This window comes from Homo sapiens, chromosome 1, assembly GCF_000001405.40.
Source record: "Homo sapiens chromosome 1, GRCh38.p14 Primary Assembly".
NCBI classification, from domain to species: Eukaryota; Metazoa; Chordata; class Mammalia; order Primates; family Hominidae; genus Homo; species Homo sapiens.
In genome coordinates this window covers 186,745,449-187,011,166 of record NC_000001.11, presented here as the reverse complement: position 1 = coordinate 187,011,166, position 265,718 = coordinate 186,745,449, and the positions used below count along the sequence as shown (strand labels likewise).

Below are 265,718 nucleotides of genomic sequence, written 5' to 3'. Positions count from 1 at the left end.
TATGAAGAACTGCCACCAAGTGGACATTTAACGCAAATTTAGCTTACTGCTTAAAACTTTGATGAACAAGATATTTGAAATAGTCATTTATAACCTACATTACCAGTTGTTACTCTAAATGGCAACCTAGTAACCAAGTATCAAGGTGAAGACAAACACAGGAGAAACCTTTAAAAACTTAAAATTTGAACATAACGTAATTCTGCAATCATAAATATTTACATATTTTACATTTGGCAACAAGTTCACTGTTAACAATTCTATTGCATGCAAAATGTCTAACTAAGTAAAATCTATGTTATGTGTCAACTTCCTTATTTGTAAAATGGAGATATCATCAATAGCATCTACCTCACAGGGCTATTGTGAGAAATAAATGAGTCATTGTAAGTAGAGCTCTTAGAACTGCAGTTAGCTGGAATTGCTCAGGTCCTTACTAGTCCTATTACGAGGTCAATGGTTTTTAATGAGTGAGAAAAGTCCCTTTTAGGGTCTTATCAGAATTGCTTGGGAAACTCCCAAATTGAAGCCATTTCCCCCCTGTAAAATCTCCCGCAAGCTCTAATGGGTTATGCTCCCATCCCCCATTCTTCCTTCTCATATTCATATGCTGAATCCATTTCCCACAAACCTCTTTACTGATGACAATGAGTTAAATACCTCATGTGTACCATTGCAAACTAATTGTTCAGAAACCTCTTCTAGAAGCTAAAAAGCCAATTGTTCTAACTTGTAGGAGAATTCAAATAAAAGGAGAGACACTTTGTAAATGCTGCAAAGAAGATGTATGAGTTTCCTTTCGGTTCTGTAACAAATTACCACAAACTTAGTATCTTTTTAAACAACATGAATTTACTTTGTTACAGATGTGGAGGTCAAAAATCTGAAATAGCTATTACAGGGTTGAAGTCACATGTTCCTGGACCAAACTGAGGGTCAGGCTGCTATTTTCTGTGGCCCAATAATGAGATGCAGATGAACTGGGGAGGAAGAGAGTTTTTATTTCTGCAACAAGTTACATGGAGAAGGCCTGGAAATTATCACCAGAGCAACTCAAAATTACAAAGTTTTCCAGAGCTTATATATCTTCTAAGCTATATTTCTACATTTAAGTGTGCATTTATCTAAAGACATAAGTGATTAACTTCTTTTAATCCATAACTAAGGTCTAAGTCCTAAAGACTTCCTCTGGAGCCTCAGTAAACTTACTTAATCCAAATGGGTCCAGGTGCTGGGGTGATTACCCTTATCTCGTCTGCTTCTAAATTACTCAGGTTTGGGGAGTTCCTTTAGAACCCCAACAAACTAGTTTGTAGAGGCCTGGGGAGTTTTTTCAGATCCCCAATAAAACTTGTTGAATTCTAAATGGATCCTGTTAAGAATTCCTTTGTTATTTTATCATGCTTTAAGGTCCAGGAAAGACCTAGGCAAAACTCTCGGTGGGCTTTTGTTACATTTCAGTCTTTACAGGGCACTGGCTTTTTCAGCTTTTAATATTCAACTTAACTACTCAGTCGGTGCTGAAACAGTTGTTATGGAGGCCTGCAATAGTGAGACCTGGCCTGCAGCAATCCCCACTGTCAATTTGCGCATGATTTCTATCATGCTTGTAAATTTATTTACCATGATAATTGTAGGGAGTTGTCTTTCTGGCAACTTCCTGCTGAGAGAGGGTCATTGCTATGGGGCACCAAACTCAGTGCTGGAGTGGAAGAGATCAGTTTGTTCCTGGTAGCACTCCCTGTTTTGGGGGCTTAGAGGAAGTTCCTGCTGAAGCATAATAGTATGCAACAGCAACCCATAAATAGGTTGCTGGTGGTTTCTTCTGAAGTTTAAGTTGTTGAGTCTTCAGTTCACAGGGCTTTAGGAAAGCACAGCTTAGGTCTCAGTTATTTCCAATTAGGAAAAATGGGGGAAAAGGGAAAGAGAAAGGAAAAAATTGAAAACATTATTTTGGAGAATTGTAGCAAGAAAAATTAGAATTTAATCCAAACTGTAGAAAATAATAAAAATTGAAAAACATCAGGCAAGCCTAGAATTTAACAACAGGTATACTATAGCTTTTGAAACATTTTTCTCTCTTCAGTTTCCCATTTTTATTAAAAGACAAATCATAGTAGGACTGGTTTACTTTATTATAGTTGGCCTAATTATTTGGATACAGTGCAGCAAGAATAACTATTTTTCACATAGTCCTTTTAAACTGGCTTTGATGGAACTTTGTTCTGTAGAAGGAATCTGATATAAGACCTTTTTAAAGCTGAGCCCTGCCATGGATTTGTACCATCAAATACCTATGAGTTGGGTGAGTTCCTTTCCTCTGAAGGTTACAAGATAACTTGAGGTCCCTGGCTTGTAAGAAAGTGACATTCTTTACTTACCACAGATCAGAAACCCTGTACAGGGACTGTGTACACAAAATATGAGGCCAGTTTTCCAAGGGCTTTATTGGTGCCAGAAGTCAAGTTTGATTCCCTAAGAGAGAGCATAGCATTCCAATCAAAGCCTTGGTAAAATAACCAGTTTTTTAAAAATTGTGTTCTGTTACAAAATAAAACAGATTCTTATTGCACTTATGCAAATAACTATATTGCCATAAATTAAGAATACTCACAAATAGTTTCAGATATTTGGAAGAATCAGGTAGAGAGAAACAAATATGCTTCAAATTTTGTGGAGTATACTTTACTTAATTGTTAAAAGCTGTTAATAGCTCAAAAGAAAAGTTTCCTTTACTCTGAAAAGCAAAATAAAAGATTAGTAACATTTTAAGCAAAAAGTCAAAAAGATCATTTCAGTCTCCTGTTAGTTCAGTTCATGAAGTTAATTCCTGTCCTGCTTAATATTAACAAATATTTTAGCTTTTCAAGAGTCCTGAACGTTTTTCCTTTATTCTGATGTCACAATCTCCAAAGTTATCAGAAACCTGCATTTAAGAGCACCTGTTAGAACTTTATAGCTGATTATAAAGCCACCCTCTAAAGAGGACAAAAACAAGACAACAATTGTTTATGGATGACAAAAAGTTTTAGGGTAGCCATAAAGACACAATTGACAAGGAAATCTGTTATCTCTGTGGCACAAAATAATTTAACATAAAAATTTTAATTATTAATAACATACACTAAGAGATATAGAATTATAGGAGTTTCCCACAATTTTGGAACACATACTAATGATATATTTATACAAATACAGCCCAAAGAAAGCCAGACCCCATTTTATATTTGTCAATGCTTCCTGTATGGTTTTTGGTACCAAATAAACCAAATTTCACCTTTACATTAGTGTACTATTAATGTTAAACTCAATTCTTAATAAAGCATTATAGACATATTTACCAAATTTTAATATTTGACCATAAGGCAAGATTTTTATAGACCTTTTATAACCTTTTACAATTTTTGTTAAAGAGCACATTAGCGCTCCTAAGAGAAACCTGTTGTGTTTTTATTTTAATGCTCAATTTACAGAAAAACTGGATAATACTCCTTTAACTTCAGCCAATATGTTTACACACAGAATTTCCTTTACATCAAACTTCCACAACTTGCTTAAACTTTCATCTTTATTTTATCCAATTTAAAACAATCCTTTAGGCTTTTAATCTAGGCACAAATCCACATTCTCATGCCTCCTTATAATCTGTTTACCAAAAGTATATTTTACTTTCCTTACACACCTTACAGATAAACTATTCCTTCAGTAGTCTTAAATACACATTACATTGTTAACTCTTAGCAACCTTTACTTTTGGTGAAAACCTTGGTAAGTTTGGGATTTTAATTATGTACTAGGTGTGGAGCCTAGGACCTAGACAGAAGCGCAGATAAGGTTTGACTTATCCCAGCATCTAACTCCATGTGTCCCAGGCCTTATCTAGCTGTAAAGCAGGCAATTTGTACAGGTAAGAGTCACAGTGGCATTTGATAAAGCATTTAGAAGGCCTAATCACCTTTAAGTTGTACAACATTTCTTGCATAAATTCCCTTTTCATAAATTATTTCATGACTTTCACAGACAAGCTATGACATGCCTTGACTTTCTGACTTGTCCTAAATGACAGAGCAGGAGCACCGTCATCTTGGACAAACACCACCACTTTAAGTTCCAGCTCTCTTGCTAACCTCATACATTTCAAGGAAATCACTTCTCTTCCAGGAACAAGCAGACAGAAAGAGTAGACAATAAAGCACAGATAAGGAGAGGTGAAACTGACTGGGCTTCTGGGTCGGGTGGGGACTTGGGGAACTTGTCTGTCTAGCTAAAGGATTGTAAACACACCAATCAGCACTCTGTGTCTAGCTAAAGGTTTGTAAATGCACCAATCAGCACTCTGTAAAAACTGACCAATCAGCACTGTGTAAAATGGACCAATCAGCGCTCTGTAAAATGGACCAATCAGCAGTACATGGGCAGGGCCAAATAAAGGAATAAAAGCTGGCTACCCGAGCCAGCAGTGGCAGCATGCTGCGGTCCCCTTCCGTGCTGTGGAAGCTATGTTCTTTTGCTCTTCACCGTAAATCTTGCTGCTGCTCACTGTTTGGGTCTGCACTACCTTTATGAGCTGTAACATTCAGTGCGAAGGTCCTGCGGCTTCACTCCTGAAGTCAAGCGAGACCACAAACCCACTGGGAGGAACAAAAAACTCCAGACGCGCCATCTTTAAGAACTGTAACACTCACCGCGAGGGTCAGCGGCTTCACTCTTGAAGTCAGTGAGACCAAGAACCCACTGGAAGGAACCAATCCAGACACAATAAGACAGCTCAGGCATAGAGGGAGGTGTAGGGGAAGTCTCTTGTGTAACTGCCAAACTTCATTCTCATACATTGGGCCAAGTAAAACAGTGGGCCTTAGTAAGCGTGTTCCTTTCCCTTCAGGTGCGCTGAGAAAGGGAAGCTAAAAGCAGACTCTATGATGATATGCCTGCAGCTGCACAAAGATGTGTGGGAACAGACACATAGCTCTCCCTTCCAGATAAGCACAACAAAGAGACACAGAAGCAGTCCAAGCCTCTGATAAACTCACCTGCCCTGAATCCTTAAAAACTCTTAGTCTATAGGAGAAAGGGCCTCTGACCTAACTCAGCCAAAAACCCCTCTCAGGTTTATTCTCTAAAATACACCTGTCTTTAACCATCGAACCACTTTTTGTGTTTCTTTCTTCTTTTTTTAAATTCTTACACTAAACATTCTTCTTTTTAAACAAGCAGTTATTTTACTTTAGGACAAGAATTTACCATGCAAGAGTTTTTCTTATATGAAATCTTTTTTCTTTAATAATTTTTTGCATATTTTATATGTCCCCAGGACTTATCTAGAATTTAACATTCCAAAACAAATTGAACAATTTTTAAGTTAAAGAAGCAGTTTATGACCTAAAGCATTTAGCAAACCTAATATTCAACCTGCATAATTTAGACCAAATGTTTACATTTTTGAAGATATTTTTATTTTACCAATAATCTTTAAAACTCTATTTTTATAACTTTCTTTATATCTCTCTTATTTCCTGGTTTCTCTTACCTTTTTTTGTATATAAACTTTAAATACGCTTCGAATTAGACAAAAATTAGTTACCCTTTTAAAAAGACACAATTTTTAGAAAGAATGCTTTCCTACAATATATTTTTATTGAAAAATACCCGAATACTGAGATATCTGTTTAATTTAATATAACTTTAGGTTCCAAATTATGACATTTGTTTACAAGTATTTATCCCATTACATTTATTTAATTATTTATTTTAATCATTTACCTAGATTATTTACAAAAACTGTGATAGTCATTATTTAAAGTTATGAAACCACCATGGCAAAATTATAACTGAGACGGTGAAAATGATCTGACCTAACTTACTCCATCTTGGGTCTAACTTCCAAGCTATTCTTGTTCATTAACTTAGTTTATAGTTTAGCTTTGAAACAAAGACGATAACAGCCCTTTCCCAGAACAAACTTCCTTCACGTCTGTGGACTAGACTGCCTAAGGTCACAAGATTAGAAGTTAGGGTATTTTACTAAATAATTGAAGATGCAGCTATCTTCATTAAACCAATATTAATGTTTTATTTATTACACAAGCAAAGATCAGTCCGTTTGGGGCTGAGTTATAGTTTTGTAGCCTTTATGCCAAATTTTGACACCTTATAGTATTTGGCAGAAGTAAGTATGAAATTGCTTGAACAATAAATGCAAACAAAAATGTATGCTGGCAACTCTTAAGACATTTCTAATATTATTTTATCAATAATTGTTAAAGCTAGCTTACTTATTGAAGATCTTAGTTTAGTCACATAAACTTGAAAAAGCATTCCTTTTTTATGTTAAAATATTTAAGAACTTTTGTTTTTCTTTGAGACAACCAATTAGAACTCTTTTATGTGAAACATGGTGTACACAAGACATAAATACATAGACATATTAGGCATGCCAATAGATATATATTTTATAGATTCATAAGACCTCCTTTTTCCTATCTTAGACTTGCAAACTCTTGATAACCTGGTTTATTGCTCTGGCACTTGTCAGCTAAGTAGCCCTAAATCTGCATATTAAAGGAAATAACTCTGAGGTGAAAAATCAAATGGCAAGACTAACATCTCAAGGTACACAGAGAAAAAGTCTGGTGGTGCTAGAAGGAGATTAAATATGGATGTGCCAGATCAAACATAAAATTATAGAAATTTAATGTAGGACTGTATAAGGAGATTAACTTTACTTAGATATTGACTACCTGTCTTTTAACTGGATCTTTGAGCTCTGGGCAGAACCCACACTGAATCTTGGGTTTTTCAAAAAGGGAGAATTATTATGAGGCTAGACTATGTGATGTTTTTACAGTGCACTTAAATTTTTTTCCAAACAGAGACATTTCTAACTGTCTAAATTACATTTTTTTCTTAAAAATCCCTGTGTAACTTATGTTGCAATAGCTGTTAATGAAGAAAACAGAATTGAGTCAACTGAGAAGAAAAAAACTTTTGCTCAAAAAGACAAGGTCCTAGGAGAGAAATAAACAAAAACAAAAACAAAAACATGAAGGCCTTTTAAATACAAACATGCACACATGCACACCCATGTATACACATCTTGGATGTTAACTTTTAATTAAGCTGACTTTTAACCATTGAGCTCCTAAAAAAATTTTTTTCCTTCCCAAAGGCCTCTCAGCAGGAATAGACCTGATACTTCTCATTTCCAAGTTCACATGGTATGAAAAGGAATAAGACAGATACACAAACAAGTGGAGACAAATTTTGGACAACACAAGGGGGATTGCATGCAGGCAAAACAGACTCAAAACCAACTCAAAACCTGGTCTCAACCAAAATGCAAAGTGGGTTTATGAGCTCCTCCTATTGCTTCCCTTGGTGGTACCGGACAAACAGTTCAATGAGTCCAGGCTCCCAGCATACGATCCAGTTAACCAACCTTTTGAACACATCTGCCCCTGATCTCTGTTCTTCCCCAGCAGTGAAAGGGACGTGCAGGTTTGCACATGGGACAGCCTACAGGAGGATCCCCAGGAAAATCTCACCAGCAGCTTCTGGGTTCCTCCTGAAGACTGCCTCGTCGTAAGCCGCTGGCCACTGAATGCAAGACCATCCCCGTCTCTCCTGGCTGGCTTGCCAAATTTTGTTCCCAGACCAAACTGAGGGTGGGGCTACTATTTCTCGTGGCTCAATAACAAGATGCAGATGAACTGGGGAGAAAGAGAGTTTTTATTTATCCAACTGGTTACAGGGAGAAGGCCTGAAAATTATCGCCAGACCAACTCAAAATTACAGGTGTTCCTTAGCTTATATACCATCAAAGCTGTATGTCTACATGTAAGTGCGCATTCATTAAATACAAGTGACTAACTTCTTCTGCTCTATAACTAAGGTCTGAGTCCTGAAGACCTTCCTCTGGAGCCTCAGTAAATTAACTTAATCTAAACGGGTACAGGGGCTGGGGTGATTACCCTTATCTTGTCTCCTTCTAAATTATGTAGGTCTGGGGAGTTCCTTTAGATCCCCAATAAACTTGTTTGTGGAGGTCTGGGGAGTTTCTTCAGACCCCCAGTAAAACTTATTTAATCCCAAACAGATCCTATTAGGAATACCTTCATTATTTTGTCATGCTTTAAGGCCCAGGAAAGGCCTAGGCAGAACTCTTCGGTGGGCTTTTGTTACATTCCAGCCTTTGTATAAGGGCACTGGCTTTTTCTGCTTTTAATATTTAACTTAACTACTCAGTCAGTACAGAAACAGTTGTCATGGAGGCCTGCATTAGTGAGACCTGGCCTGCAACAAACAGAGAAACAGGAAAGATATACATTACTTCTAGGAGGAGAATCATTTATTTGTCTATTCCAGCTTCTAGAGGTAGCCAGCATTCCTTGGCTCATGGCCTTTTCCTCCATCTTTGAAGCCACCCATTTTATCACTCTGATATCTGTTTTGTCCTCACATCTTCTCTAATCCTCCTGCCCTCTTCTTTCAATTGTAAGGACCTTTGTGATTACATTGGGCCCACCCAGATAATCCACTGAAACCTCTCCATCTCAAGAGCCTTAATTTAATCACATCTACAAAGCCTTTTTTCCCACATCAGATTAATATATTCACAAGATCAGAACATGAATTTCTTTGGGTGTCTATTATTCCACCTGCCATTGAGGGTAAACTATTTGAATAAGCAACAAGAAGAGTAATGTGTTATCTGGGCTCCTGGGAAATAGAAATCTACATGAATTTCATGAAGTGCCTAATGGAAATCATCAGTAGTTTGAAACCGACAAATCACATGCAAAAGTAGCTACATGGAAATTAGTAGGCAATGTGCAGCTCAGAATCTCATAATCAAGAGTTCATTTCAAAACTTTCTATCAGCCAGTGTGGCAAAGTAGAACCACTTCTATCATTCTCTAGCTGTGTGAGTTTGGGTAATTAGAGCCTCGTTGACCTTTGCTTTTTCTCATCAAAAAGATAAGAAAGATGTTCTAAAAATATTATACATAAAAATGATATACACAGAATGCCTGTCTTACTGCCTGATACATTCGCTATTATAACAGTTTAGTAACAATCAATTTAAATGATCTAAAGATTTTTCGATGCTTTGGTAGAACACTATATGTGTCAGAGAACTATGTGGGTTAATGTTAAAATCATCATTCTTTTTGGGTTCCTACGTGTTGTTCATATTGGTTTTTGCTTCTATGATTGTAAGGCAATGCTGCTTGGTAGGGTGAGCCCAGAGTAATTTCTATTAGTAAGGGTAAGACTATTAATAGCTAACAAGCAGTGAGTACTTAAAATTATGCTACACACTGTTCTAAATGTTTTGCAGGTTTCATCTCTTTAATCCTCACAATGACCCTATTAGCACATGGTTTGTAATTTGTCATCATCTTGGCAGGGCTCTTCTCATGCTAAGACATGACTCACAGGCATGTTACGCAAAATTGATTTGCTAATCAAAGGAAAAAATTAGAGTGAAATGGAATGTAATATCACTTTAGAAAATGTCTGGAATTACTTTGTCAAAAACGTGTAGCTGAAAGATTGTGAGTTATGTAAACCCACTTGCCTGAGTAATCCACTTTCCAGTACTATCTATTTTCATAAATTGTTTAAAATTTTCACAGGCAGAGCCCCCAAAGGCAGGAGGACAATCTAATTTCAGCCTTCAAATCAAACATATGTGTTTAGAGTAGGTCTTTGTAATATTTCTCTCTTGTCCTGCCCTTTTCTTTTAGTCAGTGGCTGCTTCTGTTTAGTGGGTAAAACCTCGCATGGCTGCCAGATTTGTCATTCTACCTAAATGCTGCTTGTAGTGAACTGAGTAAAACAGGGACCGGAATTAGATACTTTGATATCTGACAAGTAGATGAGAGTTAGGAAAAAAAAAAAAAATCCCTCCAGCATAAACACCACCTATAGAGATGAACCCAAAGTGTGTCTAACACATCTTACATCACTGACTGGAAATTCACACACTTACTGCATGTCAATGAGCAAATCAAAGATAGATAAGCAAATTAAAATATATACTTTCTTATCTGTGAATGCTTAAATGAAAGTGACCTAAAAGAATATTAACATACATTTTCTAAAAGCAAATATCTATTTGTGATCATTTTTAGTACAGAAGCCATAACCATAAATAACCCAGGAAAGGACACACAAAATGGCCACAGGATTATAAACTTCCTTTTTTCATTCATCTGATAAAAAGAGCTTTGAAGCATGGGGGTGCTTCAAGAACTATTATTTAGTAGGAGCCAAAATAAACCGGCATAAATTCTAAACAAAACAATTATCAAAAAGAACTTTGAGTACTTCCTATGGTTAAAAAGCAAAGATCAAGAAGAACAAGTAGAAACATCTCCTCCTCCCCTAATATTATCTACTTTGTGTTATTGCTAAAGAAAATTAGTTGGAAGAGCTGTCCATATGTACAGGCAAAGTAATTAGTAGACTAGGGTGTAATTTGAGTGTGATTGACTGATTAAACGGAATAAAATTATTTGGTCCTAAGAATAGGACTGAGTATTGGAAACTGTGGCCACAAGGTTAATTCCTTCTGGAAGCAACTGCGTATTTACTGGATTCAAATTAACATTTTATATGCAGGTATTTACTCATTTTAACTACCTGTTACCACTTGGGAGAGAGCATTCTCCAAGAAATTTGAAAACAGAGACAAGTGTGATTTGATGGGGAAAAGAGCAGGGAAACTAAGGGAATAGACAGTGTGGGAAACATATTCCCTGCCTTGGGAGACCCTGAACATTGGCTGCTAGGAGGAAAGGATCTCAGATGAAATGTTTTAGTCATTTGCTTACCTTAATTATTTAGTACAGCATTTAAAACATAAATATGGACTCAGTAAACATTTATGGAAAAAATGATGGTGATGATGACGATGATTAACATTTGAATTATCCACTAGTGTCAGAAATTATTTCGAAGTTCTTGACACTTATTTTTATTTATTTATTTATTTTTAGTATTTCAAACTACCCTGCGAGGTAAGTACTGAAGTATAGAGAAGATAGATACAGAGAATTTGCCCAAGATTATGCAGCAAGAAAGTACAAATGCCAGAATTCAAAAGGAGGCAGTTGGGCTCCAGAGCCCTAGTTAGAACAAAGGCAGGCAAAAGGATGGAAGGGGAGGGAAGCAGGGGGGCAAGGAGGTCAGGAAAAGAAACATAAAAAGGAAAAAGAAGAAGAGAGTGGAAGCCTTGCGGACTACTTCTCCGTGATCTCTCCGAAAGCCCAGCATCGACACTATGATTTCTCACTCAAAAACTGATGGTTGAACAGATGGCATTCAGAAGGTAAAGGAAGCAAATAAATAGAAAATACCCAGGCAGATAACTCATAAGCCAGATTTGAGAAATTCAGTAACTGACTGGTACTGTACTTTGTCTTAGCCCTGGTCTGGCTCAGCATCTCCCCTCTTGCCTGGAATGTAGAAACACAGATAAGAAAACCCGAGGTGTTCACGCAGTTCCTCAGGGAAATGGTCTTCCCATTTGCCTGACAATCCAACATCCTCTTTACCCACAAGCACTCATCTAGCTGGCGAGCTGTGTAGTCTGGTTTTCTTAGGAGCAACATTTTATATATCTCATGATACAATGGAAGGTAGTTTAACCATTCGAATTTGACTCTATTTTTTTCTTCTAACTCTTTTCAAAGGCTTTGTGATATATATTACAGCCTAAGATCATGCTGGGGGATGATTTCAAATTCATTGTGCCACCCTTGGCTCATTCATAATTTTACATATTTAATATAACTAAATACCCTTTCCTGCAATGTCAAACACTGGGAAACTATTTAAATAAACAGAGTAAAGGTTTGCTCCTGCAGTGTGATTTCAAAGTTGGAAAGTCAAGATGCCTCACCAGATGGGGAGATATGTCTCCCATCCACTTGCTTAAATCTGAAATCTCTTTCACAGAAACAAAGCCTTTTCTTTCTCTGTGAGAGATACAATATAAAACATAATTTTATTTCAGGCAAACCATGGACTTATGATGATACTAAGTTGTAAATAACTAATGTTAGTTTCTTTGGGGATTCACAGACTTTGAGGGTGATAGAACAGAGCAAAAGAGCCCCTGGGGGTTGGGCTGAGCACGTTGGCTCACGCCTGTAATCCCAGCACTTTGGGAGGCCGAGGCAGGTGGATCACCTGAGGTTAGGAGTTTGAGAACAGACTGGCCAACCTGGTGAAACCCCATCTCTACTAAAAATACAAAAATTAGCTGAGCATGGGGGCGGGCACCTGTAATCCCAGCTACTTAGTAGGCTGAGGCGGGCGAATCACTAGAACCGGGGAGGCGGAGGTTGCGGTGAGCTGAGATCGCACCATTATACTCCAACCTGGGTGACTCCATCTCCAAAAAAAAAAAAAGAGAAAAAAAGAAAGAGCCCCTGGGGGTTGCAGGAGGAGGATGGACAGTGAGCAACAGGGTAGAGAGGAAAAGGGCAAGACAAGAGGAAATAGGAAATGGCTGTACATCTGTGTCACCCACTTCCCAATTTTTCTTAAGCTAGGTTTGCACCAAGATAAATAATGCTATTTTTCATTCATTGGATGGAAAAATATACAAAATATCACATACAGTTAAGAACTTCAATTGTGATCTAGAATACCTAGATTTCAAACTTTGTTCTGCCATCAGCCAGGGGTGTGAGCTAGAGCAGTTTCCTCTCCTATGCTGCCACCCCTCCATCTGTAAAATAAGGTAATAATAGCAGCATTTTATAGGCTTGCCAAGAGGATTAAAATAAATAAATATGTAAAGCACCTAGAAAGCTGACTGCCATATAGTAACTGCACTGTAAATGTTAATTATTATTGTGGTTATCAGTATCTTTTTTTTGTAAGCATGATTGATAAATAAGGGAAAGGGCTTCTCATAGGTTACATTTCTGTAGGCATTTCTTTAGGTCTCACTAAATCAGATAGCACCAGTACTAACAGGAACAAAATAGAAAACTGTTAGAATTGTTTTTCTTTAAATATTTGTTCCACTGGCTGCCAAGGTTATGTCAACTATACTTAGAGGCTGTTTACTGATCAAAAAATGCTAATCTAATCTAATCACAAATTGCCCTGAAGCTAGAAAATAATAATTACTCGATGTCACTAGGCATTTTTAAAGTTATTTAATAGCATTTACAAATATTGACACACAAGTCATTAAAAAATAAAACTTTTATCTGTCTTAGATAAGGTTATTTATAATGTCCTTGTATAATTTGGCTAATATAAATTATGATTCTGCAATTCAATTTTGTCCTCCTTGCATCATTCATTCTGACATTATTGAATGTTAAAAAAATATGAAAATGAATTACTTGGAGATTGAATTCAGAATCATTGAATTTTCTAGCTGAAAGGGACCTTGGAATTTCTATATCGCTCAATCCAAAGAACTTAAGTATCTTCCTAAGGTGCCACATCTTCAGGAAGAGAAAAATCATGCTTCTTATGTCTGACACTGTCTTTTAACACAACCAACCCTACATGTCTGAAAAATTTCTTATAATGTATATTCCTGAGAGCCCAAGAGTCAAATAATGTCCTTCTAGATTTTCCTCTAGGGTAAACAAGAAGTCACAACAGAATCCATGGAGCTGTGTACTGTTGCTACTCAGATGTTACCTCTTTTCAAGAAGTCCTTTCTTGACCTCAACACCTAAAACAGCCACTGACACCACCATTGCAATTCCACATAATTATTTACTCCATAACCTGCTTCTTTTTTCAAAGTCCACTTACAATATAAAATTATTATTATTATTATTATTGTAGTAGCAGTAGTATTGGAGATCATCAGTTGGCTAGTTTACTTCCCATCTTCCTCAAAAGAATGCAAACCTCAGAAGTAGAGGCTTCATTTTTCTTGCTCCCATTTTATTCCCACTGCCTAGGACAATACCTGGCAAATAGTAGGTACTCACGAACACTAACCCCACCTTGACCCACATCCTAAGTGTGTAAATTCAACTTACACTTCAGTGTGCAGCCCTGAACATTGATATGCAGAATCTAGGAAAGAGTCTTTCTCTGGGCCCACAAGTTAAAGGAATGACATAGGAATTATGTAACAGGGGACTTTTCTTTTTTAGTGGCCATATCTTTGTCAACTGTAGGGAGCTCTTGAGAAAGATTTCAAAAGAATAGAAAGGTACTGATGACATGTTTCATATTTGTGATCCAAGTAAACCTGAAACTAGACTCATTCTCAGTTGTACAAGCTCTATTTTTTTTAATTTGCTTACCTTATCTAAATCTTGGTTTTATCATTTGCAACAGAAAGGGTCTCAACAGTGGAGGCTGTCGTCAAAACAATTTTGGGGCCTCAGCTCTGGTTTGTGTTCTTACGATGATATTTTGGCAGATATGGTTTTGAGATTTCTCTTGATTGTCTTTAGGTTTTTTAATTAAAAGAGGACAAAAATCAAAAGGAGTACTTATTAATCACCAGGAGGATTTATTTATTACAGAGGCAATGTCTGGAAAAATCAATTTATTGCAAATGTTTCCTGCAGGTTTGCAGATTTCAGGCAATTAACAAAAGCTGCTATAATTCACACAAAGAGAACATTCATTGTGTTGCCAATAACTCATTTTGATAAATTAGACCTTGATGATGTTGCATTTTATGAGAAGTGTAGGTTTAAAGCTGCAGAGTAGCACAGGCACTATTTGTAGTAATGACCCAATTGACACAGAAGCTGATCATGTTGGCTGACTGCATGTTGCATCTAGAGTCTTTCATGGCCACTGTGGGGTGTGTGTGTGTGTGTGTGTGTGTGTGTGTGTGTGTGTGCTGGTCATCTGTTTGGGTGTTGGGTTCTTGCTACTTAAAGATGATTAAGTGAATACTGGAAAACAGAAATAACACATATTGCAGGAATTGAGGAAGCTGAAAAAATCAAACAAACAAAAACAGACTCCATTAGGATTGCTCTTTTACTCTCTCCACAAACTTGAATGATACCATGGCAACAGATGAGGCTAGTAGCCTCTTTGTTTCTGTCAAAAGCATGTCACTAGGCCAATTTAAAACACTTTCTGAAACTCTTCTCTCATTTAATCAACTCAAAAAGAATTATCACTGATTGCGTGCCAGGTTCTATTCTAGGAATGAACTCCTCAGTCAGCCTCAGAAAGTGAGAGAGCAGTGTAATAGAGAAAGTAATGTTTCCACGACTCCAGAGAAGGATATGTGTTTTATAGATTACTGGAGGCATGTTTTTAAGTCAGTGGAATGGGGATGAGAAAGGCATTGCTGATGGAGTCACCAGCAAATACAAAGGCAGGTAATTATGAGAGAGAATAATGTAGAGTGGTGAATTGGAATATAAATTGCAAGAGGGATATGAGTTTAATGGGAGAGGGAAGGGAATTCATGATAAATGAAATCGGTAGAAACTAGATAGCAGTAGGCAATATATGTCTCTTTAGAGTTTGGACTATTTTCCTTCAGTGAATGAAGAGCCATTAAGAGCTTCTGAGCAGGTAAATGACAATCCAATTTGCATTTTTGAAAGGAGACTCTGATAACAATATAGGGGCCAAATTGGAGGTTGATGAAACTTGCTTCAGTCTTCAGTGAGACCTGTAAGAACAGTCTTCTGGACTCCTGTACTCCATTCAACCTAGAATTTATTCTAATGTGGCTTCTGTTGGGGACTTGTTTCTTTTTCTAGTTTTTTTTTCTATGTTTAATATAATTATGTGGTTGTTCCATTAACCTCATCTCATCATGATTTTTGGAGCTGTTGAACATCATCACTGTTTCCTTTTATGCTTTAGTGTTTAGTATAGCATTTTGCTGCAAGTAGATCAATGCAAATGCTAATAACTAAACCAGGAACTAATTGAATGAGAACTTAGCTGATGAAAGTCAGAAACCAGGACTGGGATGGGTTTGTGATTTCCTCTGAAAGTATCAATGCTGTCACTGTATAGAGACACAGTGGTTAGAGCACACTTAGAGCTAAGGGTCATGCTTAACTCTGCAGAGGGAAGCTTGAAACTTCACTGAAGAAATAATATTTCAACTAGATCTAGCAGAACAAACCAGAAGAGAAAAATTGCACAAAGGAATTGTGAAAGGGCACAATGCAATGAATGATCAGAGCATGATGAGAGGCGTAGCTGAAGTTTAGGGTGAGTGAGGAAGTGATGAAAGGAAATCAGACTAAAAGTAGACTAGGCAATGGATGTGAAGGGCCTTGTAAGCCATGGTATGTTTAAACATACTATATGTTAGCCATGGTATGTTCATAGTGTTTTCCATATGTAGTCATATTTGCCATCGTGTTTGTATTCACTCAGTTTAGAGTAAGAGGAAATTAGCTCACACTAAAACACTGGGGAAAAGGGATTATTATTAAAAACTGCTTTGTTTGCAGCAGGCAAAATATTCAAGAGGTTCAGACAATAATTTACATAATGAGTTTTAGCACAGCAATAATTGAATCTTCCCTAAAATATTTCCCTCTCCAACTAGTTATCCAATTTAAAATATCACCATAGGTTTATTATCATATATTAGCAAAAATCCTCATCTAAAATAGAAACAGTGCCACAGCTTATATACTCTGAGTAATAAAGTACCATGGAACCATCTAAACTGGCCCCTACTACTCACCAATAAATGAATCCCCCGAACTCATCTTCTGTGAATATGTGAATAACCACAGTGATAAAAATTTATTTGCATCACGGATTTTATTTCATTTTTAAACAATCTAGTTGGTAGAAACCTCTTCCTTATTTGGACTCACGCAGTGCCTTATTCCTCTTCCACTAGAAACCTAGTCATGATTTTCTATTTCTGCCAATTCCAATCAATTGGTATGACTGACGTGGGGCACATGGCTGAGCAGGAATCTAAAACTACATCCAGATTCATCAATGAAAAATAAATGATTCAGTGGCTGTATTTGCCAGGAATTCTGGAAGGGAGAGTGGCAACTTGCGTGATATGTTTTTCATTCCAAGCTGAGACTATTTGAAGACAACTATAATAGCTCTACCATCTGTGCTGTGAAATGGTTCCCATATAAATGCCTAATACAAAGCATAATCTTAATAAAAGTTTTTTGAGTGGATTTAAGACATTGTTGCTAGCCCTCTAGGAGTCATTTTTTTCTTGGACATTCTAGACAATGCCTACCTTAAAATTTTAATGTTCTACATCTTCTTTCCGTCTTTACTATTGGTGTATTGAATTCTAGTACAGGGTTCTCCATTTGTTCCTGTTAAATTTCATCTGGTTAGAGTTAGCTTGTTTCAACATATATTTTTAAATTACTTTCCAAAATATTTTGAGGTTTTAAGAGTTCTTGAATATAATGTATGCCAGTGGATGGATGCCAAACAAATCCTAAAGTAATATTAAAATGCATTGAAGAATATAGAATCCACAACAAGGAGGTAATAAGCTCACTCCAGGAGAGAAATCACCTGCCTCCTAAATCCTATTTGAATTTCTACTTATCTTTTAATACTCAGCCTAAAAGCTAATTCTCCATGAAAACTTCCCATAATTACCCCAGTTGTAATGACTCAGTTTGTAAACTCTTTGAAAGAAGAATCAAGTCTCATGTATTTTGGTATCTATCTTAGGTCAGGTTCTATAGAAAAAGACTGAGATAAAGGTTCTCATGTAATACGTTGAAGGAGTGTGCGATGATGAACCTGATGAGGAGTGAAGAAAGATAAAAGAGGGAGAAAACCTCAGTAAAGAAATGGGTTTAGTTGAAGTCTTATCTCAGCCTGATCCCAGGGAAAACTCTTGAGCATGAAAAACATCACAGAATTATCCTTATTTATAATAAATACACATTACAGGCATTCAGAGCTCTTTGTAACCCCTCATCAGTTAGTCACTGGTTGCAGCTTTCCTCAGGAGGAAGGCAAAACCAACCATATCTCATCAGCTGAGAACAATTCTCAGAATAAGAATGCAGCTGTAGACTTTTAGCAGCCAATACTCACAGCAGCTTGGAGATGAGTGTCTGACCAGGAAAAGGGGATCTGGACAGAACAACAGCAGTACCTGCTACAGTTTCTCTCCAGAATCAAGTGTGGCATCTTACATGTATAAGACACAATAGATGCTTACTGATCTGTAGTGTTTAGAGAATTCAACCAAAATGCAACTCTTCTATTCGCCACATTTTTATTATTGGCTATTCCTTGTTTCGCTCTTATGCTTATACAGCGAAAGGTGGCGTTAATTAATTGGATTTTTAATTTGGTAGTACAGTAATAGAAGAAATATAAAAATCACTAGGATGTCACAAAACTCTAACCCTTAAACTATTTGGTGAAAGCAGCTCTGTGGAATTTTTAGCTTGTGATTTATTTTCTTTATTTGTTTTTATTAAATATATAAATAGTAGGATTTACATTGATCAGCTGTAGAAAAAAGAGTTAAAAGAGTATGGATATGAAATGGGAGCCACTGATGTAAACTCCTTTAATTTGTTCAGAGAATCCTCCAACTGAAATTCTGTTGCTAATTTTAAGTAATTTTTAACAGTATGAAACACTGTGGAGCTTACAGAAAAGTTGCAAATGTGATAGGAGAGATGTTTTTCTTCTCTGAGCCATTTAGGAATAAGTTACTAACATGAAGTTCCATCACCCTGAATAGTTTAATGTGTGCTTACTACAGATAAGGATAATCTGCTACCTATCCACAATATAAGCATCACATCAGGATATTAGCATTGATACATTACTATGACCAACTCTTCAGAGCCCATTCATATTTCACCAGTTGTTCTGCTGGCATCTTTTATCTGTCAGTGGAACAGTTGGTGAAACATGAATGGAAGAATTCAGGTCAGAATCCCATGTTGCTTTCAGTTGTCATGCTTCTTTAGTCTTCTTCAGTCTGGAACAGTTCTGTCTTTCCTTGACTTGCCTAATCTTTACAATTTTGAAGATGACAGATGGCTATACTTGACATTTCTTGCAATTTGAGTTTGCCTGTCACTTCTTCGTGATTAGATTCAGGTGCTGCATCTATGGCAGGATTATCACAGAAGCAATGCTACATTCTCTTTGCATTCTACCAAGTGGGGCAATTTCGGTTTGCCTCACTTTTGAGAACACCAGTTTTGATTACTTAGTCTGCCAGGTTTCTCTACTACAAAGTTACTTTTTTCCCTTTGTAATTAAGTATTTTATAAGAGGAAGTATTTTGAGATTATGTAAATATCTGGTTCCTTATTAATCTATTTATCTATTTACATCAAATGAGGTCATTGTTTCCTATATTATTCAATGGATCATAATCTGTTGCCAACATTATTTATTTGAATGTTTAATTTTTTCCAAAAAGAGCCAGTAGGTGTCCCTTCAAGCTGGCTTATGTGTCTTTTTGACATGTCCTTATCATTCTTTGAGCACTTCTGTACTGTGGCAAAATAAAATGGTCTAGCATCATTTTATACTTGTTCTGTCCGACCTAGAATCAGCCACTTCCTTGAGGATCCTAGGTTTCTGTTGTTATATGATGGGATTTGAAAGCCAACTGCTGTGTCCAGCTGTGCTCATTGCTATTGGGAGTATCACCGCTCCCAGATCCTCTCAGTGACAGACGTACAGAATCTCTACACACACCCACTTTCATGTCTGTTTATTCTATATATCTCTACTTATACTAAAACCCGTGAATTCATACTAATACCTCCTACTTCAACTTAACACCACACAACCTTCTGTTTTTCTTCATTTTCATATTTGTAACTCCATTCCAGTGAGAAAACTGGCACTCATTATATTTATTATATTTCATATATTTAATTACTTCATTGGTTCCCCCATGTGTAAGCAAGCTGCACTGTCTGTGCCACACCTTCCTCTGCATGGATGCCCTCCCATCTCAGGTTTTGGTGTCTGACTTTGATTCCCCATTGATTCCCATGGCTTTGGGATTAAATTGTTTAAGGAGGTAAAGAGAAGGGGAAAGGAAAAAGAAAGAGGAACTACTGTTGAAACTTTTATAAAGTGTTTTCCATGTTAGAACAAAGGTATTCATGAAAAGTTTAAAATTGTATACTTCAGAAGAAATGAAATTAGATATATACATACACACACCAAGCTTTTATTTTGTTGCTTTCATTGCTTATCAAAAAACAAAAAAAACCCTGAAATTGCACAGCTTGTTCATGGATGAGGTAAAGTAGCAGCCCTGTCATGGCGTGAACAATGAACAAACTAGAACACTTGTGCTTGCGTGAAAAAGGCAAAGAGCCAAGCCGAAATTACTAGGGCACGTTGATCATTTTGGGGAAGACTAAGGGGACATCTCACTTGTCAGTCATTCTTTGGAACAAAGAAATAATAAAAAAAAAATGTACAGATTTAACTGGCCACCCAATGTGTGTTTTTATAAAATCAGAATTCTAGTAAATTCATAAATGAAAAAATGGCAAAGCTGAATTAGATGAAAAGCCTCTGTTATTGTAGTTAAGAAACTAAAAGCATGTGAACAAAGGGAAAGCAAGTGTCCTAGTTGGTCCCAGCTTTATAATGACTGTCACTGAAGTGTTCATCTAATTTGTTTCTAGAGGGCACCATAGATGGTGATATACAGGCCATAGGGTCAACAGCATAGGGACCTGGTTCAGAATTTAGTCATCTTGGACATATTTCTTAACCTCTCTGGTCTTGTTTCTTTACAGAGGTATTTGGAAGGATAAATCAAATGCAAACAATATTGCCAAAGTTTGAACAAATAAGAGAAAATTAATTGTACACCTCCCACTCTGCCTTAGGCACGTTGGTCCCTTCTCTGTTTCCGGAATATGCTTGGTGCTCTACCTCAGGGAACTTTGATTTGTTATTTCCTCTGCCCGCAGTGCTTCTCCGTTGGATAGCCTCAGGTCTTGCTCCCTCAGCTCTTCACCTCTTTGCTGCGATGTCACCTTCATATTATGGCCTTCTCTAGGACCCCCTGTAAAATTACACACCTCTAACACATCCCATCTCCTCTTTTTCCTGCTTTTTCTTCTTAGCACTTATCACTCTCTAACATTCAACATATGTCTGTGTCATGTTTATCATCTTTGGTCATCTCCACCAGAATGCAAGGTCCTTAGGCAGGCACTTCGGTCCGTTTTTTCTACTTTTGTGCCCCTAGATCCTGGGATCCTGCAACATGCTTGACAGCATGCAGTAGGCACTCATTTGCCATAGGCATAAATCAATGAACAATAGAATGAACGTTCAAGGCTTCCTTTTATTGTTTTTTGTCTTTCCTCATAGGCAGAAAAGTGAAAGGTGAGAGGATAAAAAGAAAAATGAATAAAGAGCTTAAAGAAAGATAATTCAAGGAAAGAAGAATGGCAGACAGTTAAGAAGAGGAAGACCTGAGCTTTGGAACATTCTGAACCATAACAGTTCAGCTGCAACTGCAGCCACAGTTGTGTCATACAGTGTTCCCAAGACAAATCTTGCAGATGCAAGAGGTAGGCCACTTATTAAGCTTGATTCAGCCCTTACCACTTTTTTGGATTATTCTCTGAGGTCAACTACACTGGTTGTTGGATAAGCAGTCCAGGATAATATTAGCCAAGGGAAATGTTACATTAGAAGTGGTTACACATATATTTTCTACTTAATGAATAAACATATACCATTTTCTGAAAAAATTATATATTCATCTTTCAGAAAAAAAACCTATGATTTAAAATTAAAAGTTTCAGCCAGGCGCGGTGGCTCACACCTGTAATCCCAGCGCTTTGGGAGGCTGGGGCGGGCAGATCAAGAGGTCAGGAGTTTGAGACCAGCCTGGCCAACATAGTGAAACCCCGTCTGTACTAAAAATCTAAAAATTGGCTGGGTGTGGTGGCGGGCACCTGTAGTCCCAGCTACTCGGGAGGCTGAGGCAGGGGAATCGCTTGAACCTGGGAGGCGGAGCTTGTGGTGAGCCAAGATCACACCACTGCACTCCAGCCTAGGTGACAGAGTGAGACTCTGTCTCACAAAAAAATTAATTAATTAATTAAATTAAATTAAAAGTTTCACACTTGAGTTTAGGATGAACAACTTTTGCGTTTGAAAGCAGTGAATATGAGAATCTTTCATAGCAATAGTCCAATATCTCATTAAAAATTAACAAAAAACTCAGTTATCTCATGCTTATTTTTATATTGATGTATTTATTTCATGTATGTATATATATGCATATATAAATAAAAATAGTGTTGTCTCATGGTATGAATAAATCTAGTCAGTGAATAACATTCATACATAATGCGAGGTCTTATTGAGATTGAACTGTTAAATATTTTAAAAGAAAAAAAATTTTTAAAAAGAACACACATAAGAAAGTTGGTGAGAAATGTTTAAAAATACAGTATATATCCCTACATTTGTATCAGGAAGTTCATACTGACTGAAAATGTAGCTAAGTATATCCTTACATAATCAACATCATTTGTCAACCTAACTTATAATAGTATTATTCTCATGCAGCTAAGTAACTGCAACTTTGAGTATCAGCCAGTCTCTCATGATCAGTACGACTATCTGTACTGTACTTTTAAATCCAGTTGTCATGGGATTGCAAACTGCCTCAGCATCAGAAACTGCTGCCATTTCCAGTACATGAACTATGCTTTGGGTTTACTTAGAAACTCCTTGTTGAAAAATCTTCTTGCCTCAACATTACTAAGGGAAACAGAGCAACGAGATGGATTCTGTCTTCTATATTCAATGCTTTCAACCATGGCTTCTTTTATCACCTGCAAATAGAGACAGAAGTTGTATAATTAGCGCTGCTATGAACTCATTTATATATTTTTTATTAAAATAAAAATCAAATGAATCTTTTTATTAGAGTATTCCTTTTGACATATATGAATAGAAATCTACGAGTCATGCATACACATTTAAATTCAACATCCCACCACTGCACTCTTGTTAAGCTTATATTCAGCTACTGTTCCTTCCCTCACCAGGGAAAGAAGGATTCTGGAAATGTTCTAGATTTTATGCTGATAAATTTGGGAATAAAGTGGTAGCATGGTAAAATTATGTTGGTTCTGCTCTTTGCCAAAAGGGGGATAACAGGGAAGAAACAAGTAATTACTAAATCTATAATTTATGTTCTTTATAATTAGTGGGCAAGTAGAAAAAGACCACCAGGAAAGTAAAAGCTTTTCCTAGTGGAGGAAGAAGGCATTGCTGGAGAATTGCCTTCCTTCCTCAACTGAAACAATACAGTTATAAAACATGAGCCTCCTCTATCTAGGAAACATCATGCTCTGTGATTTCATTGGTGAAAATGAATTACTACTTTTTATTCAGCATACATATATCCAATATATATTCTTTACATATACCCATGTTAATGGTAACCAGAAGAAAACACAGGAAACTACAACCTCTAAGAACTGCTATTTCAACTGTCATACACTGGTTTTGGTATGAAGTTAACCTAGTTAGAATTTGGGGAAAGAAGAGAACATTCAGAATTTGGTAGATGCAGTTATTGAAGAGCAGTGGAAATGGGCTTTGGAAGAAGGCCTGAATAGTAAATCTTGTCTCTGCTTCTGCTTCAGAACCTTGTTAAAATCAGGAAGACTCCATTTCCCAGGACAGTCCTCATTTCATCTCGATGACCAATGAGATAGATGTTTCTGGGCATCAGGAAACCGAGGCAAGTCACAGAGTTATTCCACAATTCCTTTTATTCTCTACCTCAGGGATTGTTAAGCAACATTAAGGTACAGTCCACGGGCTTTTCAGCCCCTTGCCACAGGTAGGAATACTTGGCAAGTCTGATCAGTTTAGGACGCTATGGCCTCCTCTCACTCACAACTGCTGTGGCCCACTTGGCCTTGGAGATGCATGCTCAGAGGGATTCTCCCATTACCACGTGCAAGCTCACTGGGCAAGCATGGCTCATTGCCTGAAGGAGATCATGTTTGCACCACTTAAACATGTGAGATCTAAATGGTGCAAACATGCAATTATTTTTCTGTGACTTTATGTCCCAGACACCCAACAAGCAAGGCTCTCTATTCTCTAATAGTAACTTTAAAAACGCAGTCAGATTTTGGAAAAAGGGAGCTATCACAGGAATGTGGTTCTTTTATATGCCTTATTTTAAAACGTAATATATGTAATTATCTTCTCGGGAAATGGGCTCAAACGTGAATGAGTCCGTTAAGGTAAAGCTGATATTTGCTGATCCCACTTTTCTTAAGAATAGGGAAACATAATTCTGTGATGACAAAAGATGCTTCAGATCTATGAAGGAGACTTGGACCAAAGGCTACCAGGCACAAACACTTCTTGGCTGTGTGAGATGGAGGGCAATTAGTGTCAATACTTGAGCCCATTTCTTCTTCTTTAAAATGGAAATAATGTACTAATTTGGGGTTTTGTGGGGATTGGAGATCATTTCTATAAAGTGCTTGGCACAATACCTGGTACATAAACATTCTACAACAGCTGTTACGCTTGTTATTTTTAAACTGACAATATGTGATGAAAATTGGGAACTCTAAATTAGAAGTGAAGCTATAAAGTTTATAAGAAATAAACACACCAGGTGTGTAGCCAAGAATGAGCTTATTATATTGTGTAAGTCAGCAAATCGTTTCTGCTATTCAAAGTATCCTACTACATCTTCTTTTAAAAATCTCCCTGCCTTTCTAGAGATCTATATCAGCAAATTTATCAATTGGTTTCTCCTTCTCACAGAAATCCATGAAACATCAACCCTCATTGCATAAAAGTGTCCAAATAAAATAAAAACCAACTATTTGCTTTCTAAACACCTAAAAAGCTTTAAAATAAAAAAGACCATACAAAAAATTAAACTGACAATGATTGCTGCTATCAATTCCCTCATAATGAATTCTTGAGCATAAAAAAAATCAGCAATATCAACATCAGGAACTAGTGGATTTATCGTAATTGGACCTCAGCTGGTGTTCCTAGTGAGCAAGCCATTCTGATAAAGGAAAATGAACACTTCCAACTCTGAAAACCCCAAGTTAGAATGTGCAAGTTGATCCACTAGGTGGCATATTAACACCATGAAACCATTAACCAGGTTTTTCACATTACTGCGGAAAATACCCTGTTCTTGGGAGTTACAGTTCTGTGATAGAAAAAATCAAGCCCAGTATTAGATCAGTTACTAAATTCAAACCTTTTGGCATCCTACATGATACAACTACATATATTCAAAAAGGCATTATGTTAAATTTAAACCTTTCTTTTCATTATTATACAAGAAGTCATCTTAAATGGTGTTTGTATCTCTTTCATTCTTCCCTGAAATTCATTGGGATTCCAAATCCTTCCCTTCAGTGTTATCCCAGCAAAAGCCCTCATATCTCAACCTTCTCCAGCCTCACCACCTATCCCATGTCATCTTTCACTTGTGCCATTCAGTAGCCTCCTATTGTTGAACCAGATCTCTTAAATCTTTGCTAATGAAAGCAGAGAATAAGAAAAACAAGCATGTAAAATGTGATCCCCCTTCCACATAAGAAACAAATTTGTAGAGGTGAGATTATAAGCAATCTACAAACAAATATTGAGTTATCACAACAGAAAATAAAAAATAAGCCCAAGAGAGAAAGTTAAGTATATTTTGTTAGAGAAGTAAAAATTACAAATATAGGAGAACATGAGAAGATATTTAGGTGTAAAATTACTGTGAATTTGCTGGATAATGCCTGCCTTTTCAATAAAAACTGAAATGTCAGGAAGGCAGAAAGTTCATCAGGCTTGCATTTTTTTTTATCCGAGCGCTTAGAACATGGAAGGTACATAATAAATATTTGCAAAATTAATAAATACACAGAAGGTGCTCACTAGAGGTTGATTGACACAGGGCAGCATTCAGTTCAGAGGAACAGTGAGACCAGTTGAGTTAAAGGACAGGCAGGGTTTTTAAGTGGAGCAGAAGACTGGGCATTCTCTGTAGAAGAATAACCATATGAAAAGACTGAGGATGGGAGGCTGTGGCATTCGTCAGAGACATCTGGGAATTCATTCTGGCCTGGCTAGAATGAAGGCTGTGTTTGGGGAACACTAAGAAATAAGGCTGCTTGAGAGACAGGTGGTTCAAAAGTAAGGAATGAAGGAGAAAAGACATGCAGCCTCATCTCAGCTCCCCCACATCATCGTGACTTCCAGTAACCTGCCTAAGTAATCCATGACTCCATTTCCTAACTTATAAATTAAAACCCCACCTCATAGGCTAGTCTTGAGTGTTAAATATTTGGGGGAAAATATTTGGCTTATATGAAGCACTCAAAACTTTTAATTCTTCTTTCCATGCTGTACCCCTAGTTTCTAAAACAGTTTCTGGCACACTAAACAATAAATATGTATTGAATTAATAAATAAATGAGACCAGAAAGAGATCATAGGCAGCATTAAAAATAGATGAGTTATGGACTAATATATTAGGCAATAATACATAATAGTAAGCTTATAAATTATTTTTAAAAGATAGAACTTTTACTTGTACCTACACACCCTTATCAAGATGAAGAAATATCAATGAATTAATGAATTAAGAAATGAGTACCAGTATTTCTGGATATGGATGTATCCTCATTTTAATTAACATTTAATGTTTAGCACTTTGTAGAATTATTTAAGAAAGAAAAAAGCTCATTACTTTGCATCATTGGCATATGCTGAATAATGTGACACATAACTGGTTCTAAGACTATGCCTATCAAATTAATAATTTGAATAAGTGAGACTGGGAAACCATATATTTTCCTGTGATAGCAAATTAACAGGTCCTAGAAAAGAAATCTCAGAAGACATATTCCCTCCAGATCGAAGTGATGGTTTAAGAGTAGATAGAGTATGCAGCCATACTACGTGGGCAGGCATGTACTATATACAAATTCCCCATGGTTGGGAACTCTGCCTCCATCCCACCAAGAGCACCTTGTATCCTGACACTTGCTACCCACAGTAAGTCAATGAAATTTTAAACACCCATCATGAAAATTGTACTGCATATTTACTTTAGGTGTCAGGCATTGTGATCAGTATGTCTACAGAATACAAGGTAAATAAAGCAAGTCACTGTTCTTAAGGGGTTTATAATTAAAAGCCAAAAACTATGAACACTAATAATTATATTAGCTGCTTCAATTTACTGTCTATTTCATGCCAAGCCCTTAAGTTATATTATTCTACTTAATCCCCATCCTGATCCTACATGATATATACCATCGTTTCCCTTTACAAAATAGGAAAGCAAAATTTAGAAAGGTTAACCAATATGCCCAATGTCACCCAGCCAAGAGGCCGCAGAGCAAGGATTTGAATACCCAATTTGGTCAGACTCCAATGCCTCTGCATCCCACCCCCGCCCCGCCGCCATCACATGTCTACCAGTGTAAGTCACTATACGTTAAGTTTTTGAAGGAAAAAAAATTGAAATACTACTGTAATTGTACAAGCATTGAGACAATGTTCAGTGAAAAGGAATTTGGGAGAATTGAGTAAGAGCAGAAACCTGATGCTATGAGAAACCCAGGCCGCTGTCATGACGTGAGCAGAAACAGAGCAGAAGTCCTCTAAAGATAAACTGAAATTTAGCTTTGGCAAAGCAGGCAAGCTAGAATCTCTTGATAAAATGAAGCAATAGGAGGGTGCAGCTGGCTGACACAGCATGGCCTCTTCAGAGCAAAAATTGAGGTCAGAGTGAATTGAAGAGGAAACGTTGCCCTAAGCCACAGTGGTCACAGTTGCAAAGTTGAAAACTGTTGTCTATGTAATTGGCAGAGAGGTAACTTTGCATTGTAAGAGTTTATATTCACAATGTCCATCCACCGTTTACAAAGAACTCTGATGGTCTACAGCAGTAAACATATGCTGTGTTGCCGAAGTGTGAATCGGTACCCTACTCTATTCAAATGGTGTGGGAATGAGAGAGTTAGCTAATTCAGCAGAGTTTTGTTGCTCTTTAAGTACCATCATTTACAAAATTGTGATTCTGATAAAAATGTGTTTTCTTTTCTTTTCTTTTCTTTTTTTTTTTTTTTTGAGACAGACTCTTGCTCTGTCACCCAGGCTGAAGTGCAATGGTGCGATCTTGGCTCACTGCAAGCTCCACCTCCCTGGTTCACACCATTCTCCTGCCTCAGCCTCCCTAGTAGCTGGGACTACAGGCACCTGCCACCACGCCCAGCTAATTTTGCTTTTTTGTATTTTTAGTAGAGACGGGGTTTCACCGTGTTAGCCGGGATGGTCTTGATCTCCTGACCTGGTGATCTGCCCGCCTCAGCCTCCCAAAGTGCTGGGATTATAGGCGTGAACCACGGCGCCCGGCCCCAAAAATGTGTTTTCTTAAAGTGGAGAAGAAGGGAGTCACTAAGGCAAGATAAAATGTCAGTGAAAACTGAAAATTTTATCTGTTTATGAAACACACACACACACACACACGCACACACACACAAAGAGGAGTTACTTGAACATGAGTCTCAATGTTCATATAATTCAGGAAAAAGCCTACCTTCATTTGTTCATTCAGAAAATATATACTGACTGCCTAAGCTGGCATTACCTGTACAAACTTGTCTATGTTGTTAACCTGAGGCATTTGCAAAGGTCTTTGGGTGTAATCCCCATGGACCTTCAGGGGTACAAGATAAGGACATGTATAGGTAAGGTTCTCATTTATTGAGCAGCTTCTGTAATCATGCATCACCCAATTAAACATTCACTACTACAATTATTATAGATCCTACCACACCTGTTTCAGAGACGAGGAAGTGGAGGCTCAAAAAGTTTAAGCAGCTTATTCAAAGTCACATGTAAGAGATTTAAAGATGATATAACGCCCATGACCTTGTCTGTACATGCTGTGCCAGAAACTGTAGCAGAAGCAATTAAAAACTGCTTAATTCTCAGAACTAAAGGACTTGGAGATACAGGAAAGATTGCCCTTTATGGCTAATGCTTTTAGCGTCAAGTTTAAAGAATATTTCCCAGGGTCAAAGTCATAAAGATACTCCCCTGTGTTGTATTCTAGAAGCTTTGTTTACTTTTATACTCAGATCTACAGTCTATCTGATATTGGCTTTGTTGATAATGTGAAAGAGGTACATTTAATTTTTTCCTTTGTGAATAATCATCTGATCACTTTTTTTATTACAGATAGTCACAATTTATTCAAGGACGATTTTATTTAGTGCTACTGTCTGTCCTTGGACAATGTCATGTTTTCTTAATGTTATCTTGCTGTCTTTCTATTTGGTAAAGTAAGTCTTCTAACTTCGCTTTCTTTCTTCAAGATGAGTTAGCCTACTTTGGTCCTTTTCACTTTCATATTATTTTTTAATGAATTTATCAATCTTCTTATAAAAACCTGATGGTATTGTTACTAAAAATGCAGGGGAAATGGGGACTTACTAGTTAATGGTTACAGAGTTTTAGTTTGGGAGGATGTAAAATGTTCTGGAGATAGATGGTGGGGTTGGTTGCACGATAATGCAATGTACTTAATGCCACTAAACTGTACACTTAAAAATGGTTAAAATGATAAATTTTATATTTTGTATATTTTATAACAATAAAAAGTGAAAACATATTTTTAAAACTGCTAAATTAATGGTTTCTGAAGAATCAACATTTGATGAGGTGTATAGGTCGGGACAGTTGTTCTGGGATTCAGTCTATTTTTGTTCAGGCACTAACTTTTACATCTATGTGTCAAACAAACTACTTTGAAGAATGTTTGTAAAATATATAAATAAAACTGTATCATTCCTTATTGCAAATTGTTTAGCAGACTTTATATAAACTAGAACAGCAAGACAAATGTATTTGGTTAAGATACACATATGTATATCTACTCCCAAGTCCAACATGGTATTTGTATATTCCTACAATCTGTTTTTTCCATTTGAGAAAGACTTATCAAATTTAATACAATTCATCCCAAGGAATGTGTAGTTTTGAGTTTATTGGCTCATACTGGAAAACTAGGGTGACTGTGATATTAATTCTTACCTCTGTTTTAGTAGCATGAGGTTTTATAAAATGCAACTAACTCTATTTTGAGAATTTATGTTCACTCCCTACAAATCAGAGATTAATCATTTTTTCTCTTAACCTTTCAATTTTTGCCATCACCATAGAGATAATGTATCACGTGGATTTCAGATGTCCACTGCTTGAAATATTTTTTCTAAAAAGGAAACAAATCTATGGAGAAAATGACATATGCTATATATTTTGATAAGCATTTTTAGATGAATTATCATCTATTTGTAAATGAAGGCTGAAAAAAAGAATTTTAGAGTTGTAAGAATCAAGGCTTATTGGGGAAAATTTTACACATTTACAAAAATTAAAGATATTAATTAACAAATATATTATGGTGCAACTGTGATGATTGCATACAGTTGATATTACTAGTCTCAGGCCAAACGAAACAAGCAAGCAAACTAGATGTGTGGAGTTCTATTAGCTCACAAAATCTAATTAGAGCCCATATAAACAGAACACTCATTCACATATTCTGAATTCCTTTGCGCCATTTACACAGTCACCAAAAAGACTGGTAAATCAGACATGATGCCTTTCCTTCTCCATTTAATTTCTTTTTTTCTGTTTTTCTAATGTACAAAATCCAATTAGGCCACTGAACTTAAGCTTTTACAACTGATAATCATTTGTCAGACACTATGATTTGGAACCACAAGTCAATGATTTCAGTTACAGAATAGTGTTCCTATATGGTAAGTTAAAAATGAAAGAATTTCACCTAGACACAGAATCTTAGCAGAAGATACACTAATGATAGGAAGGATTGATACTGAAGACAATGATTTGTTTCTAAAGCAAAGCATACTTGACATCTCAAAGGCTAAAAATTGGAAAGGCTGGCCGGGTGCGGTGGCTCACGCCTGTAATCCCAGCACTTAGGAAGGCCGAGGCGGGCGGGTAACGAGGTCAGGAGATGGAGACTAACACGGTGAAACCCCGTCTTCACTACAAACACAAAAAAATTAGCCGGGCGTGGTGGCAGGCGCCTGTAGTCCCAGCTACTCGGGAGGCTGAGGCAGGAGAATGGCGTGAACCTGGGAGGCGGAGCTTGCAGTGAGCCGACATTGCGCCACTGCACTCCAGCCTGGGCGACAGAGCGAGACTCCATCTCAAAAAAAAAAAAAAAAAAAAAAGGAAATGCTGTTACGTTTTGTGATGCTGCTCTCAAATTCACAAAAAGAAAATATGTAAAATCATAAATGTATTTATTAAAATTCATGTTATATTTTTGCAGATTAACTACACTTCTGGTTCCATTCACTTTCATACTCATATTTCCTTTACTCATATTTCCTTTTCATCACTTTTCTTCCTTACTTATAATTTGTTATATCATATAATAAATACATAGATACTTCGGGAAAGAAACTGAGTATTAACCAATCATTCAATAAAATAATAGCATAAAATGAGTTTCCTTATTTGTCAGTTTTGTAGGGTTCTTCTGAAGATTAGCAAAATATTTCATGAAAAGTAAAGTGGCATATTTTGGGTGGTGTCATTCATAACACTTATTTTTTTATTTTTAATTGAAAAGAGGTATTGGTGTATTTATACGGTATGGAAGTCATTTGACATAGTCAATGGCCATAGGAGATACTTACATCAATGTTGTTCAGAGTATTGAAGTGCATAAGATCATGTAGTCTTTTGAATGCTTGATTTGGATATTGAAAATTGAAGGTTGAAAATGGTGATTCTGGGTCATCAAAAATATCAAAGTCAGCGATTTCTTTCTCTTCCTCAGTTTCCCTTGGAACACCTAAATACCAGAAGAGTCACAAAGGGTGTTATTTTGAAAACTACAAAATATCTCTAAAACCCAAGGAATAAAACATACAGACATAAAGACAGCAGTGGGAGTCCCCACAGAGCCAGGTACTCTGTAGCATCTCTGACTTTTATCGTGTCTGTGTGTTCTGGCCAGATGACATCCAACTGCCAATATCTGACATCTGTGTGCCGGAGGGCTTTCTATCCTGCCCTGCAACTGTAGAAGCCTGCTTGACCCACTCACAGCAGGCTGGAAATTCTGTTAAATAACACTGTTCCCCAGGCAGTGGTCAACCAAAGACTCTAGGGAGTTAGAATCTAAATACTCCATTCCCCTGCCTTTTGGTGTGCGTGTGGGAAGCATGATTGTGGGACACAGGTCTATTCCATTTTGTAGTCTTTCCCAGCGGATCAAGTTCCCATTGTGGTAGCCGGCTTGCTAATGCAACTTTGTTGTCTGCCTTCCTTCCCTTTACCACTTCCCCATTTCCTTACTAATAAACTAGAGTGTTCCCCAGCTCATCTAAATAAACTATTTGCACTTGAGTCCTTTTCTCAGAATTAGTTTCTGGGAGAACCCAAACTAAAACATTATGTGGCTGTCTTTATGCCATGGAAATCCCCTACACATGCCAACTGCTCAGTGAGCCTCTCCTTGAGAATTCACAGTGATAGAAAATTCACTGGGTTTCATGTGCTCTAGTGTCTGATAACTAAAAATGTCAGATTTCCACCTTCTCCTATGCTGAACTATATGCTTCACAATAATCTTCACTCCTATCAATTCTTTCTTTGTCTTCCTGAGAAATCTAGAAAAACACCATTTTTCTCAGCATATTCCCATTACTCATCCTCCCTATTTTTTGTGTCTTTCCATTTATAAAATGGAAAACACATTTTCTGGTCCTAAAATATGGTTTTTGGAGCCTTAAGCACCCTGCATGTAAATCTTTAGATCTCCTTTGGTTAATCAACATTTTCCAGGATACACAAGAGTCGAGAGACCCCTCTGGATATGGTTAAAAAAATAAAACAAAACAAAAAAGACTATGCCTCAAACTTGATTCTTGTTTTCTGTGAAATACAACATGGCAAACTGAAACTGCTAGCCATTGTGTACTGCTAGATTACGTTAATCTTGTAGTCACGTAAAATTCCCAGAAATTTGCATGATTTTTCTGAAATAAGGGCTTTCTTACAAGGGTGATAGTCAAAATATTTGATTAAAAATCAATCAGAACAAACATAATTCAAAGTATTGAAGTAAAGTCCCAGAGATTTTTGCTAAACTGGTTGTTGACTTTGCAGTTTCTGAACTGTGAGCAAGTCAGGGGATCTTGGGGTAAGAAAGAGGAGAAGTACTTGAGGTCTCAGAATAGTATCTATTTATCAAGGTAAGGGAAGCATTCAATAGTGTAATAGCTGGTACAGCAGTGACAGAGTGAAACAGTTTAATGTCAGTTTCGTCCCCTACTTAATTTCTATTTTATGGAATACAGCTTACTCCCTACTTACCTGGAGCCCTGTACTTTCTGAAGTTGATGTTGGCCAGAACAAAGTGGATGATGGTTGGGCAATCTTTCTCCATATCAGGATTCTTGGGTTTAAAGACATAGCACTCCTTCAGCCCTTCCCGATCAAACACATAAGGATCAATCTTTGGAAAGGGGAGCTTGTTCATTTTAGCCCACTTTTCTGCAAGTAGAAGTTCCTATGGGAAAGATGGAAAGATGAATTTGGAAATTTTCAGTTTTCATTGATTCAGTTGGTCTGACCATAATTCAGTGTTCACTAGGTGTCTACTGTGTGCCAGCAATGTACTCCTTGCTAGGATGAATCACGACCCTGTTCTCAGGAAGTTCATTAATTTCAAAGAAATTGAAAACAAACTCACTATTGTTATGTTAATTCTTGGCACAAGGCTAGCTCCACAGCAGGCATTTGAAAAATTATTGATAAACTGAACTGAGCAAAATTATGTTGAAGAAGCTGCTAGAGAAAAAAAATTATGGGTTCAGAGAATTTATAACCATGTGAAAGTTTTTTTAACCCTTAGGAGTAAAAAAGGAATCTGATGATGCAGAGAAGAATCCTGTTACTGGATTTTTACCTGTATCATCTCCACCAAAGTGTTAAAAAGTACCAGCCAAAACTTCATTCATTTTATGTATACAAAAATATTTGAGTTACTCTGAATCAGCTTTTTGTCTTCTTTTTGTGAACAGAAGTTGAACCTTTGGCCTCAGAGCATTGCTATTACATGTAACGGCCAAGAGAGGACTGTACAGATGTACCAAGGGCTTAGTTAATGGTCGTGGCAAATTGTATGATGGTTTCCATGTATTAGCTCCCTTCCTGGTAAGCTGGTTATACATTCCCGCCAGAATGAGAAGAGAAATAGAACAGAGCCTCCACGGGTGATTTATGACTGCTGGCATGTAAGTGGCCAAGAAATACGTGTTCGCAGTCAGCTACGGAGATTCGAGGTTGGTTTGTCTCTGCACCAAAGCAGGCTAACTCACTGGGGTAAGCACCCCCAAAATTAAATTTAAACTGGAGAACATAAATCAATATGGAGAGATGCAGTGAAGAGACCTCATTTCCATTATGTGCATCTTCAGGGAGAGCAGAATAAATAAGAAGCAGAATATCATAGTGGGAGAAGCACAGATTCTGGGACCAGATGCCTGAGTCCAAATGCAAGCTCCATGGCCTTGGACATGTTTCTTAAGTCAATGTTTCCATCTCAGATTTAAAATGTGGATGATATAAATAATACCTATCTCATAGGGTTGCTATTAGAATTAAATAAATTAATACTTTACAGTGCTTAAAACAGTGCTTACTACATATTAAGTGCTATGCAAATGTTTAATAAATAAATGCCAGTAAAGAGAAGAAAAGAGATGGAAGGAAAAAAGTAAGGAAAACAAAAGAGGATAAAGAAAGGGAAGAGAGATAAGAACATTAGAGAGGAAAATTCCTGGAAAGGGGAAGTTTTGGGGATACTGTCACTAGAATCTTAAGTTCTTTTTAACTACTCTTGTCATCTCGTTGATCCATTCCACAGCAATCAATAGTGGTCGACTAGGTTCCATGTTAGAAGTGGGGACATAACAGTGAGTAAAACATTCATGGTTTTTGTTGTTATGGGATTTATAGCCTGTTGGGCGAGAGATAGCAATCAAATAACCCTTTGTGCTTAAAACTGTGATAAATGCCAGGAAAAAATACAAGGTGAGACTTTGCAGTACACCTGGACAATTTCCTCAGAGTATTTGTTAATTCAGCCAACAATTATCAGTGAGTTATGTTCTAAGCATAAGAGATAGGCTGTCCTTGAAGATTTGGAGTTTATAAATCAACAGAAAAGATAAATAGATATTATAGAAAAGTATGATAAAGGCAGGAAGGTGCTGCACGATTGTGGGCCTGGGTTGTGCAGCGTGAAAGGCCCAGCTCTAAGACAGACACCCTAAAACTTGCTAGCTGGATGACCTGAGACAAACTAATTAGACACCACAGCTCAACAAGAAACAAATTATTTTTGGTGGCTGCAGTGTACAGTGATACTCCCCTACAGGCAACGCAGAGATAATGAGGAACGAACAAACACAGACTAGATTATTCACTATCCCTGACATAGCAGGCTCCCAATCCCATCTCATCTCTATTTCATCTGTTTCTTATTTCTCAGCAATTCATTTTTCTACCTCTGTAAAATAAAGCTAATACCATCGCCTTTCTCATAGGATTGCTGAGAGGATTAAATGATAAAATGTATAAAGACCTCAGTAGTTTACATTAGAAGAAAACAAGTACTTTATCATACAGGCTTACATTCAGAGAAAAATACACTTTTCATTGAACTTTCACTGCTCTTTTTGCTTCTGGAATGTCATGAATTTTATGTTGATCAACTCTCTCAACACCACTTATGAATAAAAATCTAGGAGAACAAAGGATTTAATGTATATGAAAGCATTTGCTTCATAAACTATTATGATAAATACAATTACATTTCACTGAAAATCCCATATGTATGTAAATAATTTCTTGTTTGAAACTTGAGAAAGCTTTTATCACCAATCTCTTCTTTTTTTCCCTCTATTCAGCTAAATTAATCAGCTTGTTATTTCTTGTCCAGCACTGTTCACAATTATTCACTCGTGATTATTCAACATCAAAATAAACCAAAAGTTCACATTGTGGAGCAATTGCGTGAGGGCAAAGAAAAGAAAGAGCTTTCTAGTGTTTACAAACATGACTCAAGGGTATGACCAGTGATGTGTGGATTTTGGGGTAAAATGAAAAGGGAAATACATGAGGTAACAGTGAGGCTATTTTTAGATGGTTCACTTCACGCTAGAATCAGGAAGAGATGGAAACTTTCCCTTTCCTTATGTGATCCTGATGTGGAAAAGATTAAAAACAGATGATTGCAAATACAGTGATTATAGCATGGATAAACCATTTCCTCTCTGATGTCTGGTTTCTCTCTGTAAAAGCTGAGAAACAATGACACAGACTATGAGTAAAGTGCAATAGTTTTTAGAAAGTATTTTAAAAGATTTCAGTGAACAAAAAAATTGCTGCTCCACAAATTACAGCGATATGCCGGAATTGTGTTCTATGATAGCTATCCATTTTGGTTATTGTTTGACACCTCAGATACTTCACACTTCCATAGACTAACTTAAGATAAACTTACATAGTATTAACTAAACTGACTTTCTGTGGGATAAAAATTTGACAGTATCCTTCAAAGAGATACTTCGTAAGATGTCTGTGCTCATTTTGGTGTTTTGTTTGACAGAGTCTCACTCTGCTGCCCAGGCTGGAGTGCTGTGGCCTGATCTTGGCTCATTGCAACCTCTGCCTCCCAGGTTCAATCGATTCTCCTGCCTCAGCCTCCTGAGTAGCTGTGACTACAGGTGTGTGCCACCACACCTGGCTAATTTTTGTATTTTTAGTAGAGAAGGGGTTTCACCATATTGGCCAGGCTGGATGCCCTCATTTTTGAGTACTGAAACACCACTAAGAAGACTTGAAGGAGAGGAATGACAAATAAATACCATAGAAATGAATATTGTAAATAAATGTTATTTGTAAATAACAGAAATATATTCAAAACACAGTATGATAGCATATATATGCCATTTCATTCATTTACATGTAAAAAAATATAAATATATATTTTAAATATATGAAACAACACATTTATTTATTAAAATACGAACACACATACATATATACATAAAATAATAAATTGACTTGTCATTAGAGGAAGTCAGATTTCTTTTGTCTCTATGCAAACCAAGAATATGTGCTTTCTATTCTACAATGTTTCTCATTACATAAAACCTATTTTTAAGATTAGGGAGAAGATTAGGGAGAAGGATGGCATATAAGCATGTAGGTAAACCTCCAGAATCTTAAAAAATTATTGAAGCAAGTAATATAAAATACAACAGATAGAAACTACAAGTTAGAATTAATTATTTTACAGTTATAGTCTCTCTTACTTTTAATAAAAGGCATGCTAGTATTAGGCTTCAAGAGCTTTATAATGCAATAGGCATGAAAATAATTTTCTATATCTAATGTTGTATAGAGTTTACAGAGCACTTTTTAATTCTGGTTAGTTATTCACAGGGATGTTACCATAAACTCACAAAATACGTAAAGGGAAATTAATGTCAACTTAATGTAATATCATCACAAAACATCTGATTCTCAATGTGAGTGACCAATATGAGTGTAGTGGGTTGAATGGTGGCTCCATATAAAATACCATTTCCTAATCCCTCGGCCCTGTGAATATGACCTTATTTGGGGAAAGACTCTTTGCAAATGTAATTTAATTAAGGATTTTGAGATTAGATCATCTTGGATTACGTAGGTGGGCCCTAAATTCAATGACAATTATTCTTATATGAGATACAAGAGAAGACATGCACACAAAAGAAAAGGCCATACAAAAATGAAGGCAGAGATTGGAGAGATGCAACCACAAGGCGAGCAATGCCTGGAACCACCAAAAGCTGGAAAAGGCAAGGAAGGAGTCTACTGTGGAGGCTTTAGAGAGAGGACATCCCTGTTGATGCCTTAATTTCAACTTCTGCCCTCCGAAACTGTGAGAGAATATATTTCTGTTGTTGTAAGTCACCATGTTTGGGGTAATTTGTTACAGAAGTTCCAGGAAACTAGTACAAGAGATAAAACTGGAAGTACTACATTAAATGCTGTGCACTTTCCTTCACCAGCCATTGTGGATTGGTGCCCACAAAGCTAATGCTTGGACTGATTTGGCTGTGATGTGGGCCAACCTAAGCATTATAAGTGAATAATATGTGGAGATTCTAAAACAGGTCATGCCCTCGTTTCAACAAATAAATCAGGTGATTGTGGAAAAATACAGATACTTTTTCCGTTTTTAGTGGGTTTAAATGGAATTCTGACCCTAAATGAAATGTAGGCAGATCAGTTTAATTTAGATACATTACTTCCATCATTTGTGAAGACTGCCTCATTTCAGATTTTCCTTTCTTCTTTCTTCCTTCTCTCCTTCCCTCATTTCCTCTTTCTCTCTTTCCTTGAATAATTTTTAAGAGAATTAACCCGTTGTTCTGGCTTCTTGTCATTAAGCATTTAAATGAGCACTGAAAAACTGAGCCAGATTTATGTCCAACGTATGGCAACACAATATAACTTAATTTATGGCATAATAACTAAAATCTATCACTCTCCCTAAAAGTTAGTAAGATAAAGGGGAAAATAATTTCAAGTAGTAAACTCTGAATTCTTCTATATTCCTTGCTTTCTTGCTCCCCGACAAAACCCAAAGTCCCTTCATTTTCCCCTAAATTCACAGCCTCTTAATTTTGCATGCTTGAGTATGAAGACTTTGGCTTATTTTCATGACCAACAATCAATCTCACTGATTGTCTTTGGATGAGCTCTAATGGTACACTAAATTTTCATATTATACATCTAAGATATTAAATGGTTAACAAAAAGAAACTTGACAAAATGAAACACAAAGCTGCTTTTGTTAGATAAATTAATAGTAATAATATTTAGAATAATGAACTCTTTATATTGGACTACTACTAGGTGTGTGCTAACTAATCTAAATAAATTAGTGTCACACTGATGTCATTAACTTTCAAGGCCAGTTACAACACAGATACAACAACATAAATTGTGGTTGCTTTTATCAAAAGACATGATCTCCATCTTTCTGTATCTTCTTGACAAAATATGACATTTAACTACACGAAGTGCTAGAATTTTCTGCAAATGTGAAATAAAGTCAATAGTTCTAATTTTTTGCCCAGCATTTATGCTCTAATATTTTGTGAAAGGCAGTATCCATATTTCAGTCTCAAAAATAGGAAATTATTTGCTATTTAATTACCTTAATAAAATCATATTGCATATATCCAATTATTACATTAGGGATTCTCCCCTCCTATCAAAAGAACTTTATGTAGACTCCTCGCAAATTTTCAAATCTTATTATGTTATATATAAAACAAATATTCTACTTTAGTATTGATAGTATAATATTTTTATCAATTTAACAATTCTACTTTGGCAATCTTTTAGACTAATTTAGGAATACATATTTTGATAACAACACTTATAGGTTTAAGGTACTTTTAATATTCCAACTCTGCCTGAAAAGATTATTTTGTTTACTTTGAACTTGCTGAAGTACATACCTAGAGACAAGAAAAACTATATTATGTGTAATATATTGCAATTTACTTTATATTAAGTGTCAGAAAATATAATTCATTATTTCCAGAATGGTAGGTTTCATGTTATGCTAAATAAATAATAAAAGGAAGTATATAAATTTGGAGAAAGGCACGGGAAGAAAAGAATTGACAAAATGATTTTAAAACACATCTAAGAGAATGCACAGGTAGAAATGCCTATATGTACTACAGAAGGAGTGATTGGAGACATGCTTTTTATTATAGTAGGCACATAATAAAGCTACAGTTATTAAAATGCAGTATGGTACTGACATAAGAACTGCAAGATTGTCAGATGGATTAATGGAACACAAAAGATTAAAACAAAATATCCTTGTGCCCTGTAAGAATCATATAGTATATGATATAATAAGTATAACAAAATAATGCCAAAAAAGTCTATGGGGGATTATGTTATTACAAAGGCAATGTATTCAAAAAGATTAATGAGTTAAATATATTTAGAAGAATAAAATAAAAATTAAAATATCAATCCACATTTAACTGATGTTGGTAAGAATGAATTTCAAGAATATACTACCCAAAGCAATCTACAGATCCAATGCAATCCCTATCAAAATACCAGTGACATTCTTTACAGAAATAGAAAAAAAAAATCCTAAAATTTATATGGAACCACAAAAGACCCCAAATAACCAAAGCAATCCTGAGCAAAAAGAACAAAGCTGGAGGCATCACATTACCTGACTTCAAATTATACTACAAAGCTACAGTAACCAAAACAGCATGATACTGGCACAAAAACGGACATATAGACCAATGAAACAGAATAGAGAACCCAGAAATAAATCCACCCATTGCAGTTCAACTCATTTGCAACAAAGTTGCCCAGAATATATACTGGAGAAGGGATAGTCTCTTCAAAAAATGGTTCCGGGAAAACTGAATATCCACATGCAGAAAAATGAAACTAGACTGCTGTCTCTTGACATATATAAAAATCAAATCAAAATCAATTAAAGAGTAACATCTAAGTCCTAAAGCTATAAAACTACTAGAATAAAACATTGGGAAAACACTCCAGGACACTGATCTGGGCAAAGATTTCTTGAATAAGACCTCAGATGCACAGGCAACCAAAGCAAAAATGAACAAATGGGATCACATCAAACTTAAAAGCTTCTGCACAGCAAAAGAAATAATCAACAAAGAAAAGAGACGAACCACAGAATGGGAGAAAATATTTGCAGACTATCCATCTGACAAGGGATTAATACACAGAATATATAAGAAGCTCAAACAACTCAATAGGAAAAACAATCGGATTTTTAAACGGGCAAAAGATCTGAATAGATACTTCGCAAAAGAAGACATACAAATGCCCAACAGGAATATGAAAAAATGTTTAACATCACTAATCCTCAAAGAAATACAAATTAAAACTACAATAAGATTCAACCTTACCCCAGTTAAAATGGCTTTTATCCAAAAGATAGGAAATAACAAGTGTTGATGAGGATGTGGAGAAAGGGGAACCCTCCTACATGGTTGCTTGGAATGTAAATTAGTACAGCCACCACAGAAAACAGTATGGAGGTTCCTACAAAAACTAAAAATAGAACTACCATATGATCCAGTAATCCCATTACTGGGTATATACCCAAAAGAAAGGAAAATCAGTATATTGAAGAGATATTTGTACTCCCATGCTGATTGCAGCACTATTCACAATAGCCAAAATATGGAATCAATGTAAGCATTGATCAACAAATGAATGAATAAAGAAAATGTGATACCTACACACTATAGAATATTATTCAGACATAAAAAAAATAATGAAATCCTGTCATTTGTAATAACATGTCAGGAACTAGAACTAGAGGACATTATGTTAAGTTAAATAATCCAGGCGCAGAAAGACAAATATTACATGCTCTTACATGTGGAACTAAAAACAGTTGAATTAATGGAAATAGAAAGTATAATGATGGTTACCATCTGCTGGGAAGGCTAGTGGAAAGGGGAAATAAAGAGTGAATGGAAAATTGGTACAAAAATACAGTAAGATAAAAGGAATAAGATCTAGTGTTCAGTAGCACAATTGGGTAACTATAGTTAACAATAATTTATTATATATTTCAAAATAACTAAAAGAATGGAATTGGAATGTTACTAACACAAAGAGGTGATAAATGCTTAAGGGGATAGATATCCCAATTACCCTAATTGATCTTTCCACATATGATTGTATCAAATTTGACATGTACCCCATAAATATGTACAAGTATTCTGCATCCATAATTAAAAATAAAAATTTAAAAAACTGATATGAAAAAGAGAAAATACAGTGAAAAAAATTTTTAAAATTATAAGAAAGAATAAAAACAATGGAAGAAGCTCCTACATAAATATTTGAAACAATAAAATCATCAACAACAAAAGTCCCAATACAAATGACATATTAGGTCATATTTGCAAGAATAAGACAAACTTTAATATTCTTAAGACATAAAAAGAATGTTTATTAATAGGAACATCACAAATAATCCAATTAAAAGTAGTTTAAAAACATCAATATATAATAAGCATGACAAACCATTCAGTCTCACAAAGGAAGAAAACTGAAGCATAAATGTGAGGTTTTTTATCCCCATCATATTGTATAAATTTTTTTTTACTTCGTCTTTAATATTTTTTCCTGCCAGCAAAGGCATGTAAAACAGAGACTCAAATATATAATTAGACATAGTAATGTAAATTGATGAAGCTTCTCTAGAAATCAATCTGAAAATATTTACTAGAAGTCATAAAATGATACACATCTAGAAACCAACCTAAATAAATAATTAAAATGTGATTAAAGATTCATGTGCAAGGATAATGATTACAGAAAAAGGTGGCAAGATAGCAATAATCTAAAAGTTGAAAATAGAGCATTGTTAAATAAATACGTATCTGTATACAGAGATAGTATATATTTTTATTTTATTTTATAAACATCTTATATATCTTTTATATTTACTGTATTATATGTCTTTATAATTGTTTTCTTAAATATTTAATGACATGAAAAAATGCTCATAATACAGTTGTAAGTAGAAAGAGACAGAATGCAAAACTACATGACCCTGGTATAGACACATACACACACACACACACACACACACACACACACATACACACCGCGAAAAGAGACTAGAAGAAAATACCAAAATATTAACAGCTGTTGTCTGGAAGTACTGCATTTATAAACCAAATGTTCATACATTTTACAAGTATCTATTCTTAATCACAAATAATGAGTCAACATTTAAAAACTACTGCCAAGTATAATGATTCTTTTTAAAGGTACAAAGTGATATTCCAAAACCTCCTCCAACTCATTAAGGTGGTGGAGCCCTGATTCACATGTAAAATGATGGCTTTGACATTTTATACCCCCATTGGTGAAATGAATAATACAGTGTCTTCCACCACTAGACCAGCTTCTAAGCTATCATCTTAGAGTCATCCACTGAAACCCACCTCCCCATTGTTTCTCATAGGTCATCAAATTCATAGTCACCCACTCTGGTGCAGTAGTACTTCATTATCCTATGGTTGGATTACAATACATGTCTCTTAATGTTAATTCCTTGCCTTCCATTCTCCAACTCATCCTACTTTCCATTGTCAGATTAATCATCCTAAAATTCCAATTTCATGAAGTCATTTGTCTGCTGAAATCCTCCACTGATTCTCCATTTCCTATTGTCCTGTCTTAAACTCTCTCCTTAAGCCTTTCTAAGGGAGCTGAATATCTGTCACTTCTAATCAGATCACTCCTGCCCCTTAGATGTGCTCATTGCCATCTCTGTGCTGTTCTCACCCTATTTCATTTATTACCCTGTTCATTAACTCCAGTATGCACCAATCTATTCTTATATTTATCCCCTATAATACACATACTTATGTAAACTTATGTCAATGACTATTTAATAGTAAGTTTCTCAATTCCCCTCCAAGTGGCTCTTGTGAATAAAAGTCTTTGCCCCAAAAAACCAAAATGTTATGGGAGATCAGGAACTGTATTTTCCCACTAACTGCTGCACACAGCACACTACACAGAAAAGAGTTCATGAACAGTGTGCACAAAGAAGGCAGCTGGTAAAGGGTAAGAAATTCTCATTCTGTAGCTTTGGAGTCTGGTCCCATCTCACCATTTCTTAACTAGCACTTCCCTAGCCAGGTCGTGGGCTGTGCTCATTCCACATATTATTTAATTTGTTGATAAGATTTTATCTCATTGATACTTGTTTCTTTGTCTGAATACCTTTACTACCCCAAAAATAGATAAAGTATGAAAGCACTTTGAACATGTAAGGTTTTCTATATATTTAAGAGTTATTATAATAACCATTATTGGTCTTGAGAGCAGTTTAATCATCATATGATAGAGAAAAAAACAGATATGCTGTCAGAGGACCTGACCTGGGCTATCACTGATTCCACCTGGTTAGGAGATCATGAACTGTTCCATTTAATTATTATGAATTGCCACTTCTTATTCTATAAAATCAAAATAATAACTCCATCTCTCTCATAGCATTTCATTTATTCACCTACAAAAAAATCCTACATACTCATATTTTGGCCAGTACCTAAATGACAATTAGGACCAAATGATTAAAACAAAATAAACACAGACAGAGAACAGAGTTCTAGTCACAAGGAGCTCACAGACAGTGAAAGCAATATATATGTAAGCAAAAACATACAACATACTATGATAATTGCTGTATTAGACGAATTGACTGAGTCCTATGCACTTTAACCATATATGTGGAAGTCAAGAAAGATAACACTTGAGCTGTGTCTAAAGAATGTTTTGAGTATTCCAGGCAGAGGGAACAAAGCGTGTTTATTTGAGGGTGAGGCCAAAGTGCAGCCCAGCAATCTTTCCATATTGCCACATTCAGAAGCTTTTCTCTTTTCTTCAACACAGGCGGACTTTTATTTACCCCACATGCCTGACTCCACTACCTCCATATTTTTATCCTCACAAGTTAACCTTGACTCCTAATTCCTATAAAACTTCGAAGTCATCACATGAATACTTCCTTAACTTCCTTTTTCCATACCTAATGATAAATCTTCATCTGCTGCCATTTTCCCCCAGCGTAGACATTTCAATACTGTTCCCCACTTGTGTCCTTGATTCCTTTCCCACTTCCCATCCCTACATCCTTCCCAGAGATGTGACTTCATCCTATATCTCATCTCTCCTCTCTTCAGTAATACCTTCTTCATTAACGACTCCTAGCCATCAGTATGTAAACATGCTTGTCTCTTCTATTAACCCACCCCCAACCACCCACACACACAGTTTTCCTCTTCCCCACATCCTCTTACAGATACAGTCCATCTCCTTCCCTGAACAATCTACAGAAATGATGTCTTTTTTTTTTTTTTTTTTTTTAACTTCCACTCATCCCTCAAACCACTCTGGTCTGATTTCTGCCCTCACAGCCCTATTGAAACTGGCCTTGTCCAGTTCACCAAAAAACCCCCTTGTTAATATATCTTCAGTTTTCATAATACTACACACTTCCTTTGTTCTCCTCCTTTCCCCTTGTTAGCATTCTTTAAAGTACTATTTATGTCTACTTCTCTTCTCAGGGTGTACCCTCTCCATTCATGGTTTTAATGATCATTTACTTGCTAACTCCCAAATCTCAGCCTCATTTCCTTTCTAAACTTCAGACCCACTGTATTATTCTTGTCCTGCTCAGGGCTCTGACCTTTATTGAGCTCATTAGAATTATTTAAAAGTGTCTTTAAGCAGGAGACTGATTGAACCATGTTTGCGTTTTAGAACTATTACTCATAAAGATGTAGAAAATACATTAAAGGAATAAGAAACTGGAGTCAAAGGGACTAAGAGATCTATAAGGCAAGCAAGAGAATGTGGTAGAGAATGGAATGCTGTATTATGTATCCTTACCTTGAACGGAGGACTAGAGTCACTTGGCCTTGCAGAAAAGTCAAAGGAGATTATGAGATCAACCCCTCTCTGAGGTCTCAGTATCAAGGGATACGGCAGGTTAAATGTGAGCCCACTGTCCACTACATGAATCTTTTTACTTTTGACATCCAGAGGCTCATATATTCGCTCAAATTCATCAGGATCTTAAAAACATAAAAGAAAAACAAGAATGAATTAAATGATCATTCATCAGTATTTATCATCTAAAAATGTTGGTTTCAAATTTGAAAGAATTTCATATGATTAGGCCCTCAGGCTTTGGAGACAAATAGAGCTGGGCATGAAACCAACTTTAGCAATTGTAATTATTACCTTTAAGTCTTAGTTTCTTCATCTGTAACATCAGGATAAAAGTAATTATCAAATAAGGTTGCTGTGAGGATTTATAGGGACAACGCATGGAAAGCACTTAGCTCAGGTCCTGGTATTAACTCTAAGCTATGATCACTTCAATAGTATTATCTTACATTACGTAGGTCTTTACATGTTTCTAAACATTTCCTCATGCATAATCTTGTTTAATTCTTATAACAGACAGGTGAGGCAGAGGACATCTGTAAATGGAGGGTGAAGCCAATGAAGAGTCATCTCGAAGGTGGCACAACTGGGAGGTGGCAGACTCTGTATGGTTCCCAGGCTGCCTCTCTTGAGGGTGAGTGTGCATTCCACCACAAGGTGGGAGTTCAAGGAAATCATCCAGCCAACACACCCAGCAAATATATGTTGGCTACTACCATTCAGATATGATTCCAGATGCTGAACAAGATAGATACATGCTCTGCTCTGATAGAGCTCATATTGCGAGTACACCTCCAATAAGTAAATAAATGTATCAAGAGGGCACTTCATAACGTGATAAATGCAATGAAGAAAATGATCAAGGACACTATAATAAGGAGTAAGTAACTTCAGGTGGATGGTCAGGGGAGATGCCTCTGAGAAGAAAACCTTACACTGAAATAAGAATAATGATACGGAACAGGCCACCTAAAGATTGGGAGGGTGGGATCCAGAAGTTACCAGGGAGAGGGAGGAGCTAGAGCAAGGGTCCCAAGGCAGAATCAGGCTGGGTGTGTTTGAGGACAGCAAGGAGCCTGCAGTCTGAGGACAGTATGGGAGGAGAACAGATGAGATGGCAAGGGGTCTGAAGAAAAAGAGGACCTAGAGATCATCAATTTTATGAAAAAATAATACTGATAACACATTACTCTTCACATTTATGTGTGGTGCTCCTAATTCACTTGCCAGGAAAATAAAACATGACCAGAATTGAACTGGTTTGAATTGAACTGGATAAAATGCCATACAGCTGTTGTGCTCTGTTCCCTTGTCCACACTCTTGTTTCCTCCTGCTGTTAGAAGAAGGCTGGCAAAGCCCAAGAGGGAGGCCTATGATAGTAGAATAAAGTGAAGATGGTCACACCAGATATGAATAAGGATCTCTGACTTAATACCTATGTACATACATACATGCTCAGCACACAGTAGGAACCTAGTATATGTTAGTTTCCCTTCATAGATTTCTAAGTAAGAATAATACTATAATTCTCCTATAGTCAGTTTTACTTATTAGATTTTAAGAGCATGAAATCAAAAAGGAAAGCAAATCTTTAAATTCTTCTTGTCCAATTAAATCCATAATCCTCTTTATAAATAAAAGTTGAAGTAAAAACACCAATGAGACAGTCATAATATTTTATTCAGTGTAAAGTGAAAGAATAAGACTTTGGCATAGTTATTAATACTTTAAAGAAACATTAATATCCAACGTTCTACAGTTAACAAAGTCATCTGTTTCCTTACATCTATTAAAAATTCCCATTTCTAAAATACTGAATAACAAATAAATGTTACAAACGCTTACTAGTGATGCTTATAAATAAAGAAGAATAAATTTTATGGCTGAGGCAATTCATACGGCCCAGAATAGGTGAAGCAAAGAGGAAATTTGTGAATAACGGTCTTGAATAAAACCAAATGTGCTAAAAATAAAGCTATTTTTAAAGACAACGATAAGGTAATATGGCTAAATAATAAAGGCTGGCTGTGTCCAAGGCTAACTTATAGGGCAATAAGGAGAGAGACGAGAAATAGTTCTTTAAATAATTATCTGTAGATCAATTCTGTTTTCTTAATAAGTATTTACAAACAGTAGTGAGAATGCACTTTGCCATCAGCCAAAATACTAGACTACCTATCACAGAACCTGGAATGTAACGATGTAAGACTGAACTATATAAACTGTCGAGCCCAATTTTAATATTTATTCCTCTGAAATTTTTAGTTTAACAATTACATATGTGAACATCTTACAGGTAAAAATATTCTTTGGCTTAAATTTATTTTTAAATATTTTACTAAAAAGTTATAATTCATTAGTTGGTTACTTACATTTATCCTAATGATGACTTCATTTATACTGAGTCTATTATGTATCAGAAATTTCATATATAAGATTTACTATTCTTATACGACTCTTACAAAGGAGACAGCCATTTTAAAGATAAGGAAACAATCTTACAAAGGAGGTAGCCATTTTAAAGATAAGGAAACTGAGGCTCACAGAGGTAAAATAAATTGTCTATTTTCAAACAGATAGTGAGAGTCAAGATTCCAAGCCAGGTTCACAAGGTCTAAGCCCTAAGCACGGTGTGACACTATTACTTTAGAAAGTGGCATGACTAACTAAGAGGGCTTGAAATGAATAGTATAAAAAATAATAACACAAAGTGACCGGGCGCAGTGGCTCACGCCTGTTAATCCCAGCACTTTGGGAGGCCGAGGCGGGTGGATCACGAGGTGAGGAGATCGAGACCATCCTGACTAACACGGTGAAACCCCGTCTCTACTAAAAATACAAAAATTTAGCCGGGCGCGGTGGCGGGCGCCTGTAGTCCCAGCTACTCTGAGGCTGAGGCAGGAGAATGGCGTGAACTCGGGAGACGGAGCTTGCAGAGAGCCGAGATCGCGCCGCTGCACTGCAGCCTGGGCGACAGAGCAAGACTCCGTCTCAAAAATAAATAAATAAATAAATAAATAAATAAATAAATAAATAAATAAATAAAATAAAATAACTACAAAGTATAGAGTTTATCAGCACATAATCCTATCAGTTATTAAAACCACATTAATATGTGTATTTTATCGCAATTCAACCTAACATTTAAAAACACAATAATGGGAGTATGGTAGTCCCTACTTACTTGGGGGGATATGCCACAAGACCCCCCAGTGGATGTGCGAAACTGTGCATAGTACAAATCTCTACATATACTATGTTTTTTCTTACACATGCATACCCATGATACAGGTTAATCTATAAATTAGGCACAGTAAGAGATTAACAACAGTAAAGATAAAAGAGAACAATTATAACACTATGTCAGCATCACTACTCTTACACTTTGGGGCCATTATTAAGTAGAAAAAAAAAGGTTACTTGAATACAGACATTGTGATACTGTGACAGTCAATCTGGTTAACTGAGATGGCCACTGAGTCACTAACGGGCAGGTAGCATATGCAGCCTGGACAGAGAGATGATTTGCATCTCAGGAGGAAAGGCATGAGAGTTCATCATGCTACTCAGAATGGCATGCAATTTAAAACTCTGAATTATTTATTTCTGGAATTTTTATTTTTTTCAAACTGTGGTTGACAGCAGGTGACTGTGGGTAACTAAAACTGAGGAAACTGAAACCTTGAATAAGGGAGGAAGATTACTCTAATTTTACATGCAGTGATTTTCCCTAATCTAATGAAAGTATAATTATAATTCATAAAATTTTTTGGCTTCATAAACTCAGTTTTTAAAAAAAAATTTAGCTGAAAGTGTAACCAAAAACATGATTTCTCTCATATTCTGTTTGGTTTGCCCCTTATCATCAGTAAACTGGTAGTATCCTTTTATCCTTTCTTAAATCCAAGAGTGAGGGCATTTGAGGGGAAAATCATGTGGACCAATTCCCAGCTTTAGTCTGTAGCTAAACACCATTGTTTCCACCTTCAAGATAAATTGATGGTAAGTAGTGTTCCTTTTATTGTTATTTTATTTTTAAAACAATTTTTATTTTGTAGACAAATAATAATTGCGTATATTTATGGGGTAAAATGTGATGTTTCATTACATGCATACATTGTGGAACAATCAAATCAAGCTAATTAACATATTCATAACATCAAATATTTATCACTTCTTTGTGGTAAGAACATCTAAATCCTCTCTTTTAGCTATTTTGAAATGTACATTATTATTAACTGCAGGCACCATGCTGTGCAATAGATACCCAGCACTTATTCCTCCTCTCTCACTGAAACTTTCTACCCTTTGAGCAAGGTCGCCTCTTTCTCCATCTACTGCCTCCTCCCCAAATCCCCCCCCAGCTTCTGGTAATCCTCACCCTATTTTCTACTTCTGAGTTCAACTTTTTTAGATTGCACATAACAGTGAGATCATGTAGTGTCTGTCTCATTTCACTTAGTATAATATCCACTAAGTTCACCCATGTTGCAAAAAACAAAAAAACCAAGCCAAACCAGTAAGTAGTGTTTCCTAACTGTGTTGCAAAAAGCATAGTTATGCAAGATATAAACTGATGTCTCATATACAAAATAAGAGTGCCATGATTAAATAAGGTCATGTCTTGAGAAAGACAAAATTCAACAACTTAAAGTACTAGCCAATTACATTGCGCATTCCCTATTCTCCTTCCTATGGCTTCCACTAACAGCACTTTATATGAAAATGCTAACCAATCCTCCAAATAATTCTATAACATGGGTACCATTGTTATTTTTATTTTATAAGTAAATTGAGGCTTATGCTACCTGACTGCCTAAGATTGCCTGCTAGTAAAGGGTCCAACTGAGATTCAAATATAAGCTAGTCTCCTTTTAAAGTACTATCCTCAAGCAGCTTTAAGTAGGACTTAAACTCAGTAGGGTATCTCATTGTATTTGAAGAAGGAGATCGAATTGTAAATGTTCCCAAATTTATTTGAACTTAAACCCAATTTACTGTATAACATCTATTAAATGTCATAGAGTATTGGATAAATGCCGTTATGGAAGAATATCCTCCTACAATTTAAAACGTACAAGGTTTCTAAACGTGTGAATGAATTAATGCGGTTGTGGAAACATAACTCTGTTTTAGAATTATGTAACATTTCCTTAAAGCAGGTCAGCTTTGGATATTTGTAATGACCATTTTATAAATACATCACACAGATTCAATGTACAAATATTTGGATGTCTGTGTTTTGAACTCTAGCCTAAATTAACTCATGTCTTTATTTCTTATTTCCAGATGGTGTGTCACAGTAAGTAGGATAAACACAAAAGTAAACAGGAAAGAAGTCATATGACTAATAAAAAGCTCTCCAAAATTTGTTTCTACAGGTACACAACTATTTTGCAGTAAACACATGAGTGGAATTTTATCCTATTATAATTTCTTCTGTTTACAAAATACAGTCTACAAGATTAAGTAGTAGGCACAAAAATAGCGCACTTTTACTGATTTTAGGTTGAGAGATTGCTTTAATTCTAAAACACCCACATTTTAATTTATATAAACAAAATCATCATAGGTTAAACAAATGTAACATTTTTCCAACCTAATATCTAGATTAGATAAAAATCTTTTTTTTGGCATGGGGGTTGCAAAATTTAAAAAGAAATGTGCTTAATTAATGTTTTAAATAAGTTGTGGCTAAAAGTTTTAGTTGGTATTCTTTAAAATAGGAATTTTAAGGAGGACCTTATGAACCAAAATTATCACAATTTGTGATAAATGTTTTAACTTTTCATTCCAAACATATGATTATTCTAAAAATTGGAAACAACCAGAGGGAGGTAAATCAGATCTATCTTTGTAAGGACTCTTTCTGAAAAAGCACTAGTTCATTCAGTAAATTCAGTCTAAAATGAAATTATTTTTAGCAATGTTGGCCTGTAAAGCATAAAGTTGAATGAATCTGTGAACTGACTGAACTAAATTTTTTAATGAAATCAATACCCCATATACATTTTTCAACTGAATACATAAAAATGAATAAAGTGTAATTTAAATGAAATACACACAATGAAATAAAATGTAAAGTTCTTTCCAAACGTCATTAATTTAAAATAATTTTAGCTTAGAACATTTTCAGGTATCTCAAAAAAATTGGTTTATATAATGCCATATTTGGGGATGATATATTTCCTTATGTTATTTTATGAAAACTGCCTATAACTCTTCTTTCAAAGGGCACTAAATGAAGAAAGGAGTCGACAAGGTGGTGTACAACTATTATTCTCCAAATGCGAACACCCGCAATCAACTCATATTCTTTTATTTTTTTTTTGAGATGGAGTCTGGCTCTGTTGCCCAGGCTGGAGTGCAGAACCAAGCACATTATAAGTACTCAGTAAACCTAAGTGAATGAAAGAATGAACAAAAGACAGAAAGAAGATGAAAATTCCTCCTTTCTCACTGAAACTTTCTAAAATAGTTTAAAAGGAAGAGGCATACATCCTAAAGTTGCCAAATTTAGCTAAAAAAATACAGGATGCCCGGTTTAATTTGAATTTCAGATAATCAACAAATAATTATTTAGTGTACATCCTAAATGCTGCAAGAATGATATATAAATTATCCATATACATATTTAAAATTCAAATCTAACTGGGTATTCTGTATTTTATCTGGTAACCCCAACACCACCAAATCTACATAAAATATTGCAAAACTTCCAGGAAGTTGTTAAAATGTGGAGTGTAGACCTCGTGCTGTGAAAACTACATAAGGAGCTGGTGCAATCCAAGTAATAATGTAAAACAAATAGAATAAAGTATACACAAAGAAAACTTCCATTTTTACATAAGCAAGTGGATGACTAAGAAAACCAAGGGCTAAGGGGAATGGTATGTGGCCAAGGGAAAAGCTTGGAAGCAATGTCAAGAAACCTGTGTCCCAATCTCAGCTCTGTTGAGAAATTTTAGGCAAAGATGACAGAATTATCTCCTTTGATCTTCGCTTTCTATAGAGTAAAATAACTGAAGATTCTCTATATATCGACATGCTCTATGAATTTGTAGTTTTTTTAAGCTCATCATCATTAATCTATAAAGCATACGTTTCTAGAAGAGACATATTTAATTGGTATTGCGATGGCAATAAGCATAGTTATGTGACTAAACAAGAAAAATAATGTCACTGAATGTATGGTTAAGTGTATTTTTATTTTGGATGAATTTAAAAAGAGATATTGACTTTATAACAATTAGAATTTCATTATAGTTAATATATTAGTTAATATGCTATATAACATAGTGAATCCTGTTGGGATTACCGGTATATAATCAGACATACCTCATATCCTAGAGTTTGATGCCATAAACATAACACAAAATATAATGAGTTTGCACTAATCTTGTTTAAACAACAGGGGTCATTTTTGCCTCTGTAATACCTTTTAAGGGGTCAAGCAACAAATAGAAACAACAATACCAAAACAACAACAAAATCCAAAGCTATATCCTAAATTTCACAAGTATGTTCTAGGTATGATGCTTAAACAAAAGGCAGTAGAAAAATTTTTTGGAAATATCCCATTTAAGTTTTTACTGCATCTAATCAAAATGTCCTTAGACATAGATGATTGAGGAATGACATTTGGACGTTAAGGAAAAGATGATGGTGTGGTGAAATATAAAAATTTAAAATGACAGAATTATCACCAAAAAATTATTGTATATTGATTGGTCACCAAAGCAAATTTAACTTTATAACAGGCATGGAACTGAAAACCAAAGGGAATTATTCTTGAGGATCTGGCTAAGTGACAAACCTGAAAGTGACAAGGTTCTTGCTGGGCAGTTTTAAGAAAGTTACCTAACCTTTCTGAGAACTGGAGAGATAGTTCCAATAGCCTAGTGAACACTACAGGCTGGCTTACTCAAGCCCTATGTTGCACTAGGGAGTCAGGCTAAGAATGTGTTTGCCAGATTCCCTTGCAGCTCGAGTTCTCCTGAGACCTGGCCTCTGCCAAAGAGAAACAGTCAGTCACATAAAATCTGAAACAGAAAATGAGACAGAAGCTACATTTCCACTATTTCTGCTGCCAAGCACAGTTGCCAACACATTTGTGGGGATGATTCTGAAGTGGTTTTTGAACCATTCCTGAAAGCTCAGCCTAAAGCTTGCTCCCTGAAGGTTTGGAACGATTTTATAAGCACCTAATTCCCTTATTTAAATTCCTGAAAGTTTGGAACGATTTTATAAGCACCTAATTCCCTTCTTTAAATCCCTTTCAGAAAATAGGAAATAGTTTCCAAATTTCTGCAACTGAACTGTGACCAGTACAGAGAAGATCTAACATCTCCCTCAATATTTTTTTTATTTTTTATTTTTTTGAGACAGAGCTTCACTTTGTTGCCCAGGCTGGAGTGCAGTGGTGCAATATTGGCTCACTGCAATGTCTGCCTCCCAGGTTCAAGCGATTATTGTGCTTCAGCCTCCTGAGTAGCTGGGATTACTTAGTAGAGACGGGGTTTCACCATGTTGTCCAGGCTGGTCTCGAACTCCTGAGCTTGGGTAATCCACCAGTCTCGGCCTCCCAAAGTGCTAGGATTACAGGAGTGAGCCACTGCTCCCCGGCCGTCCTCCTCAATATTATTAATGAAAATTTTCTATACTGACATGTCTAGGCCATTTCCTCTCCAATGTAAATTTTTCTTTAAAAAAAAATCCAGGCCAGGTACGGTGACTCACACCTGCAGTCCCAGCACTTTGGGAGGCTAAGGTAGGAGGATCACTTGAGCCCAGGAGTCTGAGACCAGCTTGGGCAACACGGCAAAAACCTGTCTCTACAAAAACTACAAAAATTAGCTGGGTATGGTGGTGTGCACCTGTAGTCCCAGCTACTCAGGAAGCTGAGGCAGGAGGATTGCTGCAGCCCAGGAATTAAGGATGCGGTGAGCCATGATTGTGCCACTGCACTGCAGCCTGGGTGACTGGGTGAGACCCTGTCTCAAAAATACAAACAAACAAACAACAACAAAAAAAAAACCCTAGTCATTTGAAGCCCTTCACACATTAAATGCAGGTTGTAATAACTGATAATAAATGAGTAAGTGTTAATAATAATTAAAATGCTTCTCTCCAGAGAAGGAATAAAGATCTCCTGCATTAGCTCCCACTAATTATATTTGTACACTTACCTGCTACAGCTGCATCCAGTTCATCATCATCAAAGGAGTCCTGTGTGGCAAAGTCACTCAAAGGAGACAGTGGATAAGATGTATTGAGATTCAAGCCCAGCATGAAGTTGTGTACCTTCCCAGCACGTCCTTCTCTGGTATTGAATAAAGCTGAATCACTCACCAAGGCCATTATCATACGATGAATCCAACTTGCTTGATTATCACTTTGATAGTCACTTCCAGCATCTTCATTTTCAGTGCCTAGGGAAAAATAAAAGGTCACCATACAGACTCCAAAATACATGTTTAAAAAGGGATCTTTGGGCTGGGCACGGTGGCTCACGCCTGTAATCCTAGCACTTTGGGAGGCCAAGGCGGGCGGATCATGAGGTCAAGAGATTGAGACCATCCTGGCCAACAAGGTGAAACACCATCTCTACTAAAAATACAAAAAAAAAAAAATTAGCTGGTCATGGTGGCGTGCACCTCTAGTCCCAGCTACTCGGGAGGCTGAGGCAGGAGAATCGCTTGAACCCGGGAGGCGGAGGTTGCAGTGAGCCGATATTGCATCACTGCACTCCAGCCTGACGACAGAGCAAGACTCTGTCTTAAAAAAAAAAAAAAAAAAGGGATCTTCTTTGGATAATTGAATGTTAAAATTAACAATAAAGCTCTATATTTGGTTTAACATGTGTATTTGCCTAAATTAATATTGCAGTTAATCATTTTTGTTCTTAATTTGTTCTTAGTTCTCCTTTTACCTACAGTGCGTGTAAGGGGTATATTCTCGACAGTGCCACTTGATCTATGCTCAGATTTCCAGGTAAATTTCTTTCATGTTCCCCCTTCCCTTCTTTCCTGAATTGATTTCTTCCTTTTCTCTGGCTTCAAGTGCACGCACTTGCATGCACACATATAACTTACACACAGAAAATCCAGTGGTTAATTCTATCCTCTACATTTCTTAAGTTACCTTAAGAAATCTTACCCTGTTTAACAAACATTCAGGATTTCTGCAAAATGAGGAGAGAGAGCTAAAGGATTCAACATATATTTGCTACTAAATAAACACCCTTATGACCTATTGATCTTATGACCTGTCATTTCATCCTTGCTTATAAAGTTTGGGGATTTAAAAGCCTTTAATTTAAACAAATGCCTAAACATTTTAAAATTCAGCAATCACCCCAAAGAAGCAGTTTTAAATGACTTTTTCCTTACCACCTATGCATACACCATTACTCCTGGGAAATTATATTGTATGGTCATTTATAGCACTGCCTCCAGAATCAGAATCCTTGGGTCTCAACCCTCTCTCCACTATTTTCTAGTTACTTTCCCCTTCTCTTCCTCCATTTCCTCACTGATAAACCTCCTAAAGTTGTGAGAATTAACTGTGTTTGTGCATCTATGTAATGTTCTTAGAAAAATGCCTGGCTCGTATTAAATTCTTAATAAACACTAGCTAGCAGCAGAAACAGTTGTAGCAGCAGCAGCAGAAGCATCATAATCATCAATCTTATTTATTCATAATCAAAATCAAAGAATAATTTATGGTAATGTATAACTTCACCTGCCTAAACCCCGTTTTTTTCTGATTTCTAGGAACCCTGTATATAAATAGTCACACATTTATAAAACTGTGTGTGTATGTGTGCGTGATTGTGTGTGTGTGTGTTGAAATAAAGAGAAAAAAGAGATTCTATAGTCAGCTTCATAATTTCCAATAAATGTAAACTAAACATACATAAAACCATAATAAATATATATTTTTATTACACTTAAAATTATAGGGTACATGTGCACAATGTGCAGGTTTGATACATAGCTATACATGTGTCATGTTGGTTTGCTGCACCCATCAACTCATCATTTATATTAGGTATTTCTCCTAATGCTATCCCTCCCCCAGCCCCCCACACCCTGACAGGCCCTGGTGTGTGATGTTCCCCACCCGGTGTCCAAGTGTTCTATTGTTTAATTCCCACCTATGAGTGAGAATATGTGGTGTTTGGTTTTCTGTCTTTGTGATAGTTTGCTGAGAATGATGGTTTCCAGCTTCATGCATGTTCCTGCAAAGGACATGAACCCATCCTTTTTTATGGCTATATAGTATTCCATGGTATATATTTGCCACATTTTCTTAATCCTGTCTACCACAATGGACATTTGGGTTGGTTCCAAGTCTTTGCTATTATGAATAGCGCCACCATAAACATACATGTGCATGTGTCTTTATAGTAGCATGATTTATAATCCTTATCTTCACAGGTATTTGTTTAACTGAGCTGAGTAAATGAAGAGATCTTTCATTCAGTAACCAGTCCAGATGACTATATAGTCACCAAAAACAAATACACTACTTTCTACTCTTACACTTTTCTAATGCCAAACAGGACAAAATATGTCTTTTACTAGAACAATTCAGGCTTTAAAGTGAACGATTTCTATCTCTAGTTACACAGCATATAAATAGGATATGCAATTATTTCCAAAGATTTTGGGGCTGTCGCTTCTTACTTTTCTTCTTCTTATTCAATAAGCCCTCACTTCCATACCAGGATACCTTTGATAATGGCATCACTTGTGGGACAAACCCAACAGTCAACATATAAATGATACTTATTGCTTATTAATCATAACAGTAATAGTACATTTCTATTTGCATCGCCCTTTACAACTTAGAGCCCTTTTGTATGCATTTGCTAAATTAATGATTGCAACAATTCTGTGAGAGAAGGTAAATGGTTCCAGGATAGGTCTGAAGAAACTAAAGCTGAAAATGCCTAAAACTTTGCTCAAAATCATATGACTAAACATGAAAGAGCCTCAAGAGAATAAAAGGATAACCCACAGATTGAAAGAAATTATTTGCAACAGACATATTTGATTTAAAACATGTAATATAAAACATACAAAGAACACTTTAAATTCAATAATAAGAAAATAACCCCAATCCAAAAATGGGCCAAAGGCCTGAACTGATACCTCATCAAAACGATATACAGATAGCAGATAAGCATATGAGAAGATGCTTCAAGTTAAATGTCATTTGAGAAATGCAAATTAAAACAATAAAAAGATACTACTACATACCTATTAGAATGACCAATATCCAAAGCACAGGTAATACCAAATGTTTAAAAGATGTGGAGCAACAAGAACTCTCATTCATGGCTGGTAGTGGAATGCAAAATGGTACAGCCACTTTGGAAGACCATTTGGCAGTTTCTTACAAAACTAAATATACTCTTACCATATGATCCAGCAATTGTGCTCCATGGTATTTACCCAAATAAACTGAAAAATCTGTGTCTGCACCAAAACATGTACATAGATTTTTCTAGCAGTTTTATTCATAATGTCCAAAACTTGGAAGCAAACTTCAAGTTTTCCAAGTTCACCTTCCTCAGCAGGTGAATGAATAACTAAACTGTGGCACAACCTGACAATGTAATATTATTCAGTGCTAAAAAAATAAGCTATGAAGCCAAGAAAAAACATAGAGGAACTTTAAATGCACACTACTAAGTGAAAGATCTGAAAAGGCTACATTATTGTTTGATTCTGACTACATGACATTCTGGAAAAGGCAAAACTATGGAGAGAGTAAAATGATTAGTGCTTGTTAGGGGTTGGGGGAGGAGGGGACGGGGCAGGAGACAGGATTTTTAGAGCAGTGAAACTAGTGTGTGTGACATGTATAATGATGAATATATGTCATTACATATTTGTCAAAACCCATAGAATATACACTAACAGTGAGTCCTACTGTAAACTATGGACTTTGACTGATAATAATGTCAATTTAAGTTCATCACTTGTAACAAATGTACCACTCTGGTGTGGAATGTTTATAGTGGGAGAGGCAGGGGTGGTGGAAGGTGGACAGGGGACATATGGGAACTCTGTACTTTGTGCTCAGTTTTGCTTTGAGCCTAAAACTGCTCTAAAAACTCTATGTAAAAGAGAAAAAATAAATACTAAGAGCCGAAAAGAAAACCTTAACCACATACTACATATCATGCTGTAAGCAAGGCTGATCCTAAAACCAAAGCAGCCATATTCAACAGTCCTTGAACTTCTCAGCCTTAAGACTCAGCTAGTACTGTAGGGGTTATCAAATGTACTGACTATCTATAGAAATACTTAATAATGGAGAAACCATTATTCTGTCTCCTCAGTAGTCCCTAAATCAATACACAAATAATTCTAAAGATGCTAGGCATGTGATAGCTATCCCCTTTACAATAGCTAGCTTCCTTCATTAAAAGGAAATTCAAAACAAAAAGGACTTAAACAACTAAAATATATATAAATTTTAAATTTTAAAAATGAAGGAGCCAGGATGAAGACTTGCTTGCTTCCAGGACAGGGTTCTTTTGGGGTTCCTGCTTAATGATCAGGGCTGCTGGTCATTATTTGATTAGGCAGATCATGGGCTACATAACGCAGCAGGATAGGGGGGCAAATCAGGGCTGAACCCAACTTGCACTCATCTAGCCAAGCCTCATGCCCAGATGAAAGCGTTGGCTGCCCAGGGAAGGAATCCTCTTTTTTAATGTTCGCAAGACAACATACACTAGCCAAGCCATGGCCCTGTGCAGCTACATTCTCCAGAGAAGGCAGCTTTTCTTTAATTTACACAAACACATCTTCTGAGGAAGTAATAGCCCAGCTATGAAAAAAGAATTTTAATTTTAGTAATAATTAAGCAAGGATAAAACAGGCTCTTCCATGCCTAGTGGAATTAATTAAGTTTTGGACCAGAAAGCATTTAATATCTTCTAAAATCTAGATGATCATATTCAAACTGTAATAGGACAGATATATCCAGTTCTTATAAAGCCTTCCCTTTGTTTTGTTTTTTGTTGTTGTTGTTTTTGTTTTTGTTTGTTGGCTTTTTTTTAACTATTGGGAACATTTTTATAAATGGCTGTCTCAAAACACTGTGTCAAAATAATCTATTTTACCACAAAACATTTACAACAAATATGACTTTCATATTTGTTGCAAATCTGATCCTCACCTTATCTCTGCCCCAAGTCCATCACTGACTATCATAATCCACACCAAACTGCAAACTACCTTGTCAAAATGTAAAAGGGCTCATTTATACTATGAAATAATATACGTATCAAGTTCTTGATACTTTTACCCCACTTCATCACTAATCCTTTCTCAAGAGGGAGGGTGTAGCCAGTGGGATAAGGGTCAGGAATGGAGTGAGAATATAATTTTTCATGTTACTTAATAACAAAATTCTGAAAGACAAAATGTTAATTTTTAAAGCCATCTAAAAATGTTCCCAAATCACAGTAACCATGCTGAGAAGCCTAGTGCTCTAATCAGACTTAAAATAGAATTCAGCATTTCTACCATCTTGGATCTGTTCATTTGTTCAACTTATAGTATTTTTGAGGTATTAAAACAAAATAAATTAGGGATTTATATGTGCTGCCTATTTTATTAGACATGCAACATGCAATCCTCTCTCTCAACAGAAAGCTACAATTTTATCACTTCCGTGTCTGAAGTGAAGATTACCATCAGCATCTTGAGTGAGAAAATCAGACAGAGTGTTCATATCCTTTCCTCATGGATCTGGGCCAGAAAAGTTTCCGGCTCACTCACCTTTGGGTTCGTGTGATTCATCATCACTGTCCGAGCTATCATTACTCACAATATGCTTTGTGGTAATATTTTCTGTGAAAAGAAAACAAAAAAATTGAAGCATTTCAGGTGTCAAAATTAACAATTAATTTTAATATAAAAAAGTAATCTGAGCAAAACCACAGAGTGAGATCTACTAGCTCTACTAGTATAAATTTAAATCCATTTAATAATTCTAGATTTATTAGATTTAATCATGTTCTCAGATTTCTCACTGGAAACAAAATTTCCTGGGACATGAAAAATTAGTTTATATTTATTAATTCATGACTTAAAGAGGATAATTTTATGTTTATCATAATTCTGACAAAAATAACAACTTGATTATAGGAAGCTCCTTGTTATACCAAAAAATATGCCTTTTTCTTTATTAGATATTTTTAAGTGGTGTTTATGAAGATAAAGGATAAAACCAAAATCTACAGGTGAGCTACCAAACAGTTTTCTTAAAATGAATGAAAGATACTAACATAAATTATCTTTTGACTTTCAATAATATTGAAAATTGTCAGTTGAAATTCACCTTTTGGTGTCAAGAATTTGTGCTTCCTGCAGAACATATTAAGAGAGCAGTTATAAAAACTAAAATAACAACCAGAAATCCTTAAAACAAAGACAGCAGTAAATTCTAGCATAATAACTAGTTATCTTTCTTCTTTATGTTTTTTAAATGGTTACCCAGGCTGGCCTGCAGTGGCATGATCTCTGCTCATTTCAACCTCTGCCTCTGGGCTCAAGCAACCGTTCCACCTTAGCCTCCTGAGTAGCTGGGATTATAGGCATGGACCATCATGCTTGGCTAATTTTTTTAATTTTTTTTTTTTTTTTTTGGTAGAAATGAAGTCTCACTCTATTGCCTAGGCTGGTCTCAAACTCCTGGACTCAAGTGATCATCCTTCCTTGGCCTCCCAAAGAACTGGGATTACTGGTGTGAGCCACAGTGCCCAGACTAGTTGTCTTTTTTCAAGTAAAATGTGCGTGAATGAGCAAGAGTTAGTAATGGAAGGGTTAATAAATGCTTAAGGCAATGGATTGACATTTATTTTTTAAGTTTTTACTGGCATGATTATACATAAAAAATTTGATTAAATGTTCACAAGCTAATATTATTAGTTTCATTTCATGGCTATCATCAATAGTAATTTTGTTACACAGAGGTGTGGGAGATGTTAAGAAATGATCTATCCCAGGTGCCATATACATTAGGTGTGTTTCTAGTCCTACATTTATTTTCTTTTCCTTCCTTAAGTATTTTCTTTCTTTCTATTGCCTTTCTTTCTTTCTTCTTTCTTTTTCTTTTTTCTTTCTTTCTTTCTTTTCTTTCTTTCTCTTTCTTTCTTTCTCTTTCTTTCTTCTTTCCTTCCTTCCTTCCTTCTTTCTCTTTCTTTCTTTTTCCTTCTTTTTCTTCTTTCTTTCTTCTTTCTTTCTTTCCTTTCTTTCTTTCTGTCACATATGATAGTTTAAGAAAATAGTTCACCAAAATACTGTCTTATTTGTAAGGAAGAATTCACGATATGAATAGCTAACTATTCTGAATTTACATATTTTCCATCCTAGTATAATGTACAACTCCATCTCTCAAAAGTGTAAATTTTTCACATTCATTCAAAACTCCTTAGAGAGTAAGTAGTTTCATTCAGAGTTACCTGATTGTAGCCCAATTTACCTTAAAGTCTTTCTTCAGAAGGAAGAAAACAAAAAAGTAAAAATCATCTCTGAACACTCCTTTAGGAGATAGACTTCAGTCAGCCAAAGGATAGAGTAGTCACCAGGAGTCCTCAGAGTCCTCTTGGTCACCTCTCTGGTTTCATTTCTGGAAATCCTTACTTAATCTGAGGTAACATGCTTCCTGCTGACTGGCGGATCACACATACACGATATTCCCCCTCAGTCTGACACACAGTCCGAGTCAATAAGCTGCCAGACTGCCGGCCTCTAAAGAAACTTCTCAACAAAGAACCTTCTCAAAACTACCTAGTATAAACCTCCTCCTTTTCCTTGGCTTTTAGCCACTGTCTCACCCACATTCAGATCTGTTATTTCAGTCCTATTCTCTTCCTGCCTTAAGAAGAAAAAACAGCAAACCCTGGGTTATCTGGATTATTCAACAGAGGGGCACAGGAAGCAAGCCTCAATATGTGATCTTCTCTTTCTTCTTCTTTTTTTTTTTTTTCTAAAATCTTCACATAACTTAGAGAAAGGGTTTGTTATTTCCACAAAGAGTTGGGAACAGGACATTCATCTGGGATATAATGTTCATTAAAAGAAATCAAGTAAGATCATTTTATCATTATACACATTGCCTTGCAGTTACTCTTAGGAGAATGTGCCCCGTGGTAAATGTCACAGCAGGCTCATGGGTGCCACCTACCTTGTTTGCTCATTAACTGGGTGATGATCAGAGGACAGAAAATAAACAAACACAAGGTGCCTTATTTGTGTGTTTGTTTTTATTTTTATTTTAAAATCTTTGGCTCCAATGAAATTATAAGATAACTTTTCCATTATTCATTAAGAACTAACAAAAATACAAATGACACTCTTGAAAATATTATGAACTACAGGAGTTTACCACACTAAATACAAATATTAAATAAATTATCAAATAACTAAAATCAATTGTAGGAGCAGTGGAAATACTGCTTATAAGCCAACTTAATGTTCCAATTAATGTTACAATTGTATTCTCTTTTGCATGTAAACTTAATTAAATCAACTGACATTGCCTGGGATAACCAAGGACAGCTTGTTTAAAATTCCTGCAGGAAGCTTTTTGTATGCAAGCATTCTTCAAATAAATTAATTATTTAAAAAGTCATCAATGTTATTCTGTCGACTTCTTTGTTCTCAGATAGATCTTTGCTACTTCCCAGATAGAGAAGAGATAGTAGGTAGTTGTGTTGATAGTCCATCAGGCACTTCTCCCAGGTCCCTGCTGTTATGGCTCCAAATTCAGATTTAGCATGCCACCATTTCTTTATGCTATCAGTCAAAACAGTCAACCCAAAAATTAATGTTGATTAAAATACAGGTGGCAAGGCTTTTGGAAGAAACTGAATATAAATTTTTTGTTTGCTTTAAGTCAAATTTATTAATTTAAGAAAACATGTTTCTATGGTATTCCTATAATGAATGAAAACCACTGGTCCCCAGTTGAGATTGTCTACTTTCTCAGGTTTTGTAAATATTCGTAATTTATTATAGGCCAATAGGTTAGATTTAATGAAAATCATTAGTTTAAGTGTACTAGAGGTGATTTGATTTTTTTCCTTCTTTTGGGTATAGATTAATATAAGATGCTAACAGAATTCTGGTGAGTTAATATTTAAGGGTTAAATAAACTGACAAGCATAAGCTTCAGTGTTACATTGTATTTAGCTGTTGGTGAATCTAATCTTTAAAAAGCTATTCTTATTTGATAAAAAGAGGACTTTCTAATACAAATAGTATGTTTAGCAGTATAATGCGAAAAAGGAATAGAGATGTGTTCTATTAAAAATTACTCTTAGAAATCAATGATTTTTATGAGTTTTATAACCTCAGTGTCAAAATAATACTTAAGAAGTAACATATTATTTTTAGGAAATATTTAGATTGATTCAACCAAATTATTAATAAATTTAGAATAGTTGAAATATTTACAAAGATTTAATATTCTCTCTATATATGTCAATAAACTTTATCAATGTAGCAAGATTTGTATCAATGTAAGCATATCTTTAGGATACCTAATTCTTCCTCCATTGTGGAGCCTCTGCTTTGTGAACCAGAAACGCCCAAAACTCTGTTGAACAATATGGAAAAGGCACTGCCCCAGACACCTAAAATAAAACAGAAACAGAAAATAACTTAAAATATCCCAGGTTTCAAAATAGTCAAGCAAGTCAATGATATATTTTTATTTTGATCACTTACCCATTAAGAAATGCAAGGGGTTTTCTTCATACTTCTTAACGACTGTTCCCATAAAAAATTTGCTTCCAAATAAGTCGGGAGCCATAAAAGTACCATATTTAGCCATGCCAATTTCGTATGGACTAAATTCAACCCAATCTGAAAGTATTTTAAAAACAAGGCAATCCATTAATAGGAAAATGCTATGGCATGGTGTGCACAATTAATGATCACTTTAATAATGTTATGCTTATTCTCATTCATGTATTTAAAATATCAAAATGAAAACATTAGCCAAATGCCCATTATGTATATGACATTGTGTAGAAGTTGGGGGAAAAACGCTTAGAGGTGAATAAGACAAGACGATACAAAAAGATCCCTTCTAATTTGCAGAAATTAGATGCACTTTTCTATTTAAAAACTCAGATGTCTTTTTGAAGCCAGTTTTCATTCTACAGAACAGGAAACTGAAAACTGCTAACTAGATATAAATTTCATGGAGCATACAGAATAAATTAAACTCTTCTAAGCAATTCAAACAGTTTATTAAAATGAAATAAAATGTTTTCTAACATTTATCTTTTCTTCACCTTCACTTCAATTTTGCTCACTAACTGTCTATTCTAACTCCACAAGATTGCAATACAAAGTTTTTAGGTTGAATGCCTTAGAAAAACATGGTAATAGTGCCAGAGATGTATACTGTCTAAGCGCGGGGGCTCTGGAGCTGGACTGTCTGGGATCAAATCCTATTTTGCTGCTTATGAGCTGTGCTTACTGACTTGGGTATTATTCTCTCTGTCTTAGGTCCCTAATCTATAAAATGTGAATAAAATCACATATCACAAGTAGATAGTGTGTAGGATTGTTTTGAAGATCCACTGAGTTAAGAAATGTAAGGAGCTTAGAAGAGGACATAGCACATTTTAATTGCTCAATAAATAGTAGCCACTTTATGTTTCATGTATTCCCATGGCTACGACTATGTCTAATTATCATCTGCATCTTGATGTCTTCAGCAAGAACTCCTGGTTTCTGATTCCCATTTTCTACATTTGCAACTCCTTCATTCTTCTTCTTGTTGGTAAATGGTACTATATTATTCATGCCACTACTCACTTCAGGATTACCCTTGATGGTTCTCTTTTCCCTTATAGCTTACACAGGAAAAATCAAGTGCTGTAGGCTCTATCACGAGGTATGTTTAGAACCTGGTCACTTATCCATTTGTCCACTGTGATCGTACTGATACAAATTGCTGTATTCTCTCTCCTGGACCTCCACAATAACCTCCTAAAATGCTTCTACTCTGTTCACTTATTATCTTTTTGATATCCCATAGCCAGAATAAATCTTTAAAAATATAAATCACAGCACACCAGTGTCATCTGAAAGCTTCCCATTACACTGAAAATAAAAACAGGGCCGACAAGTTTCCGTCCTGGCCTAGATCCCACTCCCTGTGTGATGTGACCACATCCCTCCTAACAATGTTCTATCACATTTTGTCTTGCGTATCCCACTTCACTTCAGCCACACGGCACAGATCTTCTTGCTGTTCCTCAAAGAAGTCAAGTTCATTCCCACTTCAGCACCTTACACTTGCTATTCCCTTCTGCAGTTATAATGCTTGCTCCTACTTAATCTTTATTTTAGGGTCTTTGCTGATGGTCCATTTTAAAATCCCAACATCATCCACCCCTGCCCAACTCATAATTCTCTAACCCACTTCATTTTTTTTTCTAGCTTTTCTCTTTCTGAAATTATAATATGTCTGTAATATCTTATCCAACAATACAAAATCCAAACAATTCAAAAATTCATAAGCTTCTTTGTTACTCATTTGTTTGTAAAATCTAATCTGAATTCATTTAGTGAGAAATCAGGCTTGAATGTTAGTGGGGGCTCTTATAATTCATTTATCCCACTCAATGTGGATATTTATATATCCTATTGGAGAAATATCACTGATTATAAGAACCCAATGGGGTATTAGGTAATACACAATATGAGTATCTTTATATCTCCAAAATCCAAACATTTTGAATTCTAAAACACATGTCACCAAAGGTTTGGAAAAGGAATTGTGGATCTATATTTATTGTTTGTTCAATGGTAGGTCACAACACCTTCCTTTCATGAAGGAAGTGATGAAATCACAATTTTGATAACATTGTAATTCATTATATGTCAAAGCCAAATGGTACATATATTCTTCATCAGAAAGTGGTGTGATTTACAACGATTTACGTGGAATTTGTGAGACATAACTAGCAATGAATCAGAGGCTGTTAGGAAAATTCCTGTATTCATACAAGTAATTTCCTATCTCTCAATTTCACAACCCTATCATGGGAACTGAGGCATAACAACTTCCTGGTTCCTGCTTTTCTAGCGATCTCTTCTTGATTAGCGCCATGGCCTGGGCACATAGTAACTTAGGCATTCTCAAAAGCTAAAATGAGCTCTGCACCCCTCACTGAAGAACTCACGGTGTTAGTTTTCAACTAATTCTCTCCTGCTGGTGACTCTACCTTTTGACTCCAACCTCTCTCCTGCGCTTCCATGTACTTTCAACTTCCTTTGGGGCCCTTACACTCAGATATTCTGTCATCTCCTCCCACTATACTTACCTAGATAAGAACTCATCACCCTTCTTCCCGGGCCAGCTTACCTATTTCAGTAAACCATGCTATCACTCTATCAAATCCATCATTGCATCACACCGATAACCTTTAGGCCTCTCATATCCATCTATTCTTTTCTTATCAGTATGTCCCTAGTTCCAGGGCCTTATCACAAAAGCACAGTGATATCTCTGCTTCCAGTTTCATTCCTTTCCATTCTGTTTTTATTGGTCACCAAAGTGACTTTTTCAAAAACACTACATAAATAATTTTATTGCCCTGCACAAAAGCATTAACTATTTCCATTATCATCAAAATCAAATAAAAATATTTCTGTCTGGAATTAAAATCATTCCATAACTTGGGACTATTGGTGCCTCCAAATACAACACCTTTTCTTCACCAATGTGTGCATAAGTCCTAGACTAGTTGTTTTTTTTAATAGTGATGCCCAAAACATAACTCTGGCTTCCCTTCTGAGCATTTTCTCATATTGTTTCCACACAAAGGTATCTTTTTACCCGTACTTGATAGATCCTTCTACATTCGACTTAAATCCAAGTTTCATCACCCTTTCTTACAACTATACTAAATCTCTATGACATCTCACCCTTATGTCAGGTCTACACACTTATGTCAGGTCTAGGTATATTATAGGAATTTTTCCATGCTTTATTTTTGTCTCTTTCAATAGGATTATAACTTTCTTGAGGAAAAATACTATATTTGTACTTCTAAAGTGTCTGTCAAAAAATTTAGCATGATGCTAAGTTCATAACCATAAGTTGTAATCCATAAATGCAGTTTATTCACCAGTGGAAATTTTTAAATGAACGTTTTAAGTCCTTTCAGCAATGTGATGTAGTGGAGGAGTCAGGAATTTCTAACAGTTTAAACACCAATGTTTATTTGTTGAAAATTTCCAAGAAATTTCTAAATGAAAGGTGTGTTTAAAATTATTCCAAGAGGAAGGGAAAATATTATCCGGTATTGTTGAAGTAAAATTGTTAATAAAGCTTCTGTAAGCTAATTTGATTATTTGACTTTTAAAAATATAATTCAGAGACTATCTCAACTTTTTCTTCTACACAGCCACTTTCAATCTAAGCATATATTGGAAGAATAAATTACAGACGTGTCTCTATTCTTTTTTTCCCAGTAACTCAAGTAAAGCTACTTGAACACTCAAGACATGTACCTTAAGATGTCTTATCTGGGTACAAGATTCATATAATTAATGTTTAATGATTTTGTCTAAATCTGTTGGAAGACACAGCTCAACCCGCCTTATGACAGAAGCTTAACAATGAAGGTTAATGATGCACCACTCATCTCAGTAGCAGTACTGCAGTGAAGCAGATGTCAAAAGAAGACACATCCAGGTCCAAAGACTACTAACTGAATATAAAACAGCATTTTTTCAGTCTAAAAGAACCCAGAATATCCACTCACCCAAATATTATTTATTCTTTAATTATTTTAGTTAAGTTTTCTTGGAAAATGGCTATTGACTAAAAATTCAGAATAAAATATAACCACCGTGAAAAGTCCAGAACAATCATGACAATAAAAACAAACTTTTATATTTGTATGCCTCTTTATAGTTTTCAGTCTCATCTTATGCATATTTCATATTATTGCCTTAATAGCTCTGGAAGATAAATCTTAGGGTTAATATATTTTTTAAAATAAGGAGGAAAATAAGAATCAGAGATTACATGACTAGCCTGAGGTATTCAGCTTAGAAGTATTGTAAGACAAGGCTTTTAAATTAGAATGTAGTGTTCTTTTGACCATGTAATTCTTTCTGGGTGAAGGATGATTTATTTGGCCATGCAAAAATCTGACTAGCATGCAAGTGTTATAGATCAAACAATTCCAAAAATTTCAAAGCTCCACAAGATAATAGCTATGGCTGGGGGGAAGCAATTTCATTATGGCGCTTACTTTTCTATGTAATAAAGTCTCAACTCTCTACTATGAACCCCATTATAGCCCAAGATGTGTGGTTCCTTGTTGCCATTGAGCACACCTGAGTTATCCCTGACCCTGCTACATGCCCCCTTCCACAATCCAATAATTAAATGTGCCTTTCATATTCAAATCCTATTAATCTTTAAGATCTAGACCTCTGACTTTTCTTATACAGCTTTCACAGAACATTCTAAATTGTTAAAATGTACTGGAAACTTATTATTAGGGCCTGCCATTGTTTACATACTTTGTCTCATTTTTTGGCAAAACATTGTGAGAAGTCTCATCTTCACTTAACAGATGAGAAAACTGGGTCTAACGTAGATTATATAACTTGGTCAAAATGACAGTGTATAGTAACAGTTCTGTACTCTCTTGTGCCTTAACTTCTTTAATAATTATTGTAAATTTTCCAAACAGACTATAAGGTCTTATAGGGTAGGGACAATATATTGTGGTGAGGAAAGAGGAATTCATCCTTAGCGCCCGGCAGACTGCTGCAATCTATATAGACGGTAATCACTATGTACACATCAGAAGTTAGTATGGTAAAATAAAAAGAACAAAGGATTTTTGAAACCAATTTCAGCACTGCTAATTACGTTCTAAGCAGCAATGTGCAAATTATTTAATCTTTATGAGGTTTTCGTTTTTCTTCTGTTGAACAGAGCTAAAAATACCTACTCCCCGGTTGTAGGAAACATGGAATAAAATAGCAAATGTGATAAGTGCGTTCTGAACCATAAGCATGACAAACATTTTAGCCAATATTTTAATAAACATTTGAATGAATGGATCCCATGTGTGCTAATTTTTGTAAACTATTCAAAATTTTTGTCTGAGAGGCAGTTGAGAGAAAAGTGAAAATTACAAAAGGATTCTGGATATATATGTGCCAATTACACACCACTCATGATGGTTTTTTAAGCTCATGGGGTGTCTGAAGTCACTGAGATAATTTTCCTAAAAATAGAATGAAGCCCACCAGCTACAGTCAGAAATGCTATTGTGCTGCAGACTAACACTGACAGAGGCCCCCCCAAAAGTATGCTGTTGTGCCCTTTTTTTTTTTTTTTTTTGAGACGGAGTCTCGCTCTATGGCCCCGGCTGGAGTGCAGTGGCATGATCTCGGCTCACTGGAAGCTCCTCTGTCTCCCGAGTTCATGCCATTCTCCTGCCCCAGCCTCCCGAGTAGTGTTGTGCACTTTTATAGTATCCAAGAAGCAAAGCTTGAGAAGAAACAAGTGTTCACTCCTGAGATTTTAACAAAATGAGGCATTGGTTCATCAACCACTACAAATATACACTAGAACTTTTTAGGTGCTGAATTATAAAAATTACAACAGCACTTTGAATGGCAAACATACAGTTGGCTCTATATACCCATGAGTTCAGCAAATTCTATCAACTGCAGATCAAAAATATTTTTTAAAAATTCCAGAAAATGTAACGTTGTTGACATGTACTGTTTGATCTGTACTAAACATGTACAGACTTTTGTTCCTTGTAATTATTCCCTAACAATATAACAACTATTTACCTAGCATTTACACTGTATTAGGCATTGTAAATAACCTAGAGATGATTTAAAGTATACATAAGAATGTGTGTAGGTTACCTGCAAACACTGTGCCATTTTGTATGTGGGGCTTGAGCAGCCACTGAATTTGGTATCCACAGGGGGGCCTGGAACCAATCCCCCATGAGTACCAAGGGAGGACTGTAGATCATATTACCCAATTAATGAAAAGATAACCAACAAGTAAAACAATTTGCACTACCTAAAAGCACTAGGCATATTATTTTGTCAAAAGTTACTGAGGAGTGGATAATTAATTGACTGTATTGATTGATTGTATCCATGATTTTTATTTTACTATAGTAAATGAAAATACATTAGTTACTAGTTTCATGGAATATTCTCTACAACCAGGAAATCATCTCACTTAATATTTTCTTATATCTTCAAAGTCTTATGTTACAGAAAATACATTAAAATAAACAACTGAAATTGCTTATGACCTTCCTCTAAGGAAAACCATGGGAAACTGCAATTCAGAGGTTCCAGGAAGTGTTCTGAGAAAGGAAACAGCATACCTGCAAACATCAGCTCTGAAACGTCAGGTTTGACATGAAGACAGGTGAAAAGAGGTAAAGGGCATTGTGCAGTATTAACTTTTTCCTTCAAACTGCTCAGAGTAGTATTCATTCTCTGTCCACAGAAGAAAGAAAAAGATGACTTTAAATTTATAAACAGACACAGAAAGAATGCTATTCAAAATAGTACTTCCAATCAAAATCTTATAACTTTATAATAAAAATAAGTCTTATTACTTCTAGAAATTACTAGGTCCTGAATGAACAACAAAAAATAAGCTCTATGGAAGTAACTATCTTCATTTAAAAAATAATCATAACTCTAGATTATATGTCTACATCTGAACTGGAGAATGAATTAGCAACTGTGGAGCCTGGAAGAAACTTAGCCCCTGGACTCCCTGTCACAGGCGCTCCTCTGCTTTATCTTCAACGAAACATCAATGCAATCATGCATCAAGCGAGTCTGTTCTATGCGATCCCCTTCCTTTCTTGACTCTATTCAGGCAAACTTCATTCTTCCTCATCTAAAAATGTTACCATTCTTGGAGGGAATGGGCAGTTAAGGGTTAAAATGTGAATTTTTTTTTTTTTTTTTTTTTCCAGAGAAAAGGAATACAAAAGCACTTCCTCACACATTCAAAATCTTTACATCATTGAAATGAATTAGTAAGCACTAGTTTGAAAGGTAGAAGAATTATAATCTCTGGTGGGGAGAATGGGCTCAGTACGCATAGTTGGACAAATAAGTAGAGTCCACTGACTTTTATAAAATGTATTACATTTTCTTTTATTTAAAATATAATATTATAATATGTTCTGTCTACTTGTTATAAAAGCAGTGTAGATTGAACTGTAACTTACATTATGAATTAGTGTTTCTCCTATTAACATCCCAAAGATATCAGTAAAGGTGACAGGTTGTCCAGAGCTTTTCTTCTTCCATAAAGACTCAACATATCTTTTAACTTTCTGTGGTGTGAGAAGTAAAAGGGGATTGTGGCTAACATTTTTCATTAGTTCTTCATTAATCTCCTCTGGCCCTTTCTCTGGAAAATCAGGGTGAGAATACAAGGTTGACATATACCTATACAGAAAACAAAACACAATCAGTAAAGATAAAGAGCATTACACAACAGTCTCCAAAGAAAGAAGGCACACTCTGTAAATAAAGCATGGTGGACATATTTGGTTAACTTCATTATCTGATTGCAGATATTAAAACATTTAAGAAAAGAATGTGTCAATCAGACAGGAGCTAGTCTACCATGAAGGTAAAGAAAAAAAGAGGTGTCAGAGGAAACACTGAACTTTCATCCACAGTCCAAGAGAGAAGGTGCCCTACTAGGACTAGTGTCCATTGTCTGGTGTGCCAGGAATGGAGTATCTCTATCAGAGTATTAGAGATTGATGACAGAGCACATCTGAGTCATGTAAATGAATTGACTTGTCTGGCTCCAAGACTAGTCAAGCAATCTGATCATCTAAATTTCCAGGATGATTATCTACAGGTAGAAAATATGTTGTCCCAACTATTGTAAATTCCTAATTCCCTTGAAAAATCCTTTTTTCTCCTTAATTATCCATTGGCCAACTAGACAAAAATCTCAAATCTTGTCAACTGTAGGTCTCTAAATTTCTGAACATATGAATCTGAAGGCAAAATCCTAAAGAGAAATAAAGTCTTTAAAGTAAATGCTTTCTTACGAAGCCTCTTGTCTGCCAGCCATTTGGCCACTTCTGGTAAAACTGGAAATCACCATGAGCCTTGATATTTGATATCTAGATAATAAAAATTTAGTTATGGTGCTCCTACCTGTGAACCAATACCTCTAGTATGGTAGATCTCATGCTGACTATTAATTACTCGTTTACTTATCTGTTTCCCTCAAGAAATTGTGTCCTCCTCCTTCAGGAAATAAACTTTGTTTATTCATCTTTTTTAGCCTCAGTGACTAGCTAATGTCTGGCATATGACAAGCACAGCTTAGGAAACTCACAGAACAAAATAAAAATAGAATATGTAAACATTCCATCACTTCATCCAACCAAGGAGAAAATAGCACATGTTTTAATCTCTTATTTCCTTGGGATTCAAATCAAAATGTCTACTATAATGGTTATCGTCCCTTCGAGGGGAGAAAACTAATTCTTCTTAGGCCCCTACTATATTCTGGGCACTGTGTTGGTTAATTGTTCATAAGCTGTTGTCTTGAAGACTCACGGTGGCTTTCAAATATTCTATTTTAATTATCAAGAAAAAGAGCATTGGGAAATTTAAATAACATGCTCATATTCCCCAGTTTATAACAGCAGAACTGGAATTCAAAATTTATCCTCTCCCCAGTAGGCTATTTTTTTTTTAGTCTATTATACAAGACTTCAGTTGTTAGAGACCAAACTATTCCTATTTCACAATAAATTATAATTCCTTATTGGGTTTGAGTTCCTTGGAGACAAGCTGAGAATAATAATCAGTTAATAAATGGAGGGTAACAGACCCACAATGGATCACATGTGCAGAAAAAAAAAACTTTAAATGATTTTTGTACAACAAATTGAATTTGAAACAGTTCCCTCAACATGTGATAATGATAAATCAAATAGACTTGCTCAACTCAACTTAGTATAATCACGAAATATCTATAAAAATGCAGCTTTGAATACTTGAAAGATACACAGTTCATTTATTCCTATAGTTATTCCAAAGTCTACCATGTGATTCATCCAAATCAAAAAAGATATGATATTCTGGACCTTCTCATACTTTTAATAAATGCACAATGTACTCTCTGAAGATTGAAGTAATCTGGTGTTCTCTCTCTCTCTCTCTCTCTCTCTTTTCCCGTCTCATGAAGCAGTTGGCTTGGAAATACAAACCCTGGCGAGAAACAGAAAAACCTAGAATACTTCAACCATTGGCATTGGATTAATGGTCTCTGCTTGTTCAGCATTTATGACACATATTCCTTAGAATTCACAAGGAGAGTTGGATAATCTTTTCATGGTGTCCCTGCAGTTACATCTAACTGAGTGAGATTATCTCAAAAAATAAAAAAAAAAAAACATAAAAGTATCACCCCAGTTTTTAACTCTATAGTTAAGCCTTAATTTTCATCTCTTTACCAATAATGTTTCCCAATTATACCATCAAGTTTCAAAAAGAGAGTAGCTTAGACATAGCAGGGCCTCTATAAATTAGTTAATTAATGAGTGAAAGGGACTTAGGTTTATTTATATAAAAATCTGGAAATATTTGCCTCAAATTTTTCAACATATTTATATGATAAGACACCTCATTCTTTTTATCTATATGCATTTTAGATTTTGTGACATTTTAAATCTAAATCATGCCAGAGAGGAAGTGATGTTCAGTTCAATGCTTGTCTCCAAATCAAATGGTCAGTGTTTTAAAATATCAGTAGCTAACTACCAGGACTTGCTGAATCCAAACCTTCGGGGTAAACATTTAGGGTTAAACATTTAGAATTTTTGTGCTTAAAAAAGAGCAGAAGTGATTCTCATCTGCAACTAAGATTTGGAATGACTTGAGAAGACCCTCAACATCTGTTAAGGAAATATCTTGAAACCCTTTAAAAACCCCTAAATTAATTTTCCCATAAAACGCAGTCACTTAACACATCTCTTCATTCAGTGATTAAGCAACTATGACCTAAGGAAAGTCAGGCACTGTGCTAGGTAAGAGAGATTCATTAGGGAAGAAGACAAACTTAGCTGTTAAACAACAAATTTTCTCTAACACATATCTTGACCTTTGATCCTGTCACACCTTATGTGACAATTTCTGTTAATATTGTTTCTTTTTTCATTGTTCTAAGAATTTTTTGTACTGTTAAACTGAAAATTCTCACTCTCAAATTCTATTTTAGTTAGTTCAATAAATTGGACCACACTGTTTATAGATGCAGAGCTGTTCTGATTTCTTTTTAGATGGTAATACTGTACAAACTTGGCAGTCAACATCCAATAGCCCCTTACAATGCTATAAAAGAACAGCTGAGGAAGAAAGCTGTACTAATCCTGAGTAAAAGAACACAGGATTACTGTCCTGTTTTTTTAGTTCACTCATTTCGGGTCTCCAGGTTGGCTAATACTTATATTTAATGAATCACAACTATCATCCAAAATTAATTTCAGAAGTAATTACCATAAAGGTAGTAGCAGGTATAAGGGAAGCTTTGTCCTACCTAAAATTCTCTTTTGTGATCACAGAAAACTTTCTGGGAGGTCCAGGGCTTCTCCACATATTTCCGTATTACCTCACTTATACCAAATAATGGCCGTGTATCAGCAGAATATAAAAGGTTACACAACATAGAAGCGTAATGTGTTTTTCCAAGACTTTCCGAATTCCTTCCTTTGAACTTTTTACCTTCTCACCTGTACTTTTTAAGAGAGAACTGTGAACATGAATCATCCTGGCCACCTTTTCTTCTGGTAAGGGAGCATCTCTTCTTTCCCTGGTTAACACCTTCACCTGTGCTTTCAATCTTGTGTCCTGTCTCTGCAGGAGTCTTTTTCTATCTATTTTCTTTACCTTCTATCTTCTTTTTATCTTCTACTATCTTCTATTTCTTTATCTTCCATCTATGCCTCTACATTATTTCCTACATCTCAGACATCTAGAAAATGCTCAACTCTCTTAAATTCTGAAAAAAAAAAAAATAAAAACCCTTCCCTGGGCCCTATGTTCCCTTCAAACAATGACCGAGCTCCTTCCTTCCCTTTCCAAACAAAGTACTTGAAATAATAGATGGCTTTTATGAGGTTCATATGCCTATTTTTTGTACTCTCATGTTTTATTCACTTCTTATTTTTTACAATCTCATGTTTAAAAGTATCTTTTAATTACTTTTACTAGTGGTTCCTGCTAAAACCACTAACCAAACCCAGTCCTTTGCTAAGCTTTTCACAGATTTTCAACATTATTAAAACACCCACTCCTTCTTGAAGCATCCTTCCCTCTAGATACCATCTTTTACTTGATTCTCCTCTATGACAGCTTATTTGCAGTCTCCATTAGGGTTTTATTTTCTTTTTATCTATGAAGTTTTGGAGTGTTACAGGGTTCCATGAATTAAATTCTTGGTGGTAATAGCTAAAATGGCAGAAGTTGGTGGAATTACCTACGGAGGACATATGGATATAATGGACCAAAAGAGAAGCCATGAGGGAAAGCCCACATTAAGGAGAGAAATTGTGGAAGTGGTAGGGACAATATATGGAGGAGAGGCCAATCAGAGAGGATGAAATAAAACTGAAAAGGCATGATAGGAACAATTAGAAAGAAGCACAAATCAATGTGTGAAATGTCTCAATCTCCAATCCCTCCCTCCCCTACACCACATACACTGAGAAGTCAAGGAAAATAAGAACTTTGCAAATTAAGTGGTCTGTGAGTGAAAATTTATTACAAGGAGTGAGCAGCCTTTTAAGGAAATGAAATAAAAAGGTAAAAGCTGATCTTTATGGAAATAAGACTGTGAAAGATAGAGTAGAAGTATACATATATGTGTGTGTGTGCACATTTAAAATCCTTTTAATTAATCTCTCTGTATATATATATATGTGCACATTTAAAATCCTTTTAATTACTCTCTCTGTGTATGTATATATATATATATATATATGTGCACATTTAAAATCCTTTTAATTACATTTTACAGGACTTGTTTACTGACAGGGGAATGTGAGAAGATATTGCACCAAATCTATAACCAAAGCAATGACTATATCTCTAATCAAGCACACACATACACAATTATATCCCCAAATCAGCACTCGAAGTCTAGTCTTGCTTTATTAGATGAGTTTAAGAAAGTAAGCTTCTTCCAGTTGTCAGTGATGGACAACAGGATGTAATAAACAGTGAGTACAAAGAAAGAACACCACTCAAAGAATAATAACAAAATGATTGAGTAGGTGAACTAATGTAAGGGTCCAAGATTTTCTAACACATTACTCATTAAACAGGCAGATGCCTGCTCTTTCCTTCAAGGGAAAGAATAATGATGGGCTACACCCTTCCTTCAGAAGAAATAAATCATTTTGAGGGTACATATAGAGAAGATGGCAATGATGGCTCTAAGTTTTTGTTTCATGACTAAATCTGATTCAAAACATTTAAGAAACTGTGGATGATTTAAATGTGAAATTCCCTGTAAAATATATAGATGTCCCAGAAAAGAGTGTGGTTTAGTAGAAAGAACTCAGAATGACAGATCAAAAGCCTGAGTTTATATGCTAGCTCTACTAGTGATGTTGGACAAATCATTTGGCTTCTAAGTCAAATTTTCTTCAGCATAAAAATGAATAAATTCATACCCATCTCACAAGATAAAATGACACAGAAACTTTAAAATGCTAGACATATATAATACGATATTCTGATAGATGAGTTTGCCATGGCTGAATGACTAAAAAGGCCTTGTAAGTCCAAGGCAGATCTTTAGTAATAAGATGATACTCTTATTTGAGACATGTGAGCAAGGACTTTTCATTTGATTTTCAATGTGCTTATGTGAGGTAAGCAAACCAAAAAGTATGTAATATCTTCTTGGAAAATGTTTTATAAATATATTTGTGAAAACCTACAGGGTACAAGTATTATACATATGGATGCTTTAAGTCTCCACCTAAATTTAAAAGACAAATTTCATATTTAGTTAGATGAAAATCAATGAAATATATTATATTTCTATATTCAAAAAAATTGTTTTCTTTGTTCTGTATACTATGGTATCTTGCATCTTATTCTATTTGCCCTAAAGAAGAAAATGAATATGTAGTGAATCATGTAGACTTAGACATGTTCACTGAAGGACTACAAATCAGCAAATTATAAGAAGATTAAATTAATTATGGGTGGAGTATGTTGTTCCACTTCTATTTTTATCTAGAACTATTTTCAATTAGTCTTTTTTATTTCATGTTTTAACTACATTTTAAGTTACAAAGTGGCTTAAAAGAAGTAAATTTGCAACAAAAAGTTATTATTAAGTATGGATTTGTCTTTAAAAAATCTTTTAAAGCAGATTGTGGCATCAAACTGGAAAGTTTCAGTAATTTAAATTAATGATCAATTTTCTAAATCCCCTTTTCTCTTCTAGTGCTTGAGTTAGATAAATCCTAAATATTTAAAGTTATAAAACTAAAATTAAAAATGTATACTAACCAGGTGGAGCCAGAAAGACCAGCAACGTAGGTAGCACAATCCAGAATTCCTGATTCGTATAATGCCTTCATCACACCAGAGAATCCCACCATGGCTCGGAAACCCCCACCTGAACCCAATATGGCTACCACAGGCACCTGAAACGATGCAACAGAGAGATTTGTACACAAAGTAAAAATCATAAAATACAGTTCCCTTTAGTCTCAATCTTTATGTTATACATCCCATATTTTGTCACAAAGAAGTGTAAGTTAACTTCATACTTTAGTAATGCCTAATTTTTTAAAAGAAGAAAATAAGGCCGGGTGCAGTGGCTCACATCTGTAATTCCAGCACTTTGGGAGGCCGAGGCGGGTGCATCACCTGAAGTCAGGAGTTCGAGACCAGCCTGACCAACATGGTGAAACCCCATCTCTACAAAAAACACAAAATAAAAAGTAGCTGGGTGTGCTGGCGGGTGCCTGTAATCCGAGCTACTTTGGAGGCTGAAGCAGGAGAATTGCTTGAACCCAGGAAGCAGAGGTTGCAGTGAGCCAAGATCGTGCCATTGCTCTCCAGCCTGGGCAACAGAGCAAGACTCCATCTCAAAAAGAAAAAAAAAAAAAGAAAAAGAAAAGAATGTTTCATATAAGAAAATAAAAAAAGCAATGTCTATTAGAAAAAAGATATCATTAAAATGACCAACTTACTCTATTTAATAATAACAATAATACTCTATATTTGTTCAACATTTTGCAAATTTTTGGCTTGCTTTCAGGGACATTGTCTTATTTAACTCTCTCAGAAATCATGTAAGGTGAGCAGAAGGAAAGTATTTGCTGGTTTTGCAAATGAAAGTTATATAATGATGATGTTTCTTGTGTAAGATCTACCAGCTGGTAATTCATAGTTGAGTAAGCACCTTGACTTCAGGTTACATTTACAGAGAGCATCTTTAACATCTGGTGACCGATCTGATGTTAGCAGTAAAAGAGAGGAAGGTGGGTGGTCAGACTTAGGGTTTCTAGCTTTGCTCTTAAGCAGATGATGCTATCATTACCCAGAACAAGGATCCCAAGGCATGAATTTAGGTGAAGGAAGAAACAGTGCACTCAGTCTTACAAATGCTGAATATACAACATGAATGCATTGTGTTTCCAGTATTGGCACCTGATCCCTGAGTGGCCACTTACCAATATGATGTATACATATATTCATGGAATGATTATTTTACAACCAGAAGGACCAAAAAGATTGTATAGTCATAAGATATAGTAGTTGTAAGGAAGCCAGATAAGAACTTAGAACAAAGAGGAAGGATTTGAATTAAGCCTTGAAAGGGGGTTGAGTATATAGGCAGTGTAATAATAATAATAATAATAATAATAATAATAATAATAATAGCAAACATTTTTGCTTTAAATTGGGAAAGATAAATCTGCAGAGGCCAGATCTTATTAGAGTTAGAGAAGTGAACAGTAGAACACCTAGGACTAAATTCCTAACCCAGAGCTGTACTCTAACAAGTGGTCTTAAATCAAAAAACACTAGGCATCAAACTACATGCAAACTTGAAACCTCATAACGAAAGCACACTCTACAAGTGCAGTGCAATGGAAGGATCTAAATGGCTTTGAATCTGTATGTGTATATATGTGTACATGTGTGTGTATGTGTGTGTATCTTTATGTATCTTTATATAGATGTATATGGGTTTGTATAAATACCAAGCTCTCAAACAAAGATTTTAAAATTGTAAATAAAGTAAAATATGTAAGTCCTTAAAAGCTTGTCTGGAGGGGGAAATAAAGTTAAGGTAGGAAACTAAAGTAGGTTATACAGAGGATGAGTAGAATACAATAAAGTATTAGGTGCAGCAGTAGTTGTAAGGAAGCTAGATATAAAGTTAGAATGAAGAGGAGGGATTTGAATTCAGTCTTGAAAGGGGGTTGAGTTTACAGGCAGTATAATAACAATAATGATAACAATAAAAGCAAACATTTAACATTGCTATGTGCTCAGTTCTGGGCCTAAGGTTCAGGCCAAGATAGGCATAAGCAGGAAAGGGTATGCAATTTGGGTACCAAAATACTTGGGGTCTTAGTATTGTAGCAGGTGTATATTAGGGAGTTGGGAAAATAGGATTACGAAGGGCATTGAGGAAAAACAATTTCAAGATTAATACTGTAAAAGATAGGTTGTTCTTATTCAAAAATTATATGGGGGCATTTGAGTCTATAGGTATGGTTAATTGTAGCATTGTATTATTAAAAATAACCAACCCAATACAAATCACGTAGTTTAGAATAGAGAAAAAAAGTTCTTAGTAACAGATTATACAATTCATTTCAACACACAGCAAACAGCCTGCACTGTTATTCAGCAAGAGATTTAATAAGAGAAACTGGAAAAATGAACATAAGAGCTTCTCTAATCCTGAAAAAACAACTTCCCAGATGTCCTTCTCCAAATGCCAACAGCCCGACACATACTGAAGATGCTTATGGTATGTTGCTTGGAATTTTCTGGAAACAGCCTCCTATTAAACTAGAATTCATATGTTAGGTAACCTGCTGTTCTCATTATTGCTTTGAAGGAATTCTGAAGGAGGTTTTCAGGTCAGGGTTTTAATTCAGATACTTCTGTTGTCATCAGGGGAAGGAAAATGTTCAGATATTTGTACGTAAAGTTGAATAATCAAATAATTGGCTGTGCAGATTATAATTACCTTCATTTGTTAAGCATGCATTTACATTATACATTTAATTTTCATAACCTGTCAGTACATACTATTACTCCGTTTGTTTGTTTGTTTGTTTTGTTTTTGAGATAGGGTCTCTCTCTCTCTCACCCAAGCTGGAGTCTCTGTCACTCAGGTTGGAGTGTACTGGCATAGAGACGGGGTTTTGCCATGTTGCCCAGGATGGTCTTAAACTCCTGGGCTCAAGGGATCCACCCACCTTGGCCTCCCAAGTAGCTGGAACTAAAGGTGCACCACACCTGGCTAATTTTTGTATTTTTTGTAAAGACAAGGTTTCACCATGTTGCCCAGGCTTGTCTCAAATTCCTGGGCTCAAGGGATCTGCCCACCTTGCCCTCCCAACTTGCTGGGATTATAAGCATGGGCTACCACACTGGGCCTATAACCCCATTTTTAAAAATAAAGCAATTTAAACATAAAGAAGATTTTTTTTCCAATGTCACAAAGCTAGAAAGTGGTATTTGGAGTCAAAGTTGGGTCTGCCACATAACAAAGCTATTATTTCACTATGCTCTACTTTGTCTCTCCAAACAAATAGCCCCTGCTTTTCCCCAACTAATGCTGTGTCCTAAGGCCAAGAAAACACTCTGTGGGCTCAGTTTACTTATATATAAGAATATTGATCTTGATATATTGATATATAAAAATATTGATCCTGAAGCTTTTAGCAACTAGTAACATTCTAGATTCTGTAACACCTACAGAAACATGAATTATAAAACTATAAAATTGTAACTATGAACTATAAAAAAGAATGGGAAATTAGATGTGTCAAGAACATATTGTATGTGCCTTGCACTCTCTCATGGACACTTTCACACAATTTATTTCATTTAATCTTCCCAACTCTCAAAAGGAAGTCATTGTTTGTTTCATTTTTCAAGTGAGGAGTGCAGATAATACCTTGTCCATAGATAGATAGCTAATAAGTAATACAATCAAGATTTGAACTGAGGTATGTCTGGCATCAAAATTCCTTGCTCTTTCCTTTATCATTGCTCAGAAAGAAAGGGGTAACCTTTACGGAGAGAAACCATTGATGTTTGGTCAAACTATATTTCAAATTATGTATCACTTCAAATAATGTCAGGACAATTTTATGTAATAAACAAAGACTAAGTTTGGAGTTTTAATAGTCTTGCTCATTCTGAAATAATGTTCAAAGAAATAACACGAAAGTTATAAGGTTCAGCTGTTAGTCATGGCTCTAATTCTAAGAGAATCAAGTAAGTGCTGCTGAGAAGGTCTGGGGTTATATTTGGACCTAATATCACCAGTATTTAGATATAAATGATGTCAATAAATATTTCTCATACTTCATATGATTACAGGAAATGAGTTTTCATTTACCAAAAACCTTGCGTTTTGATTTAATTATCCTGGTACGCAAGCTTACTAACATTATTAATTGCCTCCCTTTCAAAAGAAAATTCTGAAGTATTCAAGAATATTTTTGTTTTTCATAGACAATTACATAAAAACATTTCTCTCCTTGGCCCCCCATATTAGTCAGGGTTTTTCAAAGAAACAGAACCAACAGGATGAGTAGATATACAGAAAGAGATTTATTATAATGAATTGTCTTACACCATTGTGGAGACCAGCCAAGTCCAAATCTGCAAAATGGGCTGGCGAGCTTCATACCCAGGAGAGCCTATGGTGCAGATGAAGCCCAAGGGAAGTCTGCTGGAGAATTCCCTCCTGCTCAGTGAGGCAAGTCTTTTTGTCATATTCAGGCCTTGAACAGATTGGATGAGGCCCACCCACATTATAATAGTAAGGATAATCTGCTTATTCAAAGTAAGCAAGAACACCGGCAGCCAATATAGCACTTGGTCTTATATGCTTCTCCATTGCTTCTGATATGGGACATTTGCTTGCCTCTCCCTGACCCTGTTTCCCTCACAGCTTACATTTCTCAGCGGTCAAGAGCTTTGGGCCCCTCAGAGTGCACCACCTTGCTGAGTGCAGTCTGGGTCCCTTGGATATCTAACCTGCTCTCTAGACCAGTTAGGCCAGTTTCCAGCTCTGTTTTATTCCTTGGCTGTTTATATCCCACCACTTCCTCAGATAAGAAAAATTCAGCTCCACCTCTTGATTCCTGAAACCTGACCTTTGCAAGCCCAGGCCTGCTCAGTTCATGTTCCTATACTCCACTAAAGGGAGCCCTCCACTGCCTGCCTTTCGACCTTTACCAACTGAAAGAAGAATAAAGATTGATAGCACAAAGTGCCATTGTCAGAATGAAGGTGGAAAGAGGCGAGGAAATATTCTCGATGAAGGAAACAACAGAAACATAGGAATGGAAATGCTTATTGACAACTCAAGGTTGATTTCTCTTATCTCCTTCAGAAGAAACTGTCTTGCTCTGCCTCTCCCTCCATGACTAGATGATCTGTCTTTCTCTAGACTTTCACTTAACTTATATGACAAGTACCAAGTGGCACTCGGAGAATTAATTACTTAAGGTCCATATTTTACTTCTATTTTCATCCAAAGCTGTCTATTTGTTTAAACTGAAATATGGTCCTTATTGTCTTCCTTAAGAAAAAGCATTATCTCTTTTACACTCTGATGACAAGAAGAATCTTTTCTTCTCTCATTTCTTTACTACTCTAATTCCAGATTTTACTCCCCCAACCAACCGCGTTATGGTATGGCTAGTTTTTAGGGGACATAGAGACTGGATAGTAACATTTCATTTCACAGACACAACTGTAATCTGAAAATTTTATCTGACCAGAAACTATTTTAGAACAAGAAAAGTTTAAAAAGTGGCTTCTGAACTATCAAAACACACCAAAAATCCCCATACACAAAGTCATATATCTTGCTCAAAGAAAAGATCTCAGCCCTCTTCTCATAAAGAAATTATATTAATTAGAGACACTGTTCTAACAGCAAGTTTGCTTATCAGATTTGAATTCCAGAGCAACAAAGTTGAAAGAGAAAAGGGCAGTGTGAAGAAATCACTTCAAGCAGCCAACACAGGGCACAGAACAATCGCAGCTGAATGCAAAGGAAGCAGGCCTGAGAATGCCCAAATTGGTTCAGTCTGAGCAAGAAATTACACATTTCAGAAAGATTTCTATCTACATAATCAAAATCAATAATTTTTTTCAAAAATCTTAGTACTTAAGAGAATAAACGCTTAGGCTTTAAAAAACCTTAACTATTTGACTAGTTCATTATACAGCCAGGAAAACTAATTTAAAAATTAGGCCATGGTAAATTTAACAATTATTGACCACGAGTGTTATGCCACAGAATGGCAGCACCCAAGAATATGTATAATATTACTGTTCTACTGAGTAACATTAAGTGCCCCTATACATTTTGCTGGACGCTTTATGAGCATTTGTACTTATCCCCTTGCCACAACAGGAGACATTATCATCATTTTACAAGTGACGCACAAAGGTAAAACAATGTTCCCAAATATATACTACCCAAATTCATTCAACATTTAATTCAACGTTGAGGTCTAAACTGGATACTGTCTGTATTGAGATGAATAGGACTGTTCTTGTTCATTGTACAAACTGCCACAACAGCCCACTCTTCCATACATTAAGGAGGCCAACTGGCCAGCACTGAACAGAAAGTGAAGACTTTGATAGGGGACAAAGGATGTGGAAAGTTAAGAGATCCAAGAAGTAACATAAAAATAGAAAAATGTTACTTTTGTTATGGGAATGGGTGGTACTGATAACTTCTAAGCTGATTATTTCTGCCAAGAGAAAACAGTGTGGGCTGAAACCAAAAAAAGCAACAACAAAAGTTTTAATTCAATAAATGACTTCCAAACACATGAATTTAATATTTTTTTGAAGGATAGCCCAGAGAAAAACCATGATTACCTCATTCCCCATCTGTTGCAGAAAAGTTATTTTACTGTCATTCGTATGAACATGAAGCAAAGTTATATTTTCCCAGGAAGACTTACTAATCCTTTCCACAAAAGGAGGAGTGACTAGAGGTGGCAGCAGAAACTTACTTTTTGAAAAGAAGAACCTAAGAAAAAATGCCAACCAATGTGTCCTACATAAATTTCTAACTCAAGAGTCTAAGCCAAGATATCATCAAAACCTTCTCCTTAACCGGTGTTTCCCTAGCAACCTGATACTCGTGTTCCTGTTTCAAAACCATGACCTCTCTCTCTAGCAAATTTACTCCATGCATGCAATGCCTAAATCTGTGCCCTCATGCATGCAACAAAATATTCACCAAGGATCTACCATACTAGGAACTATGCTAGGTGGTTGAAATATAGAGATGAATAACACAGATGTTGTCCTGGCCCTCATAAAACTTAAATTCTAATGGAGAAAACAGTCACAGTCACCAAATAAATATTTTTACAAGAATTTTTTTAAGTACAACCATGGGAAATGCTGAGAAGAGAATGTTCATATATGCCATAAGAGAGCATAACTGAGAGAACTAGCTTAGACTTAGGGGTAAAGAGGGAGGAGATGACTTGGGAGAGTCTCAGAAGAAATTACCTGTGTGCTCATTAAAGGATGGGAGAGTGTTAGTTAAAAAGGGGGTGAAGTGGAGACAGGGATTGTATAGGGGAAGCCTATTGCAGCAAGAGGGAGCGCTGTACAGGAGACCTCCAACCGGGGAAAGATTCTGTAGAGACACAGAACTAAGAGGTGCTTACTGGGAGGGAGTAAAGAAATTTGGGATAAACTGGCAAAAATGAAGCTAGAAAGAAGCTGTGGAGAAGAGTCTAAGAGCAGTGGAAGGATTTTAAACTTGGGATGGATAGAAATAGGTTTCTGTTTTGAAACATTCACTCTGAATTCATTGTAAAAAGAAAGTGGGAAGAGGGAAGACAAGTACAAGTCCTCTCAATACACAAACATATGTAAGTCCTCTCTATACAAGGCACAGAAAGAGACAAAACTTTGTGTTCAGATTTAGATAGGCTAAGTTTGAGATGCTGGCAGGAATACACGTAAAGAAATCAAGTAAGTTTGTAGATATTTAGGTCTGAAGCTCAGAAGAGAGGTTCTAAGTTGTTGATACACATGTGAAAGTCCTTAGCACACAGTTGTTGGGTGACATCATAGGCTAGAGAGAAATTTCTTTTTGTTGTTGTTGTTTGAGACAAGATCTCACTTTGTCACCCAGGCTGGAGTGCAGTGGCACCATCTTGGCTCACCGCAGCCTCTACTTCCTGGGTTCAAGTGATCCTCCTGCCTCAGCCTCCCAAGTAGCTAGGACTACAGGTGCGCACTACCATACCTAATTTTTTTGTATTTTTTGCAGACATGGGTTTTCACCATGTTGGCTGGGCCAGTCTTGATCCTCCCACCTTGGCCTCCCAAAATGCTGGGATTACAGGTGAGAGCAACCACACCCTGACTGAGAATCCTGGATTTAAATCCCAATTGCCTAGAAAAACGTATTTCTCATGGGGCATGGTGGCATGCACCCCATAATCCCAGCACTTTGGGAGGTCGAGGCAGGAGGATCATTTGAACCCAGGAAGTCAAGGCTGCCATGAGCCAAGATGGTGCCATTGCACTGCAGCCTGGATGACAAAGTGAAACCCTGTCTCAAAAAAAGAAAGAAAGAAATAGAATGAGGAGAAAGAGGACCTAGGACTATGACTTGAGGAATTACTATATGTAAGGAACGCTCAGATGAAGAAGAGCTGGTAAAGAACACCAAAGAGGCATGATAAAGACCGTGAAAAGGGAGTAAGTGAAGAGTAGACAATGTTTCAAAATGTAAGGAGACATCTGTCATTTGCATCTGCAAGGTTAGGTAAGATAGGGCAAGAACAAGATCCTGTGCATTTATTAGCACTGGTGTCTAAAGGAGGTAGAATGAGCTTGTATAGAAAATGTTGGAGACGTTTGTGAAGGTAAGGAGAGAAATAGAGCAGAAGGGAGGAGAGAATACAGAATCCAGAAAATGTTTTTTGTTCTTTATTTTCTTTTTATAACTGAGTTTAGAACATGTTTATATTTTTATAGCAAATATCCACACGGAGGTAGACGTTGACAATACAGGTTGAGAGTGATCTGGGAAAATCTGAATAATAGATATATTGGGGTATTCAAGAGGAGCTTAGGATCCATATCTGATGGGTATCTGCATTTGAAAGCAAAGGGAGTATATTCTCTATTGAACTACGAGGGAGGTTGCAAAAGACAGGCATCAGTTATGGAGTATGTCAATTTTATAGCAAGAAATGAAGGATTTGTCATCTCCTAACTTTTTATTTCTCTATCATTAGGAGACAAGTCTATCTGTCATGAGGGGAACAGGAAGTAGTCAGCCGTTAGCAGTAAAGAAAATAATTGTTGCAAATAACTAGAAAGCAATTAGGCAGGGAAACTCTGAGATTGCAAGGCACGTTCTCCCAAATAAAGTTGACAGTCATGACTTACAAGAAATATGAATTTCCTCCTTTTTCTTCTAGCAAGCTCATACCTCAAGGCATGGCCAACAGTCTTCAACTCTAAAAGAAATTTCTATCATCTCTACTGCAGAGGGTGAGTCATCCTCTTGCAATCACTTGCATCCCTCAGTTCACACCTCTTTATTAAGAACTTAACACATCATTGGTTTTGTTTGCTTAAATATCATTCTTCCAAACAAGGCTTTAAAATCACTAAGGAAGGTAACTCCTCAGGGCTAGCCATCTCAGCTTTATTCTTCTCTAGTGCCTAGCACAGTATCTCAATAAATTACAAATGTTAGAAATGAAAAGAATTTGTAATATCATTTTTCTGTTTTGAGGGTATACCAATACAAGGATGGTGACAAAAAGAAAAATGTTGTAGAATTGCTACCGAAAAGTTTTCTATATTAAAAGAAACACACATACACACACTAAAAACTTCAGAGAAGCTATAAATTTCTGAATAATATATGAAGAAGACAGTTTTTTCAAGAACTAATTAGCCTGACATGATAAACAACCACAAGTTCTAACAAGAGTCTATTATATTGACAAGCAAGATACAGGATTTGGCCAGGCATGGTGGCTTGTGCTTGTAATCCCAGTAAGGGAGGAGACCACTCCTCATATTGTCTTATGCCCAATTTCTGCCTCCAAAGAAAGAAGTAAAAACTAAAAGGCAGAAATGAAATCCACAAGCAGACAGCCTGGCACTACACCCTGGACCTGGTAGTTAAACATTGACGACTGACATAATTGGTTATGTTATCTATAGATTACAGACATTGTATAGAAAAGCACTGTGAAAATCCCTGTCCTATTCTGTTCTGTTCTAATTACCAGTGCATGCAGCCCCCCGTCACGTAACCCCTGCTTGCTCAATCGATCACAACCCACTCAAGTGGACCCCCTTAGAGTTGTGAGCCCTTAAAAGGGACAGGAATTGCTCACTCAGGGAGCTCAGCTCTTGAGACAGGAGTCTTGCCGATGCTCCAGGCTGAATAAACCCCTTCCTTCTTTAACTTGGTGTCTGAGGGGTTTTGTCTGAGGCTTGTCCTGCTACATTTCTTGGTTCCCTGACTGGGAAGCAAGGTGATTAACAGACGGTCGAGGCAGCTCCTTAGGTGGCTTAGGCCTGCCCTGTGGAGCATCCCTGCAGGGGACTCTGGCCAGCTTGAGCAAAGCAGATCCTGAGAGCACTCCTAGGTAGGCAACTGCCCCAGTGGAATGCCTCACCAGAGCAGCGCGTGGCAGGCCCCCGTGAAGGATCAACACAGTGGCTGAACACCAGGAAGGAACTGGCACTTGGAGTCTGGACAACTGAAACTTGGTAAGACTAGTCTTTGGAACTTGCCCACTCCATTTGAGTGGAAGCATGGCCTGATCACCCACGGCATGCCTGTACCGGCACTTTGGTTTTTGTTTTCAACTTGACTTGGATTGCTTGATACTTTGGGTCTGGTTTTGACCTGACTTGGATTTCTTGATACTCTGATTTTGGTTTTGATTCTGGTTTGGTGTAAACTGTAAAAGTGTGTGTGTGCCCTTTTTACCCGTTCTTTGTTTTGTGATGTGTGTGTGGTGTGAGCATGGTCTTTTGTCTCGAGGAAACACAGGTCAGGCACAAAGTAAGCCCACCCCACTAGGAACTATGTGGAAAAATTTCAAAAAGGGATTTAAAGGAGACTATGGAGTCACTATAACAACAGGAAAACTTAAAACTTTCTGTGAGATAGACTGGCCAGCATTAGAGGTGGGTTGGCCATCAGAAGGAAGCCTGGACAGGTCCCTGTGTCAAAGGTATGGCACAGGGTAACCTGTAAGTCAGGGCACCCAGATGAGTTCCCATATGTAAATTATTGGCTACAGCTAGTTTTGGACCCCCCACAGTGGTCAAGAGGACAGGCAGCAGCAGTACTAGTAGCAAAGGGACAGTTAGTTAAGGAAGGTTCTCCCTCCACCCACCGAGGGAAGTCGGGACCAAAAGTCCTGTCCGACCCAACTCCAGAAGAATCATGGCAGGAATTGGTATCAGCAGTACCCCCTCCTTATCAAAAGGAAGGGCTCCCCACTCCTGAGGCCACAGCACCTACACCTCCACCAGATAACCACACCCCTAGATCACACAGAGTAGACAGAAGAGGAAGTGAAGCCACAGGAGAAACTTCTCCGTTGACAGCTTGCTTATGGCCCAAGACTGGAATCCAAATGCCCCTGAGAGAGAAGCAATATACTGGGGTAGATGAGGACAGACACATGGTGGAAAGGCGTGCCTTTGTGTATCAACCTTTCACCTCTGCTGACCTCCTCAATTGGAAAAATAATACTCCATCTTACACTGAAAAGCCTCAAGCTTTAATTGACTTGCTCCAAACTATTATACAGACTCATAATCCTACTTGTGCTGATTGCCACTAGCTGCTCATGTAACTTTTAAACACAGATGAAAGGCAAAGGGTGCTCCAGGTGGCAACTAAGTGGCTACAGGAGCACGTCCTAGCTGATTACCAAAACCCCCAAGAATATGTAAGAATTCAGCTGCCAGGAACAGACCCCCAATGGGACCTGAACAAGAGACCAGACATGGAAAGGCTAAGACGGTACCGTGAGGCATTAATAGAAGGTCTAAAGAAAGGGGCTCAAAAGACTACAAATGTAAATAAGGTCTCTGAGGTCACCCAAGGAAAAGAGGAGAGTCCAGCACAATTCTATGAAAGACTGTGTGAGGCTTACCCTATGTACACTCCTTTTGATCCAAATAGCCCTGAAAATCAGCACATGATTAACATGGCCTTAGTTAGTCAAAGCGCGGAAGATATCAGGAGAAAATTGCAGAAACAGGCTGGGTTTGCGCATATGAATACCTCACAGTTACTGGAAATAGCCAATCAAGTATTTGTGAATAGAGATGCAACAAGCCGCAGAGAAAGCCATAAAGAAGGTGAATGCCAGGCTAGGCGAAACGCCGACTTACTGGCCACGGCCTTTAGGGGAATTCCCCTGAAAGGAGAGGAAAAGGGGGGTTCTGGGAAGAATACCCAGTCTAATCACCCACGCTTGCAACCTAACCAATGCGCCTACTGTAAGGAAATAGGACATTGGAAAGATAAGTGTCCCCAACTGAAGGAAAAGCAAGGTGATTCGGAACAAAAGACCTCAGATAAAGATGAGGGAGCTTTGTTTAATCTGGCTGAAGGGCTACTGGACTGAAGGGGACCGGGCTCAAGCGCCCCCAAGGAGCCCACGGTCAGGATTACAACTGGGGGCAAGGACATTAAGTTTTTGGTCGATATTGGTGCTGAACATTCAGTAGTGACCACCCCAGTCGCCCCCTTTGATATAATCAGAGCAACAGGAGTTTCCACTAAGCAGGCTTTCTGCCTACCACGGACCTGCTCGGTGGGGGGACATGAGATAGTTCACCAGTTCTTGTGTATTTCTGACTGTCCCTTGCCCTTGCTGGGAAGAGACTTGCTTAGCAAGCTGAGAGCCACCATCTCCTTTACAAAACAGGGCTCTTTACAGCTAAAGTTACCAGGAACAGGAATTATCATGGCTCTTATGGTCAGTCCCCTGGGAAGAAGAAAGGGGACTTTTTCTAACCGAGCCAGGCCAAGAGATAAAACCAGCTCTAGCTAAGCAATGGCCCAAGTATGGGCAAATGATAATCCTCCGGGACTGGCGGTCAACCAAGCCCCCGTGCTCATAGACGTTAAGCCTGGGGCCCAACCAATTAGACAAAAGCAGTATCCGGTTCCCAGAGAAGCTCTCAAAGGAATCCAGGTTCATCGCAGGTGCTTGAAAGCCTATGGAATTATAGTTCCTTGCCAGTCTCCATGGAACACCCCCCCTCCTGCCTGTCCCTAAGCCAGGGACCAAGGACTACCAGCCAGTACAGGACTTGCGCTTGGTCAACCAAGCTACAGTGACTTTGCACCCAACAGTTCCTAACCCTTACACATTGTTAGGGCTGCTGCTGGCTGAGGACAGCTGGTTTACCTGTCTGGACTTAAAAGATGCCTTCTTTAGCATCAGACTAGCTCCTGAGAGCCAGAAGCTGTTTGCCTTTCAGTGGGAAGATCCGCAGTCAGGTGTCACTACTCAGTACACTTGGACCCGGCTTCCCCAAGGGTTCAAGAACTCCCCTACTATGTTCAGGGAGGCCGTGGCTTGAGACCTACAAAAATTTCCTGCCAAAGACCTAGGCTGCATCTTGCTCCTGTACGTGGACGACCTTCTGCTGGGACACTCCACGGCAGTCGAGTGTGCAAAAGGGATGGATGTCCTGCTTCAGCACCTGGAGGACTGTAGGTATAAGATGTCCAAGAAGAAAGCTCATATCTGCAGACAGCAGGTACGCTACCTGGGATTCACTATTCGGAAAGGGGAGCGCAGCCTGGGGTCAGAAAGAAAGCAGGTCATCTGTAGCCTACCGGAACCTGGAACCAGAAGGCAAGTAGGGGAATTCCTAGGAGCTGTGGGGTTTTGCAGATTATGGATTCCAAACTTTGCAGTTTTAGCCAAACCTTTGTACGGGGTTACAAAGAGGGGCGATTGGGAGCCTTTTGAATGGGGGCCTCTACAACAGCAAGCCTTTTGTAAGTTAAAGGAAAAACTTATGTCGGCCCCAGCCCTAGGACTACCAGATTTGACAAAGCCCTTTACACTCTATGTGTCAGAAAGAGAAAAAATGGCAGTTGGAGTTTTAACCCAGACTGTGGGGCCCTGGCCAAGGCCAGTGGCCTATCTCTCAAAACAACTAGATGGGTTTCCAAAGGCTGGCCACTATGTCTAAGGACCCTGGCAGCAACAGCCCTGTTAGCACAAGAAGCAGATAAACTAACCCTTGGGCAAAACCTGAATATAAAGGCCCCCCATGCTGTGGTAACTTTGATGACTACCGAAGGACATCATTGGCTAACAAATGCTAGATTAACCAAGTACCAAAGCTTGCCATGTGAAAATCCCCACATAACTATTGAAGTCTGTAACACCCTAAATCCCACCACCCTGCTCCCAGTATCAGAGAGCCCGGGCGAGCATAACTGTGTAGAGGTGTTGGACTCAGTCTATTCTAGCAGACCTGACCTTCGGGACCAGCCATGGGCATCATCAGTAGACTGGGAGTTATACATGGACGGGAGCAGCTTCATCAACTCACAAGGAGAAAGATGTGCAGGATATGCGGTGGTAACTTTGGATGCTGTCATTAAAGCCAAACTGTGGCTACAGGGCACTTCAGCCCAGAAGGCTGAGCTCATTGCTTTAACTCGGGCTGTAGAACTCAGTGAAGGTAAGACTGTAAACATCTACACTGACTCTGGATATGCCTCTCTAACCCTCCAAGTGCATGGAGCATTATATAAGGAAAAGGGCCTGTTAAACTCTGGGGGAAAGGACATAAAATATCAACAGTAAATTCTACAATTATTAGAGGCAGTGTGGAAACCTCAGAAGGTGGCAGTCATGCACTGCAGGGGACACCAGCGAGCCTCCACCTCAGTGGCCTTAAGAAACTCTCGACCTGATTCAGAAGCTCAAAAAGCAGCATCTACCCCTTACTGGGCATCGATAGCAGCCCCCTTACTCCCTCAAACACCTGACCTGGTACATACCTATTCTAAGGAAGAAAAAGACTTCTTCCACCCAGACAGGGGGCAAGTAATAAAAGGAGGATGAATCAGACTGCCAGATGGGAGGGTAGCTGTGCTGCAGTTGCTGGGAGCCACAGTCGTATTGGCCATGCACGAAACCACTCACCTAGGGCAAGAGTCACTTGAAGAATTGTTAGGCCGGTACTTCTACGTCTCACACTTGCCAGCCTTTGCCAAAGCAGTAGCACAACTGTGCATTACATGCCGACAGCACAATGCGAGGCAAAGCCCCACTGTTTCGCCCCACATACAAGCTTATGGAGCAGCTCCTTTTGAGGATCTTCAGGTGGATTTCACAGAAATGCCAAAATGTGGAGGTAACAAGTATTTGCTGGTTCTTACGTGTACTTACTCTGGGTGGGTGGAGGCTTATCCAACACGAACTGAAAAGCCCTACAAGGTAACCCATGTGCTTCTCCAAGATCTTATTCCTAGGTTTGGACTGCCCTTATGAATCAGCTCAGATAACGGGCCGGCATTTGTGGCTCACTTGGTACGGAAGACAGCAAAGGCATTAGGAATCACTTGGAAGCTACATACCGCCTACTGACCTCAGAGTTCCGGAAAGGTGGAGCGAATGAATCGGACTATCAAAAATAGTTTAGGGAAAGTATGTCAGGAAACAGGATTAAAGTGGATACAGGCCCTTCCTATGGTATTGTTTAAAATTAGATGCACTCCTTCTAAGAAAACAGGATACTCCCCTTAAGAAATACTGTATCATAGGCCTCCTCCTATACTAGGAGAGCTTCCAGGCACTTCCCAAGAGTTAGGTGAATTGAATTACAGCGACAGCTACAGGCTTTAGGAAAAATTACACAAACAATCTCAACTTGGGTAAATGAGAGGTGTCCCATCAGCTTATTCTCCCCAGTTCACCCTTTCTCTCCAGGTGATCGCGTATGAATCAAGGACTGGAATGTAGCCCCTTTGCGGCCACGGTGGAAAGGACCTCAGACCATCATCCTGAACACCCCCACAGCTGTAAAGGTAGAAGGAATCCCACCCTGGATCCACCACAGCCGTGTGAAACCTGCAGCCGCTGAAACCTGGAAGGCAAAACCGAGCCCGGACAACCCCTGCAAAGTGACTCTGAGGAGGACGACAAGCCCTGCTCCAGTCACACCCAGAAGCTGACTGGTCTATGCACAGCCGAAGCATGAGGAAAATTATCATGGGATTCATTTTCCTTATAATTTGGACTTGTATAGTAGACACTTCCACTGATTTTCCCTGCATGGAGGACTGCTCTCAGTGTATACATCAGGTTACCGAGGTAGGGCAACAAGTTAAAACAATTATTCTGTTCTATAGTTACTATGAATGCCTAGGAACTTTAAAAGGAACATGTTTATATAATGACACTCAGTACAGGTATGTAGCCCAGGAAACGACAGACCAGATGTGTGTTATGACCCCTCTGAGCCTCCCATGTCCACTGTTTTTGAAATAAGATTAAGGACTGAAGACTGGTGGGGACTCATAAATGATACAAGTAAAGTATTAGCCAGAACAGAAGAAAAAGGGGTGCCCAAACGCATAATCTTGAAATTTGATGCCTGTGCTATCATTAATAGCAATAAGCTAGGAAGGGGATGTGGCCATTTTAGTTGGGAAAAAGGCTATATGACCAAAAATAAGTACATTTGTCATGAATTAGGACTGTGTGGAAATGAATGTGGATACTGGTCTTGTGTCATTTGGGCCACTTGGATAAAAAAATGAAAAGGATCCAGTCCACCTTCAGAAAGGAAAGAATGACCCTTCCTGTACTAAGGGACAATGTAACCCCTTAGAGCTAGTGATAACCAATCCCCTTAATCCTCACTGGAAAAAAGGGGAGCGTGTGACCTTAGGAATCGACAGGGCCAGACTGGATCCTCGAGTAAATATCTTGGTTCGAGGAGGAGAAGTTTACGAACGCTCTCCTGAGCCAGTGTTTCAAACTTTCTATGATGAACTAAATGTGCCAGTACCAGAAATTCCAGGAAAAACAAGAAATTTGTTTTTGCAACTAGCCGAGTGTGTAGCCCAGCCTCTCAATGTCACTTCATGTTATGTCTGTGGAGGAACCGTAACAGGATATCAATGGCCATGGAAAGCCCGAGAATTAGTACCTGTAGACCCAGTTCCTGATGAATTCCTGGCTCAAAAGAATTACCCTGATAATTTCTGGGTCCTAAAACCCTCAATTACTGGACAATATTGCATAGCTAGAGAAGGAAAAAAATTCACTCACCCCGTAGGATGACTTAGTTGTCTGGGACAGAAACTGTATAATGGTACCACAAAAACAGTCACTTGGTGGAGCTCAAATCACACAGAGAGGAATCCATTTAGTAAATTTCCAAAGCTGCAAATCGTGTGGACCCACCCGGAGTCCCACTGGGACTGGACAGCCCCCACGGCATTATACTGGATATGTGGGCATACAGCTTCCAATAATACAACTACCAGTGGGCAGGTAGTTGTGTTATTGAAACTATTAAACCATCTTTCTTCCTACTGCCCATAAAAACAGGCAAATTCCTGGGCTTCCCTGTCTATGCTTTCCGTGAAAAGAGAAGCATAGCTATAAAAAATTAGAAAGATAATGAATGGCCCCCTGAGAGAATCATACAATATTATGGGCCTGCTACTTGGGCACAAGTTGGCTCGTGGGGATACTGGACCCCCATTTACATGATCAACCGAATCATACAGTTACAAGCTGTCTTAGAAATAATCACTAATAAAACCGGCAGAGCCTTGACTATTCTGGCCCGGCAAGAAACTCAGATGAGAAATGCTATCTGTCAAAATAGATTGGCCCTTGACTACTTGCTAGCAGCTGAAGGAGGGGTCTGTGGGAAATTTAACCTTACTAATTGCTGTCTACACATAGATGATCAAGGGCAAGTAGTTGAAGACATAGTTAGAGATATGACAAAACTGGCACACATGCCCGTGCAAGTGTGGCATGGATTTGATCCTGGGGCCATGTTTGGAAAATGGTTCCCAGCACTAGGAGGATTTAAAACTCTTATAATAAGAGTTATAATAGTAATAGGAACCTGCTTACTGCTCCCTTGTTTGCTACCTGTACTTCTTCAAATGATAAAAAGCTTCATCGCTACTTTAGTTCACCAAAATGCTTCAGCACAAGTGTACTATATGAATCACTATTGATCCGTCTTGCAAGAAGACATGGGTAGTAAAAATGAAAGTGAGAACTCCCACTATTGAGTGAGAGTCTCAAATGGGGAGGATATAAGGGAGGAGACCACCCCTCATATTGTCTTATGCCCAATTTCTACCTCCAAAGAAAGAAGAAGTAAAAACTAAAAGGCAGAAATGAAATCCACAAGCAGACAGCCCAGCACCACACCCTGGGCCTGGTAGTTAAACATCAACCCCTGACCTAATCAGTTATGTTATCTATAGATTACAGATATTGCATAGAAAAGCACTGTGAAAATCCCTGTCCTATTCTGTTCTGTTCTAATTACTGGTGCATGCAGCCCCCAGTCATGTACCCCCTGCTTGCTCAAATGATCACGACCCTCTCAAGCTGACCCCCTTAGAGTTGTGAGCCCTTAAAAGGGATAGGAATTACTCACTCAGGGAGCTCGGCTCTTGAGACAGGAGTCTTGCCGATGCTCCCGGCCAAACAAACCCCTTCCTTCTTTAACTCGGTGTCTGAGGGGTTTTTGTCTGTGGCTTGTCCTGCTACACTAGCACTTTGGCAGGCAGAGGTGGAAGTGTTGCTTGAGCTCAGGAGTTTGAGACCAACCTGGGCAATATAGCAAGATCCCCATCTCTAGAAAGAAAAAAACATATATATATAAATTTTCTGGGTGTAGTGGCATGCACGCATAGTCCTGGCTACTTAGGAGACTGAGGCAAGAGGATCACTTAAGCCCAGGAGTTTGATGATGCAGTGAGCTATGATTGTGCTACTGCACTCCTGCCTGGGCAACAAAGCAAAACCCTGTCTCAAAAAAAAAACACAAAAAAACAAAACAAAACAAAAGATGCAGGATTGAAGAGAAGCCTCTCTTTTTAAAATAAACTTTAATGAAGGTTTCCTTAGTTTCCTTTAAGCAAAAATTCCCCTTAAGCAGCATCTCATCTTAGAGTCTGCTCCCATAACAACACAAGTCACTATAGCATCAGTAGGTTGGCTTTTGAACCCTACCCCCACCTAAAACATATTTGCAAATCTGCAACCACATGTGGGACAGGGGTGATCATTTGGCTCCCTTACTCAGAATTTATGTCTCATTTCCAACTGTATCCTGCCCTTAATTTGCAATAATCTCAAATTCCTACAAGAATGAATTCCAAGAAATTAATTTATTTATGAAATTATTTTATGAAAAACTTAATGAAATTAATTCCTACGAGAAATAATTCAAGAGTGTACAAGACTATGCACATATATGTTTACTTATGTATTTAAAATATTATTTTTATGAAAATAAATTATATTCATTTGACATATTCAATTAACAAGAAAGCTCAACTAAATAAATAAGTAAATAATTACCTGATACGTCACTAACAAGAAACTTCATTATCATTTGATGAGCATCATTGTGGCAATTAATCTTTGTAGATTTCAGATAGAAAGATGGACAGATATATAAAGAGAGAAATAGATAAGCAGATTAGATAGGTGATTGATGGATACATAGATGAAATAAATGAATGGATAGATAGCCAAAAAGTAGATTTTAAGATATATGATTGAGTAATAAAGGATATTACATTTTACTGGAATTTAAGGAAAGAAAAAAACTATAATTGAAGGATTTTACTTTCAATATTTGTTTATATTTATATTCCAGTATTTCTCCATAATTAGGATTATAAATCATTTCTTCAACTTAATGATTTTTATAATCCTAATTATAGAGAAATATAGAATACAAATATATTATAAACAAATATTGAAAGTACGATCCTTCAATTTGGTCAATTTTAAATATTGTTTAACTCTACTACAAAATATAAAGAATTTGGAATATTTTCTTTTTTCTCCCCATCACATTTGCCTGCATTTATTAATTCCATTATCATTAACAAGATTTATGGCATTTTCTTCTTGTTCGATAATGATGATTTCCACAGTTTAATTTTAGCCTACATTTAAATTAAGTAATTTTAATCCTTTTATATTTGAGGCTAAACTTTTCCTATTGATAAAATCAACACTCCTTTATGCGTAAGTATGCCTTATATATATATTATATACAAATACATACATACACTTATATTAGATACATATATATGTATATATATATATACATATATATATAAGTATACATATATATATACTTATGTATATATATACATATATATGTATATATATGTATATATAAATATACATATATATGAATAAGTAAATAAAATGTGGTACATCCAGACAATGGAATATTATTTAGTACTAAAATGAAATGTGCTATCCAAACCATGAAAAGACATGGAGGAAACTTATATTCGTATTACTAAGTGAAAGAAGCCTATCTGGAAAGGCTACATACTGTATGATTCCAACTATACTACATTAGGCAAACTAACAAAAGGCAAAGCTATGGAGACAGTAAAAGTATCAGTGGTGCAGGGGTAGGGAGGAGAGATGATAGGTGGAGCACAGAGGATTTCTAGGACAGTGAACTACTGTGTATGATACTATAATGGTGGATGCATGTCATTACACATTTGTCCAAACCCCATAAAATGTAGACCACCAACAGTGAGCCTAGCGTAAACTATGGACTTGGATGATAATGATGTGTCAATGTGGGTTCACTGATTGTAACAAATGTACCACTCTGGTGTGGGATGTTGATAGTTAGGGAGTATAATGGTTAATTTTCTTTATTAGCCTGACCAGACTAAAGGATACTCAGATCACTAGAAAAACATTCTTTCTGGGGGTGCTAATGAGGGTGTTTTCCAAAGAAAAACAAGTGAATCAGCACACTGAGTAAAGACCCACCCTTGCCAATGGGTGCGCACATCATTCCATCCTTGGAGGGCCTGAGGAGAACAGAAAGGTGGAAGGTGGGCAATTGTCTCTCTGTCCTTGAACTGAGACATCCCTTTTCTCCTGCCTTTAGACATTGTTGCTCCGGGTTCTCCTACTTTCAGACTTCAAGACTCCCACCTCCCCCTCCAACTGCCCAGCCTCTGACTGGGAGTTACTCCACTGGTGCACCTTTGTCTTGGACTAAATTGCACCACGGGCTTTCCTGGTTCTTCAGCTTGCAGAAAGCATATCGTGGGACTGCTTGGCCTCCATAATCATGTGAGCCAAACTTCATAATAAATCTCCTCATATCTACTGTGTATATCTTTTGGTTCTGTTTCTCTGGAGAACCTGACTAAACTTGGGAGGTTGTGCAGGGAGAAGAAGCATATTGGAACTCTCTGTGCTTTTGGCTCAATTTTATTGTGAACTTAACACTGCTCTAAAATATAAAGTAAAAATAAAACTAAAAACTATAGCTGATAAATATTACCAGCTAGGGCACCATTTGTGATGACCTTCCTCAAAGAGTTTTCATTTACAAATCACTTACCTTACCTTAAAAAACTAAAGGAATAATGCTCAATCTCAATATTGCCATATTTGGGTAAAATTATTGGGGAAATTGTCCAAGCTAAATTATTATTAAAGTATAGTAACACTTGAAAAATTTCCAACTCACATCACGTGCAGAATGCAATCCTTCACTATTCTTTGGACCCAAGAGTTTCTTCATGCTCTCCCTTATGTGTTCTTTTCTCTGTTGTCTGAAAGTCTTCTCCTGATCACACAGAGCCATACTAAATCGTAGGTCTGGGCATGAGCTGTAATACCAAACAGATAAAGTCATGAGCCAGTGCTCCCAGTGGTCTGGTTTTCCATCCAGGTAGCTTTTCCAGGTCCCTAGGAGCTACACTGATATATGCTGACTGCTTCCCTCAAGCCATTTCCTAAGAAGGGACCTAAAATAAGAGGATAAAATGATGGCTATCTTAAAGCAGCATTTTCCACAGCATGTTTTCAGAGAAAAAGGACTTTCCAATGCTTTAGATAAAATAAACGAGCAAACAAACAGCCTCTGATAAGTTGAATATTATAACAAAGACTTGGAAGGGCTTCAGTAAAGAACCCTGTTTATATTTGTTTGGCACAGGATATCCCAAACTTACTTGACCAAGAATTCCTTCCCTTATCTCTCCACCCTTCACTATTCCACCATCATAATTACTTTCTAACATCCCAAAGAGCCAGCATTCTGAGGAACATACTTGCAGAAATATTGTCTTAATTAATTGCCTTGTCTAATGGATGCCCCCCTCTAACAAAGAAAGGAACTTCTAATCACAGAACTTGAGATAACCATAAATGAGTTTACCACTAGAGGACTTTAGAACCCTTAAATTATATATACTTTATCTTGCTAATGAAGGCAGTAGCAATTTCTCTACACTATGCCAGAAGTCACATTAGGTATTACGTATGAATCATTGCAAGAACGATGGGAGTATCACTACATATTATTATACAATATATTATTATATATTGCAGCTTTATAAATTAGAAAACTAATGCCCTGAGAGGTTAGGATCACAGAGTAAACATGTGATGTACTTTCACCATGCAACATATAAGACATATCTTAATACTGAAGTCTAAATACCAACTACTGAATTTAAAAATACTTTTTAAAAATCTGTCAGCCTATGTTGGAGTGTGAATAAATCCAAAAAGCAGAAGTCAAGAATTATCACCAATAAAATATTTGTCTCTTTACCATTCATAAAAATCCTTACCTTAATTGTAAATCAATTTTAAATCTCATTTCTGTTAGTTCAGTATATTTTTTCCTTGTAAAATACAGAAAGAGACCAAGCCTCTGAGCTATGTTCTTTATGGCTATATTTGACCATTACAAATAATAGTTTAATTACTACTTCCCAAAGGACAAATATAGGTACCTCACAAAAGAGAAAGCAGAATTAATAACAAAAAAGTTTAATTTCACTAGTGAATTTAAATGATACTGTTATTAAAATAATTGATATTAAAATATTTTAAATACTTATTTTCTAGTCCTAGAAAGGAAAAATAACACTAATATTCTCATGCATCCATTTTGGGAATATAAGTTTGTTAAAAAGCAATTAAGCAGTATTCAAATTTGGCATATTAGCAATATGGAATGTTCAAAAATAATTAGAACATAGATTCCTTTTGGCCTAATAATTCTACTTCTGGAAACCTATCTTAAGGGAAGTAACCAAAAACTTTTTAAAGATCATTTAAAGAAACGGTTGTTGAACTGTATATAAAAGTATTGGGTTATACAATTATTAAATATGATTTTGGAAATCATGTAACGGGGGAAAAGAGTAAGACAGTGAGTTAACTTTTTTTTTTTTTTTTTTTTTGAGACGGAGTTTCGCTCCTGTTGCCCAGGCTGGAGTGCAATGGCACAATCTCAGCTCACCACAACCTCCGCCTCCTGGGTTCCAGCGATTCTCCTGCCTCGGCCTCCCAAGTAGCTGGGATTACAGGCACGCACCAATACACCTGGCTAATTTTGTATTTTTAGTAGAGACAGGGTTTCTCCATGTTGGTCAACCTGGTCTGGAACTCCTGACCTCGGGTAATCAACCCACTTCAGCCTCCCAAAGTGCTGGGATTACAGGCATGAGCCACCACGCCCAGCCAAATGAACACTTTTAAGTCTAATCTTGGGCTACACTCTTTTCTATTACTATTCTTTATAATGACATATTAGGTTAGGTATCTTCTAAACACTATAAGAAATTAAAGGCCGGGCGCGGTGGCTCATGCCTGTAATCCCAGCACTTTGGGAGGCCGAGGCAGGCGGATCACGAGGTCAGGAAATCGAGACCATCCTAGCTAACACGGTGAAACCCCGTCTCTACTAAAAATAGAAAAAAATTAGCCGGGCGTGGTGGCTGGCGCCTGTAGTCCCAGCTACTCGGGAGGCTGAGGCAGGAGAATGGCGTGAACCTGGGAGGCAGAGCTTGCAGTGAGCCGAGATCGCGCCACTGCACTCCAGCCTGGGTGACAGGGCAAGACTCCGTCTCAAAAAAAAAAAAAAAAAAAAAAAGAAAAGAAAAGAAATTAAAATCTTACCTGTACAGTTGCCTCTATGACACCTCCTCAACTTTATTTCCTTTTCTGTTCCTTAAAGGTAATCACTACTTAAATTTAATCTTCATCATTCCATATATGTTTATAATTTTACAATATATATTTATGTCCCTAAATAAGGTTTTCATTTTGCAGGTTTTTAGTAATTAGTGCAAATTATTTTTTCCAGTGAACACTTTTTTTTGAGAATCATCTGTGCTTATATAAATAAAAGTAATTCAAACACTTTTACTATTATGTAGTATTTCATTATATTAGTATACTATAATCTATTTATCCATAAATATTGAAATAATTTCCAATGTTTTGTAAACTATTACAAGCAGCACCATTATTAACATGTGGTATACGTGTATGAAAATTTCCTATTGTATATGTACTCTTTAGAAAGAACACCTCATTTAATCACAGTGATATGCTTAGAAAGTATTCTTTTCTTATTTTACCAGTGAGTAAATAAGTGATTAGAAATCTATCAATCACTAACATAATTAGAAAGTAGTAGAATTAAATCTAGGTCTTATTATTCTGGAAGTCATGTTCTCTGTAATATACTGTTCTGTTATATATAATTTTTAAAAAAGAATCATGATTTTTAAAAAATTTTTGAACAGTATAATGACCTAGATGTTTTAAGGATATCAGTTTTCAAAATCTGGATGAAAATTCAAAAAATTCTGAGTAATTTTATAAATTCAGTAGTAGAATTATGGTTAATTTACTTTTATGCATTATTTTTAACTTTCTAATTAATTCTTTCTTGCTTTTATGTTATTTTTAATAGAAGGCATGACATGGAAAATTTTTCTTTGAATAAATTGAATTTTTCTTTGAAAACAATTTCTGTTCTAGAGCTGACATAAATTAACATACAAAAAAAGAAATTTTTAATATTATAAAAATATGTCCTAATTACCTCAGTGAAGACTATTCCCCGCTAAACAAAAGCATTACTTCCATAGTCAGTCAAATAACAAGTGTTTCTAATCTCATGCCAAAATATACCACTTTTAAGCAAGAATGAACTTAATACAAAATAATGCAACACAATAACTTGGACTATCCTTTGATATTTGCTGACTTATATTAACAGGTTGTGGACATTTATGCCAATCACTTGCTAAGTCAAATCCACATGTTCCAGGGATCAAAATACAATAAACAAATGCCTAAACCCAATGTACCTATTATCATGCATTTGCCAAATCACCAGATGTGAAAATGTTCAATTTGTTTTCGTGGCATTTGTGTAAAATATGTACTAATAACTTTGGTCAAATCAAGTTCAACAGGGAAGTTCAAAGAGATGCAGAGAGGTTAAGGGAACTCATTATTACATCAGAGAACAGTTAGATCAAGGCAGACTTGCCTACCCTAAAATTCGCCGTTTGAAAATAAGTACATGATTCCCTAACGTTCAGTTTTGGAGGCCATTTTGAAAGAGCAGTATGCTTCATGGAACATTATTAGCAGTAGTCCAGCTGGGTCAGTATGAATAAAATCAGTCTCAATTTTAAAAATTATTATATAGTTTCTGTTTAAGTTCACTTCTATGTTTTTGAATATCTACCTGAATCAACAATAGAAGAGGCGCTTAAATAACTGCATTCATTTCTATGGGAATAGATGTACGACTAGAGGGAGGACTCTTTCATAAAGCACTTATTCTGACATTATTATATGACCATGAAACTATTGGAAAAATAAGCAAAGCATATTAAAATATAAGAATAATGAATATAAGAATATGTTTGTAAAGATTTTGTAGGTATTAACAGACAACTAAAGAAAAGCAAAGTAAACATAATGCACTTCTATATGTTCACAGCTGCAGAATTATATATAAAAAAATTCTTTAACAATTAAAATAAATTAGTGGATCACTCACAATATTTCTCATCCAACTAAATAAATGCACTTACCAAACTTCAAGAGACATTTCTAGAACCATTTCAGTGACCTAAAAAAAGACATGTTAATCAGATTAGGTCATAAAGTAGATATGTGTTTATATCATGGAAACAAACTCAAAATAAATTTTGAGTGCCAGATTATTTTTAATCAAAAAAACAAAACCCTAAAAATAAAAGTAACACAGCTCCATGAAGACCCTAAACTACAGGCGTATTTCAGTAAACCAACTTTTTGGTATTTTTTTTGTAAGTCTACTTAGTACGTCATTTTAGCAAACACAAGAATTATCTCTGCCTGGTTGTTTTCCTCCCTCAGTAAAATAAAGTAGCTCACCACAACTACTATTTACAAAATATAAAAAGTGCCTGAGATATAAAAACTACTGAGATGTTGTGTCTATTATTTAGGAGCTGCCTCAGGCCACAAAATCAGAAGCTGTAATGGCCCAGAGGTTAGAATCAACCTGGGTGAAAGTTCACACATGTATAATTGAGACAAGTGCAGGCTGTAGTAAGCTGAAAATACAACACCCATTCATGGCAGGCAGTAGGACCTAGGATCCAGCCAACTGTAGTTGACTCGGGAAACATCTACTAATGAGATCTGGAGCCTCTGGTTTTTATTTATTTCAACACTATTTGAGCCTATCAAACATATTGAAGGAGGACATCCTGCCAGAGAGACAATTTTTGTGTAAAGGAAAGAAAATGATTAATATCCACTTAAGATATTAAGAGTTGTCTTTCCAGAGACTGTAAATCTGTTGTACAGAAAGGCCTTTTCAATATTATCCCTGGCGTTAGCTATGAAAAATGTAATTGTAGATTGTTATAAGAACCAAATGAGAAAATGCTTTGAAAGTTGCTACACAGTTGTAAATGTGTTATTATTTTTATTGTATCAGGTTACCATAAGAACATAGATAGAGCTAACTTGTTCAATAACTTCAAGTAGAACAGAACTAGGATATACCTCTTGAAATGTGCAGAGGAAATTTTTAGAATCAACATAAAATGCTATAGATTATTAGATTTACCCTCTTGAGTTTCAAGGAAGGGAAAAACACAGACTAGAAGGAGGTTTCCAAAAAGGTTAAAATAAGTTCATAGATGATTGATTCTCAGTGCTGAATTTTATGAGTAAGCAAAAGGTATTGAAAACATCTATACAAAAATTTGCCTCTCTCACTAAACTGTAAGCTCTGTCTTATATAGGTTCCTATTACTAGTCCATTGTATAGTATTTGGCATACAACAGATAACACATATTTGTCAAATTACTGTTCGTTTGTGTGTGTGTGTGTGTGTGTGTGAGGAGGAGGAGTGCATCAGGCAATCTTTTCTCATCAAGAAATAGCTGATTACTATTGGGGACAAAATCATGGGATGGTCTGACCCAGAAAACAGTTCCTATATATAGAATTCTATGAGCATTCTTTCATCAAAGAAGCATATACATATTTTTAAAGTTAATAAACTAATTGAGAATCCCAGGACACATGGAATAATGCATGCTCAGATGAATGTAACGTCAAAGGGTGATTGGCTACCAAACAGACAATGCAATTTAGAAGAAAGCAAGATATGGGTAAAGCATGGTCTTTTTTTTTCAAGAAATACATAAAAATTGCCCTTAAAATGATACTAGATTTAATGTTTTTATCACCAGAGTGTAAAGCCATTGTGAGTGGATGGAAATAACATTAACAATTACAACTCTATGTAGAGTTTTCTAATAAATGGAAAGATTCAAGGCCTCTTTCATTGTGCCGTCTCATGACAGAAAGTGCTCAAGAAAATGCTGGTTTCCCAGCTGGCAGGTCTCCAAGCAATTTATTAATTACATATCCAATGTTTGGCTGGGTGTGGTGGCTCACACCTGTAATCCCAGCACTTTGGGAGACCAAGGCAGGTGGATCACCTGATGTCAGGAGTTCGAAACCAGCCTGGCTAACATGGCGAAATCCCATCTCTACTAAAAATACAAAAATTATCCAGGCATGGTGGCCCATGCTTGTAATCTCAGCTACTCGGGAGGCTGAGGTAGGAGAATCACTTGAACCCAGCAGGCGGAGGTTGCAGTGAGCTGAGATCGCGCCACTGTACTCCAGCCTAGGCAACAAGAGTGAAAATTCTGTCTCAAAAAAAAAAATATATATATATCCCTGCCTGTTTGTTCTGACAGCTCCATTGAATAAAAGGAAAATCAACAATGCTGCATTTATAGTCAAATTTGTCTTCTCCATTAGCACACACTTTATGTATCTACCAACATTTCTTGGCTAAGACATTCATGATCCTGGATGGAGTGACAAGACTCTTTAAACAAAGGCAGGATAACGGAAGAGAAGGCACAGGATTTTTCTGCCATTTTGAATGTTACAGGCTGTGCTGCCAAGGTTCTTGTCACACGGATTAGGATCCTCACTTCCTCATTGCACAAGTGGGTCACCCACAACCAGGAGGAAATTTAAAATCCTCTTGCTTGGTGCACTATGTTCAGACATGCTATGCATGATAAGCTTGATATTTATAATCTCTCTGCACCTTTTACCTAGAACATGTCATTCAGATAAAAACGTACTTCCTGTGAGGCATTAAACAATTACTGTAAACTTCTTCCCACACATGGCATAAAGCATCTCTGCATTACAGGCTTCCATGCTGCTTGTATTATTAGGGCAATTAGAAAGAAGAATGATCACCTCTTCCAGGCTTCCCCCAACACCCTAATACTTAGCTTAGAGCTAGAACTAATTAGAACTCCACCTTTTTTAGGAAGAAGTTGGTTGTGTCCATTATGTATTCTTGTGAAAAGCAGCAATGTCATCTTTAAATTCCCCAGCGGAAAGCAATTTTAGATGTTTACAATTGGAGATTTTCAGTTAAAGGAGAGTGTGGAGAACTGGAGGAGATAAACTATAAAAACTAAAAGCCATTTCAGCCTTTCAAATAATTTTTAAAGGATCTAACCCACTAATTATCTTGAAAACTCTCCAGAGTCATTTTGAAATAGTGAAGCTTAAAGCAACAAGCATAGTGCCTGAAAATAAGGAAGTGCTTTAAAACAGCAGTCCCCAACATTTTTGGCACCAGGGACCGGTTTTGTGGAAGACAATTTTAACATGGACCAGGGTGGCGGGGTAGGAGCAGGGATGGTTTTGTGATTCAAGTGCATTACATTTATTGTGCACTTTATTTATATTATTATTACATTGTAATATATAATGAAATAATTATACAACTCACCATAACATAGAATCAGTGGGAGCCCTGAGCTTGTTTCCTGCAACTAAGCCTTCCATGTGGGGGTGAAGGGGGACAGTGACAGATCCTCAGGCATTATATTCTCATAAGCAGCATGAACCTAGATCCTTCACACTTGTAGTTCACAATAGGGTTCATGCTCCTGTGAGAATGTAATGCCACCGCTGATCTTACAGGAGGCGGAGCAGCAATGCGAGTGATGGGGAGCTACTGTAAATACAGATGAAGCTTTGCTCCTTCGTCCAACTCTCACCTCCTGCTGCGGAGCCTAGGTCCTAACTTGCCATAGACCAGAACCAGGGGTTGGGGACCCCTGCTTTAAAATGATTATTACAAAAAAGATGCATATAGCAAAATAATTTCAAACTTGAGAATCTATCCTATTAGTAAAGGGTTCTTCAAATATGCTATGACTTCCCTTATGTACTCCAATATTTACAACATTTACTTTCAATAAAACATTATTTTGAATTCTGATCCCTAATTTACTCTTTTTTTTTTCTAGGTAGAAACAAACAGCAATTAATCATCATATTGATTCAATCATTATTCACATCTTTCAAGAGAATTACATAATATGTTCTGCTTTATCCATATTTACTTGACCTGTGCAGGATAATAAATAAAGTCATTTTTAAAGGGTCAATTTTACTTAGAATCATGTTTCCGTACATTGTACCTCAATCGTGTAAGGAAGGAACAGGATGTGGATCTGACAAGGAGGCAATCCAAGTGCAAAGCAGAAATTACAACCCTATCAATACATGCAAACTCACATCTAATAAATTCTGCATGTTTAAAAGTTGAATAAGACACTGGTAAAATCATTTTTCTTTTTCTTTTCTTTTTTCTTTTTTTTTTTTTTGAGCAATAAAGCTTTTTAATCACTAGGGTGTAGGCGGACTGAGTCCGAAAAAGGAGTCAGCAAGGGGAGATAGGGGAGATAGGGGTGGGGCAGTTTTATAGGATTTGGGTAGGTAGTAGAAAATTACAGTTAAAGAGGATTGTTCTCTTGTGGGCAGGGGCGGGGGTAACAAGGTGCTCAGTGGGGAGCTCCGGAGACTTATTGTCCAGGAGAAGGAATGTCACAAGGTAAGGTCATCAGTTAAGGCAGGAACTGGCCATTTTCACTTCTTTTGTCGTTCTTCAGTTGCCTCAGGCTACCTGGATGTGTACGTGCAATTAATAAGAAAAACAAAACAAAATAGTGGTGAAGTGTTGAGGCAGCAAAAATTTTGGGGGGTGGTATGGAGAGATAATGGGCGATGTTTCTCAGGGCTGCTTCGAGCCGGACTAGGGGCAGCATGGAACTAGAGTGGGAGAGATTAAACTGAAGAAAGATTTTGTGATAAGGGGTGATATTGTGGGGTTGTTAGAAGGAGCATTTGTCGTATAGAATGATTGATGATGGCCTGGATGTGGTTTTGTATGAATTGAGAGTCATTTTTCAATATACAGTCATGTACTGCATAGTGATGTTTTAATGATGAAACATATTTGCAATAGTGGTCCCCATAAGATTATAATGCTATATTTTTATTGTATCTTTTGTACGTTTAGATATGTTTGTTTAGATATGCAAATACTTACCATTGTGCTGCAAATGCCTATTGTATTCAGTGCAGTAACGTGCTATACAGGCTTGCAGCTTAGGAGCAATAGGCTACACCATATAGCCTAGGTGTATAGCAGGCTGTACCATCTAGGTTTGTGTAAGCATACTTTATGATGTTCACACAATAATGAAGTCACCTAAGGATGCATTTCTCAGCATGTATCCCCATTGTTAAGCAACATATAGCTACACATAATATTTTTAGTAAAACAAATTAGCTTTTCCTACCATGAATCATCTAATCCATTACCCAAGATTTCAGGATAATTGTGTCCACCCCCCAAACCCACACACACAAAAAAATTGTTCTTAACAGACTTGAAAGACTTTTAAAGACCATTGTCTTCCCTGTGGCCACATTCCACACTCTCATAGTTTCCTCCTTACATTTGATGATAATCTCATGTTCCTTAATTTAAGGTCCTTTTTCCTACATGGACATCAGTGGAAATTCTGAAGATCTGGGTAACCATTAGCTTTCATACAATGAAACCAGAGTTCCTAAAGCATTACTACCAAACCACTCTATTACTTCTTTTTTCTCAGACTGTCTAACTTTTCTCTTTTAAACTTCATTACTTTCACTACTCCTGTCTAAGCACTTCCCAGGTTTATAGCACCTCCTGTAAGTGCATTCATATATTCATTCATCCAAAAATGATCCAAGTGCCTAATGTGTGCCAGGATGGGTACACAATGGTAAATAAGCTAGTCACGTTCTACTCCATGATAGAACTTACCATCCAACAGAGGAATCCCAAGAATGCAAGAGCATTCTGAAACACCCTAAAATTTAAAAGTTATAAATTGTCATAAAAGTCATAAAAGTCTCACTTGTTTCAATTGTTAGTGACCCAAAATAAAAATGCATTCTCTATTAAAGCCAGGAATTACTTGAGCCACATTTGAACTCTGTCCTGCAACAATATCTAACAGTTTTAACATCTTAGCGAAAGGTCTCTCAAATTTCTCACAAAATTACATCGTTCTCTTGTTTTCCCTCCAAACTCCACTTTGTCTCAATAACTTACGTAAATTGCCCTCTTTGTTTTCAAACATCAATACGTGATTTTCCAATGACATCATCCTGAGACTAACAACATTCTGAATTCAGCCATAAAAACTCCCTTCTTTTTTTCAGCTTTATCACTATCTCTTCTGTGGAACTATCTTATTCATTTTCAAGTTGCACTCATGAATAAGCAACAATCAAAGAAAGCAATCAGCCAAAATCAGATAGATGCCACAGGAGCCATGAGGAATGGCTATTTTTAACACCAACTTCTAAATACAGATGGCAAACTAAAACACAAGGTCAACTTAGAGACAACTTTCCTCAAAGTATTGGCCAAAACAAACTAATTTCATCCAGAGAAATAAAGAAGCATAATCTTATCTGTGTTGCTTCTAAGCCTAGGCATTTCCATGATTCTTTTGAAGCGGGCTACTTTCCTTACACAAAACACTCTAAATTCTGAAGATTCTAGACCTTCCCACTTTAAAATGGGCCACTATAACCCCAAACCACATTTGACATATTCAGTCATGAGTGACTGGCACATTCTGAACTATCCTGAAACAAATGATCACTGCATTGATAAGCTCTACATTTAGTATTTAAATAACAAGTTCATTTTGGTCAGTAAGTTCAAACAAATAAGTATGTTTGATATCCAGTTAAATCAGCTTCATAAAGCACATGATACACATTTAGTTAAATCTGGTCAATTATAATTAGAGTGAGAATATTTAATATTTATTTAGTGCTTAATGGGCCAGGAAGTATCTTAATATGTTTTACGCATTAACCTATTTAATTATAACCACAACCTAAGAGGTAGGTACTACATGTAACCCTGTTTTACAGATGAGGATGCACGGCAAAGGCAGAAAAGATAACATGTCCACCATCACATGGTTAATAAGTAGGAGAATCATGATTTCATCTTGGGAAGTGGCCATCTGACTCTGAGTCTGAGTCAAAAGCAGCAGGTTGTGCCAGCATCTCTCAAACAACAACTCTGATGTTCTAAATTTTTGACTCCAACAAATACAGTTTAACCCAGATTTTATCAATGGCAGCCCTAAAATTGTCTTTCTCCTCCAAAAAACAAAGTTATAAAAGTTGAGTGATAAAATCAAAGTCTAAGAAAGAGCTGAATTCACTGTAATTCAGCTTTCCACCTTCAGCGGATCCTCACTGCTTCTAAGCAATCATTGCATTCAACTCTACTTGACACATTAAAGCTGTGCCAAGTGTGACTTTCCTCAAGTCACCCTGCACTCGCCATTCTAGTCACTTTCCACAGAAGCAGTCTGTGGTAAGCTGCACCCACCTTTTCATTTTCAGTATCAACATTCTTGGTATCTCTACCTGTTAACATTGCTTGCTAATGCTTCTGAGGAAAAAGCCAGAAGTTCCCTCTCAGTTCCCCATTACCTGGTCACGAACCTTCCATAACCCACTACTGTAAGTAAGATAACATCAGAACTCTTACATCTCACATTTCTGCTCTGCCATAGTCTCATCCCAGTGTACCTCTTCTTCCTTCATGAATGGATGATCTGTTCCCATCAAACTTGTCTAGGCACGGTTTCCCAAACATGCTCTGTCCTTTCTAGTCCAGTGCCTTCAGATAGGCTGTTCTCTTCACCAGGACTACCTTCTGCCCCTTTAGAGACCCAACCACCTCAACCACACCCTTTCTTTAAGGACATGCCTAAGACATTGATGTCCACTGTCACCCGCAATGATCCTGCTCCCCCAGCCCTGTCTTCACCTCTCTGACCTTATCTCCTCCCGGTCTCCCTCCCAGTCTTTCTTTGTGCTCCAGCCACACTCTCCTACTTGCTGTTACTCATCTTGCCAGGCCAACTCTGCTTCAGAGCCTTTCTACTTGGAGTGCCTTCTGTCCTCAGATATCCTCAAAGATACCTTTCTTAACTAAATTTTTGGAACTGCCTTTGTGACCCCTTTACACACATATACACACTGCCCCATTCTCTGCCCCTAGTTTAGTTAGCACTTGTCATTATCATCATCTGGCAGGAGTATCTTTTACATATTTACCTTGCTTTTCATCTGTCTCGCTAAGTAGAATGTAAGTTTCCTGAGGGTAGGGATTCTTGTTCATTTTGTTCACTGCTGAAATAGGCAGTGCCTAAAGAGTGTCTACCACATAGTGAGGGCTCAATAGTTATTTGTCAAATGAATGAATTAATGAATAAATAATTTCTTCTTATGACTCACTGCACACATTGCCTGCACTGTCCATTTATTATACATAAATATTAAACTCTAGATAATGATACACTGAAGTTTGTAGGGGTAAAGTATACTGTTGTTGGCCACCTGCTTTTAAATGTATCAGAAAAGTAAGTTTTTTTGGTAAAATGGTAGTTATAGAATCTAGGTGGCAGTTATATGATGTTCACTGTATAAATCTTTCAACTTTTTCTATGTCAAACATTTTTATAATAAAATTTAAAGAATAATAATGCTTTAGAGAGGTCTCCTGTGACTATACAAATTTCAGTTGCCCACCAACTGTTTTCTGTTGCATACCTTTATTTTCTTCACAGTATTTCTCATTAGCTGATGGCGTGTTGATCATTCTTTTGCTCATCATTGCCTGTTTACTTTCCCTATTAGAATGCAAGCTCCCTAGAGAGTTCACAGGATACTGTCTATCACCTAGAATACTGTCTGGAACATAACAGTTGTTTAATAAAAACTTCTCAAGTAAATCAATGAATAGATACCCCATGATACTGCTTATTATTATCTGTCTGTTTACACATGAAAGTATACTTTCCAAACAGATTCTTAGTTCCTTGAAAATTGTACTTTTTGTGCAGTTTTTTTAATATTTAGCAACATTTTAGGAGCACAATAGAGGCTTATATTCTTCTCATATTAATAACACAATCTATTTACAAGTTAGTATCTTTAAATTATATAATACTATATAAATGATAGATTTTTATTCTTGCATTATTATCATTTAGCTTCCATATCTGTAAAATGAGAGGAATTGGAAGCTTTTGGGTGAAGAAGGCCAAATGAAAATAAGGTATTGTACTTATAAGTGCAAGCTAAACATTGGGTACACAGGAACATAATGATGAGAAAAATAGACACTGGAGACTCCAAAAGTAAGGAGAGAAGGAGAGGAGCAAGAGTTGAAAAACTACCTATTGGATACCATGTTCACTACTTGGATGACAGGACCATTAGAAGCCCAAACCTTAGTATCATGCAACATACCCATATAACAAACCTGTACATGTACCTCCTGAACCTAACATAAAAAATAAAACAGGCTGGGTGTGGTGGCTCACGCCTGCAATCCCAGCACTTTGGGAGGCTGAGGCAGGAGGATAACTTGAGGTTAGGAGTTTGAGACCAGCCTGGCCAACATGGTGAAACCCCGTCTCTACTAAAAATACAAAAATTGGCCAGGCATGATGGCACGTGCCTGTAATCTCAGCTACTTGGGAGGCTGAGACACGGGAATGGCTTGAACTTGGGAGGCAGAAGTTGCAGTGAAGCAAGATTGTGCCACTGCACTCCAGCCTGGGCAACAGAGCGAGACCCTGTCTCAAAAAATAAATAAATAAAAATAAAAATAAAATATTTTTAAAAGAAGAGAAGTATTCTTTCTAGGTCATAGAATTTTACAAATTAGGAGCTTAGAAAAATTTAATCCAACCCTTCATTTTACAGATGAAGAAAATAAGACTCAGAAAGAAAGGATAACAATTCAAACATTCTGGAGAGCTATGAATGACAGAGACAAAACGAGGGTCCATTCTCTCAATTCCCAGTTTCGACTCCAAGTGAATAAAGCAGGGCTCTGGGAATCTGCCCATCTCCATTTGGAAGCTCCTGTTATTTCTCCAGCTGTCTCCTAGACACAGAAATCACTCTATGTTGACTCAGTATTAACGTTTGGATGACAAAACTATGAAAGAGTTTTTGCTAATACTATTTTGCCTTGAAGAATTTGTTTACCCTTCACCAAATCTAAGTGCTGTTTTTCCTCCACTGTGTTGCCATAACCATCTTCAAGGCTTACATCTCTTCTCTCCCATTGCTCCCTCACCAACTTCTCTCTCTTACAACCTCTGTAAACACTGTAGAAAGATCATCAGGAAGACTGGGATTCCAAGCTGAGGGCAGAGGCTGGATAGCTGGGTGGCTGGCACAGGGCACTCCCACATGATCTGAGGAACAAGCAGGGGACTCTCCCCTTAGCCATCATGCTTACTTCTCTCCCAACTACCCCTGCAGCTCAAAGGATTATCATTCAGATAAAACTACAAAGAAGTCTGAAAACAGAGTAATGAAGAAAAGCCTGCTTGGACAACTATTTTCTCAGGCACACTAAAAAAAATAGTTACATAATCTTCTTTAAATTCAGGAATGTGGAAAGCCTTTTTAGAGCCCTAGGGATTACACATCTAGCCATAGGAAATGACAGAGGAGAGGAAATGAATGTTGTCCACAATATCTTCTCTCAAAAACAGTCTTTGTATCATGAACTAAAGTGAAGAAAGAAAAGAAAAATGATTTCAGGAGGTCCAATCCATGCTTCCAAAGCCCTCAACAGACATTTACTGAGAGCCTATGCTAGAAACATGCAATAACTAAGGCCTGAAGATTTTAGCCTTTGACCACCTCTACACTCTCTTCCCTATGATTCAGCAAAATGGATCTGCCAAGCCCTTTATCTTGCTATGCCCCAGCTTGCTTTCTTCTTTCAAGACTCTGGCCTTCAGCAATCTGTTCTGCCCAGAATGCTCATAACTACTTTACTGATGAAATCCTGCTCTTTTCTTAAGGTGTAATAACAGCAACAATGACAAGTAACATTTATATAGTGCCTAATACGTACCAGAAACTGTTCTAAGCCCTGTATGTATACATGTGCACATCTATATGTGTATAGTATCGATATATTTAATCACTTATTTTAATTACTTTATAGTATTAACATACTTTTAATCACTTTCAATCACTTATTGAATTATATGCTTAATATATAAACTAAATAATATGTCAGTATATACTGAACCATAAAATATATCAAATTATAATTAAATGTATTCATATGTAATATACATTATATTATATATTATCATATGCATGTATTATATATACATAAATAAAATTAACTTGCTTAATCATAATGATTCCCTTAGAAAATATTATTTCCATTTTACAGATGATTAAACTGAGGAACGGAAGAGTTAAGTGTTATTTTCCCAGAATAAAACAGATGGCAAGGAACAGAACTGGAATTTAAACACCAAACAGCCTGTCTTTCAATGCCAAAGTGTTAACCACAGTTCACTGTTCAACTTGTTCAAAATCAGCTACTGCTATGGAGGCATCCCTAGCCTCCTCTCACAACACAATCGTTCTTTATTCTGCCTTCCCATAGCACTCTATACATGTCTCATTGGTACTTATCTCACTGTCTGGGGATTTCTTTTTATCACACGTATGTATCTCCCTACTTCCACTTCTCATTTCAACCTTTACTCACCTCCTTCCCAGAGGGAGATAATTGAGGGAAGAACTTCCTGTACCTTATTCTCTATATTCCTTGAACAAAACACAATGGCTGGCACACAGCAGATCTTCAATAAATGTTTGTAAAAGGAATGAATGAAATAGCTTTAAAAGGGGTCGACAGAATTGTGGTGAGTGCATCTCTTGGCATGAGACAGAAGAAATGCTTTCTGCAGCAGGTGGAAGCACCAAGGAGTGCATGGACCAGAGCATCCTCAAGGTACCTGGGCCATTCTGATTGCATGGACTAGTCAAGAAGCTCATTTGGGCTAAGTTGGTTTCTAAATAGGTACACATTCATTCCATAAATGTCATCTATGTAATTAATTCTGTAGGCACATTTAATCAGTATTTCAAGTTTCCTGACTTAGAGGATTTTAGTTTACAAGAGGAAAATGAAACATTGAACAGTATAAATAATGTAGTCCCAATGAATACCATAGATAATTATCATGGAGACTCAAAGGAGGAAGACTCATTTGGGACAGTAACAGGAAAGGCAACATGGAGAAGCTGAGAGTTAAGGGAGAGGTAGGTTGAGGTGAATGTAGGGACTTGGAAAGTCATTCTAAAGATGCGCAGAGACACATTGTCTCTCCCAACAACAAGAAATTAGTATGGTAACCAGCCTTACACATACAGGCCCACCAGTTGTTTACATTTCTTACTACAAACTACTAAATTAGTTTCTTACAGAATTCAAAATCCAATGAGTTTATTCTGTACAAAATTATTTACCTAAGGTTTCATTATTCCAAAATAAACTATCAAAATTTCAGAAATGTAGCAAACCTAGAAAGTCAAAGATAACAATAACCTCCCATCAATCCTTTTGGCCTTTCACTGCTTTGTCCCTATTTACTTGAGGATTCTCTGAGACAGAAATATTCCCCCAGAGAGATTTATTACTAAACATGTGGTTTTGGAATAGTCTGAATTTCCTAACATTTTCCACTGAGTTTGTTTACTTGTTCTCTCTCTCTCTCTCTCTGCCCCCAGCTCTCAGATTTTGCATGTCTTTTTATCCTCCCCAATTTTTTGTATTAAATTTTGCCATTAGAGTCCAAAGGCATTGCTGAATCCCAATGTCATCATTTGGAGCAACAAAGGAGATTAAAGCCTTAGTAGTGTTTGGTATAATACCTCAACCAAAGTTTATAGATGTCAGAATAATTTTTAAAATTAGGACAAAAAGTAAAAAGAAAAACAAAATTTTCTCTTTAAAAAGCAAACATTCTATGAACAAATAAATACAATTTTCCAAGTGTTAAACCCAACTTCCCAGAATCAATAGACTTTATCTAACATAAGGTTGGAATATAATTCTGCAGTGTTACTTACTTGGTTGAAAATAAAAGGAACTTCTTTCTTTTCTCCCACCTTCATAGAAGATACAGTAAATGTTGCTGTCCCTAGAGTTTCATCCATGACATAATTGGCATCCATTAACGTAATCTACAGAGTAAAATGTAAAGCACAAAAATAAAATTTCCCATGGATCTTTGGAAATGACATCTATAATTTCCACCACATTTAAAAAAATGAAGCTCTCAAATGATATTTAAGAGTCCTTGAAGATCTCAATATTTAATTAGTAACAATACTTTTATCTTTTCCTTTTTTTTTTTTTTTTTGAGACAGGGTCTCACTCACCAGGCTGGAGTGCAGTGGCGGGATCTCGGCTCACTGCAACCTCCACCTCCCAGATTCAAGCGAATCTCCTGCCTCAGCCTCCTGAGTAGCTGGGATTACAAGCAAGCGCCACCACATCCAGCAAATTTTTGTATTTTTAATAGAGACAGGGTCTCACCGTGTTGGCCAGGCTGGTCTCGAGCTCCTGACCTCAAGTGATCTGCCTGCCTTGGTGCTCTGAAAATGCTGTGGGGTGAGCCACAGTGCCCGGCCAATCTTTTCCTTCTGAGTACTGTGTTTGCTATAAGATAATAATTTTTCACATTTTCCTGATTGATTTATTCAATTATCATGTTTTCAAAAACGAAACTTTATCTCCTCTCTACTTTGGAATATGAGAAAGATATTAATGCAGAAAATCGATACAAATATTTTGGGAAAAATTAATTTTCACTTTTTAAAAAGGCAATTTAAAATATTTTTATTCTGTTATACTGGGATTCTCTCCTTGATAGCAGAAAATATGTTTTCTCCAAAGCACGTGGGGAGGACAGCAGTTTTCCCAACCCTACCTAACTCCTGTATGTCCTGATAGACACTCATATTACTTGACAGACACCATTTAGATTCTAGTCTACCAAGCTGCCCAGTCTAACTCCAACTATAGCTAACAGGAACAAAAAGGCAGTAAAAGGACAAACTCAAGCATGTCTCTCAACATGAATCACAACCATCTAACAGCATCCAAATGGTTCACTTACCTCCAAAACATTTTCCTGATTAGGATCCAAAATAAATTCAAAGGTCTCATTCCACACAGGGTTTATGTCATTATTGAAATGTCTTGTTCTCTTCCTGCTGTCAGGGGTTGTAGAGATAAAAAGTTCCACATAGGGATCTGGAGTATCAACTACAGATAGTAAACACAAACAAGAAGGAGGTAGAAATGTGATTCATAGTTCCTAATTTTTTTATTAATATATGTTGTCAGTTTATTCTCAATGAATCTGTAGTGATGTATTTAAATGTCTGAGACAAGATAATATACACATAATAGAAAAACATCATAGGGTAGATACTTTTTACATATGTCGCTGTCCTTCATAATAGTCCTGTGAGAGGGAATTGTTTATTAAGTGATTTATTCAGAATTCCTCCATCTATCTAGAGAGGACAGGTTCAAAGCAGTCAACATCTCAGTCAAGCTACTACAGGATGATAACAATGTCACCCAGCTAACGCCAACATGACCTTCACCCAGGACTGTGATAGTGACAAGATCATGGGCTTAAAGCTAGAGACAAATGCACAGACCTACTGTGAACTCATTTTTGACAAAGGTGCCAAGAACATACACTGGGGAAAAAACAGTCTCTTCAATAAATGGTGCTGGGAAAACTGGATCTCCATATGCAGAAGAATGAAGCTAGACTCCTATCTCTTGCCATATACAATAATCAATAAAAATGGATTAAAAATTTAAATGTTAAGATCTCAAAATATAAAACTACAACAAGAAAACATTGGGGAAAATCTCCAGGAGAACAGTCTGGGCAAAAATTTCTTGAGCAATACCACACAGGCACAGACAACCAAAGCAAAAATGGGCAAATGGGATCACATCAAATTAAAAAGCTTTTTTGCACACCAAAGGAAAAAAAATCAACAAAATGAAGAGACAACCCACAGAATGGGAGAAAATATTTGCAAACTACCCATCTGACAAGAAATTAATCACCAGAATATATAAGGAGCTCAAAAAACTGTAGAAAAACATCTAATAATGTAACCAACAAAATGAGCAAATGATTTGAATAGACATTTCTCAAAAGAAGACATACAAATGGGAAACAAGCATATGAAAAGTGCTGAACATCATTAATCATAAGAGAAACGCAAATCAAAATTACAATGAGATCTCATCTCACCTGGATAAAATGGCTTATATCCAGGCAATAACAAATGCTGGCAAGGATGTGGAGAAAAGGGATCTCTTGTATAATGTTGGTGGGAAAGTAAATTAGCACAACCACTATGGAGAATAATTTGGAGGTTCCTCAAAAACCTAAAAATAGAGCTACCATATGACCAAGCAATCCCACTGCTGAGTATATACTCAAAAAAAAGGAATCAGTATACTGAAGAGATATCTGTACTCCTGTGTTTATTGCAGCACTATTTACAATAGCTAAGATTTAGAAGCAACCTAAGTGTCCATCAACAGATGAATGGGTAAATAAAATGTGTTACATATACACAATGGAGTGTTACTCAGCCATAAAGAAGAATGAGATCTCGCCATTTGCATGGATGGAACTGGAAGTCATTATCTTAAGTGAAATAAGCCAGGCACAGAAAGACAAACAGCACATATTCTCACTTATTTGTGGGATCTAAGAATCAAAACAGTTGAACCCATGGAGGGGGCAGAAGGATGATTACCAGAGGCTGGGAAGGGTAGTAGGGGGCTGGAGGGGAGGTGGGGATGGTTAATGGATACAAAAAAAACACAACAGAAAAATGAATAAGACTTGCTATTTGATAACACAACAGGGTGACGATAGTCAATAATAACCTAATTGTTCACTTAAAAGTAACTAAAAGAGTGTAATTGGATTATTTGCAACAAATCATAAATGCTTCAGAGGATGGATACCCTATTCTCCATGATGTGATTACTTTACACTGCATACCTATATCAAAACACTTCACTTACCCCATAAATATATACACCTACTATGTACCCATAAAAATTAAAAAGTAAAAGTAAAAAGTAAAAAAGAAAAAAAATTGAAAAATACTTTTTTTTAAAAAAAAGATTATATTTGTCAATGTTAGAAAAATCATCCTGCTTACTTTATCAGATAAAATAATGGAAGTCATTGTGAGAAGAATATTGTTTATTGTTATAGAGTTGCCTTGTATGGTTGTACAGGTTGTACACTGAACAACTTTAAGGGGTGGCACTCATATTAAAAATCAACATGTATTTATTATGGCAATATTCAGATGGAAATGAGGTGTCTCTATGAAGCAACAATTTTTTTCTTTTCCTTTTTTTTTTTTTTTGAGACAGAGTCTTGCTCTGTTGCCAGGCTGGAGTGCAGTGGCACAATCTCAGCTCACTGCAACCTCGGCCTCCTGGTTCAAGCAATTTTCGTGCCTCAGCCTCCAGAGTAGCTGGGATTACAGGCACATGCCACTATGCCCGGCTAATTTTTGTATATTCAGTAGAGACAGGGTTACACCATGTTGGCCAGGATGGTCTCGATCTCCTGACCTCCTGATCTGCCCGCCTCAGACTCCCGAAGTGCTGGGATTACAGGCATGAGCCACCATGCCCGGCCAGTAACGGTTTTTTCTATTTCACATAAATACCCACTTGAATCAGGGTATGATATGTGTGCCCACTGAAATAGAACAAAACAATTGCAAATAAAGAAATTATTTTAATTTCCTCCCATTACATATACACTTAGCAACAAAGCGAGTGACCCAAACTGTGCAAGTATTGATCACTCCTTTTTTAGGATTCCACCGAATCCTTTAATGTCTTACAGCACTGGACACACTATACTTTATGGATGAAATTATACATCTATCTGTCTTTTCCTACAAGACTATAAACAACTTGAGGGCAAAGATCTTGTCTTCCTCAGCTGTACATCTTCAGAAGCTAACAACAGAAAGCGACAATTACAATATTTAAGGTTTCCTAACCTATCGACTTGACTTTCCCGTTTAACAGGTGCTTTTCCATGCGGCCATTATAATTAATAACAAAAACAACAAATAACTAAGTAATGACTACAGGGATCTGTGTTAAGTACTTTACACACATTAGTCTCATTTAAATCTCACAATCGCGCTATAATGTAAGTACTTTATTTTAGTGTTAAAGTAACAGGAACTGAGAAATATTAAGCATTCTGTCCAATATCACATAGCTAATAAGTATCAGGTCAAGTTCTTGAACCTGGGTCATTTGACTACAACAATCATTCTCTTATTACATCATGTTCCTCAGTAACAAAAATTAGATTACAGGGTATGGATTCTATGGAAAGAGGAGCTGGAATTAGAGGAAGAGAAAGAGAGGGTGAGTGCAAGAGTGAGGGAGGGAGGGGGGAGAGAAGAAGTACAGAGGTCTAAACAAAAAGATCCAACAGTTGAAAATAAAGGAAAAGCAAAAATAATAGTTTCTGACCTATTGATTGGGTTTCCCCCCCAAAAAAATTTAAATAGATGTTGTCTGTCAACAACAGCTATGGTCATCAAAAAACGTAATCAATGTCTTTCACTTAATTGTTCAGTATTGCTCCTAGTTCTTTATGTAGTCATCAGCTTCTTTAGATGCATGTGTATGTTTAGTGGTTGTTATTATAAAACGGGAGGATCTACAAACAAGGTATCAGCCTTTGAGGCTGCCTTTAATTTTCCGGCTTGGACCTTATACATCATTGGTAAAGAGCAGTGGGGCAAAAGTGAGAGTGCAACACAAATGCCCAGGGTTATTGTAAAAACATAGACCCCGACCTTCATCCCCGAAGACCCATTGTCTGCATATCTGTAGTGGAATTAAGGGCTTGCAATTTTTAACAAATAGTCTAGCTGACACTGATGTGGATCATCTTCTGGTCACACTTTTGATATCCTATTTTAGACAAAAGGGGAAAGCCAGTCATTCTCATTTCTAACTCAGTGCTTATAACTCTCAACAGGACCATGGAATACAAATTAGAGAACAAAAAGATTGAGTGGGAAGGATGATAAGGTGAAATGGGCCAAAGAAGAAGAGAACATGTCATAGGGTAACATTATCACATTTTCAACCAGGAGGTGACTGCTTCTTTTCCTTAACCATGTTTCTACCATATCACCAGTGCTCAGGATTGCAAATCAGAAGTAAAACTCCATATTTAGAATAGCAGTTGGTAGAAAATTATCAAGAAAAATATGTAATTTTAAGGAAAGTATTCAATTAATGCTTCAAATTATGTGTTACAAAACATAGCCCTACATCATCTCATAGGGCCAGATTTTTCTCATAAGGCCAATGCTCTTTTTTTTAACCATTTTCCAAGAAGTAATAGAAAAAAAACAAAGCCAAGCAAAAACCAACGTGGAATACAAGAGTGTGTGGGAAGGGGAGGCATGCAAATGGCAAACATCATTCATTCATTCAACAAATACATGAGTGCCTACTATATGCCAGGCATTGCTCATTCACAAGCAGTTCAGCCTTGATAGGGAGCCAAACACTAAACTGAAAATTCGGATTATGGAAGTGAGTCAAATGTTAATAGCCTAATTTTAGAGGCAAGGTAAATTGAAGATAAGCAGTTACACTACCCCAGTGACTAGTAACTCAGTCACCCAGATTATTACACACAAATAAGGTCAAATCGTAGGTGGGGAAATTGCCTTTTCAGACTTAATCTTTACTTGAATCTTTGGGAAAGAGGAGGGTGAGGTCTACTTGGCCCAAACAAGAAGGAGCAAGCTGCAAGTGAAGTTCCTTGGAAGGCACCAGATGGGAAAAGGAAAGGACAAATTGAGAAGCACCATGAGTCAAACCATTATCTACCCATCTTCTCAGCCATTTTAGATTCTCAATGGGTCATATTTTTAACAAATTCTAATTCTGACAAAATGATAAAGAAAATACCATAAAAACAATACCCACACCATGTTTATATATTAAAACATCCACAGACTTTGTTTAAAAAATCAGAATCCAGTTTAATAGCTGTCATGTTGGATTTGCATTATTTAATTTTACTTTGAAAGTAAGTCAGCTTTCTAAAATGTATGTCCAGAGTGGCAGCGTTTCTAATTTCTCCTCTTGATTCTTTAGCCAGAGACTTCAGAGTTAAGATGTCAAAGGATGCTGGACAGTGGAAAACTACCAAAACTGCACACTTTGATTTTGCAATCTGCATCAGCTCTAATCATTGTAAGCTAAGAAATATCTATAACAGTGGTAGATAGGATAAAAATAAGTTTTAAGAGGCTAGTTTAAAGTTGGATTACAATAATCACATAGCTCAGTTTCTTTGCATAATCTATAACCATCACTGGCATGGTAGCAAACAGAATTAGAAGATTTGAAAAGGAAGGCAGCCCACTTTGACAGTAAACACAGCCCAATACTTTAGAGAAGTTTCAAGGAATGAATTAAAGAAAAAGTTAAATGTAGAATTTGTTTTTTCCTGTACATTATACTTATTTCATGGCTTTGTCAATTAACACCTATAGGGCAATTGCGTGTTGAGTCACTAACTCAGCCTCATCTTCATTATTTTCAGCCAAACATGTGGTGAAGCAAAGATGTAATATGTGGGCAAAAACCCCTTTTACATCTCATCCTTTTATCTAAATCTTGACAAACAAAAAATGTCGGGGGTGTGGAATACAGATCTTTTTTCTTCCCATAAAGTTGACATGAAACTACATGCACCAGAAATAGCTTCAGGGTGGTAAAACTTACTACTAAACTTCAGGAGTTTAAGGAGCGCCTGCCTGAAGTCATAACAGACCCATTTGTCATTTCAGCTTTGTCCAAGTAATATATCATGTGATTCATGAACTCATGGCAGCTTCTAAACTCCTAGCTCTATTTTAAATATTCTCTATTTGCCTATTTCCCCTTCATCAGTAGCAACTTAAACCTCTTGTTTGAAAAACAGATTACAAGTAATTTGTTACAATTCTTGTGATAAATAGGAAAAAAAAAATCCCAAAGGGGAAAGTCCTCCCAAATGTGTAGTCAAAATATGGCCCATTCTGAATACCTATGGTTCAATGACAGTGAGCTTAAAACAGTGTTTCCCCAAATGTAGTCCATTGAAATACCATGACCTTCACGGATTCATCTGCAGTGCCGTTAAAAATGCAGAACCTTAGCACCTTCAATCATATTCTCCAGCATGGGCCTGGAAATCTGCATTTTGACAATTGACCAGGTGATTATTATTCAGACATTTGAAGAACAGGGGCTTAAGGTATAATATTACGAGGAACTAAAGAACAGGAGTATAATAACACCCACAGAAAAATTACAAACATTTTGACATTGAGAAGGCAACAAAGTTACTGTTCTTCTGTCAAGGAGTTATTCTGCCCATAGACTAGATTAAGCCCAGTCCAGTCATTTACTTCTATTTCTCTCCAGACATAAAATACATTTTCAAATGGCCACGAGAAAATAAATGCAAGAATAAATTAAGTGTGGGTGTGTTAGTTGGCAATCTGTTTAAGGTGATGGACTGCTCTTCAAATGTTATGCTTCAATTATCAACAAAGTAGAAATGACTAAACGAGAAGAAGTAAGACCAAAACTTAAATGAAAATTTGTTGAACGAAATGCCTCTGAATACTATTCTCAGATGTGGTCATTCCTTTGATATATTTATGATGTAATAACATTGCTAATTACACACAGAGATCTTAGAGCAGCTTTTACGATTGTCAACCTTTTCGCTACCCATGTACTAAGCTGGTTGAGGTATGAGGTAGGAGTTAGGATTCAGTCTTTTTCCCTGTGTAACCAATAGACCCAGCATTATTTATTGGGAATACTGCCTTTAGCCCTTGCATTGCAGTATAAACTTTGCATTAATCAAGTGGTCACATAAAAGTGTAAGTCTGTTTCTGGACTTCGTTTGTCTATTAGTCCATTAATCTATCATTTAAGCTTGCATCTATACCACGCCTATACCAAACTGTCTTAATTATAATATTTTTATATTAATTGTAATATCAGGTAGTCTAAGTCCTGGAACTTTGTTCAATATCTTCAGGATTATACTGGCAGTTGCTTTATTTCCACACCTCAAAGATGTCAACTAATATCTTATGGTTCCTCTCTGTTTTGTTGAGAAATCCACTCTTGGTCATTTGCTTTTCAATATATTTTATTGGCTACAGAAAATACCCAGCCATTATATTTTCAAATATTACTTTTGCCCTATTCCCTCTCTCTTCCCAATGCTTTTTGTCATACCCCAGATATTCCTTAGCTTTTTATTCTATATTTTATTTCCTTATTTGTCTTTTGTGTTTCAGTCTGGATATTTTCTATAGACTTATTTTTCAGTTCAGTAATTCTCTCTTTAACTGTTTTCAAACTACAGTAAAACCATCTACTGAGTTCTTAATTTCTTGTGTTTTTCAGTTTAAAATTTTCCATTTGATTATTTTGTATATATCTGGTTTCCTGGTAAAATCCTCCATCTTAGCATCTATTTTCTTGAACATATTACTCTTAGTTATTTTAAGATCCATATCCAATACTTGTGGATCTGTTTGTTTCTTGATCTTATTTTTGTTACACTCATATTCTATAAGCCGCTGAATATTTATAATTCAGTCAACCTTTGACTGAATGCCAGACTTTTTTATGACAAATTATGGAAGAGCTAGATCTACCTCCACAGATGACCCACTTTATTCTCTGGCAGGCAGAGAAAGTAGGACTGATAGCCTCTATTGCATTTTAACAAATGAATTGATTTCATTCTTTGTAAGGTTAGTCTACCTCTTGTTCACTCCCACTCTAAGGCTCCCAACTTAAAGTCAAGGGTATTTATTAGGCCCCTTTTAATTTGGTCTCTCTGATCTCCTTGTTTGTTTGTTTGTTTGTTTCCTCTTATGAGACTGCCAATATCTTTGTCCTGTTTTTCAGGTTTTTATTTTTGCTTCTCAGACTGTTGCCCTGCATGAATCAAGAATTTGGCTAGTGCCTCGTGATGAAGGTGCTGGCTGTCAGGCATACTTCTTCTCTAGGCTTTCTCTCAAGGAACTTGGCTTCTCAAAATCAACTTATTTTGTCCTAAAATCCAGTCTTTATACCCCAAGTCCTTTGAGGTTGACAAAGCTCTGCTGGATTATTGGCCTCTTCACTGCTTGGCTACTTCCCATATCCCTATCACTCCCCTCCAACCTACCTAGATGCAGCTAACTAATAGACTGAGGGAAAACGTGGCTTGCAGAATATGAGCTTATTCCTTCTTTTTTTTTTTTTTTTGAAGACAGGATCTTACTCTGTCAACCAGCCTGGAGTGCAGTGGCACCATGGTGCCATCTCAGCTCACTGTAGCCTCAACCTCCTGGTTTCAGGTGATCCTCACACTTTAGCCCCCTTCCCCAAGTAGCTGGGACTACAAGCTCACACCATCATGCTCAGCTAATTTTTTGTGTTTTTAGTAGAGATGGGGTTTTACCATGTTGTCCAGGCCTGGTCTCGAACTCCTGGGCTCAAACAATTCATCTGCCTTGGCTCCCCAAAATGCTGGGATTATAGGCATGAGCCACCACGCCAAGCCTGGCTTATTTCTCTTCTGAGATCTTAGTCCCTCAAGTCCCAGTTTACTCATCAGCTTTTCATTCCTCTAGACATTTAAAAAAATTAATTTAATATGTGTTTCCTAAGTTGTTCTTAGGAAAAGTAAATACACTGCTATTAGTCACTTTAGCATACTTCAGTGACCATTTAGTTCCTAACTTGGCCAAACTATAATCATCCCTATCCTTCCCCTCCACCCACCATTCTCCACATGGCTGCTAAAACATGTACTGTTTTTTTCAAGCCACCTACCCTACTTACTACTTCTCTTTTGAGGACACAATTCAGACTCACACTTCACTAAAAAAAAAAAAAAAAGGGGGAGGATTAGATGTAGTCCTTCAATTTTCCTTCCCTATATCTCACAATTTAAAAAATATGTTTATAATTTAATAATGTATTCATATTTAAGTTCTTCCTCTATTATCTTAGAAGTAAAAGTATCCTTACACTCTTCTCTCAATACCGCTTCTCTCGGATATTTCTTATTTTTTAATCCCCAGCCTCAAATTTAATCTGTAAATATTGGTTTTGCCTTAGCTACTTTCTCTCAACTTATAAATATAAACAAATATTGGGCATCCTTAAAAAAATGAACAAAATTTCATTAATTCTTACAATTCTTCCAGATCTTTTCTCTCCTACATCAAAGATTTTGGAAAAATATAGTCTACACTTACTGCTTCTAAATCTCATTATTCCATAAGTTTCCAACCTACTGTCCTCTGCCTTCTTCTGTTACCCTAATCGGTTCATTCTCTCGAACCTAACTTCAATGCCAAATTCAGTGAGCTTTTTCTCACTTTACTTAACACATATGCAACATCCTTGGTGCAATTATCTTTCTTTTGTGTCTAATATATCATTATTTTGTGATTTCCTACCTACCTCTCTAAATAGTTCCTCTATATCTTTCACCAGCTTTCTCCACCTCAACTCATCACTAAACTGTGGACTTTCTTCTTGTGTCCCTTACAAATCTCTTATTAGAATTCTTCAAAAGGAAGCGAGGCCTTTGAACACTGTATTGCTCATGTAGTCAAAACCAAGTTGCAAAGGAATGATCGCAGTTATTTATATGGTCTTGAAAACACTCAATATGCACCCCTCATATCACATGACATGCATTAATTGTGTAGTCTAGTTAATCTCAGATCCTTTAAAGTTGATTATCTTCAAGGTTTAAATGGCAGCTACAATGCATTCCTTCATATCCTCAAGGCTACAAGGGGGAAGAAGTATAAACATGACATATATGAGGTTCTTGATTATATGTTAACATATAATCTATTCTTAAGTAATATATTTTGAAATAGTTCAATCCTGTTTAGTTACTCTGAATCAGTTCTGGATTTTCTTTAACACTCCTTTAGTTCTGCCTTGCACATAAATGTCAGTGTCTCCCTAATCTACATCTGTGAGCCCTACCTCCATTCTGAAATCTTAAATCTGCTCTCAAATGCCTCAAAAATACCTTGAATACCTTAAAGATACCTCAAACTCAATATTTACAAAGCAAACTTATTTTCATCATTCTTTTCCTAAATGTAAGACAAAAATTAATACAAAACAAAAAAAAACTAAAATAAAAACTTGTTATTTTTCCTCACTTTCTTTCCTATTTTATTTAATGATGTCATCTTTTCTAACCGTCTGGCCTAGAAACACGAGAGTTGTCTTTTCTTCACGATTCAAATATCCAATCTGTCTCTAAGTTTTAGCTTTTCACTTGCAAAATGATGTTAACATCTGACTCCTTCATTTCATTCAAAATAATTGCCCCGATTCAACTAAGCACCACCTCTCACATAGACTATTAGCATAATCTCTTAGTTGCTTATTCTCAAGGCACCTTCTATAATGCAACCACAACTATCCTTCTGAAACACACTTTTGACCTTCACTGCCTACCAAGTCAGGCCTAAATATGGTGAGAAAGACTTAAAGGCTCCCTCCCAACCCCCCATCAAACCCAAGGTTCTCCCTCTAGTCAGTGACCCTTCTCAGCCATTCACTGGAATATCACTCTACGGCAAAGAGGCATCTTTGGAATCTACACATTTCAAACATTCCACACAGGCATATTGATGGCAGAAATATTCATTCTAACAGATCTTTGCTGTACTTTTAGTTGTACATGTTGTTATGTTTTCTTTTGACGTTTTAGCTGATAGCTAAAGTTTATTCAAGTTGTTGTTCTTGTCCCAAGAATATCCAAGATAAGAGTCCAAAGACGGTACAGTTAAGAAATATGGGGAATGAGATGTTCTCTCCATTCTTTCCTTATCTAGTCCCCACTTCCCTAGTCAACTAGTTGTTTTGTTTTCCTATTGGGTGAAACTGGCAACTTTAAATCAAGTTCCCCAGAGGTTTTATCTAGATACATCTGCATAAAATAAAAATAATTCCACATAAAGCTTCAACCTGCTGATTAGGTATTATTATTTCCATCAGAGGTGAAGAAATTGAGACTCAGAGGCATTTAGTGAGCTGAGCAAGTTCATTCAGAGTTGGGGTTTTAACCCAGTCTTTCTGAAACCAGAGTTCTTGCTCAGTCAAATATTCCAGTACTAATAACTTCTACCTCTTTTTGTCTCTATGAAACTGTAAACTCCATGATAGCAGTGAGCACAGCCTTCCTATTCACTCCTGTGTCCAAGAGTCTCACATGAAGTCTGAGATATAGGAACATGATACACATTACTAAAAGAAAGGATGATGGACTGACCCTAACCGATACTGTGGAACAGGTCACCTTTATCATAGGCACAACAGTCTCCACTCAAACTTCATTTTACTCTTTGGTAATAGGTCTCAACCCTCCTGGTGTTTGTCCCCAACCTGTTTATTTGGATTGTAATATAAATCAATGTCAGTCATTTCTTCCAAGTATATTTGTAATTAACCTTTATTTGTAAGTATTAATTTTATATTAAAAAAACCTGAACCTCAGCTTACCTCCCTTCATAATAACTCCAAGGAATAGGCAGAGTGCCACAGGACTTGTTTACATGTAGCAGCCCCTGCTCCCTCCAGAAAGAGATCAAAATTATAAGCGTTATGGCTATAGATGCTGAAAGACAATTCCTGGGAATTGCTGGGAGTGCAGAAGCTGGAAAAGTTAGTGAAGAATCCAATGTGGTTTAGTAAACAGAACTTGGGCAGTAATTCTGTGGGGAGAAAGGAGTAAAGATTTTACAACAACTTGAGCATTGCCTAGGAACTCAAATGTGGAATGCCTTTCCCTCATTTGAAATTACAATGCAGTTTTATTAACACTATGTTGAAATCCCTTTATTAGGCAGTCTCCAAGTTAAGCTGTACATTTCATTTCCTTTTTTCTCATAGGCTGAATATGTATAATAGTGCTTTCTAAAGTCACATTTCCTTTTGTAAGGGAGTGTAAGGCAGCATGACACTATCAGAAAGTGCCATCAGTCAAATGGATGTCAGCAAGACAGCACAATAGTATCCACTCATGATCAACTTGGTACATTTCGTACTAGCAATTGATTTAGTACATTAATGAATAGCTAACTGAGAGTTGGTATACAATAAAAATGATTTATTGCAAAGATGTTGATATTCATGGGAAAATGGGGAGAAATATACGCCAAAACAACACAAAGAAGACTAAATGTAGATCTAAAACAGAATTGAAAGTGTCGTTGTTGCCTGCAGTGTCATTTTACTTAAACTTCTGTGATATCTTCTTGGAGGGAAAAAACATATCTTTGGAATCTGTATCTATGCTTGGAATGTTTTAAATGCTTAGAATGTACGGATGTTTCTTGGAATCTTTCTAGATTGAATAGAAAGAGTAATTCTCCAGAAATTCTTATATACCGTGATAAAACATATTAATTTATTCATATTATTCATTTTAGCTATATGGATTTAAATATATATGAATTCCACTTACTGTAGGCAAGAAAAATTATTCTTTTTCATTAAAAAGAGATTCTTAACCTTAATGCTATTGACATTTTGGGCCAGGTAACTCTTTGCTCTATGGTGTTGTCCCTGACTTCTAGCTGCTAGATGCCAATAGAAATACCCGATTTTGACAAAAATGTCTCTAGAATATTGCCCAGTGTGCACCAGGAGGCAAAATTGTTTCCCAGTTTAGAACCACTGCACTAAAGCAAGACATAATTCTTGATATTTATTCACTAGCATAAATCATAAAAAAATAGCTAAGCTCCCTAAATAATATATATTGGACAGATTATGTCAATCTCACTTTAAATATTGTTCTTATGATTTTCTTTTCCAAAATTGAAATGCAACCCCTACCCATTCCATATATTAAAAGGCTACCTAAGTTATAAAGCCCATCTCAATCTACATTCAAGCTGTAAAGTCTTCTCTTATTGGCAGCATTTTTCCAAAGGGTTATTTAAGCCCATTTCATCTTCCCACTTACCCCACACACTGCTCACAGGCAAAGCTGCTGCACAAGTAAACATTGAAGTGAGGCAAGTTTGAGTTCCAGCCCCAAAACATAACAGCTCTGTGATTCTGGACTATGTTAACTAAACTTTAACCAAAGTTCTTACACAGGGCCTGTTGTGGGGTGGGAGGAGGAGGGAGGGATAGCATTAGGAGATATACCTAATGTAAATGACGAGTTAATGGGTGCAGCACACCAACATGGCACATGTATACATATGTAACAAACCTGCATGTTGTGCACAAGTACCCTAGAACTTAAAATATAATAAAAAAATATATATATAAATAAATAAAAATAAACAAAAATTAAAATAAAAAAATTAAAATAAAGACAGTACATATCTCAAAGTATCACTGAAATGAATACATAAAGTATGTATAATGTAAAGTCCTAAGAAGTTTGCTTAGGATTTTTGTTTATTTAAGAAACACTTATATTGTGCATACTATGCCATAATTTCATTTAAGCTTCATAAATAATAGTAGGATTATTACTCCCATTTAACAGTTGAAGAAACTGAGACATAAAACAGCCAAGTAACTTGTCCAAGTTCACATGGTTAATAAGTAGCAGAAGGGAGATTTGAACCCAAGCAAGACAGTTTCAGAGTCCTTGTTTAAACCACTAAACAATGCTTCCTCTTTGTTATAAATTACACACTCCATAAAGTTACCCACAGTAGATATTATCATTATTTTTCTTGTAATTTTCAAGGTACTAAATAAGTACTAACTACATAGCACATACTCAGCAATTACTGATGTGGACATTAGTCAGGCCTTGCTGGAATACGCACTGGGTTATATTTCTTTAATATTTCATTTCGAAGTTAAAATCTCAACGTTGTCATTTTGTTTTGCATCTGGAGATTTGCATTATTCTTATACATCAACTAAAAATATTTTTGTCTGGAATTTTATCTAAATTATTTCATTAAAATATATTGATATATTAAGTGAGGAGTGAGAATGAAAAAGTGCATCCAAGGAGCCAGTAAAATTTACAGAGACCCTCAGACCACAGCTCAGCTAAGTTTAATCCATCATTTCAGTCTCTACATTACCTAATTTTTATTTTTAAGAAAGATTTTATAATATTAAGATATACTAAAATAACATATAGTAAGCATTTTCACATAAATGTTTAAATTTTTAGAGCAGCAGAGGTATTCTCTTAGACATAAACACTTTAAGAACATACTTGTCCTTGGTAATTTAAGAAACATTTAGTCTCTGTTTAAATTTAATTCCATTAGATTTTAATCACATACTTTCTCTACAGAAGTGGCATATGGTTTTTGATCAATTGACATTATTGAAATATCATAGAATATTATTCACTGTGTTCATCCGACCTAAAACACATGAATACACACATACACAAACAAAAAAATCTAATAAAGTACAGAGATGGAAAGGATTAACTGTATTCATAAAACCACTTAACAACTTCGTAAACTACCTGACATTCTAAGCAGATGAGGAAGGAACAACAGTGCCTTACTAACACATTATATTTCTCCACTACACAGAAAAGACAAGATAAGAGATGTGAGAGAGACATGCGTTATGAAACACTTTACTCATCTTGAAATTATCTTCCATGAAAAGACCATTGGGAAACAATTTCATTATACTTAGAATTTTTAAAATCTTGGGTGGATACTCTAAAACATTCCAAAACCATTAATAAACTAAAACTCATGTTCAGTCATAACCTGAAGACTGATTTAAGGAAATATTTATATCAGAAAAGATATATTTATATATATATATAAAATATATCAGAAAAGATATATTTATATAGATATATATAAAAATATCAGAAAAGATATATTTATATAGATATATATAAAATATATCAGAAAAGACATATTTATATAGATATATATAAAATATATCAGAAAAGACATATTTATATAGATATATATAAAATATATCAGAAAAGATATATTTATATAGATATATATAAAATATATCAGAAAAGATATATTTATATAGATATATATAAAATATATCAGAAAAGATATATTTTAGTATATACTTTAGCCAAAGTATAGACCAACAGCAATGTCATTTATAAAAAATAAGATTTGAAACTCCATAATTAATGTAAAAAAGATTAATTAAATTCACTCAAAGGTGTTGTAAAATTTCCTGTGCATGCAACCTCAGAAAAATTCTAGTTAGTAGTGGATAGAAATAAGAGTCATTTATAATCTTTAAAAAGTGAAGTATAAAATTGTTTTCTAAAATTCTGTCTCACTGAAGCAAAAAAGGAAGCAATATCAAAAAAAAGTAATAATCACACACTTTCATATATTTTACTCATTCATCCAATATTCCCTGAGATCTTACTGCTATGCCAGAATCAGAATTAAGCTTCTTTTTTTTTTTTTTTTTTTTTTTTTTTTGTGAGTAAGCCTCAGGCCTTAGTCTTAAAAGTGCATGATTATACTCCCATGTGACAAGTGTTACAAAGAAATCTAGACAGCTGCTGAGGGAGCACAGGGAGTGAAATATACCCAAGTGTTTTCGGAAAAGTGTTTAACAATGGAGATACCATTCTCCATTTTGTTCTCTCAAGCTGAGAAAGAAGGGTCCAATAATTTGCTCAACACAGAAATTCATAATGGACATTTCTTGTCTCTAAGGTGAAAAATTGAAAATTAGTCAAATGCACAGACTACCCAAAAGAATATTCTTGGTTCATACAAAGATGACGTTGAAGAAATAGATGTCTTTTCATAATTGTGTTCGAAACAATTGTGATAATAATGGGTCACATTTATTGAGCACTTACTGTGTGTTAGGCATATAAGTACTTTGCATACGTCAACTCGTTCTATATCTCAATATCTCCCAAGATAGTGGAAGGCAGAGACAGGAGAAGTAATCTGCCCAAGGACACAGGACACGCGAGTAGTCTGCCCTCTCCATCTTTCCTGGAGCTTCTGATCACTGTGAAACTCAAGAATAGCTACCAAACAGATCATTTATTTTCATATTGATTCCTACATGCTCTTATTGCTAAAGAAGACTCTTAAAAGATTAAATAGATAATGTTTCCCTAAATATCCAACACCCTGCTTCTCACCCCAATATTTACAAATAGGAAGATTGAGTTCTAAGCTCCTTTTTCCAAGGGAATGATTAACACTTTGTATTGAGAGGTGGGACCTCTGAAGAGGATTAAGCAGGTCGCCCTACAGGTGAGAGGACTGAGGCTGCAACATTGGAGAGATAAAGCTGAAGGAAAGAGGGTTACCCTTCGGGAAAATGTTATGCATTTGGGTTTTCTTTAGTTTCTACAAGTTTTAGAAGCCCATGCTTCTTGTGCATTGTACACTGCATGGTGACTACAGGATGGCCATGGAGTCTGAACTCTAAACACCATCACCCGGAGAACAGCAGTAAAATCTCCCTGGTGTGCTGCGTGATCGCTGGGGAAGACTGCTCTGAAAGGCATTTTAGTGCCTGCCAAAAAGTGGATGGCCAGAATCCACGAAGACAACATTTAACAGACGGGTTGATGCCAGTGATGGCAAACAGCAAAGATTATGCAAGCCCTACTCCTAATTTATAGGCAATTATAAATGCCTAGAATTCCTGTAGGACCTTGGAGTGAGGGAGATCACTGAATTCCCCCACCTTCTCTAGGGAATAGGGCTCACAATCAAAATTAATGTGATTTGGAAAAATCATATAAGGGGAGATTTCATGGCCCTAAGCAAGAATATAGAGACTATCCACACCCTTACACGGTGATGTGTTCACTTTTAGAAATTTTTCCACAGGACTTCAAAGACATAAAAAGCAACACAGCGTGATTTAAAAAGAACTGAACATTTGCACATATTTAGAATATCTACTTTATGCATGAGCATACTGTCAAAATAAACCGTTAAAAAAACTTTCATAGTTATTTCGCGAATCTTATAAATGTTCAACATGCATCCCTCACATTACAAGGCCCACATCAGAACTGTTGCTGACTCATCCTAGACAACACATCTCCACTAAAGGAGAGGTGAAGGCACAGTGGGTTCCTTCTTTCCTCAAGGCCATAAGGCAGAACAAACTCAAGTTTTCACAAGTCCCCACAAGAAAGCACGTGGTCTAAAACATTCAAAAAAACTTTTTCATTCCGTTTGGAATCACCCTGGTTTTGTGCTTACATTCTCTGACAATGTGTGAAAGGTGAAAGTTTAATCTTCCCTTTGGGAGAACAGCCATATTTTCACTAGCAGCAAGGATTTACCTAAACTTCATACAGTGGAAACATATTACACCATGAGGATGCCACATCGGAACCAAAGCTCTTTGCAGGAGAGAATAAAACAGTATTTTACCATGCTGCAGTGGTTAAAAGCAGGGTACCTAGAGTGACGCTGCCTGGGTTCTTAGATGGATCACAAATATCACACAATCAAATATCACACAGTCAAATATCACACAATCACCAATTAAGCTGAAAGAGAATTATATATTAAACTATTTGTGGAAGGTATCTTTATATGTATGAGGGAAAGAATATATTTGTAAATGTGTGTGTGTGTGTATAGTACATTTCATGCATTAATCATTTAACATGAAGTGAGCACTGTGACTTTTGAAACAATAAAAAATATGTTCTTGTTTTCTCATGGCTTGTAATCTGGTATTTTCATGATTTTAGTATAAAATAATTTCAGAATTTAACATTATAATTGTGGTATTAAGGTATTTGTGTTTATTTCTATCATTCTCATTGATAATATAATGAGTCATGTAATTAAGCATCCTTTTATAAGAATTTCAAAAATAAACAGTATTAATGTATTCATGATTATTTCATTTTACAAAAGTAAAATCAGCAAAAAACAAAAGTCTTAGAATCTTTGTTCCATCATGGATTTTTAAAGTCTTTGCTCTGCTCACAAGTCCTATAGATCTCAGGGTAAGCAAACATAAACTAGAAGAAATTGCCTAGACCTTGTCTTTCAAAATGTGGTTCATGGGTCAGCAATGTCTACATCAGCTGTATGTTAGAAATTCGGAATCTACTCCCCAAACCTACAGAATCAAAATCTGCATTTTGAATAAAAACCCCCAGTGACTCATATGGACATTATAATTTAAGAAGCACTGTTTGTGGAAGATTAGGTCCAGCCTTAGAACTGCAAATGGCACAACCCTTTAAAATTAGAAACTTGATCCAAATCTTGCCAGGAAGTTATCAGAAACAGAATATCATTTACCTACAGGCACAGACTTTTTGAATATTAAGAGCTTGAGGTTATTAAGAAAATCTTAAAGAAGTATGTTAAGATATTAATACGATCTTATAAAATTGGCTTGAATACAATGAGTTCAAAATTTTCCCAAGCATATGTATTTTTTATTAGAGTATAAATGTGAGCATTAAACACTGTTGTCATCTGAATACTTAAGTAAAGTTAGATCCACCTGCAATCCTACACCTGTTCTTGGAAGCTCTAATGTTTATGATGCTAATTCTGTAAAGAAAAAGAGTTTATGTGTCTAATAAAGGGGCCAGACAAGGAAAGAATCCTCAGTATATATATCCATAATTAGGATAGTTCTAAAACTCTAATATTCTGTGGTATTTAATCACTTAAAAAACACTATGGCATTTCTTATCTAATCTCATAGCAGGGAGTGAAACATGGCTCTAATAGTTCTGAATTTTAAGGCTAGCCTCCATTATCATTCAGGATCTGTGTTTTCCCCAACACTTCTAAAAGAAGCAGAAATTCAGTAAGGTAGCTATTGCATTTGTGTCAGCTATTTCATTTGGTTATAAAATGAAGTTTGTGGCCAGAGTTGTGTGTTCTGTTTCTTACAGGCACAAAGAAAATTCTATGACCAATTGAAATACTACACTCACTGCAGCCATTCTGCAAACATATCTTCTGTTAAAAGAGGAAAGGGACAATGTAGAGTATAGAGTTTAACACACATTAACCCAACATTTAGCACCCAACATGATGCTGACATGTAGCTTGTTACATATCACATCTACAACAACTTCCTGTAGGTTTAAAAGTAAAAGTTACATTAATATTGCCAAATTAGTGCAAGCTACTTATTTCAAAGATAAAAATAGAGCGATGATTTTGAGTCAGGTGTAAATGTGAACTTCAAACTGCCTCTTCCTATGAACTGTAAACATAAGAATGCAGAAGGAGTCATCACTAGAGCACTGGGTATAAATGCTGCATTTGAGTAACACTGAAATTAGCAACCATGTCTGGGAAGGAACTGGCAGCTGTCTTATTCTTGGCTTGTCAATGCCCTCAAGTGAAAACAAGGAATGAAAGAGATGCTATAAATTAAAATGTCATCTCTGACTCTTCAAAAGACAGTTTATTGGTTGTTGCTGATTTTATTCTGAGGTTTTAACAGTGCAGAAGCATATTTCTAAATGTAGGTAGTTAGGGTAGCATGATTTATCAAAGGACAAAATAAAAAATAGATATAACCTTAGCACTATCCTCTTTAAAAGGAGATATGAATATTTTACCAAGAATTAACTAGTTGATTTTTTATTTGTCTTGGTACCGTTGAGAAAGCACTCAGACACACAAGCAAGGCAGAAAACTCCAATAGTAATCTATCATTCTTCTTTACCAAGATGTAGAATTTTATGGAACTCTACCTTTATAAATAAGTGCAGACACTATCAACAACAGAAGAGGATGTAGAATTCTGCGATCCTGGTCTTCACAGATCTTAGGACTTTTAAAAATAGTTCTTATAGTTCTATTCTTGTCTATGTTTAAAGAACTGCTATATACAAACACCCCAAATTCAGCTATTTGGTAATTTGTATAGATCAAGCTCTCCAAGAAATATCATCAAAATTCCTCTCAGAAAAGTGATGGCTAATACCTGTGCCTTTTCTCACCAGAGTCTCCCACAACTTTTCAAAAATAAAGTGGTTGGCACTATATATCATCTATTCACTTTTCCTTAGTAACTTTATCACTATATTTATTTCTCTAACACTCCTTCATGTTCTTTTTGTCTCTTCCCGACTCTTGTGCACTCATTAAGGTGATATAAATGGTCGACAACAACTCCCTCCCCACACACACACAAAAGTAACAATTCAAAAAAAAATCCAATTACAAATGCTGAATAAAAATTCTAACAGAATGCCATAACACTGTCCTTTCTGCCACAGCAATTAATCTTCAGTGGCCATTCCTTCCATGGGTCCTTCACTTTAAAAAGGAAGCTTCTAAAATTAAGAGTCTAATCTGTGTTATGTACACTGTGGGGAACCAAAACCTAAATGTTCCCTGTCCCAGGAGATTAATTAATATCTCAGGTTCATTCTTCTAGTAATATTATCAATATCAATTCAAAGAGATTTAAAATGAAACTTTCAGCATTACTTTTTTCCCTATTCTAATTATAATAAATAACCATTGCCAAAGTGCCTGGGCCTACCATGAAGTTGCTAGAAAATCAGATCCACACCAGTTGAAAGAGACTCATGGAGTATAAAGTTTGAACTGCTGTTGGACTCATCTTAAGCACAATAACAGCCGTTGTCTCTACACAACAGAACGCTTCATTGATTAAAAAAAAGGGGTGGGGGGATTGCTGCTGCTTTATCTAACAGATAATAGCTGTATTTTTGAAAGTCAAATTAGCTCTGTCTTTTGCATGCCTGACAAGCTACTGACACAGAATTTAGTGGAATTAAGAATGGCTTTTCCAACACACAGCGTGGCCTCTTTGGTTGTAAAACGCACGCCTTTTCTTAAGAGTATGGTGGGTAATAGTGTCTAAATACAGCTTCTAATGAGGCTTCTCTTTCGCAGGGGCCTTTCTTTCAGTAAATTCTCATTTAAAATGGTGAAAATGAAAAGAACTGTAAAAAGCAAAATAAGAATAACTTCAGAAAAATATTAATAAAGGGATGATTAGATGGGTTAAACTGAAGTCTGAGATAAAATTTAAAATGTAAACATCTGATCGAAGCTAGTTTTGAAGAAATTGCCATTGCTCTCCTCACCTGTCATGAAAACCACTGCTCAGCCAAAACTCTTGCTGTTAGATTCTACCTAACAATCCTCTCCTTGCTTCAGACATTTACCAACTTCCTGGACTCTCCTCATTCACTGATGATATGAGCCTTAAGCTCACATTCTTTCTTTTCTTAGTATCTAACTCCTCCCTCTTTACTGGCATTTTCATTGCCATTTCAACAGGCTGAAGTCCCTCCTGTTCTTTGAAAAAAAAGAAAAACCTATTTTCCACATTCCTCTCCAATATATTTAACATACTACAGTCACAACATTTTGAAAAATGAAAATTCAGTTGTGTGACTTACTACTTAAATGCCATCAAATTCTTTCCATTGCATTAATGAAAAAATCTCAGTCCTAAGTCTTTGTCTTACCAGGGCTTATCATCCTAGTCTCATCTGCCCTTCCAGCCCCCACCTCCGTTATCTATTCTCTAGTAATATTGGGTCGGTTCTAGCTCCTCACAAGCATTCTGGTCTTTTTGCTTTGGAACACGCTGTTTTCTCTGCCTAGGACTTCTTGCTCTCATGACCAAGATACTTCTCCTTTAGGTACCAGTTTAAATGTCATTTGGGCTGGGAACCCTACCTGTTTCCTGGACGATACATTGCAATCTCTGTTCTCTTTCCCAAAACCTGTTTTGAGAGTTAAATTATCCATTCCCATATTAACAATCTAAGATGTTAAATCTAAGACATTATTAAATCTAAGATGTTATCAAATTCATCATCATAATACTTTGTTGTATCCATTGTTATTTGTATTCCCACTTGCACGAATTCCAATGATTTAAATAATAAGATTCTACAAGGAAAATTGCCTTTTTTAAAAACATGGAGAAAGATACTGTCAACAAGTTAATTCAGCATTATCCTCAGGCTGTGGATCGCATCATTTCAGGCTGTCCTATACCAGTTTCTATGGCTATTCCATACAAAATAAACACACTCAAAGGCATAAGAACTAGAGAAAAACTACATTTTAACAATTCTAAGTGCATAATACCTCACAGAGGCAGCTTGTTTAAAGTCTTTACTCAGTATTCTTTTAGAAGCAAAATTGAACAAAATTTCTTTGAATTCCCAAGATGTGTACGTCACAAGAAAATCATTTTGTCTGACTCCAAGTGATCTCGGCTAATTTAAGGCCCAGGTAAAATGCTGTTCTGACAGATAGCATCAGAGAACTGTTCGAAATGTTATCGTTCAAAGATCCAGACAAACATAACCACATTTGAAGAAGGCAGAACCTCTGATTTGTCAAGGAACTCAAGTAATTAAAGGCTGAACCATAATTATACGTTTAACAGCAAAGAAAATAAGGGCACTCTTACGCATGTCACCAAAGGCCCCCTTTGTCACTTTGGCTAATTTAAGGCCCAGGTAAAATGCTAATCTGACAGATAGCATCAGAGAACTGTTTGAAATGTTATCATTCAAAGATCTAGACAAACATAACCACATTTGAAGAAGGCAGAACCTCCGATTTGTCAAGGAACTCAAGCAATTAAAGGCTGAACCATAATTACATGTTTAACAGCAAAGAAAAAAAGGGCACTTACGCATGTCACCAAAGGCCCCCTTTGTCACTTTGGTGGCACGTAACACCACTACCGTAAACTTGTGGGAATACTGGTGCTCCACCTGGAAATAAAATGACAGTAAATTTAAAATAAGCTTCCAACATAGAACCTCATTTTTTCCTTGAGATTAATTTAAAATATTCTACTTAAAAACAAGTAGCATGCATACCAGAAACATTCTTTGATGTAAGGCTGCTTCTTTTTTGACTCTCTTCTCTCTCATCACAGAATCATTGAGTTTAGATTGTGCCTTAAAATGTCACTACAGCTTGACTATGAGCACTTCTTTGCAGTCCAGTTTACCAAGCACTTGGTAAAAAATGTAAATCAGGACTGCAGGTATTCTAGGAGCACAATCAGGCTTTGTACTTGTTGACTAGGAAGCCCTGGCTTATAAAGGTGAACTCAGAGCAAGACATTCTAGATTCGTTTGTTGTTGTTGCTGTTCACTGAAGCAGTCAATCAAAAGTCTTTTCTGCATGACATTTCCAGTACAGCTTTCAAAACCCTATGGAACCAAGGCAATAAGCAGCAAACAAATTGCACTAATTGTAATGCATTTGTTAGAAATCATATGCAAGAATATTAAAATTTGCTATTAGCCTAACACCTTGCATAAACATAATAAAACATTAACAGGTAGAGGACTTCATTAGACACTTCACCTAAATGGGAAACAGTTATCAAACAATTCTACTCACTAAAGCAGAATGAGGAAGCAGGAACTCACATAGTTCTTGGAGCAACTGAGAAGATTACAAGGTCTTTATCTAAAACTCAAACATTTCTTGTTTTAATCTTAGGAGAGTTCACTTCCCTTAATTTTAGTAGGCTTGCTTAACTGGTTGAAAAGTTCATAATTGATTAAAAAGAGGCTCAGATACTGACAATACTGAAAAGTGAGCAGTGACAGTCTAAATGCAAGGAGGCAAAAAAAATTGTCAAAAGTGTAGACAGATTGATAAGGACCAGCAGTAGTAGAATATATGGACAAAAATTAGACAGCACTCAATAGCTTCTGTAGAAATCACTCCATCAATAATGTAATTAATATTTCAATTTATAGTACAGCATCAAAGAGGTGAAGACATGAATAATGAGCATACCTTGTTTAAAAAGGCAGGGAAGCATAAAAATCTTTCAAAATAATGCTTATTCAACTTTATTTAAAAAAAGAAATACCTTCAACATCCAAGAGTTGAGTAGCCAAAGTTTTATTATACATAAATGATCAATCATAAGAATATTTGAAACTAAATGAAATTGACAGTACACCTTGTCAAAATTTGAATGATGCCTTGAAAGCAGTACTGAATGGGAAATTTATAGCACTGAATGCATATATTAAAAAAGAAGAAAGAACTAAAATCAATAATCTAAGTTACCACCTTAGGGTACTGGAAAAAAAAGAGCAAATTAAATCCAAGGTAAACAAAAACTAATAAAAATTAGAACAGAAATCAATAAAATTGGAAACAGGAAATAGAAAAAATCAATGCAACCAAACTTTGGTTCTTTGAAAAAATCAATAAGATCAATGAGCCATTAGCCATGCTAAGAAAAAAAAAAAAAAGGATGAGAGAGAGAGAACAAAACTACTAATATCAGAAATGATAAGGGACATTATTACAGATCGCGTGGACATTGAAAGGATAACAGAAGAAATACTACAAACAACTCTATGCTCACGAATTTGATAACCTAGATGAAATGGATCGATTTCTTAAAAGATAGAATCTACCAAAATTTACATAAGAAGAAATAGACAATCTAAATAGGTGCATATCTATTAAAGAAATTGAATCAACAATTAATAACCTTACAAAACAGAAAGCACCATGTTCACATGGTTTCACTGTTAAATTCTACCACATGTTTAAGAGGAAACTATATCAATTCTTGTATCGATTATCTACAATCTTTCCAGAAGATAAAAGCAGAGGGAATGCTTCTTAAATCTTTCTTGGAGGCCACCATTACCCTAATTCCAAAACCAGACAAAGTCATTACAAGAAAAGAAAACTACAAGCCAATATTTCTCATGAACATACTTGCCAAAGTTCTCATCAAAATATTAGCAAATCAAGTCCAACAACATAGAAAAAGAATTAGACACCGGGCGGGGCCCAATGGCTCACGCCTGTAATCCCAGCACTTTGGGAGGCGGAAGCGGGCGGATCACCTGAGGTCAGGAGTTTGAGACCAGCCTGGCTAACATGGTGAAACCCCATCTCTACTAAAAATACAAAAAAAATTAGCCGGGCATGGTGGTGTGTGCCTGTAATCCCAGCTACTTGGGAGGCTGAAGCAAGAGAATTGCTTGAACCCTGGCAGCAGTGGTTGCAGCAAGCAAGATAGCGCCATTGCACTCCAGCCTGGGACTCCAGCAGGACTCTGTCTCAAAAAAAAAAAAAAAAAAAAAAAGAATTATACACCGTGACCAAGCGGGGTTTATGTCAGATACACAAGGCTGGTTCAGCATTCAACAGTCTATTAATTTAATCCATATATCAACAAGCTAAACAAGAAAAATTACATGATCATATCAACAGATGAATAAAAAGCATTTGACAAAATTTAACATCCATCCATAATAATAAAAAATTTCAGTGAGCTAGAAATAGAAGGGAGCTTTATCAACTTGATAAAGGACATCTACAAAAAACCTATAATTAATGTCATATTTAATGATGACAAAATGGAAGCTTCCCCGAAAAGATCAGGAGCAAGGCAAGGAGTTTCCCTGTCATCACCCTTTTCAACATTGTACTGGAAGTCCTATTTGATGCAATAAGATAAGAAAAGGAAATAAAAGGCATATAGATTGAGAATGAAGAAATAAAACTTTGTTTACAGATAACATGAACGTCTATGTAGAAAACCCAATATAATCAATTAAAAAAAAACTCCTGGAACTAATTATGTGACTATAACAAGTTTGCAGGAGATAAGATTAATACACAAAAGTCAATTGCTTTTCTATATACAGAAATGAACACGTAGACTTTGAAATTAAAAACACAATACTACTTATATTAGCACTCCCCAAAATGAAATAGTTATAAATCTAACAATGTATGTAGAAGATCTATATGAGGAAGAATACAAAATTCATATGAAATAAATCAAGGAAGAACTAAATAAATGGAGAGATATTCCATATTCATGGATGGGAAGACTCAATAATGTAAAGATGTCATTTCTTTCCAATGTGATCTATAGATTCAACAAAGACCCAATAAAAATCACAAAATATTCTGTGAAAACAAGTAACTGATTCTAAAATTCATATGAAGAGGCAAAAGACCCAGAATAGTAAACACAAATTTGAAGGAGAAGAAAAAAATTAGAGGACTGACCCTATGCAACTTCAAGACTTACTATAAAGCTACAGTAATCAAGACAGTGTGATACTGGCAATAAAAAAAATACAAACAAAAAAATAAACAAACAAACCAGATCAATGGAACAGAAAACAGACGCACATAAATAAAGTCAACTGATCTTTGACAAAGGAGAAAAGACAATAAAATGAAGCAAAGATAGTCTTTTCAACAAATGTTGCTGGAACAACTGGACATCCACATGCAGAAAATGAATCTACACAGATGATAACTGGGCCTGAAATACAATGAGAAAATGCTCTTGAAAATCTAACTTAAAAATTAGCTTTCTCCACAAAAGGAACCATCTCAATAATAATTATTATACATAATGATGCTCCCCTCCCAAAATCATCTATGCTTTTTTGCATATCTAAGAACTTCTAATATTACATGGGTTTTCAAATACCTAGGAACCTTCCTTGTATCATAAAAACTATGAGCAATATTTTTTATCCATTATTTAATATTTGATTTTTGAAGTTGCTGCAAATATATTCATATTCTAAATGTTATTAATAACATGTACAAAAAGATTGTTTTTATTATAAGGACTCATTGAATGTGAACCATATGTCATACATTCTACTAGACACCAACTGTCATTTAATATTCCAAACAACCCTAAAGAATAGGTGTGATTATATTTATAAATGAGTAAAATGAGACTCTGAGAGGCTCAGTAATTTCCCAGTTACTCATAGATAGTAAATGGTGAACTTTTACTAGAATTCAGCCTTGCTGTTCTGTGTCTGTGCCCATCTCTTTATAAGAGCTTTAAGGATTAATAAGAGAGTAACTATAATAAAGTAAGCACATATTCTTGGAGAAAGATGTTCAGTTTCAATCGATGATTATCCAAATAGTCTTTTGAGAACCGCTTACCATGTTTCCTGGGGCCACTATCACATGCAATTTCAAACTAGTCCAGACTGCACTAGGTTTCAACTTGGATAGGAGATGTTTGGTTATATCTCACGGATAGTGCCAGAGGAAATTATATTACTGAATTCACAACCAATATTCTCCAAGGGAAACTAATGACTCAGGACAATGGTGGCTGGTAGTTGGCAGAGAGAGATGTCATATTTCAATTGAGATGTCAAATCTAAGCTCAATCCGACTTAGTCACAAAGATTAAGCTTTGCCTTCAGGTTTTGGATTACTTTGAGTGTCTTTCTGCATTTAAAATCATTTCTATAGTAAAAACCAAGACAATTTTTCATTTCAAAATTACAATTTTCTATTCAGTAGGAAAACAGCTACTGTATTAAATTCATTCTGGATAAGTATATTGATATATGTAACTATGATTGGCATTGAAAAAAAGAACCAATTTATACCAAATCAATTTGATGATCTTCCTAATCTGTTTAAAACTCTACTGTTATAAGACAAGAACCAAAGAAACAATCATAAAATAAAGTTGATGGAAAATAAAGTAGATTCTGAATGCAAATATTGTTTTTCTCTATTCAACCTAACTTTGCCTAATTTTTAAAACTAAAACTGTTAGTATGACAAAGACTATGATGTGTGATTACTGAACCCAGAGATTATGATCACCACAACTGGCAATAGGCACCTTCTCAGAAATTTTTTTTAATAGTTGCATTGATGTCATTAATAAATCCTGAGGTTTTTTTGGTAAGATACTTATTTTCAGTTTCGCTTTCAGGTGTGGAGTTTCATTCTAATATAACTGTGAAGCACAGTCATTTTGCTATTATTCACCTACACTTTTTAAAGAATGATCAGCATTATCTATTTTTAGTCTAACAATACTATCTAATCTTTTTTTAAAAATTCTCAGACATGGGTTGGCCATGTGCAGAAATTATCTCAATGCTCAAAACACCTAATTTGGAACATAATTTGTTAGCTCTAGAAGACATCACTAAAAGAAAATCAAAATCAGAAATATGACTTGAGATTCTTCTCCCCTTGAACAAGAAATTTATCACCTGCACAAGTATATACATTAAGTTTGGCAATATATTATATTTTATATATATATATATGTATATATTTTTATTTTATTTTATTTAGACAGAGTCTCATTCTATCACCCAGGCTAGAGTTCAGTGGATCAGATGATCTTCCGACCTCAGCCTCCCAAGTAGCTTGGATTACAAGCACACACCACCAAACCCAGCTAATTTTTGTTTTTTGTTTTTGTTTTTGTAGAGATGGGATTTTGCCTTGCTTGCCAGGCTAGTGTCAAACTCCTAGGCTCAAGCAATCTGCCCACCTCAGCCTCCCAAAGTGCTGGGATTACAGGCATGAGCCACCACACCTGGCCTATAGTTGTATATATTTTTAAAAATAAAAGCAAATATAGAGTGCATTCTTATTGCAGTAAGAAGATTTTAAGTCCTCTTTTAATCACGAGTATAGGGACTGGTATCCAGAATATATAAGGAACTCAACTCAATAACAAAATAATAATAATAATAATAATAATAATCTGATTTTTAAAACAAGTAAAAGACTTAAATAGACATTTCTCAAAAGAAGACACTCAAATGGCCAACAAGTATATGAAAAAATGCTCAACATCACTTATCCTCAGGGAAATGCAAATCAAAACCACGATGAGATATTACCTCATCCCAACTAGAATTGCCATTAAAAAAACCACAAAAATGACAAATGCTGGCATAGATGTAGAGAAAGAGAAACATTTATACACTGTTGGTGGAAAACTAAATTTGTATAGCCATTGTGTAAAACAGTATGGAGGTTTTTCAAAAAAATTAAAAATGGTACTACCATATGGTCCAGCAATCCTACTATTGGGCATATATCTAAAGGAAATGAAAGCAGAGTGTCAAGGATGAATCTGCACTCCCATGTTTATTGCAACATCATTCACAATAATCAAGATGTGGAATCAACCTAAGTGCCCATCAATGGATGAATGGATAAATAAAAGTGGTACATATACACAATGGAATACTATTCAACCATAAGAAAGAAGGAAATCCTGTCATTTGTTCCAACAGGGATGAACCTGGAGGACATTATGCTAAATAGTTACATATTTGCGGTCAGGAGTGGTGGCTCATGCCTTAATCCCAGCACTTTGGGAGGGAGGCCGAGGAAGGTGGATCACCTGAGGTCAGGAGTTCAAGACCAGCCCGGCCAATATGGTGAAACCCCATCTCTACTAAAAATATAAAAAATTAGCCAGGCGTGGTGGCAGGCACCTGTAATCCCAGCTTCTCAGGAGGCTGAGACAGGATAATGGCTTGAACCCGGGAGGCGGAGGTTACAGTGAGCTGAGATCATGCCACTGCCCTCCAGTCTGGGCAAAAGAGGGAGACTCTGTCCCCAAAAAAAAAAAAAAAATTATATATTTGCACAGAAAAACAAATAGCACAACATCTACCCATATGTGGAATCTAAAGAAGTTGATGCCATAGAAGTAGAGAGTAAGATAGTGGTTACCAGAGGCTAGGGAAGATAGGAGGAAGGAGAAAATGGGGGAGAGAATGGTAAACGGGTAAAAAGTTAGGTAGGAGAAATAAGTACTGGTGTTCTATAGCACAGCAGGATGACTATGGTTAATAGTAACATGCTGCATATTTCAAAATAGAAGAGAAGATTTTTAATGTGCTCACCACAAAGATGTGATAAATGTATGAGATGATGAATATGCTACAAATCTTGATTTAATTATTACACAATGTATAATACAATGGAACATCATACTGTACCCCATAAATATATATAATTACTATGTGTCAATTAAAAACAGAATTTTAAAAAGTGAAGTGTCAAACAAAAAAGGAAAAAGATTGCAGGGATTGCTCTAGCAGTGAAAACCAGTACAAGAAAATATTAATGTTAATAGCTTGGTTCTAAAGTTCTAATTTAACTGGGTGCCATGGTGTACACCTGTAGTTACAGCTACCTGAGAGGCTCAGACAGAAGGATCGCTTGAGCCCAGGAGTTCGAGGCCAGCCTAGGCAATATAGCAGACCCTGTCTTTAAAAAAGAAAATGGTAAAATATTTACTTAATGATATATTCATCATGAGTTTATAGTGACTATAATATCCTTAAAACATTGAAATGAAACAACTGCCCAAATATCTAGCACCTAAATTTTAAGTGTAATATAGATTCTAGTCCAATGGTAACTAAATATCTATAGCATCACACAAAAAAAGTGTGAACATCAGCCTTTTCCTACCTCAATACTTATGAGGAAATCTACATTCTTCTGGAGTAACAGTGACTGAGTGGACTGTGAAAAACAGGTGCACCTTCACCTTTCTAGAGGAGCTCATTAGAACACATGAAGTAGCATGTACATTTGAAAAGTTTTTCTCACACATCCTTGGCGCTTTGGGGAAGTCATATTTATTTGGTTTAGAATTACTGCCCTAGATGATATGTCATGTTCATGAAGATCTAAGATGTCTTTGCACAGATGGTTTTCAAATGTGAACCTTAAGGCTAATAGATCCAATACACTTGAAAATATGGATATGCTAACAAATACTATTTTAGATATTTTATCCCTATTTTGAGGAACTTCTTAAAAACCTCCCTGCTTTACTTGTTCTTTTCATTAAGCAACAAATAAAAGGTTCAGGCCAGGCGCGATGGCTCAGGCCTGTAATCCCAGCACTTTGGGAAACTGAGGAAGGTGGATTACTTAAGGTCAGGAGTTTCAGACCAGCCTGGCCAACATGGTGACCATCGCTATTAAAAATACAAAAAAGTAGCTGAGCGTGGTAGCCCACGCCTGTAATCCCAGCTACTTGGGAGACTGAGGCAAGAGAATCGCTTGAACCCGGGAGGCAGAGGCTGCAATGAGCCAAGATCTCACCACTGCACTCCAGCCTGGGTGACAGTGTGAGACCCTGTCTCAAAAAAAAAGTTCATAACTAAAAGAGACAGACATAAGTCAGAAAGGCATTTACAATAAAGTCTCTTATATTTTCTGTTTTTGTTTCTTCATATATAAAAAGGCAATCAGAAAACCAACTTCATATGATTTTTCTGAGAATTAAATGACAATATATAAAAATAACTGAAAATTGAAAAGTAAAGTTTTCAATATTTTTATTATTTCTACACTCATGTTAATAATAATATATTACATTGGTATATAATTATATATAAATTAAATATATTATTTTACTTAATATTATACACTAAATAAAATGATATCGTGGGTAAAATGAGGTTTTCTTACTCTGAGCACACAGCCTTCAATGGGGAGGAGTCCTTCCTTTATTTATCTCATGTTACTGAGCAGTGAAGATCCACATTCTAGATGTAGAAAATAACTGTCATATGGTGAAGAACCAACAGTCTGGCCAATAACACAGGATTTTCTCAAGGGTTCCCTGGCACAAATCCAGACTCCAACATTAGAATTTCACATAGGGCAGTGTTGAATGTCAAGTTTGGGGGATGACTTTAGCATCTGTGGAACTCCTATAAAATAGGATGATTATCCAACTTTTTGGGATTGTCTGGAGGCACTACTGACTGACTGTGAAAGAAGTAATGAGGGAATTCCACTCATGATAACAGCAGATTAAGTAATCTGGGTGACCATTGCCCACTAAAAGTAACTATAAACTGGACAATGTTTTTTAAAAATAAACATTTTCCTAAAAGTAGGAAAGAACTAACTAGATAGGAAAGCATTAACTACCAAGGCAGAGAGCAAAGGTGAAAAAGAGCACAAAAACCCAGAGAGGTGAGCTCAGTTTTGCCATAGGGGCATTTGCTGATCCGGAAGAGGAGAGAATGGAGAGACTGCACAGCCTTGAGAGATTCCTCGGCGTTCTAAGGATAAGGTCGCTGGTAAACCACACTCCTGTTTCAAAGTAAAATCTCCATAGACTGTGACATAGGACTAAGCATGAACATCCTTTCCATGTACTGGTAACCCATTTTAATGTAATACAAGCTGCCCAGAAAACCAATCTGGAACTGGGATTACATTTGTCCCAAACTGCTAGTGTCCCCAGGGGCCTGACGGAAGCAAATAAGTTATCTCTAAAGGATTACTTCTATTTTTCACCATAATGTTCAACACAAAATCAAAGATAACTGGGAATATAACGAGTCATGTCACCAAGACTACAAACTAGCATAATTAATCAACAGGCACAGAAATAAACCCATCCATTAATCAGCTATACTATACTTACGATGTTCAAGGAAAAGAAAGTCAAATTGAAATATGACTATATGGAACTGGGAGTATAAAAAATGGCTGAGAAGATTTTAAAAAGAACCAAAAAGAAATTTGAGAACGGAAACATAAACCCAGTGACTTTCTAGGAATTTCTGATCTATGTTGTGTGGTAAAGAAGCAGAAACATGGACATTACTTTGAATTAGTGCACTTTTGCCTCCTAAGGGAGGCTTGTGGCAGGGCATGGCTGATATCAAGGAAAAGTTAGAAGTTTACCATTAGCTGTGATGATTAATTTTACACATCAATTTCGGTAGGCCATGTGTTGTCCAGATTAAACATTGTTTTTAGGTGTGCCTGTGAGGGTATTTCTAAACGACATTACCATTTGAATCAGTGGTCTCAGTAAAGTAGATTGCCCTCCTGGATGCAGTTGGGCATCACCCAATTTGTTGAGAGCCCAAACAGAACAGAGGTGGAAGAAGGAAGAATTCACCCCCATTTATTCTCACCTCACTGAGCGAGACAGCTCCTTGCATTTTGTCCTGCCCTCAGATTGGGATTTACGTTATCAGCTCCCCTGGTTCTCAGGCCTTCAGACTAAGACCAAAATACACCCCAACTTTACAGCATTTCCAGCTTGAGATGGCAGATCGTAGGACTGCTCAGCCTCCATAATTGTGTGAGCCAATCATTAATCAATTATCAATTAATTAATGTCTCATAATAAATTAATAAATTAATATCTCCTGTTTGTCATAATAAATTAATTAATACCACATACTTAATAAATTAATATCTCCTATTGGTCCTGATCCTCTAGAGAACCCTAATACACTAGCTTTCTTCTTCCTCATTTTTCTAGATTTTTAGTGCTCAAAGAAATTCTATTTGCCAAAAAACTCATTATTAACTCATTTACAGTCCTGTGCTTTTGTAATAATAGTTCTACCACTTTCATATTTATGATTTTCTAGTAGCGACATCTCATCATCTAACTTTTCTAAAAATATCTTATTTCATTATTTCAAAGGAATAATTTTGTGCACATAACAATTTACTATTTATAAAAGCTCTGTGAAGCAGACACAGCAGGTCCTATTCATACCCTATTTTCCAGATGAGGCAGGTAAAAGTCAGAGTCTACGTGTCCATGATCATGTAACTGGTTAAGACTAGAACTCCTACCAGAACACTAGTTCTTTGATTACTTATTCAGTGGTGGTTTTCTTTCCTGTGTTACTGTAATAATCTGAATAATAGCTTTCTATATTTTTGGTAAAATTTCCAGTCATCCTACAATTATATTTTTGAAAGCCCTTGTATTTTACTATGCAATCATGCTGCCATATCCACATGGTTTACTGTCCCTAATGTGAAGACAACCTTAGTTTCTGTGGGATGTGGAGCAGTGCCCCTCCATTGTTAATAGGTGGCAGAAAGAGGTGTGAATTTTTTCACTTCAGGGATATGACTCACATTTTCAGAGTAAAAAGATGGAAAATGTTATAAATATTTTATACTTGACTTCTTCTTGTAAAATTCATGGCTCCTGGTCAAAAAAATAAAAAACTTCAATAAATTTTGAAGGCACAAAAATCCTTGAGGTTGGAAGGCACCTCGTAATGATTCTAAACATAAGGAAACTAAATTCTGTCATGTATTTGTCACTCTGTTTTCCTACCAGCTTCTTAAAATCCAAGCACCATTGGAAGCAAGAGAGCTTGCTGGCTGCAAATTGCTGCATCAGCCCACAGGATTCTCCAACATGTCCCTGCATCACAGGAATGGTGAAAATGAGCCCAGTCTCCTGGCCTTGAGGCAACCAAAGCTGTGTTAGCCTGTTTGGCACCAAGAGCTCATTACTATTAATAGTAAGCTGGCTTGATTCACTCAACTTTCCCTTTCACTAATATCATTCAGTGTTGAGTGTGCTTGCTCATTTATATATTTTGAAAAATATCTTTCTGTGAAAATCAGAGCAGGAAATTTTTTTTAAAACAATTTACACACACACACACACACACACGCACACACCCACAGTTGGTTTTTTTTCCATATACACATAGCGAGAATAAGAAGAATAAAGAAAACTGTAAAGCTCACAGATCTCTTCATTTAAAAGGGCTATAAATTAGAATGCTAGTTGCTGTCTAAGCCTGATGTTGGAGAAACTAACGAAAAACATGATACCAATATATGGTTTATTCATGTTTTGTAATATGGTATAATATAATATTACCACATAGGTAATTACTATAGCCTAAATATGTTGCTATAGTTAACAAAATTTTCAAGAAAAGGTCCCAGTGCTGAACCTTAGATGTCCAGATGAAGTTTGATTTTTAAATATACTCTGCCATTCAAAAGAAACTACCATCAGAGTGAACAGGCAACCTACAGAATGGGAGAAAATTTTGGCAGTCTACCCATCTGACAAAGGGCTAATATCCAGAATCTACAAAGAACTCAAACAAATTTACAAGAAAAAAACAACCCTATCAAAAAGTGGGCAAAGGATATGAACAGACACTTCTCAAAAGAAGACATCTATGCAGCCAACAGACACATGAAAAAATGCTCATCATCACTGGTCATCAGAGAAATACAAATCAAAACCACAATGAGAAACCATCTCACGCCAGTTAGAATGACAATCATAAAAAACTCAGGAAACAACAGATTCTGGAGAGGATGTGGAGAAATAGGAATGCTTTTACACTGTTGGTGGGACTGTAAACTAGTTCAACCATTGTGGAAGACAGTGTGGCGATTCCTCAGGGATCTAGAGCTAGAATTACCATTTGGCCCAGCAATCCCATTACTGAGTATAAACCCAAAGGATTATAAATCATGCTACTATAAAGACACATGCACATGTATGTTTATTGTGGCACTATTCACAATAGGAAAGACTTGGAACCAACTCAAATGTTCACCAATGAATGATAGACTGGATTAAGAAACTGTGGCACATATTCACCATGGAATACTATGCAGCCACAAAAAAGGATGAGTTCATGTCCTTTGCAGGGACATGGATGAAGCTGGAAACCATCATTGTCAGCAAACTAACACAGGAACAGAAAACCAAACACCAAGTGTTCTCACTCATAGGTGGGAACTGAACAATGAGATCACTTGGACACAGAGCGGGGAACATCACACACCAACGCCTGTCAGGGGTGTGGGGGGCTGGGGAAGGGATAGCATTAGCAGAAATACCTAATGTAAATGATGAGTTAATAGGTGCAGCAAACCACCATGGCAAATATATACCTATGTAGCCTACACGTTGTGCACATGTACCCTAGAACTTAAAGTTTAATTTTAAAAAATGTAAAAACTAAATATATATAATATATTTTATATTTATATTAATATTATAATTTATATTATATATTCATATTATATTCTATAGTTATATTATATTATATATTATATATAGTATATTATGTTATATATTGTATATATATTATACATGTTATATATTATATATTATATTATATATTTATATAGTATATATTATACATTATATAATATATATTATATATTATATTACATTTATATAATACATATGAATATAATATTATATTTATAATATATATAATATTATATTTATATTATATTACATATAATATAAATATAATATATACATATAATATAAGGCAGTCAGCCTTATTACTGACTGCCATGCAGCCCCCACATGTGTCTTGCCAGATGATCTGGTGAACTGGCCATTCAGTTTCTTCTTTTAACATGGCAGACATATTATATAATTATATTATATTATGTAATTATATAATTATATAATATATATTATAGAATATTATATAATTATATAATTATATTATATATTATATATGTATAATATATGTGGGGGCTGCATGGCAGACACATGTGGGGGCTGCATGGCAGTCAGTAATAAGGCCTGGTCAGATCAAGTAGAAGAGTTAAAGTCATTCAAAATAATCATATTTTTTGAAATGTTTTGTGTTCCAACCATACTGAACTTCTTTCATTTCCTTGAATCATGTACTATTATATCCCGCCTTCAGACTACTTCACATATGCTTATTTTTTCCAATTCAGAAAAGTCATTTTCTCTCTCTTTAACTGACAAATTTCTGCTAACCTTCAGGTCTATGCTGACATCTTACTTCCCCTAGAAATCCTTTCCAGAAGGATTCCTGTTATTAATTCTTCCTGTTATGTACTCCAGAGTGATCTTCATTGTCTCTTATCAGAGCCCTTACACTGTAGGCTTACATTATCTTATGGTTATTATAAATAATTTTTTCATATTTTTCTGCTAAACATAAACAATCAGGAGTTCAATACCAGCCTGGCCAACATGGCAAAACTCCGTCTCTATTAAAAATACAAGAAAATTAGCCAGGCATGGTAGTGGACGCCTATAATCCCAGCTACAGGGGAGGCTAAGTCACGCGAATTGCTTGAACCCGAGAGATGGTAGTTGCAGTGAGCTCTGATAGCACTACAGCATTCCAGCTTGGGCAACAGAGTGAGACTCCATCTCAAAAAAAAAAAAAAGCAACAACTAATTGGAAAATAAAGTTTGCAAATACTTTTACAATTACATTAAAACATCAAATATCAAAAAATACATATAAAATATGTATATATATATATACACACAAGATTTCTTAAAGAAAACTATAATACATTACTGAGATAGTTAAAGATAAAATTAAGTAACGTTTAGTTGTGGATGAGATTCATGGTTTGTTAATGGATTGGAAGACTCAATATTGTTATCATATTATCTCTCCTCTGTAGAATCATTACAGTCCCAACCAAAATCCCAGCAATTTTGTGTGCATGTGCGTGTACATGCATGCATGAGTGTGTGTGTGTGTGTTTGTGTGTGTAAATTGGCAAAATGAATCCAAAAATTATATGGAAATGCAAAGAACTATAACTAGACAGGATATTCTTGAAGAAGAAAAAATTGGAGGATTTACATTGCCATACATAAAGACATATTTTAAAGCTACAGAAATTAGGATAGATTAGTATTGGCGCAAACTACAGAAATTAGGATAGATTGGTATTGGGGCAAACACAGACTATCTGACTAATAAAACGGAAAAGAAATGAAGCCACACATATATGGTAGCCTGATTTATAGGAAATCACCATTGCCATTCAAAAAGAATATGATGGTTATCAGTAGATTAAATAAATAGCTTGTGACATTCAAATGATGAAAAACCACAAGGCAATGTAAAAGTGTGGAAGTGTGCTACTCACAACAACATGAATGAATCTCATAGACACAACGTTGAATGCAGAAATGTATATGAAGGTCAAAAATAAGCAGAACTTACCCATGATAATAGAGGTAAAATATTGGCTACCTTTGAGGCAAGTTATTGACTAGAAGGTATATGAGCAAGTCTTCCTGGGTACTTATAATCTGAGTGATGGTTTCGTGGGTGGAATACATATGTAAAAATCCATCAAGCTTAACAATTAAGATTTATGCACTTTATGTATATTATACCTCAATTTATTAAAAAAAGAGAGTCAGACAGAAAGAAGAGCTTGCATAAGAAAACTGAGAAGTAACCAACAGCAAGGAAACAGAAGAAACAAAACCAGAAAAATCTGAGAAGAGTTTCAAGAAAACAGTAATGAGCAGCAGAGTTGGGTAGAAGGAGTGGGGGGACTGAAGAGTTTATTGGATTTAACACCAAAGAAGCCAATTAATTAGACCTTTTTGTGAAGTGGAAGGGCTGAGTCCAGGTCAATGATTCAAGTTGTGAATGGACAGGAAGAAGACATTACAAATAATTATAATATATTAAACTTTTCATCCAAGGAGGGCAAGAAAGAGGATGATATCTAGAAATGGATGCAGAGTAAGAAAACAGCATTTTATTTCAAGTAAAAATGAGGCTATGGATTACTCCTTAAATATCCATAAAACCTTTATCTACTTCTTATAAACCTGAGTCTCAAATGTTGAATTCAGTAAGGAAATCTCCCTTCTGTTTATTGACCAGAAGAGAGCATGTATACTTCCACTGGAGTTCGGAAAATTATGTACTAAAATTTGAATTACTTAACTCTTCACTAAAATTAAGCACCCATAGAAGAATTTATTTAAACATATCTAACTAAGGGAAAGTTTATAGAATTAATTGCCCTGAAAATGCAAACCATAACATAGCCCTAAACTCAGAAATTCTTTTACTTTTATTCTTCTTTCCACCAACTCATGTGAAGGGTGTAAACTATGCAGGCTGATGATTGCTAAGTGATAACAACATTTTTTATTGTTCCATTATTATTATGGTGTTTGGGTATTTTTTTCCTTTCAAGTTCCTCTTTTCTGGAAACTTACAGTAATAAAATGAAGAGATAAATTATTTTTATTATGTTCCATAGCCTCTTTGTATTATATTAAGTTCATATGAGTTTAATAACAAATGCAGAAGTTGTCACAGTTTGACTTTACTAGCAACACCCGCAATATTCACAGAAACATATCAGACCCCCTCCAAGAAAGAATTCATAAACAGTGAATGACTTACTATAATGTGCTGGTAAGGATCTATAAATGACATTTTGGTTTCAATTACAGGAAATGTTTTCACACTTCAAAGTCTTCTTTGGCACTCTAGCGTCTTTAAAACCTACAAAATAAACAATCACTATTGTTAAGCTTCCTCTTGGATGCAGTTCTAAGATTTAAACAATTATGAGTATGCGTCTTAGGAAGAAAAAGTCTACCCAAGGACACTAGATAGGTTGAGTTCCCTGTGTATACGAATGGGTTATCACACATCACTTAGAGAAAAGGTAAACATGTTTGGATGATACTGTTTATTTTCCATATTTACTTGTTCAAATTTATACTGTGAATAATTATTAGGAAACTACAGGGCTTGTGTTGCTTTTCATTTGCCAAGTATTTTATGAGAAATATGTTGAAATTACGGAAACTTAAAATTATTTTTGTACTGTTTATATCATAATTAAGCCACATGTCATTGTTTTCTCAGTAGGGTCAGCAATATACAAATTCACAATAAAAAAGAAAGATATTTTCACCTTAGCTATTCGTTAGGAATTATAAAAGTACATTCATGTTGAATTTGAACTTTAGTAATGACATTTTTAAAGAAATGTTTGTTCATTTGAAGACACCAGTTTAATTTGGAAGCAGTTAAATAAAAATATTTTAATGGAAAAATACTCTCTATACTTTCCTTTTTTCTTCTACACTTACTCTGTTATTTAAAATCAAATAAAAAACTATTTAATGAATGAACATCTTTGCTATTCCATTATACCAAGTCCTTGAGATTTCATAAAACAACATACACTTGTATTTCAGCATTTTATAAGTTACATCTAATTTGGAATACCTTTTCAAATATCTTTATTATCTATCTTTAATATGTAAATTCTAAAATGTTTTTATTTCAAAATAAATCAAATTCGTTTTAAATTTTTAGTGATCTTTCTTTTTAAACATCAACTTTAAAAAAATATAAAAATGATTCCTGCTCATTGTCACAAACAAAAACTGCTGAAGTGAACAAAGAATAAAGTGTAATCACCATTTTCATTATGATGTGTATCTTTCCAGGCCTTTTCACTGCTTTTTCTTAATACTTAAAGCAATAGGAAAAGAGAGGATTTAAATTTTTTTTTAAAAAAATGGGATCTTCTAATACGCTCTTGAGTTTTTAAACTCACTTTCTTCACTATATTTGGTTGTAAAAAATATGAAGCAATATTATATGAATGGTAAAAATCACCCATAGTTCTCTATTTAAGAATTATAAAAAATAAGGATTCCCCCCGTTCTTCATTCTGGTGCATCAACCATCATTATTTGTACCAACAAGAAAAAAAATGTTTTTAAAGTAAAACGTCTATTTACTTTCATCACTTACTTCTTAAGCTCCTAAAGTACAAATACTTTTATCTTATCATGCATATTAATCAGGCTCAAAATGTATACAGCATTTTAAATCAACTTTTTAAATAAAGATGAGGCCAAACTATGAGTCTAATTTATCATGATAAATTACTATAATCTTTGTTTTGCGTTTTCTTATTTTAAACCTAATAGAAAAGTTTCCTGATAACATTAACCAATTATAAACTACTTTAGTGCTATAGTTTTATTATTCCCTCCAAAAATCATGTTGAAATTTCATTGCTAATGTAATGGTATTGGGAGGTGGGGCCTTTGAGAGGTGATTAGATGATGAGGGTTTCACCTTCATGTGTGGGTTTAATACCTTTTTAAAGGGGCTCATGGAATGGGCTCTCTCTCTTAGCCCTTTTGCCTTCTGCCATATTTTAGATACAGCCTTCATCTCCTCTGGACAATGGCTATCTTGAAAGAAAAGAATAGCCTCACCAGGCACCAAAACTGCTGGCTCCTTGGCCTTGGACTTCCCAGCTTCCAAAACTGTAAGCCAATAAATTTGTTCACTTTATTAATTACCCAGTGGGTCACATTCTGTTATAGCAGCATGAAACAGACTAAGGCACTCAGCTTTCACATTTCTGTTATTTTGATTGGACCTGGCTGCTATTGTTAGTAAGTTTCAGGATTTTATTCCAATATCATCTTTCCAGTGGAGTCTTCCCTGACTGTATTATTTAAAATTGGCAAAACCGCTGCTTTCTTGCTTTATGACCATCTAACATCCACTTATGTAGTTTTTGTTGTGTTACTATCTCTTCTCCCTTCTTCATTAGAATATAAATTCTATGAAGGCAGGTTTTTTGTGTGTTTCATTCATTGTGAAATTTCCAGTCCCTGTGTAGGCACATGTGGGCCCTTAATACATATTTGTTAAATAATGAATGAATGATAGGATATATATATACAGGTAAGAGGGATAATTTTCAAGCCCAGTTACACTAAAGCATTTTGCTCAAGTCAAGGGATGTTCATTTTCTATTTATCCATAAGTTGTATTACCCTCATCCCTCATCCTCTGTTCTACTATGCTGTCTTACACTGTTAATCAATATCGATATGAGTTTCTCCTTTATCTCTTATTATTTTTCCCTAATTAACTACATATTACACACATCTTACAAACATGATTATCCATTTACTATTATACTGTATTGTGTCTTTGATTAGGCTCTAAGTATTTTTGAAACTACATTTTATATTTATTGGATAACATTATAAAACAATACAGGCAAAACTACAATAGAGTAATTTTTACTCTGGTATTTATAGTTAAATTTATAATACAAGAAATATATACCTATATTGAGTGATATAATCCTTACGATTCAGCACTTCCCATTATCAGCATTTTCTGTGCTATTTCTATTACAACATTTTTAAAGTGATCAGCAATGACTTTCTACTAGTATGGCTGATGTTTTCGTGCCAACTAAATTCAAAGTATGAGAACTACATCCGTTCCCAAGTCAGAATCCAGCTAATACTCTAGAGCTGTGGGTGGAATATATTTTTATGGATGATATAACATAAAATCACCTGCCTCATTTTCATCTTTACCATCCATATTTCCCTCATATCATTTCCCCTCAGAAGTGATTTCTTAATATGAAGCGTTCTATGCATATGATGGTCCACATAAAGCTCCTAGGCCCAAGAGCATGAAGCCTTTAGATTGCTGCAGCAGTGGTAATTCCTGAGAGCTTATGTCCTCCCTCTCCAGAAGCTGAAATGTCTATGTAGGACAATGCTAGGACAGTACTATCAGGGATTCAAAGGATTAAGGAAAGCCAATTATTTTCTTTATTGAAGCAGCATAATTTGGTGAAAACACCATTGGTTATGGGATCTAGAAAGACCTTAATTCAAGTTCCAGTTTCATATTCTAAGACCCAGGTTACTTGCTTGTAATGTGAATAACAGTACTGTGAAAGGTACCTAGCCCATAATAAATATTCAATGCATATGATTTGCTTTTAAGATAAACATTACATAGACTTATCACTAATAACATTATATATTTACTTGAAAGATGTACTATCTGTAGTAATTATTGTTGTGACAGTAGAAAATAAGTTTTTTTTATATATTTGCCACTTAAAAATAAATATCTACAATATGCCTTGTGCTATGCAAGGTGCTTGGGAGCAAAAAAATGGTGAATCAGACAGGTGTATACCATGAAACTTTGTGGCCCTATTGACTTTATACTTGACACTCTCCAAGTGGAACCTCAAAAAGTAAACAAGATTCTGGTAGTTATTCTCACCAAAGTTTTCTGTGTTAAAAGCTGTAATAATGAGAATGGCATAGCAGAAGAGCATCTTCTGGGACTTATGGCCATTCAATTCACGAACAGTAGCTTCATAGGAGATACTTTGTTCATTCAACAAATACATCTTTACTATCTACCTAGTCTGTAGTAGGCACTGGGGAAACAATAGTATATAAGACTTCTTACCTTGTAGAAACAAAATGAGGCAATCTAGGGGTAGCAATAAATGCAGGCTAGCCTGATTTTTCATGCATGCATGTTGCTAAAAGTAGTAACACTGTTTATTATGATTAATGTCTCCAATTGGAAGGAAATCTTAAAACCTATTCTTCTGGGAAAATATCATCAATGAGTTTCTATTCCCTTAGTAGAAAAATCAGAAATCCTTAACATGGTCTACAATGGTGGCTTTTATATCTATTTACTGCAAACCAAAACGAAGAAACCTTTGCATATCACAATACAATACATAAATATATACACAGACAAATATTTAAAATATAGAAGTAAGTTTCATGTGATACTTTTGCTAAGTACAATGTACTCTGATTTCAGTCTATTACTTTTGTTTAAATGCTGGTAACAGCCCACTGAATTGATTTCATGACTCACTAACAGCAATTTGAAGAATACTAGTGCAAAAGATTGCAAAATTGAATTTCTATCTACTTCCTCAGCCCCATACCACTACTTTCCCTTTTGCTTTCTATGCTAAAGCCATACTGGTTTTCTTTCCTTCAAATGTGTCAAGCTCTTTCCCACTCAGGGCTGTAACTTACCTCTTCTATTCATTCATTTAGTCAACAAACATTTAAGGCATAACTACCATGTGTCAAACATTGTTCAAGGGACTGGAGAGGCAAAAGTGAGGAGCTAGATACATTCCCTTCCCTCTTGGAGATTCCATCTCTAGAAAGCAATCAGAAAACAAGGAATCCAAAAAATAAAAGAAACAATTGGAAATAGAGTTGTATAAAATGATGGAAACAAGTAAAATGCAGAAACAAAGAATAATTGAGGGTGAGCACTAAAAAGGAGCTAGCCATGCAGAGTGAGGAGAGAGTGGGTTTAGACTATAATGTTCCAGGCAGGCAGTATGAGGAACTGAGAGAAGACAAGTGGCTGGCGAATGGTGAGCAAACGTGAAAGTGGCTTATGATGAGGTTGGAAATTTAGGCAGTGGCAGATCATGTTGAACCTCTTAGGCAACTACTGTTTACCTAGCTAAATCTGACCCATTCTCCAGGATTCAGTCTCAACGTCATTTCCACAGAGAACCCTTCCGTGACCTTCAAAGTATATTTGGTCTGCCTGTTACTGGTTCTGTGTGTTCTCTAGACTCCTCCTTCAAGCCTTTCATTCCACTGACGCAATGTCTGTCTTTCCTGGGAGAACAAAAGAGGCATTAAGTCAGTGGCCATATTTATCTTATTAATAGAGACATCCCTAGTGCCGAATACAATGGCCCAAATATAGTAGGTTCAGAATAAAGATTTGTCCAATGGATGGATGGATATTCAAAGTAGTGCCAGGTTGATGCATAAAGAATCCACAGAATAGTGCCACACCCTCTTTTGATGTCTCTCTTTCTTATTCCTAACAATTCTTAATGTCAAATGATGTTAAATTAGCTCTCTATTTATTTAAAAAAAGCAGAACAAGTGAGATTCCAGAGGGGGTGAAATTAGTACTCAAAATGTTTAGAGGAAATCTGTTGCTGGGATCCAAAGTTTAATGTCAGCAATTTTATTTCCTCTTCTCATTTCCAGCAACTTCATTCATAACCACTCTGTTCACCACCTATTATCCACTACTGTATCTTACAGCAAGACTTGGATAGAGACTCTCCTGATATTAAATCCAAAGCAAGAAATATGCTTAAGATAGCTAACTGTCCAAGTCTAGTTTCTCTCTCTCCCTTCTCTGCCCCCTTTCTGTGTGTATGTATGTGTGTATGTGTGTGTGTGTGTGTGTGTGTAAAATCACTAGGTTAAGAACTACAAGATAACTAGAGAGTAAACAAACATGACTCATGGCATTTAATCTCAAAGCAACTTTGTCTTGTTCTTTGATTCTATTCAGGGCTAACTCTCCTTCTACCCTGATGAAATCTCAGGCAGCCTCAGAACTTTTCTGTTAACTTGGATGTGAAAGGAAGAAAAGAAAAAGGAAAAGAGAAAAAGAATTAACCCAGTCACTGCAGACATTGAAATGCCGGGTTCGTTGAGTTAAAGTCTCTCTCCTGCTCAAGGTAGAGCTTGTTGCAGGAGAAAGGGGATGAAGTCATTGACTTCTCCCCTCCCCTGCCTATGGTCAAACCCTCCCAAGCTTGATAACTCTGGTTTTTAAACCCTTATAGTTGGAAAAGGATGCAGAGAGAGCGAGAATAGAGGCAAGAAAAATATTACTTCAGCAGTACTTTTATAAGCTGGTTTTGTGATCTCTTGGCTTGGTACATGTTAAAGCTGAGTCTTTCTTTCATAGATGCTTTTTGTGGATTCTTCTGAGATTCTCTGTTTTTGAGATTTCTTCCTTGTGTTCCCTGACATGCACAAACGCATCTCTACTCCAGCTGGGGGCTTGTGTTTTTTTCCACAGCCCCAGTGCATCTTGTGGTCCACTTCCAGTTTTCGTTTTCTGAGGTTCTTTCATGTTACCAGGCAAACGCCTTGTATAGGATTTAAGATTCTTCCCAGGGTTCTCTTTAGTCCATGGACAATACTCATACATGTTTTCTTTCTTCCAACAAACCCTGAGAATGCAATTACTTCCTAAATGAAACTATTCTGCTACTTGTGTCCTTTATATTTCCCAAGTATGACAAGACACCAGCCTACTGCAGAAGACAAATGTTAAACCCTCTGATGAGCGTTCTCAGTGGTCTCTTTAAAGCCCCTCTCTTGATTGGGAATTAGTAGGCATATTCCTCTCCAGATCTCCACCCCAAGGGAAGAGGGGCTGTACTCACAGCAGTGCTCTCCAAAACAACAACAAAACTCTTCTGAAGCTCTTCCCACATCTCTACTATTTCAATGCTTTTATAACTGTGAAGTGGGTAAGTTTTATATATTATATAAATGTCCTTGTCCATCTGCTTTCTTTAAAACACAAAGAGTAGGCTGTTTCACTATCCATTTTAGTAGTGCATGTCTTAAATCTTATGGCTTAAGGTCTTGGCCAAAGCTTCTACTTTAAAGTCCAATACATAGGTGAACCAGCTTACAAAATGGCAGAACGAGGAATGTGGGAAATCCTCTCCCAGAAAAACAAACACATTGACAAAACCGGGCAGAATTATTGCAAACAACTATAGACACACACACACACACACACACACACACACGTATGAAATAATAGCACAAAAGAAAGGAGATGGAATGGAGGTATACTGGACCAAGGAAATGACACCAGATCATAATTGAACCTACAGAAAGAAATACAGGGTACCAGTAAATAAGCTCTATCACATTTTCAAACAGCAGACCAGTTATTTACCATTTCTCTGAAGCCTTTTCTATTTAACTGTAACAGTAAATAGGTAGGTTAATATAAAATAGTCTATAAATATTATATTGTTCAAATATAAATATATATGTAGATTAATATAAAATATTCTATAAACATTTCCTTTTCTTCTCTCAAATTCTTTAAAAGATATAGCATTTACATAGCAATAAATTATAATCCTATCTAATGTATACAACAATAATTGCAAAAAGGAGGAGCGGTCAGGGACTAGAACTATACTGCAGAAAAGTTTTTGTATTTTACTGGAATTAAGACAGTATTGATATGAAGCGGACTATAATAAATTAAGGCATAGAGTTTAATTCCTAGAGCAACCACTAAGAAAATAACTCAAAAATATAGTTAAAATATCAATGAAGGAATTAAAATGGGCCACGACAAAATAGCTATTTAATATAAGGAACAGAAGAATTTAAAAAAAGAGACATGGAAAACAGCAAAATGGAAGATGAACATCCAACCATGCTTCCAATAACATTAAATGTGAGCGATGTAACATTCTAATAAAAAAGTAGAGGTTGTCACACCGGATAAAATTGAATGTATATAAAAGACTAATGGAATCCAAATAAGGTTTGTCGTTTAATTAATAGCACTGTACCAATGTCAGTTTCCTGGTGTTGATAATGTACTGTGGTTGTCAGATGTCACACTAGGGAAAGCTAAATGAAGGGTACATGAGAGCCCTGTAATATTTTTGTAATTTCTTATCTTAAATTATTTCAAAATAAAGTTTATTTTAAAAATGTAATACATATGAACAGATCTAATTTATATTTATAAATTTTATTCCACAGTTATGTTCAAGGGAAGAAACAAAGACCTCCTATGAAGAAATTACTGAAATAGAATCACTTCCTTCAGGATAAAAATCACTAGCCATTATTGTCAGGCAGTGGCTGCATGTCCAATTCCAGTTAGGAATAGGCAGCCGTCCTTTCTTTTTTCTCTCTGTAACTGTTAATAGTAGCAGCAGATATTTTAGGTTTCTGCAAAATTAAGGCATTTCTGTCCAACTAACCACATGAAACAGTAGGAATTTTTTGTCCCAGAATTAGCTCAGTTCTGGAAACCTTACTGCAACTAGTTGGCACAACCACTCTCATGAATACTCATAAAATAGCAGGGTTTCTATTCCTTTGTTTCTTATAACTAAGCTAAATAACCAGTCTTAGTGAGTGTACAAAGTCTCTTAAGTCTGAAGTAAGAGATGTGAAACTCACAGGGTTTTTTTCTTCCTTTCTTTTTTTCCTTTCCCTGCCCTGTAATTAGAAACTTTCAGAACATGAATGAGAGGGAAATTTGGATAGACTTTTCAACAGATACTTCCCGATGCAATGTAACTGTTGGCATTCAATGAAAGTTTAATAGTATGTGGTCTTTCCAAAACGTTTAGTCATGTTGTCAGGGCAAGATGGACTTCTCAGGAAAAGTGAACAGAAACAAAAACCCAGACTAGAGTGTTTTGTCACTTCTCTCTCTGTGTACAGTGATATGACAAGGGGAAAAAGAGGGGATATTATTAGAGTTGTGGCATGTGGCGGGAAGAGGGATAGGAATGCAAAAGATTCTTTTCTCTTTCCCTCCAACTCATTGTATAGACGCGTGGAGATATTAAAAGGTTGAGCATTTAAGTGGCAGCAACTTCTTGACTGCAGCCAGAATGACCCAAGTTCTAGCCTGTCTCCTCCTTTCTCTATCTGTGGGATCCTGACCCTCAGTTTCCTTGTCTGTACGTAGGGAAAATCGCCCCTAATCCTCACAGAGACAGTGGGAGGATGAAATAAGAAAATATATGTAAATCACCAAGCACAGTACCTAGAAGGCCATAAATGTACAAAATAATCATTATTATTATCATTGTTTATGAAACTGGTGATGATCCCCCTCAAACTGCCTCAACTCATGCAAGTCACAAGTATTTAATTCTATAGAGAGTTTTTGTTTGTTTGTTTGTTTTGTTTTTTTGATGGAGTCTCACTCTGTCACCCAGGATGGAGTGTAGTGCAATCTTGGCTCACTGCAACCTCCGCCTCCTGGGTTCAAGCAATTCTGGGGCCTCAGCCTCCCGACTAGCATGGACTACAGGCACCCACCATCATGCTCAGCTAATTTTTGTATTTTTAGTAGACATGGGTTTTCACCATGTTGGCCAGGCTGATCTCAAACTCCTGACCTCAAGTGATCCACCTGCCTTGGCCTCCCAAAGTTGGGGGATTACAGTGTGATCAGGTGTGGCCTTGGCCTCCCAAAGTGAGGGGATTACAGGTGTGAGCCACTGCACCTGGCCTCTATAGAGATTTCTAAGAAATTCAAGTAGGCAAATTTATTGAGCACCTTTTATAAACACCAAGTACATTTTCATATACAACAATAAATTTTTTTTATTATACTTTAAGTTTTAGGGTACATGTGCACAACGTGCAGATTTGTTAAATATGTATACATGTGCCATGTTGGTGTGCTGCACCCATTAACTCGTCATTTAACATTAGGTATATCTCCTAATGCTATCCCTCCCTGCTCCCCCAACAGGGATCTAGAACTAGAAATACCATTTGACCCAGCCATCCCATTACTGGGTATATACCTGAAGGATAACAATAAATTTTTAATAGAAACACTGATTTTTTGATCCATTAACATTTTTAAAAGTAGAACACATTTGGACACTAACTTGTCCGCTGCCAAATTCAAAGCTTTCTCCACTATACTGGATATGGAAGCATATTCTAAAAGCAAAGAGAGCATTATATTACTATGTTTCCATCATCATCATTCTTATAATGATATATAGTTACTAAGACATCACTAAAGTTTTAAGCTTTTAAGTGAATTTGATGGTGCTTTTTTTGTAAACTAAGGCTATACAAAGAGTTTGATATTGCCAACCGGCACAAAGGAATAAAGAAACAATAGGAATTCAGATGGGTAAATGAGATGCTTTATATTAAAAATGTCTCTCAAACCATACTCTCAGTTTACGACAGGAACACCTCCCTGTTCCCAAGGAAATGTAACAGCATGCCTCCAGACACAAAGGCACAGAATAATTAACTATGTCTGTTTCTTGAGCCTGGAACCCAATGGTATGGAACTTGCCACTAAGTCCCACAGTAGTAACAGGTGGTGCCATATGGCTGATATCCATACTGTTCCTTTTAAGATTTCCCTCTCCATTTGTATTCCTAAGTCACAGCTTCTTAATCTATCAAATTTGTATTCTTCAAATCTCATTATAATTACATAGACAAGTATATATGAAATACCTACTAGAGTTTCAGAGAAGAGAGAGATTCCAGTGGTTTAAAGTAGAAACGGCTTCAGAGAAAATGGTAACTGATCTGACATTTGAAAACGTGAAAGAGCTTAGATCTATAGTAAGAGGAAGTGGAAACATTTCCTCTAGGAAAAGGCCATGACGTTGGAGATACTCCATCCTCCTCAGGCTCTCAACTGGTGCTTTCCTTACCCACACCTCTGCAGGATCATGTCCGCCTGTCATTCAGGGTTCTGCATAAATTCACTCTCTAAAGTCAGTCATCTCTTAATTTATCTACTAGATTAGGACCCTTGTACCTTTCCTTGAAATCTCTTATCACAATATTGTATACTAGACTACCATTATACACGTGTCAGTCTTCCATAGCTGTGAGCAGCACAAAGGAAGTTCTGTCTTCTCCCTGTATTCCTGTTGGGCCCGGAGTGATAATTCAATTACTATTGACTGAAGGATGAATAAGCAAACTGGGGGATTTGCATGATGTACTGGAGAAAACTGTCTAGATCATAAATGTGCTCTTGTCTTAAGAAACAATCAAAAGGAAGTAGATTACATTTATAGAATCTAGAATGTGAAACTGGAATATATCTTAGCAGTTGCTAATATGAACACTTAATTTTGAAAATCCACACTTGTTAAACATTTCCCAAGTACAAGATACTTTAAGTGATTTATATATACCATCTCATTTAATCTTTATAACAAGATAGGGATTATTATCACTACTTTTGAGATTAAAAAAAACAGATTTGGAAAGGTAAGTAATTTGTTTAACTGACAACACAAACTAAGGTAGACTCCCACAACCAATCTCTACAAAAGAATAACTGTCTCAAGAAGAATAAAAAAGTTCCCAGGTCATCTGGGTTAACATGGGCTGAGCTGGCCCTAGAATCCCCTTTCTATGTCATTTTTTCACTCTACAAAAGACCCTGAAGCACAGGCAGAGTTTCTGAGAAATTATACAATAAGCAATAGAGTTATTCGAGTCTTAGCAGGGAGGTGGCATGATGAAAGTGGCACTTTGTGTTAGTTTACGAGGGTTGCCATAACAAAGTATCACAGACCGAGTGGCTTAAACAATGGGAATTTATTTTCTTACAGTTCTGGAGGTTGGAAGTCCAAGATCAAAGTTTGGCAGCTTTGGTTTCTCCTGAGACCTCTCTCCTGGGCTTGCAGATAGCTGCTTTTCGCTGTGTCCTCACATGCTCTTTCCCCTGTGCACAGAGTGCCTGGTGTCTGTGTGTGTTCAAATTCCCTCTTCTTTTAAGGACACTAGTCAAATTGGATTAGGACATGCCCTACCAGCCTCCTTTCAATTTAATGAGGACTTATCCCCAAATACTTTTACATTCTGAGGTACTGGGATTTAGGTTCCAATGTATGCATTTGGAGGGGGCATATTTCAGCCCGTAACAGGTTTTAATGACATAAACACAGCAGTTAAACAAAGCAGCATACAATTGTTAGTGGAGAAAAGTGGTGCTGTAGGAGGGAGGGAGAAAATCGGCCAGAGAAGTCCAGATGTGATATAAGACATGATATGCAGCCGGGCGCAGTGGCTCACACCTGTAATCCTAGCCCTTTGGGAGGCCAAAGCAGGTGAATTGTCTGAGCTCAGGAATTTGAGACCAGCCTGGGCAACACTGTGAAACCCTGTCTCTACTAAAATACAAAAAATTAGCCAGGTGTGGTGGTGGGTGTCTGTAACCTCAGCTATTCAGGAGGCTGAGGCAGGAGAATTGCTTGAAACCGGGAGGCGGAGGTTGCAGTGAGCCGAGATCACGCCACTGCCCTTCAGCTTGGGCAACAGAGAGAGACTCCATCTCAAAAAAAAAAAAAAAAAGATATGATATGCATCTCAACTAGGATGGTGAAGATTATAAAGGAGAGAGCATAGCTCCTTTAAGATGGAGCAGCTACCCTCATCTGATTATTTAAAAAGCTCCCCGCAACCCCTCACCAACATATACATACACACATTCTACATAAACGAAGCACAAGGATAACGTCTAACCACTTCACATTTGGGAAGTACTAATCCAGATAAACCTGTCCATCTTAAGGATCAGGAAACTGGCCAGCCCAGTTTCACATAATGCATTACAAACAAAGCAAGAATGTCTCCTCACTCCCAAGCCAGTGTTCTAGTTTTCATTCCTTGACCACTCTGGTTTGCTGTTATTTTCCATTCTTTCACCTCTTGGTGGTCAAAAACAAGTGGCCATTCTGGCCATATTTTAAGGTCAAGAAATTTTGGAGAAGGAGGAAATATTCATAATCACCACCTAGAAAGTATTTCATTGTACAAATTTGTAAGCTGAGGCTTTAAGATATAAATAAACCTCACCAAGTTACCCAGTAAGGGGAACAGCTGAAACTGAACATACCTCTTCACTTTCAACCAGGTACTCTTTCTTTATACCCTACTGGCATCCTCCCTGCCCCACCCTGCCCCCCACATGCACTGGGGCTAAAAAGGAAATATAGCCAAAATTAAAATAACATATATATAATTTTAGTTTGGCTAAAATCTTAAGTTACCAAGTTACTGTTTGGAAGGACAGAGTAGATCCAAGATATGAATTTGAGGAAAACAAATAACTGAATTTCTCCTTGGGATTGGTCCAATAAAGCTCAAAAAGAATCACTTTCATCTTTTGTAATTTTCTAGGTTTGAATCATAGTTATAAATTGTTTACTTTCAAATATTAGATTGTTTAAAAAATTCCTCTTCCCACACAGACCATTATGAAATAATATCACATTGATAGGTGTTAAATATATGATGTGCATTTTCAGAAAATATAGAAGAATAATGTTCTGACTTCTACTTAAAAGAGACTGACAATGGTGATGTACTTACTGTTAACAGGTTATAAATATATGCAACAAGGTGGCACAAAATGCTAGGAAAAGAAGTGTGTTTTGACAACAGCATTACTTCTACATCTTTTCTCTCTAGACTGGACATTTTGCAAATATGCTCCCCAAGGTAGTATTTGTGTTTTGTTGAGGGTTCCACTCCCTCTTTAATTGCTGCCATTGCTGCCTTTTTTAAGTGACAGAGTCAGTCAAGTTTTCCACAGCATGGAAAGCCATATCTTTTTTCTAAGGTAAACAGTTCAGGGAAAACACTCAGGAAAACCATCAAACTGGCTTAAATGTTTAATGAGAGCCATTTTATTACTGGATAAAATTATCAGCATTTATAGCTTGCTTTGCTTTTCAATGAAAGCAATGACTATTTCAGGCAGCCGGTGAGATTGATCTGACAGTTTAAAATATGGAATTACTATGATCTTTAAGAGGAATAAATTGATGATAAACTATATCATCAGGAATTGCGGAAGCACAGAAGGGTGTACACCTGCTTCCAGGTGTTACTGTAAAGTTCGGCCACTAAATACGAGACCAGCATTCTACAGTTCCTGAACTGGGTAACATGTAATAGGAATTCAGGGTTACCATTTTCTTCTCAGATCATAAGAAGTTTTAGAAATCTTATTTTAGACACTGTGATGGCAATTCACTTTTGAAAAGAACAAGAAACCTAGTCTTTTGCAGGATTAAGAACTCTGTAAATGGAGTGTATGCACTTGAAGGGAGTAGACTTGGGGGTTCTTAATCTTTTTTGTGCCATGGACCCCTTTGGCAATCTAGTGAAGGCTAGGGACCCCTTTATAGAGTATAACATTTTAAAATATATGAAATAAAATATCAGTTTATAAAGAAAGCTAATTACTGCCCAGGCATGGTGGTGGGCACCTGTAATCCCACCTACTCAGGGGATTACAGGAGAGGCAGAATTGCTTGAACTTGGGAGGCAGAGGTTGCAGTGAGCCAAGATTGCACCACTGTGCTTCAGCCTGGGCAACAGAATGAGACTCCATCTCAAAAAAAAAAAAAAAAAAAAAAAAAAAAGAAGTCAATTATGTTGAAATACATGTAGCCATGACAGTCTGCAGACCCTTTAAATAATATTTATGTGTGCGTTGGAGTGTTGCAGCACATTTTTCCCCTTCTACTTCTGTGGGGTACTCCAACATAGTTCCAAAGTTTCATGTAAAATTTTTGAGGAGAGAGGAAATTACATCACTATAAAGAGTAAGATGATGATAGAAAATCTTAAGTTCTTTTTATACTACCTACTTTTGCTAGCACCATAATGAACATGTAGCACATCCTGAAAATTTAGGGGTTACATACAATAAACTCAGGTTGAAATGAACTGAAAGTGCTGTCATTTGCTTCAAAATGAAATTTATATTGCCTCTACCTTTGAGTAGCAAGCTGGAGAACTGTGCCAAAAATACATTAGTAAAATCAATAAGCAGGTTTCAGTTGAGGTTCTGCGGATGAGATATAATGCCTCAATGGGTTCTTTGGAAAATACGAAATTAACAAAAACAATGTTATACTCTCCCCTTCATTTTGCCAATGAGAAATTTGACAGGAGGAAGTTAGACAACTGCAGCTAAACCATAGCCTGACAAATATGGACAGGACCAGGAATAAAGTGCAGAATGACTTTCCACTTCAGGACATGTCTCCGGGAGGTAGGGAAAAAAGGAGGAAAAAGAAGCAGCTACTTAGTGTCAGGCAGAGAAGTAGATGAAGGGCACAGCCAGAAACAAACTGAAATCCATCTGACCACAAAAAACACTCTCTCTTCTCACCATGCTGCCTGACTTGACCCGCACAGACTCACTGCTTCCACCCATGGAGGAGCCTGGCCTTCATTTGTGTAAAACTAAATCATTTTTATGTGAAGAGGATTTATGAGAGATGGCTAATGGATTTTTAAATTTTAAAATGTTTTTTTAACTTTGAGGAAATATGAGTCAATAGTTCAATAATATTATTTTGGTCGTTGAAAAGATATTTTGATTATGGTAACCAGCTGTTCTCTAAAACTGTAAGAATTGGAAAAGAAAAGGAAGTGACTTTTAGATGCAAAATGAAAGATTTATGTCAGGGTGAAGAAATACATCCTGAGAGCAGGGCTGTGAAAGATCCTTTTTTTGGATGGTCTATTATTATCACAAAATGTTTTACACATCTTTACATTGTGGAATTCTAATGATTCGAAGTCTATAAACCCTTATCTTAGGGAGCACAAAGACCAAGGAGTATGCTACAACTCAGAAACAAGTACTTAGCTAGGAGTCCAATAAAAGCAGGGAGGCAAACAGTTAATCATTCAGAACTTCAAAGGACAACAGCAACAAGTCTACCAACTAGAACATGAAGAAAAAAAAGGTTCCAGAATGATGGCTCCTGGAACAGGTAACTGGGCTTCACTGAAGTGTACAAAGAGGCCTAGCAACTGGCTAGGTAATGAATCCAAGAGTTGGGAAAGAACAAAGGCTAAATTCCCACCTACTAGAGCTGGAAATCAGCCAATTTTGGACTACTTCCTAGTAGTCACTAATTACCTTAGATAAAGGAACTCTGTTCTACAGACTCATTCATTTTTATGAATTTTTGTTTAGATTTGGTTTTGGTTTGGGTTGTTTTTTATTTTGTTTTGCTTAGTGCACTGGTTATCCATTTTATGGATTTTTCTTTCTGTCTTTAAAAACAATTTTTCTTTCTGTCTTTAAAAACTCCCACTCTAGAGAAACCATCTAGCTTCTTTGCTCTTAGCATTTAAACATGTTGCAGAAAAACAACATACCCTGGAAGGCTAGTTTTAATTTAAGTCCATATTCTCAAAACCCACAGAGGTTCTCTACACTACAAGACATCTTTCTAAATTTCTTTGGTGGACTTGTATTCCCACCGGAAAAAGTCACTTTATTCCCTTCTCTCACTCAAGTTTCTCACCCCACCCCAACTCCCACTCTTAGCAGGCGACCTCATCTTCCTTCACTGAGAAAGCAGAAAGCACCAGAGGGAAGTTTCTCATCTTCCCACCATCAAATCTGCGTATTTCCCTGCAGGTGCACTTGGGTTCCCCTTCTCCCTGCCACAAAGGAGGCAATGTTCCTCCTACTGTTACAGACCTGGCACCACCATGGCTCTCTGGATGCAAAATCCCTCTCCTCAAGGACTTTATTTTTGATGGTCACGTCTCTCTTTCCTGAATCATCAAATTTTACTTTCCTTTATTTTCTTTTTTTCTTTTCTTTTTCTTTTTTTTTTTTTTTTGAGACGGAGTCTCTCTCTGTCGCCCAGGCTGGAGTGCAGTGGCGCGATCTCGGCTCACTGCAAGCTCCGCCTCCTGGGTTCACGCCATTCTCCTGCCTCAGCCTTCCAAGTAGCTGGGACTACAGGCGCCCGCCACCACGCCCGGCTAATTTTTTGTATTTTTTTTTTTTTAGTACAGATGGGGTTTCACCGTGTGAGCCAGGATGGTCTTGATCTCCTGACCTCGTGATCCGCCTGCCTCGGCCTCCCAAAGTGCTGTGATTACAGGAGTGAGCCACTGAGCCTGGCCCAAATTTTACTTTCAACTGGATAATCTAATTGGCAAACTTGTTACAGTCTGTCTGTCGACTCCATATTCCTTTTCCCTGCTATGTCTCCATTTGGTTGCTGTGTTTCACTGACAGACTTCTCTGAAGGGTTATTTGCTTACCCTGTATCCAGGAGCCAGCTATCCTCATCACGCATTCCTCCCATCCCATTTGTAAATTCCTTCTTCCTTCTTCTGTCTACTCCCACCACTCCATTGAACCTGCACTAATCAAGATCATTCATGATCTCCAAATTTCCAAATGTAGTAATCACTTTTCCGTCGTCATCTTATTCAACCTCTTTCCTCTAGAACCACTTTCCCTCCTTTGCTCCCACAACATCACCCTAATACCTGGTTTTCCATCTAGTTTCTTAGTTGCTTCTTTGCAGGCTCATTAACGAATGCCACTCTCTGCCTGGAACTCTAGCGTGAGCCTTGCCATTCTCACTCTACTTACCGCCTCCCGTAGATGGCTTTTTATCCGTCACATCTGTGCTTCAATTCTATGCCTCAGAGAGCCCTTCCCATTCTCCGCCTTTGCATGTTATTCTCTATCATTGAAGCCCATTTGCTTTCTTTTATAATTTATTATCTGTTTGTTTGTATACTTATTATCTGTCTCCACTAAGACGGAATGAACTATACCTGCTTTATTCACCCAGGTATGCCCTAAATGTAGCACAGTACCTAGCATGTAGCTGTTATTAATTAAAACTGACTGAATTAGCGAAGGAATAAATGCATACTGCTCAGTGACCAACAATTCCTGATTGACATTAACATCTGCATTTCTTGACATAGGAGGCAAAATTGGTAAGTGAAAAAGAAGAGTAGATATTATCTAAATAGCTTCATACAATACCTGTTCTTTTTCTAAGTATTAAAAAATTGCATTTTCCTACTCCTACTACTTTTCTAAGTATACTATATGTATTAATAAAATGGTATATAGAAATTATTTTTTCACAGAAACTTAAAATTTATATGAGAGCATCCTTTTCATTGTGATGATAAAAAGTGCTTGAAGATTCTTGTTATCTGTTTAAATTACATCTTAGATTGACAATTGGCTTGGTTGATTAATATCTTATGTACATATTAATATATAATAACAATCAATATTATTATTAAGGTATATTATATGTAATATATGGTGTATTGAATAACTAATGATTTACCTGAATTAATTCATATTGATTATTAATTATATTAATGCATAGGCTATATATTAATACTGGGGTATTAATTCATATAAATAGCTTATTAATACTTATTAATACATAATATATTGATCAACCAAATCAAATTTGTCAACCTAAAACATATTTTAAACAGATTGTAACAATTTCTGCAAACAGTGAATGAGTGTCACAAATTTGATTCTTTCTTTTATTGCTTTTCATTGACAACAAAGGCATCATTACAGAAAGTAATAAAGGTGAGAGGGAAAAAATGCATGTAAATATTGTGAAGCTTTATATATATAAAATGTAAATCTCTGGTTGTCACCAGCTCAAAAATTAAGTACCAAGTAATAGATTATAAGTAAGCATCCAACAGATTTGCAATTAAATCTTTAATTTACCAAGAAGCCTCTTTTAAATTAGAATCGCTGCTGTGACAAATCTTTCTAAAATGGGTTAGTGGCATTGTCTTCTAAGAACCAGGGATATAACAGTATTTTAAAGTTATTATCTGAACATGTATTACCATTGATCATTGAAAGTGAACTACAGAAATTTCCTAGTGTTCTCTCTTTGAGATCTAAGTTCATGACGTCAGCAAATTTAAAATTCATCCACCTCTTCTTCATGGCAGTTGAATGAAAAGAAAGTTGATAACCTGTTTGAGGTTTGTGGTAGACACAACAGTGGCTAATGGATATTAAGAAATCATAATGATAGACGCAGCAGTCTATACAGAATGATCCCATAACTGTGTGCATCTTTAGACACTTTTCCCTGATTGCTTTTCAATAAATTCTTACATAATTGCTCCAAATTACTTTTTTCAATACTTTCATAATATTGCATCAAATATATGTTTTAAAAAGTCCACAAAATGAATTGCCTTTTTGTTTCAAAACTTAAAACACCATTTATCTGCCTCGAGACTATCCTAGGCAGACACTGTCTCTTCTTATAGATCCAAGAATTCTGCAAAAATACTTTTTTCCATAAGGGGTGAACATCCCAGTTTACTGCCTGTGTACTGCATTTAACTTGCTTATCCTGTCAAAACTGTGGGCATAAAAGTATGGGGCAAATAAGAAGTGTGTCAATTTACTGACTGAAATTCAGAAGCCATGTGCTGACCTAATGTTTCTAGTGGCACAGTTGTATCCAGCAGTAAAACCTGACCTAGTATGCATTATTTATTACCACATCATAGTATGTATACTAAGTCAAGCGTATAACTAATGTTGGGTTTTACCCCTGAGAAGGAGTATCTGCTTTATCATAAGCTACTGAATTATTTGGAAAGGTAAAATAATAATTATTTTGTCCAAATGATAAATCCAAGGTCAGAGTAACCATTTTGATACAAATGCTTTATGCCAACTGCCAGGTTTAATAAGAGCCAGAAAGAGCCATAGGTTCTGTAGGTTATACTTAGAAAATTCTAAGAAAATTCTCTACGACCAACCTGAAAGCAAAACATTTGGCAAAATCAGCACTTTTTACATAACTCATGAAATGTGTTTATTTTGTATTTTTAGATAAAATGTAATATATTTTATTTTCTTAAAGTAGTATACATACTACTGTACAAAGTACTATGTAGTTCCAAAATTGCACAACCTCCCCTATTACGTCAATCAGTAATCAAGTTATAAGGGCAGAACGATTGAGTTATTATGGAAACACGCACCAGGAGAGTGGACTTCCTGGGCCTTCTCCAGTAATTTTTCTGATGTTAACTCCAATAGAAAGAGTGTGACAACCTCAAAGAATACACATTAAAACTAAAAATATAAACCAATATATTTAAACATTTAAATACATCAAAATGGAATCATAAGGCAGACATTAAAAAAAAGAAAAAAACGTTTGACTTTTCAATAGCTCTTTTTCACATCTGTAAAATGTGGATAGTCATACCTGTACTGCTAACTTACACAGTTTTGTGGAAATAAACAAAGTTCATAACCAATCCCTTTATCAACCACAAAGCCTGTGAAAATAAAAAAATACTGGGCCTCTGATTTTTTTTTCAAACTAGATAGTGAGAAAACAGCTTGTAAATTAAATAACAAAACAAAAACCTAAGCAAGTATAAGCTGAGTATCATAAATACATGAGTTTTCTGTACTGTAGAAGAATACATATTAATGACATTTGTTTACTAATTCAAAGCACACTGTTACCTAAAATACCGATTTTTTTCCTGAAGACTCCAGAAGTCAAGCAAATGAAGAGGAAGATTGGGGAAAAGGAAGCAGTTGATTCACAACTGCATGTGCCAAAAAAGGAGTGGGAAGAAAAATGAGAGCCAATTTGGTCTATTATCTTTAATGGAGAGTGATGGCTAAACTCTGACACTGATAACTTTCAGCGTCAGGTGTCTGCTGAGTTTCTCTAAGCTCATTTGAATTCATTTAATAAGTGATTAGACTGGTAGGGTAGCTTTACAAATCTGCTTATGGTGAGCATTGAGTTGTTTATGCTTATTTCATTTTTTGTATAAGGAAAGGTAAACTGTATTTTCAAGGTGTGTTGTAAGATTTGCACTAAGAATCACAAAAAGAATCAAAAAACTTAGAATCACATAGCAAAAGTAGCAAATACATGTAATGCATCCTTTATTAACAGGCAGGTAATGGTATCAGAGGACCAGAATAACCTCTGCTCTATTTACTGTCTTCTTTGGAAAGAACTCCAGAACCAACCTTTTGGTTCCCCCAACTATTTATTGCCCTAATAGTCAAGGGGTAGAAGACAAAGAGTTGGCCAGAACTGAAATTCATTTTCTCTAAATTGGTTGTTCACAACCAATAATATTATTTTCCTCACAAAACTTTTCTTTTTAATAAGAAACAAAATCTTGCTCTATCACCCAGGCATGAGTGCGGTGTGTGGTCAAAGCTCACTGCAGCCTCAAACTCCTGTGTTCAAATGATCCCCCTGCCTCAGCCTCCCAAATTGCTGGATTACAGGTGCATGCCACCATATCCAGCTGATTTTTTCAAAATTTTTAATAAGATTTTAATTAATCTCACTATGTTGACCAGGCTGGTCTCAAACTCTTGGGCTCAAGCCTGCCAAAGTGTTGGGATTACAGGTGTAAGCCACTGCACCCAGCCTTACAAAACTTGAACAGTCATCACGCCACCCTTAGTCCTAACAATATCTTCTTTACATGATTCAGGCCAGGATGTCTCTGGTGCTGGGTTTTGGCCATCATCTCTGAACCCTCCAGGTTTCCCATCATTTGTAAACTATTAGTCTATGAGAATAAAAAATAATTTGCTCTCATTTTTCTATGTATTCTCACCCATTTTTAAGGGAAAGGTTTCAGGAAACACTAAAAATAACCCTCCAAAAATGAGAAAAACATTGTTTATAGAATTTCTACTTCCAGTTCAAAATTTCATCTATATTGTTAAGACTCTTAATATTCTTCAAAATTACTGAGGACCCCAAAAGTGCTATGATTATGTAAGTTATATCCGTTAATATCTATCATATTTGAAATTGAAAGAGAAAAATTTTTTAAATCACATTGAAAGAGACAATTCACAAACATAGACATATAAGTGGCCACTATGAAAATTGCTCAACTTTGTTCAACAAAGAAATGTAAATTTAAACAAGATACTATTTTCGTATATCAATTATCCAAGTTGTTGGATTTGTTGTCATTTGCTCTGTTTGATGATGGCACCCAGTATTGACATAGAAAACTCTACTCTTTTATATTGCTCATAAATGAATACCATATTCCTCAAGAGCAAAATGTCAAAAATAATCACTAGCATTCCATGAGATTTCGCTAAATATTTTAAAGAATCCTCAAAATACCCAACTATTATTATTTCTATTTTACAATTGAGAAGACAACATTTTAAGGAGATAAAGTAATTGGATTATCATCTCACAACTTGTAAGTAATAAAATTTTTTTTAGAACCTAGAAAATAAACTTTAAGAATCTACCATAAGGAAATAAACAAAAATGTATACTAACATATATAAAAAAGGTCCTAGATGAAATATTATTTATAATAGTGGAAAACTATTATAAATCTAAATATCCAACAATTATTTATAATAGTGGAAAACTAATCTATCTAAATATCCAACAAGATATAATTGGCCAGTACAGCCTATATACAGATGAAAAATTTCATATAGTAAGAACCATACTCTTTTGCTCATGGATAGATTGCCATTACTTGCATTACACACAGTAGGGACTTAATAATATTTGTTAAATATGTGAATACAAAGTAATGCATGATTATTAAAAAAAACATGTTTTAACAATGCATCTCATGAATGAGGGAGAAGCATGTTACAAAACAGCATGAACAGTGTGATCACAATTTTGTAAAACTACATGTATGTATAGAAACATATCTAGACATATAAACATGTATATACATGAACTTCTTGTCTGTCTCTTTGCTGATGCATACTGGGTACTCAATAGATATTTGTTGATTGAATTAATGATTGAATTACATTTTAAAAGTACCTTGGGGGAAATAATAGGTAATATTTTCTTTTTCTTCCTTGCAATTTTCTATATTTAATGAAATTTTAAGCAGTGAGTGTGATTTATCTTTATAATAAACAATAGTGTTATAAAAACTAATCATTCTGGGAAATGTCATTAGGAATTTTGGAATAAAAGTAGTAAATATAGACACCCCACAATCCAATAAAAAATAACTTGCATCTGATTTTCTTATTATGTTTCACTTACTGCATTCGGCAATAAAAGCAACAGATGTTACAGAAAAATGTCAAGCGTAATATTGTACAGTTAATTATTATTGGGGTTGAGTCTAGAACCTAGGTCACCTGGTTTCAGGCAAGCAGTTTTTTCCATTATACCAAGTTGCTTGGAGTTCTAGAATACCAATGAATAAATGACTATGTGGGTGCTACAATATCCACTGTTAGTTCCTTACTTATAAGTAAAATGATTTTATAATTAATCATTTTATATTATCAGAAAACTCCAAAGTTTTAAGAAATACTGCATTTTCATGTAATATGAATTGTCTTTGGGGATTTGTGAACTTCTTAAAGGTGTTTTTAAATTTGTGTGTGTTGGAATGGCATAATGTGCATTATTCTAGGGAGGGGTCCATACCTGTCACAAGATTATAAAAGTGTCTTTGATGGAACAAAAACAAAAGAAAGAAAAAGAAAAGAAAGAAAAAGTAAGAAAGAAAGAAAAAGAAAGAAAGAAAGAAAGAAAGAAAGAAAGAAAGAAAGAAAGAAAGAAAGAAAGAAAGAAAGCAAGCAAGCAAGCAAGCAAGCTATACAATCTGGAGCAAGAAGGAGGAAAAAACTGATGGTAAATAAAAGCAAACAAGATGAATGGGAACCACAACTAATTCTGTCTTCCTCTTTTTTATTCCTGGAACATAATTTTAATATGTAGATGATTCGATTTTATGACTGCTTTCTAAGTACCAGCACTAGAAAAGATAATGGGTTAAAAACATAAGCCAAATAACCTCTATGGAATGAACATTTTCAGTTGCTAAAAATCTATTTAATAATTTTTCTTTTCCTAATTAAATGTAAATGCAAAAATGCAAAACACTTCAGAATAACTTACTTTTTTTTTTTTTTTTTTTTTTTTGAGACAGAGCTTCGCTGTTTTCGCTCAGGCAGGAGTGCAATGGCGCGATCTTGGCTCACTGCAACCTCCACCTCCTGGGTTCAAGCGATTCTCATGCCTCAGCCTCCCAAGTAGCTGGGATTACAGGCACCTGCCACCACGTCCGGCTAGTTTTTCTATTTTTAGTAGAGATGGGGTTTCACCACGTTGGCCAGGCTGGTCTCGAACTCCTGCCCTCAAGTGATCCACCCGCCTCGGCCTCCCAAAGTGCTGGTATTACGGGCATGAGCCACTGCGCCCAGCCAGAATAACTTACTTTTTAAAAATATGTTAAAAAGATGCAATGTCTTATCTCAAAAAATATGCTTCCCCTAAGGGAAGTTTGTAAAACTCCTTTGAGCAAATGCACATTAAACACTTCTCTATGCATTTCACAATTATTGCTTAATTTAAAATTTAACTCTTCCGGAGCTAATGAAAGAAGTAAATACCTGTTTCTTATCCCAACCTCTAACTTGATTGGCAAGGTGTAGGAACCTGTAGAATGTAACTTTAAAATTCTTAACAGAGCTTGTTTCACTACAGTCCTCTACAAATATCCCTTGAGCCACAATTCTAAATTTAAACAACAAAGAGAAACAAAAATACAAATCTTCTTTGAACTCAAATTATATTGGCAAATATAACTTTAGAATTGACACCCATTCAGACAGTACGCCTCTAATACTCTCCATCTGCCTTAGCTGAATAAATGCTGACATCATCAACCCATATGAGGAGTATTTCTTGTTCTGGTTTTGGAGGTGAATTTATTTTTAAGACTAAAATGATTATAAATTGTAGGAGACAGATACATTCATCCACTGATACTTTAAAATCAAATACCTTTTTTTTCTGTTTTTTTTGGAAACAAAATTACTGAAATATCCACACTCAAAATTTAACTATGTAATTTGATCAAATCTTTTCTAGTATCTAGTTTTGAGATTTTTTTTTTCTCTTGGCAAGCCAAGTAACTTAGGGGAAGGGTGGATCATCAGAACACCAGTCCGTTTACAGTTAATTTTTCAATAATCCTCTTTCTTTCGCATAATTCTGCAAAATATTGACTAGCCAGGAAAGCGTCCCATAAGTAACAAAAATGACCAATTTTTAGAAATTAAAAGTTAAGTGAGTCAACAAAGTCTCTCGCTAAAGATCGCTAGGGCTGTCAAACAGCACAGCATGCTGCTGCTCAAGTTTGGGGATCAGTAACCATTGGGTGTCATCACGTGGAACGCTAATAAGCGCCACCTCACCGCCGTTTTGAATGCTAACTTTCTGGGATTCCAACCCAAAGAAACACCTTAATCTTTGACTCCACAGTGCATTTAGATCCAGGAAGGCAAATCTGCGTGGGTTTGAAGAAAATTGAGGTCCCTAATCTGTGTTTCACTTCAAAAGGCAGAGGACATGCTGACTTTTTAAAGCAGCGAGGTTTCCCCTCCGTCCTTTCTTCCTTCCAAGTAAACTACCAAGTAAAAGCTAAGGAGGGTGGGAGAGAGAAGTGGAGCAGAGGAAGAATAAATATATTGCTTACAGTTCCCAGAGTTACCTGAGAATCTTCAGGCTCCTCAATGCCTCTAGCTTTCAGTCAGGATCCTTTTTCAGCTCCGGACTTAGAGAAAGTCTTATCCTGAGTAGGAGGGGCTAAAATGTGGGCTGGTCTCCTTGCGCTTTTGCAGATGTTTTAAGGTGGAATTAAAGGGGAAGAGGGAGAACGCTCTCTTCTCATAGAAGCTAATATTGTAAATGTAAATGCTTAGTTATTAGAACCAGGAGTTTGAAGTCAGAAAATATGCTTAAATAATATGTAAATTAATCAGTCCTAAATTCCATGAGTGCTGTTGTGGATTTCTGTGTGTGTGATGTGTGTGTGTGTGTGTGTGTGTGTGCGTGCGCGCGTCTGAAATTGCTACTTGTCCTTAAGTAGTAACTACTTCCTCCTTTTTTCCAAAGGAGAACAAAATTGAAAAGACAGTGAATAACCTAGAGCATTTTTGCATTATTTAAAAAGGCAAAGTTTATAACAAACCCCAAATATAAAAATGTACATTTTTAAAAAATGAGTATCAGACCACTTTAAAAATCAAATCTGTTTAAATATTTCCACTCCAGACTCAGAACACCTGTGTTGATAATAATTTCTTTGTAAATTTAAGATTAAAGGCATACCAAATAATGTAATATATATGTTGAGATTTAGGGAAGAAAATGAAATCAGGTTGAATTCCAAATTTGCAGTGTAAATCCAAATACCTTATAGCACTGTAATGAAGAAGGTGCATTGTTTAAATGTACCCAAATTCCATGAGAATCAATTCATGTCTTTAAAGATTGACATGTTCATTTAGTATATCTTGTTTTTCAAACACAGGATCTTGTTTTTGCCTTTAATTAAATACTGAACTCACTCTCCTAACTCTCTTACAATATTTTCAAAGAATATAATTTCACTAAATCTTCTGGAATATCTGCTTTCTGTAGCCCAACATTCAACTCTTATTTGTTTTTATTTTTTTCCCCTAAATTCAACCTGGCATATTATAAATCTCTCTTTGAAAAAAAAAAAAGCCAGTAATGTCTTTTTTAGGAAGGATAGATTTATAATAAACATTTTTCGGGCTGGGCACGGTGGCTCACGCCTGTAATCCCAGCACTTTGGGAGGCCAAGGCGGGCGGATCACGAGGTCAGGAGATCGAGACTATCCTGGCTAACACGGTGAAACCCCCGTCTCTACTAAAAATACAAAAAATTAGCCGGGTGTGGTGGCGGGCGCCTGTAGTCCCAGCTACTTGGGAGGCTGAGGCAGGAGAATGGCGTGAACCCGGGAGGCAGAGCTTGCAGTGAGCCAAGATTGCGCCATTGCACTCCCGCCTGGGCCACAGAGCGAGACTCCGTCTCAAAAAAAAAAAAAAAAAAAAAAAAAAAAAAAAAAAAAAAAAAAAAAAAAAATTTCTCTTTCCAAAGAAATCCCTGAATTTCTAGAAAGGAGGTGTATGTTAATTAGAGGAGCAGAGAGCACACTGGTAGTTTTCATCTCTTTCCCCCAGACACAACTGGTGAAAGAAAGAATCTATACTGCAGGGCATGTTCGTTCTAAGACTCTGATAAAAAAGACTCCCTGGAAAAGCAGCTTCACAGTGCTTGCTTATAGAGCACAAAAAAAGTGCTCTAGTGCTTTTTTGATAACAAAAAGTTATAGCTCTCAATATTTCCAGATGATATCCAATAGTGTGTCATGCATTAAAGATAAAAAATTTATTTAAACGCTTTTAAAGAAAATGTCATTATATGTCATGGTTAGGGTTAATATATACGGGGAGAAGTTTGTCTCTTTCCCGCCTTACTAAATGAAGCTGATTTATCTCCACCTTTATAATGAATAAAGGCTGCTGCAGGTATGTCTTTTCCTCTCTGGAATCAGTGCAGACCAAATCCCATTTACCCATTTTGTGGTTCTATGGCCTCCTTATCTCATCTATTTTGGCTCACTACTTGTGATCTCACTGTTCACATAGACCCCTAGGTGGATAGTACAAGTTCAGATTTGCCGTCTTCACTTTGCCCAATTTCCTCCAAAAATATTTTCAGCATTGACCTACTGACTTCAAAAACCTCTGCTTCCACCTTAGGTAAGATAGGCCCTGACTTCCATAGCGTGCTTCAGTCTATAGGATCAATTATGTCTGAAGACCCCTCTCCACTTGGTTTGTCCATCAACAAAGATTAGTCATCTGGGACCCATCTGAAACTGAGAAATATCATAGCAGCTTCTTTGAATCCAATTCTACCATTTGCACTATTTCCAGCTAATAAGTTTCATGCAGTTTGCTAGTAATTTTCCACATCTTTAAAATTTTAGAAAGAGAATAATAAGCTAAGAACTAGATAAGTAATCAAAAGGAACAACCCCAAAACTGGCCAAATTAACTAACAAAGAACACCTACTTGTCAAAAGCCATGGCTCAAAAACCCCAGGGGGTTGGGAGGGGGAACCCTGATGTTTGTATGATTGATTTTTCTTTCTTTCTTTTTTTTAATTTTACTTTAAGTTCTAGGGTACATGTGCACAACGTGCAGGTTTGTTACATAGGTATACATGTGCCATGCTGGTTTACTGCACCCATTAACTCGTCATTTACATTAGGTATTTCTCCTGATGCTATCCCTCCCCCTGCCCCTCATCCCACGACAGGCCCCCGTGTGTGATGTTCCCCGCCCTGTGTCCAAGTGTTCTCATTGTTCAATTACCACCTATGAGTGAGAACATGGGGTGTTTGGTTTTCTGTGCTTGTGATAGTTTGTTCAGAATGATGGTTTCCAGGTTCATCCATGTCCCTGCAAAGGACATGAACTCATCATTTTTATGGCTGCATAGTATTCCGTGGGGTATATGTGTCACATTTTCTTAATCCAGTCTATCATTGATGGACATTTGGGTTGGTTCCAAGTTTTTGCTATTGTGAATAGTGCCACAATAAACATACATGTGCATGTGCCTTTATAGTAGCACAATTTATAATCCTTTGGGTATATACCCAGTAATGGGATGGCTGAATCAAATGGTATTTCTAGTTCTAGGTCCTTGAGGAATTGCCACACTGTCTTCCACAATGGTTGAACTAGTTTACATTCCCACCAACACTGTAAAAATGTTCCTATTTCTCCACATCCTCTCCAGCATCTGTTGTTTCCTGACTTTTTAATGATCGCCATTCTAACTGGTGTGAGATGGTATCTCATTGTGGTTTTGATTTGCATTTCTCTGATGACCAGTGATGATGAGCATTTTTTCATGTGTCTGTTGGCTGCATAAATGTCTTCTTTTGAATGATTTTTCTTTCTTTATGTGGAGTTGTTTTCTGTTATCTTTTTTACTATTTCCAATTCACCTATCTTCTGCTCTAACTATATGAAACTGCTTTGTTTCTGATAAACTTGAGCAGGGTAATGAGGTAGTATATGAGAATTAAATCTGGATAGAAAATGAAGATGATTAGCCAGCATAGGGTACTAAGAGAGAGTTGAATAGGGAATCTAATCCAGATTGCAGGTAAAATCAGAAAATGGCTACCAATCAACTAATTTACTTATAATAATGTATCCTTCTATTCCACAGGCTATGCTTGAGTCTTCTGGTCCAACTGTATTTATAGTAAAATAATAAGTTGATATTTTTGCTACTTATTTGTATCTGTGAATATAATTAACATGAATCATTTCTCTTTTTAGGTATTAACAAAATCAATCAGGTTAGTAAAATAGCAAGTCACAGAAAATGATTTTCTCACCTTGTCAAGTTTTCTGGCATCCCACTAATTGACCTCTACCTTTCATTCAAACTAAGAGACTATTCTCCTTGCACATCGTTTCCCTAAATTCCACTAGAATAATCCTACTCAACCTGCAAGGCTTAGCTCAAGTACTATCTTGTCTGGAAAATTTCCCTACCCTTTTCCCTGTCCAGCAGAATTCATTATTCTACTTGTATGAGAATGCTCATTAGAGCACTGATCATGTATTATACTTGGCTATACAAGAAAAAAAATATTTTATATTCCATCAGGGCACAAGGCAAGTCTTTCTCATGTTAATAAACCCTCTTTTCACCTGAAGTTTATAACACATTGGGAGCTCAATGGATGTTTGTTGAATTTGTTTTCCATGATATCAGGGTCAAAGATATCTTAAACCTGACACCTAAATAGCACTCTACCTGCCACTGCCATCTCCATCATTACTAAAGAATAGACATTTTATTTTTTTAATACCCTCCAATCCACACACACACTGATAAATTACTGACAATATAAAACTAACAAGAAGTAAGGATGAAATGGACCCTAATTAAAATGTATTTACCATGAATTTAAAAATCAGATGTTATGATGAAACTACATTTTTCAGGAGAGTGTATCTGTGAACAATAAGACCTATATTTTATAGCTAAATATCTACTAGTAGTTACACCTACATTTGCAAAGATCTTTTGACCTAAACAACGGAAGCAATACTTTTCTCTTACTTTGAATTGAACTCATTAAACAAATTATTACTGCTTAATTAAACTTTTCCCTCCTTTTTAAATAAATACATTAGGAAAACTATAACAAATAAAGTACTACTAAGATTGACTGTTACTCTTTATATAGAGCCTATAATGGGCCAGGTACTTGTGTTAGTACTACATTTGTTGTATCACTAACCATTATATTCATGAAATGAGACATTATTTTCTTTATTTAGAATCTCGATATTCAGTAAGCATATAAAATTTGTAGTGAGGCTGGGATTTTAATCAAGTCGGTCCAACTCCAAAGCCCACAATTTTTCTAGTGTATCACACTCTCTCATAGCAAGTTTTGTTTGGCCATATTTTCAGCTTTGTCCCAAGTCAACCAAATCTCTGACTGTTAGGGAGCAGTGGTAGTGGAGTTACTAATAGATAATTAAAGCCTCCATTATCCTAAGCACCCAGGCTAGGAACCTTCTACTATTCTCTTCCACATCAGCAATTGTCAGAGTCTTGCCCCTTTTCTTCCTTCAACCCACCCAACTCCTTTATTTATCTTCTGGTTTCTATCTTCACATTTTTATATCTGCATTTTCCTGTCCATTTTACTATCAAAATATTAACTTGTACTCTTGCTTTACTATTACTTACATATACTACCATACAATCTTTACTCCTGCATCTCCTTTTCAGTCTTAAAATCATCCTAGCCTTCACTAACAGATAGACATTCCTACAATTCAGGTCATTTCACTACCCTACCCATACCATCCACTTCTCTATACTACCTATTGATTTATATTACTACACTTTAAAAATACCTCTTTCCTTTTGCAGATGATGTAGAAGTAAAAATTAAATCAGAATACTCTCAGATTTTATCACAAATTACAAATAGTCATACTGTCAACAATAAATATGACAACACACATTAGAAAATTTTGGCTACAGACAAACCATGTTCAGGACCTTTTGATAAAACTGAGTTGTCCTAATTCATTTTACCTACTTGTGGCAATAATTTCACACATCGTTTTCTGCTCTCTAAGAGTCCTCTAAATTTGGTAAAGCAAATGCATGTCTAGTTTTAGTAATTCTGTAGGAATGGGCACGAACTCAATTACTCACCTCAGAAACTGACTGGCAGGCACTTTGCAGGGTTTTAAAAATACTTGTGCTCTTGGAATTTAAATGTACTGACGACAGTGAGAAAGGCAGAGCCTGTGTCCTTTGCTTTGAGGTAATCCTGAGTAGGAAGAATTACTGCTAAGTGAATTTCCAGTGCCTCCCATGTAGCTGAACTCTGAAAGATGTCAGTAGAGAACTTTTATAGAACATTTGGCTGTCTAGGGCTAAGATAATAGCACTATTCCTATACTTATATTTATAAAACCAATGACTGAGCAGCTTCAAAAGCTCTTTGCTGCTTGATTCCCATAATAAATCTCCTCTTATATGTGTGTGTGTATATATATACATATATATTCTATTGGTTATGATAGAATGTGTGTATGTGTATGTGTGTGTATATATATATTCTATTGGTTATGAATATATATATTCTATTGGTTATGATTCCCTAGAAAACCCTGACTAATACACCTATTGAGATATTTTTACATCCCAGAAAACAGTAAGATAGTCCAAGAACTGAATTTAAGACAAAAGATGAATATCCTAAACAGTTGCCTATCCATTTTTGCTTATAACTTGCTACAGTTAAAGAAAGCACTGTAATGTCAGATAATATTGTGATTTATCACTAAGATATTAAAAAGAGTTTATGATTCTTTTCCTCTAAATCACAGTCTAAAATGACAAACTCCCTTTCACTTTGCTCTCTAAATAGTTCCATTTTCCTTAATAGCCACTCTGATATTTGTATTAAACATGGGTAGCAAGGTTTAGGTTCTGTATGATCATTTATTTTGGAATGTTCTACCAACTCTCACACAGTATGCTCTTTGGATATGATATTTGCTTAATAAATATTACCCATTCACCCAATAAATGATTCATTTATTTGATCATTTATTCACAGTGATGTTTAAAGCCCTGTGATAGGAAAACCTTTAGAATTTTGTAATGTGTCCTCTGCTTCTAAGTCCTCAAAGAGTCAGATGTGAGTGCTTAGGGAAGTCCTCCTAGTATATGGGTGACATATACTGGAACTGTGTGTGACTTCTGGGATAAGCTAGGGTTATAGAGATCAGGTCCTGGCAGCATGGCCACAGCCTGCAGTGTTACCATTCCACTCTAAAAAATAGGAAACCATTGGCTCTAAGAAGGTAGGTGATTCATCCAAAATTAAACATCAGAGGAGGACAAACCAAGCCTTTGACTTCAATTTACTTATCTCTTTCTATAGCCATTTCCCATTGCCTACTCACAAATAAATTAATTGAGCATTAGAAGTCAAAGCTTCCAAGCAAATAGGAAATGGAAAATAAAAGCTAGGAGTTTTTATCTACCCGTACTTTGTTTTGTTTCCTGATAAGATTTTTTAAAATTTATATTAGAAAGGTAACAAACTCATTGTTAAACGTTTTGAAAATGAATGTACCAATTTTGTGTTTCATTCTTGTGTCTATGTGTATTTTTTTCTTTCTCCATTCCAAATCATGACTTTATGTTCCATTGTCAAGGAATCTTTTTAGTTTGTACAACTACTGCAGCACCCTGTACAAAACATGGAGATTATTACACTCTCCTTCCAACTTCCCACCATCATCCTTCCCAATTATGTTTGCATAGCCCAAATTCTTATGGAGAATTATGAGAAGAAGCAAAACACTCAGGCAAGGTAGGAAGGATTCAGACGATTCATGTATTTAGACTCGGTATCAGCAACCCTCATTCCTCACATTAACAGCAGGTAGCAAGACTTCTGAGGAATGGCTACCTGGCCACATGGTAGAAGATAATTTGTATAAGATTGATGAAACAGATACTTGATTTAGAATTAGGAATTTAGTGCTTTATACATGGTAATGCATAATATTACATAGCAATATGTAATAAATAGGAATACATAATGTATAGTAATACATAATACATAGTAATGCATAAATATAACATAGCAATACATATTAAATATGTATTTAATAAGATTTATAAATATTTAATCTTCAAATTGCCACTTACCTTATAAAATAATGCCTTACTAGGAAAGTCAGTTTATTCTTACTGGGAAACAATTTTACCACATGAAAATTTGAAGAACTATTTGAGGAGAAATGAAGAGATTTTGGATAACAAAATGCATGGTGTCCATGGTAACATTGGACTATATTTGCAGGAGTTCCCAAGACTCAAGCTTGGTGCAGAGGTAGGAGAATATTTCTTAAATTTCAAGGCATGATATGGCTTGAGCATGGATCTACCATTAGTAACTAGCGTATTACTAAACCAGAAGATTCTATTCAAAGGTTTGAGGCTTTACAAGATCCATAGGACACTTGCACAGCTTGGAGAAATTGAAGGGGAAAGAAGTTTCAATAATGCCTGAAATTAAACTTCCTAGCCAGTTGGGGGTTAGGAGCAGTTTAACTTTGACTTATCAAAAGAAATGTGGCATTTCTTAATCTAGTGCTATAGAATAGAAGTCATACCCATTGTATCTAGTTACACAAGAGAAAGATAATTTTAAAAATCATATATCCCACCACCCTAATATAACAATGGTTAGCGTTTTGTTGTCTATAATTTTTTTTTAAATTTATGCTGGTAGATATAATTTTGATAGGATTATACACTATTCTGTCATCTCTGTTTTTCTCTATTCACAGTATGTTGGAAACATCTCCAAGACCATAAAATATTTTTAATGGTTGTATAATTTTACAGTGTGTGGACACACAATAATTTATTAAAGAATCACTTATTTTAAGGTGTTATACTGTTTTCAACCTTTTCACTTTTGCAAACAAAACTTTGATAAACATTTTTTAACAATCTCAGTTCAAGTCCACAATGAAGTGAAAAGGCAAGGCAGGGCGTGGTGGCTCACGCCTGTAATCCCAGCACTTTGGGAGGCCGAGACGGGCGAATCACAAGATTGGGAGTTCAAGACTAGCTTGATCAACATGGTGAAACCCCGTCTCTACTAAAAATACAAAAATTAGCTGGGCGTGGTGGTGTGTACCTGTAATCCCAGCTACTCAGGAGGCTGAGGCAGGAGAATGGCGTGAACCTGGGAGGCGGAGATTGCAGTGAGCCAAGATCATGCCACTGCACTCCAGCCTGGGCGACAGAGCGAGACTCCATCAAAAAAAAAAAAAAAAAAAAAAAAAAGAAAGAAAGAAAAAAAATAAAAGGCAAGCTTCAATGTGAGAAATCATTAGAACATTAATATTTTTACGTCTCCTTGTAAAAAGCAGCCTGGATCACGTAGATGGAAGAAGATTCTGGACATCCAAAGGAACCTGGGTAGAAAGGGAGGATTGGCTGCAAGAACAGGGAGAATGAACATGAGAGGAGAATAGCAAGCATTTATTAATGGTCTGGAAAACATATTTATTCTCATTTAATTTTTAATTGCACTGCAGCAAGTTATTACCTACATTGTACAAATGAGGCCTAAAATGATCAAATTGCCTAAGTTAATTTACAAAGTGTTAAAACACAGATCTAAACTCAAGTATTCCTGATTTCAAAGCCCATGGTGTGTGTTTGCTTGTTTCCTTCACCATTTTGCATAAGCAGAACTTAAACCAATAATAACAGTGTTCATGCAGTTTTAAAATATGTAACGAATGATGAAGGAAGCAAGGAGTTTAAGCTTCTGAAAAAAACTCTTCTTGCTATATTAGTAAGAGATGTGCTTGTCTTACTCTTCACCAGGTTAATATTAAACTCACAAACCTTCTTAAACCTGCTTTATGCAGAGATGGCATTACATTTTCCTATTACCAAACCTCTCTTCCACCAGAGGAATGAACGAGGAATAAAGTTAAAAGGGAATCATTACTCATCAACTTTTCTTATAACCTATTACTTCTCTTTACTTCTATTTGTAAAGACAAAAATACAGTGCCTACTATATGAAACAAACATGTTTTCAGAAATGTTCACTTGATCATTATTTTCTGAATAGTTTCAATCTAAATGAATATATACACAGCCATTTTATTTTATGTGTATGTTCTTTAGAAAAATTACAAGTCAGGGAAGTCTTAAAATAGGAGGTTTTCAGTTTCTGTTCCTATTCTGAGGCCACGTTCAGCATCTTTTTATGAAAACATAATGACTCATGAGAGTGGTCATCAAGGCATTCTGCTGGGATATATTTCCAAAGCTAACAGCCATCACGCAAAGGAATACTCGCTGAGAAACATCTGCCCTCTTTTAATGAATAAGCAACTACTAATAATATGGCTTCTTCATGAATAGGGAGATTAAGCCTCCTTCTAGTCTATCCTAAACAGCTCAGCTGTGGAATTCAGGCATATTTCAAGCTCTTTAAGTGACTTTGGGGGTGCTTGGTTCACAGGTGAAGGCTGTACCAATTTTCATCCCATCTCTGCTATAGTTAGAGCTGGGTCTACAAAATTTAGTATCTGTAACATTATTTATGTGATAAAATGTTGTAAGTTTGTGGACAAACTAGAAAAATGAGAAAAATCCTATATACAATAATGACATTAACTGTCCTTTCAGAGGAATTCTAAGGTTTACCATTTACTGCGAGATTATGGACTTAAACATTGGTGTTAAAATAGCATTCCAAATTTGTATATGAATTACTTTGTTTTTGTTTATTACTGGGTGAAGGAGGGAAGAGATCTCCTGATCCCTGATATCCAAAAGTCTGGGATTCGTGGCTTAAAACCTTTTTTTCAGAACAGCTAGGAAACTTTTACCCTCTTAAAACTCTTTTTGCAGTACAAATGTTTTCAACCTCTTAAGGAGTGTGATCATCAAGAAGGAAGACTTCGTTAGATTGCATAATAATGTGATAAATCATTATCCCAAACTTCCATTTGCTGTCTCTTCAGTTAATACAATCTGCCAGATAGCATTCCCTTACTGCCCAGATTTAGAGCAATCCAATATATTTTTCATCACACACAAACACACACACACACACACACACACACACACGGGCTCCCCTCTTTTCCTCATTTTCCCCATATCTTTTCCTAACAGTAGGCAATATGGTCATCATCACTTTAGTACACAAATATCTTGTCACTTTCCTTCCATGGCTCGCCAATTCCTTTAACATGGTCTCAAAATATCTGGTCCCATCCTGATTCAAGTCAGCCTCACCTGTTTCTCCTTACTCCAAGGCAATACTGTACTTCTTTCAATTTCAAGAGCATCCCATAGTCTTTCCTATCTAATTACTTTCACACATAGCCCATTCCTTTGCCACCATCTCTGCCTTGCTGGTGCCTGCATGACTTTCAATTTTCAATTTAAAAGTCACTTCCTCCTGAAAGGTCTTACCATGTCAACATCCCCCTTTCCTCTACCCAAAGTCTAGCTTCTGTCCTTTTGTTCCATTTCACCTGTAATTCTCCATCTTAAAACTTCTCATCACTTATGCAACACTTACATTTCCTACCAGTTTTATAGACTAGACAATAAGCTTTGGGAGGGAAGGGACTATTTTGTGCTCTGTCATATAAGCAATTCCCAACATGATGCCTGCACATGTTAATAATTGATATTCAATAAATATTTTCAAATGAATGAATCCCCTCTACTTAGTATTGTAAGTCCTTTTTTCCTCTTGTGGTTTTAAAATTCTGGATAGTAGACTCAATAGTTCATCTCAATTAATTCAAAAGGCAATGTGATGAATTGACACCACAATTTCCAAAGCTGTATTCTGTATTTAATATATGATAATGTGCTTTCCTGTAATGCTTCTCCTTTGTGTTACCCAATCATGCTCCCTAATTCTGGTTGAGCTTTTTTTTAAGATAAGGCATGATGCTTGAATTCTGGGTCATAATTAACATCAACTCGTATGCTGCTATTTATCATATCAATTTTAAGAATGAACTTTGAAGACTCTGTAACATACTTGAACTTGATGATTGAGGACAGCAGGGTTTCTTGGCCATTTATGAAGGGTGTGACACACTGAAATCATTAAAATTAGGGTAAACCGTTGAATTTTATCAAATGATTGCTATAGAGGAAACCACAACAGAAAACTGATCAGCCCCATCCTAAGCAGTTTAAAAAATATCAGGTGGTTATGTTGAGCAATGCTTACTGAATCTAAAAAGCAAAGTCACAAACATTTCCAGGCCTTGAAAACAAAAAAAAATGCACTTTGTATGTACAAAATCTGGAAAAGTTTTCTAATTATATACTTGTATATATACACATACATTTATGTATATATGTACACATTTGTGCATCCAGAAATGGTCTCTTTCAGGGCTAATTTTGAAATAAGAAGATGAAAGGAAAGAGAGGGTTAGATAGAGGAAAGAAGTGGCTCTAATTCAAAGAATTTTATGAATTTAGAGAGGACAATGATCCTTGAGATCACCTAAGAAAACTCTTACCAGTTTACTGGTAAGGTGAGGAACTGAGACATGGATTGTGCACTGATCTGCATTCACCCATTTCACGATTTTTAAATGGACATTAGAATGTTTAAAATTTGTAATGAACGTTAAGCAGGGTTTAGCCCTTCCTCAAGTTAGATGCTGCACCAAATTCCCTAATGCTTTTGAAATCCATTCATATTCCTGAAGCTATATTTGAATGAACTCTCTCCTTGTAATTTCACATCTAATGAGATTTTAAGTTCCGTTATTTTATCCCACTCAGTATCACTTAAATTATTTTTTTTTCTATTTCCAGGGCCCCAACTCTATTCTTCACAACTCCACAACTGGGGGATGTCATAAACTCCTCACTGGTCTCTCTGTAATTCAGCCTGTAGAAAGTAGCCAGAGTAGTAAGAATAACTATCTCAATAATCATTTTCATCATAATATATTACAGTTATCCTACCACTCAAAAGCTTACATTGCTCTTCATTGCCTACAAAATCAAAAAAAGTTCATAGCAATCAAGAACTGTCTGCCCTCCAACAGGAAATTTTCCTTTCTTCACACACATTAATGTGTTCAACCTCATCCGCTCTGTGCACTGGCAAATTGGATAGAATATGTAGGTAGTGGGAAGACCTCAACATTGTTTCCCATCCTTGCCTATCATCAGATGTATGACCTTGCTACTACCTTTTATCCATTCTGAGCTCAAGTTTATTCATATCTAAAGGGTATATGTGTTTATTTTCTACTACATTGACTTACTGTGAAAATTAAGACATAATTTAAGTAAAGCACCTGCCATATATTATATATATTGTACATTTTAACTATTACTATTTTATATATTTGCTCTGCCTAATTTCACAAAGGATTTGAGTAAACTATTAACTACATATACTTTCATTCATTTATGCAATCAATAAACATACACTGAGTACTTTTTTCGTTTTGGACACTATGTTAGTTAATTGGGATACAAAGAAGAATACGACATAGGCCCTCACCCTGAGAAACTTCACATAGGCACAACGTATAAAAATACAAACAGAAAGCAATGTGAGTATCTAGGAAAAGCAATACACTGTGTATTAGAGGATTGGTGAGTAAAGACTCCTAAACTGCCAAGATTTGGGAGCTGGGTCAAGGAAGATGGAACAGAATTTCAATCATTGGGCAAAGATGAGTAAAAGCTATGAAGGCAAAGAAAGAAAACAGAAGGCTATCACAAGTAGATGAATAGAATACTATAATAGTCATTATTATCATTATTAATTATTAAAGGCCTACATCAGAAAACATTGCTCAGTTCCAAGCTAACTTCTGGTTACCTTACTTACAGCAAATTGTGTATTAAATTCTGACTTTGCCCCAATTTATCTGTGACAGAGTCCTTACAACTATGCCCACACCTTGGTCCCTGGTGCTCTCCTCTCTGAGCTAGTTCTCAGCTTCTATATACCTCAGAATTGTGTTTTAAGTTCCCGAAGTCCTTCCTTCTTGGGTTCCTTATTCATCTTGCTTGCTTACCCATTTTGTTTCTTGTCTTCTCCTTGACCACACTGGCCTCCCAGGGTTTTGAATTTAGCCTGTCTTCTGGGAATACTTCCACCAGAGTAGGATCTTCCCAACCACACACCCCTGTGTGTATGACTTCAGGTCTCAGTTTAAATGCCACCTTTTCAAAGAGCATTTCCCTACCCACTTTCTTTCCTCACCCCCAAATTTTAAAGAACAAGTCAGTCTCTTCCTTCCATTATTATTCACTTTCATTTTTTGCATTGCAATTTTTATATGGTGATGTTCTCATTTGTTTCTTTGTTCTCTGTTTATTTCTCATTCCTTCTGCTAGGATATAAGTTATATACAGTTTGGGGCCTCACCTCTTGTGCCTAGAACACTTCTTGGAACATAATAAATGATCAATAAACATTAGACTAATGAATGAAGAAGTGAATCACTACCTCTACGCTGGCAGCTGACTCCTAAATTTCTGCCTTTCAGACTCTCATAGCCACTAGATTTCTGTTTCACTAGACTCTTAGTTTTAAAATCTCAAGACCTGCCCATTGGTTGTCACACAAGTCCCTACATCCACACGAGCCTAAATTCAACCTTCTCCATCCCAACTCTTAACTCATATTTTATTGATCAGCAATTTGACCCTCTTTTTACTTTAGCTAACAATATTTAATTGTCATCCTTCAACCAAATTTACTAATAGCATAAACTATTACCTAGACTTAGCTATAGGAGTATAATTTATTTCCATTATTACCTTAAGGTTCTGGTTTAAAACTCCACTATTCTCAACATTTTTCTCTAACCACCTTCTAAGAACAGTTTCTTGTCATTAGGCCCTTTATCAGTTTATTCAAGCTGAACCAAATTGTAATTATTACGGTGTTGATTTTATTTTTTAATGTCACCGAACATAGATATTTCTTTTCCCTTGCTATACTGTAAGAGTTTTAAATTAGAGATTACTATTTTTTAATCCTTATATTTATCTTCCATCACAGTTTCATGATTTCTTCTCAAGAGATAAAAAGTAAACACTTTCAAATAAAACTGTATTCCAATTATGACTGACATTATACAGCTTTGTTGTGACTAATCAGAGTGTCTGAATTTCACCAAATCCCAAAGCTCGTCACCTCTTCACTGCAATAATTATGTATTAGCATGTATTTCTTATGTAAAGAAACTCCTTTTATTCTCCTCAACCAAGACAGTGGGCTCCTTGAAGGCAAAAGCCACCTCAATAATTATGTATTAGCATAACTCCTTCTCTTCTCCTCAACCAAGACAGTGAGCTCCTTGAAGGCAAAAATCACAGCTCATTCATCTACGACTCTCTAATAGCTAACACATTGGTTGGCATATTGCAAGGGTTTAACAAAACTCTATTGAAGACCTAAGTAAATTAATTGTGTTTCCAAAGGTATCGCGGAGCACAGTAGATCTTTCACTCCACCAGTAGCCTGGAATGTGATGCTGAAGTGCTGGCTCAATGGTCAGGTGCAGATGGGTTTGCTGTGGACCCTGTGCTTCAGTACCGAGATGTAAAGGGTGCAACATTCTTCTTAACTTTCTTTCACTTGTTCTTGCAGAATGTCCATTCTTTCCTCAATGGAAAGAAAATTTGATTTGTAATATTTTAAGTGCTTTTTCAATTTACATGGTTCAAAGCCTTATAATCTATTTTTCTATATTTGGTAGCAAAGCAAAAGGAAGAATTGGTTGTACGTTTAGACTTAGAAGAATTGATTGTATGTTGTAGCAAAGAAGGAAAGGGGTGAAAATGATATGTTCCTGAGCAGGATGCTAAAGCAGCCACGTCTTAGGAACAAAAGAATCAGAAAACAAAGGAGGGACTGACTCACTTCCATCATTTAAGAGGCAGAGGATGAGAATTAGGTAAGGCTCAAAGTCAGAGAGGAATTAGTAACAGCTTTTACTTGAGGTTGGATGAGTGAACTCTTAACTTAGGGCTCATTACATTTCCTTGATTTGGTTCCAGCATCTGAAACAAAGCCAAGTACTGTACACAGGGTCAAGTAGGTCCAGGTGTAAAGATTGGAGAAAAACAATAACAAGGAGACAGGCAGGACATCATCTTCTTGGGTGCACTCATAGATTTCATCATACCCATTTGAGTCCTCTGTTTATCAGGCTTATTTACTGTATTTCTCTCTTCCCACATAGGTACATACGTGTGGCGCTATACTTCTTTTCTTGCCAGCTTATTTCAGCCTATTTTTAACCATGTACATTTTCATTGGATAAGAATTTATTATAGTATATGTTGATTTGCATCAGCATTTTATTATTGGAAATTTAATAGCATTTCTTATTCTGGCAATGTATTAATCTCATTGTGGTTTCTATGTAGTACCAGAATCTTTTTTTATAAACTGCTAATCCTTCAGTTGATTGAATATTACAGTTTATATAGATTACATCACTGAATGTTAGTAACTGAACTATGTAGATGACTTCGGCTTTAATCTCTTCAATAAGGTTTTGTGTGTGTGTGTGTGTGAGAGAGGCAAGGTACCTTCCCAGAATTTAGCCAAACTTATTTTCTAATACAGTTTCATTTTTCATGTTGATTCATACTTACATCTTCTCTTTTTTGGTTCATTCCTTCCCTGCAGAATTTTGGCCTCATTCTAAATTCAAGACATACGAATTATTTATCTTGGAATCTTTTAAAAATTATTGTGGTTTAAAAGATTTCAGTAGCAAGACGTTTTCGTCACTGTGAGACAATCCCTCACTTAGAGCAGCATTAGTCTCCACATTGCTAACTCGCCATGCTGTATGTTTTTCCCTTAACAAAACAAGCAAAAATCACTCATGGGTTACCACAGCCCTCCTCATTTTTCTTTCTGTGAAAATTCACTTCTACATCCAATAAGCCTTATTCAACTCTATTACACAGTAATTACTCAGCAGTATTCAAAATAAAGAATGACTTAACACTTCCCTTCCAATAGTTCATAAACTAATTGAGGACATAAAAATACACACGCATGCGTGCACACACACACACACACACAAATCTATGAAAAAAAAGTTGTAATAATAAATATAATAATAAAATAACACACTTTTTTTGAGACTGGGTCTCGCTCTGTCACCCAGGCTTGAAGTCCTAAGCTCAAATGATCTGCCCACCTCAACCTTTCAAGTAGCTGGGACTACCATGGGCCATTATGACCAACTTCCTTTTTGTTTTTTTTTTTTTTTTTTTGGAGAGAGGGGATCTTGCTTGTTGCCCAGGATCATCTTGAATTCTTGAGCTCAAGTAATCCTACTGTCTCAGCCTCCCAAAGTGCTGGGAATACAGGCTTGAGCCACTGCCCCTGGCCAGTAATAAACACTCTTATGGAGTATGATAATAAATTTTATATGATTTTGACTTTGTGAAATGATACCCACATAGGTAATAAAACATTATATCTGGGTGTGCCTGTAGGGTGTTTCTGGGAAAGATTAGCATTTGAATCAAAGCACCCAGTAAGAAGATCTGCCCTCACTTATGCGGGCAGGGATCAGCCAATCCATAAAGGGCCCAAATAGAACAAAAAAGTGGAGGAAGAGTGAATTTGCTCTCTCTTCCAGAGCTGGGACATCCACTTTCTTCCACCCTGGGACCTCAGAGATCCAGGTTCTAGGGCCTTTGGACTCTGGAACTTACACTAGCAGTCCCTCAGCTCTCAGGCCTTGAGTCTTGGAGTGGAAGTTATACCACAGGCCCCTCAGGTACTCAGCCCTTTGGTCTTGGACTGAATTGCACTACTGGCTTTCCTAGTTCTCCAGCTTGTAGATGGCATATTGTGTGACTTCCTGGCCTCCATAATCATGTGAACCAATTCTCATAATAAATCTCTTCCTATATATCTACATACAGTCATCCCTCACTGATCCATAGGAGATCGGTTTCGGGACTTCCCACAGATACCAAAATCTGCAGATGCTCTAGTCACTGATATAAAATGGTGTCATGTTTGCATATAACCTACACATATCCTCTTGTAACCTCTAGATTACCTGTAATACTTAATACAATGTAAATGCAATATAAATTGTTGTTGTATTGTTTAGGGAATAATAACAAGAAAAAAGTCTGTATATCCTCAGTACAGACACTGTAGTGAAACTACTCTGGTTTGTAGAGTGAAGAAGGAAATCTAAGAAATTACTCTTATGAAGCTAGCTTCATAGACATAATCTCAAACATATTTTTTTTTTAATTTCAAACATATTGAAATGCATGTATATTCCTAAATTTCACCGTGGATATCTCCACTGATAACTACCCTTACGCTGACAAGACAGTAAACAATAACTTCACAATTCTCCAGCTGAAACTAAATCATAACTAGCCTCTAAAAAAATTTCATTAATTAGTATATGCCTCTAGTCACAACCAATTGTTTCTTTCTCCTTAATTCAAAGCAAATGATTTTTATAACAAATTTCCCATTATCACATTGTTGCTATATTCCAGTTGATTTTCTGCACACAATTATAGTCCTCATCCTATTTTCTAGAGTCCTAAACTGAGGAGATACTATGTTCTAAACAATTACCCAATAGATATTTACTGAAACTCTGTGGTCTCAAAATCATTGACACTCTTTAAAATTATTGAGACCTTAAAAGAGCTTTTGATTGTATGGGTTATAGCTATTGTCTACTATAGTTGATATCAAGACAGAAAGATTTAAAACGATTGTCTATATATTTGTTTTTAAATAGCAATAATAAATCCATTGTATGTTAAACTTAATACACTTTTATGAAAAATAACTATATTTTCCAAACAAAGAAGACTTAGGGAAAAGAATGATATTATTGGACATTTTTGCAAATCTCTTTCCTGTGTGGCTGAGTAGAAGAGAGTTGGATTCTTATACTGTTTCTGTATTCAGTCAATTGCAATATACTGTTGTGGTTGAAGTATATGATTCAGAAAATCCAACCTCACAGATATGCTGTTGAAAAAAGAGAAGTATTTAACAGCCTTTTTAGAAAATTATCAGTACTCTTCTTTGATACCAATCAAAACTTGACAAGTGGCAATTTCTTAAAGGTGAGCTGAAATGTGGAATCTTAAACCAGATAGCAATTAACTTTTCGTGCTTTTTTACATTAGAATCCATTAGTCTGTCTTGTACTTGGAATAGATCTTTTAACTATGCATGACTTTGTAGCATAATGTGTTCATCATTTGAAAAATATTATATCTACAACTATCTGATCTTTGACAAACTTGACAAAAAAAAAGAAATGGGGAAAGGATTCCCTATTTAACAAATGGTGCTGGGAAAACTGGCTAGCTATATGTAGAAAACTGAAACTGGATCCCTTCCTTACACCTTGTACAAAAATTAATTCAGGATTGATTAAAGACTTACATGTTAGACCTAAAATCATAAAAACTCTAGAAGAAAACCTAGGCGATACCATTCAGGACATAGGCATGGGCAAGGACTTCATGTCTAAAACACCAAAAGCAATGACAACAAAAGCCAAAATTGACAAATGGGATCTAATTCAACTAAAGAGCTTCTGCACAGCAAAAGAAACTACCATCAGAGTGAACAGGCAACCTACAACATGGGAGAAAATTTTTGCAACCTACTCATCTGACAAAGGGCTAATATCCAGAATCTACAATGAACTCAAACAAATTTACAAGAAAAAAGCAAACAACCCCATCAAAAAGTGGGCAAAGGATATGAACAGATACTTCTCAAAAGAAGACATTTATGGAGCCAAAAAACACATGAAAAATTCTCATCATCACTGGCCATCAGAGAAATGCAAATCAAAACCACAAGGAGATACCATCTCACACCAGTTAGAATGGCGATTATTAAAAAGTCAGGAAACAACAGGTGCTGGAGAGGATGTGGAGAAATAGGAACACTTTTACACTGTTGGTGGGACTGTAAACTAGTTCAACCATTGTGGAAGTCAGTGTGGCGATTCCTCAGGGATCTACAACTAGAAATACCATTTGACCCAGCCATCCCATTACTGGGTATATACCCAAAGGATTATAAATCATGCTGCTATAAAGACACATGCACACGTATGTTTATTTCGGCACTATTCACAATAGCAAAGACTTGGAACCAAGCCAAATGTCCAATAATGATAGACTGGATTAAGAAAATGTGGCACATATACACTACGGAATACTATGCAGCCATAAAAAATGATGAGTTCATGTCCTTTGTAGGGACATGGATGAAGCTGGAAACCATCATTCTCAGCAAACTATCGCAAGGACAAAAAACCAGACACCACATGTTCTCACTCATAGGTGGGAATTGAACAATGAGAACACATGGTCACAGGAAGGGAAACATCACACACCGGGGCCTGTTGTGGGGTGGGGGAAGAGGGGAGGGATAGCATTAGGAGATATACCTAATGCTGAATGACGAGTTAATGGGTGCAGCACACCAACATGGCACATGTATACATATGTAACAAACCTGCACATTGTGCACATGTACCCTAAAACTTAAAGTATAATAATAATAAAATTTTTTAAAAAAGAAAAACATTGGTTCGTTTAGTTATGTAACTCTTTAAAATATTGACATATTTCATTTATTTCAGGTTCTTTTGTTTTCTGTCTCTGCTGCTTGAATAAGAGAAATTACACATTTTATTACAGAAAATGAAACATCATGTTTGATAATATCACTACTAGTTTCATCAGGAAAGTCTTTAAGTATTTAAAAACTATCAAGACCATAGTGGAAGATATTGGAATATTGGAAGTTTCTCAATATTCTAACTTTCATGTGAAACCTCAAATGTTATTATTGGCAACAAATCCTGTTAGTTGTTTCCTTGAGGTGACAACAGACTCATTCCATTATTTTTTGAGAAAATGTCTGCCAAATACTAAAGTCTAAATAACCATAGTTTGTCTGTCACTTGGTCTTTCAAAATGGTATTTCATAAAAGATGGCTCACAGCTCAATTACATACATGCTTTTCCTAAAAACAGCACCATGCTTTAGTGTGACGCAAGTGTTTCATGCATTCTTCCCTTCCATCACACAGAATATTAAAAAGATATGTACTCAACAGTTGGGATTTAATAATGTTACTAATTTTTAGTAGTTCTCAAGGGCATTTTTTTTCTTTCTTTCGTTTTTTATGTTTGTTTGTTTTGTTTTGTTTCAGACAGGGTCTTGCTTTGTTGCCCAGGCTGACTTCTGGACTGCAGTGTCACAATCACAGCCCACTGCAGCCCTCAAACTCCTGGGCTATGGGTGCACACTACCAGGCCCAGCTAAATTAAAAAATATATATATAGATATAAGGTCTCACTATGTTGCTCAGGCTGGTTTCAATCTCCTGGGCTCAAGCGATCCTCCCACCTCAGCCTCCCCAAAGTGCTGGGATTACAGGCGTGAGCCACCATGGCTGGCTCTCACGAGCATCCTATTCTTTTCTTTTAATTGATATTGTGTGGTGGTAAATATGCAATGACTACTAAAACTGGCACCAGTACTTCTAATAAAGAGTCCAGTGACTACTAGCGATGGTAAATAATGATGGCAAGGCAAATAATACCTAAATATTATGAAGATATTTTGCCTTATGAACCTCCTGATAAGATTTTGCAGACTGCCCAGGTATCCACGTGTCACCTTCTTAGAACTACTGCTTTAGAGCCTTCTGATGATAGCTAATGCTTATGGTCCCTTCCCATGTGCCAGCTGCTACTCCAAGTGCTGAGTTACTTTATCTGAGTAAGTGCCGAGATACTTAATCTGAATTTAGCATCTCTTTTTCTTTGATAAGAAACATGAATGTGTCCCAAATGAAGGAAGAGAGAATAGAGGAGGGACTATAATATTAAAATATTTTTCAACAGAATACATTGAATAAATGGCTTTCAGTAACTTGAGATCTAAAATATTTACTTTTAAATGATATGCACTGGCAATCTATAATAAAGTCAACATTTTTGTGGGACTTTAACACAAATTCCTCAATTGGCAAAGAAATTTACCAAAAATTTTAGCAAAAATTATTCCTACTTGGCGATATAGCACTTTTAGGAAGATCTGGTTCCTATTCTCAAGTTTATGTAAACTTAGAATCAAATTGTAGCTCCAGCTTTGCCACTTTCTTCAAGTGTTGCGTAATGCAAATCACTAAGTTTTAGGAGCTTTAGAGAATTAACACAAGAATTTAAAAGGACAGAAAATGATCTCACATCTTTGTCCATTAGAAGACCCAAAGCTGGATCAAATTCTAAGCCAACAGTTATCAGAAATGCTATTGGGTCTGACGTTCCCTTCTGGAAGCGGCCAGAAAGAGACCACTTTTGGTCTTTGGTCCCTACTTATAGGCATTGGAAAAATAGAAAAGGCTCTTAGATTCTCTAGAGACGTGAGTGTATACCAACCCCACTAATCTGACTGTCAAAACAATAAACAAAAACCCAACAAATAAAAAACGAATTTCACTGTATTTAGCATATATCATTTCATCTATCTTGTTTACTAACCTTAGTTTCTGTGTCTGTAAAATTGATCTAATATAATTGGCCTAAATAATTTAGTATAATCCAAGACTGACGACATAATTCCAAGACAACACATTCATTACTGGAATTGCTTTGATGTTATAAAAGCTAAGAGTAAAAGATAAGAATGGGCCAACTTCTCAAACCAACTTCTAAGCTTTCCTGAAATTACCAATTTTCCTTGTAATCTGAGATGAAGAAACATAGCATATCATCAGTCATAATAACTGATGGAAAAGGCCTGGAGACTTGGGAGTAAATGCTCAAGGATAACGACATAGCATTCTCCCGCAGGTCAGCAGGGGGTGTCACATCACCAGCCTTTGTGTTGTCGTCCAATAAGCTCCTATAGCTGTAGAAGAGATCTTTAAATAAAGCATTCAAATGAAACATCCACAGCAGCTCTTCTCACTAGTTTCCTCCATTCACTTAATGTGTTATTTTGACTTTCAGGCTTCTCTTCCCAGAAGTCTGCAGAAAAGTAATATATTACTACATACACATTTCAAATTCTCAGCTTATATTTTATGAGTATGTCTTTATCACTATCGAAAAAAATCAACCCATTTTGAAATAAGATTGAATCAGATTTCTCATGCTTTTCAAAAGAAACAGAAAACTATCTGCTCAAAAATAAACAAAACTATAGAATTTTTCACATGACAAGGAACATATAGGCTAAATGCGGTGGCTCACAACTGTAATCCCAGCACTTTGGGAGGCTGAAGCAGGAGGATTGCTTAAGCTCAGGATTTCTCAGCTGCAATGAGCCATAATGCACCACTGAACTCCAGCCTGGGCGACATATAATTATATATTTGTCCATAATGCAACTACTTTTAAAAGTAGTTCACACTGCTGCCTCTTGATTACCTACCTACACATCCAAACCCCTTGTGGTATTTTAAAATCCAGTATGCATATGGAACACACATAGCAGTGGAGATTTTTAGTGTCCTTGCATGCCCTTGAGAAAATACTGCGTAATAACCATGTCCCACCTTGAAACTGAAGTTTCAATAGTATTTACAGCATAGTTCATTAGGTTTCTGAATACCCTATTCAGTTATTTCAAAGCTTGTCCATGGTTAAAGAATAACAACATGACTATTTCCCTTTCCCCAAGGGAATTGTTTAAATTGCAATATCCTGTTTGGGGGATCTAGGACATTGACACCCATACTGAATAGCAAGCTTGTCCAACCAGCAGGCTGCCAACTTTGAATGTGGCCCTACACAAATTCGTAAACTTTCTTAAAACATTCTGAGATTTTTTTTTTTGCGATTTTTTTTAGCTCATCAGCTATCATTAGTATTAGCGTATTTTATGTGTGGCCCAACACAATTCTTCCTCTTCTAATGTAATCCAGGGAAGCCAAAAGATTCGACATCCCTGCTGAAAAGTAAAACCTCACTCTCTCAAAGTTGTAGTCTGGCTCTATTGTTCTAAATGGGGTCTCCTATGAGCTTTCAAAAATACTTCGATTTATAGACTGTTTTGAAATATAAATATATATATATATATATGACTTATTAGTTTCCAGTACATCTGGCTTATTAGTTTCCAGCATCAAGATGCCAGTAAGTTCTTATACTCATAGTTTATACCATGGTTTAAGCAGTATTATCTCAGAAGAACCAGACACAAACCAATTTTTTCTTTAGAAAATAATGACAATCAGTATGAATCAAAATAATCGAATTTGAAGTTTGGATGTTTGTCTTCAGGATCTCCAACTTCTTCATTATTATCTCTTCTCCTTCAGTAGCACCTATTCTTTCTTCTAGTGCTCACTAGGAAAACATTTTCTAATTCTATCCCTCCCTAAAGAAAGAGTAGGTTTAAAAAAAAGTGAATATGGACAGGTACTCATTTACAGCAACCTTTTAACTTCTATGAGTTACCAATTTAACATACAGATAGTCCCTTCTTTGAAAAGTAATTATAGGCCATAAAAAGCAGAATGTAAAGGGAGTAGGACGAAATAAGTCAAATACTGCTACAAAAGTTATGTCTAGGCCAATGCTTTCCTTCTCTCTATCTGCCACTGCTACCTCTTCTTTTCCAAGAACTTCAGATAGCTGGGATCCAAAGTCTACTCTCATTAAAAACACTCCCATGTCTGATCTGTGCTTCCTCCTTGAAGAGTCATATACTCTGATTTACAGAATAGTATCGTATTCTGTTTGGTAAGTGGTGAGGAGCTGGACCAGTTGGTGTTAGTAGGAATAAAGAAAAAGGGAACGTAATCTAATACAACTAAGGACGTAAAACCCGTGAGACTGGGAAACTGAATATGGAAGGTAGGAAGAAGAGAGAACTCTGGAAAAAATGTCTGAGTTTCCAGGTATATTTGCTTTCTGGGTAAATTTCTGCATATTTTTGTACCTGAGTTATACCAAGTATTCAATATGTACTTTGATTAAAGGATGAGTAGATGAATGGATGGATGGATGGATGGATGGATGGATGGATAGATTAATAGGGGTTAATTGTGACACCTTACACAGAGACATTAGACTTCAAATTAGAGGGAATGTACACAGATTTATTGCACAGATAAGATACTATCATTTGGTTCATCTAATTTTCATTCATACTCTCTAGCTACCCTCCACACTTGTTTAGGAAATTCTGATGTCCATATTCCTGGATTCATACCTTTTACTCTAAGCCAACAGCCTGAAAATGTTATCACACTTATTGGTATATTTTTAAAATTATCTCATGTTTTTCTTGCTCCTGGCAGACAAGATTTTATTTAGTTGATGACTTTTAACTTGTACTTTTTTAGCTGATGGTATGTTGATGGGAGAGATATAAGTTCACAGCTTTAATGTGAAATTTGGACAAGATATTATATCTTGACTCTCTCATTTCAAATCAAGGAAACAGGACACATTTTGGTGACAAATGTGGCAATGAAAATTATTAATCCACAATGAGCCTCTATTGCCTTATACAAGCCTATACAAAACTATAAAAACCCTTAACACACAATATTGAATCTAAACACAGCCTGTCAAACCCTGAAAGCATTTTGAAATCATTGATTTCATGGCTAAAAAAGAAATATGATGTTAATCATCATTTCCATTACTTAGAAAATACTACAATAATTAATAAAATCTTGTGGTATTTTAAATTTGTTATATATGAGGTATAGGGAATGTCATTTGTTCTACCTCCTTTCTGGAGTTCAGACCAAGAGATGATACATATTTGTACACATTTGCATCACTAGCTAAGTGAGAAACAAAGCAGCAGTTTTACTAATCTGTACAGTTACTAAGCACGGCTTATAAGAGCCCAAAACTGAGGCCCAAATTGGAACTCTTTCTCCCCTAAACTACGAACACCATGCCTACAGCCACTTGGTCACAGATAGGTGGAGCACAGTGAAAATGACTGCCTATTCTGCATAATAGGGGTCAGGGCTGGAAGTAGGGAAGGATTTGTCAGGCATGTCTAGTGCACAAAATTCACAAGCAAAAGAAGCAAGTGATGTCAAACACAAGGCAAATATCCTTTGCACCCTGATGTCACTCACTGGGAAAATGCAACCCAATCAGTGCATGTTAGACACTCAGAGTAGACCCTTCTTCCTAACAGAAGAGAGAGTACAGAGGGATGCAAGTGTTCTTTGAAAACTTCCTTAAATGAGGGTAGCTCAACCCAATGTGGAAACCAAACGGGAGGTATTTCCTCAACGTTAGCAACCAGGAATATCTGGTTTCTTTCTACATTTCAGGATTGGGGGATACTACCAAAGATCCTTAGAAAATCCTATGTAGCAGGTCAAGCCTCTTGGTCATTTGCTAAATGACAATTCTTTTATCACATAGACAAACAGGATATTATAAATTGCCACTGATTGCTCTTTTGTAACATTTCTGTTAGAGAAGACAAGAAGCCCTGCCTCTCAGAACCCCAAATGAGAAACAGGTTTCATAAGAGTAACATAAAAGTAACAGGTTTCATAAGAATGAACCTCTCCAACAGAGACAACAGCCTCACAGGCAGAGAGCTAAGGAATCAGAGTGGGTTATATTTGATCATTAGTCTTAATTTTATCTTGAGTAAAATGTAAAAGAAACAATAGTAAAAAAAAAACATTTTGTTTGATTATTTTTTTCCTTGGAGTTCTTGATATTTTGATATCCAAAATGCAAATAAATTCTTTTGAGGTTCAGTAAAGAGAATGGAGTTTCTTGGTCTGTGAACAATATTCCTTTAAAAAACAGGTTTGGCATAAATACATCACAAGGTAAGTTTTTTTTTTTTTTTTTTTTTTTGGTTTACTGGGCCTAGTAAAGAATGAAAAGAGAATTCATCATCAGTGTCTTTTGGTATTTTGCAACTAAGCTCACGTAGGTACTTCTATTTCAACATTTCTTGCATGTGTTTTGCTTGCAATGACTTCCCCTCCACCCAAGTTTTTATTAGTAGAAGAGTAAAAAGAATAAAAAATATATATACTATGTGGATTCAACTCATTGGTCACTGATTGTTGATATGTTTGTATTTAACTTTAAGATTGGACATTTAAAAATTATTTTTTGTTACACCAGGCATATTTCATAAGTTTTACATTTAGTAATATTTCTTTTTATTTTATTGTCCAACACTGGACTTGTTCTGACTCTAGCAGGGCATCCAAGAAACAAATTGTAATAAATAATTTTAATGTTTTATGGTATATTAATTTTATATTAAAATATAACATTTGGTATTTTTGCCCAAAATTTTGTTTAGTTATTTCAGATGCAAGATGAAAGTGTGTGTGTGTGTATCATATATATATATATATATATATAGAGAGAGAGAGAGAGAGAGAGAGAGAAAGATATTACATCTCTCTTGTTTTACTTGTTCCTTATTTAAGTAGTATTTGTTAAACATATTGCTCTTTTTTCTCCTTATTTAAAATAATTTCATAGTCTTCAAGGTCTGAAATATTCAGGACACTACTTTACTTCAAGAATCAGATCTCTTTCCAGATCCCTAAAAGACCAAAGTCAATGCAATAATACTCTAAGGAATTCATTCTTTGCTCAGTTTCTAATCCTACCTTGAAACAGACAGTCTCTGCTTTGAACCAGAGTTAATGAGAAAGGGGTTTTGAAATGAGGAAGGTAAGATATAATTCCTTGTCCAAATTTCATATTTCACATTCATTAACTTTTAACTTGTACTTTTTTGGCTGACGCTATGTTGATCTTGTCTGCCAGGAGCAAGAAAAATATGAGAGATAATTTTTTTAAAATACTTCAAATTGAATTGAATAAGTGTGATAACATTTTCAGACCGTCAGCTTGGAGTGAAAGGTGTGAATCCAGGAATGAGGACATGAGAAATTCTAAAACCAGTTTGAAAGAGGGCTGGAGGATATTAATGAGAATTAGGTGAACAAAATGATGGCATCTTACCTACACACAAAAAAATCTGTGCACATTTGCTATAATTTGAGGTAAAATTGTACTCATAGCAGTAACTAACAGTAACAGTGGCAGCAACTGCAGTGAACCAGCCTTTGTCATGCTTTGATACACAGCAAAGATTTGCAGAGATGTTGATCAAAGCCTCTCCTGACAATATACATTGCTATGCTTTGAATATCATGCAAGTTTTCATATCACAATCACACTTTTCCTGTAAAATAAAAAAATATTTTCTATCAATCACATTATACTTGTAGAGTACCTGTATATATTGGTTGTGCCAAAGTATGGTAAACTCATTAGATGATTACACTCTTGCTTACATTGTAAGACGCAAATTTATCAAATAAGAATAATTGTGTTTTACAAAAGGAAAAGCTAGAATACAGATCAAAAGTTCTCTCTTTATTAATGTCTTTCACGTAGGATTTTTTTCTAAGTATGAGAAGGGGAAATGTGGGCGAAAAAGTAAGATTCTATGAGTAGACAAATAATTTGACTTATACTGTGATTGTAAGAGTAAAGTTAGCTCAGGAAGGGAGAAAAGAGGGCAGACAGGGGAAAGGAAGGGAAAGAGAAGAAAAAATGGTATAGGACAACCCAGAGATGAACAACAGTGATCTTTTTAAAAACAGGGCCCTAACTTTATTCAACCTTATAATACTATGAATAAATAAAAATGTATTATTTACTGAGTGGCTAATGTGGACTTTCAGAGTTGAAAAGGGATTAGGTGATCCCTGAATTTCCCAGCTCAGTAATCACTGGCATCATTTGGCATTATTTTAATTATTTAACAGCAATATAATCAACCACTCCAGATTAATATCTTTATTTACTCCACTTCTTATTCTATGTAATCACTCTTCTAACAGAAGAACATGTTTTTCAGGTCATCGATGCAGAATTAAATCAACAGCCAAAACGTACAACATCTCATTAGCTTACAAGACATTTCTATCCCTATCAAATCAATTGGGAAAAAAGAATTAATGGTTGGGAACTCTAGTTATTTGACTGTGATTTCCTCTCATAATAAACCATCTACTCAAAATGTCCTGCATTCTTATAATGGGAAACTTGTTTCACCCCAAAGTATCTACAAGGTTATACTTAAGAAGTGTTTGTACAGAGTGTGTCTGCATTTGTTTTATCAATAGAGTTAACAGTAAGACTGATATTTAAATTGAGGGTTCTGGATTATTGAGATATTTAAATGACAAAATGGTTAAAACACTTGTGGGAAGTCATCTGTATAAGAAATGTAAAGCCCTGATTTGAGGCAAGCTTACCTTCAAAGATTGCCTCCAGTCACCTGAGCCTCTCCTTACTTTTCCTCATCTATTATGCTATCTTCTCTGATCCAGCTTGCTCATCATCACAATATATATATCTTTACCCTATTGTGGTCAGACACTTCTGTTAGGAAATTATCTGATTCATATAGTCACACAAGGTATATTTCAAGGATTAGGTTTTTATTAATCACCATTCCTAGAAGTATTTGCATCAAGAAATATAAGCTTTAGTATAAGAAAATTTGAAGCATTGTAGGTGAAAGGGTTGAGGAACTGGGTAGAGGCAGTGACAGAGAAGAAGAAATACTAAGTGGTGGCCCCAGGTGCATTTCACAGAGATGATGACTAGAACATGTATGCAAAGTCTTTAGAGGTTTCAGAGCTGTTTTCTAAAAACATCTAGAAATTGAGGTAGTGTGTACAGTATAAAGAAGCCTCCCAAAATAGCAAATATGACAGCTCAAAGGCATACTGCACTAGTGTCTCCTGCCTAAATCAAAGTTTGGCTTCTGAGACTGATAACATTTCCTACTTCCAGACACTGTCAAGAGTTTCCTTTATATATCTAAATGTCGTCATTTAAAATGAGCTATGGTTTCCTACTCAAACTCCCACAGAGGCTTTGGCCTTGATAAATAATCATTTGAAAGAGACCAGTTTTCTTCTCAAGAGATTTAAAAGCTAACAAAGATGAATAAGGTAAGTAAATATTTACTGATGTTTTGGAAACCGGAAAGCAAGCTGAACCTATTGAGTGGGTAGATAATACAAGCATGATAATAATATGACATTAAGGTTTTTTAGTTACATGAGCTATTGGATTTTCTGTTGGCTTGATTTACTGTGTTTGAGGAATTCTAATTTTTTCACTCAAGGGTCTGTTTCCTATTTATGATTATATAATCTCATTAATAAATAACAACACCTTTGCTACTCCATGAAAAGTTCATAATATAACGGAAAAAAATGTAGAAAACCAAAAATACAAAGAAACACACCTGACCCACACATGAACTCATAAATGACTAAAGCTCTGGGGTGCTTCACAAAAATATTTGATGAGCAGAAAGGGAAAGAATTAGCAGGTTGGCAATAGAAGCCAAAGGAATTGTTTACTGCAGTGACTGACGTGAATAGGAAAAGAAAGACAACTTTGACCAGGATTCATGAAGGAGTGGAGTATTAATTGGGGAATTTTTATTTTATTCTTCCACCTTAACATGAAAGTCCAGAAAATTTATTATAATTTTGTAAATGGCTACAGTTAGTCTTGTATTTACTTTTGACACAGTAATTACTCATTGTAATAAACAGGGATTTTTTTTCCCGTTTATGAGATTTAGTAGGTTAAAAGTCTTTCTCCCTTATTGACCTTTGAAGGTATCTAAAATTCCAAGCTTCAGGCCTATGCACTTACTTCTCTACTTGACATCGCCACTTAAATATCTTTAGGTAGATGATGGACAGATAATAGATAGATAGATAGATAGATAGAAGAAGAGGAGATTTATTGTGGGAATTGGCTCATATGTCATTCACTGAGAGAGGTGACACCAGGAGAGAATCAGCTATGAGACAAAAGTTACAGCTTTAAGGACCGGTCATATTGAATTTGAGGCTCAATATGAGTCTCAAATTCAAGTGTCATTCCACTTACTGTTCCTTCTGCCTAGGACATTTCTTACATGCTCTTACACCATATTGAATTAATGAAATTCAATGCATATGCCATATCAAATGCATATGCCATTCACTGAGAGGTAACACCAGGAGATGACCAGGTATGAGATAAAAGTTAGTTTTAAGTGCTGGTCATATTGAATTTGACCAGCACAAAAGCAATTTGAATTTGATTATGACCAGTACTTAAAACTGTAACTTTTATCTCATACCCAGTCCTCTCCTGGTGTCACCTTTCTCAGTAAGTGGCACATGCATTTGATTGTCATCCTTGACATCTCATCCCTTGACACTCTCCATCACTAAGCCATTGATATTACCTCTAAAGTACCTTTTTAAATCTATGTACATCTCTCTCTCTCTTTCTCCCCACTGTCACCACCTTAATTCGAATAACAAGGTCTCCTACAGTAGCCTTCGATCAATTTCCAAGACTAGCCCTGCTCGCTACAATTGATTATCCCATAAAGCAGTCTTTGTGAGCTACCTCAAATACACATCTCATCAAATTATCTCTCCTCTTAAAACTCTTAAAAGGTAATGCATAGCTCTTCAGATAAAGAGCAGACTCCTTAACATGCCCTCTGAAGCTCTGAGTGAGGCAGCCCTGGATCACCTCTGCCTTAGCCTACTTGCCTGCAACTTTCTTCCTCACATTCTTTATTCAAATATAGTGGCTTCCTTCAGATTTTGAATATATCATGATACTTTCACTATAGGGCCATTCCACTTACTGTTTCCTCTGCCTAGGACATCTCTTACATGTTCTTTCACCTAATAACTTATAATTTTCTCTCAAATTGTTCCAACAGCTCTTCCTCAAGAAATGTTACTCCTCTTGACAAATTGGACCATATTCCTATGTCTTTAGTGACACTTAAAACTATTTTTAATCTATGTACTTTCTTGGGTATTGTCTACCTACCACACAATAAGTTTCATGAGGGCAAGGACTATTTCTGTTTTTGCCGGTTCTTCTCTTGAGCATTCAGTTCAATGATTAGCAAATACTGGGTACTCAAATGTATTGTGGAATGAATCGAGTGTATGAATAAATGGATGGATGGATGATTGAAAGAAAGAACATTGTCTTCAGATGTCAAATATCTAAAGTCATTAAACCAATCATTTCCCAGGAAGAAAGAAAGATCCTGAGAGAATGGAATCTGTTGCAATGGTATAGAGAAAATAAGTGAATAACACAGAGAATATTTGCAGTTACTCTTCCTATTCCAAATGTATTCACCTTTTCTGAGAGCATCCTCTTCTTTGGGGAATTTATCTTTTCTTTACTGTGTGTGATTATATGTGACTATATGTCTGGGAGGTTTTCTCTCATTATGGGAGTTGGGGAGTCTATATCTTTTTCCCCCAACTCCATGGTATAGCCAGGGAGTGAGAATATAGCCTAAGCTTGAGAAATTAGAGTCTTGAGATTTTTGACTTAAGCAAGAGTGATTTGAAGGTTAATTTTAGTGAAAACTTGGATAGGCTAAGGAATGAACAGATACAGCTCATAGAACGTTATTTCTGGGTACGTCTGTGAGGGTGTTTCTGGAAGAGATTAGCATTTGAATCAGTACACTGAGTAAAGAAGTTCTGCTCTCACCAATGCAGGGTATTGACACCATCTGAACTGTTGAGGGCCCAAACAGAGTAGAAAAAAAAGGCAGAGGCAGGATGAATTCTCTCTTTGTACTAGGATATCCATCTTCTCTTGCCCTTGAACTTTGGGGTTCCTACTTATAGGACCCTGGGGCTCTGGTACTCACACCAGTGGATGACAGGCCTTTGACCTCAGACTGGGAGTTACACTATTGGCTTTTCTGGTTCTCAGGCTGTAGAACTCAGACTGTATTATACCACCTACTTTCCCTGTTCTCCAGCCTGCAGATGACTATTGTGAAATTTCTCAGCCTCCATAATCATGTGAGCCAATTCCTACAATAAATCCCCCATTCCATTCTATTCTATTCTATTCTATTCTATTCTATTCTATTCTATTCTATTCTCAATCAATCAATCAATAATCTATCTGTCTGTCTGTCAATCTATCCAACCATCTATCTATCCTGTTGGCTCCCTTTCTCTGGAGAGCACTGTCTAATCCAAGCCACAAAGGCAAAGAGAATGGCTGAAGGTCATTCATCTGGATAGCAGTGTTAGAGTGTCACCCTGAAGACACTATTCCGACTGCAAGATGGCGGCTTTGTTTCCTGTTCATCAGTTTGACGGATCTCCTTTGCTCCTATACATTGCCAAACCCAAATGTCCATCACTGATTGATTCTGGGGATGTTGCCTGTTTTTGCAGTAAGTTTCTCCTTACTTAATTTACCAGAGTCTGTTTCTGTTGCTTACAACCAAGAACTCTAATGCAGACAGGAAAACAGGATGCTTTGGAAGTCTGGGAAAGAGTATGACGGCACCCAACAAGCACCTATGAAATTTCCACTATTGTTGAAAATAAAAAAATGATTCCTACTCTTGAGAGATAGATTTTGAAGGAAAAGAAATACAGCACCTACAGATATCTGCCATCCTAGGGATGAGAGAATCAGTAAAAATAGAGTGACACCAGGGAAGCAACTATTAAGTAACCATTGCCTGAGGGGTATTAAACGTGTCATCCCAGAGGTAGAAAAGCAGAAAGATATAAGTTCAGTGGATGATAAAGTAACAATTCCGACTGCAAGATGGCGGCTTTGTTTCCTGTTCATCAGTTTGACGGATCTCCTTTGCTCCTATACATTGCCAAACCCAAATGTCCATCACTGATTGATTCTGGGGATGTTGCCTGTTTTTGCAGTAAGTTTCTCCTTACTTAATTTACCAGAGTCTGTTTCTGTTGCTTACAACCAAGAACTCTAATGCAGACAGGAAAACAGGATGCTTTGGAAGTCTGGGAAAGAGTATGACGGCACCCAACAAGCACCTATGAAATTTCCACTATTGTTGAAAATAAAAAAATGATTCCTACTCTTGAGAGATAGATTTTGAAGGAAAAGAAATACAGCACCTACAGATATCTGCCATCCTAGGGATGAGAGAATCAGTAAAAATAGAGTGACACCAGGGAAGCAACTATTAAGTAACCATTGCCTGAGGGGTATTAAACGTGTCATCCCAGAGGTAGAAAAGCAGAAAGATATAAGTTCAGTGGATGATAAAGTAACAATATACATAACTTACCTAAACTTTTCAATTGTGTTTAGAGCAACTGTCTTTTAGGAGTTATGCATATTTCATAACAGTTGTTTATCACATATATATGGAAAAAGTGGGGGAAATAAAAAAATCATTTCTATCACCCAGGAGGTCATAATTATGACTGATGAGAATATTTAAAATACAATGTGTTTATTCATAAACTATATATCTATAAGGGACTTGCACCCAGAATATATAAAGAACTCATAAAATTTGATAATAAAAGTCAAACAACCCAATTTAAAAATAGACAAAGGATTTGAATAAACATGTCTCCAAGAAGATATGCAAATGGCCAATAAGCTCATGAAAAAACACTCAAAATCGTTAGTTATTAGGGAAACGTATATCAAAATGACCATGAGATACCACTTCATATTCAATAGGATGACTTATCAAAATGATGACAATAGCAAATGTTGGCAAGGAGGTGGAGAAATTGGTACTTTTATATACTGCTGATGGGAATGTAAAATGGTGCAGTCACTTTGGAAAACAGTTTGGCAGTTCTTCGTAATGTTACACATAGAGTTATTATATGACTCAGAAATTTCACTTGTAGATATCTACCCAAGAGAAAGGAAAAGGTGTTCACAAAAAGGACTTGCACATAATGTAAATAGCAGCATTCTTCATAATAGCCAAAAAACAGAAACAACCCAAATTCCCATCAACTGATAACAAATTGTGGTATATCAATACAATAGAATATTATCTGGCAATAAAAAGAAATAAAGTACTGATACATACTACAACATGAATTAATCTTGAAAATATTATGTTAAGTGAAACAAAGCTGGCCACAAAAGACCACATATTGTCTGATTCCATTTACATGAAATGTCCGGAATAGGCAAATCCATGAAGACCAAAATTAGATTAGTAGTTATCAGGGGCTGGGGAGAGGATAAAAATTGAAAGTGACTACTAATGAGTACGGGATTTCTTTTGAGTGCTTAAAATGTTCTAATGTTAGATTGTAGTGGTTGCACATTTCTAGGAATATATTAAAAACCACTGAAGTGTACACTTTGAAGGAGTGAATTTCATGGTACATGAATTATATCTCAATAAAACTACTATAAAAAACAAATGAAAGGTACTAATAAGTGCAAAGCTATTAACATGTACAACATGCTGGAGAGGCATGGACGGGGAAAGGGCTGGGACAGGTAAGCCTTCATGGGAGAGATGTTAAATCATGAATGACTTGTGTTTCACCCAACCTTACCTGTCAACATGTAGAGAGTCAGTTCTATCAGGCTTTGGCTGCCCAGATACATAAATATTAAACAATAATTATTGTATTGAGTTTTGAATGGAAAATATGTTCCAGAACTCTCAAGCATATCAATCTCAAGAGATTAAGCTTCAGGCAAATCCAATCTCCACAGCCAGATCTCTAATAAAGGGCACTAGTGCAGTTTAACTACACCTGAGTTTATTCAATGATGTATTTTTTTCTCTATTCAGACTCACAAGCACAAGAATTGCCAAAAGACAAGAACCCCTCAAACAACATTTTATTCTCACAGGATGTTGAATGAGTAGATGTTAGAATCCACTTCACTTATCTTGTTCACTGTGTAACCAAAATAATCCAGATCTCCAAATGCTTGTTCACTTACTCGAAACCTAAACAATATTAAACAGCACACTAAAGACAGGAAGTGGCTTCTGAAAATTGTTGCAGTTTTCAGGACTTTGCTACCACATTCAAGCTTTCACAGGAAAAAAAAATTAAAGTACCTCTTTTATCAATTCATATATCCAGAAATTATACCAAGAAATTTGCAGATTCCTTGTCTTCCCTTTATAGAATATTTCTGTATAAAGTGAAAAAATGTTTTAGACTGTAAGTTTTAGAGTTCATACACACCACTAGCCTAGGAAACAGTTTCTATGGTACTACTGGTTACTTATTAGTACTATTTGGGCAATGAGTAAATAACACAGAAAACAATGCAAAACACAATAGGATACTATAGTGGAATTTTTGTTGTAACCTAGGAAACTAAAAGCTTGCCAATCATTTCTCCTTGCGTGCAACTAAATCAAAGAGAACATGACAAAAATGTATTGAGGGGAAAAAAACCCCTTCACCACAGATTATATCTAAGTCTTATGACCTTAGCATTTACGGCAAAAGATACATCGTGTCGAAGATCATTTTGACCTGACCACAAAAGAGGAGTAAACTACAGAACAGGAAGAAATGTACCTTAGCAATAAAGACTCAGTGACCAATCCCTGAATGATATCCGGAAATTCTATTTTGTAATTGCATACAAGTGTGCTGAATCAGAGTTGAGGTTAGCCTATAATGATACACTAGCACAAAGGAGGTGATCCCCACTTTTCCACTGACTTACTAAGGTAGACTGTGTATGAACCTTTACCATCGGTATCAGTCATTCTCTGCTCTATATGAATCTCCCACTGCATGCGAAGAGTAGAAAAACAAGATCCTGAAGGGTTTGGGGTGGCAAGGGGCAAGAAAAAGCCTTTATGACAGTCTGCTAGCCTGGTAGAATATCTAATATTAATTTCCCATTAATATTTACTTTGTATTATTTTAAAAAATTACTGGGGGTTATTTTACTTTGGTGAATTAAGTACATCTTAAGGGTACAGTATCATCAGTTTCGACAAATGGATACACTCTTATAACTCGCATCCTATCAAAAAAAAACATTGTCATGACCGGAAAAAATCATTTTCTAGGAACCTCTTTCTGCCCAGGAGCATCTTTGTTCTAATCTCTATCACCATAATAGATTAATTTTTCCTGTTCTATGACTTCATATGAATATATTTTTTACTATAAGAATTCCTTCACTCTGAATAATTTTGTTGTATGTCTATAATTTATTCCTTTTGATAGTTGAGTATTATTCCATTATATATTTGTTCATTCATTATTTTGTGGATGGCAAGCTAGGCTATTTCTAGGTTTAGACTATCATAAATAAAGCCACTGTGAATGTTCTTGTACACATTTTCATAAACATATTTTTATTTTTCTTGAATAAAAACCAAAGAAGGAATGTGGGTCACAGGGGAGAAGTATGTTTAAATATTTCAGAAACTGCCAGTTTTTCAAAATGGTAGTATCATTTTACACTCCCAGCCAGAAATATATGACAGTTCTATTCACCTTACACTTTGTCAACATTAGATTGTGATTGTCACTCTTGTTTCATTTTAGACATTTTTTCATTTTATCCATCCATTTTGTAGATGTGTGGTGGTCTCACATGGTAGTTTTAATTTGAAGTTTTCTGATGATTAAGGACATTGAACACGTTTCCATGCATGTATTGGGCATTTGTATATCTTTCTTTGAGAAGTATCTGTTCAAGTCTTTTATTCATATTTTCACTCGATTGATTGTCTTTTAATCATTGAAACGTGTAAATTTGTTGTTTATTCTAAATATCATCTTTTTTTTTTTTTTTTTTTTTTTTTTTTTGAGACGGAGTTTTGCTCTTTCGCCCAGGCCAGAGTGCAGTGCCGCTATCTCGGCTCACTGCAAGCTCTGCCTCCCGGGTTCACGCCATTCTCCTGCCTCAGCCTCCAGAGTAGCTGGAACTACAGGCGCCCGTCACCACACCTGGCTAATTTTTTGTATTTTTAGTAGATACGGGGTTTCACCGTGTTAGCCAGGATGGTCTCAATCTCCTAACCTCGTAATCCGCCCGCCTCAGCCTCCCAAAGTGCTGGGATTACAGGCATGAGCCACAGTGCCCGGCCCCCTTTTTTCAAATGTATGTGTTGAAAATATTTTTCTCCCAGTCTGTGGCTTTCTTATTCATTTTATCAATAATGTCTCTTGATGAGCAGAAGCTTTAAATGTTGATATTAAATTTTTTATTATTTTAAGTATAGCTTTATTTCTGTGTCAACTCTAAGAAATGTTTTCCCAGCACAAAGTTGCAAATATATCCTGTTTTCTTCTAGGAGCTTCATAGTTTTGACTTTTGCATTTATGCCTATTATTCATTTCTAACATATGTGTATGACTTGAAGCAGAAATAAAGTTCTTTTATTTTTTCCATGTATATGTTCACTGGTTCCAGCACCATCTGTTGAAAACTAAAACAAACTTCTCTTAAAAATTTGTTTTGTTTCTTCGAGGTTTCCTGAATTTCTATAGAAATTTTATAATTACATTCTCAAATTCTGCTTTTTAAAAATTGACTAAGATTATGATTGCAGAGAATCAATAGACAAATTTGGGCAATGTGAAGGCAATTGAGCATTATAACAATATTGAGTCTTACAATTCAGGAACATGGTATGTCGCTCCATATATTAGCACTTTCTTTAATTTCTGTCATCAATATTTTATAGTTTTTAATATAAAGATTTTACACAACTCATTAAATTTATTTCTAAGTATTTTATGTTTTTTGATGTTATTGGAATGCTATTTTTTATCTAATGTTTGAATTTTGGGAATGTAGAAATACAATTTATTTCTGTATTTTGACTTTTATACTAAAAATTGCTAAATATATTTATTAGTTCTAGTATCTTTTTTATACATTACTCAGGAGTTTCTACATGTACAATTATGTTATCAACAAAAGAAAGCAACTTTATTGTTTTCTTTTTAATCTGTAAGTCTTTTATTTGTTTTTCTTGCCAATGGTACTAGATAAGACCTCTAGCACAATTTTGAATAAAATTTGTAAAAGTGCGAACCCTTTAGAAGAATGACAAAACAAACCATATACTGAAGAAAAGATTTGCAAAAGACATATCTGACAAAGGACTGTTACTCAACATACACAAAGAATTCTTAAAATTCAATAATAAGAAAACACACAACCCAATTTAAAAAATGAGCAAAATACCTGAACAGACACTTCACCAAAGAAAATGAGCACATAAAAAAGGTACTCCACATCATGTCATTAGGAAAAGGCAAATTAAAACAACAATGAGATACTACTACAAACCTATTAGAATGGCCAAAATCTAGAACAGTTACATCATCAAATGCTGGCAAGGCTGTGGAACAAGAAGAATGCTACTGAGAATGCAAAATGCTACAGCTACTTTGGAGGAGAGTTGGCAGTTTCTTACAAAACTAAACATACTCCTACCATACAATCAAGTAGTCACACTTCTTGGTATTTACCCAAATGAATTGAAACTTATGTCTACACAAAAATATGCACACGAATGTCTACAGCAGCTTTATTCACAATTGCCAAAACTTGGAAACAACCAAGATATCCTGCAGTAGGTAAATGGATAAATAAATTAGTACATCCAGACAATAGAATATTACTCAGTGATAAAAAGAAATATCCTATCAAGCCATGAAAAGACATGAAGGAAATTTAAATGCATATTACTAAGTGAAAGAAGCCAATCTGAAAAGACTACATACTACATTACTTCAACTATATGACATTCGTTGAAATGTAGGACTATGGAAACAGCAAAAGGATCAATTGTTGCCATGGATTGAGGGGAAGGGATGAATAGGCAATAGAACTATTCTGTGTGATAATTGATAATTTAATGGTGGATACATGACATACATTTGTCAACATTGATAGAATGTAAAACAGTAAATCGTAAACTCTGGACTTTGAGTCATAGTGATGTGTCAATATAGATTCCAAAGTCATAACAAATGTACCACTGGTGATGGATTTTGATCATGGGGGAGGCTGTGTATGTGTGAGGACAGAGGGTATATGGGAAATCTCTGTAGCTTTTTTTTTTTTTTTTTTTTTTTGAGATGGAGTCTCGCTCTTTCGCCCGGGCTGGAGTGCAGTGGCCATGATCTTGGCTCACTGCAAGCTCCACCTCCCGGGTTCACGCCATTCTCCTGCCTCAGCCTCCCGAGTAGCTGGGTCTACAGGCACCCATCACCACACCCAGCTAACTTTTTGTATTTTTAGTATAGAGGGGGTTTCATAGTGTTAGCCAGGATGGTCTCGATCTCCTGACCTCGTGATCTGCCCGCCTCGGCCTCCCAAAGTGCTGGGATTACAGGCGTGAGCCACCTGGCCCGGCCATCTCTGTAGCTTTCTTTCCATTTTTCTATAAAGCTACAACTACTCTAAAAAATAAAGTATATTTTTAAAAAGTGGACAACCATGCCTGTTTCTTCTCTTTGAGGAAGTGCGTTTGGCATTTCACAATTAAGAATGACATTAGCTCTAGAATTTTTGTACATGCCTTTTATTAGACTGAGATTTTTTCCTTCTTTTTATTTTGCAGAGTTCCTATCATGAAATGAAGATGAATTTTGATAAACGCTTCTTCTGCACCTGTTGAATTATCATACAATTTTTTCTCCTTAAATGAATATGTAAATAACATTGTTTGATTTTAATGTTAAACCAAAAATGTATTATTCTTTTTCTGTATTGCTGTATTTGATATGTTTATAATTTGTTGAGAATTGTGTATATGTTTATAAGAAATATTAATTTGTAATTTTTCTTTTGTTGTAATGTCTTTAGTTCTTTTGGTATCAGAGTTATACAAACTATAAAATTAGGTGAAAAACATTACTTCTATTATTCTTTGTCTTCTTTTTTTACTTTTAGTTAGAACTTTACAAAAAGCCTCCTACCTTTGCAACCAGGAACTCTAGTTCTGGGTAATGGTGATGAGTGTATGAGTTATAAGAAGTAACAGTCTTGCCATATATGTTTTTAAAAAGTATAGTCCTCTTTCATTTGGGGGGTGTGTCTTTCATGTTTAGTTGAAATTCTAAATTCTGCTACACATTTAAGATCAGGATGACACACACACACACACACATGCACACACACAACACACACATTATTTAAGCACCTTGCTTTTGAAGTTTATCTCTGCTGGTATAATAAATGTCACCATTTGTTTGGTTTAAAATAGCTTCTTCCTGAAAAGTATTTTAATTATACAAGTCCTAAAGATACATTAAAGTCACTCAGAAAAAATTTGTCACCAATTACAAAAAAATAGACCAGAGAGTTGCTGTTTACACACATTAGAAATTAATATTGCATTGAAACTTATTGTAACATTGGCATTTCTAAGTTTTCTACACAATTCAATGTCAAACAAAATTATTGTTTAAAGAAATGAAAGAGACCTCATAAACTAGACACATTATCTTACATTTAAATAGCAATTTTTCAAAACACTCTGTCTCTGAGAGGCGCTTTCTTAGCCAAGTTCACACAGCAGACCTGCAATTCAAACTCAGAAATACCAACTTTACACCCAGTGTTTTTTCATATGCAGTATATTCCTACTTTGAAAAGTGTTTAAAGCTTTCAGTTGCTAGAAGACTTTGTCTATTATGTGCTACACTTTCCAACATCATACATAAGTTTTGGCATATCATGCACTGATAGTCTTAATCTGCTTTTCAAATGCTGCATTTGTTTCTCACACCACCTTAGGAAACCATGTAGAAACAGGGGTACTTAAAATTGTATGTCAAAAATATCAGTGACAGGCCAGGTGCGTGGTGACTCACGCCTGTAATCCCAGCACTTTGGGAGGCCAAGGTGGGCAGATCACTTGGGATCAGGAGTTTGAGACCAGCCTGGCCAACTTGATAAAACCCCATCTCAGCCAAAACAATGAATATTAGCAAGGTGTGGTGGCATGCACCTGTAATCCCAGCTACTCAGGAGGCTGAAGCAGGTGAATCACTTGAACCCAGGAGGTGGAGGGTGCAGTGAGCTGAGATCGAGCCACTGCACTCCAACCTAGGCAACAGAGTGAGACTCTGTCTCAAAAAAAAAAAAAATCAGTGATAAACTGAAACATGATTACAGCCTACAGTGTGAAAGATTCCTGTCATTAATATGTAGAGAACTCATTTAACAATATAAAAAGCACTCAACAGAAATATGGGTAAAGGTTATTCATGAAAATTTTTTTCAGAAGATAGGCAAATCAATAATCATAAGATTGAAAACTTTATCCTCACTTGTAATCAAAATAATGCAAACTGAAAAGCTAGATAATAATTTCTTACCTATAGTTTGAAAAAATGTTAAAAGAATACTAGGAGTTGATGAGGACATATTTATGAAATTGCTGTTTTAAAGTAAAAGTTCATACAACTTTACTAGAAAAAAATTTGTAATTGATAAAAAAATTTTGAAAGTTGTATGTCTTTGACCCAAAAGTTCTACTTCAAAGAATCCAATCTAAGATAATCAGACATGTTTACTCACATACACATGTATATGCACACAGAAATACGTGGACAAACATGAGAAATAGTTTAAAATATTTAGAAATAAGTTATTGATTAAATGTGTTCTGGTAGAACCTTGATGATAAAAATTTATGCCCACTTGGTTATAATGTATTATTCTATTTACATAATGCCAAATTTGATTTGATAATGTTTGTTTAGAATATTTGCATCTATACTTACAATTGAGATTGGCCTATAATTTTCTCTTCTCTTTTTTTTTTTTTTTTTTTTTTTTTTTTTGATTTTGCTATCAGGTCACACTTGCTCCAAAAAATCAGTTAAACTGTTTTCCACATTGTTTTTCTTCTATGGAAAAGTTTTTGTTAAACTGGAATTATTTTTTACTTGACTGTTTGATATAAATCTCCAGAAAGCAAACTGAATATAAAAATGTCATTTTTAGATTCTGACTAGTGATTCATTTTAGTATTGGGCTTCTATTTCTTCATGAGTCAATTTTGATATTTCTTTTTTAGGAATGGGCCCATCTCATCTAAATTTATTAATTGTTCACAATATCTTATTTATTTAAAATGTCTGCAGCATCTTTTCGTTTTTTTAATTTGTTGTTTGTTCATTAACTCTTTTCTGGATCAATTATCGAAAGATTTGTAAAATTTACTACCACTTTCATAGAAGCAATGTAACTACTTTCATCCTTTTTAGTGTATTTTCTCCATTAATTCTGAATATTATCTTTACTATTTCCTTTATTTTACTTTTATATTTTTTGTAATTTGTTGAGATGAATATGAAAGATTAGATGAGGTAATTACAGGTAATTATTAAGATAAATGTGAAAGACAACTATCATTGTCTTTTATCACTATTATGTGCAAAGATGTAAATTTCCCTCAAAATATTGCTTTAGCTATATTCCACAAGTTTTAATTTATAATTTTTTATTATCATTCAGTTTAGTCGTTTCTATATTTTCCATTGTCTTTTTTTCTTTGACTCATGGTTTATTGAGAAGTTAACTTCCAAATGCATGGAGATTCTATAGTCATCATTGATATTTGCAAATATATGAAGATTTTCATTTATATTTTTGAAAATATATGGCTTTATTACTAATATTTCCAAATATATTTCTAAATATATAGAGTTTCTATAACTATCATTTGTTTTTGATAATAAGAAAATATGGTTAATATTAGGTCAGAGGATATAAGTTAGTATTTTATATTGTTAGAGACTCCTTTTATGGCCCATTGTAAAGTAAACTTTTTGTAGATGTTCTATGTGTACTTGAAAAGCATGTATTATTCTGCAGTTGCTGTGCATAGTGTTCCATATTTGTACATCAGGTAACTTTTAACTTTACCATTAAAATTTTCTATATCCTTACTGATTCTCTGTTTTCCCTCTCGGGTTTACCACTTACTGAAAGGGGTGTTTTGAAATCTCCCACTATGGTTGTGAAATTTTCTCTTTCTCCCTGTAGTTCTGGCAGCATTGTCTTATCTATTTTGAGGTTATAATTTTACTTGGAGGCAAATTAAACATTGTTTTTCCGGTGAGTTCAACCAGGAAATTCATTGTGATCATTATAAAATGAACTTATTTAATTTCTAGCTATGTTTTTGCTTAAAATAGTATTTGACATGATATTGATATAGCTACATGAGCTTTCTTTTGCTTGTCGTTTGCATGCTATACAATTGGCTAGAAAAGATTTGTAAGATACACATCTAAGAGTTATTTAGTTTATTTAAAAATAACTTCTGGGCCAACCACAGTGGCTCACCCCTGTAATTCTAACAATTTAGGAGGCCAAGGCAGGAGGATTGCTTCAGCCCAGGAGTTGGAGACCAGCCTGGGCAACACAGTGAGACCCCGCCTCTACGAACATTTTTCTTTAATTAACTGAGCATGGTAGCATGTATCTGCAGTTCCAGTTTGTCTGACAGAATAAGACCTTGTCTCTAAAATAAATAAGAATAAAATAAAATAAACACTTCTGAAATGCTGACAAAAGTACAATTATTCCTTTTGACATGGAACAATGTTCATAATACATTATTGAACCAACAGGTTATGAAATACAATAAATAGCATTCTCTCATGTGTGAGAGGGAGACTGTGAGTGTATGTATGAGGATATATGCTCATAATAAGAACATGTGTTAGTGTAAAGATACACACTCAACTGTTTTCAGTAGTTCATCCTAGGTACTTTTCTGTACTTTCTAATTCTCTAAAATGAGATTCTACTTTTTGTTTTAAAAAAATGTGTTTTAAAAAAATTAAGCAATGCGGAACAGTATCAAATACATAAAGAGAAGCTAAGTATTTTTCTGAACTGGAAAGAATCATTGACTTTGGCAATAGTAATGTCTTTGACATCTTTTAATAAGAATAGTTTTCATGGAGGGTTTGAAGCTGAGGTCAGCTTCAAAGTAGGAAAATCCAATATTTTTATAGCTGTGAAGGACAGGAAAGAGATAAGTATGAATGATATGTGAATGAAAAAGAAAGTTCAAATTTTATTTTTGCTTAGTTTGAGAGAAACACTAACATGTTTCTAGACAAAGTGGAAGAAAGAAAATGAAAACAGAAAGGGCAGTTTATTGAACAAAGAAAAGGAAGGCCTCAAGAAGACAGGGACTGAGTTGGTCTCTTAACAAGCAGAAACTGCACAGAAAAAAGTAAGGCTTAAATTCTGCAAGTTCCTTTCAAACTATAAAATAAGAAGACCAGTAGGCTATATTTACAGAAAAGAGGCAGACAAAACTGATTCCAACTTGCTAATTTTTTTTTCTGAGAACAAAAGCAAGGTCTCCCCAAGACATGAGCTTATTAATGAAATTAGAGAAATCTAGTCTATATTTTGTTTTCTTATCTGAGTAATCGCACCAGTTCAGTTATTGTTTGTAACTAGACTCTGGGTCACTAATGCTAAAATCTCCAGTAAAATATAAAGTGTGGATGCTTTCTTTCAGCCTAGACTAAAATGGAAATGAGCATTAATTGTTACATGTGCATTTTATATAAGTTCCCTTAATTTGCACCCAAAAACAGACATTAAAAAACAATTCATAATAATATTTAACTGATTTTTGTGTATTTTTGTTATAAAGAAGTTGTAACTAAAGACATGAAACTTTGTGAAGAGAAACAAAGGGAAGGGAAGAAATAAAAAATATTTCATATTCAGTAATACGCATAAATACTATCTGAGTTTTTATATATGATTTATACTATATATGTATATGTTTTTATAGGGAGAAGTTTATTTACCAAAGCTCACAAGCTAGTAAGTACAAGTGCTCGGATTTTACTATGGAATCTATACAGTTCCAGCTCTGCCAGTCTGGCTACTAATCGGATTTTCCAATGAATAAAACTGGTTGCTGATTTTAGAGCTCAGTCTTTTAGAATTGTGAAGCCAGCTGATAAATCTTTACGGAAAAATGGGTAAAGAAAAATGGCAAACTGAGAGACATATTTGTTTTCCAGTAAAGAAAGCAGACCTGTCTCCTCAGGTTTGCCACAACTTTCAATGGGATCTTGAGAAACTCAAACTTCTCCAGACCTCAGTTTTCTCATCTAAAAGATAGGAGATTTTAACCAAATGACTTCTAAGATTCCTTTCTAGCTCCTAAACGCAGAGCCTCACCACAGCTACTTTCTGCACTGAAGATGCAGCCTGTTTCTAGCACTGTATGTAGTTCCTAAGATTCCTCAAGATAGAGGTCTTACCCACAGCATCTAGAAAGCAAGACAGGGCAAGATGCAGCCTGGCAGTTCAGAGTTCTGGCTGCAACCAGTCTTAAGCAAAACATAGCTGACAACCGATCCAAGTTAGGAACCGCATTTATTAGTATGGGCTCCTTTTTTGTGCAAAAGATTTTTTCACTGCATAACCCTATCCTATTTTTGGGTATGCATTCTGTTGAAATTATCTTATGAGATTGTAATGTAAATAACATAATTTTTAATTTGTACTGCCGTTATGAGATATATATTACAGTAAATTTTCCATTCTAAAACCCAGTAAGAAGCTTAAAAAAAGCACGTATTGTGGACTTACGGTGAGCACATGCACATACACTGAATCATAGACATTGTATCAGGATGTGGCAATGGATCAGCCAGTCCACACCTCTCCCATGTCAAGGGAACCCACTCATGCTCACACACCAGAGCACTTCCAGATGACTGGCAGTACAAGAAGCCTTCTCCCAGAATCTCTACCTGTGACTTGTTGTGGGGGCCTGCCTCTCACTGCAGAGAAGGCAAAGCAGGAAGAAATCACACAAAACAGCAAGGGCTGTAAGGAGAGCATCCCTTCTTCCGAGTCAGCAGCAGGTCCAAAGAGTGTTTTAAAAGTGCCCAGGACATAGTGAGAGTACAATCAACTCCCTACACAGAGTATCATTGTATTGGTTCTCCTAAGACGGAATCTTTCCATCCTCTTTTCCAAATATGCTGCCCAAATAGTTCCCCTAAATATTTTTAGTTCCAGTTTCATTGTACTCTAATAATAATGTAATATTCAACCACTATATTTTCTATTTATATTGAATAATGTAATGAATGCTTTTCAAGTAAGAAGATCTTGTGGATGGAGTCTGTATCAGGCCCTGTATTACACGAATGAGCAAAATTGTGTCTTTTCCTCATTCTTAAGTTTGGCTTAGCTATTGCTACGTGTGATAAACAAATCGATGACATGTTTGGCTGCTTAAGTTTACAAATTCATGTAATAAACTCTCATAGGACAGAAAAAGACTGCAAATTACATAGTCTATTCTGATGTTTTTTAAGATGTAAAGATTAGATAACTCATATCTTGACATGTAGCCAGGTACACTGTGGATAATTATAGTAAGATGCAGCACTCTTTGAATGGCCGAAAGCTGTAATTCTCCCCATGTACTAGAGTGAGGCAAGTAGGAAGTCTACCTGGGAGGTAAAAAAACAAAACAAAAAAAAACTAAAATAGATGGCAAAAGAAAAATAGGAGATAGTTCAAAGGTAAGCAGTAAAAAGACAGAATCGACTGTGGAAGAAACGGCTGTTATTACCAAGTCTGACATAGCACACAGAACTAGATACCTACAGGATGAGGTGTAACTTGGAAGTTCAGCAAGGAAGACTGATGCACTATATTTGTTTTGTCAGATTCAGGCAGAGGGAACTGGGAGGACCCAGAGAGGGAAACTGGGAGGACCAAAGGAAGTTCTCAGCCAAAGTGACTTCAGCACTTGGAAGTTGCCAGAATTTGGAAATGCAGTGGGGCTGGATCACAGCAGAAGACTATTACAGAGAATGGGAACAAGGGCAAGAGTAACGCCAGCAGAAAGCGATAGATGAGTAGGCTATTTCTTTTGTCCCTTTTACTGACAACGAGGATGAAATGAGGGTCTACGTAGTTTCAACTCCATGCAGAAGAGATCTGGCAAACTAGAAAACAAAGGGAGAAAAACTGAGGCACAGAAAGCTACAGAGCAAGTTACCAAGATAAATAAAGCAGCAAAAGAAATAACCTGTGCCCAGACTCCATCTCTAATAATTTTTTTTAACATCACCAAGCTTTCACTTGATTTATAAATAAATTTTTTTACTTTGGAAGGTAACTATCTCTTTTATTATTCTAACTATCAAATTTGATGAAGATTTTTTTCTCCATATTTACTGTTTAAAAAGGCAACAGTTTGAGGATTGATTTTAGCTACATCTGGCCTGAAAAGCAACAATAATTCATTTAGAATAAAGTAAAATGAATTATACGTATCTTCCAATTTAATACTTTACAAGAGAAGTACAGTGCTTTTACACAATTCATTTGTGAACACAGAGAAGTATATTTGTTCAATTTTGGCTAGACTAGCAGTAAGCTACTTGCTCTTTATATGTTTTATTCTGCCAATTTATTCAAGAAAAACTTACCAAGAGCTTACTATAAGCTGGATGCTTGGGGTACAGCAGTGAGCAAAACAAAGATTCCTGCTGTCATGCAACTTTCATTTGAATAGGAAAAGATGGTCAATAACCATAGATATAACAAATATTTATTTAGTATGTAGAAGATGTAGGAGTGAAAAGGTGTGCTAACCTTTCCATGGCTGACACACCTATAACAAGAGACACCTTAACGAGAGAAAAGCAAAACAAATTTATTTAATCAAAATTTATGTGTCATGAGATCCTTTAGAATGAAGACCCAAGGATACTTTTTTTTTTTTTTGAGATGGAATTTTGCTCTTGTTGCCCAGGCTGGAGTGCAATGGCTCGATCTCGGCTCACTGCAACCTCTGCCTCCCGGGTTCAAGCCATTCTCCTGCCTCAGCCTCCCGAGTAGCTAGGATTACAGGCATGAGCCACCACACCTGGCTAATTTTGTATTTTTAGTAGAGACAGGGTTTCTCCATGTTGGTCAGGCTGGTCTCGAACTCCAGACCTCAGGTGATCTGCCCACCTCAGCCTCCCAAAGTGCTGGGATTACAGGCATGAGCCACCGTGCCCGGCCAAGGATACATTTTTATGTATTGGTTCAATGAAGAACAGAGGATCTTATAAAAATATGGACAAAAAAGGATATGGTCAAATACTAGTAGACTGAGTAGAGAAACCCAGCAAGGCTTGTCTGTTCAGATTCTTTTTGACCTATTTGTTGTAGCATCTCTTCCTCCCAGCTATGGGTAAGACCCCTTTGAAATGAGGTCTTATGACCTCCTATCTGACATGGTACATCAGTGAACTTTTTTATGGCCAATTTCTACACAGAAAGGTAGGGAAAGAGTACACAATAATTTCAGTTTTTATAGCTTGCTTTGGGGAAAAGAGGTTCTTGTTTCTACCCTGCCTTGGGGAAGAATAATTCTGGTTTCTATGACTCATGTTAGGGGAAAATGAGGGGCCAGAGACAGATGGTCAGGAAAAGATCAGATAGAGCTTTGTTCTGATGCTGTTTCTGAAGCTTTCAGATTGCCTTTAGTTAAAAGACCTCAACATGCCAAAATATGTCACTTTATCTTTGTTGGGGCTCAGAAAATGATATGCCAAAGTATATCACATCATTTTCTGAGCCCCAGCAAAGATAATTAGTGCTATAGGAAAAAAATTAGAACCGAATGGGGTAAGGGTGATCATGAGTGTGATGTGGGGGGTAGGTAATTTTTAAGAGAATCCCCAGAGTAATCTCAAGTAAACTCAATGATAAAAATTGAGCCAAGGTTTAAAAGAGGTAAGGGAGTTCGCCAGTAGACATCTAAGGTGGCAGGTGTGGTTTGTTCAAGGAACAGAAAGGAGGCCTGTGTGACTGGAGAGGAGGGAGCAAAGAAGAAGGAGAGAGGAAGAATAATAGAAAAGAAGATCTAATTTCAAAAGTAATTCACATGATGAAAATATAATTTACATTGACCTAAATCCCTGGAGGAATCTGTAAAAGCAATCATTGCACCTAAACAGACATGTGTTATGGAAAGCAATACTTCAGATCAACATAGCATTCGCTGAAATCTTAAATTTATGTGTTAAGTTGGAAAGCTATTTGGGAAAGGGGAAAGAGGAAGTTCATTCAATCATCATAAGTAGCTTAACAGAGCTGAAAATATTTTTGATCTGTCTACCAATCATCTCTCTGTTGTGAGATGAATAGTTATGTCTCCCCAAAATTCATATGATAAGACCCTAACCCCCAATGTGATGGTATTTGGAGGTAGAACATGTGGGAGATAATTAAGTCTAGAGTAGGCCATGAAAGTGGGACCCTAATGATGAGATTTGTACCCTCATAAAGACAGAAAGACACAGAGAACTTTCTCTGCCTGTACACAAAGAAGAGATCATGAAAGCTCACAGCGTGGTGGTGGCCATCTGTGCACCAGGAGGCAAGCCCTCACTAAGAAACAAATCTGTCAGTACCTTGATCTTGGATGTTCCACCCTCCAGAATTGTGAGAAAGAAATGTCTATTGTTTAAGCTACACATCGTAAGGGATTCCCTTATAGCAGCCCAAGTGGAGTAAGGCATTACTATCTATTTCCTTCTAATACCCCAAAGCAGCAGATATCTGTTCACCTACCTGTCACAATGGAAGAGATTGTAAAAGAACAAAGGCACCAGATCTGCAACATTTTAAATGAAACTGGGATGTACTAATCTGCATCTATTTGATGCCTCAAAGACTCAAATAGCAATTTCAAGAACAGGAAAATAGAAAAGTATCATTCCCTAGAAACAAAGATACACCTACTAGTGCTTGGGCAAGTAGCGATGTCTGCTAATGCCTGTTTAGAGGTTAGGTGGTTTCATTCTGCTGCTTCTTTTTGCTTGGAGCAAGCATAATAAGTTTAAATTAAATTTAATAAATGTCAACAATAAAAATAATGAGTGTATTTGGAAACATGAGTGTTTATTTAAATACACAGGTGCTGACTTGCCAACTTAAAGAACACAACAACAAAATTAACCAGACTTAACTACATTGAGAATTCCACATTGGAAAAAATAGTGAGGGTCTCCCCTAACAGAAAGGAATTTTCAATTAACGACTTTACTGAGTATGTTCCAGGAATTAGCTCATGCATTCTCCATCACAATTCTATGAGGTGGGTACTATTGTTGTCCCAATTTTAATAGAGGAGGAAACTGCAGCACAGAGAATTTACGTTAACTTGCCCAAGATCACACAGGCAATGTAAAGACTGTGATACAAATTCTACTGTCATGGGTCCAGAGGTGGGCTCTGTGCCAATACCCTCTGCAGCCTCTACAGCAGGTATTGTGTGATTACTACACAACTTGCACTATATTAAGTATTTTTTTCACATATTATACTCTAATCCTTTCCACAAACTTGGAAACTCTAAAGTATCTAAAGATCTAAAGTAGGTACCATTATTAGATCTTTTTTTTTTATTATTTTTTTGAGATGGAGTCTCGCCCAGGCTGGAGTGCAGTGGTGCAATCTCGGCTCACTGCAACCTCTACCCTCCCTGGGTTCAAGCAATTCTCCAGCCTCAGCCTCCCAAGTAGCTGGGATTACAGGCATGAGCCACCACGCCAGCCAATTATATCCATTTTTATGGATGCATTAATATCTTAAAGCACTTCAGCTAAGAAATTAGTAAACTTCAACTTGATCCTAGGCAGTCTGACTTCAGCACTCTCCCTTGTTGCCACCGACCTATGCTGCCTCCTTACCATATTCCATCTTTTCTTGAACACAATTGCTTTTGCTACAAGGAGAACTGTCACTAAAAGCTACATGAAACAGTGATATGGATGTGGGATTTTATTAACAAATATATATTAGTCAAAAATAAATTACTAACTTTGAGTTTGGGGAGAATAACAGTGGGAAAATGCTTTGGAAAAAAATGCCAGTTCCATCCCTATCTAGCTTATGGAATCATAAGGAAAAAAATGCACTAAGTCATTCAAAACCACGTTATAATCTCTAATATACTCGATTACAATTATCTACTGAGCTAAATTCTAGTAATAATATCCACTTTTTACAAGACAATTTTGAGAATCAAAGTAATTAATGTATGCAAAAGCACCTTGCAAACTTAGTTACAGAGAGCTACAGAATAGCAAGGACACAAAGCTTTACTATGGAATCAAACATTGGACATAATGTAGGCTATTTATGATGCCACAACCAGATAAGGTAGGTTATCAAGCACTAAGTCAAGAAAATGAAGGATCAATTTTTCCCTCTGCTTAGATACTTAGACATCATGAGATAGCTTTTAGAACAATGAAAGACGCACCAGTCTGCACCAGTATAAGAACTCTCTAGGTTAGCAATTGTTAACAATATGCTCACAGTAGAATAAAATGTCATAATGCTTTTTGGCCATTTATAGATTTGTTGAATAATTGTAGAGTACTCACTCTGCTTAGATTGTGTAAGATTTCACATTAGGATCTGTAGGACACATAAAGTAGTTGAAGATTTACTGTAGTTCTTGCCCTTGTAGAAAGAAGGTACAGAAAATACTTACATGTCAATGTTGTCTATGGCAGGTATCATATTGGAAGAAAAGTAACTGAATACTATATTGCAACATAAAAATGGGAAACACCACTGAGGATTAGGAGAAAGAAAAGTTGTCTTGAAGACAGACCAAATAAGATAAAGGTCAAAACTTGATAATTGGCTGCAATCCTGATATTCACATCATATTTCTTTTTCCAGGTCTTTCCTGAGCTAACTTCATGATTCCTTCTGGAGTCCATAAGATGACATCCTGTTAGCTATAACTAGTGTCATTTACAATCAAAAGATTCTAACAGTAGTAGGAAGAAACAGGGGATAGGAAGACAAGTCAGGAGGCTATTGAGTGTTTCAAGATGATGACAGCCTAGACAAATATGGATACATTGGGAAGGAAAAGAAGCTGGATTAGTCAACGATATCTGAGGCAGAATTGATAACTCTTCCTGGTTGATTTGACAGGACAATATGGCAGAGATAATTTCTATATGTTCACTAAGTTGTTACATTCTTTTGAGTATGGAGTCTCGCCCAGGCTGACAGACCAAACTATTCAGCCCCATATATGCAGGTGGAGTCATTTGATTAATTATCACCAGTGAAATGTGAGTGAAAGTTATGTGTCACTCCCAGTCTATGGCAACTAAGAGCAGGTATACTTTCTCCATTCTTACTCCTGTCTACAAAGTTGGAAGAAAGGGCTCCAAGATGGCAGTGTTCTAAGATAGATGAAGCTTGAATCCTGAGCCACCAATTTGTGGTTTGTGTCTTTTATTGTGAAATCATCTTCAGAAGAGATTTTTTTTTCTAAGGAGTCCAACATACCCCAAGTGTTATAAATGTTGCAATCTTTTCCTGATTGATTGTTCTAGAACAAGTTTGTACTTGTTGTATACAGCTAAGGTTTTACTGCACAATTTGCGTTCCATAAATATGAAGGCAGAGCCTTCAAGTGTTGATTTCCCATGTTTGTTTGTTTTTTCTCCATTCAGGGCTTTATCTCTCCTCATTGAGGAAGTGGCCTTTTTGATGGTCTGCTTATCTGCAGGCATCTCAGTTTTAACTGCTTGCCTTCTTCATGCCCAAGCCATGTCTGCTTTCTTCACATAGACATGAAAACCACAACCACTTAGACATTAAAGCAAATATTCAGGTTCAAGAGCCTCTGAAGCCAGAGGGAGGAGGCATACACTTGTTACTACCAACTCTAACTGCCCTCTTCATTTCTGGCACTTTTTAAAAAATTGTTTTGAGCACAGTTGTGCATGTATGTACATACATGTCCATATGCATATAGGTATATGTGAATATATTTTTATATTCTATGACACATTTATTATTTTTTTTAATTTTTTTGGTAATGGGAAGGGCTCCCTATTAGCCTAGTCTGCTATGTCATCAGAAACAGAAGTGCAGGAAAACTCTTTTGGCCATGTTTGCCTGAGGGGTCTATCGGAAATACAAATGGAAATGCTCAATAGTTTAGTGAGCTATATGGGTCTGAAGTTTGGAAAACAGGCCTGGAATGAATACATAGATTTAGTATAAATAGAATGTGCTCATCTGGATTGACCAATAAAAGTAAGAAAGGAAGAGGATAAAGATAATAAGACTCTAAGGAAAATACGAGTGAGCAGAAAAATAAATAATAATTAAGGGAAAGTTAGAATAAATAAGAGTATGAAAGAGTAATAGGAGAAATCGTTTGTAATCAGTAAATCAGTTTCAAGTGCAAAGTAAACTCTCCAACTTACAGCGAAGACTTAAATGAGAAATCAGAAATAATGTGGGCTTGGGCAGAAGGAAGTTTTTGGCAGTGGGAATAAATTTACTAAAGAAGATAATTCAAATATCTTGGGTCATATGCGATTTCCATGACTTTCTGACAGCTACCATATGGGCTCATGTCATTGCTAAGTGGCATTCTGTTGGAGTGTGAGCATACTATTGGCTCCAGTCTAATAGAACAGAGAATGACCTCATAAATTACAAGTGGTTGTTAGATTTTCTCTGTTCTTTTTCATCAGCCAGGCTCTCTTCCCTCTTATTCTTGGTTATCTCCTTTGAGAACTTGAAATCAATCTGAGAATGAGCAGTAGCTGCTGCTGCCCTAAGGACAGACCATCAATCCTTATTCCATTGGAATGTTCTATTTTCTCAGCAACTGTTTCTCCCACCATTCCTGGATGGGCCTGAATACAAAGACATTGCCTCAGTTTTACCATTTCAAGGACAGCGAGGGTCAAGAAGTAGAGGTGATATCAGAAGTATCAGGTACTGCTGGGAACACAAAGAAGTTTGAGATGAATTACCTACATACATTAATAAAAGGTTCTCAGTTATGTTACTGAACAGAGTTTCAACAGGAAGACAGGTGAAAAACAGACTGTAACATGTGGAAGAATAAAAAAGAAGTTGAGGAAATACAGAAGACAGAAAAATGTGGCCATCTAAATAAGTCTGGCTGAAAAAAAGAAAAGAGATTTGTAGCCAGGGGAGGAGACAGGGCCAAGGGTTTTTTTTTTTTTTTTTTTTTTTTGGTTTTGTTTTGTTTTTCATCATGGTGATTGTTTCATTTGAACATGTCAGCAATTAAGGGGCAGGAGTCAAAAAAAATAGGAAAATACAGAGGAAAGCGGGACAGGCTGACAGAAAAGAATGCAAAGAGAGATGAAGAAGGGGAAGAGTACAATTTTGGGAGAGCCTCGGAATATTATTTGGTCAACCTCCTCTTCTTCCAGGAAAAACAAACCAAACTCCTGTTATAATAATAGATTTCAAAGCTACTTTGCTAAATAGTCAGCTGGTTTTAATCTCTTACCTAACAGATTTTCCTAAATTTCCCTTTGACATTATTTTCATACTGAATAGGTCAGTTAATAATACGGTTTTGAGTTTTATTAGCAGAAAACCCCCAAATTTCCTGTTTTGAATGATTTACTTTACAATCCTAAATTCCTGTAACCACTTTTCTCATATCTGATATGTCCCTCTTGTGTAAAAATGTTCTTTAAAGATAGGTCACAATTCAAAATTAGATAAATTACCTTAAAGGAAGAATAAGGGATTAATTTATATTATATATGTATATATAGTATCAGTCTTAAAGGTCAAACAGAATTTAGGCTAAATGTTAAGTAAACTGGATTTATCTTTAAAAAGCACTTTGGAATTAATAAAACCAATGCTATTCCAAGAACTGAGATGTTAAAATGTCAAGTTAATTCTCAATTTTTTTACACAGTTTGAAACAGAATTGAGTCAAGACTCTAAAATGGTAAATTAATCATGCATTTAAAGCACATTTGTTTCTAGAAGATATGGGGAAATTTACATTGGTATATAGGAGATTCTGATGCTTGGGTGCATTAAAATATTTCAAAAAAATAACAATGTAAATATCTAACCATTTATTTAGATTTATTCCAGTGCCGCTGCCAAAACCCCGTCATACCTAAAGCTACATCTTCCCTAATTGAGGAAAGCAATTAGCTTGCTAGTTTATATTAGTACCTAAGGCAGGCAACTACATTAGCTAAAAGAGGAGTTGGTTTACTATCTAAAAAGTGTTTATTTTTATTATGCCAATGAAAAATCTACCTAATTAAACACAGGAAGTGACAACATTTGGTAAGAACTTTTAGGCATTATTGAGTGTTAATTTTATATTGGTATTTCATCCTTATCATTGCTTTGCATGTTTTTCTATGTTCTTACTGGATCCTATGCATTTACTCATAATTGTATTGTCAACGTATCTGAAAAGTTAGGAGCATTTTTTTTTTTTTTTGAGATGGAGTTTCATTTCATTTTTGTCGCCCAGGCTGGAGTGCAATGTCACTGTCTGGGCTCAATGCAACCTCCACCTCCTGGTTTCAAGTGATTCTCCTGCCTCAGCCTCCCGAGTAGCTGGAATTACAGGTGCCCGCCACCACGTCTGTCTAATTTTTTTTGTATTTTTAGTAGAGACGGGGTTTCACCATGTTGGCCAGGCTGGTCTCGAGCTCCTGACCTCAGGTGATCTGCCTGCTTCAGCCTCCCAAAGTGCTGGGATTACAGGAGTGAGCCACCATGCCCAGCCAGGAACATGTTTTTATATAAGCTATAAAAGGAGAGTTACAGGCTGCAATATGGAGCACAAGAAAAATATCTGACCCAAACACAAAAGATAGGTGAGGCTGGGCATGGTGGCTCACACTCGTAATCCCAGCACTTTGGGAGGTCGAGGCGGGCGGATCACTTGAGGTCAGGAGATTGAGACCAGCCTGACTAACATGGTGAAACCCTGTCTTTACTAAAAATACTAAAATTAGCCAGGTGCTGTGGTGTGCACCTGTACTCCTAGCACTTTGGAAGGCCAAGGTGGGCGGATCACTTGAAGTCAGGAGTTTGAGACCAACCTGGCCAACACGGTGAAACCCCGTCTTTACTAAAAATACAAAAATTAACCTAGCATGGTAACGTGTGCCTGTAGTTCCAGCTACTTGGGAGGCTGAGGCAAGAGAATCATTTGAACCCAGGAGGCAGAGGTTTCAGTGAGCAAAGATCACGCCGTTGCACTCCAGCCTGGGCGACAGAGTGAAACTCTGTCTCAAAAAAAAAAAAGGTATATGAAGGCTTCTAGAGGAAATGATTTCTAAATTGGGATGTAAAGGTAAATGACTAGCTTGCTCTTTAGAGGAGTTTTGGTAGTGGTTATGATGGCTTTAGAAAAGGATAGTGAAAGTCATGGCATTGGTCATGGCAATCTGCAATTGAAAACACAGGGTATGCTAGAGCTTACAAACTAATGTTCCCTAGTTATCTTGCTGTGTTGTGAATGAGTTACAGACATGTTTAAATATTGATTCTTTTATGCTTGGGGGAGTATGTGAGATCTTAGACCAACTGGCTCTAGACACAACCAAATTTACTGGTTTACCCCAGTGTACCATGAATTTATTCTCGTTTTCCATGTATTGTGAAGTAAAAGAGGTTCTTGGGGAAGCACTGCCTTAGAGTAAATAAAGTAGCTGATGTGGCTACAGCATTGAGTGAAAATTGGTAAGTGAGGAGAAATGAAGATATGCAGTTAGGCGTGGAAATATCGTGAAGAACCTTGTTACTTGTTATAAGTATTTTTTCAGGAAGCCATCTAATTGATTCAGGCAGGAAACAAACATGAAAAGATTTGCATTTCTAGAAAACCTCTCTGGATGCAGTGAGAAAATAGTTTGGAAAGAATTCAGCAAGAAAGACTAGTTAATATGTTATTTTCTTTATTCTTTCTTTTATTTTCTTTCTTTTTTTTTTTTTTTTTTAGATGCAGTCTTGCTCTGTCACCCAGGCTGGAGTGCAGTGACACAATCTCGGCTCACTGCAGCCTCCAACTCCCAGGTTCAAGTGATTCCCCTGCCTCAGCCTCTCGAGTAGCTGGGGCTACAGGTATGCACCACCAGGCCCAGCTAATTTTTGTATTTTTAGTAGAGATGGGGTTTCATGATGTTGGCCAGGTTGGTCTCATACTCCTGACCTCAGGTGACCCGCCTGCCTCGACCTCCCAAAGTGCTGGGATTACAGGTGTCAGCCAATACGTCTGATCTATTGTGTTATTTTCATAAGCCAAAAAAGTAGTAGTTATTGGCCTGAGCCTGGGTAATAAGAAAAAGAATAGAGAGTGTGAATCAGTTCCAGAATGGTAAAGAAACAGAAACTACTGAACCTGGATATTAAATAAATCCTACAAAGGAGGGAGAGGTAAAGTTCAAGGGTGACTTGCAGGTGTTTGTTTTAACTAATTAGGTGGATGCAATAGTAATAGTTGATGTTTATGAGTACTGTTTTAAAAAAGCACATCTGGCACTACTTTAAGAATTAAATCAACTCATTTAATCCTAACAATATTTCTCTAAGGTAGATTACTAAGCCCACTTACAGATGAAATAACTGAGGCCTAAGGGTAAATTATTAGTAATAAGAGCCTGGATTTTAGTCCAGAAAGGTTTGTTTTCTTCACCACTACTTTGTACGGTCTCTGGTGCTATTCACTGAAATTGGGAACATAGGAAATTGAGCTGGTTTTAGTGTAGATCTAATAAGTTCAATCGTGGACATTGCTATGGACTGAATTATGTTCCCCCCAAATTCATATATTAAAGCCTTAACCCCCCAAAGTGACTGTATCCTGAGATAGGGCCTTTACAGAAGTAATTAAGGTTAAAGGAGATCATAAGGGTGGGACACTAATTCAATAGGTCTATGGCCTTATAAGAAGAGAGAGAAAGAGTCAGGGGGCAGAGGAGAGAGAGAGAGAGAGAGAGAGAGAGAGAGTAGAGAGAACTGTTATGTGAGGACACAATGAGAAGGCAGCCGTCTGCAGCTAGGAAGGGAGCCCTCACCAGAATCCAGTCATGCTGACACCCTGATTTCAAACTTCTAGCCTCCATAATTGTGAGAAAATAAATTTCTTTTGTGCAAACCACCCAGTCTATGGTATTTTGTTATGGCAGCCTGAGCAAGCAAAAACAGACATAGATCTGTGGGAACCCCAAGAGGAACTACATATGTGAATCAACATTCAGAAGAGGCACTGAATGGAGATATAGATTTAAGAGTCATCAGCACATGGGAATAAAATTAAGCCATGGAACCTAATTAGATTGACCAAGAGCTTACATGTAACAAAGAGAAGGCTAAAAATAAAGCTCATAGAAACATCAGTATTTAAGAAATGAGCAAGGAAAATAAGCTAGCAAAAAAAGTTGGGTAAGAAGAGTTAGCATGGAAAAATGGAGAAATGAAACAAAAGAATATAGAGTCACAGCCACCAAGAAATGTTTACAGAGAAAGGAACAGAGGAACAACATTAAATATTACGGAGAGCTATAAGGAATAACAATTATCCGTTGAATTTAATCGTAAGAAGTCAGTGTAACCCTTAGTGAGAATAATAGACTTGTAAACGTATAGAAAAATAGACATATAGAAAAATATAAAGAGTAAAGGAAGGTTGGGAAGTGAGAATTGATAACTCATTCAAAAGGTTGGCCTTAATGGAGAAGATACATGAGAATAAATGTAGGCAAATATGGAGTCAAGGAAAGATTTTGATTTTAAGAAAGGAGAGATTTAAGCAAGCTTAATGCTGATAGGAAGGAGCAAATATAGAATGAATTTGAGAGAGTTGGGATCATTAATAGACAAGTGGATAGAAATACCTCTCCTTGAGAGGTCAAGTGGATAGAAATACAGAGAGTTCAGGTAGAGAGGTTTAGGAGGAAAGACATTGCTTCTTTTAAGAGAGGAAAGAAAAGTGAATATGGATGCAGGTGAGTCTTTAGATTTAGAGATAGATGTTGAGAGGCTCTTTTTCGATGGCTTACATTTTCTCTAAGAATTAAGTAGGAAGGTATTCTAAGAATAAGAGGGAAGTTGAGGAGGCAATGGACAGAAGCTTACTTTGTAAAAGCTCTAAGGTAATAGCTCTAGAGAAGGAGAGAGTGAGCTGATCAGGAAATATGAAGAAATTCTGGACAGAATTGCAGGTTACTGCTACGGTTAGAGATTTAAAAACAAAACAAACAAACATGGCATAGCTCTGTCGGGGAGGTCACAACATTTTCTCCAGTGGCACTTATCTACAACTATCTAACACTTCATAAGTGATAGAAACGTTGGATTCAGCATGTCTCAGGTTTTGCAGGTCATTTGTGACAATAGATTAGAATCTAGATTATTGGTGAGAGGAGAACAACATCCGGAAAGGAAGGTTGAAAGTACTGAAAACCTGATAAGTAAGAATGAAGGAAAAGGGTTCTGGAATTACAAGTTCCTTTGAGGTAAGGCAGGTGGTAGGGATGTAACTGACAAAGACATTATGGCCAGAGAGTGGAATGACTGAGTTTAAGATTTCATGTACTGCAGTTCTAGATGGTGACAAGCTCCAGAGTGTGGTCATTGGGAATGAAAATAAGAGATTTTCACAAAAGAAATAAGGAAGTGAAAAAGCTTATAAATAGGTGAAGCCCTTTTAACAAGTAGTCAAAATGTAATCTGAAGCTCTCACATCAACCTTATCCTGTTCCAGTTCAAGCATGCATATTACAGAGAGAAAGAAATCTTTGTGCTCTACTCAGTAGGAGGTAGCCTCAAAAGAAAATTTCAAAATCAGGACACCTGGACCCACACCCTTGACAAACCTCTGGTGTTATATATAGTTTCCATGTCCTCAGCACTTTTAACTCCTGCCAAACACAGCCTTCCCTCAAAAGTGAGATCCTTTTCACCTGTAGTCAAGGAGCCCTGTGCAGAAGAAAACTCAATACAATTTCTGCAGCCTTTTTTCCACCACCACCTCAACTAAGAGCCAAATGTGTTGACACCCCAGTGGCAATATATAGATCAATGAAAGCACTAATGCCTATGCACTTTTTCCCTGTTATTAAAAAAAATTATCTTCTGACAGTTTTGTAACTATTTCCAAGCTTCTTTTTGTATATGTGTTTAACATCATTAAAAGTAATGGAATGATTCCAGTCCATAGGAAAGTTAGAATCAAATTTCAGAAAATATATGAAGGGAAAACTGATTTTATTACATTTTATTAAAATCAGAATTGTGAAGATAGCCTAATGAGTCATTCTGTTACTACTTTTAAGAGATAAAAAAGGCCATTTTGACTGGTCTTTTCCATTTCTAAAAAACACTACACCATACTCACTTTTCTCCAAGCTCCTCCCAGAATATGTATCATTCTTGCCTTAGAATTCCAAATACTCCCTGCGCCAGACTTAAAGAATGTCATCACTACAGTTTCTACAAGTACTATCACTCTCCCTCATATTTAGAGTTCAGGTTTTATGGGCTGTTTGTCATGAGCAGGTCACCTAAATACCATTCTCTATTCTTATATAGTGATCATCTGTTCTAAATGTTATTCAAGGTTCATTTAAGTGTTTTTTTTTTTTTTTTTGAGACAGAGTCTCGCTATGTTGCCCAGGCTGGTCTTGAACTCCTGGGCTCAAGTGATCCACCTGGCCTGGCCTCCCAAAGTGCTGGGATTACCCGCATGAGCTACAATGCCCAGCATCACTTAAGTCTTATCTCTTTCATTAAGCCTTCTCTGACCATCCTAAGCTGCAGAGAATTCTCCCTCTCTCTCCATGAAGTACGTATTTGTTGGGCACCTAATGAGATATAGCCACTCTACTAGGTGTTGGTAATATATTGTTGAATAAGATGGCTTACATAAGCAAGTGGCAAAGAACATAGTTTAAAAATATGTACTTTGTAAATCAAATTTTTTAAGAAGATTCATGATGGAAGGAAAGAAATTTAACATTTATTAAATCTCTTTTTTTATAGGCCAGGACTTTAATCTTTATAACATCCCCTAAGCTTTTACAGATGACAAAACTGTAGCTGGAAGAGATTACAGTTAAGCAAGTCATACAAAGGTCATGTGATAAAGCAGAAATCAGAAATCATCTGTCTGATTCCAAAGCCAAGCTTTTGCCACTTTGTTGAGGATGCCTTTATAGAGTAGAAAGGAAGGACAAATCTGATTACAGTAGCAATCATTTATTGAATGAGCCTCATAAGCATATTGGGCTTATAAACCAGGCACTGCATTAAATACTTTACATAGGTATTTATTTAATTAGTATAACCAAACTATGAGGTAGACATTATTATTTTCCCTATTTTATAGATAAAGAAACTGAGTAGTGAAAGAATTAAATAGCTTGTCCAGTTCCCTAAAGCAAGTAAATGATGGGGGCAGAATTTGAACCTATTTTCTTCTTACTACAGAATTCAAGATCCTAACCATTTTATTTTTATCAACACCTAACAGAAGTCTACATTGTAGTCTTGGCTCCATTATTGTGAGTTGTTTGAACATGCAAAAAATTTCATGAGTTTCAATGTCTTGGTTTTTCAAATGAGAAAAAATAATGTCCATCCTGCTTTTTTACAGGAAAGTGTGAGGCTCAAGTGAGAATTATCTATACGATGCTTTATTAGTAGTAGGTAAAAAAGATAAAGTTATGTTTAAGCATAGGATACAGGCTAGGAAATTCTGAAAAGTGGCCTATTATTAAATCAATTACTCAAGGAGTCATTTTACTTATAGGTTTAGAAACGACTACTTATTTTTAGTGAAAGACATCTTAAAAATTTAATAAAGGATAACAACAACTTTATTTTTAATGCAAGTCATTTCTGAAAATTCAATGGTAGATAATATGGAAAATTGTCTAACCATAAAAATACATTTCTAATGCCATTATCCTGAGATTTATCCTTGTATGTGGCTGTTACTGCTTAAGGGAAAGTTGGAAAATTTAGGACAGCAATGCAACCATGCTCTGATGTTTCAAAGTGCAGTGAGGGTCTCAGATTAATTAGAAGTAATATACTGAACAATCCAGAATACAGCGGCAGTGCAGTAGGTGGCTCTGGTAGGGCACCCAGGCTGAGATAAGAGTAAAGGGTTTGCTCCACCCTGGGTGAGGACCCTTCCACTGGGGTGTCCTTTCCATTTGTGTGGAATCCAGTGCCTTGTAGCACCATCTTGAGTACCTGGCCAGGGGGGTTGCATGGTACCATAGTAGGGTCCTGTTGTTTACTGGGTTTTTTGTATGCTCACCTCAGCAGCCACCAGGCACTCTGCTCAAGCCAGGGATACAGTGGCACAGGTGCCCTGGGTTCTCAACTCCAAAATTCCAGACTCCAAAATGGTTTCTAGAGTAATCTGGCATTCAGAGCCTTGCTCGCAGTGCCTGAGGCATGGGCAATGATTTATTGGAAGTTTTTTAGCTCTGGGAAAGTCAGGTAATCTTCATGGGTTAAGGGAACAGGCTGCGGAGGTCAACAGACCCATTTTACAGATGGGAATCCAAGGAACAGAGAGACTAAGCTATTTGCAGATCACCCAGGTTACTTTTGGGAACCATTCCATGTAGAAGTTGGCAGACATTACTGACCCAAGGTGATTAGGACTGAGATGGGTGTGCTTTGAGCATAAATTGATCCTATGGAGGAATCACCCCAAGAGCTGATAACTTCTGACTTGCCTCGTCAACCAAACTGAGCTGCAGAGCATATCGGACCGTTCAGGCAGCCACTGTTCAGGTACTTGAGGAATTGAAGTGCTGTGGACATACCCACTCGGATGTGGCTTACATGTGGGTAGTAGCACAGGGGAGAGGAGCGTTAGTCAGACAGGAGGAGACTCTCTGGGTGACTTTGGGTAATTTCCTCTCCCTCTGCAGGCCTTCATTTCTCCAGTGGTAAATGGAGGGGTTGAACAGGAGGGCCAGCCCAGTGGTGGGCCACAAAGATGTCTCTAGCCATGTCCTTGCCATCAGTGGAGTGGGAGAGGAGACTAGAGGTGACAAAAGTCTATGCCAGGAACTGTAGGAGACAAATAGTATCAACAGGAAATGACACAAGGGTAAGATCTGTATAAAAAGCCCAACATACCTGGTCTGAATTTTTCAGGATTCTCAACCAGCGCACAGCCTGGGGGCAGCTTAGGAAATGTCTGTTGAATAAGCTTTGCAATGAAGGCTCTGTCCCTGTCTTCAGGGGCACCACAGTCTTGCTGAAAGGAGTTCTTTCCTTTTTAGTGGCTGTTGATTATAGGTGAGGTAAGGGATGATCAGAGAGAGAGACTAGAGCTCAGATTGCCCTGATAGCCTTCAGCTTCCAGATACAATCAGATCTACTCTTGACCCGTGTCTGCTTAAAACTCATTGCCATCAGGATAAAGTACACATTCTTTAGCAGATGAAGGCTTTGCATAACCTGACTCTCTTCTTCAGATCAGATTAGGATTTTTCAACCTCAGCACTACTGATAATTTGGGTTGGCAAGTTCTTCGTTGTTAAGAAGCTGTCCCTGGCCCCTACACATGAGATGTTAGCAGTACATACTCCTCTCCAGTTGTGACAAACCAAAAATGTCTTCAGACACTGCCAAGTGTCTCCGAGGGAGAAAAATTCCTCTTCCTTGAAAACCACTGGACTAGAGGAGGGTCAGTCGTTGTAAACCTCTTTTATTTCCAGGAGTTTGCCTCACCATCTCTTTCCTCCCAGGTTTTGCCCATGTTTCTCCTCTCTTTACCAGGTGGATCCTACTAGTCCTGCAGATGTCAGATGTTCCCTTTCCTGGGAACCCCTTTTTGAACCTCCTCAGACGGTCAGGTGCCACCTCTGGGCTTCCGCGGCACCCCCCCACCCCGCCCCAGCTATGATTTCCCTACCCCTGCCCTGCTCATTCTGGGTGGTCACTGTGCAGTGACTGAGCTGTCTTTCTCCCCAACACCAGACTGAGGGCCCCAGGAGGGCAGAGCCAGGACTGTCTCAGTCACCACCCTAATAGTGCTGTCTTCAGCACTGTCAGGCTCAGGGGCAGGCACAGAGCAGGTGTTCTTCAGGTGGGTAATGAATGCATCGTGAAACATCTTGGGATGAGGTGGGATTATCTGATACTCTTGGTATATTCAGATGACCAGTGAGGATGTGCTAGAAAGCCTGGATTCCTGTGGCCCCTGTACATCCGTTATGGTTTTGGCTACCTCCTGGGGCCCTTAGGGGATGTCCCTGGAAATTGTGAGATGAGATATGCAGGTCCAAGATCAGAAAGTGTCTTAGCCATCACTGTCCACAGCTACCACCATCGTCCCCTCTACCTCCATGAAAACTAGCACAGATATGGCAGTCCCTGGGCCCAGACTCACGCCCTAGACCATCTGCTCCTGCTTTATCCAGAGGTTCAGACACAGAGCCCACCGCTCTGCCATTCATTCCTTTAACTAAGGTGTTTTGAGCTACTGCTACACGCTAGGCTCTGTGCTAATGCTGGGGACACGGCTATGGACAAAGAAGACCCTGCTTTCTTGGAGCCCAGGTTTCTAGTTGAAGGTAGGATAGGGAGGTGGAAGATGGACAGGGACAAACAGTATACCAGACAAATAAGAAAAATGTACAGTATGCATGTAAAAATCCACACATGGTGATAAGTGCCACGAAGAGAAACAAAGCTGGGGAAGAAGATAGGTGGGAAGGTTGCAATTTAGTAGAGTTGTCTGGAAAGCCTTCTCTCAGGAGGTGACATTTGGACAAAGACTTGAAGGGGGAAAGGAAGGGACTCACACAGATACAGAGATGATTGTTTAAGATAAAGGGACAGCCAGTGCAAAGGCCCAGAGGCAGGAGGTGGCTGAGTGGGTGAGTGAGGGGAGAAGGCTGAGAACAAAGAAGCAGGAAAGGGGCCAGATCATGCCAATCCTTGGGGTCATGGTAAGGACTCTGCCTTTTCTCTCACTGAAGTGGGAGCAACAGGAAAGTTACCTGTTTATTGAGGTATAATTTAGATACCTTGACATCTACCCGATGTTAATATAGAGTTCAATGGCTTTTAGTGCATGTACGCAGTTCTGCAGTACAACCATCACCACGGTTTCCTCTAAGGACACTCCTATCCCCTCAGAACATTCCCTCTTCCCCTTTGCAGTCACTTTCCAGTTTAACCATCAACCCCAGACAAGTATTGAGGTGCTTTCTATCTCTATAGTTTTGCCTTTTCCAAACATTTCTTATTAATGAAATTAGACCCCTGCAAAAATCCTGTCTAATATAGTTTTTTAGTACTTATCCTCCAGTGGTGAATGTCAACAATACACAAAGAGATGGTAAATCAAACTCTCAGCAGTGTCGTGTCACAGTTTGGTTAGTAAACTGTGGCATAGACAGGTCAAATAAGTCACTGTAGTCATGAGATGAGTCAATCACAGCAAGAAAAGAAAAACAGAGGATATGATATTGAGACTTCTATCTCCCATTCTCCATTACTTCTTACTGTGTAAACTTTTCACCCTACTAAACCCCTCTCCAATGAAAACAGCCTTAGGTAGGAAATCCCAATGTTTCCAGATCAACTTTGGAAAAGAATGCCTTGTATGTTTGTGTTTGATAACATTGTTATGGTTACTAAAAGATCAGCTCATGTTTCTGGAATTCTCTAGGACTCCCCAATGCAAAGGCAAGTCTATTTGTGCACACAAGCTTCTTGGTTTAATATTTTCTTTAACGTCAGGTTGCTATGGAATAATATAAATCAGTGAATTTCCTTAATATCCAAGCTAGTCTAAATTGGTTTTAAATATGATTAAATGTAAATGAACAACACTATCAGCAATTTTTTCCCCTGTAAGCTGTTTTACAAAAGAATACATAGTTGTGACTGCACAAGCACCCTTCAGAGACAAGAATGAATTAAAAATGGTAGAGAGTTAAAAGTGGTCACCTTAGCAAAGTTGTCTGATTAGACTTTCCACTCTAGTTGTTTACTTTGTCAACCTTTCTGCTTATGCTGCTAGACTGTGATTCCCAGGGCAGGAAATTCAGTGACTACTGATAAATGACTGTTGAATGAATAGGCCTTATTTCCATATATAACTATAGAAATTCTAAATTTGAATCTATAACAGGGAAGAAATAAAAGGAAGCAGAAATCTCAATCACTTACTTAGCCAATTGATTTATCGATCTTTACCCTTCCACGTATATTTTTTTGGTTAGTATGATAACAAAAAGTGTATGAAGTTTTGCAAGGTATTACAAGACAAACTTTCAAATACTAGTGTATAAGGTCTATTTTCAAGCAATTCATAGAATGGTCAAAATATATTAATCTCACAGCCAGAGGGAGACAACACACAGATTAAATTGTCAGGTGCAAACAGAATAGGGTCTTATGAGTGTTCTGTAAAAACAGGTAGAAATAAACAGGCGCCATATTTAAAGAGAATAGTAACATTAATGAACTATAATCTCCATTACATTTCAGATGTTGGAGTTATAATAAAAATTTATATAGAAGTATCTAGTACCAGCATTGATAGTCCAGAGCTATCTTGGTCCAGTAGCTGCAGCCGCAAGACAGCGTGAGGATAGAGTAGAGTTTATTATTAGTGTTACAAGAATTTTTGTGTTTGAATAAAATGAGAAGACCAAAACCAAAGCAAGAACAAATTTATGCAAATGTCACATGTTTCATTTAAATTGGTCCTAGTATTTTATGATCCAAAGAGAATTAATCTTTTTACTTTAAAATACTGAAGATGAGATCAGTGATTTATTCCTAATGGAGAGAGATACACAATGTACTCTTGAAACAGGTGACTTTGGACATACAGTCAGATCTAGGAAGCACACAAAATAAAATTGAGACCATCTGGGAAATGTTTCTTAAGCAAAAATGAGTAATGTCTGATATTTAGTAGACAGGAGATGGAGTATCTTTTAACAACAATATAAGTCATACCAACAATGAATGCATAATACTGGGCTTTTGATCTTCTTTACTTTTTTTCCACCTGAAAGACAGAGGGTACACCACAAAAATCAACAAAACTCACACAAGATATAAAAAAGAAGGTAAATCCATTTGTTTTAATTGAAGATATAACTTTTCACTATCCCCTTTCCAATACCAGCCTCTATTTCCTATGAGAGGCAGGATACTGCATTAGCTAAGATCAAGGCATTCAGCATCAGATAAATCTATCTGAAATTCAACCCTGCAACTCATCAGCTGGGTTTCTAGTAGCCCCATTTTCAAAGTCACTTCCTCAGTGTGATTCTGAGTTTCTTTGTCAGTGAAACAGAAAACTGAGAGTTGCTAGAAAACTAAATTAACTCATTCAAAGAGCATAAAATAATGAGTGACTTGTGACAAATATTCAATGGCATGGCCTAAATATCTATTAAAATTAATAATCAGAATTATAATGAGAATAAAGATACAGCAAAATGGACCTGAAGAATGTTGATAAGTGTCTGTATTTACAGATTATGGTAAATGCAGAGAATTATCCCATTTTAACTACAGAAAACACATTCTTCTAAGTGATTTGAACATTTATAACCACCAGATATAGCTGGCCTCTTACTGCTTTTTTTTTAGTGCTATACAAAACACTAACACATTTTTACTCTTTAATTTCCCTTTTGAAGCAGTCATCAAACTATAGGATGTATTACAAAACAATTAAGGCTACATTTTCTATTGCATGATCTATATTACATTCATATCTTCGGGCTGATATTCTTTTTCACCTTGAGTAAATTTAGAAAATTTGTGCCCAACACATTTGCAAATCATCCCTGCAGGAGGCCAAGCTCTTTCATTTGTATTTTTACTCTCACTGATTTTAATATCAGAAGATGCCATTTTGTTTTTCTGATTTTGCTTTAGCTTTTGCATGGTCCAACACAATTTCATTTAATGAACTTCATTTTAGGAGGAATATCATTAAACACGTATCTAATTTATTACCAGACCATTAAACTATTTGACAGAGACTAACTAAACTTTTTTTTCTCCAGCTAGACTCATTTTTTAAAACAACTTTTCAGTTAAATGTGGTCACATAATTCAGTTTCTGGTTGTTAAATGTGGGCCAGAAATTTCATGTGCCATTCTTATCTCCATTAACCAGCAGGATGTCAATGCCCAGGAAGACTTCAGATGCCACACACTGAAGAAAGCAGAAAGTAACAGGCTTGTGATTGACATGATTCCGTGGAGCAGGACCCCTACCTCTGTCACACATTGGCCTCTACATGACTAAGAAACAAACCACTTGTTAAGTCTGTGAGATTTCAGGATTTATCTTTCACAGCCTCTAGCATTCTTAAATAATATGGAAATTGGTGTTAGGTACAGGTGCTGTCACACAAAAACCCCACCTCAGTGGCATGAGTTAGAGGTTAGGCATCTAAACACTAGTAAAGCCATTGCCTGGTGATAAGGTCTGAGGCAGACTTGTAGCTGTAATAGAGATTGTATAATAGAGTATAGAAAGTGTGCTGGTCATTAATGGCCATGTGCAGCATGTTATGCAAAAAAATAAGCTCAGGCAAGAAGTAGCTACTTAGCAAGCAGATATTAAGAGGAATAGAGTACCATTATATGGGATCTCAGAGTGTTGAAAAACTGAGTGATTCTAGAACTCAAGCAGTGGAAAATAAGTTTGGAAAGATTTTTATTACAAAGGGTATAGTAAGACTCAGCCCTGCTTGAAGAAAAAACAAAAAAAAAACAAAAAAATCTCAACTAAGAGTTTGGCCTTCCTTGCCCCCATCCCCAAGCCTGATGTTCTCCCAGTTGTTGCCATTAATGAGAAACAAAGGTGTAGGGCTTGGAAGCAAAGAAATAAATTTAACAATTCTGACAGCATCTGGTACCCACTAGAAGCAAATTGGTTAGGAGCCTACCTTCTTCGGGGACTTGCATAGCTGAGAACCATGAGGCCATTCTTTTTTTTTTTTTTTTTTTTTGCCAAGAAATTCCCTTCTGAGTTTATTTTTTTCTTTTCCTACTTTGAGCCCTGCTATCCCTATTTTTTTTATTATACTTTAAGTTTTAGGGTACATGTGCACAACGTGCAGTCTTGTTACATATGTGTACATGTGCCATGTTGGTGTGCTACACCCATTAACTCGTCATTTAGCATTAGCTATATCTCCTAAAGCTATCCCTCCCCCCTCCCCCCACCCCACAACAGGCCCCAGTGTGTGATGTTCCCCTTCCTGTGTCCGTGTGTTCTCATTGTTCAATTCCCACCTATGAGTGAGAATATGCGGTGTTTGGTTTTTTGTCCTTGCGATAGTTTGCTGAGAATGATGGTTTCCAGCTTCATCCATGTCCCTACAAAGGACATGAACTCATCCTTTTTTATGGCTGCATAGTATTCCATGGTGTATATGTGCCACATTTCTTAATCCAGTCTATCATTGTTGGACATTTGGCTTGGTTCCAAGTCTTTGCTATTGTGAATAGTGCCGCAATAAACATACGTGTGCATGTGTCTTTATAGCAGCATGATTTATAATCCTTTGGGTATATACCCAGTAATGGGATGGCTGGGTCAGATGGTATTTCAAGTTCTAGATCCCTGAGGAATCGCCACACTGACTTCCACAATGGTTGAACTAGTTTACAGTGCGAGGCCATTCTAAAAATGCCTCCAATGGCTCAATGCCGACAACAATCTTCAGGTATCCAGAGTTGCATCACATTAAGTGGACTTTGAATGCTCTGGGAAAGGTGTCATGTCCAACACTTCTTTCAGAGGCAGTCAGGGAGGAGACTGGACAAGGAATAACTTCTAGAAAGGCAGAGCCAGGAAACAATGAAAAAAATCTTTGCTTCAAAATGAGTAAAATTAGCTTCTAATCAAGGAAAATTCCCCACCATTAGGGGTAGGGAAACTTCACAGAGCTTGCACAGCAGAATTCTGTAATTTTCATGGTCTTTCATTCTTTTCATTACTGGGTGGGAATTTCTATTTCTGGTTGTACTTTCCCTAATCCACTATGGTATATTAGCCAGACAGAATGGTATAGATAACTTGTCCTTTATAGTTTATAGATCACCAGAACATAAAGATTCACAACTAAACTAAGCGGAGAGGAATTAATATCACCCAGAGGTACTGGATTTATATTCATGGTTGATCTTTCGTAGGTAGCATATTTGCACTATACTATCCAGTCTGACAATGTCTGCCTTTTGATTGAGATGTTTAATACATTTTACTTAGTGTAACTATAGACATGGTTGTTTTAATGTCTGCCATTTTGCTATTTGTTTTTGATTTGTCTTACCTGTTTTTCTTCCTCTATCCCTTCATTCTTGTATTCTTTGAATCAAATGATTCTAGTACTCTATATCCATAATTATTTTTTAGTTTAATGCATTATTTGTTAGCAGTTTCTCTGAATATTACAATATGCATCTTTAATTTTTTTCTAATCTAAATTATTGTAATCAAAGTTGATATGAAATTAACCTCATTAAAATATGGAAAACTTGTAATAGTAGATTTTCATTTACTGTCTCCATCTTCAGTGACATCGTTGCCATACATATCACATCTACATACACAACAAACAGCAATGCTATTTATCTTGTAAGAATTAAGAAAAGAAAACTGTTAGGTATGTGTGTATAAAGAAATCTCTGTGTGTGTGTGTGCACGTGTGTGTTGTATAGTCTTTCATAATTCACAGTGTACTATTTGTGGAGCTCTTCATTCCTCTTTGAGTTTCCGTGTGATGTCATTTCCCATCAGCTTCCTTTAGTGTCTCTAATAGTGTAGACATGCTAGTTACAAAATTTCTCATCACGTGTTTACCTGAAATTGTCTCAATTTAGCCTTACTTTCAAAGGATAGTTTATCTGGTCATAGAAGTCTTTCATGACTTTTTTTAATTCAGCATTTTAAATATGTTAATAAGCTATTCGACAGTTTTTATTTGATTTTTTTATCATTAATCCTAGACATCAAAATTATATTTCTTTATACACTGATATTCAGGTCCTTTCTATAAAAATCTTCACAAATGTATTGTGGAGCATCTCTTGTAATTTTCTGCATAGTTCTGAATATATACTAACATCATTAGGCATGCTAAACTAGTAAAATAGTTCAAATTAGTGTTTGCGTATATAAAAATCACCTGCCATACAAGACGAATTTTGAAACTAGTATTTATAAACCCAGCAATTTAAAAAACAATCCAGATGTTTATGACAAATGTGCATTGAGCAGACCAGTTATTAAGCCATCGCTATCCTGACCTTAATAAACTCATTCTGACCTACTTTTCTAAGTGCAGAACACAAGCACATATAGCACTCAAGATTCCCTGTGCTGGCATGAATGATTCTGGCAAACAACAAGCTGAAAGGAAGCTGGAAAAAAAGTCTGAAAAGTAATTTTTTAATTATTATTATTTTTTTGAGATAGGGTCTTACTCTGTCACCCAGGCTGGAGAGCAGTAGTGTGATCACAGCTCACTGAAGACTTGACCTCCACTGGCTCAGGCAATTCTCCCACCTCAGCCTCCCTAGTGGCTGGGACTACAGGCATGCACCATCATGCCAAGCTAATTTTTTGTATTTTTGGTAGAGATGGAGTTTTTCCAGGTTTCCCAGGCTGGTCTCAAACTCCTGGACTCAAGCAATCTACCAGCCTCAGCTTTCAAAAGTGCTGAGATTACACGCAGAAGCCACCGCACCCAGGCCAATATTATTCTTATTGGCCTCTTTTACATTTTTTCTTAAGATCTTAAACTATATTGGCACATTTGTTTTTTTTCTACCTAAATAACGGCTGTTTCTCTAAATTACTCTATGCTTCCACTTAGAACTGCACTGCCTTCTTAGATAATAGTAGCTGTCATTTAATATGTGCCAAATACTTTGTAGCTACTTTTATGTCGCTAATCCTTGTCATTATTGTGCTCATTTAAAATATTAACAATCTGATGCCCAGAAAGGAAAATAATTTGTTCAAGGTCACTGAGCTATTTTATATTTAATCCAGAATTCCAAGCCAGGACTCCTGAATCTAAAGCGTGTGCTGTGTCACCAAATCTTATTTCCATCTGTGACCCTGAGATCTTGGTCTTTTTCAAGAACTATACAATGTATGGATCTACTTGCTCCTTTGGCTTACATGTTATTTATATCTCTCACCTCAATAAATGTGTAAAAGGTGCAGTATATGTGTGTCTGTGTTTATTTTTCCCAAAGGAAGTCTAAATGTGGTACTTGGTATGAGAACTAAATTTCAGGTAAGTAAATTGAATCCCTCTGGATAGCCTCTTCCCCCTTATCCATCTTACTCTGTGCCCTGGGTGCCTGACTCATGTGAACTACATCAATACGACCCCTGCCACCCAGCTCCCAGATGGTTTAGCAAGTAGGAGACACCAGCGGGAGAGTGAAGGACAGGAGAGTGAAGTTGGAATATTTATTTTTTTACTACTCTTCTGCCAAGCCACTATGAGGTTAGTTAACTGATAGAGACTTTAAAAAGAGCAAGGTTGGAAGTTTGTCATAAGACAGTCAGAAAATGCACATCTCAGGTACGCACAGAGTAATTTTTGTTTGTGTTCCGTACTCACCAGAAGAATGGGCCAAACATGATGTCAGCTAACATCTTTCCCCAACAACACCAGCTTTCACTCAAAGTGTCCATGCCCAAAGTGGCCAGGATGGCAGAAATGGACATTATAAATAGAGTCAAGAACATGGACGTCCACTCACGAAGGTCAATTGGGCTATCATTGTTGAGCACCCAACTTGCCAATAGGAGACACCAGCATCAGGGCTTCTATACAGCATCACTCATCAGGTGATCAGCTGGCTACATGGTGGCAGACTACTTATATTGAACCCCCCCCCAATCATGGAGAGGTAGACACATATTCTTGATGTAAAATGTTTTCCCTTCCTAAAACATTTCTGCTAGTATCATTTGCAAATCTAGAGAACGTCTTATCTATTACCTTATCAGTTGTCTTGGGGGACATTGTGTAAAATCAGAAAACACATCTTAACAGCAAAGAAAATGCACAATGGGCTTATGCCCAAGAATATTCCAGCCTCACCCCATGCACCCTTCACTCAGGAACCATCTCAGAGGGGTTTGCAGTCCCAGTATATAAAGAGGATGGCTCCTACCAGAAATACAGTGGAAATTATGGCACCCCAATAAAGATAGGTCTACTGAGAATTCAGATCCTATTGGAAAGAAGGCTTGGGTAACCCATTAGATGAAGTGATCTGACCAGCTTAGGTCCGGGCAGCAGGACCTAAGTGGTAGAGGAAATAAGCGATAATTAATCAAGTTAAGATTTGTGCCAGCTACAGAAGCAAGAATAGTCGTTGTTTTATGTTCCTTGTTTTTTTACTGTCATCCATTTCCCTTTTCTTTTCTAATACTTTATTTGAAAAGCCCTGATTGTGGTTAATATTTTATGTTTTAGGTGACAATATGACAAAAACTGACATCATCCAATAATGACACAGTAGTAAGTAGGACTTTGCCTATCGCAAGAGTTAAGGATGTAAATTTTTTTACTTACATAAGACTGATGGAAAGAAAAAAAAAAGGAATAGAGTGGAGGGGTTTGGAATGTGACCCTATAGATAAAGTATATATCCTACTTCTTCCAAAGCAATATGTCCAATAAGGACTAGCTGGATTCAGCCCTTGGGAGACACTGACAGAGATATAAAAGGCATGAGAAAAGTGAGCTTAGAGTAGTTTCCTCTCGGGTTTCCTCCCAGCTAAGTTGCCCCAGGGTGATTGCTTTCCCTTAATAAACTCAAGAGGCTTCCCTAAATCACTCTCTCTCTCTCTGGGTCCTGATAATTCTTTCCATCCTTTAACCCTGCCTTCAGGGCTAAAGATGATAAAGTCTTCCCAGAATATTGCACTAACTTTTGTTTACTTTTCTGAAACATTGTCCACATGTTTGTAAATAGTCCCTTTATTAAACTCTCTTTAAATGACTCACTTTGTGCAATCTATTCTTTACTAGGACCCAGATGATATGCAAATTATAATGACGTGTCCTTAGTGACAATTCCTACACAGAGTTCAGCTCACAGATGTCAGTGCATGTGTTTGTGAGTGTATGGTGCATGTATGAGGTGGGGGATACCTTCTTTCATATATCCCTGGGTCTAGAGCCAATATTCAGTTGTTTCATTTGCTAAGAAGGCAGGAAATTCTGAGCCCAAGAGACAGGAGCTGGCAGGTCAACGGTTCTTAAGAGGTTCTGAGCCCAGGTTGCCCTTGCAAGAAGTCCCATTTCTGCTAGTTATGAGGAAGTTCCAAAAAAGTAAAGCTTAATAGTCAAGGCCTTCTAACATCCACAGACTTTAGTACATCGGCTGCTTTTGCCACAAATACAAATGTAATTGCTTTTATAGTCTTCTTTAAAATAAAGTTAAGAGTTTATGGAACAACTTTTAGTTATTTTTCTAATAAGTTAATTATGTTATATAATTAACCAGAAAACAAACAAAAAAGCAAAATCAGGGCTAAGACTTAAAGTTCCATTACTTAACTGTTATATAAACACCAACAAGGCTAGAGTGGGAAAGAGGAAATCTGGAAATAAGTCTATAATTGCCAGTGTCTATCCCAATTTCTGCAGCTGTAAATCAGCATGGCTATCATTTATTGAATAGTTTTTATATACTAGCAACTGTTCGAAGCATTTTAGTTGTGTGAATGCATAGAATTTTCACAAGTAGGTAGACAACTATATCTTATCTCTACTATTGCAGAAACTGGGACACAGAGGCTTAAGTAACTTAATAAGTTTTGGAATTCAAATTTGAACCCAGGTAATCTAACCTCAGAGCCTGTGCTACTAACCACTGCAGGGACTGTGGAGCTGTGGAGCTGTGGCCTTCATTAAATGAATGCAGTCACTTTGGAGCAACTTAGCCTTTGTCACCTGAACACTGAGAAAGTTGGTATAAGGATCGCCAAGATCTCCTTTAGCTCTCAGTCTCCATGCTTTTGGATCTGATTCATTCCCTACACAGAAGGCTAATAAATTCTCCCTTGACATTGATAGTGCCTTAATTTCTCATATCACTGTTAGACAATACTGTGTCAATGAATCTACTGGGCCCCTCCTCTTCCCCTGCCTTTTTTGGGGGTCGTTCATCATAAGAATGGTCAGTTTTACTTGCAATCACTACTACTAGACTGTGAGCCTCTTGTGATCATCGACTGTTTTCATATTCTCCGGAGCTCGCTTCAAAAGTGCTTAGGCACTCTACTCCAACTCCACCTAAAACCTCACCATTCACCAAGCTAGACCTGCTGTCATACCAAATTTCAACTAGAGCCTAGAGGTCCACTAATTCCATGATGACACACATGCCTGTCACACTTAGTCAGTGTTCAAGTGCATTTCCTTTGTATCATCCAAATCTTTCCTATTTTCCCCATCTCTTCCTCTTATGATATCTTTCTTCTATTATTTTATCTGATCTAGTCTTCCATTATGTCCTTCTCCAGACCTTTCCTTAGCAACCCATGAAAATCCCAACTCAGGTGAACAAATTCTCCTGCCTCCTCGATCTCAGTTTAATATCTACTTTTTGAGGAGATCATCTTTGACCTCAAGCTATGTATATGCTGTAAAATGCAGCAGCATACTTTCTAGAGAGTTGAAACTAGCATAATTGACATTAACATCCAAGTGTGGTGGATTACTTTACAGTCAGTGCAACTGCTCTTTAGGGGCTAGATTAAAAATAGCTACCCCACTGATTAAAAATAACTCAAATATTCCCCTTCCTTTAATTGAACCAGTTTTTACATATGTGCCCCAGCTGAAATAGCAGTCTGAAACTCAGTGCTTTCTGGAAAATACAAACAAGCAGCCAGATCTTCAGTCCGATCATATTTGAGATAAAGAAAACATACTTTAAATGTGAACGGATGTTTTTTTTAAAAGTTTATGAACAAAGATTATCATTGATAGTAGAATAATTTGTTTACACTCTTCAAGTTTCTTTAGATGTGTGGCCAATACTGGTCTACATATCTTCCAGCTCGGGCAGAAAAATAAGTGTGTCACATGCTGCAAAGTCTAAAATCTTATTCAAAATAAAAGTTCAAGGAATGATGGTTCTTGCTAAGGCCTTTCTATTTTGGAACGATAAATTGTAACTGTTAAAGAGAAAAAAATTATTTGAGGTTTATCAAGAATTGCAAGATTTTAATTAACATTCTTCATCTATTTATGTCCTAGATTATTGAAGTATAAATTGTCTGAGAAGTAACCTCTTTTCATTTTGTTAAAAAAAAGTTGACCAGAACTTTAATTCATTTGCTGCATTTTCCTCCAAAGAATAGTCCAAATTTATAGAGTTTTACATTTAATAACATATTTATCTACTACATTAATGGATATTTAGGGGCACCTATTATATATTAGGAATTATGAAAGAGCCTAAGAACACAGGAGTGAATAAACCAGAATGAGGTTTATTGAGGGTCATGTTGGAAGAGACTGACCCACACTTGACTCGCCATAATGCATAGTGAGTGTGCAACAATGGGTGAACAAAATGATGATGGATGGACATCACAGTGATTACTTTAGGCAGATTACTTTAGGACAAGGTAGAGAAAGTTACACGCAGAGCTCAAAAGTTTTAGGTAAGTTTTGAAGGAAAACTAGGAGTCTATGGTTGGACAAAGAGGTTAAGAGTATCTAGACAGGACCCATCATGTGTCCTCTGACAGCATATAGCCTTTCAGAACCAGATGTTTTGTTTCATTCAATTAGTTCCTTCCAACATGGAACTAGATATTCTAATAAGACTAAAGACTTGGCCCTTGCATTCCACTTCTGAGAAATCAAGGTGGAAAAATTCAAAGGAATAAGAAAGCAAATGCTTCTTATTTGTACAAATAATATATCTGAAAGAAATTGAAATTCGTTGAGACTAGGTTCTCCTTTAATCCAGAGCTGTGGTATGACTTCCATTGGACCTAAGCACTTTTACCTTTGTGGGTCCCTTCCTCCATTTTATACAAACACACACTAAAAATTATATTTTACTATTGTGTTGGTTAAAAAGATCGATATGCTACTATTATATATAAGACAGCTTCTTCTACCTAGAAGTTGTTATTTCTGATTTTAAAGAACATTAATACATTTTGTTGGGCCCCTAGGCACTATGGCTATTGTGCCTAACGGACAAATCACTTTTGGCAACTCCTTCCCATATTCTACTCCTTGTTTTGTTGCCAGAGAATACTTCTAAAAATTCCCTTTTCATTGGATCACAGAGAACCATCAAGGACAGCAACTCATTCAGTGTAGGGATCCCCAGATCTCTGCTTGGATCAGGGCTTCATTCAATATTGTTTTGCCTGGCAACCTGACTCCTAAATGCACCTTTCACTTCTGTCAGGCCAGTATCTTTAGTCCAGTGCTGTGTATTGGAATAACCTAGGGAGGTTTGGGGTTTGTTTTCATATTTACATTAAAATTTTGATTCCAAAACCAATCAAATTAGAATTTCTGGGTGTGGGACCCAAACATCAGTACTTTTTAGTGCCCTTCAGGTGATTCCAATCTGTAACCAATTTTGAAAACCAGTGCTCTAAGCAACAAAAATACAACAATCATTCTCCTGTAATGTGCTATGGAGCACAGGAAAAAGAGATATACACACACATATACAAGTATCATATGGCATTGTAATAACTTGTTTATCCGTGATTCTCTCTACTAGATAGAAAACTTCAAGCATCACTTCTGAATTATTTTTATTTTACCCACCACCTAGTTCAATGCTAGCATCAAGTAGATACTCAATAAATGTTTTTATTGAACGAATTGCCACATGTTCTTAAACTTTTACTTTTCCTCTTCCCTTTCCCTTCTTCATTGTATTACTCCAAAGTTCTCAACCCTGCCAGGACATTAAAATCAGTGGGGAACTTTGTAAAAAAATAATGGGCCCCACCCTAGACCAATTAGGTCACAATTTCTAAGGGTGGGGCCCAGGTAGTGTTTAAAAGATTAGACTATTCTAATGTACAGCCAGGGCTAAGAATTATTGATTAATTTTTACTCACTCTTTAAGACCCTCTTAAAGAGCCAACTTATTCAGGAAACTTTTTCGGGTACTCTTCCCAAATATATCTTTCAATTTCTCAAATACTGATTGTTCTTGAGAAATATGCAGTTTCAGTCTTAAACATATTGTTGTGTCATCCCTGTGAATGTGAAGCTAGCACTTGAGGGCAAGAATCATGCCTCCTATTGCTTTGTTTTCCTCAGAGAGATGACAACAGGGCTGGGCCTAAATTCCAATACTTAGTGACTAAAGGCAGTTACATGGATTCCCTGTTAGAAGATCATGTTTCTTAATCTGGCCTTGACACATGCTATTCATTAAGCAATCAATGAATTGCTTAAAATTCTCAATGTGCTGTAGTAGCCTATTCATTTTCTCAACCAGTCACTAGTTTTAAAGGTTTTGACTTAAACTAGGACTTGAGTTTGACTCCACACATGATGATCAGCTGCCTCAAAGTCATAATTCAACTTATTTATCAAATGAGGATCCACAGGTAGATTTCAGTTTATGAAGGGACAAGGAAAGGAGATTCAAAATTCAAATTACATTGCACTCCTCTACATTTCTAACCTTTTAGTGATATTTTCCCTGGGGAAGTAAAGGTGGTGCAATAATTTGGGAGGCACCTATTAGCCCTCACCTTAGGCATGTGAACACCTGATTACTTTCATGCCAGATCAGAGAATACCATAATGCTTATTAAAAATGCTGATTTTTTATTAGTCAGCATTACAATGCTGCTGAGTGGTATGAATTTGGTAACTTACCCGTTAATGGATATGCATTTACTGATGACTGTGGACTGTTTTAGTACAGTATTTCATGTACATATTTTAGCCACATTCTTTTGGACTCCGACGTTTTGAAATTTATTTTCTTCATTCTTCAGTTTAAAAATAAATATTAAACAAATAAGTGGTTCTCCAGCCAGGAAACATGCGTATGCCTCACCTGTATTAAACAGACGAAACGAATATAGAGATTTGGTCAGTCTGTAATTGATGAATAAAAGGTGCTTAACACTTGAGGGGTAAAATACACATTTATAATTGCATAATGCAGATGCAGAATTTGAGCTAATTAGCATTTTAAAGTTTTACTTATCTGAAACTCTTGTTAAATAAAGTCAGCAGAATAATGATTTTGATAAACTTCTATACAGTCTATATGTTCTCATCAGGACTAAAAATACTATAATTTTTCAAAAGGAATTTAGTGAGCCATTTTTTAAAATAATAAAGATGTCTATTTTTCATCCATAAATGTTGTTCTTAATGTTAATCACTATAAGTACAAATTCATGGAAGTCTTTGATGAACATCTGCTTGGAAAAAAAAATCTGCTAAGTACCAAATATTTGTAAAACATTCAAGCCCACACAGACATACACAGACATGCACAAACACCCCCCAAAGAAAGGTTTTGGTTTATACTCTGAGATCTAAATGGAGAAATGATTATGTAATAAAAAAACCAGTTAGGCACCAAGTGTGCAGAAGTGATTGAATTAAATTACACATCTAAATGCCTTATATTAAGTTAAATATTTAGAATCTGGTATCTTTGCAAACCCACACTCTTTATATACCAAAGCAAATAATGAAAACACAGAGGTCTCTACTGACTCATTTGTTTCCGTTTTCTTGAAAGAAATTAACAATGGATGATTTTGTTCATGATAGAAACAATTTAGCTATATTTTTTGTTAATATTGTATTCATGTGGGTGAAGTGGCAAAAGTAGTAAAACAAAACAAAAAAAAAGATGAAAAGCCAATTTCTTTCTTCATCCTTTTCCTGTATCTATTGTGTAATATCAGGAAGAAAAGACAACGCATGTGTTTTAGTCCATTTTCAAGCTGCTGATAAAGACATATCTGAGACTGGGCAATTTACAAAAGAAAAAGGTTTAATTGAACTCACAGTTTGATGTGGCTGGGAAGGCCTCACAATCATGGCAGAGGCAAGGAGGAGTAAGTCACAAGTTATGTGGATGGCAAAAAGAGCTTGTGCAAGGAAACTCCCCCTTATAGTACTGTCAGATCTTGTAAGACTTATTGGCTATCATGAGAACAGCACAGGAAGGACTCACCCCTATAATACAATCATCTCCCAGCAGGTACCTCCCACAATAGATGGGAATTATGGGAGCTACAAGATGAGATTTGAGTGTGAACACAGAGCCAAACCATATCATTCCACCCCTGGCCCCTCCCAAATCTCATATCTTCACATTTCAAAACCAATCAAGCCTTCCCAACAGTCCCCCAAAGTCTTAACTCATTTCAGCATTCACCCAAAAGTCCAAGTCCAAACCTTCATCTGAGACAAGGCAAGACCCTTCCACCTATGAGCTTGCAAAATCAAAAGCAAGCTGGTTTCTTCCTAGATAAAATGGGGGTTCAGGCCTTGGGTAAATACAGCCATTCCAAATAGGAGAAATTGGCTGAAACAAAGGGGCTGCAGACCCCAGTGCAAGTCCGAAATCCAGCAGGAAAGTCAAATCTTAAAGTTTCAAAATGATCTCCTTTGACTCCATGTCACATGTCCAGGTCATGCTGATCTAAGAGGTGGGTTCCCATGGTCTTGGGCAGCTCTGCCCCGTGACTTTACAGGTTATAGTCTCCCTCCCAGCTGTTTTCATGGGCTGGAGTTGAGTGTCTGCAGTTTTACAGGTGTAAGCTGTTGCACGGTACAAGCTGTTGGTGGATCTGCCATTCTGGTCTGGAGGACTGTGGCCCTTTTCTCACAGCTTTGCTAGGTGGGGTCCCAATAAGGACTCTGTGTGAGGGATCTGACCCCACATCTCCCTTCCACACTGGCCTGAAGGGCCCCACCCCTGCAGCAAACTTCTGCCTGGACATCCACGTATTTCCATTCATCATCTGAAATCTAGGAGGAGGTTGCCAAACTTCAATTCATGACTTCTGTGCACCTGCAGGCTCACCACAATGTGGAAGCTGCCAAGGCTTGGGGCTTCCACCCTCTGAAGCAACAGCCTGAGATGTACCTTGGCCCCTTTTAGTCACAGCTGGAGTGGCCAGGACACAGGGTAGCAAGTCCCTAGGCTGCACACAGGATGGAGACCCTGGGCCCAGCCCATGAAACCATTTTTTTTTCCCTAGGCTTCTGGGCCTATGATGGGAGAGGTTGCTGTGAGGACCTCTGACATACCCTGGAGACATTTTCCCCATTGTCTTGGGGATTAACATTTGGCACCTCATTATTTACACAAATTTCTGCAGCTGGCTTGAATTTATCCTTAGAAAATGGGATTTTCTTTTCTATTGCATTGTCAGGCTGTAAATTTTCCTAACTTATATGCTCTGTTTCCCTTTTGAAACTGAATGCCTATAACAGCACCAAAGTAATCTCTTGAATGCCTTGCCACTTAGAAATTTCTTCCACCAGATACCCTAAATCATCTTTCTCAAATTCTAAGTTCCACAAATATCTAGGACAGGGGCAAAATGCCACCAGTCTCTTTGCTAAAACGTAACAAGAGTCACCTTTACTCCAGTTCCCTACAAGTTCCTCATCTCCATCTGAGACCACCTCAGCCTGGACCTTATTGTTCATGTCACTATCAGCATTTTTGCCAAAGCCATTCAACAAGTCTCTAGGAAGTTCTAAACTTTCCCACATTTTCCTGCCTTCTTCTGAGCCTTCCAAACTGTTCCAACCTCTGCCTGTTACCCAGTTCCAAAGTCGCTTCCACATTTTCAGGTATCTTTTCAGCAAAGCCCCACTCTACTGGTGCCAATTTACTGTATTAGTCCATCTTCATGCTGCTGATAAAGACATACCTGAGACTGAGCAATTTACAAAAGAAAGAGATTTAATTGGACTCACAATTCCATGTGGCTGGGGAGGCCTCACAATCATGGAAGAAGGCAAGGAGGAGCAAGTCACAACTTACGTGGATGGTAGCAGGCAAAAAGAGCTTGTGCAAGGAAATTACCCCTTATAGTACCGTCAGATCTTGTGAGACTTATTCACTATCATAAGAACAGCACAGGAAAGACCTGCCCCCATAATTCAATCATCTCCCACCAGGTACCTTCCACTACATGTGGGAATTATGGGAGCTACAAGATGAGATTTGGATGAGGACACAGAGTCAAACCATATCAGCATGCTTTACATTTTTTAAAGCATTTTTATATACATTTAAAAATTTTTTTCTTACAGTGACCTATGGAATTTGTATTGTTTTCCCCATTTACTAGAGATGAAGTGAACAATAATCAGAAAGCCTCAATGACTTTCCCAAGTTTTTACACTCCTTTAAATCAATGGTAAAAGATATTATATCAAGTACATATATGTAGCTGCTGTGTAACAGGGAAAGGAAGGTAACACATCTTAATTTCTCTGTCATAAGAGACACAGTACCATTTGAATTTCAGATCAAAGCCTGGCTACCTTATCATTGTTAATACTTCTCACTTGTGAAATATCTTGAGATGAGCAAAGCCATTCACTGAGATTCACTAACAGTCCTGAAATATTTGGAAATAAACTGGCTGCTGTAGTTCTCATGAACTAGTAATTGCTGTGATCACTCCTAAATTAAAGTCTAGGAAACTCCAGTAGCTAAGATAAAAGCTCATTCATGCTTACTGCCAAATAGTCTCTTCAGTCTCAAGAGTTGGCACGAAGCTGGCAGTACTGTCACACAAAGTGGTTTTTAATAAATGTTGATTCCTAACATCATGGTGGTTATAAATGTTAATAAACTTCCTACAAGGGAAGTAGAAGTGGAAAGTTTTGTTTGTTAAACGCTTTATCACTCTACTTGGTTAGCATGGACAATTACCCCAGTTCCCTGAGGCACGTAGTCCCTGAGTGTTTAGCAGTTAATGAATATAAATAGTAGCAAGCCAGCAATTTTTAAAACCATAAATAATTGTTCCTCTGAAAGCTCATGCTAATGGAAAAAATGTTTAAAAAAACTGACGTAGCAAAAAAATTACTTATTAACTAAGGCCAAAATTGAAGTTCAAAATCTTAGTAACTTGTACCATCTTAGGACACTGTGAATCTATTCAATTAATTCACAGACAGAGCTTTATAAATGTCCATTTTAAGCAATTGTCTTTCTTATATCTACAGTATTTATTCATTATATAATCCCCTATAAAACAGACAGACTACTGTTATTGCTTAGCAACAGTATAATGTCCACTGATGCTCAATTTTATCTCAACTGATAACCCTTCTTTACAACTTTTTTGAA

The 265,718-nt window shown here is 36.3% G+C and overlaps 1 protein-coding gene across 5 annotated transcripts, besides 3 other annotated features; it reads right to left on the bottom strand.

The window, feature by feature from the left end:
• Window positions 22,186-182,218, bottom strand: PLA2G4A (phospholipase A2 group IVA). 5 transcript variants are annotated; one of them, XM_011509642.3, is made up of 18 exons: window positions 182,117-182,218; window positions 156,780-156,881; window positions 140,651-140,732; window positions 118,008-118,156; window positions 116,956-117,069; window positions 104,165-104,202; window positions 99,778-99,919; window positions 78,268-78,404; window positions 71,937-72,159; window positions 71,073-71,187; window positions 64,393-64,530; window positions 64,206-64,298; window positions 60,439-60,510; window positions 54,823-55,065; window positions 45,574-45,758; window positions 33,379-33,574; window positions 31,695-31,852; window positions 22,186-22,790 (listed from the first exon to the last, which is right to left on the bottom strand). In XM_011509642.3, exons 2-18 carry the CDS (start codon window positions 156,810-156,812, stop codon window positions 22,659-22,661), a joined length of 2,250 nt encoding a protein of 749 aa, XP_011507944.1. In that variant the 5' UTR covers window positions 156,813-156,881; window positions 182,117-182,218; the 3' UTR covers window positions 22,186-22,658. The 5 variants fall into 5 exon arrangements, with proteins under 5 accessions (XP_011507944.1, NP_077734.2, NP_001298122.2 ...); NM_024420.3 differs by having other exon boundaries at window positions 182,132-182,218; NM_001311193.2 differs by lacking the exons at window positions 99,778-99,919; window positions 104,165-104,202 and having other exon boundaries at window positions 182,132-182,218.
• Window positions 25,780-26,281: an enhancer, noted in NCBI's record as "NANOG hESC enhancer chr1:186954018-186954519 (GRCh37/hg19 assembly coordinates)". NCBI's record gives its function as "activates a minimal SCP1, AML or CMV promoter by ChIP-STARR-seq in naive H9 embryonic stem cells {active_cell/tissue: H9 hESC(naive)}" and the evidence as "EXISTENCE:reporter gene assay evidence [ECO:0000049][PMID:30033119]".
• Window positions 60,303-60,503: a silencer, noted in NCBI's record as "peak520 fragment used in MPRA reporter construct". NCBI's record gives its function as "represses an SCP1 promoter by STARR-seq MPRAs in K562 erythroleukemia cells {active_cell/tissue: K562}" and the evidence as "EXISTENCE:reporter gene assay evidence [ECO:0000049][PMID:32103011]".
• Window positions 161,633-161,682: a silencer, noted in NCBI's record as "silent region_1649". NCBI's record gives its function as "represses an Ori minimal core promoter by ATAC-STARR-seq in GM12878 lymphoblastoid cells {active_cell/tissue: GM12878}" and the evidence as "EXISTENCE:reporter gene assay evidence [ECO:0000049][PMID:35858748]".

Coding starts and splice junctions, on each gene's coding strand:
- PLA2G4A (XM_005245267.5), bottom strand. CDS start 140,552: ATGTGGTTATGTTTGTCTAGATCTTTGAATGATAACATTTCAAACAGT. Junction 60,511..64,205: donor CACAATGGAGGAAGAATTAG/GTATCCTAAAGA, acceptor TTCTTTTCACAG/AAAATATTACCACAAAGCAT. Junction 31,853..33,378: donor CAGAAAGTACAGGGCTCCAG/GTAAGTAGGGAG, acceptor TCTGGTATTTAG/GTGTTCCAAGGGAAACTGAG.